This window comes from Psammomys obesus, unplaced genomic scaffold (assembly GCF_907164565.1).
Source record: "Psammomys obesus unplaced genomic scaffold, mPsaObe1.curated_primary_1811, whole genome shotgun sequence".
Lineage (NCBI taxonomy): Eukaryota > Metazoa > Chordata > Mammalia > Rodentia > Muridae > Psammomys > Psammomys obesus.
In genome coordinates this window covers 46,334,519-46,612,810 of record NW_026585895.1, presented here as the reverse complement: position 1 = coordinate 46,612,810, position 278,292 = coordinate 46,334,519, and the positions used below count along the sequence as shown (strand labels likewise).

The 278,292-nt window shown below is 43.7% G+C and overlaps 2 protein-coding genes across 6 annotated transcripts in view; one reads left to right on the top strand and one right to left on the bottom strand.

The window, feature by feature from the left end:
• Window positions 1-9,485, bottom strand: part of Pbx3 (PBX homeobox 3) — a 200,677-nt gene extending 191,192 nt beyond the window's left edge. Inside the window, exons 1-2 of one of the 2 annotated variants that reach the window (XM_055600788.1) lie at window positions 8,856-9,485; window positions 7,978-8,051 (exon numbers count right to left, since the gene is read on the bottom strand). In XM_055600788.1, coding sequence (XP_055456763.1) covers window positions 7,978-8,051; window positions 8,856-9,055 — 274 coding nt within the window. In that variant the 5' untranslated portion in view covers window positions 9,056-9,485. The remainder of the gene's footprint in view (window positions 1-7,977; window positions 8,052-8,855) is intronic. The other variant, XM_055600787.1, reaches the window with a different exon arrangement.
• A 28,805-nt stretch (window positions 9,486-38,290) lies between these two features.
• Window positions 38,291-250,130, top strand: Mapkap1 (MAPK associated protein 1). Of its 4 annotated transcripts, XM_055600537.1 has the most exons (13): window positions 38,291-38,689; window positions 52,215-52,372; window positions 66,127-66,455; window positions 69,054-69,143; window positions 76,654-76,802; window positions 129,785-129,957; window positions 147,917-148,093; window positions 161,878-161,987; window positions 192,990-193,097; window positions 209,779-209,919; window positions 225,227-225,364; window positions 245,880-245,977; window positions 249,614-250,130. In XM_055600537.1, the coding sequence occupies exons 3-13, from the start codon at window positions 66,197-66,199 to the stop codon at window positions 249,737-249,739; spliced, it is 1,569 nt and encodes a 522-aa protein (XP_055456512.1). In that variant the 5' UTR covers window positions 38,291-38,689; window positions 52,215-52,372; window positions 66,127-66,196; the 3' UTR covers window positions 249,740-250,130. The 4 variants fall into 4 exon arrangements, with proteins under 4 accessions (XP_055456512.1, XP_055456513.1, XP_055456511.1 ...); XM_055600538.1 differs by lacking the exon at window positions 52,215-52,372 and having other exon boundaries at window positions 38,291-38,392; XM_055600536.1 differs by lacking the exon at window positions 52,215-52,372.
• The last annotated feature ends 28,162 nt before the right edge of the window (window positions 250,131-278,292 follow it).

The window sequence follows — 278,292 nt, the reverse complement described above, 5'->3', positions numbered from 1 at the left end:
TTATGGCTCACTGGGTCTAGACATGATGGACTTCGGAGACTAGAACCAAGTCTCAATACAAATACCTTGCCCAAACACTCTATCTAACCAAACCCAGAGATTTGTAGTTGAACAGCAACTTGCGCGTCTTTCAATGCTGTATGCAGCTAGAAGCTGTGTTTGGAGAAATCTTAACTTTCTCATACATCCAGAGAAACTCTGCCCTCCACCTCTCCAAACCCTTTAGTCAGGTATCCACTTCCTCACAAATAACAGAAAACCACAAAGTAACTTTAAAGCGCTAAACTCAAATGCCTTACTTTAGCCGCAAGTCAGTAAAACCAGAATGAAGTAAGAAATTTCATTTTCAACTTGAAAATCAAATACAACAATCTTATGTGTCAATACACAATAAAATATAAATTCCACAGGTTATATAAAGGGCAAAGTTTAACCACTAATTCTATTGTTCAACTTTCATGAATTCAAGTCGAAATATTAATGTTCATCTACTACAGTTTCATGAAGTCGAATTCGACAACTTCTTTCTTCACTTCCAAGTAAACATTCTTGTGAAATTCAGTTTAGTGTTGACTCTAGTATACACTGTTTACACTTATAAAGAGGTAAGCAATAGCAACTCACTAGCCATGTTGCTAAAATCATCTCAGGAAAAAGTAAATGACCAAATTCTTAATTTCACACAGAATGTAAAATGAAAATTTCATGTTACACTAAAATAATCATAGGGGGAGAAGGAGTTCAATGTTCCAGAACCTTCTGTAAAGCTTTCAATCAATTTTATTTATATGCAAAACCAGGAGAAACTAAGGTGTGGGAGGGGGGCAGAAAAAAGAAAAAACAAAACACATACAAGAAAAAAAAAAAAAAAAAAAAACCCAAGCTCCTCCCGATGCTAAAGCTCTCAATTCACTGACAGGCAAATGGCTTCATGCTGCCACTTAATCTCATTTCTTGCATAATGCCCTCTAATTAGCATATCAAAGTGAATTAATACTTCTAGGGCATTAGCAATGGGGAAATCTGCTCCAGGCTTACAATAGCAGTTAAGAGAGAGCCAAGAAATCCTCAAAAACACCACAAACCACTTTGCATTGCAAAACTGTTCAATTTATTTGTCCTCTCTCTCTAAACACTTTTACCGCACACTGTTTTACTACTGTTCACCAAACAAAATGATAATTGCCAAAGTTACCAGCATCTGCAATGCCTGTTTAGAATCTTAATTTAGATTATGTTGCAGATAATTCCTATATGCGACCATTTGTTCTATTATAAATGTTAATACAGAGACAGTGGAAATGTTGACATTTTCAATCAGTTAATTTGAATTTGAAATAAAATTTTATGGGATTTTAAAATTTATGAATTTTTTAATGTAAAAAGCCACCTGCTGGACTCTGATGCCTAAGAAATATGCTTTGAAAACTGATGTACCACATAAAACAAAACAAAATCATTTTGCACTAACATATGCTGGCATCTCCTAAATAATGGTTTAAACATCAGGAGAAATCATCAGCATTAAAAGGATTACAATGTATACCAAAAACTCATTAATATGATTACATAAAAAGAGTTAGTACTCTAAACAGCTTAGCACTTTTAAAATACTTATGCTCAAAGAAAACAAATATAAAATTTTAAACAAGAATATTTATCCATAATTACTTTGTTTCAGTAGTAATTGTTACTATGTGTAAGTCAAAAAACTGCTCTGCTTAGTCAATTTAACTTCTTTGCTAAATTCAGTGCACAAGCAAGCTACACTTTACACTAGAAACTATAAGCATATTATATGTTTAGCTCATGTCTATGAAGAAGGTAATAAGGGATTCTAACTGCAAGTCTGCTTACAAAGAGTATTGTTAAAATCAAGACTTTAAGATTAAAATGTGTTTTTGAATATGTTCTATGTCTGAAGGCATAAAAGATGGCATAGTTTTCCAGTAGCTCACTCAAGCATTACTTTTTAATTTATTTACTAAATATAGCACTACCACATAGCTGTAATAGCAGTTTGTTTAATTAACTTCTATAACTTTGTAAAGAAAAGAAAATGTGATAAACAGACCTGGAAATCTTCACTGATTTCACTGATTTACACCACACTATATACTTGTGATGTAAATGAGGGTCTCTCCACACTTCCTGCCTGGAATGGCCTATAAAAATAGAGCAAGTACTTGGAAAGGTCAGCATAGGAAGGGAGATGGGGAGCTTTGTCAGTTACTACCTCACTCCTGCTGATCACACTGATAAATGGCTAAAGCACAAGCCTGCTGAGAAAACAAAACATTATTCTCATCGTGTCAAGACTGAGATAAAAACGATCTAAAGATTCTTCACAAATACTTGAATATGGGAAAAAGTCTAAATCTTTATTTCACTTGATATGTTAGTGCTGATGTGTCAAGTATTTACTTTGAATAAATATGTATGGTATCCACATAAAACAAAGTGGTGACTTATGTGGTTCAGAAAATTCTGCTTTAATTCCTAGAGACCCAAATAAATTATAATTTCATCCTAGAGCATGGCCGCATAGGGTACCAAAATACAAATAAACTAATAAGATGCTAACTAAATCTTGCTTTGGATTATAAAATTTATAAATTAAAATCTAGAACTACAAGTAAATGTAATTAAAAAGAGTCATCAGCATGAAAAAAAATGTAGTTTTATGTTATAAAAGTAAATGGATCTGTGTGTTTTGGGAGCAACTTGGGGCTTCCATTACCAGTGTAGTAATATACTTCTGATTTAGAAAAAGTTTTATAAATTAATAAAAATTACAAAGTAAAGCTCTTAAATAAAATATCAAAACCACACAAACCTGTAATGAGGCTCACTAAAAGTAAGGTACAAAAGAAATACCTGCAGAGATCAAGTTAGTATTGACAACAGGCTTCAATATTTTTGTTCAAATATATTTTTATTGGAAAAAAAAAAAGGCTAGAAAAGATCTTCTCATTTTAAAGGTATATCTGCATGATACTTCAGCCCAGAGAGTTCTAAAACAGCTTGGCAATGACAATTTTTCATAGGTTTCTACCAACAGATTGTGTGTATTATTGTTTAAGAATGAAAAAGGAGGAGGAAAACAGTCAGACAAATGGCATTCTTTTACATCCTTTAAAACCTCCTACAAAAACTCCAGGAAACAATATAAATCTAAAAAAACATGATAAAATATTCTTAAATGGCTTTTAGAAAAATATATTGATAAAGCAATATAATTTATGACCTTTCTAACATACACTGACTTCATATTTTTCCTGTTTAATCATTTAGTATTCACAATGTAAACAAACCATAATGTCTCTTTAAAATTCATATAAAATTTTAAGTATTAAAGCCCCATTACTATTCACATCACAAAAATTCTGAGAGGGGAGGAATAATAGAGAAAATAAGATTGGCCAATTGTTGCCATTATTGAAGGTAAGTAATGTTTAATTTTTTCTTATTTCTATATATATATGTACATATTATTGTTGTTGTATATATATTGTGTGTACTTGTATATATGTGTATATGTGGTGGTTGGCAGTGTCTATAATACAAAGCTCTTAAAAGCTGGAAAATAGCCTCATTGAAACAAAACATTTGCATTTTATATATACATAAAATGCATATACATATATATGCATATATATAATACATATATAAAATGCAAATGTTTTGTTATATATATATATCTTCCATTTATAATGCATTTCTTTTCAAAACTTTGGAGCAACTGATAACTATACTGATATAATTCAAGATCAATTTAAAATAACCAGTAACTACACAACCATTTAGACTCAGAAATAATAATTTTTATATCTTTGCTTAATGTTTACTTGATGACTGATCTGACTTTGACACATTGAAAATTAAGAGAATAACAAAGCAATATACAATGAAAAACATAGCAAATTTTTACATGGATATCTTCAGAAAAGAACAGGCCAGAAAAAAAAAAAAGCACGCAAATAAAACACTAAACATGTAGGGTAAAAAGTAAATGGAAGGCTTAACTCAGAGCACTATCCTGTCCTTCTGAAAGCTCCTCACACTTTCAGCAATAAAGATAAAGGTTCAATCATGTCGTATACTAAGTGGGTACAAACTACATTCATGTGCAAACTACATGCTTGCCCCAGTTCTGATATCTAAAATTCTCATGGCTTTCTCAAGATGGATTCTTTTAAAAGTACAGCATTTGTAATAGTCATTTTCTTCTCTTGAAACATAAAAAATCCTTCAACCAGCCCAACCAGCCAAGCAGGCCTTTCTCTTCCCCTGCGGACACCTCCTGCAGTAGAGAAGTTCATTAAGTTTTATGATCTTCCCAAGTCAGTCCTGCTTATAAGCCTCACAAAGCCTACAAATCTGGCAAACCATCACGTCTGCCATTAGACATTACTAGTAAATGAACACTATTTAGGGTTTGTGGTGGCAATAAATCAGAGTTTGGTTGGCAGCTATCAACAATGTGTATTTTAACCTAGCATTGTAAAAGGAAAGGGTTATGTTGACTTTGTTTAACATACACTATTTTTTCACAATACTACAATTCAGACCATAAACTAAATTGCTATATTAGTATACATTAAAAATATTTTCCTTGAAAAATGTTGTCTTCAGTTGAATTCCCATAATTAATGGTCTTATAAAAAAAAGAAAGAAAAAAAAAAAAAAGGACAGATTTTTTTTTTTTTTTCACAAAGGAAACCCTTCCAGTCAAGATTAAAGTAGTAGGTAAGTGATTATACCAAGAGAAGCATGGAGGCCTCACTGCATCAGAGATATTTATTTAATAAGCAATGTATGGTAACGTAGGACTTTGTTATCATGCTAAAGAAAACTCAACCCATCAACTATTATCTCCCTTGCTTACATAGTTTAAAACAGACACATTTCTTGATTTTAAAGCCTGTAACTTTTTAGTTGCTTCTAAAATGTATAAATATACCAATTCAATGAAAAATGTTCTCCTCCAAAATAACTGTACAATAAATTTTACAATCGAATACATTTTAAAAAAAACAATCATCTTATAGTAAAAGTACAGTTTTCTTACTTCTGAACAAGAAAATAATATAATTGTAGTAGATTGCCCATTTATCTGTCAGAAAGGGAAAAGAATGCCTGTTTCATATTTGGTAGGGGAGGAAATAAGATGTTTTCGAAACTAAGTCCCTTGTGTGCAGCAAAACTGGTAGTAATCACCACCTGATCAGAAACCACAAAATCTGCTGGTAGCTCTACAAATACATGACTTTTTTTTTTTTTTTTAATGATTTTTGCCTTATTTCAAAAGAAAAGCGCAACCAAAATCACCTTATCCACTGAAGTGGCAGTTCCCACCTACCTACCCCTCCAGCTCTCAACTTGTCAGCTCCCTCCCCTCCATTATGCAGAACAGTCATCACATAATATTTCTGATTTATATTCACAAATGACTAGATGAACTTTCTCTACGTAATTAATCTTTACATATTATGATAACAGATTAATAAAATGAGTTAAAGAGAAAGAACTAAGTAGCATATATAGATTCCTAACACTTATTTTCTAAGTTCATAATGTCTCTAAGGCAGAACTGCAGAAGCAGATGGGGGATAGGCTCTGGAATGTGATGCCCGGCTTTCTCTGCTTTTGCTAACACTTATGTCTACACAGCTGTTTTATTTCAAATTGAGGGCTCCGAGTCTAGCGATCCTGTCTCCTTCTACGACTGGGTTTAGAGCATGAGGCAGAGCTGTGGATAGTAAGGGAGAAAGGAAAAGAGAGCGAGTGAGCGAGCGAGAGCTTCACCCCCATCAATCACTCAGTACTTAAATCCCATCGCTCTCAAGCCCAGAGAGGCTGGCAGGAGATGCCTCTGCCCAGACAGCCGCCTTCACTCTGCGGGCTGCTGTCTTTTTATAAAAGAGATAACCTGCAAACTTGGGTCGCAGGTCAATACACAAAAAGAGGATCTAATTTACAAGTTATCACTGAAAGCCCAAGAAACAATTTTCAAAACACAGAAATTCCTTTTGTCTGCTCTCTCCTGGTTCTTAAATAGCAATAACCCTACCAAAGCTCTCTCTGACCATAATCCCAGACTCTGAAAAGACTCCGTTCTTTTCCTAACTCACCTTTGACATGTCATTGACTACACTTCCCTTTCAGAGTGGTGTAACTAAGTCCTGTGCAAATAAGCAACTAGAAGACTAACACTTCTTAATTGAATTTCTCCTGCTGATAAGTGTCCAAACATGAAACGCTCTGTAGTTCTGTGTGGCTAGACCAAAACTTTAAAGGGGCAAAAAACAAATAAACACAAATCATAAGAAAGGAGTTGTTGCTAGAGAACAATTCCCTCTCTTTAGCACTATACTGCCATATAAAGTTGAATCAATCTTAATATTCACATAATAATACACAGTCAATAGTACAGTACTTAGCTGTCAGCATGAACTGGAGTGCAGCCCTGATAGCAAGAAAATCCTAGGAAATTAAGCAACATAATGTACTAAGATTTATATAGTTTTATTCTCCCAAATTAAAAGCCGTCAAAATTCAATGCTACATGTCTTTATAGTTATAGATTAAAATCATCTACCATCTTAAATCACCAAGTACTCTAAAGGTGGCTAAAAATTAACATACAATAAGTCAATAATTTAAAATGACTGGCTTTCAGAATGTAAAGTATATCACAAAAAAAACTATTATAAAAAAAAATCTATGGCATGAGTAAAAAACAAGTAAGATTATTTCTTTAGGCTCTCAATATTTACTAATAATTACAGTTTAGCATCATACATTAAAAAAGAGCAATATACTACCATCTCCCTTAGCTTACTTTTACGAATATGAATAGTATCTGTTTAAACAGAGTATAACTCGACTACCTGCCTAACAATCCTAGACAGTATGCTATTATTTACTCAATTAAAGAAAGTCAAACACTGAACCATTAAAACAACATCAGTTGAAAAATGCAATATATTGGGCTTGACTTTTTCTTCTTTGCCTCAACTTACAAAAAGGCAACTTTAAAAAGCAATACACCCAATACATACAACAAATCAATCAATCAATCAAATAAAAGCCTGATTAATACAGCGTTTTTTTACCATATATAGGAAAGATAAACACAAACTAAAACATGTAAATTATATCTTCCACTTTAGCTTTACCATTAAGTAAAAAATAAAAATACCTTAAATAGAAAAAGTCTGACAGGAAAGTTAAACTATAAGGAACTGCCAAAACATTCCCTAATATGTATCTGCAGTTTTCATCCTAACACTTCTGCAAACCTATCCTATCATCTACTCTTGCCTTAAGTTCAAAATTGTTTCATTTGCATCTGTGGACTTCTTTCTTTATATATTGGTGCTCAGTTACAAGTGTAAAAATTACAAGATAGAAGATGTAATATAAGTACTAATAGTGTGATACACTGTATATGCCTAAGCAGTCATTTTCCTTCCTGTGTTCTTAAAAGTAATATCCCCACCTAAAACAGTAATTCCAACGTGCTACTGAGGTCTGTTCAGTTGTGTCTTCTACCAGTAAAACCGAAGCTTAAGGCTGTGTAAGTAAAACAAAGTTCTGATGACGCCTCTCCGGGGAAACTGGACCCTGGCCTCCAGTCCCCCATTGCTCCTTTTAAAAACTGCTACAAAAACAAGGCAAAGAGATAGGAGAGAGCGGGTTGGCTAGAGCCCCCTTCCCGACCCCAGCAGGGCTGCCTCCTAGGGAACTGCAACCCAGCCCCATTCAAACATACGCTTCATTTTGTACCAAAGCAGAACAGAAAAATAGACTCCAGATTTATTGCAGTTTTCTCTCAAGATCAGGAGGTGGGAAGCAGAGAATGATCAAAGATGGCGGTGCCCAAAAGCAGCAGCTCTCAACTGGAGAGTCGAAGGAGTAGATCTGACCCCACCTCGGGGGTCTCCAGGCCCACTTCGGGCAGCAGAGTCTTACCTGTTTTCTCTTTGATTTCACACAAGACGCTGAAGAGCGCCGGTTTCATTCTGTGACAGTTCAGAGCGTGTTTCCTGAAAAACAAATAGCAAAACACAAAGGTATTAGCATCACCTATTGGAATAATATGGCGCCTTCCTTTAAGTTAAATCCAAGATTTAAAACCGGGCCCCGTTTGGGAAAGCTCTTTTGAAGCACGGGAAGTCAACAAAAACTCAAGTTGACTAGTTCGCGCCTGGCGGCAAGCTCCAGCGGCAAGAGCTCCAGCCCGAAAGCAGCGCGACAGCAGCCTCGGCGAACGCAGGAGAGACCCACGCAGGGGGCTCCGCTCCGGGGCCGCGGTGGGAACCCCAGGGACCAGACCGGCACGGAGGGGACCCCCCCATGCCCGAGCTCCGCTGGAGAAGCGGGCGCAGCGGCCGGCCGGCGGCGGCTATAGGCTGGTGACAGCTCCGCAAAGTTTGCCAAGCGGCCCTCCCTCCAGGAGAACTTGGCGCTCCGTGCAGGGACGTGCGGGAGACACAGCGGGTCGCCCCGAACTGGGCTGAGGGGTGTGGACGCCCGGAGTCTAGGCGGGAGGAGAAAGTTGCATTTCCCTGCAGCGCATCCCGGGGCCCGGCTGGGACGCACGGCGCACCGGGGTCTGGGCGGGAGGTTTAAATCCGGGGAGGGGGCCGGGCCGCAGGGCGGACGAAGCACTGACCGAGTCTGTCCCGAGCCCGGCAAGCAACTTTGCCCGCGCGATTGGGGGCACGGCGAGCGCCTGGCGGGCGGAGAAAGTTCCCGCCCGCGACTGAGGCCCCGGTCCCGGGACCCACCCGGGACCCGAGCCCGGCTCCCGCACACACACAAAAGATGCTTAATGAGACAACACCAACTTTGCTTGCGCCTCGTCCAAGCTCTGGTCGGTGATGGTCATGATCTGGTGGAGGATGTCGCCGATGTCCTGCTTCCTGCCGTCGCCGTCCGCCCCTTCGTGGCCGTGAGGGGGAGGCGGCAGAGCCATGCCCCCCTGGACCGAGTGGCCGGCCAGGTTCACCCCGGCCAGAGTCTGCAGCATCCTGGATTGATCGTCCATCCCGCCGCGCGCGCGGGCGGGAGCGGGCGGCGGAGGCGAAGGCTGAGGCGGCGGCGGCGGCGGCGGCGGCGGCGAGGGAGGAGAAGAAAGAGGGGGGGGGGGGGGGGGGGGCGGCCGCGCGCTCCCCGCCCGCGCGGGAGGGGGCGGCCCGGCCCGGCGCGGCCCGCTTCGGAGGGGACGCGGACCGGCGTCCGGCTCCCGCTTCCGCCGCGGCGGAGACCGAGGACTAGCGGCGGGCGGAAGCGGCGCGCTCGCCGGCGCTGGCGGAGGCGGAGGCGGCGGTGCCCGCTGCCCTCACGCGGCCGCCGCGCCGCCTCCTGAGCGCCCCGCGCCGCGCCGGGCGGCCCCGCACAACTTGGTCCTCAGCGCCAGCCGAGTTGCCGGGACGCCGCCGCCCACGCCAGCCTGAACGGTCCCCTCCCTCGGCCGCCCGCCGCCGCCGCCGCCGCCTCGAGCGGGCGGGATCCGAGCACCGGCGGCCCCGGGGGAGGGAGCGGCGGCGGCGGGCGGCGGCGGCGGAGGAGGAGGAGGCCGCCGGGCGGGCCGCGGGGAGCGAGAGGGGCGGAGGAGGAAAGTTTGGGAGCGGGCGGGCCGGCGCGGCGGGGGCACAGAGCCCGCTGTAGGGCCCCGGCGGGCCGCACGCCGGGCGGACAGCAGATTAATGAGGCGGGAGAAGTCGCCGCCGCCACCTCCGGTGCCGCGCACCCAGCCAGCAGCCGCCGCGGACCGGGCTCGGAGGCCGTTCGGCTGAGGGATTGACAGGCTGCCAGTGCCACTCACTCACTGCGGCCCCAGCGCCCGGGGGGAGGGGCGGGGGCGACCTGGAGGGCGGGGGAGCGCCCGGATGCCCCGCCTCTCGAGGCGTGGCCTGCGCTCATTGGGCCCTGTGCCTCCCGCCGCCGCCACTGGCCCCGCCCCTGGAACGCGGCCAGTCCCCTCTGGCCTCTGCTGTGGGGCGCCGGAGAGCGCGCCCGGGAGCCCCTAGGCTCGTCGCGCACGCGCCCCACAGACGGACAACTCCGGCCGGCGAAGGGCGACCGCCCGACTCCTGCTCCTTTCCTGTCGTCAGTCGCTGGGGACCTGACGGTAGTGTATAGGACCGGCTAAAGCGTCCCCGAGGCCAACCGCGTGGTCCCCGGTTGCGTGAGGCGAGCTTCACGCCTTGAACAGTGGCTGGTACACTTTCCCGCTCTTCCTGTCAAGAGGTGGTACCCTCTGGGCACAAGGACCCGAGCCCGGGGCCAATCGCATTGCGCTCAGCGCCGTACGAGGCGGGACACAGGCAAGAAAAGGTTGTCCCAATTGGAGCGTTCGAAAGTCCTGAGCTGAGACCGGGAAAGAGGGTCTCAAAGCCCCGCCCCTCCCGTGGTCGCCATAGTAACCCAGAAGTCAGTGCTAGAAGTTGGAGCTGTCACTAGAGCCTTGCGCTGCCCCTCAAGAAGGGACCAGTTAAGAGTGGGAGCTCGGGACCCTTCCCTGAAAGGGTAGCATATGGAAAGGCCGCAGGGGAACTCGTCGGCCGGAGAGAGTGACGTCCAGGAATAATTTCTAAACTAACTGCACTTTGCACACTCTTCAAGTCCTGGTGATCCGGGGACTCCTCTGGCAGGTGTGTGGAATCTGCGGAGAGCGAGCTGTTAGTCTCACGGACAAGTCCGTTTAGAAATGGATTGGATTTCCCTTGTCAGTTTACCTCTTCCTCAGGGGTCGACGCCAGCCACAGATTTGCATGCCTATAACACCTCTTCGTCCTATGGGAGACTAAAGGCTTCGATGGTGGTGGAATCTGGACCTGCACCCCAGGTGCAGTCTTGAGGCTGATCTCGACCTCATCTCAAAGGCTGGGGATTCAACAAGATCTCATTTTAGATTCGTGGAGATCACCCTAGGTTAGGTCTTTAACTGGTGGCTCTGAAGTCTAAGTGTTCCTTCCTCAGACTCAATAAGCTGTCTTACCTGCAACTAAAAATAGAGGTGTGAGGAGATGAAAAATGGCTGTTACTCTGCAGGGTTGAATGTAGGACAAGCAGTTCTTTAAATGCCAGATGGAGTCTTGGAATAAAGCAGGCTACTCAGTTCCAGGTTCTTTCCTTCGTATGTTGAGTGTGTTTTTAAATACTCCCCACTGCAAAGCTAACAGCCAAGCTCACGGGCCAGGCAAGCTACAAGCCTTACCAACTGCACAGCTGCTGAGGAAGGAGTTCCAGACGATCTACCCTGCTTAAGTCCAAAGAGCCTCCTTTGAGTTCATTAATATTCTCTGCTCTTCTGTGTGTCAAGTTGCTGATTCTTCAAGCCCTCATTATGAGTTACAACCATCAGTGATTGGATTTTCTCTACTCTAAACTTGTTTTTCAAACTGTCACCAAATCCTTGCACATTTTTTTTTAAATAAAGGAGTGAGGGCAAGCAGACAACTTTTTGTGATTCTTCAATGCTGAAGATGTAAAAATCACAGAATTTAATCTGAAAGATGCTCTAAGCTCTCAGATTCCTTCCAGCTCTAAAATTCAGTGATCCTGTGAGTCACTATTAGGCCTCCTTCCTGCCCTCCTTCTAGGCTCATAATCTTGACTAATCAGTCATAAGGATGAGGCTAATTAGCAATGGGGATTTATGGTTATTCCTAGCCCGCTCCAAACAATGAGTTATGTAAGCAAAGCAACGTATATAAAAATGTAAATAAAATTAAAGAAACAGTTAAGCAAATAAAGACAATTGGGAACTATGGGCTATGTAAACAAACTAAACATAAAAACATAAATTAGAATTAAGGAAGCACTTAAGCAAATGCCAGCAATTAGAAATAAAACAAACCTGTTAAATGCCTGACATCTGCAGCTAGGTTATGGCACACACCTCTAAATTTGAGGTCATTTGGTAGCATGGAAACCCGATATTTCTTCAGTAAGATCAGACAGACCTTTTGCTTAGGAGGCTTCCCATTTGGTTATTATTACTACAATAAGCGATAAAAGCCAGTAGGTCCTAGCAGGGTGTCCTTCATAGGTTCATTGACAACTGTGGTTGAGGTAAAGTATAAATCTTTTTTTTTTTTAAGATTTGTTTATTTTATTTTATGTGTGTAGGTGTTTTTGTCTGCATGTACATCTGTTCACCATATGTGAGCTGGTTGTTCATAGAAGCCAGAAGAGGGTGTCAGATCCCCTTGGGACTGGAATTACAGGCAATGTTAATCTGCCATGTGGATACTGGGAATCAAACCAAGGTCCTTCAGAAGAGCAGCCAAGACTCCTAACCACTGAGTCATCTCTTTGGCCATGTTATTCTCCCTACCCCCCTATTGTTGCTGTTTGTTTTATTTTTTAACATAGAATCTTATATATACCCAAGTCTGGCTTGAACTCACTGAGTGCCTGAGGATGACCTTGAACTTCTGATCTCCCTGCCTCTATCCTCCAGAATGCTAATATTTATAATGGAAGTTTTGTGTTATGTAAATATGTTTTTGTTTTAATCCCAAGTGTGGGATTTTAGTTGGGCTATAGTTTTTCCACAGACATTAATTGTCATGTGTGGGGCATGATCTTTGCCAGCTGGTAATGGCTTTCCATATGCAGCACAGAGAGGGGCATGATCTAGGACTTTGAAGATATAAACTGAGAGTCTAGAAAGAGAAGCAGTGGTGTACTGTGTTGGCATATAGCAATTTGGAGACACCCGAGAGATGGGTGGTGTGGCGGTTTGGAGCAAACAGGAGAGAAGCACTTTGGGGCACAGCGTTTTGGAGGAGACTGCTGGCTGCATTTGCTGTTGAAGGAGATTGGAATAGAGCCCCAAAAGAACCCTTGACCCTAAACAGCTGGGGGAAGTAAAAGGGCTCTCTCTCCCCACTAACTTTCTCTCTCCTACATAGGGTTGGGAGATTGGAAGGGAGGTTGAGGCCCAAACACCCCAAACAAAGTAGAGTTTTCAAAATGAATGCTGCAGATATTACAGTATGCACTACCTGGTTCATGCTCTGATAGGGATGGACCCCAGACATCATAGACGCTAAGCAAGTTGTCTACCACCTGAGCTACATCCCAGGCCCTAACACTGGAGGTTGCTTTATCTCTGCTGAGTAATATAAGTCACAGCCATGCCTTCACAGGTTAATAGAATAGACACTCCCTAAGTGCCTGAATCTACCTTTGCTGTTTCTAAAGTGGCGATTACTTTAAAAGTCAAGGAAGCTCTTAGCAATGGGGACCCTTTTAAGATCTTCCCTGTGGAGGACAGCAGACAGCATGGACTTCTCCAACCTTTCCCCAAACCTCTGAATAAAGTTGTTCTAACTGTTAAAAAAAAAAAAAAAAAAGTCAAGGAAAATATAATTCAAGTGGACATTCTTGTAACATTAACAGTGACAAAGTAGTATTAATAGCTAGGTATTTTAAGATGTAACTTCAATATATAACTGGTTTGATTCTAAGTAGAAAAAAATAGAGCTTAGCTGGCTAAGAAAAAATTACGTTTTTTGGTTTTGTTTTGTTTGTCCGTATACATGTGGCATATGCATATAAAGTGTGTTCAGGGCTTCTAGCCCATGTGCCAATGTAAATCCCAGATCAGGACTTGATGTGTCCTGCTCTGTCACTCTTCATCTCACAGAACCTGAAGCCAAGCTGATGGCCAGCAAGCTCCAGAGATCCTTCTCCACCTGCAACACTATGGCTGCAGGAACTCCCATAACCATGCTTAGCTTTTTACATGCCTCCAGGTGCTAGGATCAAAGGTGTGTGTCACCATACCTCACAGATACTTTTTTTTTCCCAAACAACATCTCGTGCTTGTACAGCAAACACTCTTCCCTATTACACCATTTCTAAAACTCAAGTTAGATTATGTCAGTTGTCATTTTAGAAAAACTGTCTCAGCACTTATCGTCTGTGCTGATTAGTTTTTTATTAACCTAGCCTTACCTGGAAAGAGAGAAAGAGAGAAAGGAAGAAAGAAAGAAAGAAAGAAAGAAAGAAAGAAAGAAAGAAAGAAAGGAAGGAAGGAAGGAAGGAAGGAAGGAAGGAAGGAAGGAAGGAAGGAAAAAAGAAAGAAAGAAAGGGGGCAGGGAGGAGATGAGGGAGGGAGAGAGGGTTTGGGAGGGAATGAGGGAGCGGGATACAGCTGGGATACAGAGTTAATAAAATGTAACTAATAATAAAAAATAAATCAAAAGAAAGAAAGGAGGAAGGAAGGAAAAAGGAAAAAAGAAAGAAAGCTGCAGAACTGCCTCCATCAGACGAGGTTGTGGTGTGATTATGGGATGTTCTCTTCATTTGCTGATTAATATGGGAGGACTCAGCTGACTGTGGCCAGTGCTACCCCTGGGTAGATGGTCCTGGGGTGTATGAGAATGGTCACTAAGAAAACCAGGAGAAACAAGTCAGTAAACAGTCCCTTCATGGTCTCTGCTTCACTTCCTGAATGCAACATCCTGCCTTGAGCTCCTGCCTTAACTTGCTTTGATGATGAACTTTAACCCTTTCTTCCTCCAGACTGATCTGATTACTATTTCATTGCAAAGAAGTAAACTAGAATATTCTTCAAAGTGTGGTTGTCCCATTGTCTCTCCTGTTTTAGATGTGAATCTCGAAAACTGGCCTTTACACTTGATGCTGTATGACACACATCCTAATCAAAGGTCCAGTGGATAACAGCCCACCTTTCTAAATAAGACCTTTTAAAGAGTCTGAGGCAGGGAGATCCAGAAATTGAGGCCAGCCTGAGTTACATAGGGAGAACATTTAAGAAACAGAGATGGAAGACAGAGAGAGAGAGAGAACTAATCAGGATACACAATTTCTGAAAATTTTTCTAGAGTGATGCGTCATTTACATGCTTTGATTCCTCATGGTAATTAGCCCAGTGCTGTCCCCTCTTTATTTGGAAGGCACTAGGGCTAATACTCTCAATTGCTTGCCTGTCATTTACTTGCCCACCTTGCTCATGCTGCATGATTCATACCAATGGCTATGTGCTTAGTCACAGTCCTGGCCCCTACCTCCTGAGCCTGTCAGAAAGGAGAGATGATTTCCTTAATAGGAATAAAGCCAGCCAGCCAGCCATGACTCTTCTCTCCTTTCGTCTCCTGCCTCTCTCCGTTGGTGAACATGCCCCTGATTCTTAGATGGCAGCAGAAGCCATCTGCTAATAAGAACACAAATCAACATGGTTGGTGGTTTAATCTTCCTTCTAAAATCCTTCACCTCCTCTGATCATGAGGGAGACGCCAGAAAAGTCCCAAATGAAGAACATCTACAAAACATTTGACCAATACTCCTTGTAACCATCAAGTTCATTAAAAACAAGGAATGTGAAAAGTGTCACAAGAATAGTCTAGCGCCTACCGTCCCATGCCTATAATAGCATACCTGTAATCCCAGCAATCAGAGAGGCAGAGGCAGGCAGATAACTATGAGTTCAAGCTCAGCCTGGTCTACAAAGCAAGTCCAGGACAGCCAAGGCTACACAGAGAGAAATAAACTGTCTCAAAATAAACAAAAAAATTAAAAAATAAAAAAATAGTCTAAGGGAACCTGATGAAGAGATCTTCCTCATATCCAGGATGGAACCTGGAAAAGAAAAATATATCAGAGTAAAAAAAAAAAAAAAAAAAAAAAAAAAAAAACTAAGAAACTTTATGAAATTTAGCTAATAGCAAAAGTATCTACCTGTTTTAATTAACATGAACTGTCAGCTTGAACCATCTGAGCATAGAACCATCTGAGCAAAACCCCTTCATTGAGGAATTGTCTGGATCAAATTGATTTACGGGCATGTCTGTGAGAGAGTGTCTTGATTGTTAGTTTACATAGGAGGACCCAGCCCACGGTGGGCAGTGACATTGTGGGCAGCGACATTCCTAGGCAGGTGATCCTGAGCTGTATAACAAGGCAGCTAAGCTGATGGGCAGTAGTGGCACATGTCTTTAATCCCAACACGAGAGAGTCAGAGGCAGACAGATCTCTGTGAGTTCAAGGCCAGCCTGGTCTACAAAGCAAGTCCTGGACAGACAGGGCCCTGTTACACAGAGAAACCCTGTCTTTAAAAACCAAAAAAAAAAAAAAAAAAAAAGAAGAAGAAGAAGGAAAGAGAGAGAGAGAGAAAAAAGAAAATAGATAAATAAATCAAGAAAAGAAAGACAGCAGCTAAGCCTGGGCCAACCAGAATGGGCCATGGCTTCTCCTTCCTGTTATTGGAGTTTCTACCCAGAATTCTCTTAATGATAGACTATAACCTATAAAGATGATATAAATCCTTTCCTCCCATAAGTTGCTTAGGGTCAGAGTGTTTTGTCACAGCAACAAAAATGATACTATTATAATACCATATTAATGTGCTAGAGAAACAGCATATACGACACTGAGAATCCCTGTCTTAGCTTCTCATTTTTTTCTACAAACGCTTTATAGTAATAAATAAATGCAACAAAACATTTGCTGAAATAATCATTAAGATGGGAGTGGTACTCAGGCCTATCATCCCAGTGCATAAGAAATGGAGGCAGGAAGATCAAAATCATCTTCAACTACTTAGTGATCCCAAGGCCATCCTGGCTGCCTGAGTACCAGGGACTAGTGAGATGGCTCAGCAGGTGAAGGTATTTGCTGCCAAGCCTGACAGCCTGAACTGAAATGTCCTTAACCTATATTGTGGAGGAAGATAGCTGACTCTGGCAAGTGGCATACATGATATGGCAGGCACCCCACACAAACACATATACACATATGGTAAATTTAAAAATACAATTTTAAAAATCAAACAAAAATAAGATTTCCAGGACTAGTGGTACACACCTTTAATCCCATCACTGGGGAGGCAGAGGCAGGGGGATATCTGTGTGTTTGAGACCAGCTGGTCTATAGAGTGAGTTCCAAGACAACCATGGCTATAGAGAGAGACACTGTCTCGAAAACAAAGAACAAACAATAACAACAAAAATTAACTAAACACAGTAGGTGAGGATGAGAGCTAGGGAGATATTGGCTGTATAGAGGTGCTGCTGAGCATCCACACCAAACCAGAGTTACCGCTGAATAGCCAGGGGAAAGCACACATGACTTCAGTTCCTATTAGAGAATAGAATACAGAGTTTTCTGTTGTTTGTAGATAGATGATCAAAGCACTGTAGGAAGGGGAGGAAGGGAGAAGGCAAAGGGAAGGAAATGGAGAAGGGAGGAAGAAGGGGATAAGCACAATGCCTAGTACCTCTTAGGGGAAGGATATTGTTTGGGATTTTTTGTTTTGTTTGTTTGTTTGTTTGTTTGTTTGTTTGTTTGGTTGGTTGGTTGGTTGGGTAGTTTGAGGCAGAGTATCACTATGTAGCCCAGGCTGGCCTTAAATTCACAGAGATCCACCTGCCTCTTTCTCACAGGTGCTAGGATCAAAGGTATGTGCCACCACACCTGGCACATATGGTTCTGTTTTTAATTTTTTTCAAAATAACATCTCAAGTAGCCCAGGCTGGCCTCAAAGTATAGCAGAGTAGATTCTTGAACTCATAATTCTTCTATTTCCAACTCTCAAGTGCTAGGGTTACAGGTGTGTGTGACCTGGGTGTCCTGCTGTTTGTACTGATTTCCTGTGAAGCAAGATTCAAAACCTTTAGACTTTACCAGGAGTAAAGTCTAAATGTGAAAGGTTATTATTCATGAGCTCTTATATCACACCTGGTTTTATTCTAAATACATAAGCTAGCAGCTGGCCACCAGAAAGACCAATGTTGTGGTTAGAAGGTTGGGTCATGAGCCAGGTTCACCATCCATTAAAGGAAGAAGATTGAGTTATGTCCAAAGGCCAATGATTGAATCACTCAGGCCTGCCTGCATTCTATTAATTACTTTCCAGTTGCTATGATAAAATCCAAAAGCAACTGAAGAAAGAAAGTTTATTGTGGCTTATGGTTCTAGTAGGATAGAGTCCATTATAGCAGGGTGAGGTGTGACATGGCAGCAGGAAAAAGAAAACGTTTTTATTCATACACAGGACACAGAAAGATTCAGCAGGGAATAGAATGAGGCTATAACTTCTCCAAGGTACACCGCAGTGAACTTGGGTTTTCAACAAGGATCCACTCTTCCTAAATGTTCCACCAGGGGAGGACCAAGTATTCAAATACCTGAGTATATGGGGGACATTTTTCATTCCCCCACCACAAAGTCCTAAAGAGAACTCGGGGCACCAATATTCAGTGTAATTTTCTGCTTTCCAGACGCATCAGTCTGTCAGGAGGAGGATGAGCTCTTACTCCAGAGAGAGTGGGAATGGGAGTTCTGTATTCAAGACCCTCTTACACCTTGACCTTGACCCGACCTCTTGATTGGTCCTGAGTTACATCCTTTACAACAATACTGTAATCATAAGTAAAGCATTTTCTTAAGTTCTGTGTCATTCCATGGAATTACTGACCCCAGCTGAGAAGGAACATAGGCATGCTCAAATTCGTAGTCAACCTGATCAAAAATGGAGAAGGTCTGGGGAACCCTGAACTTTTGGCTGGCTTCCATGCCCTTAATTGGATTAAGGCTAATTCAGACAATTAGCTTCAGAATTTTATCACCAGTACCCTAGAGATGAACAAAAGATAGGATATGTGGACAGCTGTGGGAGAAAAGCCAGACCTTCTTAAAAGGCCTTTTCTATTGACACCAAGATGCTTTTTTACTTTGAACAAGTTCTATGTCTCTGCCCTCACACAGTTGAGTCATGTGATTGAACTTTCTGTCCTTTGAGAAATACATATGGAGTTTCTAAGAGCCCTGCTTGTAAAAGCCTACCTCAGTCAAAAGTGGTTCTCTCCCCCCTCCTTTCCCTTTCTCTCCCAGCTTGCAGCAGAGGGCTAGGACTGAAGGAGTCACCTGGGACCATGTGATGCTTTTGAGAATGGCAGACATGACCTGAAACAACAAAGCAGGAGATGAAGAGCCTAGGCTCCAGGTGGCACATGTATCAACGTCCAAGGGATGATGCCAGCCCCTTGCTTGCCTTCTCCAGACATCTCTTTCTACAGGAGGAGTGAAATTATATCTTCTTTAAGCCAGTGTTGTGATGTATTTCCATACCAATGAACAAAGAAACCAGGGTCTACCAGAGAGTAAAGCTGTGGCCACTAATACAGTTATGGTCTGTGGGTCTGGCCAGGCCTAGTGCTACAGACATGTAATTCAAGCCATCCATAGGGCTAAAACAAAAAGATACATAAGGCCTATATTCAATTCCCAGAATTAAAAATAAGTAAAAAAGGGCAGCAAACAGACTGGTGTCAGACTGGAGCCAACTTAGATTCTAACTCCACCACTGGTTGCCTACTTGGCTTCATCTATGACTTCTCAGCCTTCTTATCTGTAAATGACTAGACCAACGCTTGAACTCAAGCAATGCCCCTCCTCAGCCTCTCAAACACCTGGGACTGCAGGCTCTCAGGCTCCCACTTGCTCAGCTCTTTCTTCTTCCTGCCTTCATTTCCTTTTCCTTTTTCTTTATATCTTCCTTTAGAACACTGTATACCCTTGTCCTATACCTCATCGCTTTGTTTTCGTTTGGGGGGGCTTTGTTTTGTTGTTTATTTTGTTTTTGGTTTTTTGAGACAAGTTTTCTCTGGCTGTCCTGCACTTGCTTTGTAGACCAGGCTGGCCTCAAACTCACAGAGATTCACCTGCCTCTGCCTCCTGAGTGCTGGGATTAAAAGCATATGCCACAACACCTGGCCCTACCTTGTTGCTTTGAAGACCAGATTTGCCTCGTACTCACAGATCTGACTCTGCCTCATAAGTGCTAGGGCTAAAGATAGGCACCACCATACCCAGCTTCCTTCCTTCCTTCCTTCCTTCCTTCCTTCCTTCCTTCCTTCCTTCCTTCCTTCCTTTCTTTCTTTCTTTCTTTCTTTCTTTCTTTCTTTCTTTCTTTCTTTTCCTACTTTTACACCCTCAATGACCTGTTAGTTCACTCTTGAGCCAGCCACGTGGCTCAAACTTCAGGTCTCAGAATTCTAAGAGTTTCCATAAAACAGCATTTTTTAAAAATTTTATATGACATACGGTCTTGCTGTGTAGCTCTTGGTTGGTCTGGAATTCCCTGTATAGACCAAGCTGCCTCTGGCTCCAAGCCATCATGTTCAGCTTTTGGAGAGATTCATTTATTTAGCAATAGGGTCTCTAGCACAGGCTAGATCTTGAAGTTCTGACCCCCCTGTCTCTTCCTCCTGGGTGCTAAGATTACAGGCGTGCACTGATCAAATCCAGGGCATTATGCACATTAAACAAGCACAGCACCAACAGGAGGTATCCAGCCTTCCACGAGACCACAAAGGCGGTCTGGCACTCTCCACAGCAAGATATCAACGCCAAATCAAATTGTGACCTACCTACCCCCTGCACATGACCACAGCCATTCCATGGATTCTTCCTTTACAGTGTGTTTCTCAGCCAATCAGTTGTCTGGAAGTCTGTAGTACTGAGGCTGAAACTCGGGACTTCAGGCATGTTAGGCAACAGCTCTGCCACTGAGCGACATCCCAACCCGGAATGTGGTGCTGTAGGTGCCTCATATAATTGTAATCAGACAATATCTGTACATACCCACTTCACAGTTTATCCATGCTGTAGCATCTATCAGAATTTCCTTTCAGATGAAACAATTGCCCATTGTATGCATATGATGCATTTTACACATCTATTATCCATCAACAGTCACTTGTGTCGCTATGGCTACTGTGAATAACACTATGAACATGAGTGTCTGAATGTTCCAGTTTACTTCCAGGTTCTGTGTTCAGGACTGAATTGCTGAATCAGATGGTAAAACCATCTTTGGGTTTTGGAGAACTTTCCTTGCTGCTTTCCATTCTGTTTCTGCCATTTTGTGTCTCCTCCACCCATAATACATGAGAGTTGATCCACTTCTAATGTAGCTTCCAGGAATCTATCTTACATACATGGTTACATGAAGGCAAGGGGCTAATGACACTCAGATATGTATTCTGAACCATATCTAGAATAGAATTGATTCCTACAAAATACTTGTTAAATAAATGAATAAACATAATATTTTTGAAAATCACTGTCATAAAGCAAAGAGATATTCTTTCATTTGAAGCATCCCAAAAGCTCCAGACAAGGTTTAAATAGATGCTGCATGGTGTGCCTAGAGAGATTATTTTTTAAGGTGGTACATAAATCCCAAGTTTCATTTCTTCAAAACAAGTAGCCCCATGGCATATTTCTTTTTATCTCACCAGCTTCTTGTCAACACCAGGTTCATCTCCTGGTCCTGTTTCTTTTCTAGGCTCACAATAAAACTGATTTAAAGTAAAAGTTTCTTTAAGAATTATGCGACAATATGCTGATGGGAAAATAAATTTTCTAAAATTATTTTTTCTAGCCATAAGGGGGCCATCAAAGAGCTCTTGGTGATATTATCTCCTAAGGACTTATGCGCAGGTTGTAAACTTCCTTCTGTTAGAAGCCACTGCATGGTGCCTTTGATGATCTCTTCCATTTTGAATTTCTAGCTCAGATTTAAACACAGAAACAACTCAAAGGGACTCACAAAGGCCTTTCATTTTACCATTATAATCAATAATGTTTTAATAAGGGAAAGTGCTTATTCAAATGTGTGTTTGAGGCTTTGTATCTGTACAAATAAGCTCCTAGGATATTTTCCTCAGAATGTCTTTCCTACCATGTCTGTGTGTGTGCGTGCATGTGTGTGTCTGGGTGTATGTGTGTATGGTGTATGCATATCGTGCGTATGTGGGATGTATGTTTGTATGGTGTGTGTGGTATGTGTGTGTTTGTATGGCGTGTATGCTGTGTGTTTGTATGGTGTGCATGTGGCGTATGTGCTATGTGTGTGTGGTGTTGCAGATCAAATCCAGATCTTCACACATACTAAGCATGTGCCCTACCACTGAGCTACAGCTCCTGCCTTTATGTTACTATTACTCTATAGTAGAACAATAAGGGGAGAAATGGTAAAATGAGTAAGTAAATGGTGGTTCATTTGAAGGTAGACAACAAGGATATCTATGTGTGTAAACATAAATGTTATAATGTTTAGGAATTTCTGTTCTTTGTGATTATTCATGGCTATTTCAAAAAGAAACCACATCATAAATCTCTGGACTAGGGATGGAACACTTGATCCAGGTGTAAAACAGTTTCTCTTAATATACAGTAACATTATACAGACTTAACATGTTATATTTAGAAATGTATGTGCATGAGTGTGTATACATATATGTACAATTAACAATTATATTTTTTTAAGAGGCCTGGAATTTAAAGGGGAGCAAGGAGGGATACATGAGAGGGTTTGGAGGGAGGAAAGGTAAGGAAGAAGTGTTGTAATTAAATTATAATCTCGATAGAAAGAAAAACATGTTTTGTTTGCTGAGCTTTTAAATCGAGGATGTGCAACCCCTAGACTTGTGGGACAAATCTCAGTCAACTGTACAGGGAGACGTGGAGAAAACTACTGATGAAAGACAGAAGGCAGGGCAGGTGGCATGCACCCGTAAGTCCCAGCACTCGGAGGCAGCGGCAGGTAGACCTATGTGAGTTGAAGGCCAATCTGGTTTACTTCTTGAGTTCTAATCTGCACGATGAGGACCTGTCTATAAGTAAATAAATGAGTACATACATACATACATACATACATACATACATACATACATACATACATTTTAAAGGGATAGGGCTTGGAATAAGGTAGAACCACTCACAGCTAGACACCAATCAGGCTGTGAGGACTTCCTTTTTCTATCCCCAATGACCCCAGACATACATATCTCTACCTCTGTGATGAACTACTCTGTTATTCATTTTGGCTCTCCTGAACTAGGCTTTGGGCTCCATGAGCACAGGGACACTGTGAGAACTAGGTTAATGCCACTGGCTTTACATGCTGGCTCAGAGGAGAGGCTGAGTTACATCAGTTAGAAAAATATATAAGTGACAAAATGAATGGAAAAGGACAAGTCAGGAGTCTGCAGAGCTGGGCTCACTGGGCTGACTAGTTTTGTAACTGACCTTACAGTGGGCCAAGAATCCATCTGAGTACTGTTCTCTGACTGTGGGCATCATGAGGGCCAGTACAGCTCTGACTGTCCTCATGTAGCCAAGGGTCTCTGCTGGGCTCAGGATCTCTGGGATTAGTGATCACAAAAAGAGAAAGAGAAAAGGTAGGAGAAGAGTGAGGAGAGATGTTCCATCTCTGTGAAAACAGGGTGCCAGTTGTTGGTCATGAGTACATAGATAAGATCTAGCCATGAAAGACCCTGGAATAGTTTAGGGTTGGAAGAGAATGGGACCCTGCTCTGAACTTTGGGCTAAGGAGATTGTGATAGTCGGTTTTAGTTAGGAAGTCAATAGAATCTAGAGCCTCTAGGGAGAGAATCCTGCTGTGGGATTGTCTCAATCAGGTTGACCTGTCAACATGTCTCTGGAGGAGTGTATTGATTGCATCAACTAAGGGGAGAGACAGGCCCATCATGGCTGTCTCCATTCCCTGAGTTCGGACCCTGATCTACACAAGAGCAGAGAAGGTAAACAGGCATGCGAGCATGGGTGCGCGCTCTCTGTGCTCTCAATTGTGGATGTGATGTGCCTCTCTGCTTGGAGGCCCTGCCACCTTAATTGAGCCCACAATGATGTGCTGTATTGGGGAACCAGGAGAGGAAATAAGGCCTTTCTCCCCTAAGTTACTTTTTGTTAGGGTGTTTTTATCACAACAAACTAAAATAGGCATCATCTGGTACCAGGCGGGCTGGGAGTAAGGAAGCGACATCAGGAGGACAGCAGGTGCTGGCTACCCTAGGCCAACTTGGGCTGGGTGCAAAGAGGAGACAAATCCTAGTTGCATCTTCTCCTGCTGAGTCTGGGGGTAGGTCCTGCAGAGTCTGCCCAGGACAAGGTTTCACTGCACAGGCTGTCAGTTTCCATTGTCTTCCCTTTCTTTTACAAACACTTGCTGTCCTTAATGGCTTTCCTATTTAATGCTCACAGAACACAGAGATCGGTGTGGATGTCATGTGATAAGCGCAGCTATAGAACTGACCATGAACCAAGGGCAGGTCCCGGTGTCTTACCAATACGAATGCATTTGATCTTCATAAATGCCCTTTGAGGGCTTGGGCTGTGGTGCAGTTGGTAGGCTGCTTGTCCAGCCGAAAAGCCTTGGGTTTGATCCCCAGCACTGCATAAACTGGGTGTGGTGGTACATGCCTATAATTGTAGCCCTTGGGAGGTAAAGGCAGGAAGATCAGAGTTCAAGGTCATCCTTGGTTACACAATGACTTTAGGGCCAGCCTGGGATACCTACCTCATTCTCTATCTCTCAAAAGAAATTTTGTGTGTGTGTGCATGCGTGTATGTGTGTGTGCATTTAGGTATGCATATATGTTTTGGTTTCTATGCACACATGTGCTGGCTGAGTGTAGAGACCAGATGTTTCTCAGGTAGTACCCACCTTGGAACTTTGTTTTGTTTTGTTTTGCTTTGTTTTATTTCTTCCTCATTGGCCTGTAGCTCACCAACTATGCCATGCTGGCTGGCCCTGGGGCCACAAACATCTGCCTCACCAGAGTCACAAGGTTAGCACCATACCCAGTTCTTTAAGGGAACTGAAGTTCCAACCTTGTGCTTGCACAGCAAGTACTTCAGTGATAACAGGCCTCTCCTCACCCGCTCACCCCCGCACCCTCCCCAACCCTGCCCTGGTGGCTCTTTGTATCCTATTAGACAGCTGAGAGGCTGGAGCCAGGAACAGCCATAGAGATGGAAAAGACTGTTCATACTTTATGGGGTGTTGGTATTTATTTTGTTCAACAAGCAGCAGTTGGTTTGGTGGTTTGTTTCATTTGCGGTGCAGGGATGATGTAGACTTTCATATGTGTTTGGAGGCACTCCATCACTAAGCTGTTGCCCTCCCCCCAAGCAGTGTCTCACAAGTTACCCAGGTTAGCTTTGAACTTACCATCCTTCTGCTTCACCCTCTTAAGGAGCTGGGATTACAGACCACCAAGCCCTGGTTCAAGTGTTAGTGATTGCCTACCCCAGAAAGGCCCTGCACTAGTAGAGCTTAGTGTCAAATATGACTATGAAAGTCCTAGTTCTGTCAGGTTCTGAGTTCTGTCTCTAAGGCTTGGTGGTAGCAAGTAGGTTCTGCAGATTCTTCATGCTACAATGTCTAGAACCTGTTTATCTTTGTAAAGCCACCTTCAGCTATTAGGTGTTTTGTTTTGTTTTGTTTTGCTTTGTTTTGTTTTGTTTTGTTTTGTTTTGTTTTGTTTTGTTTGTAGCTGGGTCTCACCAAGTTGCCCCAGGCTGATCTCAAAATCAATTCTCCATACTCCACCTCCTAAGTGCTGAGACTGAGGTCAGGAATCACCATGCCCAGCACTTCACCACTGTGAAGCCTCCAGCCTTCACGTCTGCTGCTAAGGCAACCTGTCTCTCCCCAAGTGGCTCAAGTGGAGAAGAGGCAGATACCCAAGGCAGTGTCTCTTGCTCTGCCCAGTCCTGTGTACAGGACACTTAGTGACTACTCACTGAGAACATCATCTCACTTCACTCCTGCTATAACTCAATGAAGGTGTTATCACATCTCCATTGTAGAAGAGAAGAACAAAACTGAAGAAAATGAAAATTTGTTCAAGGTCAACCAGCAGTTTATAACAGAGCCAGGCTTTGAACCTGTGTCCAAGATAGTATGTGTTTTGTTTTCTTTATTGTATTAGAAATTTATTTCCAGCTGGGCACGGTGGCACATGCCTGTTATTTCAGCACTCAGGGAGACAGGGGCAGGGAGATCTCTGTCACGAGTCCGGGACAGCTAAGGCTACACAGAGAAACCCTGGCTTGAAAGAAAAAAGAAAATTATTTCCCTCACATATACAGAATATAAGACCTATCTTTAATATAAATTATGCCTCCTCTACTCGGGTTTTTTTCCTCATGCAAAAATGAATGGCTAATTCCTTCGGGGGGGAACAGAACAGAAATAAATCTCGAACCCCACACCCTAGGAGCTTTTGTGTGTGGAATTCTGGGATCTCCAGCCCGGATTCCATTGCTGCGCAGTTGCTTAGGGCCCACAGTTGTCTCCTGTGTGCGTTTCTTGTTGGCTCAGCTTGATTTTATCCCTTGTGATGCACACAGTAAATGCATGATAAATGTTTGTTGAATGGATGGATTTTACATGTATCTCGCTGAAATATTCGCAGCTCCATTTGATTCACTGGAGTGGCATACCCGAACAAGAAATAATTTTTCTTAATGTGTCCCTTATAAATTGAACCCGACCATATTTGATTAATCTCACATCATGCATTTTTATTGCACCGATCACTCTGGTATCAGGTCAGATTTATTTTAAAAACAGATTCACAAAGGGTGCAGGGCTGCATCGACAGTGTAAATATGTTAATAATAAAAATAATACAGAAGATATTTTACTGGAAACTCTCAAATGCTAATGATGAGTAAGTGCATTCTGTGGAAATATGTTTGATTTACAAGGCAATTAATTTCAAAAAGATTCACATCCTATCCCATGTTTTGTATACTTACATAATGAAAACTAAAAAAAATTAAAAATGAATACTTAGGCCATAAAAACAGAGGAAAAACAACAAAACCACCTAAAGGTTCCCAACACTTTACTTAGAGCAACAGCACAATCATAGAAAATGGTACTATTCCACCATCCCAAAAAAAAGCATCTAGATTAGGAAGATCCGGCCAGGGGGTGGAGGAGTTTGGCTTTCATTTTGCAAATGTATATATTTGTTTGCTATGTATATATGGCCCTCATGACTAGAAACCCTATGCACTCACCACCCACTGACCAAAGAGCTCCAGTGCCTCCTGTCACCCAAGGAGATGCTTTGGGGTTTTCTGTTCCTGAAATAACAAAGTTTCTTACTGTGGGAACAGTGAGCCAAGCTGATGTATCTCGCCTCTTGCCCTATTCAAACCACAAAAGATGGGCTTCATTTGTGATTTCATGGCTCAGTCCTGGTGGTCTAAGAATGTCGTAGCTCTCATGCATGCTCTGGAGGCAGAGGCCCCTCTGGGTTGACTCCACCTGCATGGTAACTGAAGTGGAAGGTTGACTTGGCCTGGATCTCCAAGCACAACGGCTGTGACTGTCCTTCAGGGAGCATTCACTTCCCCAGAGCACCAAAACTACTTGACCTATTTTAAAGGCTTGTATGTAACTTTGATTTAAAAAATAAAAAGCAAAAACAAAAACTTTTTATTTATTTAAAAAAAAGAGGTGGAGTCTTGAATTTAATTTTTACAAAAGAAATTAATTTTCATCTCTCTTACAGTGATTAGTCGTCAAGATGATAGCGTGTGTAGAAAGAACTATCACTATTATTTTTTGTAGATTTTTTTTAAAGTAGAAAAACACTGAACTGGACCTTAAATAAATACAAACTAGCTTAGCAGCTGGTCGTGATCTTTATCATTGTTCTAGGCACTGGTTTCTCACAAAATCATGTAGGTGATATGCTTCTCTTTCTTCCTCCCTCCCGCCTTTAATAGGGTCTCATTTATCTTAAGCTGGTCTTGTACTCAATTAATAGCCAAGGACAACCTTGTGCTTTTAATCTTCTTGCTTCCACCTTCCAAATTTTGGGTTACAGGTAGGTGCCACTGTGCCTACTATAAACAGTGCTGGGCTTTGAACCTAAGGACTTCAGGCATGCTAGGCAAGCATTCTACCAACTGAACTTTTTTCCCAACCTCTCATCCCTTCTTTCTTTTTTTTTTTTAATTTTTTATTAATTACACTTTATTCATTTTGTATCCCCCCATAAGCCCCTCCCCTCCTTCCTCCCCTCCTCATCCCTTCTTTCAATAGCCACTTGCTACATTTCATTTTCATCCAGGGGATAATTAATTAGCATGTATTATTACTCTAGACCACCCATGTAGAGTTTAAATTATTCTTTGTTTCTTTTCTTTCTTTCTTTTTGTTTTGTTTTGCTTGTTTTTCAGGATAGAATTTCTCTGCGTAAAGCTCTTGGCTATCCTAGAACTTGCTTTGTAGACCAGGCTGGCTCTGAACTCAGAGAGATCCATCTGCCTCTGCGTTCCAGTGCTGGGATCAAAGGTGTGCGCCACCATGCTCAGCTGAGTTTATTCCCATGAGCTTCACCAAACATGTGTGGAGGAGTGTGTTCACCTGGAAGGTTTTCATGATCATTGTCACTATGTTTCACCGAAACATTTGTTGAGCACATACTATGTGCTCCATCAGGGCCAGTTATGAGCTGCTGTGAGGACTGACATTCATGCCATCACAGGTTATTTCTGACCAGGAAAGTCATCCAGGTAAAATAGGAAGATGATGAAGTTATAGGAAAGATTTAAAAGTGTACCGTTTGGAGACTCAGTTATTTTCTTGGCGTCGGGGCCACAGCTGCTCTCCCAGCATGTATAAATTTGAGCATAGTCTGCATGCATGTGCTCTTTGAAGGTGATGATAATGAATTGAGATATGGAAAACCTGAAACTGATTTCAAGGCCTGTGACTCAGGGGGAAATGCTTCAGAAAAAGAGTCCTGGGAGAAAAGGCAAAAGGAATTGAGGTTACTAACAATGTATCCTGGAGAAGAGAAGGTTAAGGAGAATTTAATAGCCATCTTCAAACATCTAAAGGGATATTGCTCATGTGTTTTAAACATCAGTTCTTGTCTACAAAGGACAGGGCATGAGGGAATTATCTTAAACGGGAGCAGGAGGGACTTAGATTAGATACCAATGTAGGGAAAAAAAAAAACAAAACCATCTGAAAGGACCCTGAGAGGATGGAAAGCAGCTTGATCTCCAGAAGGGTGAATTATTTAAGAACGGTGGCTGGTGGGAGGAGTGAGAGCATGGGACTCCTGAGTGAGCCAGTCACGACTAGTGGGAGCTTCAGCAAACGATTTCCCCTTTCTGGATTTCTCAGTTTCTCTTCTTGTTGGCTAAATGCGAGATAATGACAGGATCTGTGTATTGGATTGGTTTGGAGATTAAATTGGTCTAGGTACAGCACGCCACTAGCCTGGGGTGGGGCCTAGAGGAAGCTCATCCAGCAATGGATGCCGTTTGTTATTGTTAATCAACTGTGGTCTTAGAAGGGAAACAATCCTATACATATAAATACAAGCTCTCTTTTCAAGTTTAGTCAGTAAACGAATACTGCAGTGTGCTGTGGGTTTTATAATCTTTCTGAGATCATATGATGCCAATGCTTAGAAAGTAAAATAAATAAACTTTTTTTTTTCTTTTGAGACAGGGTTTCTCTGCGTGCTCCTTGACTATCCTGGAATTCACCCTTCATACCAGGCTGGCCCCAGACTCACATAGATCTGTGAGTCTTGCCTCTGCCTCCCAAGTGCTGAGATTAAAGATGTGGGCTCCACCTCCTATTGTTAGATATAATCTTAAAATAATTGAATCTCGGGATGGGGATGATGTCATCAGTCAAGTATCTGTGTGAAAGCATGAGGATCTGAGTTAACAATCACCAGTGCCTATGTAAAAATCAGGTACAGTGGCACACACATCTGTAACCCCAGCAATGGGCATACAGAGACAGGAGAATCCCTGGGCCTTGTTGGCTAACCAGTATTATTGAATCAGTAAGTTCCATGTTCAGAAAGAAATCCTGTCTCAAAATACAAGGTAGATACCACCAAGGTTGATGTCTAGCCTCCACACATGTGAACACACACAGCCTTGTACAGAAGACATGCGTGTGCAGGGCACAGTGAGAGAGAGAGAGAGAGAAGTAAGACAAATTTTCTTTTCTTCTGCCAAGCTAGGGATTGGACCAAAGCCCTTGCAAGTGCTATGCAAGTATTCTACCAATGAGCCGCATACCAAGTTCCAGAAAGCTCAAGTTTTGAGTGAAAGGTAGGTTGGAGAGAGACCTATAGATGCTCTCAGATGGGAGAAATTGCTGCAAATTATGTTGATGAACCAGGCACAGCCACAACTTTAGCATTTGGGAAGCTGAGGCAGGACGATTGCAAGTTGAAGTCAATCTAGGCTAAATAGTGAGTTCGGGGTAAGTCTGGGAGATGTAGTGAAACTCTGTTTTACTACAAAAACGAAAACAAAACAAATACAAAAACAGATCAGAAAAATGGGTGAGTAAAATTTGAAATTCTGGATTATCAGGGTAGTTCAAAGTTAAGGCATTTGTTGCCAGACCTGAGGATGTGAGCTTCATCCTTGGAGTTCATATGGTAGAAGGAGAGAACCAACTCCTACATATGTCCTCTGACCTCATCATGAACACCATGGCACGTGTGGGCACACATTCACAGTGAATGCAATGCAATATTAAAATAAAATATTTGAATCCATTAATCTCCAAATGCATCAGCTCAGGAGGCTCTTGGCGGACTTCACAGTCACCCCTTATTCATTGTCTAGGAATCTTGCAGCGTTCTTAGAAATATTTGTAACTTCAGAGAAAGACAGCTATTCATTCCTGATACTTTGAATACACATTAAAAAAAAAAAAAAAGTTATGAGCATGAGGTAGGAGGCATGCCACAGCATGTGAGAGAGTCAGAGGCCAGCTTTGTGTAGTCTGTTCCCTTCTCCGACTTTATGTGCTTTCAGGCGTCAAAATCAGGTTACTTGTGTGGCAAGTGCCTTTACCTGCCGAGCCCTCTCACTTGACGCTGTTTCAGATCCTCTGAATGCTTTCAAGAAGCTGTCCTCTGAAACTGTTTTCTAGAAACTTTACTCCATAGCAATTATAACTCTGGAGTACATTTAACTTACTAATATTTATTGAAATATTTTTAGCTGCAAAAACATTTTATGTGCACTATTATTTATTAATGCCCTGTTTTAAAATATTACGCACAAAATTTATTCCAGTGCACATTAGTAAATAAATTATGCTTGTAATTTCTAATGCATTTTTAATTATAAATTTATCCATGTCTACCTTTATTTATGATATCGGTGTCTCACTGTTGAACATACTGTATATTAAAGGAGACACTGTTAATTATGCATTCTTGGAAGTTGCATTTGACAAAACATTCCAGGTTTGTTTTTTTTTTTTTAAACATTCTAAGTACCGTTAGCATCTATTAATTCAGGAGTCAGCTCTCAGTCGTAACTAACCTCTGAAATCAGAAAAGTACTGTTAGAAGCTGGTCATAAGGCCAGATTTGGGAAAGGGGCCTCACTTACATGTAAATGTAGCTGGCTGTTGAGGTGCTGTAACACCATTTTCACCCCAAATACCCAAAAAGAGTTACTCGCGAGATGTAAAGATCACCAGGAAAATGCCACACAACAAATGGCCGGAGAATGTCTGCCTAGCCTGGGCCATGCAGCTCCATTTTAGTGCTGGGGATTGAATTTAGAGCGTTTCACACACCCTCAGCAGGGAACTCCGCCACTGAGCCATACTTTTGAGGGCACTGATAGGTATTTTATTACATCGGTGGGGTGTGTGTGTGTGTGTGTGTGTGTGTGTGTGTGTGGTCTGTGTGAAGGTCAGAGGACAACTTGTAGGAATTGTTCTCTTTTTGCTGTGCAGGTTTCAGAACTTGAACTCAGGTCGTCGTGCTTTGGCAGCGGTCTATTTTACCCGCTGTGCCATCTCACCAGGACATGTGTGTTCAGACACTCACTAGTTCCGGGTCTTATGTTTGAGATGATTTTGCCTGGTAAAATTTTGCACCTTCATCCCAACAACCAAAGTAACCTAGAAACAATATATTCGTCTTTCTAAATATTCTTTAAATTGAAGCATTATTTATATTAAAAAAATATGAATTGCTCTTACTTCTATACTTCCGGGGGCTTCTTTAGAATAGTCTAAATGAAATTTTGACACCTAATTTACCTTTTTTCTGGAATTTCTTTGTACCATGGTAGTATAAATAAGTGCCTATGTTTTCCCTAAAGGAAGGGAAAACACATTTCAAGAGCAGAAGGCAGCAAAATCAGCATGATAACAAGGACACGTAGTAGCAGATTTAAATAGAATGGTAGTACAGACTTACAGAACACTGGGAAGGTGTCCCCATGTCCTCCAGGTCTGGCAGGGGTCTGGAAATATGGCTTCCTCACCATTGTGCTGACTTGCAGCTTTCTGTGCCTGTTTGCCAAAGGGGCCCTTTTCATACACTGCTGATGTTTATGCAAAGTCAGAGTGTTATGGTTTGAATCTGAAAGGTCCCTCTCAGGCTCATGTCTTGAATGCTTGAGCTTCATCTAGAGCCCTTACTGGAAATTAGTCTTGTCAAGTAGGTATAAGGGTGTGCCTTTGAAAGCTGTGCTGACCCGTGGTTTCTCTCTGACTCTTTTTTTTTCTTTTCTTTTCTTTCTTTTTTTAATTTTTTCTTTCTTTTATTCAAGACAGGGTTTCTCTGTGTAGCCTTGGCTGTCCTGGACTCGCTTTGTAGACCAGGCTGGCCTTGAACTCATAGTGATCTGCCTGCCTCTGCCTCCCTGAATGCTGGGATTCCAGACATGCACCTTTCTCTCTCTGACTCTTTCTAATTTGCTCTGATGTGAACAGCCTCTGTCACACATTCGTACTGCCATACACGGAGCTACCAGACCCTGGCTTCCTCACCAAAGACAGAAACCTCCTGGGACTGCGAGCCTAAATCAATCTTTTCTACTTTATGTTGTTTTTGCCAGGTGTTATGGCAACACAAAAGTAATTCACAGAGCTAGAAAGCCTGACAGATGTGAGCACGGAGATTCAGGCTCCGCATGTGGCCTGCCACTGGGAGGAAAGCAAGTGTGTGAAAAGATACAGTCCTTGCTATCTTGGCATGCCAGGCCATAAAAGTATGGAACAGTTCTATACACCAGGCACTGTTCCAAGGACTCCATGGAGATTTCACTTCTGGAACCTTCACAACAGCTTAGAGGAGGAAACAGACACCAGAGGGGCAAGTAGGTTGTTATCCCATTAGCCTCGGAGCTGGTGGTGTTCTTTGGGGTTCTGCTCTCCACAATACCAGAAGCAAAGCAACATCTGCTGGCTAGCGTGGCTTTTTTCCTAAGCTGGAGGCAAAGGCTTGCCTTCTAACAGTCGTGGCTATGCGGAGCTTAGGGCCTCCTCTGTGCTTTTGTCCTAGTCCAGCCTCTGACCCAGCACCGCCAGTGTGTTTTCTGTGTGTTTGCTCTTGAGGTCTGAGCATATGTGCCCACAGATCAGGAGGGAGTCAAAGGACACTTCACCTTTTAAGGCTCCCTTTGCCTTCAGGTACAGCCTCCTGCTTCTTAGGGCCTCAAGTCATCCAAATGCTTTGTCTTCTTGCTTCCTTGTCTTCCTTCTCAGTGCTGATCCTTGGGTTCAGAAAAGCATGGGGATTGCCTCTTCCTCCTCCTCTTCCAAGTTCCTCTCTTTCTTTATTTATTTTTTGGTACAAGAATTTCTCTAGTGCCTAGGACAGACTTACTTCCTAACAGTATATGCCTGCTGACCGACTAGAATGTCATAAAAATGGTGACAGTTCCTGGTTCTTCTCTGTTAGTTATCCACAGGTCAGCTCTGTCTGTGTGAGTGACATTAGATCATTTAATCCCTGCACTGATTGCAATGAGCTTATTTAGACTTTTTTTTTCAATCCCTTAAAAAGATTTCTTTCTTGTATATATGAATATGTGAGTGCTTGAATGTATATGTATTCTTTATGTACATGCCTGGTGCCTATAGCAGCCAGAGTGGACATCAGACCCTCTGGCTCTGGAGTTCCAGGTGGGTTTGCAGTGCCAGATGTGGATGCTGAGAACCAAGCTCTTAACCAAGCCCCTGCCAGTGCTCTTAATCACTGAGCCATCTCTCTTGCCCCTGCCGTTCCCTTTTTGCATGTACAGAACTGTGTAAGAGGGAGGCAGCTTATTAGAGTGGTGACTCACAAAGCTGCTGAGTGGCAGAGTGGGGATTTGACCTTTAGAACTTACACATGCTTGGTACTCCAGTTGATTTCAGTTTTAGCTGGTTTTGTGTGTCTGAGACATAATGAGACAATTGGGCTTCAGAGTGGTCTCAGAAGACGTAAAAAGAGAATAGGATCTGTAATATTTATCACTTTAAATTATCTACTGTTTATACCAATAAAGACACGAGAGGTGTAAATTGAGGCAAAAACCTGCTGGCTCAGCGAGGTAATTTTATTTTCTTAATTATATACAAAATTTTTATTTGCAAGCCTGATTCTACAACTAAACTGAGGGCTCTTTAGAATTTAGAATTCTGTGTCCTTTTTCCGAGCTATTCTACCTTTCTCTTGAGCTCCTCCAAACCCATGTGTAATGGAAGTCTGGGTTTTTTTAAAAACTCAGTTATGTTATATACATACATTTTTGTTTAATTCAAGTGTGGGATTTTACTGTGGGCTTTAGTTTGTCCACAGCTGATAATTGCCTCCTTCGGGGTAGGGTCTTTGCCAGCTGGTAATGGCCTGCCTACATCATGCTACAAGGAGAGGGGTGTGGTCTAGGACTAAGAGGGGTATAAATAGGAGAGCCCTGAGAGGAAGTATGGTGTGTGGCGAGTGGCAGTTTGGAGAGACCAGAGACTCTTCATGGCACAGCGGCTTGGAGGAGTGAGATGGAAGAAACTGCTGGCTGCTTTTGCTGTTGACAGAAAACTGGTATAGCCTTAAAAGAACCCAACGACCCTAAACAGCCAGGAGAAGTAAAGGGCTCTGTGTCCCTTGTCCCACTAACCTTCTTTCTCCTATCTAGGGTTGGGGGGGTTGGAAGGGAGAGGCTTTAAGAAATCCCAAATAAAGAAGAGTTTAAGAAAGAGCTCAACACCCATGAATGCTCCCTAGCTCTCTTTCCTAGAATACTGCTTTACCTGTGTCCTTCTAGCTGCTTCTCTGTTGTTCCTACAAGCCCAAAGAGAAGATCTCTATCTCTTACTTGTCACTCCTTCCATAAAGGGTCTTCCAAGCCAAAAGAGGAGAGCTCTCATAGCTCCCAATTACTATAAAAGAAGTCTCTAGCTCCTCCCCTACACCTTTGACAGGCTGAACCATGCCACTGTCGTGGTGGGGAGGCTCCAAGCCAAGTCAGTAGCGGTCCAACCATTTCACCTTTATGGTGGGGTAGCTCGATCCCTCCCTCCCATGACTTAGCCTCTGGTCATAGAGCAAAGACGACAACATCTCTCTCAAGCAACTTGCCTTAAAATAAGCAAGAACTTTCCATTCTTTCGCATTCTTAGCTATGGAGGCTTTTAGAGGTACATGCATCTCTCCAGGACACACCCAACTGCATCTGACATCTCTTTAGGCTTTCATATTTAACAATTAGGTTTTCTATGTATAATAATCAAATATCCTGTAACAAAGATCTAGAGGGGCCCCGGAATGGGGTTCAGTGTGGTCCTGGCTTAGCAGATTAGGTCTAGGTTCCATTCGAAACAGGCAGAGAGGACAGAAATTCCTAAACCTTACAGAACAGACCTAGAAAATTGAACATTCACCCTCGTTCACATATACTGTTTTATGAGTGACTCCATCAGGGCCCTGATGACACACATGGTGGTGTGTCAGAATCCAGTTGGTGTGTGCTTCTCTCCTCTCCCCCAAGTTTGAAGTAAGAGACCAATCATATACTGCTTAAGTGAATCTCTAGGGTAAAACTGGTGTGGTATAAAAGTAACCTTTATTTGCCTGATGTCATTTCTGAAACTTACTGCCTCCATCTGCTAACCTAGGCTTAGTCCTGAAAGCGTCTAGCCTCCCTAAAATCTAACCTAGGCCTAGAATGTTTTCAGCCTCTGAGACTCACTGTTGAATAAGCTCACCTTTATAGCTCTTTCTGAACTCTAGCTGGGTGGTTCAACCCAACTGTTCTGGCTCAAACTTCTCCCCAAGCTGACTGATTTAAACTAGTTTCTCTCTACTTCTGATTGAATTGATCTGTTTGGCCTCAAACTAACTCTAGCAATCTGTTCTAATCTTCTGGCTCATTCTCATTTTCTGGCTCATTTTGTCTTTACCTGTGCGTAGCTTGTTCTCTGTTCAACCTGCCTCTGTAAAACTCTGGGTAAAACTGCCTTCTCTCTCTCTCTCCCTCTGCACTGCTCTCTCTTAGGTCACTTCTCTTTCCTCTCTGTTCAAGTGAGAGTTGGGCATATCCTATTTCGCCAAATCTTTCTCTGATTTGTCATTTTGTTGCCCCTTAAGTAGACATCATTTTCAAATAACGATGTGTCCTTCTACAAACTATCTTCATGGTTTGGGATTAAAGTCCTGGCTATCCCAGACTCACTCTGTAGATCAGGCTGGCCTTGAACTCAGAGCTCCGCCTGCCTCTGCCTCCCTGAATTTTGGGATTACAGGTGTGCGCCACTAAGCATGGCTTGTCCTTTTTTAAAAGACGGGGTCTTGCTGCATAGCTCAGGCGGGCTCAGTTCCTGATCCCCTTACCTCAGCTTCCCAGGTGCAGGGGTTACACCAACTTTGGCATCACACCTGGCTTGCTGAAATGAATTTTTTAGAGGCTTCCCAGACAATTTCTCAAGGAGGCGAACACTAGCATCATTAGCATCGCATAATTTATACCCTGTCTTCACCATGACTTCCCCTTTTGTGCTGTGGTGTGTGTGTGTGTGTGTGTGTGTGTGTGTGTGTGTGTGTGTGTGTAGGTGTGCACATGGAGGCCAGAGGACAATCTCAGGTATGATTCTTCCTCAAACACCATCCAAACTTTTTCTTTCTTTTTTTATTTTTTTTGAAACAGAATCTCACTGTGCAATCCTTGCTGGCCTAGAACTTGATATATAAACCAGGCTGTTCTCAAGCACACAAAGATTAGCCTGTCTCTGTCAACTTAATTTTTTTTGAGATAGGGTCCGTCTGTGAATCTCAAGAGTCAACCAATTAGGTTAGACTGACTGGCCAGCCTGGCCCTGAGGTCTGCCCACCTCTGTTTCTCTGGGCTTGTGTGTGTGGACCGCCCCATGCAGATTTTCACTTGAATCCTGGAGATCAAACTCTGGTCTTCATGCTTGCATGGAAGTGATTTACTAGGCGATCACCCCTCTGCTACTGATTTCCATTTCAGAATGTTTTACATCTTACCCAAAATTCCTGCCAGTCCTTAACATGGTTATTATCATCACTTTGTGGATGAGAGTGTTAACATTTTTATGATGTGTTGGGCGCTGTGCTGGTGTTTCCCATATATCAACCAACCTATTTGATTCTTATAGCAATAGTCAGAAGTTGGAACTACTGTTATCGATCGAGAGAAGGTGGAGCATACAAAGACTCACAGAAAGTTAGAATTGGTATTTGACTTTTTAAAGAGAAATTAAATGTTTACCATTCCATACATACATACACACATACACACAGAATATCTTGAACATCCACCCCTACTCTCTTCCAAATTCCTGACTAACCTCCCTGTTCAAAAACTGTTTTGATTTCATTTTGTGTTGCCCATATACTCCTGAGTGTGGGGCCATCCACTGGAGATGGTTGATCTACCAGGGGCCACACCCGTAAGGTAAAAGGACTCTCCTTCCCTACAGTGGTCACTAACTGACAGCAGCTTCTCATCTAAGAATCGGCGCTCGAGTTCCTCCTACTTCCATTCTGCAATGTTGACTGCCTTCATCTTGTGTAGGTCTTGTGCAGGTAACCAGAGGTGCTGCGAATTCATGAATGCAGAGCCTGTCATGTCTATAAGATCTCTTTGTTCCAGACCTCTGGCTCGTTCTCCAGAGTGGAGGTGTGATGGGCCCACTTGTGGGTGAGCACTCCATAGCCCTTTCACCTCTGCATTTTGGCCAGTCTTGAGTTTCTTACTAACCGACGTCTACTGCAGAAAGAGACTTCTCTGATGAGGTCTGAGAGCTGTGCTAATCGGGGTGTTTAGATAGGAATTTAAAAAGCAGTTTGATACCGTACCCATCTAGCAAATAATAGTTGCAGTGAACTCTTCTTTCTGACTTGGAGTTTAAGATGAAGACTTTTTCCTGTAAAATTAAGAAGAAATAGCTTACGGAAAGCCCTACAATTAAGGGTAGACCGAGGTCAGTTCATCTGTTCCAGACCGGCCTAGGGCAGCGCGCATGCGCGAGGCACTCAACAAATCCCTCCCCTTGCCCCGCCCCCCGGGAGGCCGCGGCTCCTCGTTCCTGGCTCTGGGGCTTGCGCACTGCGTCCCCAGCCAGAGGCGCCTTCCCGATCAGGGACTTCCGGTATGCCGGTTGCGGTTCCGGGTCGTGGTGCGGCTCAGGGTAACAGAGCTGTTGTTGCCGGCCGGCGGCGGCGCGGAGCGGCGGGGTCATGAGGGCAAGCCCGGGGCGCGGCAGCCGAGCCGGCCGGTAGGATTGCCGGTCCCCGAGGACTTCGTGGGCGAAGGGTTCGGTGCAGGGGCCGGGAGGCGTTGGGGAGCCGGGGCCTCCCTCAGGGACGTGTCCTGGGCGAGGCGGCCCGTAGTGTGAAAGCAGCTTCAGGTAAAGGTTGCCCCAGCCGCCGCCCCCTCGCCCGCGGGACCCTGCGGCTCCTCAGCACCCCGCTGCCCGCGTTGCCCAGCGGCGCCCGTCAGGGCCGTGCTCGGTAGCCCGGGAGCATCCATTTTCTGGCCCTTCTCGAGCCTGACAGCAGGGTGTGTGACTTAGGTGAGGAGAGGCTGTGGACCTGGTGGTGTGGGGGCGGGGGCGGGGGCGGGGGCGCCCTTGGCTCAGGCGGTTTCAGGCCCGAAATCCTCAGGGTCCGCTGTCCCGGCTTCATCCTGTGAAATCAAGTTTTCAAAGCATTGCCTGGGTAGTCCTGCAACAGTCTCGCATATTTTTTTCCTACCTAGAGTGCTGCTGGGAACTTGGATTCAGTGTTTTCTGTTTATGGGAGTGACAGGGGATGATAAAACTGGGGGATGGGTGGGAAGAAAGAATTACAGTTTTAAAAGGTGTATAACTCGAACCAGAAACTATAAGATGAACCAGGGACCTCGAAATCTGTTACAACTTCATTTGAGTGACTGCAAATATTTGAAACTGTCATTGTCCCCACCTCCGTGCAAAGCACCATATTTGTTATTAAACCCCCAAACGGCCAAGTTCACAACCTTCCTAAATGTAAACAGTAACGCGGACAGACACATCAGTTTAAAAGGTCGGCATTCACTTGACTAACCGAAAGGGTGGGTCCCTCTTGTGAACAACCACCAGAGCAGAAATAAAGTGCGTTATTCCTCAATGTTCAGAAGCCACACAAGCTGCAGTGAAAAATCTTGGTCGGTGATAATTGCCCGTTTTTTCAGTTACACCCCCCAAAGCTTACCGGAGTCTGGGGGTGTGCATATCAGGTGCCCTTTTCCTTTTCAGCTGTGCGTTCACACCTGCCTTCAGCTATTAAATGTGTATAGTGCCTGCACTGCCTCTCTGCTCCTGAGGTCCCAGGCCAGCTTCTTACAGTTAAGCTTGAAAAAGCCCCCACCACAGGCCCTTTCTCTGGATAGGTAGGCTCTCGAATCACTTTAGATTTGTTTCCAAGTACTTTAAGCATTTATTTATTTACCCTTCCTGGAAGTTTCCCAGGTTCTGGTTGTTATTAATAATACTTCCCATGGTCCAACTGAAGGTGGCTTCATTTAACCAAGTAGGGACAATCCCAGCTTCGAATGATTTGTCCCCCAACCCCAGTTTTTAAGAATTCTTCTTAAGATATGTCTATGTGTCCATATGGGGTTTGTGTACATGTGAGGGCAGTTGCCCACAGAGGGCAGAAGAGAGGAAGACTGTGTCATCCCCTAGAGCTGGAGCCCCCAGTGCTGTGGGCTGCACATTGTGGGTGCTGGGAACTGAACTTGGATCCTCCATAGTAGCAGTACTGGCTCTTAACTGCTGACCAGTTTCTCCAGCCCTGGGAATGATTTCTTACCTAAATTCCCATAAATACTTGTTATTTACAGTCACCTAGCAAGCATTTCCTGTGCATGATATAGGTCAGGCATGGTATGGCAGTTCAGTATCAGACTTAGTCACTGTACAGGGAGCTCTACTGTGAGAGGAACATTAGTTACTCAGCATCAGATAGAGCTGTGAGTTTTTCTGTGATATGGAAGTGATATATAGTGTTAGCTTTTGAGAGGTGACACTTGGTCAAGGGAATGAGTATAATGTGAGGTAAGTTGAACTTTAGTTTTTCTCACTTAATCATTTTAACTAAAGTTTACAGACAGGAAGATGCAGATAGTTACATAGCTGGTATGAGACAGAGCCTGGTCTTGCCTTCTTTCTTACCATGATACATGTAAATATGTATTGAAACAACCGACTGAGAGGATGAATAAGAACACTGAAATGGGTAGTTCAGAAAGTCCTCTAAAGGTAGACAAGCCGGGCTCTGCGGTACAGGCCTGTCTCAGCTGCTTGGTAGGGTGAGGCTGCAGAGTACTTGCATAGATTGTTTGAGGCCAGCCTGGGCAATGGTGAAACCCATTTTTAAGAAAGACATGTTGGGCTGGAGAGATGGTTCAGTGGTGAAGAGCATGGACTGTTCTTCCAGAGGACCTGAATTCAGTTCCCAGCACCTGCATGGCTCATAACCATATGTAACTCCAGTTCCAGAGTATCTGATGCCATGTTTTTGGCCTCTGTGGTTACCAGGGAAGGCGCTTGGTGTTCATGCACAAAGAATACTCATACACATAAAGTAGAGTAAAAACGGTAAATCTTAAAAAAAGGAAAAAGCATATTATCTGCCATAGCATGGAGAGATGATGGGTGGGTTGATTAGTGTAATAGTTGCTTATGCTTATGGAGGATGGATAGTCATGGTCTCTGGATTTGTATTTTGTGTGGCATGGCAACCTCACTAGATATGTGACCTTGGCAAATTGCTTAACTCTAACCAGCATTTTCTTCATCTTGGGGATGGAGTGCTTTTTTATTTCGTGAGCTGATGTGGATTAGGAACCTGGTGGAGCCAGTGCTGTTCTACCCTGTATCAAAAACCAGAGAGAGCCTGGTGGAGCCTGAGGACCACACCCTGAGCTTGCTGCACAGTAGTTTAGAGTTCAGATTCTCAAGTCAGTGATGCTCATCTAGTAAAGTCTGTGTAAATGCTCCAAAACTCAGGAAAATCTGAAATCACTTCTGGTCCTAAGCAAGTTGTCAGATCACCTAGTGATAGCTATGAGAGCTCTGGGAAGTGATCTTAGGGGGTCAGGTGGTTTCTAGTCCAGGTAAAGCAAGTCATTGCAAGTGTTTCTCAGCTGTTACAGATTTACTGGAAGTCAGTGTCCTATGAAGTCTTACTCAAATGAAATTAAAAAAAAAAACTTTCAGGCATATCACCAGGATATAAAAGCAGCCATTGCTGCTTTTAGCAGGCATTTGAGAGGTAAAGTGGAAGGGCTAGACTCTGAGAGCTTCAAGCCAGGCTTGAGATCAGTTTCCGATTGTACTCTGACCTGCCAGTTGATAGGGACTTGGAGGGAGTGTGATTCATTCAGCAGTTCCAGGCAAAATGTTAGGCACTGGAATGCCACTAGAAGAAAGCCAAGTCCCCACTTTGAGGTCTTTGACATTCCTCTGCGGGATAAGTGTACCAGAGGAAATAGTCACATTCTGTATATGCTGCCATAGTGTGCCACAGAGCCCACAGGAGGGAATGCTCACAGTGGTAGCCACTGAGTGCTTACTCATGACATTGTTCCCAAAACTGTTTCATGTCTGTCCCTGTGTGGGAGGGTATAAGCATCTTGGTTTTATAGATGAGGAAACTAGGGCATCGAAAAGATAAACAACTTTGCAGGGTGGGCCAGGTCAAGCCCAGAAGTAGAGTGAGTACTTAGCAGGAGCAAGGTCCTAAGCTTTACTGCCAGGAGTCAAAAAGTACACAAAACAATTCCTGAGTTTATACAATTGGTGTTTTAAGCTAGATCAGTGGTTCTCAACTTGTGGGTTATGACTCCCAAAGGCCCTTTTGCAGGGGTTACCTAAAACCGTCTGCATATCAGATATTTACAGTATGATTCAAAGCAGTAGTAAAATTACAGTTATGAAGGAGCATCAAAAATAATTTTATGGTTGGGGGTTACCACAACACAAGGAATTCTATCAAGGGGTCACAGTATTAGGAAGGTTGAAAATCATTGAGCTAAAGGATGTCTACTGGCCTTTTCAGTCCTGCACTATCCTGCTTGTTCTTACTGTGTGGATAAGGACCTGGTAGAAATGCTACAAAGAGGAGCTAGTTTTGTACAGAGCACCAGTGGAATGTCACTGCTAGGCACAGTGAGGAATGGAGGTAGCCTCTGTACTCAGAGCCTGTCAGCTAATCTAAAGTTTCAGGTTCTTTTGTTTATTTGTTTGTTGTTTTCTTTTTGGTGGGTATGAATTTTGCTTGTTGTCTCAACTGAAGACTTTGGAAACTGTTCCAGTTCAGTGGATTTACAAATTTCAGACTCCGAATCTTTTAGAAATAGGTTATTCTGATGTTTTAGCTTTACTGTTAAGGATGCAACCAGATTTCAGATTGCCAGTGACAAAGAAGTCTGTTACAGTTTCGCAATGAAGGTGCCCTGCCCTGGAGTTTCTAGAACCCTTGTTAGAAGCCAGTATATCAAAGGAAGTGCCCTGATGGTATTATTGATAAGAAGTCACCAGTGTGAGGAATATTTTAATACTTGCTGCTCTGTTTTGCAGAATGGTCAGTGTATGGCTTTCTCACTTCATCTGGCTGAATTTCAAAGGGATGAGGTTTGAATGAGGGGACCTTGTGAGACATGGGTTTGGTGCTTGTAAATGCCGTCAACTTATCCTCCCTTTGGTCCTCTGTACAACACTATGAAATACAGTGGTATTATTCCTTTGATAATGTTTTTGCATACCATATTTCCTTTGCCTTCATAACCCCTTAGAATAAGTGAGGTTACACAGGGAAGCAGTCAGAACTTATTGAGAAGAAAAAAAATTAGCAGCCAGAAAAACATTGTTTTGTAGAAGGTACCTTCGTCTGAGAGGGACTCACCTCCAGAATAAGCTCACAGAGCAAGCCTTCAAGTCTGTGCAAACCGCTTGCAGGTCCATGGGTCTTCCCCTCTCTAGATGGCAAATAATGAAATTCAAGTTTTGCTGTAATCTTTTCAGGAATTGCTGTGCTTAAAGTCACACAGCAGGGTACTGGCAGGCTCCCAGAGAGAATGTCTCATATCTCTGGTGCTCTTCCTTTGCTCCGCATGACAGGCCAGGCCCTGCCTTGTATTCTTTGTTATTGCTTCCAAGGGACCTTGGTGCTCTGCTCAAATGTGCAGTGCTTTGTTGACTATTTCTGTATGAGACTGAAAGGGGACAAAGAGTCACCCAGCAGAGTAAGGGAAATATGGTCAGGGAGTTCCCAGCCTAGAGTTTACCTTTATTTTAATCTCCTTCTTCCGCCAGGTGAAAATTAAATACTGGTCTTTTAGATCCTTGTTTTCATTCATACTCCATTGTATAAAGAAATAACAGAATATAAAAATAAAATAAATCCTAAGTAGTCATTCATATTTTATCAACTAATTGGCAGCAGTCTGGGTATATCAAGGAAGTAAGGTTAAGATAGGAAACACAATTTGAATTGAAAGTAGAAAGTAATTATTTTTTTGTTTTTGTTTTGAGACAGGGTTTCTCTGTGTAGCCTTGGCTGTCCTGGACTTGCTTTGTAGACCAGGCTGGCCTTGAAGTCACAGAGATCCACCTGCCTCTGCCTCCCAAGTGCTAGGATTAAAGGCATGCACCACCACCATCCTGGACTGCTGCTGGCCTGGAACCCACAGAGATCCACCCACCTGCCTCTGTCTCCCTGAGTGCTGGGATCACAGGTGTGTCCCACTGCTCCCAGCTAGAAAATAGTTTTAAGAAATTAAAAATGAGAAAACTGAGAGAAACCACTTCAAACAAACAAACAAAACCAACCAATCCTGAAATGTTGCAAAAAATCATTACTGGAGTTACTGCGATTGCTTGTGCAGTAAATTGAGTGTTATGTCAGACTAACCTCTAAATGTGTGTGATGTTGAGTTCATAATATTCTACGATAGAGCATGTTTTTACAAGTATGCTTTGTTGTTGGTACAGTTAAGTGATTTGAAGGTGCATAGTTTCAAAGAAATGACAGTGTTCAACTCTTCCCCCTTGCTCCTGTGGCCTTGTTCTAAGTTACTATGCTGTAAGTACTGCTTCAGCACAGAAATTGGCATGAAATTGTTTGAAAGAATGTTTCTTTTGAAAACAGCACTTTCTTTTTAAGACTTATTTATTATATATATTGTGCTCTGCCTGCATGTGTGCTGCACGCCAGAAGAGGGCACCAAATCTCACTATAGATGGTTGTGAGCCACCATGTGGTTGCTGGGAATTGAACTCAGGACCTCTGGAAGAGCACAGTGCTCTTAATCTCTGAGCCATCTCTCCAGCCCCAAAACAGCACTGCCCTAACATAAACTTCAGTTGCTGGCATCCGGGAGACTAATGGACTGAGATACAGCTTGAGTACTGAAGTAGTGTGGAGCAGAAGCCACACCCACCTGGGTTTTGTTTTTTTTTTTTTTTTTTTAAACATTTTTATTTATTTATTTATTATACAATGTTCTGTCTGCATGTACACCTGTACACCAGAAGAGGGCACTAGATATCATTATAGATGGTTGTGAGCCACCATATGGTTGCTGGGAATTGAACTCAGGACCTTTGGAAGGACAGCCAGTGCTCTTAACCTCTGAGCCATCTGGGTTTTATACTAGTTGTCTGTCACTGACTGTGACCTAGACAGTCTGCAGAGTGGTGTTAGCGATATCAGCCTGCAGTACTCGGGAGAACTAAAAGAGACTGTGTCAGTACTTGGTGTGAACCCCAGTGCTTTCAGAGAGATGCAAGCAGGGTCTGACATTCAGGGACATGGGACATTCAGGACTGACACTAGGGAGTAGATATGAGCAAATACGATTTTCACATCTGGATCCTGAAATTAGTCACCGTAATTTTGATTGTACTTTTTGAATTAATTAGCATATATGACTACTATGTACTATTTTTAAATTTTATTTTATTAATTACAGTTTATTCACTTTGTATCCCAGCTGTAGCCCCCTCCCAATCCCACGCTCTCTCCCTCTTCTCCTATGCCCCTCCCTCAGTCCACTGATAGGTGAGGTCCTCCTCCCCTTCCATCTGACCATAGTCTATCAGGTCTCATCAGGACTGACTTCGTTGTCTTCCTCTGTGGCCTGGTAAGGCTGCTCCCCCATCAGGTGGAGGTGATCAAAGAGCCAGCCCCTGAGTTCATGTCAGAGACAGTCCCTGTTCCCATTGCTATGGAACCCTCTTGGACACTGAGCTGCCATGGCCTACATCCATGCAGGGGTTCTAGGTTATCTCCATGCATGGTCCTTGTTTGGAGTATCAGTCTCAGAAAAGACCCCTGTGCCCAGATTTTTTGGTTCTGTTGCTCTCCTTGTGGAGCTCCTGCCCCCTCTAGGTTGTTCTGTCTCCCCTTCTTTCATAAGATTCCCTGCACTCTGCGCAAAGTTTGGCTATGCATCTCAGCATATGTTTTGATACCCTGCTGGGTAGAGTCTTTCAGAGGCCCTCTGTGGTAGGCTCCTGCCCTGTGCCCTGTTTTCTCCCTCTTATGATGTCCGCCCCGTTTGCCTTTCTGAATGAAGATTGAACATCTTACTGAAGGTCCTCCTTCCTGATTAGCTTCTTTAGGTGTACAGATTTTAGAATGATTATCCTATATTATATGTCTAAAATCCCCTTATAAGTGAGTATATACTATGTGTGTCTTTCTGCTTCTGGTATACCTCACTCAGGATGATCTTTCCTAGTTCCCACCATTTGCCTGCAAATTTCATGATTTCCTTATTTTTAATTGCTGAGTAGTATTCCATTGTGTAAATGTACCACAATTTCTGTATCCATTCCTCAATTGAGGGACATCTGGGTTGTTTTCAGCTTATGCGTATTACAAATAAAGCTGCTGTGAACATGGTTGAGCAAATGTCCTTGTTCTATACTTGAGCATCTTTTGGATATATGCCTAGGAGTGGTATAGCTGGATCTTGACGTAGCGCTATTCCTAATTGTCTGAGAAAGTGCCAGATTGATTTTCAAAGTGGTTGTACAAGTTTTCATTCCCCCCAACAATGGAATAGGGTTCCTCTTTCTCCACATTCTCTCCAGCATGTGTTGTCACTTGAGTTTTTGATCTTAGCCATTCTGATGGGTGTCAGGTGAAATCTCAGGGTTGTTTTGATTTGCATTTCCCTGAGAGCTAAGAATGTTGAGCATTTCTTTAAGTGTTTCTCTGCCATTTGATAGTCCTCTATTGAGAATTCTCTGTTTAGCTCTGTACTCCATTTTTTAATTGGATTACTTGATTTGTTGCTGTTTAACTTAAGTTGTTTATATATTCTGGATATTAGCCCTCTGTCCAGGGTTGGTGAAGTTCCTTTACTATGTACTGTTGAGACAAGTTTCAGTATGCTTTTTTTGGAGCGGTTAAATAAATTTATCTGTTGAGTAACATTAGAATTTATAGTAAAGCTGGGCATGGTGCCACAAGCCTTTAGTCCTAGCACTCAGGAGGCAGAGTCAGGGAGATCTCTGAGTTTGAGGCCAGCATGACCTATTAATTTGGTACTTTTGTCACTATTTCATGCTGCTTTAGTTTTGGATATTGGAACGTCCCTTGCTGTGGGACTGTCATCAGCTTTGAGAATTCTCCTTATTCATATACACTAATGCTTTATAGTTTTTCATCATTTATGAGTGAGTGAGTGTAGATATAACCTTATGATATGAAGTTTAAAGATTTGATGAAACTGTATATTGCTAGCAAAAATTGGTAGTGAGAGGGTCACCTGTCATTACTTGTCTGATTAAGTTAGTAAATTTGGTAAAGTTTCTGAAAAGACCTTGAGCGGTATTTATTTCAAGCTTTATGGTAGAGTTATGAATGCAGTTAAGCTTGTAGTTTTGGTTATTAAAAATCTCTGTTAAAGGATTATAAATGTAAAAAAAATGTTTTTGTCACGGATTTTTCCTGCAGCTGGGATGATGGTCTACATGTAATTCCATCGCTGAGGCAGGAGGATCATGAACTTGAGGGCCCTTGGGCTACATAGTGAGAGTCTCAAAAAAAAAAAAAATCATGGAAGAATAGCATTTATATTGGGTACTGGTGAGTACATGCTGGCTATCATTTGTTCAGTGCCCAGTGGGATGGGAGTAGGCCTGTGACAGCTTAGTCTTTATTTCCAGGTGACTTATGTGCCTTCTGGAAGTTAATGTTGCTAGTTGATCAAGTTGATAAGAGTTTGTGAGTTTCGCTGGGGGAGGTGGCGCATGCTTTTAATCTCAGCACTCAGGAGGCAGAGGCAGGTGGATCTCTGTGGCTTGGAGACCAGCCTGGTCTACAAATCAAGTTCTAGGACAGCCAAGATTATACAGAGAAACCCTATCTTAAAAAACAAAAACAAAAAAAACAAGAGTTTGTGAGTTTAAAGCTTATATATTGTGAAATACTTCTTTGATAGAGAAAATAAGTTGTGTTAAAAAACAAAGCAAAATAAAAACACCCAGGCTGACTAAGAGCTGGCAAGATGGCTGAGTGAGTAAGGACACTTGCTTCCAAGTCTGATGAACTGAGTTCAATTCCCAGGATCCATATAATGGTGCACAGGGCTTGGGCGATGGGACAAATACACAAGGTCAACTAAGGTACAATATAGTTGTGTGTATTTTGAAAAAGGTCAACTAAGGTACAACATAGTTGTGTGTATTTTGTTGTGTGTGATGTGCGTGTGGGTGCATGTGCCATCGTACCTGTGTGGAGATGAGAGGACAGCTTTACAGTCAGTTCTGGCCTTCAGGGTTTGAGTTCCAGTCATTAGGCCTAGCAGCAAGCTCTTCCTAATAGCCCATGATTGAGAGGCTCTAAACCAGAAGTGGTTCAGCTGCTCTACTTGGGTTGACATTGTTACAGTAAGAATGAAGTAAAGCAAAGGAAATACTTGGTTGTGGTTGTACAGTTGCCCTATCTGATATCTTTTGTGGAGGAGACCCTAGTTACAGAATTACGGGTTAGATGTAGCTGTAGTTCACTGGCTGAGCTTAGATTCTGGTTTGCTGTAAAGTAAGCAAGCATTTAGGAGAAATAGATCAAGTCAAGTTTTGCTTATGTTTGCAAAACAGGCTAGGTGAAAGTCACCTATGTGGCCTAATTGACTTTGCTCAGGGTGGTCTCTATTTTAATTTACTTTCAAAAAATTCCGTCTTTTTTATTCAGTAAGAAAACATTGAAGACGAGTTTATTTTTTAATTTTTATAGTGTTAGTAAGAATATGAATATTAAAATGAATGATGAATTGTTACCTTAGACTCTTCCAATTATGTATTTCACACATGAAGTACTGTCAGCCTGCACATTAAGTATTATTACCAGTTTGGTACTTTTTAAAACTGTGCATGGTCATTTTTGTGTATGTGGTATAAAAACATGCACAAAATTTAACAAGTGTAAGCGTATTTAAATTAGGAAAATACCAGGCAAGTTTCCTTTGTAAACTGCTCTGTCCAAAGCATTCTGTGTATTATCAGAATGAAAAATGACAGCGCTTTGTCATCTGCTCAAATTGATACTGCACTCTTCAGGATGACAGCTGAAAAGGCCCACAGGTGCCATATAAAGAGGTGACCATGTTGTCATATTTCATTTCGGCATCCCTCTGCAAAGCCATAATTACCTAATTAGGTTGTTAATTAGGAGATTAGCATTTTACTATATTGATAGAATGCTCTTTACTGGTGTGGAGCTAGATACAGATTTGTCTGCCCTGATTTATAATCTCTGCCTGTTTTGTACTTATTTATTTGCTTAAGATCCTTGTGTGGAGCAATTGAGTTTATCTGAGAAACAGTTTGTTTACAAGCTAATGAAGCTTTGATAACTCATTGAAGTTGCTGAACGGAATTAAAGAATGGCCACAGCTGAAAGGAGATTATAAAAATTCTGAATTGATAGAGCTTCCATTAGCATTGGCAAAAAAAAAAAGAATTCAGATTGTTGGATTAAAGTCCAAAATGCAAAATCTGAGTGTGAAATGAGTCCTAAACTAGGTGAAGGACATTACTTTAGTAGTATTGAATGATGCATTACTTTCATTCATACCTGACTGTAGCTTAGAAACTGAAGTTTGCTCAGTGACATGAGAATAAGTATATCTCCTTCCTTAGTCCTGAGTGAGGCTTTATTTCACTTGTACCATCTATCTCTTGGTCTGTGCTGGAGGCATTTTCTTACCATTCTTTGGCCTGAGTCCTTCTGGAATTTGAAGTATTTTATAGTAACTTTATGTTGGTATTTGGATTATATAGTGTGTCTATTCAGGGACCAGGGCCATTTCTTCCTTTCTCAGTCTAGTGCCTGTACTTGGTATCACAGGCGCCTTTCCTACCTGCCCAGTTCAGAGCCCCTTCCTCTAAGCCAGTGGTCCTCACCCTTCCTTGTGCTGCAGCCTCTTAATACAGTACCTCATGTTGTTGTGACCCACAACCATAAAATCACTATTATTGCTACTTCATAACTAACTTTGCAAATGTTATGAATCATAAGGCAAATATCAGCTATACAGATGGTTTTAGGCAACCCCCTGTGAAAGGGTCACTTGACCCACAGGTTGAGGAACACTGCTTTAATTAGTAGTTTAGCTGCTGTCTTTTCCTTTGAGAAAAGAATATATAGGTCTTTCTGTGTAACCTTGCCTGGCCTAGAACTCACAGAGGTCCACCTGCCTCTGTTTCCCAGGTGCTGGGATTAAAGGTGTGTACCAGACAGGACTCAGAAGGGTGAAGAAGACAGGTGACAGGGGAGAGGATTTTCAGAGAGAAGTTTCTGTTCAAGGTTGGTGAGAATAAAGTTAGTATGGGTGGAATAGAAAGCATTAAGTGGTGAGTAATTGAGGCTCTTTGGTAGGCAAGGTTCAAGCACATGAAGGAGTTTCAGAAGTCAGTGAAAGTCTTTAGGACAGGTTGGGAAGCCATTTGAATAGCGTAGGTGAGACACCATAGCTGGTTTAGGTTTTTGAAACAATGAGACATGGATGAGAATTTGAAAGAGAAGAGCTAGAATGTACAGGGTTCTGATTAGATGCCTTTGGGATCCATGGAAAGGAAGGAGTAAAGGCTCCTGGTTTGGTAGTCCGTTCTTTGTAATTTTATGTACTCTGAGAATATATGTCTAGGTGGATCATATGAGACCCAAGTCTTACTTCAATTTTGACCCCAAGTAAGCAATACTAGCAGCTAATTTTCTTTCAGGCAAGCTGGGAAGGATATGAACATTTGAGTGTTGGTTTTGGGCCCTTTAATAGGGCAGCAGCTTTGTGAGATGGGAGGAGCTGAGGCCCAGAGAAACGGCACCTTTGTTTGTTTTGGTTATTGGTTGGTGGGCTCCTGTATACAACTTTTGTGTTTTCCTCATGCCACTTTGGCTTTCTTGTTTCTATGTGTCATCTTGCTTATGCCTAATGGAATTGCTCACAAGGACTGGCAGCTCAGTAGGCTGCTGACAGAGGTAGTATGTCTGTCACCTCTCTGAAGCTTACTAGGCTAGAGTGCTGATGAACACACAGGCATTTCTCCTTGAAAGTAAGAGGCACTGCTGGGATTTGTGCATGGGATTAGTCACTCTCTGCTAGAAATTTGGGTGAGCTACCTCCACACTGATGTATTTCACAGTTCCCTTCCTCCATGGAAGAGGACTTGGAGCCTTATGTTCCTGCCTCAGTGATTTCCTACCTTTTTGGTAACACCAACTTGTTTTACAGGTTGTTTAAAAATTTTTGATTACTCTTGTTAGTTCAGCAAAGGACATTGTTGATACCGCTATTCTTTGAGCTAGAAGAAATCTAGGATGTTTTTTTAGTTAATGTTCTATTGCTGTGAAGAGACTTTATGGCCATGGCAGCTCTTACAAGGAAAACTTTTAATTGGGGCTGGCCTACAGTTCAGAGGTTTAGTCTGTTATCATCATGGTAGGAAGCATGGGGAGAAGGAGCCCAGAGTTCTATACCTAGATTGGTAGGCAGCAGGAAGAGAGAGAGACACACACACACTTGTGAGGGAGCTTGGCTTGAGCTTCTGAAACCTCAAAGCCTACCCCCAGTGATGTACTTCCTCCAAGGTCAAGCTTACTCCAACAAGGCCACATCTCCTAAAGTGTCACTCCCTATGGGCCTGTGGGGGCTGTTTTCATTCATACTACCACAGATGTAGCTTTCCTCATTTGTAGCCCCTTTCTTTTTTATTGAGATATGTACGATTCACTAGTGGGCTTTATATATTTGCAAAGCTTTCTGACCATCACCATAATCTGTTTAGAACATTCAGACCCCAGCCTTCTGCCCCAGCTCTTGACATTTACTCTTCTACTTTGCATCTTTGTGGCTTTGCTTACTTTTAGCCTTTTATAGAAATGGAATTGTAATCTGTGGCCTTTCATACCTGGGTTCTTTTGCCCAGCAAAATGTTAAAACAGCTAAGACCATACTTTGCCCCCCTTTCTGATCAGGTAATAGTCTACCTTATGTATGTACCACTTCTTGTTTATCCACTCACCATTTGCACGTTTTGGTTATTTCTACCTTTGGCTATTATGCTACTTTGCACACTTGTGTACAAATGTGTGTGAACATGTTCTGTTCAGTTCTTTAGGGTGCACATGGAGCCTCCTTGCTCACATGGTAACCCTGTGTTTATAAGCTTTGTGAGTCTCTGTCCAGTTGGCTCCCAAAGTGCCTATATTGTCTTTACACTACCAGCATGGCTTTGCCAGGCGGTGGTGGAGGGTCAAAGAAGGTTCATTGTGTTTCCCTTACGAGGACTTCTGACCCAATGGGAGCTTCTTTATCACTGGAGGCAATGGGAGTTTCCAAGCCAGGGAAGAAAAACGGAGTAGGATTTGGGAATTTTTGTAGTATGCCTGAATACAGGCAGAGGTTCTGTGTGTGTCTGTGTGTACGTGTGCATGTATGTGTGTCTGTCAGTCAGTTTGCCTGCCTGTCTCTTACTCTGCCTGTGTCTGTCTTTGTTTCTCTGTCTCTGTTGCTGTCTCTATCTCTGTGTCTCTAATACAGCTTCTGGGTTTTCTTTGTAGGGCTTCATGCTTGTGAGCCTACCTTTAAGCTGTTGCTGTTTCTTGGGCTTTCTTGCCATACATACTCCCTGGGCAAGCTCATTCACACCTATGGCTTCATCTGTCACACGTATGTTGATGTGTTCCAGATTTACTGAGAGTTTTCTCCAGACCTACAGGTATGTCTCTCCTCTCTCCCAACAAGTTTAGCTGCATAGCCCAAGTTGGTCTCAAACCTTCTGCCTCCAAAGAACTAGTGTCATAAGTGCAAGTTTGACTCTTGCTGATCTCTTTGTATAATCCACACTCAAGTTCATTGTGTCTGATGCTAACTCATTATCTGCACGCCTGCCCCACCTCACCCCCACCCTCCCCTGCTTGCTAACCTGTTCCTGTTAAAACTCTTAAAATCATTTATTTGTGTGTCACATACACAGAAGTCAGAAAATAACCTGCAGGTGTCAGCTCTCTTCACAACGTGGGTTCAGACTTGACAGCAAGTATCTTCAGTTGCTAAGCCTTTTCAGTGACCTGTGTTCCATTGTTGGCAGTGTAAATGTCCCCCTCTACATCCACTCAGTCACCAAGCTCTCCTGCTTTTTATCTCTGGAATAGTTCTTGAGTTTATGGAAATGTCTTTCTGCTTCACTTGAGACTAAATACTCTCTTCATGGGCTATTGTCACAGCTTCACAAACAGCTTCTGTCTTGTTCATGGGTTAATCTTTTGTGTTGCTTTGTAGTCTCTGAAATACTAATCTAAGCAGCAACTTTGACCTTCATGTAGTTTTAGTTAATAAATATGTGTTATGCTGTTTCTTGTTTCAGTATCAGGTTGTATTGAAGGTTGCCACTAGGCCTGTCCTCTGACAATCCTATTTCTTTCTTATCTTTGCAGGTTAATCATAGACCAGGAAATAATAGCAACAGTACTAGTAGGTGTCCTTGTCGTGTCTGCCCTGAGCCAGGCAGTGTCAGAACCAAATAAACAAAACAAAGCATGCCCAATGTTGGTGGTGCAAGCCTTTAATCCCAGCATTTGGAAGACAGAAGCAGATAGATCACAAAGATAGACCAGATAGATAGTTTGGGACCAGCCTGGTCTACAAAGAGAGTCCAGGACAGTAAAGGTTATATAGAGAAACCCTGTCTTGAAAAAAAAAAAAAAAAGAAGAAGCTGAAAAGCTCTACCTTTTTGGTTTTTCAAGACAGGGTTTCTCTGTGTGGAGCCTTGGTTCTTCTGAACTCACTTTTGTAGAGCAGGCTGGCCTCTAACTCACAAGAGATCCACCTGCCTCTGCCTCCCAAGTACTGGAATTAAAGGCGTGTGCCACCACCTGGCTGTGGCTCCACCTCTTACTTGTGTGGTCTTTGGCAAATTTGTGCCTCAGTTTATTGATCTGTAAAACATAGGTTATAGTAGTACAATTTACATCAGTTTTGTGAATGAGAAAAGTAGCATCTCCAAACTATACAGTTAGGGCTCTGATAGTTGGGGAGCTGGAATTCAGGTTTCCTCAGTGGTCCATACATGCCATAGTGCTTATGTGGAGCTCAGGGGACAACTTGAGGGAGTTATCTCTTGGCATTGTCAGTTTTGGTGGCAAGTGCCTTTGCTTGCTGAGGCGTCTTGCCCAGCCTTGGAGAGATCCCTTTAATGCGTGTTAGATTTTACCATGCAACTCTTTTTCTTTCTTTCTTTCTTTCTTTCTTTCTTTCTTTCTTTCTTTCTTTCTTTCTTTCCTTTTTTTTTTTTTAAACAAAGGTTATACAGGGTTACTCTGTATAGCCTTTGCTGTCCTGGACTCTCTGTGTAGACCAGGTTGTTCCCAAACTCACAAAGATCCACCTGCTTCTGTCTTCCGAGTGCATTAAAGTCATACACCACCAACATAAAGCATTTGTTTTGTTTTGTGATGGTTATTACAGTGCTGTGAACTTGCTGTGTGTTGATGATGACCTTGAATTTCTAAGCCTCTGGCATTCACCTTGCAAGTAGTTATGGGCATCCACCATTATGTTTGGTTTATGTATTGTGTGGATCTAACGTAGCATTTCATACATCAGAGTGAGTGTTCACTAAACTGATTGACATACTCAGTCTAGCTTTTTTTTTTTTTAAGACAGGGTCTCACTGTGTAGCTCTGGCTGTCCTTGAACTCTCTACTGAGACTTGGCCTTGAACTCAGATCCTCCTGCCTCTGCCTCCCTACTATTGGGATTAAAGGCTATCATGCCTCACTTGCCATTTGTTTTTATAGCAGTGATTTGAGCTCAAGGTCTCCTTAGAATTTAAATTATCAGAATGCAGGTGGCAGGAGTTGGCAGTAGGTGCTGAAATAAGTGATAGGATTTGTTTTGATTATAGGATTTTTAGGTTTTTCTTCTTTTCTGAGACAGGGTTTCTCTGTGTAGCCTTGGCTGTCCTGGGACTTGCTCTGTAGACCAGTCCTGCCTTGAACTCACAAAGATCCACCTGCCTCTTCCCCTTCCAGGCTGAGAGTAAGGCATGTGCTACTATCGCTTGGCAGATTGTGGAAGTTTTGAGTATAGATTTTAGTAGCAAAGTTGTTTGGTTTAGTCAGAAACAATTCTGATGTCTTTACAAGTCACATATTAAGGTTTCTTGGACTCAGCATTGTTTATGCTGACTTTCTGGTGGTACAGTTCTTTGTTGTGGATGTTTCCTTGTGCACTGTAGTCTCATCTGCAACATCCCTAGTACTCATCCACATTAGTAGCACCCAGCCCCAGTGTGACAACCAAAGATATTTCCAGACATTGCCAAATGTCTGATACCATTGCCACTGTTGAGTCTGCAGCAACTGAATTTTTTTTAAAGATTTATTTATTTATTATGTATACAATACTGTGTTTGCATGTACTCCTGCACACCAGAAGAGGACACCAGATCTCATTATAGATGGTTGTGAGCCACCATGTGGTTGCTGGGAATTGAACTCACGACCTCTGGAAAAGGAGCCAGTGTTCTTAACTTCTGAGCCATTTCTCCAGCCCTCAGCAAATGATTTAAGGAGAAAGATTCATACCTTCATAAAAGAGCATTACTAAATCAAGAGTTGGGTCAAACAGTTTGGAGCAGACAGTGTCTTAGAAATGTTATTTCTACAATTAACTAAGGAAGGCAGAAATAAAGTGCCTGTTAAACAACTTGGGCCTGGGATTCAGAGAAGAGTTTGCAAGGGCTGAGATGCTTTGTGTTGGACTGAAGAGAATGATGGGCTATGTTGGAGAAGAGCATATCTCACACATGACCAAAGACCAGAAGATACACTGAGTTTCCCTGAGAGTTGCAGGATGTGGAGGGGAGAAGGGCTGATAGTGAAACCAGGCTGTAGAGAGCCCTTCATGCTGTATGTGGAAGCTGTTAGGTTTCTGCATGACAAATTACCTCAGACTTATGGTTTACAGCACTACAAGCTTAGGACAACCAGACACAGGAGTCAAGCTCCAGTTGGGTTCCTTCCCATAATCTCAATGGGTTGAAAGGAAGGTGATAGTTGGTGATGAGCTTCTGAGCTTCTTAGGTTGTTGATAGGATGCATTCCTCATGGCTGAGCGTCCCTGTTCTGTCTAGCTAATGGCCAATCCATTAGTGCTCTTGGTCTTTGCTGTGTGGTTTTGAACATCACCACGTGCTTTCTGTTCAAGGCTGTTGGGATTCTCTTTGATTGACCATTTTCCTCTTCATTTGGCTAAGAAGTCTCATGTGACAGAATGTCACCAAGCAATTGTGCATTTCACACCTTTACCATGATTTTTGGATTGTAGCCTGTAATGTCCCATCTATACTCAAGAAAAAGGGTAGCTATACAATGAAGGGGTGGATGATGCAATGAGGCCAGCTTTCTGCAGCTGTAGTAGAGTTCTGTCTCCCCCATAAGCCTTTTGCTCCCTAAGGGCCGTGGTCAAGTCTGTTACCATAGTCTCTGATGCCTGACACATAGTCTGTGCTTTGTAATTCTCATCAACCGAGTGAAATCTATGAGTGAGTACTTGGTTGGCAAATGAGCAATGCTTACAGTGTAAGTCCTTAAACCAATGATTTCACATTGAAAACAGTCTAGTTGCTTTGACATTATTTGTCTCTTCATTCTAGATAAAACTATAAACATTTTTACCTGAGATCTTAAAGTAAAACCTCAAAGTATTTATTTTTACAACTGCCAATCAAGCCTATTATGTCAGAGAGACAACACCCATTAGAAAAAATAATTTAGGGCTACGTTGCAGGAAACTGGCAGATTTCTTATAGCCGCTGAAATTGTCAGGTTTGGAGTTTTGAGAGTGGTGGGTGGTTAGGTTGTCTGAAGTTTTACTGCTATTGCTAGTTAGTAAACATTATTTCAGGACCCTGAAAGTGCTGCATTGTAGCTTGGGCTTGGAACTTCGTGTATGATTCATGTATTAATCATTACTCAGATTAGTGCTTATTTTCTTTGTACTGGTCATCAGGAACATCTGTAGGCAAAATTTTAATTTTGAATTGTCCACTGAGAAAGAAACAGTAAAGCTGTTTTTTTCCCAGACCAGTACCATTTATACTGGGGTTTAGGAAAATGCCTGTATGTTCTGGGAAACTGAACCCCACAAAACAAACATTGCACATCCTTCTGGCTATCAGTTTTGGTAGTTTGTTTTTTAAAGACTTATTATGTTTATATAAATGTGTGTGTAGTAGGAGTATGTGCACAGGAGTGCTGATGCTAGAGGGGACCAGTATGGATTTGTATCTACCTCCTGCACGCTGGGAACAGAACTCAGGTTTCTCTGCAAGAACAGTTTGTGCCATTGAGAGCCGCCTCTTCAGCCCCATGGTGGTTTTTCTTTCTCTTTCTTTTTAACTCTAGATGGCCTTGCATCTGCAGTGTGGCTAAGGATGACTTTGAACTTCTGGTCCTGATGCCACCACCTCTCAGGTGCAGAAATGACAGGCCTGATCCATAACACCTTGCTCTAGTGGTGTTCTGTTCTGTTTTGTTTTGTTTTTTTCCTTTTTAAAACAAAGAGGTATGGTTTTTTTAACGGGATAAAATGTAACTAATGACTTGTAAAAACCAGGTTCCTAAACTAGTGGTAGTGTCCTAGTTTTCAATCACAGCATCCAGGAGGCAGAGGTAGGTGGATCTCTGATTTGAGGCCAGCCTGTACTATAGCGTGAGTTCTAGGACAGCCAGGGCTACACAGAGAAACCCTGTCTCTAAAACCAAAACAAACAAACAAACACCACAAAAAACAAACCAAATTTCTTGGGTCTGTGGATGTAGATGAGTAGTAGTGTTTGCCTAGCATGCATCCCCCCCTCACAAATTTGGGGAGCTAGGGAGCTAGCTCAGTTGCAAAATGCTTGCTGTGTAAGCATGAGGATCTGAATTCAGATCCTCAGAACTTGTATAAAAGCTGGGCGCATGAGGTGCACTTGTAATCCTAGCACTAGGGTTATGGGGACAGGTGGATCCCTGAAGCTCATTGGCCAGACAATGTAGCTGGGTTGTTATACTTTAGGTTCACAGAGAGACCTGTCTCAGAAAACAGGGTGGAGAGTGAGGAAAACACTCAGCATCCAGCTGTAACCTCTACAGATACATTCATGCACCTGCACAGACACCTACACACACCTACACAAACATGTATGTATAAAACACATAGTTTTTCTTTTGATGACGGTTGGGAAGTAGTCCAAAGCCAGGCATCTAGAGGCCAAGATTTTGAAATTCCATTTCTACTACATTTGAACAGTGCAAATCATAATTTGAGCTCGGATTTAAGGACAGGGCAGTGGACTCCAACTGATTGGGTTGATGCAAGGAGCTGCATAAAGATATCTGCCATGTGCCCTGTAAGCTATTTAATTTCCTTAAGGCTTAGTTAAAAGAAAAAAGAAAATAACTACCAAACAAAGATGTTACTATATCCTAGTCTGGCTGTTACATGGTAAGTAAGAAGGACTACTCATGGGGAAAGCCCAGCCATCCTTAAAATACCGCACTTCCTCTCTGGGTCTTGTTATTGTTTAGAAAGCACATAATCATTTGGGAGTTGGTGTATACATTGCATTGGGTCCCTGTTCATTTTGTGTGTGACAGTGCCTGTGCTGACATTGTCAACCTGTGGAGGAACAGCACTCTTGTAGATTCCTACTCTCACTCTCAAGGTGATGGCTAGTGAATGAATCTCACTTAAGAGAACATGCAAGCGTTTCTTTGCTGCAGCTGTTTTTTTTATTATCATAAGGTATTTACTCAAAGTATGGAAATAGAAATGGGGGGGTGGATAAAACTCCAAATACATGTTCTCACTATTACAGTACACTGAGATTAGAGATAGTCGCCTTGACAAGTTTAAATTCCCAGAACAATTTTTTTTAAGATTTATTAATTTATTATGTATATAATGTACTGCCTGCATGTGTGCCAGTGTACCAGAGGAGGGCACCAGATTTCGCTATAGATGGTTGTGAGCCACCATGTGGTTGCTGGGAATTGAACTCAGGATCTCCAGAAAAGCAGACAGTGCTCTTAACCTCTGAGCCATCTTTCCAGCCTCCCCTGCCCCAAACAATTTTTAAAAGCCATTTTTTGCTAGTCTGAAACATAGATGAAGACCTAATTTAGAGTTGTGTTGGAGAGAGTTTGAGAAGGACATTTAGAAGCAGTAAACCGCATTTTAACAGTCATTTCAGTTATTTTCAAAGTCCAGGGGATGTGAATTTTGAACTTTACCCAGATAATAGAATGTTGATCATAGTCAAAAGATGGTCTTTTGGTTTCTGTGAGTGGAGAACTCCATGTGTAATGACAGGGTTTTGTTTTCCTAACTTGTGACCATCCTGTGCCATGGAAGATAATTGAGACTGCTTTTAGTTTGTGTTAAGGACTTCTGTATGGGAATCGGGTTATCATGTCTAATACTAATAGTGTCAAGTCGGGGTACAGTGTGTAAAGGTTAAAAAACCCTCACATCTGCTGTTACATGTTGTTAACAGACGTTAAATCCATAGCAGACGTTAAATCATTTCAAGTACAATAATAGTGTGGGAGGTAAATTAACTAACCATTAACAATCTTATAAATACACAATTAACATGCCAGCATTTATATGACACATTGATGGGGCAGCAGTAATTTTTGATTGGGAGTTTGCAGACCTTTGAGAAGCCTCAGGCTGTTGCTTATGCAGACAGGTTTTCACAGATTGCAGGTGAGAGCTGATAGTCTGCTGGTGGAGAGCATGAGTGTGGTCCATTGAAAGGAAAGGAGATGTGGGTTCTTTGTAAGCATGGGCTTACAAAGACACAGCATTTAGATACACTGCTACTTGCTGATCCTTAGAGAGTGAAGGAGTACAAGGAGGGTTCAATGTTTATGGTGAATTATTTGAAGAAAGGTAGAGTGCTTCAGCTGTGGACTTAGAGTTGAGGTTGAGTAAATTAGTAGGATTTTCAAAAATATCGGTGGGGTGGGGTTGGAGGTGTAGCTAGTGGCAGAGTTCTTGCCAAGCATGCAGGAGGTTCCTGGGTGTGATACCCAGCATCCCAGCAAATCAGCCAAGCAGAAAATGTATTTAGACCTAATTTGATATGTAAAGTAAAGCTCTGGTTTCAGGTCAGAAGCTCCTGTATTCCTGTCATGTGGGAAAATTTGTGAATTGTGTGTCTGTTTTTTAATTTATTTTTCAACAATTGTTACAGGTTCTGCCTTTTTTTGTTGTTGTTGTAAACAAATTACTGTAGAATTAGCTAAGGGTCTTATTTGCAATTGAACACTTTATAAAGATCCAGGGAAGAAATTTCTCTCAGTCCTTGGAACCCATATAGCACAGTGGGGTGTTTGCAGATGGTTTATGTTGACTATTGTGAGTCATTGGTATGAGTCTCTGGCACAATGGGTAAAACAAGTGTCTTAACCATTTTTTTCTGTGCCTTGAGTTTTTCTTTCTTTTCTCCTCTTCCTTCTTTTCTTCTTCTTCTGACACTATGCAGCTTACCTGGAACTTGCTGTGTACACCAGGCAAACCTTGAAGACCCAGAGATTCTCCTGCCTCTGCCTCCTGAGTGCTTCGATTAAAGGTGTGTGTTACTAGGCCTAATAATAGCAGCTATCTTCAAAAGGTTGTTTTGATGGTTGTATAAATTAACTCATGTAAAAAGAATAGAATGATTTTAGCTTTTATAGTCACTTCAGGTTAGCTGATAAGTAGTTCTTTTTGGCTCTCAGGATCTATGGTTTAGCTGTAGCAGATGTACAAAGTTAAATGGATACATGCTGTTTTATCCTGAATCACTGCCCCTTGCCTACTTTCCCTAGCTCTGCATGAGTATTTTATCAAGCTATATTTTATTTTTTTCTATAAACCATTGCCAATAAAGCTTGGGAGCTTGTTTGTATAAAGTTCTTATTAAAGAGTATTCAGGACTAGGCATGGTTGCGTATGCCTGTAAGCCTAGTAACCAGGAGGTTAAGTCAGGAGGATTGCTTGGTTTGAGGCTAGCCTAGGCTATAGAATGAGAGCCTAAAAAGATCCTAAAAAGAGTCTTAAAAAGAATTTTCAGGCCTGATATTCATGAGAATCTGCTAAAAAGGATTGCCATGTTCAGACCATGTCCCAAGTTACCACATGCAGGTTCTGTGATTATTAGTGAATATAATCAGGTGTGAGGAGTTCTGTATAGTACCTATGTTATTCCAGGATCCTTTTTTAATAGAGTAGTAGGAACTAAGCAGATACGTACTGAATATACTTTTTTAAGGTGACCATATATTTAAATTATTTAATTAAGGAGATCACATATTAAAATTACTTGTCATTTTTTTAAAACTGGGAGTGGGTAACGCATGCATGTAACTCTAGCACGTGCAAGGTAGAGCAGGGGGACCAAGAGTTCAAGGCTAGTCTCATAGCAAGTTTGAGGCTAACCTGGGCTGTGTGAGAACCTGTCTCACAAAGAAAAAGCAAAACAAAACAAAAAAACCAAACAATAACAAAAAAATCTCTGTCATTTTGGAATTGTTCTCAATCTGAATAGATGTCCCTATTACTTAACATTTTTTAGTAAACAAATATGCTTTAAAGAATCTGGAAGTAAAAAGTGGGAGAAAGGGGCTTGGGGCGCATAGCTATTACTTCTTAGCATTTGTGAAGCCCTGGGTTCTACTTCTAGGCTTTCTTTCACACACACATAAATGGAAAAAAAGAGAGAGAGAGAGAAACCACATACACACACACACAATATTGTATAATTGAAATTGAGACAAAACTGGTTAATTGTGTTTTACTTAGTGTTTCCCAGAGTTAAAATTTTTTTAAATTAAACTATTTTCAATTGTGGTAAAATATATGCAGCGTGAAATTTATCATTTTAACAACTTTTCATTATACAGTTGGGTGGCATTATGTATCCTCACATTAGTTTGCAGCCATCACCACCACCCATCTCAAGAATTTTTTTTTCTTCCTAAGACTGAAAACAGTACTGAACAGCTGCCCAGTCCTCCTTCCTCCAGCCCCTGGCAGCTACCAGTGTCCTTTCCGTCATGAAAGGATGTGTGCTGTAGGTGGCCCATATGAGTATATGTTCTTTGTGACTGGCACATTTCACTCAGTTATAATGCCCCTAACCTTCATTATCCATTAAAAAAATATTTACTTTATTTTATGTACATTGGTGTTTGCCTGCACGTATATCTGTGCAAGGGTGTCAGCTCTTGGAGCTACAGATGTGAGCTGCTGTGTGGGTGCTGGGAATTGAACCTGGGTTCTCTGGAGGAGCAGACAGTGCTCTTAACCACTGAGCCATCTCTCCAGCCTTGTCATCTGTTTTGAAGCGCCAGCATTTTCTGGGTTTTAAGGCTAATGCTGTAGCCGATATAGGTGTCACATCATCTGTTATCATATATATTTCTTCTTTTTCTTTTTTTTTAAAGTAATTGTGTGTGTGTGTGTACTTATCTGTGTGTGGTGTATGTACATGTAGGCCCATGTATGCAGAGGCTAGAAACATTAGGTGATCTTTACCTAATTCTCTTGTGATGTGGCTGAAGTTGACTCTAGGTTGGTGACCAACGATCCTCCTGTGTCTGTCCTTTATAGCACTAAAGTCACATGTATGTATGGCCATACCTGGCTTTTTATGTAGGTGCTAGGGATTTGAAATCAGGTCTTTATGGTTTCCAACTTCTTCCATATAATTTTATTACATAGCATTTCATTGCATGTATGTGTCAGGGCATATGCATGATTGGTTGGTTGTTTAGGTTATGTTTAGATTTTCAGTATATATTCCAGACAGTTCTGAGATAAACATTTATGCTCAGTTACTTCCTGGGGCAAGTTCTAGAGTGGGTTTCAGAGAGTGTTTATATTTTGGTAAACATTACCGGGTTTCCCTAGCAAGTACCTGTTTTCACTCCCTTCTATTGTAAATGAGAGTGTAATGTCTCAGGCCACCTGTCAATATTAGTTCTTAAATATCTTTTTGCTCTTTGTGTAATTGAACAGGAAAAATAACTTGATTTCATTTTTGTTCTGAATGTTTGTTTTAAAAATCAAATATCCCCTTCAAGTGATGCTTTGCTTCTCTTAAGAGATTTTAAAAAATACTGTTGTGGTACTGAAAAGCAGTGTTGGTGTAAGTTGGCAGTGTCTCAAGGTGACAGTTTTGAAGGGCACATTGGCAAGAAGCTCTCCTGTTTGTATGAAGGGGATGTGATCCCTTCTTTCTAAACACACGCCTACCAGCTTGAAGGGCTTCTGTCTTGACAGCAGCATTGCATGGTCATTGGACGGTGACGTGTATTGAGTGTCCTGCTTGGTCCTGCATCCTTGTTGCCAGTGGGATGCATTGCTAAGAACCTTGTCCTATGGAGCTGCAGGAACACCTCATGGGAGCCTAGAAATGACACCCCCAACAGCATGTTTCTTAGGGAAGTCTTGTGGAAGTTCCCTCAGAGGTGGTGTGTATTGATTCACACAGATTCATTAGTGCACAGAGTCATACTGTTTAACATAGAGACTGCCTGCTGATGTTGAGGCTTCTCTAACAAAGGATGAAGTTGGGGAGCTGGTGTGCCTCTTCAGAGGTACTTAACCCATTCCTCTGTGCTTCATAAGCTGTACTGGAGGAGATTCATTTTACTAGAAAAGGGTTTTGTTTTGTTCTGTTGAGGATACTTCAGTATACTTTTTTCTTTGCTCCTTGCACACTCACTAGACAGTTGGGTTTTGCAGGAGAGCTAGACCGTGTGGAGGTGCAAGCACAACCCCTTGTCAGTGGCTAGCTGCCTGACTTTAGAAGGAACAGTGCCTCAGGAGAGTTTGCAGTGGCCAGCAGTGACTACGGTAGATAGGCTTCTTTGCAAGTGGTCCCATGCTGGCTGCTCCCTCCATGATTATGGAAAAGGCTTTTCTTTACAAATGGAATTTAAGTGCTCACTTTAAATTTTATAATTATTTCATCGATACGTTAGCATTTTAACATTTAAGAAATCAGATATTTCAGAAAGTGTGACACTTATTGCATGGTATTAGAGGAATAAGAGATCTGTGTTCAACATAAAGTTTTGTTCAGGCATGTGGTACTTAGCTTTGCATTTCCTGTTAGCCTCTGTGAGAGAAGTGCTCCATGAACCAGATATAAAGGAAATAGAGTAAATATTAGTGTAATTATTTTGATTAGCAATGTGTTTCATTTAAATTTCTTTTTAGTATCAGTATTTTTAAGATCCATTAGATCAGCAGTTCTCAACCTGTGGGTCATGACTCCTTTGGCAAACCTCTATCTCCAAAAATACTTATATTACAATTCATAGCAGTAGCAAAACTACAGTTATGAAGTAGTAACAAAAATAACATTATGGTTGAGTGTCACCACAACATGAGGAATTGTATTAAAGGATCGCAGCATTAGGAAAGTTTAGGATCACTACACTAGATAATGTCAGCAGATTGATGTGTTACCAGGCCCAAAAAAAAAAAAAAATCAATTAGCTGTCATGATTTATGTCATTAGTTTTTTCCTTTCTAAGAAACAAGAGTCTTTTACCTTTTCTTCTTCTGTTTTCTTTTTCCCTGTCTTTCTACTGGGAATCAAACCCAGGGCCTTGTACATGTTAGGCAAGTATCCTACTATGTCCCCGGTCCCACTGGTAGGTACTTGTACTTGTGTGTGAGTGAGTATGTACAAATGTATGTATGTACATATGTGTGTACAAATGTGTGCGTATGTGTGTTCAGATGTGTGTGCCTATGTGTATGGGGCCAGGTGAGGACAAATACTGTCCTGCTGTATAACTCTCTGCCTAATTCCCTTGAAATAGTATCTTTCATTGTATCTGTTGCTAGGCTAACAGCTGGCAAGCCCCAGTAATCCTCTTGTCTCTGTCCACCATAGTTCTTCTGTGCTCAGATTTTTGTTTTTAAGATTTATTTGGTTTTTATGTGTTGCTGTTCCATGTCTGCTTCTCCCCCTTGGGATAGCCAGCTTGTTGTGCCCAGTAGGCAGGGCTGGAGGGAGGAAAGCTTAGCCTGTTCCCTGTCTGCTTCTCTCCCTCAGGATAGCCAGCCTGTTTTGCATCAGGCTAGGCTGGAAGGAGAGAAGCTTAGCCAGGAAGGAATGTGTGGGTGCAGTGCAGGGCCTTGGTTGGCAGTGGGTGCACCTGTAACGAACACATACACCAGGGAACAGCTTCAGAGAGCTGGTGAAATTTATTGGGGGTGGGGAGGTGGGAAGGGAGTCTTTATGTCTCTGGGGAGGTAGGCAGGGTCTCTGGGGCAAGGTTTGTGTGGCCATGTACAGTGGTCAGAACAGGGGTATTGAAAGATAATTCATCTGCATACTCAATATGGGGTGGGGGGAAACCTTCTAAGATCAAACAAGGAGTGAGGCCTGGCAACTGTCAGGGTAGTAAATTCTCACTGGGATTCTTAGTGGAGCCAGGTTGGGAGAAGGGAGGGAGCCAATGCCTGTTCTCATATGAGGTATCCAGGGTTGAAATTCTCTTTGACCCTTTTCCTGGGCCATTACTGTCCCACAATGTGTATGAGTGTTTTGCCTGCATATATGTATGTGCATCATGTGTGTAGTTGGTACCTATAGAGGTCAGAAAATATCAGATCCTCTTGAACTGTAGTCACAGATATTTGTGAACCACCGTGTGGGTGCTGTGAATCCAACCCAGGTCCTCTGGAAGAGCAGCCAGTGCTCTTAATCTCTGAGCCATCTCTCTAGCCCCCAACACCCATATTTTTGTGTGGGTGTTCTAGGGATTTAAAACTAGTTTAGGATCTATATTTTAGCCATAGTATGTATTGTTCTTTGTTGAGTATTTCCAGCAAGCTGAGAAAGTTCCATCTAGTTCCTAGAATAAATATCATGACATATAGTTTTAACAGTTCTTATAATTAGGTTTCTAAAATAAGAAATTAATCTTGTTACAATGCAATTTTGATTAATAAGTTTTACTTTAAAAACATATCTTAAACCAAAAGAAAGAAAAAATGTTTAATGATTTGGTGATAAACTTTTATAATCCATACAGCTTAGCAAGCTTCCTGCCCCTTTAAACTGATAGATATGTGACCGTAAACTGACAACACTTTGCAGACTTCCCTCCTGCCTCACAGCATCATGAACAGGTGCATGGAGGAGAAGAGGGAAGGAAAACCTCTGAGCCAATAGTATTTCCTTGCTTTGTGCTAGTCTCACTAAGTGTCACTGTGATTTGTTTGCAAGAGAGCCATAGACCCTAGTGCTTGTAAGGATTTCCTTTCCGTTTAGATGTAATCTGTTCAAGCTCCTGGGTACAGGGATAATGTTGGCTTTCAAGGTAGAATTTTACCACATTGAGCTTATTTGAAAAATGATTTACCATTTTCTGCCTGATTCTTAAATATTGCTGTGTGCATCATGTTTCTAGGTAGGAGAGCCCGTGAAACAGTATGAAGAGGAGAAAAATAGCCTTTTAAAGAGACTGGCCCACAGAAAGGATGGCCTTCTTGGACAATCCAACTATCATTCTAGCTCATATTCGACAGTCACACGTGACCAGTGATGACACGGGAATGTGTGAGATGGTTCTCATTGATCATGATGTTGACCTAGAGAAGACTCATCTTCCTTCAGTGCCTGGAGACAGTGGGTCAGAAGTGCAGGGAAGCAGTGGTGAGACGCAGGGCTACGTGTACGCCCAGTCTGTCGATATTACCTCCAGTTGGGACTTTGGTATTAGAAGACGCTCAAACACAGGTAAACTCTGTCTTCTAAGCTTCAGATCAGTAATCAGCCAAAAGATAATGAGCAGTGTTGGGACAGGTTCCTTGGGGAGTCTTTTTGTCTAGTTGAATAGTGGCTGAGCATCTCCTGGGTGAGTGGAAGAGCCTATGGTATGGGGCTGTTGGAGGAAGTAGACAGAGCTGTATGTAGGAGGGGGTTCCTTTTACAAAAGCAAGTGGGCCTGTTTGAGACCTTTGAGACACCCAGTCTCAAGTAAATCTGGAGGAAGAAGTCAAGGGTGACAAATAACTTTTTGTATATGAGTGCTCTATTTGCATGAATGCTGCATGACAGAAGAGAGCCTCAGATCCCATTTTAGATGGTTGTGAGCCACTATGTGGTTGCTGGGAATTGAACTCAGGACCTCTGGAAAAGTAGCCAGTACCCTTAACCACTTAGCCATCTCTCCAGTCTTCCAAAGAACTCTTAATATGGGAGCAGTCTAGCCAAGAGTGCAGACCATAAAGCCCCAGCTTTTGGAGGAGCAGTGGGATGTGGGTCAAGAGGGTGAGTTTTTATAGGAATTTGTACATGGGCAGAGGGAGGAACAGAAGTGCTTCTATTTTGATACTTTATCCTTATTTTCTTAAGATGATCACTAACCTTTAATCTCAGTGGTTTGCAAATGCTCTACTTTGGCGTATATATTTAGTTCTTCACTTTTAAAAGCTTATCATTGTCCATTTTCTAGCTGATAGTGCTTTTGTAATCTTTCAAGGAGAATGTAGTGTTTCAGTGCTTTCATTGAGAGAGACAGCGGAGGGTAGATAGTGGTGGGGTGTTTACACATACATGCATACATAAGAGACAGGGCATTTTAGGGGTCATTTTTTTTAGATCACCATAAAATAGAGTTAGTAGCAGTAACCTGTTTATCCCAAGGAAAGGGAGCAAGAGATGGACAACACTAAAAGTGTTTATTTTCATGGTCCACAGGTAAAATGTTAATATGAGAGTCCCCTGGCAGAGCTGGGTACACCACACTTCACAGTGAAAGATACGTTGAAGTTGGATTCAGGGTTCAGTCTGTGATATCAAAAAGAGTAGTTTGCCCTTATGATAAAATAATTAATATCACCTCCCAGTATCTAGAGGGACTTTTATCAAAATAGGATTTGAGTGAAGGTTTGTGTATAATTTAGAGCCATTGATACTCAGTGCTTGCAAGTCACTGTGCTGGTACCTTCTGTAACAGGCTGGGTGGATTTCACCAGGAAGATGCTGTCCAGTGAGAGCTTTATGACATATTTCTGTGGCTATGCTCTCCATAGTCACTCATTACAGTGGAATGTGGTTTTCCTCAGCCAGGTAGAGTAACAATGTTGGAATGCTTTTGCAAGCCATGGCTGGGTAATGATGGCCTACACCTTTGATCCCAGCCCTTGGGAGGCAGAAGCCAGCCTAGTCTAAAGAGTGAGTTCTAGGACAGTGAGGGCTACACAGAGAAACCTGTCTTGAAAAAAAAAAAAAAAAAATAGCAAGCAGAGAAAAAAAGAATGCTTTTGCCAGCAAAGTTTAAATTTCTGGCAAGATTATTTCCTCCGTTTTTCTGCCATAATGCTAAGGAAGGAATGTATGTTTTTTTCCACCTTGAAAGTGGTTATAAACAAAATTTATTTTAGCTATTTTTCTGTTGTCAGTATGTGTGTCTGAATAGGATGTTGATAATTAGCAACAGAAAACAAGCTTTGAGAGAGGTCGCAGTTCTGACTTTCCTCAGTTGTAGCCTTGAGTAGCAGTTGGTAATAGATACTGGTGATCTTTCTTTGAAGGACCAGGCCACTGGCTTTTGAAGGTTGATCAGGCAGTGGCAAAATAATCACAAATGTGTAGTTTTAGGGACTCTTGAAGCTGAAATCTTTTTAGTTAACAATAAGATGCTACAACAATGGGTTGTATTGGTGATCAAGGAATTTAGTTTTTAGTCTTTTCAGTACATCTTAAAAGTTTTTTTTTTAAAGAAAAAATGTTCTTTTTAAGATTTGACGAATGTTACAAAGATACAAATCATTTATTTTACTACCTATAAACTGTTTCAGCCCACTGAAGAAAAGCTATGCTAATTTATATAGCTTTGACATTTTATAATTTTCATGATTTTTAGATAAAGGATTTTATATTTAAAACTTTAATAGTCTAGTCTGAGTTCATTTATCTTTAATTTTTGAAACGGGTAGAGTAATTCATAACAGTAATTTTATTCCTGTAATGTAATATTCACTTCAGTTCATTTGTGCATTAAAATTCCTTTAAGACCGTTATTAATGATTTATATAATGAAATGTCATATTAATCACAGAAGTTTTCACATTTTATTATTCTCTTCCATGTTAATACTATCTTTATGATCTCTATTAATGTTTTATATCCTCTAATTTCAATTATAAATCAAGAATATTTTCATGTTTTTGTTGGTATTTGCTTTTCAGGGGTGCCACCTTTAAAATTTTATGACTTTCTTCCTCCATATGCAATATAAAACATCTTTATTCATACAAAGGTAGTTAATTATGTCATTGTTTGTAGTAAACTTTCATTGACAAACTTATAGTTATAATATTTCTTTTCAAGCTCAAAGATTAGAACGACTCCGCAAAGAGAGACAAAACCAGATCAAATGCAAAAATATTCAGTGGAAAGAAAGAAATTCTAAGCAATCAGGTAAATGGAAATAACTTTCATTTATGATTTGGGATTTGTATGTTTTAGTTTATATCATTTTACATGGACTGTTTTTAATCTATCCTTGTAAGTCCTTTGGGTGAAACCATTTTTGTGTTTTAGCTTTGTGTTCTGTCACTTGTGTACATTGGCCCTCTGGAACTGTGTGATCTTCAGATCTTTTGGGTTCCTTTTCACGCTGGTTCACAGGGGTTAGTTATTTTGGTAGAGGGCATTCTCTAAAACTGCTACTCTGGTACCATCTTCTTGGGACCAATGATAGTAGATACTTTTTCAAATACGTGTTTAAGTTATAGATTCATTTGTACAGTTCTATTCATTTCTTTACTTATTCTTTTATTTATTGTGTGTGCATACACAGGCATATACAAACAGTGCATGTGTAGAATCAGAGGCCAGCTTGCAGGAATCCATTTTCTCCTATCATATGTCAGGGGATTGAACATGTATTTTTTGGCATGGCAACCAGAACCTTTACCAGCTGAGCTATTCTACCAGCCCCATTTGTGTGGTCCTAACCTTGACTTTCCACTTGCTTCAGTGACCATCATAATTATCTTTTCTGTATATCTGTGTTGACTCTTTCAGCCCAAAATCTATTCTGTTGCTGGTATTGTTAGCATTGAAGTTTTGTGTTCACATATTGTATGAATATATGTAGGCTTTTATTTGCAACCATTCTGTTCATTGTACATTTACCCTCCCCTCCCCAAATTTTCTCCTCCCTTTTTCTGTCTCACACATTTCAGGAACTGACTTTGTGGTCATATTTCTCAAGCAGGTTTTTAATATCTCTCTATACTTGGAGATGTTGCCCTACAGTCCACCCTGCCCCGAGAATATTCTAAACAGTTATTGTGAACTTGCCTCATCAATGTACAGAATAATGCCTTTGAGGTTTTCAGCAGGTGGGGCTCTGTCATGAAACCACAGTTTAGTACTCTGGTATCCTTGGCTTGCTAGAAAAGCAGAGCCAGAAGTTTAGTAAGCCTCTGCCTGGCAAACTGAACAGCATCCTGCTCTATTTTAAAAATTATGTCTGTGTGTAGGTAGGTATATGCACACAAGTGAAGCTGCCTGGAGGCCAGAGCAGTGAATCTACCTGGAACAGGAGTTAGACCACCTGATTGAATCGCTGGGAATCTAATTCAGTTCTTCTCCAAGAGGAGCTTGTGCTTTTAAGTGCTAAGCCATCTCTCCAGCCCTTTGCTCTGTTTTCACACATCTTTCAAACACATGCTCTCTCCTGGCAAGAAAGGTTACATTTCAATCCTTTTGTTCATATTTGGGAACTTAGGGTCAGCACCACTTTTAAAATTTATTTATTTGTTTGTTTGTTTGTTTGTTTATTTATTTTTTAAGACAGGGTTTCTTTGTGGAGCCTTAGCTGTCCTAGAACTCACTCTATAGACCAGGCGGACCTTGAACTTAGAGATTCACTTGCCTCTGCCTTCTGAGTGCTGGGACTAAAAGCATCTGCCACCTGACAGATTCTCTACTTTTAACATGTCTTATTAAGGTTATTTATGGAGTTTATATTTCCATTGCAAATATCAAGTTCCTCATAACTTTCATATTTATATTTGTTAATGAATATTTTAATTTATAGAAAAGAGCCTTTTAATTTTTTTATAAATAACTTGCTTTTTTAAATAATAATTGAAGAAAGCTAATATTCTTTGTAATACATGTTAAATATAAACTTTAATGTCTAATACCTATTGTCACATTTTTTTGGTTATCTTAGATTTTGTATGATTTTACTTTCCTTCAAATTTGAATCTAAGGTTTATATATTACATTTATTAATATTTTATTTATGTGTGTGTGCATGTACACCATGGAAAATGTGTAGGTCATAGCACAACTTTTTGAAGTTGGTTCTCTTCTTCCACTTTTATTTGAGTTTGAGTCCAGGGTTGAACATAGGTTGTTACATACCTTTGCCCACTGAGCCATTTCATTAATCTTCACACATTACTTTCAGTTAAAGTGTCCCACTTTCTTTTTGATCTGTAGCTTCTCTTTAATTTTTTCTTATAACTGATTTGTTGAAGAATAATTGTATCCCAGTTGTCTTAATAAGTTCGTTGCCTGTTTTCTGTAAACTGTCAGTTAGAGCCAAAAAATTTGTTCATGTTTGGGCTTAACTTTTTCTAAAAGTGAGTTTTTTGTGATGCTTATGTTATGCTTATATTATGTAATATAATATCATATCAGGAAATTGCCTGATGTTTTTGTGATGCTAAGAGTCATGATGGAGTCAGGTGTTTGTCTGCCCTTTTGTCATTAAGCTGTTCCCAACATCTTTTTACAAATGGTGTGAGTGGCTGTTGATGGGCTGGGTGCAGTTTTTGTCTGAGGCTGTAGGTAGCGAATTCTGATTTTAGTCATTGTTTTTCATCCGTTAACTGGTTTTTAATGTATGAAGAACTTTCCAAAATGTATTATTCGATTATCTTCAGATACATTACTACAACAAAGACAGGGTACATGTTTTATTCTTAGTTAACAGATTTCACAGGTATGAGATTTTTCCTAACGTCCTATCTGCGTGACCAGTTTTTTCTTTTGTGTCATTATGCACACACGTTAGTTTTGTTTTGAGACAGGATCTTGCTATATAGTGCAGTCTAGCCTTTGTAATGAATCCCTTCATAATAGCTATGTTTTGTCTTACAGTACCGTTAATCCTTCTCAGCTATCGTTTCTTCCCCAATCTAGACTCAATGGCTTCTCCAGTGCATCTTGGTTGTTTTTAGTAGCAGTATTCAGTGATGACAGGCTGAGTGCTGGTGTTGTTCTCAGGGAAAGGGCTTTCCTTGTACTTTTGTTAGGATGAGCACAAATAAGTGTTAGTGCTTTAACTGAAATGTCAATTTATGACTGTAGACTATTTACTGCTGTGTTTGTTTTTGACAAGATCTCCCGTCTTGCTTATAGCCCAGGTTACTCACAAGTCCACCGTCCTCCCACCACAGGCATTGCTCCCTCACCACCTACACATTCGCTATGTAGCTTTTATGCTCAAGTGTCTTTTCTGCTTATGTTGAAATTTGTTCTGCGTAGAAATACCAGCAATGTGATCACAAGAAGACTTTAAAGCTTTTGGTGGTTTTTGTCTGTTGGACATACTGTGTTAGAAAATGTACAGCCAAATTATTGTGTGATAAAAATCATAATTTCTCTCTTTAAATTCCAACTCATTATTACATGTAGTTTGTTTTGTTTCACTTTTCTTTAGGTTGTAGAGATTACACTTTTAATTTGGTAGCTATATAAACATTTTGGAATATATTTTTGTAGGATCTGTTGATGGATGGAATAAAGGATGTAAGAGGGAAGAGTCAGGCAGCTTCCAAGCTTGAGGCATCAAGGGATTGAGTTGCCACTTGAGAAGGGGAAGGCTGGAGAGGGATTAACTAGGGAAAGGACTGAGAACTTGGTTGTAGTTATGTAAAATAAAAATACCTGGTGGACGCCAAGTGGCGGTGTCCGATGTCACGTTAGTATGTGTGGCTGTAATATTAGAGCCAGAAATAACTACTTTAGGAGTTACCAGCATACATGTTGGTTATTTAGTTAGGTCTACACCCACTTTTATTCGTGTGTGTGAGTGTGTATGCATGTGCATGTATGTCACAGTGCCCATGTGGAGGTCAGGGGGAAAGCTTATGGAGTTAGTTCTTTCCTTCCACCTTTATGTAGGTTCTGGGGGTCTAACTCAGATCTTTAGACTTGCATGGCAAACACCTTTTCCTCTGAGTCATCTTGCTCACCAGCCCTAGTTACTATTTTGCCCCCATGGCAGATTTTACATATAGTGAAGTTCACAGATGTTGAATATACAATTTGATGACTTCTTAAATTTTCTTACTTTATGTTCTTTGGTGTTTTGCCTGCATGAATGTCTTTGTGAGGGTGTCGGAGCCTCTGGAACATGAGTTACAGACAGTTGTGAGCTGCTATGTGGGTGCTGGGAATTGAACCCAGTATTCTTAACCACTGAGTCATCTTTTCAGCTTCAGTTTGATGATGTTTAACAAATGCGGGTACTATGATTAACACTACAATCGTATGGAGAGGAATTCCGCTGCTTCTCAGAGTTCCCCTTCCTTAGATGCAACCCTTGTTCTAACTTCTATCACTGCAGTTTAGTTTCACCTCTTGTAGATGGTGTTTTAAAATACAGGGCCAGGTAAGGTCACTCAAGATGTAAACGTAGATGGAGAAAAGGCCAAAGGCAAGCTTTGGAGAATTCCGGTAACCTGGGGAATGCACAGTGGAGCTGAGGATTGATGGCCTGTGGGAGAATAAATGGTACATCAAGTAGAGTTTTAGGAAGCCACTGAGAGCAGTGTTTAAGAGGGAGGGAGTAACAGCCATGTCAAAGGCTGCAGGGGTCTGAGGACTGATTAAAACTAAGCTAGAGTCAGGAAAAGGATGGTTTTTGTTTGTTTTTGTTTCGTTTTGTAACCTTCATGAAAGTTAATTTGGTGGAGTGGTGGGGGTACAATGTGTGCATGGGATGTTTTTGAGTGACTGGGATTGATTGGTGAGAAGGACAAGCCTATAGGCAGTGGTTTTGAGCAAGAGAAATGGTCCAGAACAAGGAGAAAGGGCTTGGATGTTTTTGTTTAATGAGCAGTGCTATGTGTACTGCTGCCAGGAGTAAGTGAAAGTCGAAAAAAAGAGTTAAGGAGTGGTGTCTCTGGATTGGCATAAGGGCCAGGATCTTTGTGGACAAGGGAGGAACTGGGCAGAGAGAGAAGTTCTTCCGTGATACTAGGAGCAGGCAGGAAGATGTGCAGGTGAGAGCAACAAACTTCTTGATAATTTCCATTTTCCCATGACACAGAGAGCTAAAAAAAAGAGGCGTTGTCAGCCTGAAGTGAAAATCGGTTTGAATGGAAAGAGCTAGTACATTGTCACCTCACACATAACCCTCCTGAAAATACATTAAATTTACACATGCCTCTTCTGCCTGTTTCTCTGTGGGGCCAGTAGAAACCTCTCTTATAAGCTCAAGAGGACAGCACACAACACGTTAATAAGGGACCTTTCTCAAGTGTGGCTGTATATCTGTTAGAGATTACATGTAGCAAGTTAATTGTGACATTGAAAATACCACTTTAATCCTCTTGTAGTAAGTTCTTCAGATTTGTATTTGATTGTGTCTTAGTCACTGTTGTATTGCTATGAAGAGACACCTTGACTAAGGCAACTCTCAAAGAAGGAAGCATTTACTGGGCCTTGTTTACCATTTCAGAGGATTAGTCCATGATCATCCTGGCAGGAAGCTGTCAGGCTTGGTACTAGAGCAGTAGCTGAGAGTGAGAACTTTACTCTACAGCCTGAAGGAGACAGCAGGCAGTGTGTGTGTGTGTGTGTGTGTGTGTGTGTGTGTGTGTGTGTGTGTGTGAGAGAGAGAGAGAGAGAGAGAGAGAGAGAGAGAGAGAGAGAGAGAGGTGGGCCACTGATGAATGATGATGAATGACAGACAGACACTGGGAATGATGTGGGCTTTCCAAGCAATCTTCAGCGCCCACTAGTGACACAACCTTCAACAAGTCCACATTGCCTAATTATTCGCAAACAGTCTCACTAATTGGGAAACAAGCATGAGTTTATGGGGGACATTCTAATTTAGACTACCACAGATAGGTGAAATGTGTTTGTATGCACAGACTCTAAATGTAGCTATCATTTATTTTAAAAGAGTTTAATCTCTTAGCCCTGACCCCAATCCCATTTCCTCTTTACATGGTTTAGTTATCTGTGGTCAACCATGGTCTGACAATTTTTTGTTTTTTGGGTTTTGGAGACAGGGTCTTTCTGTGTAGCCTTAGCTGTCCTGGACTCACTTTGTGGATCAGGCTGGCCCCGAACTCACAGAGATCTGCCTGCCTCTGCTTCCCAGAGTGCTGAGATTGCAGGCATGTGCCACTGAACCTGGGTGGTCTGACAGTTTTAAGTGGGTAAAATTTAGGAATAAATAGTTTGTCAATTTAAATAACCTAATACGGGGTGTTAACGAGTTTTAAAAATTATGAATAAGTTTTTATAAATTAAAGTTTATCATCAGTGTGTATGTGAAGGGAAACAGGATGGCCATGTATCACTTAACCATTTGAGAAATACCCACAGAATTATGTCTTGCAGTTTTGTTGTTGAGTATAACCATAGGGAGCTCTGGCACAGCTAAGGTGGTTATGAGGCCACCAGCTTGTGCAGTTTTATGGAAGCAGCACCATACATGTCTTTGGCTGGAAGTGGCACTGTGAGTGCATTTGCAGGGATTGGTATTCTCTGAGGCCTTGGAACCTGTCCCCTGTGGAGGGGCTACCTTGTCATCTGACTCATTTCACTAACTCTGTAGATTGATTTGATGAATTTACCTCTCCTGCCTGTTGATAAGCTTATGTAGTTGTAAAAAGGTGTAAAGTAACTGTGGGAGAATTCTATTGATTTCTCTTGATTTAATTTGACATTATTGAAAAGTTGAAAGGGGTTGAACCTGTTGATTTCAGGTTTTAAAATCTAAGATGGACTTACATAAAAGTTTAAGTGTAGATACTTTCTAATATTTATGAAATGAAAAAGTATGATGGCCCTCATATAATTGCCATCCGGTTACCACCTTGATGGATGTTCAGGTGAATTTAAAGAGCTTAAATGATCTTCATGAAGATGTGGAACTGTCTTGATTCAGTGATGAATAAAAGCTGAAGATTTTGATTTGATATAATTGAGTTTGAATACCTTCAATCATTATTTACTAACTCATACAGCAAGCTTTATTAAGTGTGTGATGTGTTCATTGGTGTCTCCACTGGTGTAGATCCCAGCCCTTTGGTTCAGCTGCATGATTTAGGCCTAACTAGAATATTCAAAGCTAGTTTTCATGTTGACAAAATTGGCAGTACTAAAACTCGCTTCACAGGCTTGTTACAAAGATTTAAAAAGCTGTGTTGGCATGCACAGTAGATGCTAATTCTTTGTTTCTCTTTTTCCTCATCTTTGTTTTTATCCTCAAGATATTGTTCTGGGTGCCATTGAAAACTGTGAAAGGACCTTACCTTACAGTTCTAGAAATCATGCAGTAGTAGGGCCACAAGAGAAATCTCTGAGATTTTCGAGATTGACACTCCCAGAGAGCTGGAAGGAAGTATCCAGGGTCCCACAGCAGTGGCGCCTGCTGATGCCTGGGTGCCTCAGCTGTGAGCAGTCTTCTGCCGAAGTGATCCTGCCCTTCTCTGTGATGCTCTTAGCCTGTGCCACTCACTGTGCTCTCTGTGCTCACTGCCCCTGCCATGTCCAAGCCTCTCTCGCTACCCCCCCGCTATGTACAGGTGAGGCTTTCTGCATGCATCGACCCAGCCTTTTCTCCACAGGCCCCCTTTAAGATCTAGAGGAAGACTTTAGGAAAAGTGGATAAACTGTCTTCTGCATACAGTGACAAAGATGTTGTTATCCTTTTCTGTCTCAGCCCAGGAGTTAAAGTCACTGTTTGAAAAAAAATCCCTCAAAGAGAAGCCTCCAAGTTTGGGCAAGCAGTCCATATTGTCTGTACGCCTGGAGCAGTGCCCTCTGCAGCTGAATAACCCCTTTAACGAGTACTCCAAGTTTGATGGCAAGGTAAGTTTAAACATACAGAGGCTGTGTACCTTTAAGATTGAGGGAGTTGTTGTTGGCATTATTGTTGTTGTTATTGTTATTATTGTATTTAGGTTTCAGAAGTGCCTCAGTATTGTAGAACACTACATTTATATTTAGACTTTTTTGACTGACTTTATGTATGAGTGTTGTGTCTGCATGTACACCTGCACGCTAGAAGAGGTCATCAGGTTCTAGTATAGATGGTTATGAGTCACCATGTGGTAGCTGGGAATTGAACTCAGGACCTGGAGGAACAGACAGTCACCTATCCACTGAGCCATCTCTCCAGCCCCGAACACCACATTTTCTAAGACCATAGATATAAAAAGTAAGAAAGTTGGTTTACTGTTTCTATCCTAACATTTAGGAGCATTAACACACTCTCTTATTCTTTTCTTCTCTGTACTTACCGTCCAGGACTGCTTTAATTCTCCTACATACAAATCTTGTAATCATATGTGTTAAGCTGAGTGTGACAGTATACACCTGTAATTTTAACACTCAGTACGGCAAAGCAGAAGGATGATGACTTTGAGGCTGGCCCGAGCTACATTACAAGAACTTGTCTCCAAAGCCAAACAAAAAGTACCTTCTCTGTTTCTCATATATGTATAATCTATGCACACATGTATGAGTCTGTATGGATAGATGCAAAGGGAGGGCTGGATGTTTTTGTTTATTTACCTGTTTCAACTTTGAGTACTTGGGCATTTGTGCTGGGTCGACTGATGAGGAGTGTGTTGGGGGCTTTGGGTATGGCTCTGGAGGTGATTTGTATTGTGCTGTCTGCAATTACAGAAATAGTGAGGTCTTGCCTTCAGAATTCTACACCATTCCATTTTGGTCTTTCACTCTCGAGGAATCTTGTGGGATACTTCCAGGGAGGGTGGCTTTTATTTTTTCCTTTCTGTTTGTAGTAACAGTTTGCTGTTATAAAATGAACGTATGTTTATTTTCCTTTTAGAAAAATGGCCACTGTTTCAGGAGGAGCCTGATTCTGCTCTGAGCCTCAGTTCTGAGCTGAGCAGGACCCTTTTTAGGAGAGAGTTGATTTTTTTAATTTATTGCCATTGAGTTTGCTGCCTGGCAGTGGTGTGGGATGCTGAGTGATAGCTTGCTGCCTGGAGGGGTCGCATGCGATTTATCTTACTTCAATACCATTGCAATTAATAAATGGCAGTGCTTTGCTCATGTTTGCATTTCTCTTCCTCACTTGCTGATTCTATCAGTTATTATCTTTGAGCAAAGAGATCTTTTTCTCTGGAAACCTCTTATCTTGTTTTATAGGTAGAAGTCATCGCATGGCCATGTGCACAGTAAGACTGTTGCTGTCTGTGAGGGTGGAGAATAGGAACCAGAAACAAAGCACATAAGTAACATATAGGCCCTCAGGTTCCCAAGATCCTCCAGAAAACAGCCAAATGCATATTTAGTCACTTTCAGGTTGCATTGCTCTAAACTTCTATTTAGTTGACTCATGCTACCCAAGGATGTAGAATGTAGGGAAAAGAAGGAGGGTTCCTCAGGATCCTAGAGAGTGTCCAGCTTCACTGCAGAGGACTCATTTAGATTGGTGAGAAGCTAGTCTGAGTTGGGACATGGCTGGAATTTATTTGCTCCCATAGCTGATAGAGTCTCATTGTTTGATGATAAAGAATAGGTAGAATAATTAATGTGTGATTCCATGCCAATAACCAGTTTAGACTTTAAAAAATAATGTATTCCATTAGCTTGGATTTGGATTTGTCAGAGAGTTGTGAGCACTGCTTGATACAGGCAGCTAACTTCTGAAAGCCAGGGAGACATCATTTCTTCAGTCACACCAGAATTTTTTGTTAGGTGTGTGTTTACATTTAAGTTGCCCTATACTTGTCATCATGGGCCTTTTGGCAATCTGTAGAGAGTAAGCATTGATTAAGAAAGATTTATGTATGGATAAGTCTGTCTTACAGTTTCTGCTATTTTATTATTACCCCATATATTACAATACTAAAATACAATTAAACCCTTGTTCTCATCTATTATTTAATATTGATGCATTTGGCAGATACGTAATGAAAGTGGCTAATATTTGAAGGATATTGGACTGTACATATTAAATCAGTCTTTATCTTTGTGAAAGGCATCAATATGATAGTCAATGGCATCTCAATGATTAATAGAGAATTATACTTGAGTCAAGCCTTTTTGTAACCTAGAAATTAAAATGACTATTCAAATAACACCTCAAAATGATCAAATTAGCATTTCGTGATTGCATAATAATGGGATTGTAGTAGTGCTAACAGCACCATGGCTGCCTCCAGAGTTGAGATCATGTCAACCCCTGGATAATAAAGCCTTTCTGTGCAAGTCGACTTTAATCATTTCCAGATTGATTCTTCCCATAAATCATCTGACGTTCAGTAGTAAATTTTTGTTACTGTTGTAACTTAAAATTATTTTTATTCATCTTATATTTAAGAAATGAAATGCGTATTCTGTCTTAATGATTCATCATCTTGTTATTGGGACTACACGTTTTTGCCTCAAATGGAAGGGTTTTCCATATGCTAAATACCTGCATATGAATAAATGTCTTATATAATTACATGTATGTAAATATACATGTATTTGCAAATAACTTTTAAAGCCACTAAAAATATGCTGTGAGGGTTTTTGTGTTTTTGTTTTGTTTTTTACAAATATTCATGATGCTTTCCTTGGGAACAGTGCCTGCCTTATTTACATAATTAACTGAGTGGTTTAGGTCTCCTGGGCAAATGGTAACATAATCGGGGAGAGAAGGGACAGAAAGAGTTTGGGGTCTAATTAAATATGCTAAAAAACTACTTAATTATGTATTTCCTCAAGAGACTGGTGGCTGTGCTGTCCTCAAGATGCTGCTGTGTTGGCTTTGAAGAAAGTATTTGTTTTGGGTATGGAGCTAGAATCACATGGTAGTTAAGCAAGCATACCTAGTGTTTAACAGTTTTGCAGACTTAGGTTCTTGGTTTTAGTGAATCTAAGGGTAAGCATCTTATAGCATTTTTCCTAAATTAAACATTTTCAAATAACTTTTGGTTCCTGTAGTTGGCTAATAATTTATTGAAAACATTTTTTGGGTTAGTATATTTTTAGAGCATGGAATTGGGAGGTCTGTACTTAGTTACAGTTTTAACAGTTTGGAGGGAGGACCATGCCAGGCTTGTAATGTTTATATTATGTGTTTGGCAAATAGATGATGCTGTCTGTGGCTTGGTTTGGATCCATAGATTAAGTCTGTTTACCAAGCATTTGAGAAAACATTCAAGGCAGACTGCAAGGAACTGTAGGTGAAGCTTGGTCTGATGAGTCGAAATCCAGCTCAGCGTCTGTGAATTCTTTTTTGTATGTTCATGGATAGACTGTGGGCATCATGTGTCCTAGAGAGTCACTTTGCCACAGAGCTGTGTTACAGCCCTGGCCACTGTTCCAGACAACCTCTGAGAAACCTCTTTCATAAAACATAACCTCTGCAGTAGGTTGGGATTAGAAACTTTGTGTTCCAGTTTCAATCTGTGTGAGGGTGTGCTTGGAGATGCTTGAAGGTGATGAGGTTCGCTCCTGGGAGAGGGGCTGGGTTAAGTGTCCTGGAGATGCGGTGTCATGCCCACTACCACCTTAGAGGTTGAACCTAAGGTCTCTTATGCTGAGCAAATATTCAACCACAGGCCTGCATCCCTATCCTTAGGGAAGTGGATCTAAGCCAGGCGTGGCTGCACACTCCTTTAATCTCAGCACTCAGGAGACAGAGGCAGGCAGATACTTACCCTGGCAGTTGTGAGTACTGTTCCAGTGCTTCTTTAGACATAGGAAGAGCAAGACATTGATTTGTTTGCATGTGTGTGTGTGTCTGTCTATATATGTATCTATCTATCTTTACGTATTCATTTACTCATTTATTTGGAAGGTAGTGTCTACTAAACGTCAGTTGGAAAGATAGTTGGGCATTAGTAATTGCTTGGCACTTGTAATAAACATTAGCTCTCATACCTACTGTGACATAGCTAAATACTATTACCTAAATGTGTGGGGGTGTTATTTGCCTTGACAAAGGCTTGAAAAAGCAAAAGAGGACTGGTTCCCACCAACAGCTGTGACTTTGATTGTGTTAACTTGTTAGAAAGTAGCCACGTCTAGGGTAGAAACTGTTTTAACAGGAAACTGCAGGGTGTGGGGGAGGGGATAATTCACGAGTGCTAATTGCTTGGCTGTTAATTTTCATAAGTGTTGATAGAAGCAGTTCCTTAAATTAAACTTTGTTTAAAATGTATCAGGGGAAATATTCCACAATGTCGAGCCTGAAGTGAAAATTAATATGAATGCCGTGGCAATTAACACATACTGGTTAATAGCTTTTAGCAGCATTTTGGGATGATAATCCTTAAATACATTTTTGCATGCTGCTCTTGTTTCAGCATTGTTCTAGTCCGATGTCTGGATAATTATGAACAAATGTTTCCTATAATCATTGGCATTAAATAGCTGTCTTCAAAGAAAGTCACTTGAAACTTTTATAGAAAATAGTGATGTCACAAAGAAATGTTATACACTTAGAAAAGGTCAGTGAATTGAAATCATGTTTTAAACAAACAGCTGGGCTGGACAGGTGGCTTAATGGTTAGTGATTAAGAGCACTGGCTGTTCTTGCAGAAGACCTGAGGACCCAGATTCTTAGTACCCATATGGCAGCTTACCACTGTCTGTAACTGCAGTTTCAGGGGTACACAGCTATACATGCACGCAAAACACTCATCTACATAAAATTAAAATAAATTTTAAAAACAAAAACAGCTAGGTTGCACCTCCCATGGGGGCGGGGGTTAAGGAGCTAGCCATAGAGTTCATACCAGAGACAGTCCCTGTTCTGCTTACTAGGAAAGCCACTTGGATACTGAGCTGCCATGGGCTACGTCCGAGCGGGGGTTCTAGGTTATATCCATGCATGGTCCCTGGTTGGAGAATCAGTCTCAGATAAGCCCCTGTGCCCAGATATATTTGGTCCTTGTAGAGCTCCTGTTCTCTCCAGGTCTTACTAACTCTCTCTTCTTTCATATGATTCCCTGTACTCTGCCCAAAATTTGGTTATGAGTCTCAGCATCCGCTTTGATACACTGCTATGTAGAGTCTTTCAGAGACCCTCTGTGGTAGGCACCTATCCTGCTTCTTGTTTTCTCCTACTTCCAATGTCCATCCTATTTAGGAGGACATTGCAACCAGTCCTGGTGAGACCTGATAAGCTAGGGTCAGATGAAAGGGGAGGAGGACCTCCCCTATAAGTGGACTTAGTGAGGGGCAAGAAGGAGATGAGGGAAGGAGAGTGGGATTGGGAAGGAATGAGAGAGGGGGCTACAGCTGGGACACAAAGTAAATAAACTGTAATTAATATAAAAAAATAAAAAATTATATCACACAAAAAAAAAACACCAAAAAACCCAAAAACGGCCATAGAATAAAGTGCTCCTCATCTGAAGTTGGAAATTTTGCTATTATCATGGGAATGGGCCCTTCTAATATATTATGTTACTTTAGTTTCAGATTTTTTTTTTTTTTCTCTGAGACAGGGTTTCTCTGTGTAGCCTTGGATGTCCTGGGCTCACTTTGTAGACCAGGCTGACCTGGAACTCACAGAGATCCACCTGCCTCTGCCTCCCTGAGTGCTGGGAGTACAGGTGTGTGCTACTGCGCCTGCTCAGAATATTTTCTAAAATCATGATAGTTTGGGTTTTTAGTGTTGGCTGTCTTTCTCTCCACTAGTGGCCTTGAATTAAGAGTCTTCTGTCTTTCCTTTTCCTCCATCTGCCCAAGTGGCTTGTCTACCATCCCTCTCTACCCCCAGAGAAACAGTAGTGCAGAGTGAAGTTGCCTGCCTTGTGATCCTCTTCTCACTCATCCCTACACCTCTGTCAGTAAAGGTTCTCCTGAGATTAACAGTAAGTTCCCATAAGAGACAAATACAGGGCGCCTTAAGGTGTTTTGTTTAGATGTCTTCCTCTTTCGTTGACTTTGCCCTGCACACTTACTTATTTACTTTATTTATTTATTTACTTTTAAAGCAGATTTAATTCACTTTATTTTTCTTGTTAAAAACCCTTTTGTGGTAGCCAGAACTGGAGCCTGAACAGAGGCTCTGGTGTAGGTTTTCCCAAGATGATCAGTGAATTCCTGATAAGGAGACTTGGTGAACACATTCTGTTTCCAGAGGTCAGGGGTCAGGTAGCTGTAGGTCTTGGAGTTGGCATCAAAAGTGGCCTTGGCAAAGTTGCCCAGGGTGGCACTGCAGCCCCTGGCTGATTTGTAGCAGTCTTGAGTACCAGCTGTCATCAGTAGCTTCTTGGGCACATTAGCCAGTGCCCCTAGGAGCAGGGATGAGACATAACAAAGCAGCCACAGTGGCCTGTCACCTTGTACAGAAAGGTGTGGGGCTTGCCAATCTTGTTTCCCCAATAGCCTCTCAACACAGGGACAAGATGATGGCCCCTCGGATAGCAGTGGCTATCTCCTTGGAACACTTAACACCAACACCAACGTAACCATTGTAGTCCCCAGTAGGGACAAAAGCCTTGAACCTGGTCCACTGGCTAGCCCATGTCTGCTTCTGCACTGGCGTGATCTTTAGAACCTCTTCCTTTAGGGATGTACCCAGGAAAAGTCAGTAATCTTGGATTCCTTAATGGGCAGGGAGAACAGGTAGATCTCCTCCAAGGACTTTATCTTCATGTCCTTAACCAGGCAGCCCAGCTTGGTGACAAGGATCCATGATCCACTCTTTGGCTTTATGGCCACGCCCACGGCCTCCTGGACACGGCCACGCCCCTGACCACGCCCATGCCTATAAGACAGCTACAGAATCCTCTCCAGAAGCCCTGGCAGCCTTCTAATCCTGCTACCAACTCCCCTCCCCCCCAAGTCATCCGGGCCCTCCCGCTGCACTGACATCATCCTCCATTTGGTATTTTCCTGAAGAAGAAGAAGAAGGAGGAGGAGGAGGAAGAGGAGGAGGAAGTAGAAGAGCTACTTTATTTTTGTGGCATGGTCTCTCTCCCTGGCTGTTCTGGAATCTACTCTGGAGTGTCTGGAACTTACTCTGTAGACCAGGCTGGCCCTGAACTCACAGAGAGCCACCTGCCTCTGCCTACCAAGTGCTAGGACTAAAGGCCTGTGCCACCACACCTGTCTTTACATACTCTATCTACTATTTCTTTAAATAATGAATAATAAAGCACTAACATAATATCAGTGGTTATTCACTTGGTGACTTATTTCTGTGATTGTATCTTGCCAGTTTTTCTTTTCGTAGAACAAAATTTGTTAACCTATTCCTAAAAGGTATCAGCTACTCACTATCTTTCCCATTTAATGGTGTACTGATAAATAGAATGATCAGATTTATTACTTACCTTTTTTCTTTTGATTTTTTTTTTAAAGATAGGGTTTCTTTATGTAGCCCTGGCTGGTCTCGAACTCACATAGATCCACCTGCCTCTACTTCCTGACTGCTGACATTAAAGGTGTATGCCACTTTATGCCACCACCGCCCATCTCATTAGTCAGCTTTTGATGTGATATTTTCCCTTTATCATCCTCTTGCCTCAGCCTCCCTAGTTCTGGGTGTACAGGCATGAGCCCTCATGCTTGTATTTATGTTCATAAGACAAAGTTAATCGTAGATTAAAACATTGTGGAGATTCAGTGGAGAGGATGTATGCCTGGTAAAGTGCCTGCGCATGGCCAGTGCTGAGAGATGTTTAGTTTGCTTTCCTTACGTTCATTTCCTTTCTGTGTAGAGGTCCTCGTGAGTAACAGACACAGTGAGCCTGGATAAGTGATGAGCACATAGACCTGACCTATGGGCCTTCTTCCCTTGGTGGGAATAGATGTGGGATATCACACTCCAGTCATAGCACAGCCGTCAGTGAGGAGGTGTATTTCTTTTCTTTTCTTTTTTTTTTTTTTTTTTTTTGCATTTTTAGTTAATTATTATTATTTATTACAACTTATTCAATTTGTATCCCAGCTGTCTCACCCTCCCTCATCTTCTCCCATGCCCCTTCCCTAGTCCACTGATAGGGGTGGTCCTCCTTCCCTTCCATCTGACCCTAGCCTATCAGGTCTCGTCTGGACTTGCTGCATTGTCTTCCTCTGTGGCCTGGTAAGGCTGCACCCCCCTAGGGGGAGGTGATCAAAGAGCCAGCCACTGAGTTCATGTCAGAGAAAGCCCCTACTCCCCTCACTAGGGAACCCACTTGGAGACTGAGTCAATGGGCTGCATCTGAGCCGGGGGTTTTAGGTCCTCTCCATGCATGGTCCTTGGTCTCTGCAGGACCCACAGGGCCCAGTTTTTTGTTTCTTTGTTTGGTTTGCTTGTTGTTCTCCTTTTGGCACTCCTGTCCCCTCCAGGTCTTTCTTTCTCCCCCTTCTTTCATAAAATTCCGTGCATTCTGCCCGAAGTTTGGCTATGAGTCTCAACCTCTGCTTTGATAAGGAGGTGTATTTCTATTTCTATACGGATGTTTTAGTAAAGGGCAAAGACGGTTTGCACAAAGAGGTCTGAGGAACTGGAAGAGAAGAAGGGTGTGTGATTGGAACCCAAGGTTGAGACAGCAGCTGGTATAAGCAGAGGCTGCTGAGGCAGGCAGTGGATGGCTGGGAGAAGTGTTCTCTTTAATCCAGGAGTACTGAAAGCCTTGAACAAATTCAGATGGAGCCGTGAGGTAAGCTGATTTGTGTGTGTGTGTGTCTTTTGGGGAGGGGGTTGTTTTGTTAAACCTGAATGCCAAGCAAGTGTTCTGCCACTGAGCCTTTTCCCACAGCCCTTCAGATTTGTATATTCAAATGGTCATGGGAGTGTGCTGAATAGAGTATAACTTGAGCAGAGTCTTGGGGGACAGACAGACCAATCAAAAATTTTTTTTACCCTGGTAAGAGATGAATGGACAGGGAGTAATTGATGATGGAATTGCAGTAGATTTATTCAAGTGATATCTAGCATATAAAAAATGGTTAGACTTGCCAGGCCTTGGAGGCGGACGCCTTTAATCCCAGCACTTGGGAGGCAGAGGCAGGTTCATTTCTGAGTTCGAGGCCAGCCTGGTTTACAGAATGAGTTCCAGGACAGCTAAGGCTACACGCAAAAACCCTGTCCCAACCCTTACTCTCCACCTACCTACCTATTTTAGCAAATGGCTTACTCAACAACCACCCTGGATGGGTTGCTTTTAAACATTGTGTACCAGCTTTTCAGGTAAGATGTAACTAACCCCCTGGAGGAACTTAAAGGTAATGGAGCCTAGAAGTGAAGGAGCCTCCTCCAGCTTGCATTCTGGGGATGAGATTCAGGACCTTGAGTATGGTAAGCAAGTTCTCTACCACTGGGCTTCATCCCCAGCCCAGAAACCAGCCTTTACCTTTAGGGTTATACCTATTGCTGGGAACCCTGAGAGTTGGCCTGTGACTTCACGTGTGCCAGAATGAGAGAGGAATAGACCCATGGACAACAAAGTGTATCATAACATGATGAGCACTGTAGTAGAGGCCGACGGAAGATGTAGGGTGTGGATAGAAGGTTCGGTAGCTCATCTAGCCTCTTATCCTCAGTTGTTGGAATTTTTGTTGTGTGATTTCTAGAGAGCAGAGGTTCAGTTTTGTTCGGTCTTGTAATGAACCCCACAGTAGCATTTTTCACATAAATGTGGAAAAATTTAAATGGCAGTGGTAAATTTCAGATGTTACAGCTTTAAGGCAGGACCTGAGAGCTGTGTTCTGTTCATGTCTCTGCTCCCTTCTGTTACGCTGAAGTTTAACACCTAGACAGAGATACATGTAAGAAAGTAAGTTTAGGGAATTTGCAAAATATGCTACTATGCAACCAAAGATTAAATTGATTTGTTATATGCACATATAACAATTTAGCTACAATTCATTTTAATTGTCTGTATGAAGTTAAAAAGTATTAGTGTCAGATAAAGATTCATCACTGGTGCGTGATTTGAGGCCAATACTGGAGCGTGCAGGCGTGTACTCCGCAGATGTTTGTGTAAGATGCTGTCTTTCCTGACAGCAGTTAAAAAGTATGGCTATAGTAATCAAATTGTGCTGCAGCGACTCTGAGGCTAGGGCCAGATTGAATTAAAATAGATATAAGATTTATGAATAGCAATAGCTGTGATAAAATTTCACTGCCTTCTTCAACAGGAAGGACTTTGCACAGTGGAAAGAATAAAATCTAATAACCACTTTCCTAAAACTGTGCTTTCTCTGACTTTCATTTTCCCTTCCTAATTACAGCATCAAAACAATAACTTGCAAGGGCATTTTCTGTTCTTTTCTGTCTTTGGCCATAGTAACATTTCTTTTTCTCCCCTATTGTATTAAATACATAGCATTAAGACAAGTGTTTGATATAATACTGTTTTAGTTTAGAAGCACAGTTCCTATAAAGCAGCTCAATTAAGAGGGGTGGTTAAGCTTCATTTAAAGAAAGCTTTATTAGCACCACTGAAGCTGCATTTACTGAGTTTCTGTTTTGTGTCTGGTTCTATAAATTGACCTGTGTTGTCTGCTTACTCCTCAAGCTGGTATCTACTGTTGGCACTGATGATCAGGAGCCTAGAGTACAGCAGACAGAATGTGTGATGCTGTGGACAAATGCATGAGACTGTGACCTCTTATTTTCTTTTTTCTGAGACAAGATCTTGCTGTAGCACAGGCTGGCCTTAAACTAAGGATCTCCTTTTCCTTTCTATGTTCTGAGATGGCATTCTTGTGGGACTGTTGCCTGGCTGAATTTTAATATTACTCTGTCCACAGGAATTGTTTCTGTTTTGTTTTTTTGTTTTTCTCCAAGATGGAGTTTCTCCGTGTAGCCCTAACTGTACTGGAACTTGCTGTGTAGACAAGTCTAGCCTTGATCTTAGAGATCTGCTTTTCTTTGCCTCCCAAGTGCTTGGATTAAAGGTATGCTCCACTATACCCTACTTGTCTATAGGAATTTATTGTAATAAAATCTTTGAGGCCTTGTCACAGGATAAGCAATTCTTTAATATTAATGATGTAGGCACTTTTAAAATAGGGATTTTATCCGTGTTGATAAAATTTGGCCTTGGTTGACAGACATTATGATTGTCATGGTGTCACTTCTTCCTGGCCTTAGGGTTCAAGCTGAGGTAGGAGAGCTCAAGTACACTTTGGTTACAGAGTGAGTTCAAAACCAGTTTGTACAAAGTAGTGTATCCTTGTGTCAGGCGAGGTCCAGTGCATTCTGGGCGGTATGGCCATAGATGAGACCTTGCTTCAAAAAGATAAACAGAAAATGCTTGTTTACCATGTGGAAGGCCCTTGAACCAATCCCAGTATTGCAAACACACACAATATTTTACAAGTTGTTGTTTCTGAAGTTACATTGGGATCAACATTGTCAGGGTTCTCTTGAAATAACTTATGTGATGAGAACCCTGCCTGTCAGTGTTTATGTTCCAAACTACTTACAGGGCAAATAAATGGCAGAGTCTGACATAGTCTCAGTCTCAGAGACTGACAGTCTCACAGGAGCAGATTGCTCTAATGTCCGAATGCTATAGATGTCTTCTTAGGTGAGATTGGATTGGGGAAGGAAACTTGGGGCTGTCTTTAAAAGTGTGCTCTGCTTTGCGCCTTCACTGGGCTCCATCTCAGGTGCTGGGAGAAACACACTGTTTGACCTGAGGCTGGCAGAAAGGAAGAACACTATCACATTCTTGTGTAGGCACGGGGGTCTTCCTCTGCAGCTTGTTCTGCAAAGCTGGGCGCTTGATTTCCTTCTCCCTCTGATGAGAGGCTGTCCCATCTTTCTTTTGGTTCAGCTGTCCCTTTCTACGCAGATCCTTTTTTGTTTTCTCCCTTTTCTTTCTTTTTGTACATGAGCACAAAGGACCAAGAATGGATTTCTGTTTGTCTTGTTCTCTCACTGTGGTGATTTTCAGATTCCTGTCCACCTTCTACATGTTTGAAGATCTGCCACATTATGACTGATGATTGTGCTGTGTCTAACATGCTGCTGAATATTTAAAAAACACATTTTTCATATTCAATTAGGTATACAGAGAAAAATGTTAAGATGTAATTTTGATCTTGAAATGCAGTTATGTAGAACTAGAAACGGATATTATCTCTTTAAATGAGACAGCAAGAATAGGTCTGTTGACCATGAATAATTTTTGTCAGTTTTGCTACCCCGGCAGATCCTTCATTAAGCGTTCAGCATTAAATTAAAATAAAACCAGTTTCCAATAGTAATTAACTTGAGTATATCGGGAGGCCATTATTCACATTAAAGTAACCTTTTAATAGCTCTGCCTTTAACTTCACTGCAGGTAATGACTTTAAAGAGCACTTATTAAAAGAGAAATGGTAATGAGCTTTAATAAAGCAGAACAACTTGAAAATTAAGAACCATTTTCTATGGAACAGGATGTGTAGGTGTGACTTCAGTACCACATTAATGCTGCTAGTAATTCTTCATCTAGTCTCTTAATGTTAACAGTGATTGCAAAGGGACAATTGTATTACAAAATTAATTTTGCCATTTTGGGTTAAAATTGTGTTAATATGGAATATTGTGTTTCATATTTTTCAAGGACTCTTACTACTGGGATGGATGAGTTGCTCGCAGTTGTAATTCTGGACCCTTATGCACCTATCTTTAATGAAAATAGTTAAGGTAAATGGGTTAATGAAGGTTGTCTTGAGCCATCTTGGTAGTTCATAGATTAGAAACTTGCCTTAGGAGGTTCTGAGGTGATTAGTAAAATGTCTGTTTTTCTCCTGACGTCCTTTCTTCTAAAGACACCCCATGAAGATCTATTGCTTTCTGATCTTTGTTCTCCTTATTTCCTCTTCACCTCTTTTGGGAAGGCTGGCTGCTTCCTGAATATGTCAGTTTTTAATTGGAGCTCTGATTGAATTAAAGGCTTATTCTTTTTTCTGCTGTTGTTTGTTTTTTGAGATAGACTCTCCATATATAACCCAGGCTGGCCAGGAACTCACAGTCTTCTTACCTCTGCCACCTGAGTGCTGGGATTAAAAATGGCATCACCAGCCCAGCTTTAAGTTCATAAACTTAAGAATTGATATTTCCTAACTGTCCAACTGATTATCTTAAAAAAAAACAATGTCCTTCTGCATTTATTTAACAGTTCAGAGAGTTCAAGGTGAACCAAAATTAGCAATGATAGAAAATTTCTTTCCTATGTTCACCAGACCAAATTGGTGAAGTTTTGATGAATATCATGGCGTGTATCAGGGCTAATGGTGTCAGTATGCACACATATACATAAACATGGGCTGGAGACATGGCTCAGTGGTTAAGAGCACTGTCTGGTCTTCGAAAGGACCCGAGTTCAATTCCCAGCACCCACATGGCAGCTCACAACTGTAACACTAATTCCAAGGGATCTGACACCTTCACACTAATGCACATAAAATTAAAAAAAAAAAAAAGTGTAAAAAAAAAAAAACTGACTGGCATATACATACATATATACAAACACCCGAATACTCCTATGACTGAGAAAATGTACATCTAAAATGTATTTTAAGGAATTAATCAGAAAATTCTTCAAAAATGTGAGATTTTGTTATTTATATGACAGAAATGCTGGAAAACAGCCTAAATGCCCAGTACTAGAGAACTGAGAAAATCTGAGCAGTAGTCTTTGCTTAACAAGTTTTAAATAATGATAAAAATGGTGGCACCTGTGCTACTGCTTGGCCTAGACAGGCTTTTGTAACATAAGTAAAAGCAGGTTATAAAATAGTGTATATATTTTCAAGTTGTGTTAAAATGTTTATATGCGTAGGAAAAAGTATATTAGGATGTGCATAGAATACAGCTTATCACATTTTTATTGATTCGGCAGTTAGTATTCAGATTTCTTTTTCAAAGTGACTGCCTTGCTCTTTTAATTGTGATGATGACAATGAAACAGAGATGATAAAAATGTAAAGTTTAAGAAAAAAAATTTAACCTAATTTTATTTAGAGAAACTGGGTAGGCTTTGCTTAGACAGAGATGAAGCTGCATTTCAAAATAATGAAATGTATATATATATATATATATATATATATATATATTTTTTTTTTTTTGCAAGACAGGTTTTCTCTGTGTAACCGTGACTGTCCTAGAGCTCAGTCTGTAGACCAGGCTGGCCCTGATCTCTGGGATTAAAGGCATGTGCCACCATACCCAGCTGTCAAGTACACTCTTAAGAATTGTTATTAGGCTGGAGAGATAGACCCGCAGGACCTGGGTTTCATTTGCCAGCACCCACAGAGCAGTTCATGGCAGCCTATAACTCCAGCTTTAGGAAATCCTACACCTACGTCTGGCTTCTGAGGGCACTGCATTCAGGTGCACAAATACACAGACATACAATAAAAATTAAAACTACCTCCCTCCCTCTGTATTTGTGTGTCTGCTACTGACATCTTGAACTATTAGATTTTTTTTATTATTACAGATTAAGAAAAACGATAGAGTGCTTGTTTGAACACTGTCCACCCCATCATAAAGTCAACAGATGTTGTGTATAGAGCACAGACTAGTCACTGAGGAAGGGAAGAGGAGGTCCCTGCCTCTAGAAATTGCACAGGTAGCAGTGTCTGCTGTGCTGAGGTCATCCATCTATATCTGTCCCCATCTGTGTCATCTGTGTGTACTGTCGCCCCCCATCCCCAAGGCAGCACATGTTTCTATGATATAGACATTCTTACTCCATGTTGATATTGACCAGGTCTGGGAGAAATTAATTAAGTAGCTTTTCCGTAATCATACCTGCTGTGGGTACATCTTTGAGTCCAGGTTATATGATGTTTGGAGTTTATACTGTTTTAAAAAGAACCACTTGTCTTAAGAGAAATACATTTTTTTAAACTTTTCATTGGTTCTTTGTGAATTTAGCATCCCAGTTTCACTCATCTTCCTCTCTCCTCATACCTGCCCTCCACCCTTGCAACCTCCCCCTAACAACAGATAAGAAAAAAATCTGGTCATGGAAGCTGCAGTGTATCACGGTATGTCCCACAGTATATGCTTCTTTGCTGTCAGATGTTCATTACAATGACTTCTTAGTCTGGTATGAGTTCTCTAGCTCTGCTACTCTATCAATACTGGAACCTCAATGGAACTCCTCTCAGATATTCTGTTGTTGCCCTGTGTCATAGAGATCCTGTAGTTTTGGATCTGTAGGACAGGCCTCTTCATACACTCCAGCAGTTCATGGATGGGGTAGATGCTGGGGTGGGCCAATTTAAAGCCCTGGATATGAGAGTTATCTCCAGCTCTTACAACCTCAAGGCCAGCTCACCAGCAACCCCCACTCCTCCCCCTACCCTCTCCCCTCAGGGCCAGCCCTGCTGCCCAGGTGAGATGCAGGGCTTGGTCCCCTGAGTGTTGCAGCTGGTAAGGGACATGACAAGTTCTCCCTCTCTTATGACCCTGACGCCAGCTCTCCTGCCTGCCACAGATGGTGAGGGAAGAGGGAAGGGAGGAGGGCATCTCTCTCATGGCTGGCTCACTCACACTCATGCTCGCAGGCAGCTAACCCATGACCTCCATACCCAGGGCCAGCTCTACTATGCTGCCCAGATGAGGTTCAGGGCCTGCTTCTCCAAATTCTGGAGCAGGTAAGGGGCAGAGCCAGCTCTCCTTCTCTCATGGCCCCATTGGAGCCAGCTCTAAAGCCTGCCGCTGATGGAGAGAGCAAAAGGGAGGAGAGGTAAAGGAGAAATGTATGTATGTATGTGTGTGTGTATATATATATGCATATATATATACACACACACATACACACACACACATATATATATATACATACACACACACACATGTATAAGAAGGATATAGTGGCGCTTATCTTTAAGTACAACACTTGGGAAGCAGAAGCAGGTGGATCTCTTGAGCTCAAGGTCTACACAGAGAGTTCCAGGACATCCAGGGCTACTTAGAGAGACCCTGTTTAAAAAACAAAAATTGGAAAAAGAAAAATACTTTTTCAATGCTTATTACTTTCTTGTCAAATATACCAAATGCTGGAGTGTAATAGTCTCTAGTTTTTATAACTTATAGCATGAGAACCTTACTAGACTTGACCTTTTCTAGGTCAGCTCTAGAAAAGTACTTGATTCATAAGCCCTGGGTTTTATTTTATTCTTTGAAGCAGGGTCCCACTGGGTATCCCTGGCTGACCTGGGACTTAAGGTAGACCAAGCTGGCCTTGCATTCACAGATATCCACCTGTCTCTGCCTCCCAGTGCTGAGTTTAAAGGCATTTGCCACCACACATCGTCAAAACCCTGGGTTTTACTAGTTATTGTCACTTGCATTCTTTTTCTTCCTTTGTAACTCACACTGATCTCAACTTAGCTTTCTGTGTGACTTTGAATACATCATCATATCCTTTTAAGCTAAAACCAGATGGTAACATGAGGTGTGCTCCATTATTAAAATTATATAATTTTATGAGCCATCATTGTGGGAGTATCTGAAGACCCGTAAGCATTTAGTTTGTTTTTTTTTTTTTTTTTTTTTCCATAATGTACTACTGTAGTCAGGGCCAGGTGTTCATTCATCAGATGTTTATTGTTTGTCAGGCTTCTAGCAGAGTAAGAGGTCCCAGGGGTACACTGATAAGAGGGTACTCCCTGTTCTCAAGGGTCCAGTTGCGAATCTGGCTGGTAAACAAAGATGGAAGGATCTGTAAGTTCAGAGAAAGAGCTGAGTCTAAGATAGGATCTCAGTTGGAGAAGTTCTCCAGTTGCAAGCCTGGATGAGGAGATTCTGGCTAAAATCCTAATGGTTTAATTCTTCAGTGGCTGCCTTGAGTACTCTGCCCCTCTGCGTGGGCATAGACATTTTCCAGCGGAGGGCAAGCCTCTCACGGCTCTCTCATCACAGCCTTACAGGCAGCTGTCTAGCTGAGGGTCCTAGAACCTTCAAAGTTCGACGTGAAGTTTTATGTTAGAGCCCTATCCATGCCTGTTTCCATGTCAACTTCTTTTTCTTCAAAAGCCAACTCAGATGTTGCTTCTTCTATAACATTTTCTCTAGTCACCTAGCAGTGGCTTCTCCTTTACTCCACAGTGCCTGTACCCAGCAGTTCCTCTTCACATTACAAGTCTGTCCATTTCTGTGCTGTGTCCCTCTCCTATTTTTCTCCATCACAGGGTACCCAGCACCGTGCTTAGTAGGAATTGGGAGGGAACAAAGGGACAGCTGGAAATCTACTTGATTCTGTTGATAATAGTAGTGCATACATACTGAAGATTTCCTAGTGTGCCTGGCATAGCTCAGAGTGCTTTGCTATGGATCACCATGGCCCTGTGAGGTAGTACTGTGATAATCCTGAGGACAGGAGTGTGGCTAGGAAGAAGTCAGTCAGCACTCAAACCCAGGCATTGTAGCACTTGAAGTGTTCCTGACCTCTTTTCCACTCCCTATGTGGCAGGCTCCCAGAGGGCTTCCACTTGTTATTGTGAGGTTAATTCTCAGCCAGTTTGTAAGTGGCTCCCACTTTACCCCAGGGGCTTAGCCACAAAGATGGTAATGGCTCCTTCTGCCCTGAGGTTTTTATCAAGTCTTTTTGCCAAGGGAGTATTTGTAGCTCGTGCCATTTAGGAGACAATGAGGTACTTAGGGACAGAGTGCTGCTGTTCTGCTCATGCCAGGATGTTTTATGTCCTGTAGCATTAAAGGGCACATATCTGCTTCCTCTGCTGAGTGATTGAGGGACACAAGTGGGAGTAAGTAACTTCTGCTTGAAAAGATGGGGGTGCTTTACAGACCCATGTTTAAACATTATTAGGAGCTGTAGAAAAAGCAGAAATACACTCAGGTATGGTTTTTGTGTCATATAGGGTCTTTGTATGAAATCAGTAACATCCAAGGAAAGATTGGTTCTAGAAAGTGCTTTCCTTTTTCTGTCCTTCTGTTCCTGCAGCTTGTGCCCCTGTCATCATCTGGCAGACTTAGAATCATTCATGCCCTTGTGTTAGGTCTTACCACACCTATTTACGGAACCGATTCTAAGTTGTCCTCTGACTCACTGTATCCTATGTCATAGCGGCCAGATCCTTCCCAGCCCCCCCCCCCACCAAACACACAAGCACACTCACTTACTCACTCACTCACTCACTCACTCACTCACTCACTCACTCGCTCTAACCTTTTCCAGTGCACTTTTATACTTTTTTGTTGTTGTTGTTTTGTTTGTCCGTTTTGAGACAGATCTATGTAGCCCTGGCTGTCCTAGCACTCACTACCTAGACCAGGCTGGTCTCAGACTCATAGAGATCTGCCTGCCTGCTTCTGCCTACTACTGGGAATGAAGGTGTGTGCCACCATGCTCAACTTTCATCATACCTTTGTGTCTTAGTGTTTTTAACATGAAGTTTTTGGTTTTTTTTTTCCTGTCTTTTTCATTTTTGATCTCTTCCATACATCCCTTTTTTGGTAGCTTTTGTCTGTCTGGGTGTGGCACCTGTTGCTGGAATGGGAATGGTATTTCAGCCTCTGCCTGGCTGAGAGCAGCAGTGTTCTCAGAGCGCATCTCCTTCCCTGTTGTTCAGCAGCCGTTCCCTTGGTTTCTTTTGACACAAATCATCAGAGGAGGGAGACTTGGGAGGAGTGCCCTTGTGGCCTCTGCCATGGAGTGCGTGTTCTGCAGGGGAAGGTACCTCAATGCAGCAGCTGTTCCTGCACAGAAGGCACAGCTGATGCCAGGAGGTCAGACAGGTGCCAAACTAAACTGGAGTCTGGCTAACTTTTCACTGAGTTGCATGTGTGAGCGAATGCAGACGTGCCTTCTAAAAGTTTAATGAAAAAAATCTATCAAGCCCCATGGATACAGATATGAGTATCTCTGTGTTCTGAAATAACTTGCAAACTAGTAAGTCTGCATTCTAAAGTAAAGAACTGAGAACGTTTTGTATTAAAGCTGCAGCTTGAAGTCAGAATCTCACGGGTTTTTTTCGTTGTTTTTTTATTTATTTATTTTTAAGTAATACATGCTAAATCATCTTTGTGTCAGTGAGCATAGAAAGGAGTTGGAATTTTGCATTTTTTTCTCACCTGTAAATTTTTCTAGTTCATACATAACGCAAGTAGCAGTAAGACTACATTTCTTCTAGCACATGCTCCAAAGTTTAGATATTTCTTTTGCAGACAATAGTCTGTGGGGAGGCAAAATCGAGGAGTGTCTGAGCAAGCAACAGAGCACAGTCTTGCTCAGTTGCACGAAAGAGCTACTTAGCTGAGCGTGTTGAGTCTGACTGACTTTTCACCAAATAGCAGTTGGGAAACATAGAGAAAAAAAGGTGGTTGGGGCACAAGGGGACCTCAGTGGTTGATCGTGCCTAGCTTATAAAGTATTGGGAGTTGTCACCTTCTGACAGGTGGCTTGTGCCACTAGTGATGTTTGAGGTGAGTGGGGCTGCTCTTAAGTTCCTGACTTTTACTGTAGGTAGATATTTAAGAATACCTGGTAAACCTGAGACTAGAATTAACAGACACACACTGCCTGACTTCATGGCAGTAGTAGGTAATATTGCTGGAAAATAGTGGAAGAAGAGTTTGAATTAGGACCAAGGGGAATGGATTAGACATCAGGGTGCTTAGTCAGAGAAAGGTGCTAATCAGAGAAAGAGTGACAGTTTATTCAGAGGTTGTGCTCATGAACAGCAGAGGGCTGCCCTTCAGAAGATGTAGATTACGTCCCTATGTTTTTTTGTTTTTTTTTGTTTTGTTTTGTTTTTTTTTTTCTGCTAAACCTTCAGATAAACTCAATGGGAGGCTCTCTTTTCCTCACCTGGAAACCGTGAGGTGAGTAAGGTGTAGTTGCCGAGGACATCACAAAGGTAAAGCAGAGAGCAGAGCTCAGTGAGCACCTTCAGGAGTCAGCAGCTTCTAGAGCACCGCATTATTAAGCATTATGGCTTTCCAGGCTTTGACTCCTTATCTTCCTGTGTGAAGCAGTATCAGGATCATATTGTAGGGAGAAATGTAAAACAGACGTAACCTCACCAGTCCGTACTCAGTTTGCTTAAAGAAAATGGGAGGGTGCCTCTGTGTAATGTTCATTTGCCTAGTTAGAAAGGAACTGAAATCATAATGGTTTCTGTGGGATTTTTCTTCTTCTTACCTTGTAAGAAATGTATTCATATGTTTTCTAAGACTCCCTTGCAAGTCTAATTTAGTGGCAAGAATCACCATTATTGCTAAATTTATTACAGGTTCACCTCTTTTCCCTGAGTGACTCATTATTGAGTCCTGGAAATGAAACTGTGTTTTTGTTTAGGAGGAGGAGGAGGTGATGAGGGAGAACTTGGGGATGACTTTTAAATAAGAGAACTTTGTATTATATTTATCTGTCTGGAGGCAATAAATCTGCTTCAGCAGATTAAATACAGACTTCTTTATAAAGCCCTGTTTTCTCAAACCTCTTATCAACAGCACTTGGCAGTAATCACACCTATGGAAACTTGTAATTTTCCTCAAGGAGGTGACACTGACAGAATTAAAAATGAAGGCACCCCCCTGAAAAGCAAGTTCATTACAAATTAACAGTGGTCTTAGCAAAGCAGTGGGCTAAGGCGTGTCAAATAGCGATATGGATAAAGAAACCCAGCATTTTAAACTGTCAGAGCTGGGAGCAGGGCTAGCCTGAGAACAAATTAATCACATATTGTCAAGGCAAAGTTGCATCAAATTAACACATCGGATTCCAGCATATTAATGTTAGAATGCTTTCACCTGATTATTACTGCAAACCATTGCCACTCTTTGAATGCAAAGATATAATTAAATTGCTAAATAGAAAGTGCATATAATATCTCCACATGCATTTAGGATGCATGAGCTGAAAAGTGCACATCCTAGGAAGTGACAGGTTCTATTTGTAGGGAGAAAACTTTAGTTTTTCCCCCTTTTATTTACTTGAGAGTACTAGAGTATGAAATTGGAAAAGTTAGTTATGTTTTTCATATCCTATATGAGTTAGATGAAATACAGGTTTAATTTAACTGATTTGCTACACTAGCTATGAGTCCATAATTACTTCTGCATTTTTCTGGAAGAGAAATAGGAAAATGTTGCACAGTGGTTCTTTACAAAATTGCCCCTAGCATAGATTTGTCATCGGAGTGCCTCAGAGAAACTAGATTGGCTGTTCTGACAACTGTCTTTTACATAAGGGTTACATTCCACTCTGCTTTATCTAGTATGTGTTTTATTACGTTTACAGGGAGAATTCAAGTTGAGGCCATCTCTGGTTTTGACCTTTCTGATCAGGGAGGCAGCCTAGCAAAAAGAACTTCCTTTTTATTAGTCTCTGCTCATCCTTGGACCAGGCCTTCTAGCTTGCTGTCTCTTTCATCCATATTGAGGATTGATTATCCCTCAGTCCTCCACCATCTTTTTCTATCTATGAAATCTTTTATAAAACTTAACTTCTTTCATGAACTCTCCTTCAACAACCACTTTGTACTTATAGACTGTTTTTTCAGTTCTGGGAACATATGTTCTTGTCTTTAATAATGTCCCCTTAGCAACCAAAGGGCTTATGTTGTGTGTGGGGCCAGGGGGTGGTATATGCTCGTATGTATTTCTGTGTGTATACATGGAAACCAGAGTAGAAGGTCAGTTGTCATTCTGTGTCACTCTCTGCCTAGTTGCTTTGAGATAGGAATTATCACTGAACCTGGAGCCAGATTGGCAGCCAGTAATACCCAGCGAGTCTCCTCTCTGTGGCACCTTCACCCATGTGCCCAGCCCCCCCCCCCCCCCCCCCCCCTGGCAGTAGGGTTACAACCATGCACCAAGCATGTTCAGCATTTTTTATATTGATTTATGTCAAACTGGAGAGCCATTTGTGCAGTATGGTAAACTGTAGGAGAATGTTCATTGCTGTCAACAATTTAAATGAGAGCATGGTGATTGGCTGAACACACAGTGGAAGGCAGAAATGTAGGTGAAATAGCAGGCTTGTAACATTGGCAAAGCCAGGGACCAATATCATGACACACCAAATGATCCTTGCAGTTGGTTACCGAATCGTTTTGGTAGAAAGTTGTGATGGAGAACGGGAGGGAAAGATGAAGCCTAACCTAATAGTACCTAAAGGAAAAGGTGTAAACTTATAAGCAGTTGTTGTTAGCTTAGTCTGATTCAGCAGAGCCAGATAGTTGGAAGAAGACCATTCATTTCTACGATACTTGTTTAGCCCTTCACATATCCCAGATGAAGTTAATGCTGAATGAGATAGACACAGCCCTGACTCTAACAGTGTTTGTGACTTTAAGGGAACTACATAATGATATGATGTGATGAGCCAGAAGAGACTTTCATGAAGCTGAGTTCCTGAAAGATCACTGATTTGGACTGAGGAACAACATGCCCAAAATCTCGTCTTGAAGGTTGAAAAGGAGGGTCTTTGCTGGCTCTTGAGGGTAATTCTACTGCTCTTAGGCAGTAGAAATGCTGATAAAAACTGTGAGGCAAAAGATCCCTGTTAGTGTGAACAAGTTGAGTGTACCTGGAACACAGGTAGAAGCCAGAAGTAAAGCTTGACAGAAGGGTTTGTATTTGTTCTGCTACATGAAGTAGGCAAGTGACACCTGAATAAGTTACTGTTGTTCCTGGTAGGGAAAGCAGAGAATGTAGTGTGAGGAACGCATTTTGAGTAGATGTTTATAACTGTCAATAGCCTGTTCGGCAAGAGTCACCCAGAAGCTAGAGAGTGGAACCAGGCAGGGTATAGATTAGACAGAGTCCATTCAGGGAAGAGAAGACAGCAAGATCCAAGCCATGCTTGTAAGTAGTTGACAGTTCTCAGGTAGAAGAGCTCCAAGGCTGGCCATACCCTTGGAATAGCTATCACCTTTCAGGAGTAACCGTTCATTCAGTTATTGGCCACTTGTAGAAACAGCACAATAGAAGAACACTAATTCCCTAGCTTGGCATCACAATACAAGGCTGTTCCACTGCTTTGGCAAAGGAGTCCATCATCTGTGAAGTGATAAACCACATGATTTGTGAAGGGCAGAGACTTGGACCAGCTCTTGCATTACTGCAGAGTCAAAGTTCCTGGGCCCTTGACTGCTGCCTGGAATTGACTGGTGCTTCTGTTTCTACCATGTCAGGATCTGTGTCTTCGTTCAGTCCAGGTTCAGTGCTACCTTCAACTTTCTTCTGTCCTACTTTCCTGTAAAGAGAGTTTGTAAGCTCAGGCCCACAAGCTAATTTTGATAATTCATGTTATTTGAAAAGGTTAAGAAATTAAGTATGTTGCAAAAGTCGTATTTATTGTAATCCAAAGACATCTAAAATATTTTTTTTTTTTTTTGTATTATGGCTGGCCCTGCCTCGCATGAATATTTGGGAGTGAACCATCCCTACATTTTCATATTCTTTATTATTAGAATATACTAATTATACATAATGATAAGTTTCACTATGACATTTTCATACATATATTCTGTATTTTGGCCATATTTACACCTGTAACTTTTCTTGGCCCTGTAACTCCCACTTAGTCTACTTTGTCATCTCAATTATTTCTGTTTTTTTTTTTTTCTCTTTTTAAAAAGAAAATTATATTCATGTGTATGTTTCCCTATCCGTTTATCCATAGGTAATATTTCAATTGTTTCTGAAATATTGGCTCTTGAGGGTAATGTTATAATGAACATGGGTGTTCATTAACATAAAAGATAGCCGGAAGCAGTGTTTCTAGATTATGTGCTAACTCATTTTTCAGGTTTTTTTGCGGGGGGGTGTTGTTGTTTTTTTTGGAGCTTCTGCATTATTTTCCATTGCAAACACAGGTGTACATTCCCAGCAGCAGTACAGAGTCCCATTTTCTCTGTGTTCTTGCCAACACTGTTTCTCCCTCTCTCCTTTGTGTGCTTCCTTTCTATTGGACCTTCCTAACAGAAGGTTTTAATTTGCAGCCCTCTCATGTCATGTCCTTATCATCTGTGTGTCTTTGGAGAGATGTCTATCCAAGTCCTTTGTCCTTTTGAAAATTGGATAAGGGTTTGCTGCTTTATTGGTTTGAGTTGTAGCTGCTCTTTATATATTCTGGATATTGACCCCTAGTGGCCTAGAAGCAGCTTCTGTTACAGGACGGTGTCTTGCTCTCTTGATTGTTCCTTTCCTGTAGCGAGTTTTGATTTGATGTAGTCCATTATCTGTTTTCACTGTTGCTGCCTGTGCTTTTATGATCAATCCAATGTCATGAAGCTTAGGCCTTCTGTTATCTCAGGGAATTTTACAGTTTTAATTTCAGATGTAGGCCTTTAATGCATCATGAGTTAATTTTTATTTATCATCTTAAATAAGGATCCAACCTCAGTTTTCTCACGTGAATATCTGTTCCCAGAATGATTTGCTGGTGAGACACATTCTTGTCTTATAGGCCTTATAATGGAGCATAATGTGATATTGAGAATTATGTCCTACATAGTAGTCATTTGACTTTTCTCGATATCTGCACAGTGAAGCTTTTTATTTAGAATGACCTTTTCTCCACATTGTCACACACCACCTGCCTCGTCTCTGTCATAGCTTTGTAGATATTTTTCTCTACCCAAAATGCTTTCCGTTACTGATTTAACCCATACAGGATCTCTCCTGATGCTGATAGCTCACTCCATTGGGATTATATACTTAAGTATCTTTTTGTTTGATTACCTGTTTGCCTGTTTTGAGACAGGGAGACTCATTATTTCACTCAGGCTGGCCTGGAGGTCCAGAAAGATCTGCCTGCCTCTACTTCCTCAGTGCTGGATTTAGAGGGATGGTCATCTTACCCTGCTGTTTGTGTATCTTTGAATTTTAAGAATGAAAGCTGAAGAATGAAAAACTGGATGGTGTTTATTATAACCTCACCTTTCACTGTTGCTCCTGCCACCCAGTAGCCACTTAGTAAGATTATAACTAAACAGGCCACCGTTGACAATAAAATGATAAAACTGTAAATGATGGAAGGCAGCAAAGTCTCAGTTTTACATATAATTTGCTGATCTTCTGTCTCCCTCGTACTGACATTAGGCAGTGTATTGGCCTTCCAGAGTCTCTTCTGATTCCAGCAGGGATGCCAGTCACATAGGAATTGTTGGCCAGGCCTTCCCAGGGCTTCCTTTTCAGAACACATACCATTAGCTCTTCAACCCCGTTATGTGCATAGTCTAAGTGAGGATGAGGAATGTTGCCACAACAGTCAAGTGAAGCAAAGATCGCTGGTCCAGCCTCTCCGGTGTGCCCTAGCTCCAGCAGTTTGTCTTCCATTGAAGGACAGACATTCCCACCCTACTCTCTTCTAGCTTCATTATTTTCACCCCTGTAACTGGGAAGATTATTAGACCGGGTCATCTATCTGTTCTTATGGTTTGTGGAAGGAATGATAGTATTTTGAAAAACCATCCTCGGCCTGGCATGGTGGTGCACAACTTTAATCCCAGCACTCAGGAGGCAGAGGCAGGTAGATCTTCGTGAGTTTGAGGCCAGCTTGGTCTTTAAAGCAAGTCCGGGTCAGCCAGAGCTACACGAAAAACCCTGTCTCAAAAAAAAAACAAAAAAAGAAAGGGGGGATAAAAGGAAGAAAAAGCATCCTCATTTTATTAAGGAAATGAAAAAATAATTTTTACATGATGCTTATAAAAAGTGAAGCCTTTTTGTGGTGACACCCTCAGGAGGCTTGGGTGGGGTGAGCCCAGCTGCTGGGGTTAAGAATGTACCGCAGCTTTGTTTGCTCTAGCTCCCCTGCCTACTCTGTGTAGGCAAATCATTTCTCCAAGTTGTAGTTGCTCTTCCTAAGAAAGTTTAAATTACATCACTTATAAATTACTTATTTACAAGTGATGGCTATGCAGTGTGGCACTCGTGTGGATGCAGAGGCCAGCCTGCTGGACCTGATTCTCTCCTCCCCTATGTGGGTTCCAGGGACTAAACTTAGGTCAGGCCTGCGGCAAGTGCTTTTATTTACTAAGCCATCTTGCCAGCCCTAATTATTTTTTGTTGTTGTTCAGTTGTAAAAGGGATATCATGATAGCACCTCCTTTATAAGATTATCCTGAGAATGTAAATAGATAAGCAAAAAGCTTTTGTGATGCTGTTAAGAATTCCATGCCAGCTAGTAACCATGACTTCCCTGATCTGACTTAGGAACCTTGAAAGTTACATGGAGAAATCGGGAAAATGGAATTAGATAGAGCCACTTTATTATTGATGAATCAGACCTGTAGAATTAATCTGGTTTCCTTAATACCTCCCTTGTCTACCGAGCCCAGACCACCTGTGTATGCTAGAAATTTCTGTGATGCTGGAGTTGTTTTGAGTATGTACTGTCCACTGGGATCTACCAGCTAAGTGGGACTGTTCAGCCATTGACATGTGACTAGTGAATTATGGAATTAAGGTTTAAATGTTTTATAGTGTTTCAGATGTGTGTAACTAATGGAACTTAGCATTGCAGTCTCAGATAGTGCAGGTCTAGACACAGCATGACTGTGCCAAGGGAAGACTGGCTTTGCAGAGGAGACAGACTTAACTAGACTTGCTGTCTCCTACCCTTCCCATGCCAGTAATGGGGTCAGAGAGAGCTGAACCCCCAGACCTGCTTCTTGAAGGCTGCTGAGGCCCTGACCCCACTGTGCTGAGCACACAGAAGCAGCTGCTGAGGTGGCACTTGTGAGGGGCTGGAGCAGGTGATCTGTGCCAGGCTGCTTACTCTTCCTGGTACTGCTCTGTCCAGTATTTCTAAAAGCACAGGAAGCCTCATTTTATTCGTTTATGGCTAAAATATGGAACCCTGGGGCTAAAAACACTGGTTCCCTTTCCTGTGTAGTGACTAATATGTATTTCCCTAAAAGTAAAATTTCAGTTTTCAGCCCTTGGTGATAAAATGTGCTTGTGTTCTGTCATGTCATTGGATGGGATGTCCCGTGTGTTGTCAGATTCAGCAAAGACAAAATTTAAAACTACATTGAACTATTTTAGCCCAGAAGTAAGGATACTAAGTGGCAAAGGTGGAAAGTTTGAGGCTGGCCCGCCAAAGGAAGGGTTCCCTAAGCCTTTGCCCTGCTTCTCTCGTCCCATTTTTGAGGTAACTATTGAGGCATGAAGTCTGGGGTCAGTTTATGAAAATTCAGATGCCACCTTGCAGTGTGTCTCCTCTTTCTCATCTTTTGAGTGGCATTAAACACTACACAAATTCTAGGTGGCCTGTGTTTGTAGAGAACCAGGTTGATGTTCCTTTTGAAACTTTGCCCAGATCGCACCTTGCGTCACAGCAACATTGGTGAACAGAATATGGAATAATCTTGTTAGTTTCACAGGAGGGGTATCCTGTTGTCTATGAGTCACTATTATTAAAGCCTGGAATGGTAATATCTGGGAGTAACATCCTTCATTTTGGAATTTTAAAAGTTATAGCCTCTTTTCCTTTAAGAATAAACAGTATTTATACCTCCAGACTTATCAGGTATCAGAAAGACAGTTGCCTAAAAGTGTCTCCACAGTTATGGAGTCTGAGCAGTCATGTTAGAGCCTGTGACTCATGCAATGAGGGGAGATCACTGTTACTGTGTCCTTTAGCCAACCAGAGGAGTTGCTTAGCCTGGGGTATATAAAAACACCAAGGCATTCTTCCTAAACTTTATCTGACTTTATTCGGTTCAGCTGATAGAAACGTCCTTGAAAATAGTTCTGATTTTGGAAGGCATTATCCTGAGTATTTTAGATACATTTTCTCCATTATCCTCTCACACCTCTGAGATACAGCTCTGTACCTCACTTTTCTCTCTTTATTTGGGTTGCTATTACATGCTTGGCTGTGTTCAGATGGATTAAGTGAGAATCATACCCATGTTAAGTCAATTATTGTTTTGTTATTACTATTTTTGGTTTTAGGTTTTCAGTACAAATTTAAAATTATTTAATGATTTTAAAAGATTTATTTTTATGTGTGTGCACATGTGTGTGTCTGTCTGTGTGTATACCTGTAGAGGCTAGAAGCGGCGGTTCTGAACCACCCTACATGGGTGCTGGGAACTGACCTCGGGTCCTCTAGAAAAGCAGCAAATGCTTTTAACTTCTGGGCTGTCGCTTCAGCCTCCCACAGTATTTATCCTCACTGTCAGTGGTGTGTGTGTTCTCTCTTTTCACTTTTACATTGGCTCTAGGGATCTAACCCAGGTTGCTAGGCTCATGTAGCAAGTGCCTTTACCCTCTCAGCCATCTCACCAGCCTCACAATACTTTTCTCTCTCTCTCTCTTTATGGCTCAAGAACATAAAAAGATATTAAGTAGCAAAAAGTCTCACTCTATATAATGTAATTATGTATTTCTCTCCTTTTATACACAATGTTGTGTCTGTGTGTCTTTTTGATGGTAGAGTGGATCCCCCAGCCTTGTATGTGGGAATAGTAAATGGTGCTCTGTCGACAAAGCTGCAACTTATACCTAATTAGGGAATAAGTCTGAGTCCGCACCCAAAGAGCCTCTTATCCCTTTACATAGCTACATAGTATTCTATTGTGTCCAGGCAATATAATTTATTTAACCAGTTTCCTGTTGATTGAGGTTTGAGCTGTTTCTAGTCTTTCCTCATTACAGATAGTATTGTGGTGAATAATCTTAGACAGCTTGTACATATGCAATTATAAATGTAGGATAAAATTCAAAAATAAGAATTTCGGGGCTGGAGGGGATATGCATTTGTCATTTTTGTAAGCATTACCAAATTGCTGTCTACAGGGGCTGCCTGATCTTCATAGCTTTGCCACAGAATTTATCAAATGTTTGTATTTTTGCCAGAAAAATTAGTCTATGTAGTTTAAATTTACATTTCTATTATGAGTGAAGTTGGACTCCTTTTAACTTAAGAACATTGACAAATTTGTGAACTTCCTAGATATACAGGGTTCCTGAAGGTTTTCTTTCCTCTAGATACTCTTTATATATGAGGCAGATTAGCTGAGTGTATTGGGTCTTTGCTCATGGATTTATTTTTTGATCTATTATACATTAATATTTTCATAGTAAAATATTATTTTCCTTATAGCTTCTATATTTTGTGTTAATTAATGTAAAAGGTTTATCAAATGTTTTGTTTATTTAAGTTTATTCCTATATATTTTTCTGCTGTTAAAAATAGGCTCTTTGTCTTTTAAGTTTTTTGTATGTGTTTCTTTTCTGAACCAGTTTTTAGTAGTATTTTTAAAAATGTGTTTTTGTAGGATTTTAATATACTATGTATAGGAATACTGTTAGCACGTAGCAATATACAGCAGAAAGCAGTGGTGTTTTGCCTCTTTCCTTATCTGTGTCCCTGTGCCTACTGCTTGTTAGTGATGATAAACATCCACCACCATCAGGTGACCTACAAGTTGGCATGTAGCGAATGTTAATTCTCTAAGTTACAACATGTAAAGATCTCTGCAATGAAGCTAGCCAGTGCCATGCCAGGCAGAGAGCATTGTGATAAGGGCCTAGGTAGCAGTGTCCTCTGAAGCCTTCTGCGTGGTGCTTTCCACAGTGCTCATGAGAGGCTATGTGAAGTAGGCATTTGTTTATTGCTGTTTCAAAGGTTGTTGTTGGAAAAACATCATATGGGATGTGAGCTTTGAGTGACTGGATTTTTTTTTTTTTTTTAACGTTTGAAATCACTTGGTATCTGTTGTTTTCCTCTGTGGAAGCATCTCCTGCTTGACAGTAAACAGAAGATACACATTTGTTTTCTACTGTAAACAAGTTGCCTTTCATTTAGTATAGATCAACATCCATCCATCCATCATCCATCCATCCATCCATCCATCCATCTGTCCATGATTTTTTGAGATAGTGTTTCTCTCTGTGTAGTCCTGGCTGTCCTGGAATCACTGTAGATTAGGCTGGCCTCCCAAGTGCTGAGTGCTGGGATTAAAGGCATTTGCCATCACTAGCCAGCTAGATCAGCATTTTAATTATCAATTGAAATTAGTTTAAGGATTTTTAGAACTTCAGTTAAATGTAAGATTATTCTTTTGTTGTTATTGTCATCTTCTTTCCCTCCCTCATTCTGGGTCTTGACCCTATCAGGAGTCTACTATTGAGCTGTACTTCCAGCCCAGCACAGTTGGTTGCCTAGAATGCAGGGACTTCTTTGGAATTATCTTGAAGGGTTGCTTCATACTGATCAGTGAAAAAATGATTCATTTGTAAATATTTTTTGTTTAAAAAATGTGCTTAAAGGTGTTGAATAGCTATAGAAACATGTTTTAAAAATACACACAGTATAAATAGTCCTACAATAATCACTCATCTATTTTCTGACCGCTGTGAGAGAAAGAATATTACTTTTGAAGGCCCCTCTGGCTCCTTTTCCACTTACAGCTGTCTTTAGCTCTCTTGCTGCTTATGCTTTTATTATTAGGTATTTGTATCCCTGAACAGTTCTCCAACATTTACCTAAAGGAATTATGCTAGGAGTGTGCTCGTGTAGCTTTTTTCTGGCAGTATGATGGTCCAGAGATCCATATGTACAGCAGTAGTTTATTCATTCTCCTTGTTGTCTGCACTTACTGCACTTCCTTATGCATCTCACTGTTGGACACCTGGGCTATTTCCAGATAGTAACTACTGGAAGCAACACGTTTATAGACATGTCACCTGGGTAAGAATTAATAGAAGCAGAGGCTCACAAACATTTGGACCACAAAGTCACATATGAAAAATATATTTTATATCCTGTTTTACTATTTTGTATAATGTATGTGTGTGTGTGATAAACAGGAACAAAAATTTTAAGGAAGAATATTTATGCTTATTAATTGGGAATACACGCTGAGTTTTAAAATTTGTTAATCTTTTATTTAAAAATTGTTGGTGGGGCTGGCAGGATGATTCAGGGAGGAAAAGCATTTGCTCCCAAGCCTGATGACCTGAGCTTGATTCTTAGAACCCATGTAGCCGAACAAAAAAAATTAAAGAACTGCGCCCCTCAAGCTGACCACTGACCCCCATTTCTGCTTTGGTGCAAGTGTATCGTCAGACACTGCATGTCTGTTGTGCACACATGTATATGCAGATAAAACATCTAAACATATAAAAAATAAATCTCTTAATTTTTTGTTTATTTTACATAGGTTTTTGAAGATAATTATCTTTACCAGTTTGAACATGCTCATCTCTCCATTTAAGGAATTTATAAAGTCTTTCATAACGTTACGTGATTTTTCTTCATGGAAGCCTTAATATATTTTTTTAAATTTGATTTATATATACCACCCATCTACACATAGACACACATATCATAAATACTTCTCTTGAGATAGAGTTTTGCTAGGTAGGCCAGGCTGGGTTAAAACTCTTGAGCCTCCAGCTTAACCCTCCTAAGTGCCACGATTATAGGCGATGGACACCATGCTCAGCTTGTTAGTATTATATTATCTTCTTAGTAGCTTCAGATTCAGTGTGACTTCCTGTTCGTTGCTAATGCATAGAAATGCAGTTGTTATTTTCCACATTGATTTAGCTTCAAGACCTTAATAAACTCTTTAATAGTTTTAATTTTTCCATATTTTATTTTCTCTGGAATCAGCAATTTTTAAATAATGATAGCTACTCTTCCCACCCCAATCTTGTTCTTGTATATCTTTTTCTTGCTTTGCAGAGCTGGCCGAGCACTCCAAAACTGCACTGAAAAGAGACACATTGAATATTTTTTTTAAAGATTTATTTATTATAAATATATGCTTGCTCGCCAGAAGAGGGCACCAGATCTCATTATAGATGGTTGTGAGCCACCATGTGGTTGCTGGGAATCGAAATCAAAGGACCTTTGAAAGAGCAGCTGATGCTCTTAACCTCTGAGCCACCTCTCCAGCCTGAATGTTTAATTATTAACTCCAATGTTTGCTATTTTGGTGGACGGTCCATGTTGAGTTAAGGAAAATCCTTTGAGTTTCTAGTTTACCCATTAATAATTACTTTTAAAGCCATGAGTGAATTTTGAATGTGTTGTGTGCTATTCCAGTGTTTGTGTAGGTTATATTGTGTAGACTTTTCTTCTTTCATCTCTTAATATGATTGATTACATTATTTCATTTTCTTGTATTAAAACAGCACTGGTGAGATAAACTGAACCTTGGTCATTAAGTATCCTAGTTTTATATAAAGTGGTCTTGGTTACTTTTCCTCCTCTACTTCCCCCCATCCCTACCCAGGGTCTTGATTTGTAGCTTAGCTGTCCTCAAACTTAACATCTTCCTTCTGAATACTGGGATGATTTGCTGGTATGTTCTTTAAAACGTAAGTTCTTTGTTCTCAGGAATATTTGACATATAATTATTTGTATGCTTAGGTTTGAGCCAGGTATAATAGCACACAACTGTAGTTAAAGCTATATAGAGAAGTTAAGGGGATCCCTTGAACTGAGGAATTGAGACCAGCTGGAGTTAAGTCTCAAAGAAAAGGAGGAAGGGAAGGGAAACCAAAAGCAGAATCAGGTAGGGAAAGAAATACCCATGGTGCAATCACAGGAAGATTTCTGGGAAGCAGTGTGAGGCTCAGGTGAGGGACCCTGGCCTCCGTATTCTGGTGTCTGACCTAACTTTGGGTGTTACCTACACTAAGAAGGATGTAAGACTTTGGTCAGGTTGGTTTTGTTAGCCAGCTCAATTCTAGGAAAGGACTAGCAGCCAACAGCTGTCAGCCAGCATCATTCCTGGCACTTAGGAGATGTGCCTTCATTCCCAAAGAGTCTGGATGGTATAACAGCATCTATGCCTGTCCACTCTTAAATGCTGCTTGAGTTTACTTTTCTCATATTTTCTTAGACCACACTTTCAGGCCTGTATATCAGGCCTTATTTTAGAGGTGTATGTGAAACTTGTAAGTAAATCTAGTAGAAAGAACATCAGTTTCCATTTCTGCAGCTGACCTTGAAGAGCACAGCTGATAATCATTTCTCTTCAAGTGTCTGTTCTGGTCCTTGTAACCTTGGCTAGCACTTTTGCTGGTCCAGGATGCTCTTGTGGCAAAATGACCTTATCCTTTTTTCCTTGATGATCTAAGGCTCTGTTTGCTTTGCTCTGGCTGTGGCTGCTTCGTTTGCACATTTACCATCATAATTAGGTAAAGGGTAATAAAACATGCCCTCTTCTCAAGTACTGAAGAGATTTCTATGTTCCTTTCTACCTCAGTTGTATATTGGGAGTCCTGTGTTCTCTTATGAGTCATTTCCTCCTGTCAGGATAGTGGTTCCTCTTTCGCCTGTGGTCCCTTGTCATGAAGAGCTTGGGCAGCTGCAGTTACTTTAACATTTATTGGAGCTTTTGCTGTGTCTCCTGGAGGAAGCCTATTATCCCCTTGGAAACCAGGCTCCTGCCATCAAAGGGCCCCAGGGTATAAGAACAAGAAACACAGATGCTTTAAGTGGGTCATAGGGAGTGATAGTGAGTGGGACCATTCTTTCTTTTCTCTCAGCTCCTAGAATTACATATTTTGTCTCCTGGAAACATAGTATGTAATAGTTATTTTTAGTCTAACCTGTTGCCGCCTGGCCTCAAAGGGTGTTGTTTCTGAACTAGGGTCATATCTTTATCTTCAAAGGGTTGTTCAGTCTCTCTCTCGGGTACCCAGCTTTTGGGTAGTATAGGTGTGTTATGTCAAGAGGATTCCCCAGCTGTATGCTTCTCCATGCCTTTCTTGGTCTTCAGAGTTACACAGTATTCTTTTATCTTACTCCTGGTAAAGAATTTCAAGACAGTGTTGTTTGTTTAAGCATTTCTGTCAGAAAGGTAAATCAGTGTTTGAATATGTATCAGTGGGCATGGGAGTCAGCACCATCAGCGTGTCACCAACAAACTGGTTGATCTACCCGAGAGATTGTACAGCATTGAGGAATCAGTATTGGTTTCTGTTGCTGGGAAGGTAGGCATTTGATAGTGGGAAATGGCAGTATTGACTGTGATGAGAGAACATGTTGGTAGCCCATAGATAGCCCATCCTTTTTACCTCAGACGATATTGTGTGCCCAGTGTGCCAGCACTGGGAGGTCTGTGCAGAGGGTAGCTGAAGTTAGATGAAATTCATTTTGAGGTCCCAAGACCACTCATTAGTTCACTGATTTGCTGGAAGGACTCAGGACCCAGCACCTATCACCCTCAAGTCTTTGTTGCAACACAGTGAAAGAATACGCAGCACCATGGGGGGGGGAGGGACAGGATGCCCAAAGTAGTCTAGACAAAGCCAGGTGCTGTCTACTTCTCTGAGCAGACAGAGAGTGATGTTTCTTAAAGATAGTTGGCTGGTTTTGGAGTACTGTCTGCAGTTGAGGAACATGGCATCCCTGCTCCTTTGGGTCAAAAAGAGTTCCCTTTTTCTATGCCCAAGGATGCTTATCCTCTTCCACAGGGACTTCAAGGATAGGTAGGTATTCACATTGTCCCCAATTCAAAAAGTAACCAGAATTCTGCAAGTACCTTATTGAAAAAGAGGCACAGATGGCTTTCTGGTGGGACACATAAAGTCACCAGGGAGGCAGAGATACATAACTGCTGCCATTCCTTAGGAAGTAAAGCTGAGGCTTTCCTCCCGTGCTTTGCTGCAGCTGGCCAAAATCTAATTCTCTGCAGCCGCTTAGTTGGGCATCTTATCGGGTACAGGAGGGCTTACATTGCCTGCGTCCATTCTAACCTTTTGCTCTTTGTTTTTCAAATGTCCAGAGAGAAGCGACATACATCTTAATCATTGTCTTTGTGTGTTTCTCTTGGCACTACTATTGTCACTTTGGTTTTCAGTAGAGGAAATTGGCTTGTTTGAAACGTTTGTCTTAATCCTCTATGGAAATATCAGTTTACAGGAAGGTTAAAGCAGCTCGTTTGGGTTCCTCCCAGAGTCTCTGCTGCAATTGTTGCAAAGGAAACCCCAGGGAAGCCCCTGAGCAGGGCTTCAGGAGAGCAGGGGCTATTGAGACGCCAGCGCTGCTGATGCTTTATCAGGTGCTGTCTGGAGAGCAGAAGGAATGGTTTGCATGTAGTGTCTGTGCTTTCCAGTCGAGCAGACATCTCCTTTATCTTTGTTGGGGGAGGGTTGCATACCTCAGAGGCAGCCCAAGAATCCTTAAATTCGAGTATGATTGCTTTTAGTATCTTACATTGGCTTTGAAAGCTTGATGTTGGGTTTTGTCTGATTTGAATTCTTACTGCCCTTTGTTTGGGACAGGGTCTCACTGTGTAGTTGTGCCTGGTTTAGAGCTCACTGTGTCGAACAGACTAGGCTTAAACTCCTAAATACTGAGTTAAATGTCCCACCACTCCCAGCTTCCTAGTGTCAGTGCCATTTTCCTCTCTTTTTTACCCTGTATATCAAAGGATTCAGGAAGTAAGCGAGGAAAACATAAATAGAAAACCAGACAAGAAACTTTGCTGCCTTTGTCATAGCCAAAAGAGTTGCCTGCGGCATTTGGGAGCACAGCAGCTATTTGGTGAAAACTTTAGGCTTTTTCTTGGGAACTGTTTTGTTTGTTTGTTTGTTTGTTTGTTTGTTTGTTTCTGAATAGCACTGTGGCCAGAGAGGAGCATTATACTAGAGTGACCCAGCTGCAGTGGAACTATTTGCTTGTGTTGTTCTGTCACTCACTGCTGGTGCTGTCTGAAACCTTGCCCTTCCTGAGGCCCATTGATACCTCTGCCAAAGACTCACAAGAGCCAAAGACTGATTTGTAAGTCATTTGCTGTTTGTCTTCACACAGCTTTATTAAAGTACAGAATAAGTAGTGTTGTATGTGGGGAGGGAGTTGAAGTGATGGCTGAGAATGAAGGCTCTGTAGTTAGTTCCAGGTTTGCACCTCACCTTTACCATTGCTTACCTTAAGCAGGGTACTTCGTTTCTACAGACTTCTTGCCAAGTAGGAAGAATGTGACTCTACCTCAGTGAGCTATTTTGAGATTTTTTACATAGTCTTGTGTATGTCATTCACGGGATAGTAGGACCCATAGCAGTGTTTAATAAACAGCTACTGTATTGTTATAAGCAGAAACAGGCTTTTAAGAACATCTTTGTATATTGGCTATCTTTCTTTGATAGGAGTGAAATTCATTCTGCTTTTGAGAATTTTCATCATTCCTCCAGCTCACTCATAATAAGTGATTGTCTCAGTCTCTGTAATATTGCCATATGAAATTAGAGTCTTTGTAAGTCATAAATGATTGAATGCCAGCAGTTTTGTGTGATTCAACTTAATAATCTAGATGCTGTTGAATGTCTGTTGCCTGCTACAATGTGTTTATGCTTTTCTCTCTCGTACTGGTGTCCCTGTGCAGCATGCACTGTTGTTCATACCATTTGTGAATGGGGAAACTGAGGATTAGGAGGGTAGACAGACTGTCCTTAGGCTATATACTAGTAAGTAGTGAAGCCAGAGTTCTAAGGCAAGTCTGTTGAATCCCAAGCCCGGTCAGCACCTTTTCAGTTTCTGTACCATGGAGAATCTCACAAGCATCTTCCTCTCTGTCTGGAGTTAGACACTTGTTTCTTTCGCCTCTGTTGCAGATGGCCTGGGTTTGTCTGGCTCTCTGAAGCACAGCATCTGCAGGCGTATGTTCAGTCTGCTTGGGTCTTTCTTCAAGTGGGTTCTCACTGACTCAGGACATTCTCATGGCTGCTGCTTTTAGCATCTTCAGGAATGTACTGGGACTGTGTCTCAGTTTTCTTGGAATTACTAAGGATAGATGCAAAATCCCGTACAGGAGGGTTGGGGCGGGGGAGGGCTTAAGAATTTTCTGGGTCTGCCTTGGTTCAGGGCAGGTCTTTCCTTCTGCCCATCACTTCCTCCTCTCATGTTTCGAAATGCTGCTAAAGCCAAGGAGTGCAGCCCTTTTGATAGGGTAGTGTGCATTTCCTAGTGAAGGCTTCCTTTCTCCCTCTGTAATGAATTTTAAGATTGGAAGCCTCCCACTGTATTTCCTGAAGGAAATCAGGTTCTTGATAAATTCCTGTTTGATTTTCTTTTCTGGCCCTAAAAAGTATTTCTCAGTTTAATTTGCTTTCAGAAGAATTATTATCTTTTAAAATATGCTACTAAAACAACAATGGTTGAATTCCAGTCAATCTCAAAATAGAGTGACCTCAGTCTTTAATAGAACTTGTAAGTAATTGCTTAATATCCAAATTCAAGATTCATGGTTTGGGAAAACTGCCTTGACCTCGAAGTCTCCCCAGGTAGGCGCCATCTCCCCAGCGCCTTCGCCTGCTCCTGAGCAGTGCTGGTGAAGCCTCTTGTGTTTGCAGCTGAGTCCTTTGTTGTCTCATTGTTTCCTTTAGGGTAAAAGAATAATTAAGGGGAACATCTTTTCTGAGCAGCTGGAGCCAAATTCCAGCTGACTACAGCACCTGCAAAGATGGCACCTCTGCCTCTGGGTGGCAGGGTGGGATGCCAGCCGTGAGTCACAACAATGGGCACCAAAGTGCAGTGACGTGGACATGCTACACAGCTCCTGCCCTTCTGTGAGCTTCACACGGCAGGAATACCACTGAATGCAAAGTGTCTGTTTTAGACTAATTAGTGGGATGATTTGTGAAATGGTGGCTATTTATTTAATTAATCACTAGCACAAAGCCATAAAACCCATATTTTAAAAATCCCTGTTAGTTTGCCATGTGGTTAATAGATTGGAGCACATTAAAAAGTGACATGGTGATGTATTAGAAATGTTCCACCTAAGATTCCTTCAGGAAGGAGCAGAAGCTGTCTGTGTCAGATGCTGAGATGGAACCTGCGAGGATTGACCTTCTGAGGTTCAGACGTTGGTAACAGCATTTGTCTGCTAAATAGCATCTGGATTAGAATAGCTCTTCCTGGAATATTCCAAACAAAAGAATTTTGTAAAATAACTCAAAATATTTGGAGTGAAGTTAATTTTGTAATGTTTCTCAATGATAAGGACCTAAAATTTTCTATAAATACTCTGTTGTTCAAGCATAGGAATATACCTTATAATATTGGTCTTTTGTTTCTATTTGTGGGTAAAGAGGCTACTTAAATAACAGGATACTAAATGCAAAACATTTTTGTCGTAGCTGTCGGGCTATATTGTTTGACTCTGGTATTGTTTTCTGTCAAATGGGAGCAAGGATAATTGTACTTGCTCAGTCTCAGCTCAGGTGAATTGATCAAGAGATGACACTGGCATTAAAAGTGAGAATAAATGACTTTAATTGTAAGAAACAATGGGTTGCCTTTATATATTCAAAGTTCTAGTTGATTTTTACTATCAACTAGACCCAAGCAAGCACACAAACACATTAAATAGTATTTGAACCTAAGTGTGGCATCTGTGCTTAATGAAACACTAAGTGTTTCATTCCTATTCACATACAGATTATTGAAGCAGTCAGGATTAGAATGTTGTGCAATATGTCAGGGCCATGGGCTCAGTCCTCAGCACCGGGGAGGAAAATCAAAGTGATCAGTGTTCCTGCTAAGAAGCAAGCTTACCTACAGTGAAGTCTGTTCCATGAAGTCCTGCAGTTGTGTGTGAGAATGTGCAGCTCAGGGGATGTCTGTAGAGGAAACTGTCCAGCTCTTGGGCCTGTGCTTCTCTGTATGTTGCATAATTCCCTGCTCTGTGAGAAGGGGAGCTGGAATAAAACATGAGTATGTTAATACAGCCTGGAGCTGATGTGGTGATGATGATTACAATGCAGAGAAAGCATTTCTCATAACCGCTATTGCCTACTGGAGCTTTTGAAACATCTGGACTTTTAATTGAAAAATAGTATGGTGCTGTGCAAGGCAGACATGCTAAGTGAAGTCACTCATTTAGAATACAAAAATATGGATAAAGTGTTTTAGTTACACTGTATTTAAGTATTCATACTTTGTTATGCTTTATATAACAGGGAGTTAGTGGGTTAAATTTTCATATATAGAGACAGTCTAAAATGAGATAAATTAAGTGAAAGCATTAGTAGAATTTTTCCACTGAAACCAGTGAACAGTCTGCTCTAGAAGGGTGTGTACTTTTACATCATTTGGGACCTTTTAAAGAAGCAAAGACTTCAGGTGTTAGGTTTTGGTTTTGTGTTTTAAAAGAAGTAGCCTCAAGTTGAGTTGTTAACACTTAATACTGTTACATTCCTTTCCTTTTATTGCAATCATATCTTGGGTTTTTTTGTTCTGTTTTCTTAAAAAAATGTTTCCTGCCATAATGGTAAATGGTTCTAATGGCAGCATTATTGCCCAATAAACCAAAGCCTTCTCCACCTCTGGGGCAGGTTATCAGAGTCTGCCCAGGAGAGCAGAAGAGCTGGTGAAGGGCGTGCAATTAACCTTTGTCCTGCCTTCCAGCAGGGGAACTGACCCAGCAGCCTTCCGAGGAAATCCAATTTAATTTAAAATGAATTTGAAAAGACAAATTAGCCATATCTATTTTAATAAGATAAAAATCCAACTCTGCCAGTGTCTGGTTTAGTTAGGACCTCAAAGGAGATCAGACTGACTGGGCCTCAGGATGAGCATGAAGAAATGCCAGGGGGCTCAGATAGACACTCTGGAGACCCAAGTGACCAGTTACTTTTCAGTGTCTGCAAGCAAGCAAGTCTAGGCTGCCCCTTGCTGCTGAGGATTGCAACCTGAGAAGCACTGTGGCCTCCCCAAGCGTCCAGCCTGGGTAGAGGTGATGCCATATGCTGCTGGCCCTCCGCTCTGGAGGCCAAATTGTTATTTTCCTCCCTGGATAAGAACACGATGGGGTACTGCCACCTGAGTACCAGGCTTACTAACACAAAGACCTCACAATTTCAGATTTTGTCTTTTTGTCCTAGAGTGGCTATCCCTGTGGCCTGTGAGTTAATATTGACTGCTGCTTCTAAAAACTGAAGAGTGTACTACCAGCTTTTTAAGGAGCCATATAGTTTTTTGCGTTTAGCCCTGGAAACATAGGGTTACCAAGCTCCTCTGTGTGCCCAACAGCAAGGAGACCTGAGGCCTCTCCACTCTGAGGCAGCCCTTCCTCTGTCCCTCTTCCTCCCTTTCCAATGGCAACCCCTAGTTTTGAAGATGGGGCTGCAGCATTTGTACCCTTTGCTAGATATTTTGTGCTTCAGTTGTGAGATTCACCCAGGTATAGGGTGAATATGCTCTGGGAAGGAGGACTTAACACGGTCTCCTCAGGAATTTGGAGCAGCCTACATAACAATAGTCCTCAACTCCAAGACAGTCTTCAGTGGACTTTGGAGGGAATTAAATGAGATAATGTATGGCAAATACTGGGACGCTGGAGAGATGCCCAATAGGTGGTGGTAAGCAGTGGCAGAGAGCTAGAGGAGAGCACAAAGGTCTGTACACAGTAAAGTCTGAATCCTTACTGCCTGGTGGCTGACTCAGTTTGTGCATTCCCTGATTTCACAGAGTGGCAGGCAGGCAGAGTGTCTTACTGCTCATTTTTTTGTTTCATTATTTGGAGACAGGGTCTCACTATGAGTCTGGGAGGCCTGGAAATCACTGTAGAGGCCACCTGGCCTCAAACTTGCAGTGATACTCCTGCCTCTGCCTCCACACTAGCACATTTGTTTATCTTTCAAGTGCTCAGGACTAACTGTCTTTAGTGCTCATGGATCCTACTCTCCCCTTATTTTTAAAAATGAAGTTTCCTTCTCTTGCTCCTTTTCCCTCAGTTTCTGCCCAGGAGGCTGGTGAAGGCTTAGTAGAGTGTTAGATACTGCTTTGCAGTTACAAAGTTTATGTGTAACTCCAAGCAATTCTTTTAGCATTATTCTAGATATACAATAATAATTTGCTTTCTCTCTCTCTCTTCTAATTCTATTTCTGTGCATTTACAAAGTGTTAAATGAAAATCTTCAATTGACCATTTGTGTTTGTATTTTCCTATGGAAAAAGCATAGTGTGTTTTGGTTGACGAGTTGTAGGTTCTTTGTGTGACTTTTTTTTTTTTTTAAACACGGAGCAGACCTACCCAGATCTCACGTATGCATTTTGAAGATTAAAGTAAATGGCATAATTGGAGAAATGTAAGGCTATTTATTTCCATTTTGTCTGAAGTTTTTACATTGTTTGCTAGGAGGTGCGTTGGGGACTTGAATTAATTATAATTACTGAAGAGACATACAGTGATTGAGCAAATAAAGTAGTAAGCTCATTTATGTCAGGGCTGTCTAATTATAGCCCAACTTTGAATAAGCAGTATGTGCCTGAAAGATTAATTTTAAAAGGTTTTTAGAACTTACTAAATAATGATTCAGTGAAATGTTTGAATTCTATCATTGAAGAACATCAGATATTACAGTGATGAAGCAGGCATGAGTCTAACGCTGCACAAAAATGTGTGGATCTTCAAGACCAGTAAAATCAAGGAAACAATATAATTTTAAAGTGAAGACTTACATTAAAGAATTTTATGTTTAATCAACTGAAAACTCTACAAGGAAAAAAAATGTATCTTGATTATTTCCTTCACTGTCTTTGCATTTCTGCTCAGAAATGTTTCACTGTCTCTGAAATACAGTTGTCCCTGGGGTAATTGGGAGGGTTGTGTCAAAGTTCCCCTGTAGTTGAGGACTGTGGTGATGGCCAGTTATAACCTTGCCAGATCTCCATAATGGAGCCAAGCATGCATTCTCTGTTAAGTTTTAATATTGAAAGTTGGGGTTAAATCTTAAAAAGGTTCATTATACTATGAAAACTGATAGTTTAAAACGTGTAACTCTTCTTTATGGTCTTAAAAAACTATTTTTACTTTTAAAGCTTATTGATTTTATAATACATATGATTTAATAATAACAAGGTTGCTAAACTTATGCTAGGTGGTGGGGCTTAGTTCATGCAAAACCTTTCCCTGATATTATCATAATTATGGAAGCCATTGTTTATGTAATTAAGTGCAAAGTACTGTGTAGCATTTAATGATCAAAGAATCCCACAATGGCTATGAAAATTCAAAATGGACACTTTCCAGGCTGTAAAGATGACTTTAAGATTGCTGGATTGCACTTGTGTGAGCACACATCCTAGGACATGCTGTAACCATCTCTAGTCAGATGAGAGCAGAATGCCATGGCTTTTCTTCACAAATGACTGAGAGGGAAACTTTTTCCCTGTTGCCTGTGCCTCCCCTTGGGTAGAGGGATCCTTTGTCCAAAAATCTGCTTGGCCTGAGCAGCAGCTTATACCACAATAAGAAGGATCACTGACTGTAAGAGTTGCAGGAGCAGAGCTCCTTCAGCAGAAATGCTAGCATCAACTCAAGGCCTCTGCACAGAGCTCTACTCCAGCCTCAGAAAGCCCTGGCACAGGCTTCAGTTTTGCTTTAGGCTGCATTATTTTAAAATAGATGTTCTCATCTATACTTTACAACTGAGGAACCTTGACTTTGAGAGACTTGCATGTAGTTGCACAGCTCAAAGCTGCCAGGCCCAAAGTCCAAACCAGTCCTTTTGCGTCTGCACTGAGGGGCCTAGCACCATAGGCAGGATGATTCCAGCAGTAGCATGGTAGACACTGATGCTATCGGGAAGTGTGTTCTGTATTAAGCTTGAAGAAAATGACTGCCGTTCCTGTTACAGTCTGAATAGCCTTTCAGTTTATCCCTCATGCTTCCCCCAATCATTGTGAAATGTTTAACCTATATTTGAAAATGAATGGCTGCTATTTTTCCACTTGATATATATTTTTTAATTTGTGTTTTATTGTCCTTTAATCCCAGTACTTCAGAGGCAGAGGTAGGCAGATCTCTGTGAGCTTGAGGGTGGCTGGTCTAGATAGCTAGCTCCAGGCTAGCTAGGCCTACATAATAAGACCTTGTCTAGAAAAAAAAAAAAAAACAACAACAACGAACTATTATTTTTATTGTTGTTGTTGTTATGTGTTGTGGGGATCCCGTGGGTGTCACAGCATGTGTATGAAGGTCGGAGGACAACTTCCAGGAATTGGTTCTGTCCCTCAGTCATAGTTCCCAGGATCAAAGAGGCAGGTTGCCAGGTTATGAAACAAGCACCTGTTCCCATTGAGTTATCTCACTGGCCTTCATTTGCTAATTTAAGGAGTTATTTGAGTTCATCGCTCAAACCACATGGTATAACTCAACGTTTTTAAAACAGTAGTGCTACCCGTGCCCCCCAGGATCAGAGCATCAGAATATTTTCAGTAGAGAATATTTTTCCTGAGAGCAACAACCTCCTAGTTCCCTCTAGTACTATCAATTGACATTTGCTGTAATGTTACAGTTTTTCTGTCTGTCTTGTTCTTTTATAAGGGTTGCAGTTTGTTGTCCTCTACAGCACTTAGCAGCTCTGGTGGCATTGGGATTTTTGTTTGGTTTGGTTTTGTGTTTTGAGTTTTGGTCATAGGTGTGGAAAGGTTGGGGGATGCTGTAAGCAGAAGTACATTTGTTCAGATGTCATTAGGCTAGAACTAAGATCAGTGGGCAAACTCTGCAGCAAGATTTTACCCAATAGAAACATTTAGACATCAACACTGTCCCTGGGAGTGAGGCAGGGGGCTTAATGTAGCAGGTGGCAGGGCCACATCAGTGTAGGTCTTCAGGAGAGACTGTGGGGTACCACGTTTTGAGGGCATATTAAAGGGGGATGCCCAGAAGGTGTCTAAGAGTTTCAAGTGAATAAAAAAGCTTTTAAATCTGTGATTATAAAGTAAGAAAACATATAGCAAACATAGTGGACAGTGAGCATTTTGTGAACCTTTACTGTGGGTCAGACAGAGAAGCGAATCCTTTTATGTGTAATCTTATCAGGCCTTCTCTACAACCCCATGAGGGAAGGCTGTTACTATCCGTGCTTTTAAAATCCTGTGTGTGTATGTTGTGTGTTCTCCTGCACAGGTTGACTCAGGTTCCTTCCTCTGTTGCCTTTCATTTTATTTACTTTTTTAATGAACAATTTTCTTAAGACAAGCTTTCTCCCTAAACAACGGCACTCAGCAGTGGCTGGTTAGCTGGCCATGTGGCGCTATGCCATTATGCCCGACTTTCTGTTGCTGTTTATGTACAGTGGGGTCCCACTCTAATAGCTTTGGATAACCTGGAGCTTGCTTGTAGACCAGACTGGCCTTGGACTCACAGAGGGGCTGCCTGCTTTTATCTCCCAAGTGCAGGGATTAAAGCTGTGTGCCACCACACCTGGCCCAGTGCCTAGCTTCTTACATGGGTTCTGGACATCCAAACTCAGGTCCTCATTTTTTGTGGATGAGGAAGTCATGATATAAAAAGCTTAAGTTGCTGAAGATAAGACTGTATTGGCGTTGTGTGCAGGTGTGAGTTACAGCTCATGCTCTTCACCACCACACTGTGCTGCTTCCCAGCTCCTGTTTCGATGGCAAGGATCCGAGAAGTACCCAGATCAGAACCTGACCTTCTTAAAGAAGGAGTGACAGTTGACGTTTTTGATAATAAAAGCTTAATGGAACCAAGGTTGGTGATTCAGAGGGAATTAATGAGATTTTGTCAATTTTATTTTAAGCTTGTCAGAAAATACAGTGTCCAGTGACAAACTGTAGAAATGTTTTTGACAAATTAACTTGACTTCAGGTGCCAGATCAGGGAAATGTTAATTTAATAGCCTTTAAGCGGTCCAGATTTATTGAGGGTTAAGATAGCAGTACAAAGCCAACTTCATAGCTCTGAATGGATTTGTCATAGAATTTTATACAAAATCTATTCATATTCATTGCTACTATTTTGAATGTAAAAAAAAAGTGTGTTCATTTTCTGAGCCCATTAAATTTTGGTGTTTGGAAGTTAACATCCATTATATAGAGCCTCTTTATTTCTCACAATTAGATAATCTGGTTTATGCTGGATTTGCTTTGAAAATACTACTTCTCTTCAAATGAAAGCCACTAATTATCCTCAGAGAAGTAAGCATTTGAGTGTACCAAATCTCACCTTGCTATCACCTCCTTGGCACCTAGAGAGCACACATCCTCTGTCCTGGTTGAAGTTAGGGAGAAAGGTGTGAGTAGAAAGGCTGGGCAGCCATTGCTTACACACAACCTTTCCTTTCAAAGGCTACAAATAACCCGTTTATCAATTTGTATTGTTACATTGACTAGATACGCTGATACATTTATTTCTGCATTAAAACTACATACAATGATCTGCTTGTGCAGTTGTGACTAATAGAGTAATGTTGCCTGCTTTTTGTCTCTTTTAATTGCAGAAGCCAAGCTGCCTGTCCTTTCTGTTTCCTTTCTTTGCAGAGAAATTGAGCGCATAGCAACAGTTTGGAACTCTGTTACTCAATTTATTATTGGCAACATTGATGTTAAGTAGCCCTGCTAACTGAGCCTTATGTTCATAAGTCTTAGTTCAGTTGATTCACTTGATATGGTAGCTCCTACTTGAAAATCATTTTAAGCAGGCATGTAGCACAAGCTTATAATCCTAGCAGGGTGCTGGAAGCAAAGGTAGGAAGATCACATGTTTGAGGCCAGCAAGACCTACATAGCAGGTTCCTAGCCAGGCACGGCTATATAGTGGGACCCTGTCTACAAAGGGAGTCAGGGGCCAGGCTCTCAAAGATAGCTTAACAGTTAAGAGCACTGGCTACTCTCCCAGAGGACCTAGGTTTGATTCCAAGTAGGTTCTATGTTGATCGGGCAGGCTTTGAACTTGCAGAGTTCTGCCTGCTTCTGTCTCCTTCGTGTTGGAATTAAAGGCCACACCTACTTTAACATAAAATTAATTTTCAAAAAGATTATTTGAAAGTGAGCTGCATCTATTCTTTCTGCTTCCTCTATTTTGGGAACTATAAAGTATATAAATTAGTTTTCTGATAGGCAGTAGATACATAGGTTATATATTTAGGCTATATATTATTTTAGTTAATGAGACACATGTAGGCAATAACACATTATATGAATGGACTAATACATCATGTTCAGTGTTGTATGTTTCAGTTAGTACGTATTTACATTTTGTGTGATAAATTATTTTAAGCTGCATTTTTTTAGATCAGAAAAGCTAATTATTAGATTATTAATTGGATAGCATATGGTTCGTAATGTTGATATTCTCTTGATATGCTTGAAAACACATTCAAGAGAATGAGCTTTTCCAGTGTAATGTAAGACTACAATAGACTAGAAAGACTGTTGTACATACAATAGTCTCATACATACAAAGACTTATATCCCTTGACCCAGTAAGGTACACCTGTAATATGTGCGTATTTATATCAAAGAATGCTTCTGAGAATACAGCTTACAACAGTGAGATGTTAAAAATATTCAGCTCTGTAATCTGTGGTGTAATGAAGTATTTTAAATTACTATTCCTCACCTGCTATGTGTCAGGTCCTGTGTTATATGTGCAAGAGACATTCAGAGAAGAGAGTGGCCTGGAGTAACAGAGGTAGCGAGTTTAGGTGGATAAGAACCCTGGACTTCTGCTGTACTTCAGGCCCAAGGAACATACAGAAATTGGTGGGATGCAGTTGTTTTCTTCCTGTAATTCACAGGTGAATGGGTGAAGAAGAAAGGAGAGTTATATACAGAAAACAGTGAATTATAAGGTTGTAAAAGTCAAGTTGCAAAAAAAAAAAAAAAAAGTCAAGTTGCCAGGAAGCAGAGGAAAGGCAGTTATTTTGGACTTTCCTTTCTTGGAAGAGGAGATGTTTGAGTTAAAGGACAGAGGAAAGCCTGCATTCCTTGGTTAATAATTGTTTGTGGGTGTGATGTGTGTGAGACCGGTACCTTGTATTTGCTTATCCCTGTGAGAAAGTGGAGATTCTGGAAGGTGCAGTTACTTGTTGATGTCTAAGGTTAGCTGAGAGTCAGAGCCGGGACTCAAAGCTGGGCACAGCTGATCCCGAGTCTGTACTCTGAATTGTTGCTCTGTGTGTTGTAGAAGTGAGGCATTGGTACTGGTTGTCTGGGTTATTAGCTGCCATGCTGAGGCAGGAATGCAATCACCGAGTGGATAAAAACAGTGGGTTTCTGATTAGCGTTATCTGTGGTTTTAGGGAAAACTTATTATTGGCAGGAAAAGGGTAAGGTTGCGGAAAGGTGGGCTTTCTGAAGTAAAGACACTTGGAACACTGCTGAGAAATGATGCAACCTCATCAAAGCCAGTGCCACAAGGAGAGGAAGAAAAAAGTTTGAGACATTTCAGGACCAGTGGTGTCAAAGAGAGGGTAAGACAATCGTGGCAGTTCTTAGCCTGTGTGATCCAGTCACCTAGTAGGTGCAGAAAGCCACAGATTACAGGAGAGCTGACACACAGAGAACTGGCTAAGGAAGCACAGGGGCTTTGTTTTCCTTCCCTGGCTTGGGTTGTTCTGGGGAACATGGGTCAGCTTCACATTTGTTGACTGACAGTCATTATTTAAAAAATAAGATTACGTTACATATTTAGAACTCACTTGTTTATGTGTGTGTGTATTTGTGTGTGCCACAGTGCTCTCGGGATAATTTCACAGAGTCCATTCTTTTTTACTAGGTGGGCACCAGTCATCAGGTTTTGACAGCAAGTGCCTTTACCTGCTGAAATATCTCACCTGCTAGATTCATTGCTTTTGATTTCTCTTTAATAAAAATTATTTTAACTCAAAAAATTATTTAACCCTGGGCCTTGCCAATGCTAGGGCAGTGCTACCATGGAGCTGTAGACCCAGCCCACATAATATATCCCTGGTAAATGTTTGCTCAATGCCCAAACATGGGCTGCATTTCCAAAATGGAGCTTCATGCGTTTAAGCCTTGATCAGGAGTTACTCTTGCTTTCTTTAGCTCCTTTGTTGTTGTTGTTATTGTTTGTAACTATAGTATTTTGATTCTAATTGTAAACATAGTGTTCATTATAGAAAATATGAAGCAAAAGTTTAAAATCACTCATAAGATCACCATGTCTTGAGGAACCTCTGCCCCACCCCTGTTTTGCTGATTTTAAACACAGCGAGCAGCTTCTCTGTAGATGCATAGTTCTCTGTCAGGAGCATGAATGTTTTCCTACCTGAGATGCCTTACCAACCTCTTCCAGTGTGACTGCCTTGGCCTTTCTTGGCAGCCTTTAGTTTTCCCTTCTTAGAGTGATCACTCCAGTATAGTGTGGACCAGTGCAGGCCAGGAAACTGCAGAGGGTCTGCTCAGCACCACATTTATTAGACTTGATCTTCAGATCCCAGAATGTGTTATAGTGGGTATGTGTTGAATGCATGAGAGAAGAGAAGGATACAGCTGACCCTGGTCCCTGTGAAGCCCTCCCTTGTGCTCTAATTGTGGCTTCATTGCCCCAGTCCTGTACTGGGGAGCATACAAATTGCTGTGCAGTAAAGCTGTGTGACATGGTCTTTGTTTATTGCTAGTTGCTTTTTAATAGTTGGATGTTGGGCCTCTGGAATATTGCTTTCTTGATGTGTGATGAATACTTTTAATCCTTTGGTCACCTTATTTTTTTTTAAGTTAATTACTTTCTATTATGTCGATGGATTGTTTTATGTTTTAGATAATTTTCTCTAAATCTTGCAACACAGGGACTCTCAGATCGAGCTCGCTGCCACCACCTGGAGCTTTTTCAGAAGCACTTCCTCATTAAAATAGATAATTTCAGGGTTTATACAAGGCACTTTCCCAAGATAGAATTGGGAAATTGAAATGATAAAGCACTTCACTCATTTACTAAGCATCTCTGTGTTTATTCTGATTTCATATGGAATGAGCAGGGTTAAGGGACATTAACAGCTGCTGGGTCTCCTAACCAACAGTGACGTCCTGCAGTTAGGATCAGAGGGGGCTCTGGGAGTCTTACTCCTTACTGTCTTCTTCCCTCAGATCTAGATCTGTCTGTAGGAGGCCACTCAAGGCAGAGTTTCTCTTGTGTTTATGAGGACAGAGGGAAAGAAAGAAGGTGAGCTGCAGAGAGTCGGGTTAGTGGCACTTGGACTGACGAAGAGGTATTCAGAACAGTGGTTTTGAAGTCATAGTGGCTCAGGTTGAGCTATGGTTCTTCCATGTGTCTGTGGTACAGTGAGTAGGACACTATCCTCAGAAGCCTGAGTTTTCTCTGCTGGGATATAAGGGTAGAGCTCTCAGAGTTAAGCTGAGAAATAATGAGATAGAGCCGAAGTGATAAAGAAATGTCTGTTCTTACTAGTATAATCAGGGTTCCTTTTAGAGCTTCAGCTTGTGTACTAGCACTTTAGGCCCCGTGTGATCATGAAGTCAAAATGGATCTGAAGTCAAAAGTATCTAGTAAGCTGCTCTGCGCTTAGGAGCTATGTTGCAGTTTGTAAAGCAGATTAGCATTGTCTTCCCCTGTGGATCTCCACATGTTGAGGTGTCAGCCCTGTGGCCCCTCAGCTATAGTTCTGCAGAAGGAGGAATAAGTGAGGCTAAAAAGGGAAAGCACTAGGCTAGCAGGATGGCACAGTGAGGGAAAAGGAAGAGCAGTAAAAGCAGTAGACTGGGTCTACAAAGGAAGGTATATGAGCCAGAACCCCCAACCCCACCCATGTGTTAGTCAGGATTCTCTAAAGCAACAGAACTGGTGTGGTGTGGTGTGGTATGGTGTGGTGTGGTGTGGTGTGGTGTGGGTGGCGTGGCGTGTGTGGTGTGGTGTGTGTGCTGTGGCGTGTGTGGTGTGGTGTGGTGTGTGTGTGTGTGTGTGTGTGTGTGTGTGTGTGTGTGTGTGTGTAGGGATTTACTAGAGTGGGTTACAGGCTGTGTCAGTAGTTGTTCAGTCCACAAGACTATATGTCTCAACAATCCCTGCCATTTGAGCCTAAGAGGTTCCTGGAGAATGTCTTTTTTTCAGTCTTCTTTGGAGTCTGGGTCAGCAACAATGGTAATAGACTTGCCAGAAGGATGAAGGCAAGCTGGCCAAAAGCAGCACTTCCATCTTTCATGACCTTTTATGTGGTCTACCACCAGAAGTAGCCCAGAATTAAGGTAAGTCTTCCCATCAGAATCCAATTATCCAATTAAGAAGAATCCCTCAGCCAGGCAATGGTAGTGTACACCTTTAATCCCAGCACTCAGCTAGTTCTAGGACAGCCAGTGCTACACGTGAAAACCCTGTCTCAATGAACAAACCAAAAAAAAAAAAAAAGAAAATCCCTCAAAGGTATACTCAGCAGTCTGGGTTTTAGTTCCAGGTTCCAGTTGTAGCCAAGTTGACAACCAATACTTCACAACCCTCCAGAAAAAAGTTGCATTATTATTAGTTCTCCCTCTGCCTGCCTCAGTGTCAACACACTTGCTGGAGAAGCTTTGCTTAGCCATTGCAGTTATTATTTCTAAGCGGAAGAGCATGCAGGAGTGTGTGTGTGTGTGTGTGTGTGTGTGTGTGTGTGTGTGTGTGTGCGCGCGCGCATATTTAGGCCATTCAGCAGTGTTTTATTTGTTCATTTGACATTTAGTGTGAGTGGGGATACAATTCTGCCATGCCAGCCAGGCAGACCTCAGATTCAGGGGCTTAAGGATCCTCCTACCAATTACCTGGGGTTGCAGACAGTTGCCAGCATGTCTTGGCTAACAGATTCCTTTGTGGGGGCAGGAAGGGACACAGGGGGATCTTCAGTGTGCCAGATACACTGCTAGGCATTGTGTATGGAGCAGGAATCAAAAAGACAATGTCACTGCTCTGGTGGGAAGGGAATGCACTAAAGATGAACATAAATAAAGGTGTAATCTTAAACTGTTAAGTGATACAAAGGAAATGAGCAGGGTACCTGTGGGAGAGAAACAGAGAGGGGCTTCTTTTATAGCAGCATCAGTGAAGCATGTGTGAGCAAGAGTCCGGAGTTGAAGCTCCGTCATCAAGCCTCATGAAGTCTTATCATTATCATTTTACATGTGAGGAACAGAAAGCCACAGAGACTTAGGTACATGGCAAAGAGCACATAATAAAGGATGGCAAGTGATGAAGCAGAGCCTTCTAGATATATATATAGTCTGTAGTACCCAGTAAGGTCTTCAAAGTGAGAGACGCAGACAAGGTAAACACAGATGTGTGTCCAGGCACACACCCCAGGAGCACTTCCAGGCCAAGGTTGGTAAGCCCTGGTCAGGCAGGGAAGTTGGCATTGGGTGGTGATGGAGCGGTGGGTGGGTACCAGATCGATCAGACAGTATTGTGAGAGTGTAGACTATTCACTATCATTTACTCAGTAGACAAACGGGTAAGAGGCTTGTAATATGATGGCTTTTAGTGTTGAGTCTCCTTCCCTCATACTGCAAATTAAAACCAGGATGTGCTTATAGTAGAGGAACACTTCTACTACTAGTGTGTCTGTGGGGGAAGTGTGTGTGTACATATGTGTGTGCAGATACAATTTGTAATTAACTTTACACAGTGGCAACTTAGTGTCTCCTCTGTGTCTGGGACTTACATTAGGAAAGATGGCATGCAGCATCCTTTCTTGTATTGTTGGCTACTTGTTTATCTTCTCCAGAGAAATGTCTGCTCAAATCCTTTGCTAGTACGATTTTAAAGAAGCCAGTGCTTAATTCAAAGTCACAAAGACTTATCCTACAATGAGTTTTATGATTTTACCTCTTACATTTGGATCTTTGTGTATGCTATGAGTAGGAATGCAAATTCATCCTTTGCATGTTGCTTTCTGGTCATCCCACTGCCATTGTCTGAAAGGACTATTCTTCCCCTTTAAAGCACAGTTTTGCAGTAGCTGTCTTTGAACTTTCTAATGGGGTAGAAAGACAGAAGAAAGAAGAAAGATCTGGGGCACGAGCAGCTGGTATGGTGGTGGCATCACTTGCTGCAGTGAGGTGGCTGCTGCGCGACGCGGGGTAGGAAGGAATGGGGGACAGTAAAGCACATCAGTATAAACTTGAGTTGTCAGTGCACTTTTCTCTTCACGATGTATTGGACATGTTTGTGGGTGAGTAAGACTGTGAGCCAAGAAGGCCACGCTCTGGTCGCTGGTGAGGAAGGGGCATGGCCAGAGCTGCTTAGAGCAGAACAGGAGAAGGTGCTGCTGCTTGATTTGGGTGGTTTGGGACTCATTGGAACAGTTTGGTTTTTTTTTTTTTTTTTTTTTTTTTCAAGAAAAGAGGAAATAATAGTTTGGGGGTGTTAGCTGTAGCAAGACTACCTGCATGGCCTCCTGACCATGAGGATTTGGGGATTATGAAAAAGAAGACTGAAGAGCAGGGCATGGTGGTGTATTTAGAATGCAGCTAAGGCATGGGGAACAACGTGGGAGGTAGAGAAACAAAGAGAAGAAAGGAAGGAGGAGTACATAGAAGAAGGAAGAGTTTAAAAAAAAAAGTCCTGTTTTAAGAGAATGGCAGAGGAACCATGCCCTCCTCAGACAGCAGCTTTTGCTTAAGGCACAGAAGTAGAATGTTTGAAAAAGCAGCTTGGTTATGTTGCTGACTAGTGTGGTACTTCATAGAGCAGAAAGGAGAGTGCAGAGAGAGGAGGGCTGAGTATATGGCGAGGATCAGGGGTGCATAGAGTAGTGCAGGTTGAGCAGTAATAGAAAACGAGGCACCCTTGAACTGTGTGGCACTTAGGGAAGCAGGTGCGCTGCCCAGTGGAATCTAAGTCTCTGAGATACATGGACAAGATACTGGACATGTCTCAAGTGTGAGTGCCTCCTCTTCAACCTGTACAGGAGAGACGTGGCTATACCAGGGAAAGCAGCTGATGGCAGGGTCTGTTAGAGTCTTCTTCAAGAGCAGAGTTGATAACAAACCCAGTCTAACGCCAAGCACCAGCTCCAATCTCGCTTGTACTTGTTCCTCTAATAGAGCTTATTCACCTAACTGAACGCAGACTTTATCCACCTCAAGACTGGTTAGGCTCAGAGCAGGTTTATGCAGAAAGGATGGGAAATGGCTCTTCTGACCTAAAGCAGGAGAGCTGTGCTAGGACCTATTGCCTGCAAGACCACAGCTGTGTGTTTTACTGTCGTGCATGTGTTCTGTCCACAGGGTCATGTGGGTACAACTGCAACTAAGAAGATCGATGTCTACCTCCCCCTGCACTCGAGCCAGGACAGACTGCTGCCAATGACGGTAGTGACAATGGCCAGCGCCAGGGTGCAGGACCTTATCGGGCTCATCTGTTGGCAGTACACAAGCGAAGGACGGGAGCCAAAGCTCAAGTAACCCTTTCTCTTCTCACTGCTCTAGTTCCTAGTCTCCAGGTCTCCAGCAGAGCTAAGCTCTTAGCCATGTCAGTCTTTCTAGGCACTAGCCAGAGGGCCAGGGTTTCACACTAATCTAGCTCAGAGTCTTCCCCAGGGTCCTACTTGCAGGTTAAATTTACAAGCTTCCAGATATGGACACAAGGAAATGAATTCATGTGGATATGAGTAGCATGAAAGGGGCTGGAGAGATAGCTGAGGGGTTAAGAACACTGCTCTTCCAGAGGACCTGAGTTCAATTCCCATAAACCACATGGTGGCTCACAACCATCTGTAATGGGATCTGATTAACTCTTCTTGTATGTATGAAGGCAGATCACTCATATACATAAAAATAAGTAAAAAAATTTTTTTAAGAGTAGCATGAAAGAAAATGGGAGGGGACTGCTGTCTGAGCACTTGGCATGAGCCGGCACTTAACTGGCCGTGTTATTCCTGGCATCCTGTTTGTCCTTCCAGCCGGGAAGTTGTGTGTCTTAGTCCTCTTTGTCTTGAAGGCAAGACGTGGGGACTCCACACATCTCAGGAACTCCACAGAAGATGGCAGTTAGGGCTGACCCCATGTCAGGGTGCCATGTCACTCCGTGTGCCCGCTGCAGAGCTTTGGTCTGAATCCAGGCTTTCTCTGTCAATAGGGACTTGACTTTTTATCCATCACCAACTAAGCCATATTCTTTATTTAGTGTTTATAGTAAAGAAGCCTTGCTTGAAAGTGGGTTCTCCATGGCTGTACACTTGGTACCTTTACAGTGCTTGTCCTGAACATACCCTTTCCTGACAGGTACCCTCTTTAGGTTGTCATTTTTCTAGCAACACGATAGGAAATCTCTATAGCCCATATTTAGCTGAGCATGATCCAATCAGCTTTAGCATAAATTTTTCTTTTAAATGCATTAAATTTGCATGTGAAGATTTTTCTTCTAGTTCTTTCTTCTTTCATTGTTTTCTTTCTTTGTCAGAGCCTCACTGTCAAGTGTAGGGCAGCCTCAAACTCAGGATTTTCCTGCCACAGCCCTCAGTGCTGGGATTACAGATAAGCACCACTATGCCTAGTTGCTTTGAGCTCATTCTGACATTGCCTTCCATTTCCATGGGCAGGTTTGAGTGAAAATATCATCATTATTGCTCTGATGGCCATAGAGAGCTGAGGTACTCACTGGGCTCAGACAAAGGTTGGGGATCGGTTGCTGTTCTTGGGGAGGTGCTGAGATGTAGATCTTTCTCAGTAAAAAGTAGAAATGAGGAACAAGAAAGGGAGCAATACCTGAACTAAACCTTGAAAATGCTGTTTAGTGTGGCCACTGAAGCTGACAGATGTGAGTCAGCTGGTCCAGGGTTACACAGCTGCCGAGTACCAGACAGGAACTGAACTGTGACTCCATTCTGTAGATACAGAAACTAAACTAAGGCTAAATAGTTTTCTTAACCCACATAGCAAGTGGCAGGATTGATATTTTAACTCAGTGGTCTCTGCCATTGCCCAGTTCTTCCCTTCCACATGTAGTGTGGTGGAACTGCATGCTAGGTCTGGAAGTACAGGAGAGGAGAACAGTTTCTGCTGTCTGGGACTGTGCTGCCTGAGGTAAAATGGCTTGGAGAAGAACCAGGTGTGTGTTTCAGAGTTAATGTGGGGTCCCGCTCCCTTGATCCTGACAGAGCCAAGATGAAAACTGAAGAAACAGTGGGAAAAGTTATATCCAGAGGCTGAGAAGACGGTATGTTAAAGAATGCTACAGATTTGTGTTTATGCCCTACTCCAGCGCAGAGCAGTGCATTGGCATATTTGTAGTAGGTACAGAGGCTGGAAGTTCAGCATATTTTCTCAAGAACACAGGTCAATCCATAACTACTTTTTTGCTAGTTGATAACTTGTTATTATACTTTCCCTGTATGAATTAGTGATATGATTATAGTGCAAACTGGAAGTAACTAGAATGTTCTTCACAAGGTGAACTATGAAACATCATGCTCCACCAGTACAGCATAATGCTACTCAGCAATAAGAAAGGAACAAGCTATTGATGCACACGACTACATTGATAGTTTTAAGTCACTGTGGAAAGGTTGTGTCTCATGTGATTCCGTTACGTCACATGTTCAAAGTGACAAAGTACAGAGACAGAGAAACACGTACATGCTTTCTGAGGACAAAGACAGTATTTGGGAGGAAAGGATACAAAAAGACCTTATGTTCTGTTCTCAGTGGAGGTTACACACGCACACATACACACATATGCACCCATGCTGGCAGAAACTGAATAAAGTTGATAGTCTTGTTACTAGTGTTGTGCCAATGTCAATTTCCTTGTTCTTGATGTTAGACTATAATTAGATGAGCAATCACTAGCGGTGAATAGTACATAAAGGATTCAGAGGGCTCCATGTGATATGTTTTTCCTCTTGTGAGTTTGTAATCATTTAAAAATGAAAGTTTTAAGAATAGCACTCTTTTTTTAAAGCACAGCAGAAAAAAAAATCCACTTTCTTTGTGTCAGGTATAAGAGTTAAATGTGAACTGATGTTAGAACATGTTGTTGTCACGCTGGAGGAAATGACTGGTATAGGAGAAATAACTGCAAAGTTGCAAAGAGAAGGCACCTATCCCTACACAGGGAGCATGGGCGCACTCAAAGCCAACTCCATCCATTGCAGCAGGTGCCAGAAGACCTTGTTGTACCTCCAGAGTGCTGAGGAATGGCTGTAAATCCACCTTCCTGATTATGCACCTCATCCCTTGACAGAGGCCACATGATCACACCATACATGTCCCTTCACTTAAGACAGTTGGTGCTTACATATTTTGGTCTTCATACTTTGAATGCTTTTTTTCTCCTAAAAACTATAGAGAACCTCAAAAATTTATTTTTGTATGTTATATCTACCAATATTTTCTGTAGTAGAACTCTAATTTGGACATAAATTTAAAACATTTTTCAGTTTTAAAATACTTGCAAATATAATGCATGTTAGCATAAATTTTCATTTTTTAATTAATGGTTCTTCTTGAAGAACATTAGGTGAATTAGGTACACACACACACACAAACACACAAATATGGAAGCCAGAAAACAACCTTCAGTGTCATTCCTCAGGAGCTACCCACCTTGTTTTTTGAAACTGTCTCTTACTAGCCTGCAGCTCACCAATGAGTCTAGGCTGCTTGACCAGCAAGCCCCAGGGGTCTTGTCTGACTCTGCCTATCCAGAGCTGGGATTTCATGCATGTACTACTGTACCTGGTTTTTTCCTGGGTGCTAAAGGGTAGAGACAGGAGAGGGTCTTGCTGGCTAGTCAGCCTAACCAGTTCTGTGAGAAGCCTCAATAAGGCAGAGATACATAGAGGAAGACAACAGATGTTGACCTCTGTCCTCTACAAGTCACACACACACACATATACAGTACACACACACATAAATAAATCCCACTAAAAGCAGAAAGATATCTACAGCTTTCTTTTTTTATATTTATTTATTTATTTATTTATTTTTATTTATTTATTTATTTATTTATTTTTTTAACAGCTTTCTAAATAGCTAGAGAAATGGAGGTAAGCTTTTCAGTTAAAGCTCAAGGAAGAAAATAAAGAAGCAAAGAGCCTGGTGTGGTCGTGCACATGCTCCTGGCACTTAGAGACAGAGGCTCCAAGTTCAAGGTTAGCTTGGACTACATAGTCTGACCCTGTCTCATAAATATACACAAACAGATGTATTGTTAATCACAGTAATGCCAACAGAAATTCACCTACTGGTTATCCTGGGACTCGCTGTGTAGACCAGGCTGGACTCAAACTCACAGAGATCCTCCTGTCTCTGTACTATCATGCCTAACTTCAGACAGTAGAATTTAAGACAGAAAACATACTGATTTTGGCAAAGCTCATGGTGAACTGAGAAACAAACCTCCTGCATAATATAATTCTTACTGTGTTCGACTAGCAGCATGCATCAAAGGAAGAGAACACCACATGATTTCCTTCTGAAACAGGACATTTCAGTACACTCCTGCCAAAACCTGTCAGCCAGGGGGAGGGGCCAGAGAAGATGGTCAGGCAGAACAAAGTATTATGAAAAGCACATGGCGAAACCCGTTCTTTATATACTGATTTTAAAAGCAAAATAAAAGTTATGCAACATTAAACAAAAGAATATTAGCTGGGAAGTAGTGGCACACACCTTTAATCCCAGCACTTGGGAGGCAGAGGCAGATGGATATGAGTTCAAGGCCAGCCTGGTCTACACAATGAGTTCCAGGACAGCCAGGGTTGTTACACTAAGAAGCCTGTCCTGAAAAACTGAAAAGAAAGAATAGTATGGACCAGTGAAAAAAATTTAAGAACAATTTAAGAAAATTGTTTAAGAACAATTAGGAGTTGGGGGAGATTGTTTGAAGCACATAAATAAGTTACAGTACATTTAAGAGAAAAACACAAAGGGGGTTGGAGAGATGGCTTAGTGGTTAAGAGCACTGACTGCCTTTCCAGAGGACCCAGGTTCACTTCCCAGCACCCACATGGCAGCTCACAATTGTAACTTCAAGATCTGACACCGTCACACAGACATGCATGTAGGCAAAAAATGAATGTACATAAAATTCAAACTTTAATTTGAACAAATTTCAAAACCCATGGTCATCCAGGCTGGTATTCTTGAAACCTTTTTCTGGCATACGTATTTAGAGAATTGAAATTGTGGTAAAATACACATGTAATTTTTTTCATATTTTAAATAATTATGTGTATTTCATTTTGTAATCTAGAATGATTTAGCTTTTTATTCATAGTAGGAAGAGGCTTTTGCCTTTTTTTTTTCAGTAAGTGGAAAAGGAAAGATTAAAAAAAGAAAAAAAAGAAAAGAAACTTGAAAGGAAAGGTGATCAGCTTAGTTTCTCCGTAGCCTGAGACTCTTGTAGGGTGATCTCTTATGTTATCTTGTCAAGCTCTGCAGTTGAACTTGCTCCAGTGGTGCGTTCCTTCAGGTAGCAGCATGCTTAGTCACTTCATTGGTGCATTTTTTAATTACCAAATTAAGCCACAGGCCTTTCAGATTTTTGCAGTTTGTCTGTGACACTGGCTTTAGTCCTGTTTGATGTAAGCCAGTCTGTAAAGTAAGTCTCTGAAATCCCTTTCTGTGGGGCAGTGTGGAAAGGAAATTAGTATTTTTTTTTCTCCTGTTAGTGCTGATGATCTGGAATAGATCCTTATTTGGTCTTTCCCAGTGGGTTGGTCTGTGGATGAGCACTTCATTCATTGGTTCCAGATTGCCAGATGCTTGTAAGAGCTTTCCTCCAATTTTGGTTTGTCAAGAAAACCATTTATACAGGGTATTGTTCAACTGCCCCTGTGCTATGAAAACTGCAGCATCTGACTGGCCCCAGGGAAGGAATGGAGAATTTGGCTGCGATTCTTGGCGTCTTTTATTCTTTCTTGTGTTTGCTAACTGTTATGTAAGATCAGACTGTAGGATTTAGTCTGATTTCCTGGTTATTTTGATATGCTGATTTTGAGAGAAACAGTGGGAAGATACTAACTGAAACAACCTCAGTCTTGCTACAAGACCAAACTGAACAATTTAGACTTCATTATTCACATTTATTGAATTTTCTGCCTTAGAATGTTTTGTTTAGATTTGAGTGCTTAACTATACTTTCTTTGTATGTAGTCCATGATTTTGGGGGGAAAAATTCCTTCCATGTTGTAGATCTCAGTATATACTTAATACAGCAATGCATTTGATCACGTGCTGATGCCTTGGCTTTTGGCTATTTGGTTTAAGGATTAAGAGATACAGATTAAACCTCCTCTCCAAGATCTCTTCATGCTTCTTAGGCTGATCACAAACTTCTGGGCTCAAGCAGTCCTCCAGGCTCAGTCTTCTGAGTGCCGAGACTGCCAGTGTGCTCCACCGTGCCCCGCCGCCTCATTTCTTTTTATAGCAGAAAAATATTACACTGTTTTCCCTTCTTCTGTGTTTCCATTGAAGAATATCTCTTCCTTCTGATTTTTTTGACCATTACATAGAAAACTTTTGTGCATGGTCCCACGCAGGTTTTGAGTAATTGTGAGTTTTCATCTCATTTGATCAAGTACCTAGAAGCACAATTCCTGGGTTGTGTGATAAGGTGAGCCTGTGTTGTAAGACCCTGTCAGCTGTATTTCAGAAGGCTTCTGGCATTTGGCATTCATACTGGTGAGCATTTGGTGCGGTTGGCATTTGGACTTTTAACTATTCTTATGGGTGTGCATTGAGCATCTTGTACTGATTTGCAGCCCCTAATGGATGGTGCTGAGCAGTTTATGCTTGATTGCTGCTTGGCTGCTTGGATGGGCTGTTAAAAGGTTTTGCTCACTTTGAAATTAAGTTGTTTTCTTATTGAGTTTTAAGTTTTCTTAATGTTGAGTTTTAAGAATTCTTTGTATTTTTGGATACAATTCCTTTTTTAGACACTTTGCAGAGATTTTCCTCTGGATGTGTTTGCCTTTTCTTCCTTTTAATAGCAATTCTTACCGAGCAGATGTTCCAGATGTTAATGGGCTCCTGCTTACCAGCTCCAGCTTACCAGGTGATGCTTTTGGTATTATATCCATTTTGTTTAATTTTTTACATTTGGGTGTGCATATGTACATGTGTACATGTGTCATGATGTATATGTCACAGAATTCATGTAGGACGACTTCGGGGAGCCGAGTTTTTCCTTCTGCCATGTGGTTGTAGGGCTCAAACTCAAGTCCTCAGGCTTGGTGAGCACCCTCATCTGCTGAGCCATCTTCCTGTTCCTGGAGTTGTATCTGAAAGGTCTTCATTTTATCCAGGGTCACCAGAAGTTTTAGCCTAGAAATAGTTCCTTATAGAAGCTATATGATTATGTGTTTATATTTAGGCCTGTGATCCTGGACTTTGGGTGTTTCTGAGTGGTAAAGTACTTACCTAACATGTGCAAGGAATGTGGTCCTGGGTTTAATCCCCAATGTTGCAGAGAAAAAAATATGCCTTGGGTTCAGCCTGGAGGGGAGGACTATGTTTGGACACCTGGTTTATAGGTAGATAGTTTGTTGCTACAGCACCATTTGTGAAATGACTGTTCTTCTCCATTAAACTGCCTTTGCCTCTGTGCTGAAGATTCTCTGACTGCCTCTGACCTGTAAGGTCTGCCAAAACATTCCTTAATTTGTCTTTCTCCATTAGGTTCAAGAATGGAGCAGTATCTTTTGAATAACACCCATTTGTGGGAGAAAAAGAAAACTCAGTGAGGTTTTTACCCTGTCAAGAACTTGAGATATACACCAGCTCTTCACACAGAACCACATTTACTCTTCTTTATAGATAATTTAAGGGATTTTCAAGGGTAATTTTGACTATTCCGTTTTTTTATGCATAGACATTGATCATATATCATGATTCTCATGTACACTAGAGTACCTCTCCACCCCCCCGCCTTTCTTCTTTCTGTCATTCCTTAGACTTTCTCTAGTCTCTTATCTACTGGTGGTGCTTATCAGGCTGCTGATACGTTAGCTACTAAAAGCCTGAAGAGCTCGCTGTAGTCCTGGGGCAGTACCTTTGCAGATTGCTGCTGTGCCCAGTAGTGAAGATGCCAGGTTACAGAGCCACACTGTTCAGAGAGAGTAGAAAGTAAGCTGAAAGCTGGAGGCATGTTTGTAATTTCAAATTTTCTGGTAGTCACATTTTTTAAATTACCAAAAGATTAACTTAAATTTTATAATGTATTTTATTGTATCCAAAATAGTATCATTTCACGGTGAAGGGGTGGGGATATGGAGGTGTAGCTCAGTTGGGAGATTGCTTGCCTACCATGCAGGGAGTCCTGAGTTCCATCTCTAGCACTCCATAAAACATGGCATGATGGCATAAGCCTTTGATCGAAGCCCTGGGGTTAGAAGCGGGAGGATTAGGAGTTTACAGTGATTCTTGATAATACAGGGAGTTGCAGACCAGTGTAAACTACATGGCACCCTGTCTTTAAAAAACAAAACAAAACAAAACTGTTGCCATAACTCTTGTTATGGTTGTAAATCTTTAATATCTAGTGTTACTTGCAGTTTAAAGACACTTAACTCACACATGCCATTTGAGAAATGCATAGTAGCCACTTGTAGCTTATAATTGGATAGTGCCCAATATACCAAGCTGTGGTGTAGCCAAGTGGTACAGATCACCATCCTGTGGTAGAGTTGCTTCTCTATACTCAGTGTCAGCTATCTGCAGTCCTTGAGGAGGGTTGGTGACTGTGGATAGTCAAGAGTGTATCTCAATAAGTATCAAACATCATCATTTTCCATAGATGCTCTGAAAAATGTTAGCATCTTATCTCTTCTCTTTGTCAAAGTGCATCATAGTAGTTAAAAGTGTAGAATACAGAGCCATAGCCTTGTTTTTAAATTTCATGTTACTGCAGCAGATCTTGGATGTGTTACTTAGGTTCCAAACCATATAGTGTTCTTATGTGTAAAATGTAATGCACACTGTAACAAATTGTTGTTTAAAAAAAAAAATATGAGAAAAGCCATGGTAAATGTGTTTCTGTTGCTATTATACACCATTACCACACCCAGCTACGCCTACAGATTTCTCACAGTCATTCATGCAGGCATGTGAGTTAGTGCTCTCCTATCAAAGGTGATTGTGCCGTGGTGAGGTACTCTGGTATTAGGTAGGTTGGACTTCTTATCTGTCTCTTCTTGGTGCACACCTCTGTGCATTCTTCTCCCCTTTCTAGGTCACCACTTCCACTTTATGTTCCTTAAGTCGTCTCTAAGAATCATTTCCTCAAATGTATTATTATCTTAAGTGGTCCTTCCCCATTTGTACTCCTAACTGCACTTTTGTACGTGGCAAGCCTTCCATTTTAACCTGCAGCAGGACCGCGTGTGTACTGTTCTCTGGCCGAGTGTATCCTTCTGCTTCTTCTCTTCATATTCTGCTCAGTCTCTAGAGCCCTGTGCATCTCTACTCACCTTTGGCAGACACTGACATTTAAAGGTTTTAGTTCCTTTAGCAAATGTTTTTGGAGTCCTAGGCCCTAGATATAAAGGAAGGGCAAAATGGAGAACAAGAGAAATACCATCACTTCACTCAAATTTACAGTATGTTGGGTAGAAGAAATTATCAAATGTAATAGCACTTTGTATTTGGCTCATTTCACTTATCACTTGGATTCATCCATGCATTTCACCAGCATTCATTGAGTGTTTGCTATGTCTCGGGCATTTTGCTGGTGTGCAAGTACTGAGTGCAGCTAGAATTAGTCTATCTTTCATGAATTCCACAGTCTCGAAAGGAAGTGGATAGTAACTTAATTTTTTTTCATGTAGTGAAGCTGAGTGTTCAGGAAAGGATGCCATTCCTGAGTGCCTAGCCTGAAGTCAGGGAGAGGTTCCCTGGCAATGGGCACCAGGCAACAGAAGCCTCTGAGTTGAGAGCAGCCCTGCTGATGCAACAGCATGGCAACAGACCCAACAGCATGGCAGGAGGATGCATGGGCACAAAGAAAGACAGGGAGAAGAGAGTGGATAAGACTAAGAGAAGTGGACAACTTCTAACATATTTGAGGTACAAATCCCAGGATGTGGAGGTGAATTAGATAATGGGAATCTGGGAGAGAAGCAGTGTTTAAGGTGATGCCCTAAGTTTCAGACTCGGTTGCCCATGTGCTGTGGTGTCCTGTGTGAGATAGGGAGCCTTAGTTGTCTTTCACAGTGAGGAGAGCAGGGGCAGGGCGGTGTGAGCTCAGTGTTCTGCCAGCTAATTTTTAGTTCTTTGTAATTGGTTGCTGGGGTTCAGAAGAGAGAGAAACTGGGAGTTTAACTCTGGGAGACTTCTATGTAGAGATGTTCATTGAAGCCTAAGTGAAAAGAGAACGGTCTTAAAAGTGGCCACTGAGGAGCTATGTTGAAACAGGGAGGCCCAGAGGTGAGACAAATGGAGAGCATGGCTTGAGGTGTACTAAAGGCTGAGCTTACTCAAGGAGCAGCTGAGAGACATCTGAAGAGCAGCACACAGGTGTGAGCGGGAGTCTGCATGGGCTTTATGAGCTTGTACCCCAGTCTGAAACAGTGCAGTGAGTAGTATGCAGAGCCGGTGGGAGTGCATGGGAACATTAAGATTTAAACAAATGGCTCAGCCCTGCCATGCAAGGAAGGCCTTCTCTAAGTGTCTGAGAAGTCAAGCCTCTGCCTGTCACAGACCATTACTCACCAGAATTTGTCATGCTGAATGGTTTCAACCTGGTGATGTCCTGCTTTATTTTTTATTATTATTTTAGTTTTATAAAATTATAGCTTGAGATTATAATATAATGGCTTCATTTTCCCCTTCCCTTTTCCACTTCTAAAACCATCCTTTATACCACCACCACCCCGGTCCCCTGCTTGCTCTCTTTCAAATTTATGGCCTTTTTTTTTTCCTTTGTTGTTGTGTGTGTGTTCTTAAATACATAAATACAACCTGCTCAGTCCGTATAATGTTACTTGTTTGTTTATTTTTAGGGATGACTATTTGGTATTGGATAACAAGTTGGTATGGTCTTCCCTGGGCAAGATATATTCTCCTGATCTCATCATTCCTTAGATGCCTGTAGTTGCTTGTGTAGGTTGAGGCTTTATCCTTACCCCATTCACTTGCCATGTCTCTTGGCACTGTTTTTGTTCAGCTCATACTTAGGCAGTCATGTAGGCTTTGAGTGTAGCTTCTGGCATTCTGAAAGTCACAGCAAAACTCCTGGTCCTCTGGATCTTACAATCTTTCTTCCTCCTCTTCAGCAATGATCCCTGGGCCTTGGGTGCAGGAGTTATAGATGCATCTGTTGGGACTGGGCTTCCCAACTCTGCATTGGTTGTTGTTTTCTGCAGGTGGTCTCTATTTTTTGGAAAGAAAAGTTTCCTTGATGAGGGTTGAGGACTGCACGTATGTGTGGGTATAAGGGCAAGTACTTAACATATTGTTAGGGATTATGCTGGCTTAGTAATTAAGGTATAGTGTAGGTAATTTTAGGTAGAGAGTTAATAGTATGATTCCTTATAACTTTTTCAGATATCCTTCCTATTATTTTTATCCTCTTCCTTCTGGATTTACTGTTTTCCTCTCCCCAATTAGAACTCTCACCTTTTTTTTTTTTTTCTATTTTAATTTTATGGGTATGGGAATTTTGCCCGCATATATGTTGGTATACCACTTGCATGCCTGGTGCCCACAAAGGCCAGAAAAGAGCATCAGATCTCCTGGGACTAGAGTTGGAGATAGTTGTGAGCTGCCATGCAGGTGCTGAGGCAGGGACCCAGGTCCTCTAGAAAAGCAGCCAGTGCTCTTAACCTCTGAGCCATCTGTCCAGCCTTTAGTGTCCTGATTTAAATGATAGATACAAAGTTACTGCAGACATTGTAGTCAGTGAGTGAAAGAGAAAGCAAGTCCATGCTTATACCTTACAAACTTCCAGGATTGCTCAGTGCTAGGTGATGGTTGGTACTTAAGACAGTGTGTCCCACTGAGTGCTAAAGCACTCTTAGTTGTTTATTGTTTTATTTCTTACAGTAGCTTTGGAAGTCATAAATAATGTCTTTACTAGAGAGAAACTGAGGGTTAGGAGTTAAGTAATTTCCCAAGTTTCCATCTGTTTTATTAATGGCATAGGTGTAGAACGAGCAGGGTGCAGGTCATCAGTCAAGATTTGAACTAGAGCTGTGTTTCCCTTGTTCTTGTATTTTCAGCTGTGAGTTTAGACTTAAATGACTGAGCTGTCTCTCCAGCCATTTCCCTTGCTCCTAACTATTCTGTACAAAGAAATGAAGCTGTTCTCCTTTTTGTGTTTTCAAGACATCAATTCTTTGCATAATGAGTAACAGCCCTGGCTGTCATGGAACTTGCTCTGCAGACCATGCTGGCCTTGAACTCAAAGAGATCTGCCTGTCTCTGTGAAGGATTGAAAGTGTGCCACCACTCCTGGCTATAAAGCTCTTCTTATAAGAAGAAGAGCTATGTCATAGCCATAGCTCATAGCAGAGACTCTGTCTGCCTTCTTCCCTCAAACATTGCACGCCATCAGTGCTATCCCAGACCTTGTGCTGGGCACTAGACTACAAATAATCACAGTCTCTGGTCTCCAGGTTCAGGTTAATGGTTCAGACAGCTACCGAATCATACATGCTCACTTCAGTATCCCTAAGACTTTGAGAACAGTGAACATCCAGGGATATGGGAGGGAAATCTTTCTAGTTCTAGCTAGAGCTGTGTATCACGCTGGGATGAGAGGCAATCAGGGAAGCTTTGCCAGAGGAAATGAGGCTTGAGCCAAATCGTAGTGACCGGACCATCAAAGAACATGGCTGACAGTCCACACAGAGATGAGACTGACAAGTCACTTAGTGAAGGAATTACAAGTAGAGGTGTGGCTAAGCCCAGGTTGGCTTGGAAGGCAGCAGAGCACCATGCAAGGTTTTGTAGGAGGCAGTTTCTTTTGCCTTTAAAGGCTATATACAGGGGAGTGATGATACCACATTTATTTTTCTGAAATGTCCTGCTGGTCATGGGGTTGAAAGAGTGTCTACAGGAAAAGTTTATAATAGGTTTGTGAAATTCAGAATCCTGACAATTCTGTAAATTTATTTGGAAGACTAATTTAGTCTGAATTACTAAAGACTAAATTACTGTCTAATTTAGAACAGTACTTACACAGTACTTTCCAAAAATGATAGAATTAGCAAATAAGAATGTTAATGCAATTATTATAAACACGTTCAAGACAGCAGAGCACTGTACAGGAACATGATGAAATGAAGTAGGTTATGAAAACAAGCCACAGTTGTCTCTCACAGTGGAGTGAAACTACCTGGACAATAAGGTTCTTGGATTTGTAAATGAGAGAAGCTCCTAGGGAGGAGGGCAGAGAGCAGCCACAAAAGCCTTGTTTCCAGCTAGGAGCCAGCAGGTGTTTTTTCTCTGGAGCTGCTATCCTGGGAAACTTAGAGCCAATCCTGTGTGAGGTTGCTGTGCTTTGACCCTTACAGTGATATTTACCAGTTCTTACCATTTGTTTTATGTGGGTTTTGGAGAAATAGAAATTTTGATAGTCTTAAATTTTTTTTCTCTCTGACTTTAGAGATCAACCTCTGAGCTACAATCCTCTCAGCAACCACTTGCTTCCCTTTACTAATGCCCAGCAGACTCTATATTGATTAGCTATCACAGTGACCGCCAGGGCCCTGGTGCTGAGAATTCTGGACGTTTCAGAATAATGTGTAAAAGCAAAACAGTGAACATTTGTCTGTGGTCATCACACTACAAAGGACTGTCCATGCATTTCCAAAGATGGGTGAATTTTTATGAGTATGTAAATTACGCATGCCAGAAAAAAATCTGGAAAAATCTGAGATGCTTTTGAAATGCTCCTAAATTTTTATGTATGAATTAAATGCTATCCATCTATCTCTCTATCTGTTTGTTTGTCTGTCTGTCTGTCTCTCTGCTCTGTGACTTCATAAAAGGCACACCAGCCTTTGAACAGAAAGTGAATATTGGTCAACTCAGTGAAATACGTTTTCCCAGTGAAAAATATTTATATCAGTTGTTGATAAATAAGTGAAACCAGGTTGCTACATTCACTGTTCCCTATCTCCATCTCTTCTGCCCCAAGGCTCTCTGACCACAGGCTCTATTTTATTCCTGTTCAGTGTTCAAGCCCCATCCTCTTATAGTATGGCTGTCTCTCCTCCCAGGCCTACCCATTACTAAAACTGAGCTCTTGTTTCCCTGTCCTGCTTGTTAGTCTTGATTATCTGTCCTCGGGTACCAGTCAGACAAGAATGTAGACTTCCCTGCCTCTGCTCTCTGTGCCTTGCTGTAACCAGAAGATGAAGACTTGTGATGATATCTTGGCAAAATGAGAATCCTTTTTCATGCTGGACACTGTGCAATGAATAAAGTAATCTAATCTTTATAAGACCCTGTTTGGCAGATAGGATTATTTCTTTTGTGATTTCAGAGTTTCATAGTACCGTAAGCACTTGGAACCTGCAGCTATGCTGAGAAATAAGTTGTCCCAGCATAGGAAGCCATGGCTGTGCCTGCAGCACTGGGGCCATAGGGTTCGAAAGACTAGGGGTTCATTGGTTAGGAAGTTAACCTGTTGCAAACTTCTTTATCCATCAAAAAATGGGATGCCAGTACTCATATTGAAGTGTGTCCTCCTTTAAGAAGCCATGCATGGTGGCACATGCTTGCAGAGTCAGCACCCGATGGCAAAGACAGGAGAGTTGGGAGCCTGAGGCCAGTCTTAACTACATGGCAAGTTTAAGACCAACCTGGGCTGCATGAGGCTCTGTCTGAAAAACCAATTTCCTTTCACCTTTACTTCCTTGTCTACTGCTTTCTCCCTTGTCTGAAGCTGCAGTCTCTGGTGTGCATAATGCCTAAAGCTCTCCATTCTGGTTAACGTAAACCTCATTAATCATATATTTTACTTTTATTCATAGTGAGTCCATCCACATATTCAAGTAGTCGTTCATTTAACAAGTATTTGTTAAGTACGTCTAAGTGGTAGCCATTTTTACTCTTCAGTAACCATGAAGAGGCTCAGAAGACTTTGTGCTCTTTGGGAGTGTAGATGCATAAATAGGAAAAAGAGCTGTGTGGCCGTGGGTGTGCAAAAATAGTGACCAAGAAAGCCAGAAAGTAGACACACTTGGATTCTGTCAGAGATCAAATGATTGTCGAGGAACGAAGAAACCTCCTTTTCACACAAGATACAGCTCAGAGAGATTTGATTAGTGCTTGAGTTACCCCTGAGAGCAGATGTCATTCATTCAGAATGGAGCTGTAGGAAGGGGCCCTGTGTTGAAAGCTCTAGCATTGGCAGGAACCAGCGCTGCTCCCCATACCCCCAGTTCCAAAATGCCACCAATTTCTGCATTGATCAGTGAGTTTCAGAACAAAGGTAACAAGGGCTCAGTTCTCTACAGCAGCTCTGTCCATGAACTGAGCTTGTTTCTCCTCTGTATCTCCACTCCCCGGCTGTAGATGTGAGGAGGTTCATAGAAATCTCTCCAGGTTCCTAATGAAAAACAGCAACAAAAATGAATGAGTCATAGTTTCTTCTATTCAAATACCAGGTATGCACCTTGAGAAGCCTTAACAGCATGGCTTTGGCCAAAGGATTGGTGGGGTCAAGGGATTCTTGATTACTTAGGTTTGACTGTCAGCCCTGACAGTCACATGCCATCATCTAATGTTGAACAAGACACTTAACCCCAGTAAAAGCCTCAGTTTCCTAGTGTATAAAATAGAAACAGTGACTGACCTCATTGAGTTGTGGTGAAAATTCAGTGGCTGTTCAAAGCCAGTTTGCCCAGAGTATTGCACACAATGCCCAGTGCATACAGCCAGTGACATTGTCCTGTCTTCAGAGCACTTCATGAGGAGTCATAAACAGTTTGACAAGTGAAAAAACAGCAGTAACTTCTGTTGGACAATGATCTCTTTGTAGAGGTGCAAGGGAATCAGCAGGTCTTTGTGTAGAGAGCAGATTGTTTATTTACCATCTCCTCACGTTTTCAGTTGAGGGTTTAGAACCGTGTTTGCTGTTAAACTTTGTTGATGACCTCACTCCTCTTGTCTAATACAAGGAATCCTTCCTAGGACAGAGTACTACACAGAGTAAACACAGTGCAAATGCTTTTGAATGATTTACTTGATAGTAACTCAGAATTGGTGAGTTAAACTTTTTGGTTTACTATCAGACCTGAGCTTGTGGTATTTGTTGGATTTGTTTTTTGTGGGGACTTGTGAGCATCCCATGATAATCAAAGTAAGATTCTTCTGATACCAGTCTTGGCCTTTCTGCTTTAATCAATAGACTTATTATTTGCCCTTGAACCTCTGTGGTGCTGGGGAATCACGTATATTTCTCAGATTGATTTACATGGCTATAAATAATCTGTGCTGTCTATTGCTTGTCCCATAGCATCTGTCCTGCTCATAAAACCCTAAGGCACAGCTGCCGGGTTAAACTTAGAGACCCACCTGCCTGGAATGAGCTGCTGGTGTCACGGCTGTCCTGTTCCGCTATGCATCCATAACTTAAGGACTGACAGACTCTTCAAGCTAGTTCCCATGTGACCTTACTACAGTCACCTGACATTAAGATTCTACTTCTGTTGTATATGCCAGGCTCTACATACATCACTGAATCAACCCTGAGTTAGGCCATTATGACCTTATTATGGATATGGAAATGAAAGTGATAAAGGTGATGCTTATTCTGAAATCACATAGTCCAAGAGCCATGGAGCTGAGAATTGAACTCGGGTCTCTCTTAGCTGTCACTCTCCTGGGCCATTTCCTGCCTTTAAAGAGCATCTGTTTCTGCATACCCTTGTGGTCAGGTTGACAACTTGCTGTAAAGATCCAGAAGCTCAAGAATTTTACATTTCTTACCAGCATTGTGAACATATGAAATGTAAAGTGACAAGTATGGCCAGATTACTTTCCTGTTCTCAATCCATTTAGCAGATTTATTCTTTCCATTAATTTCCATCTGTCCTTATTACCTGTTTTATACAATAAATACTTCTCACCCTTGACAGACACACTGAGTGTAGATCACCTGGAGTAGGTTCTCTCTGTAAGCAGAGTTGCAGCTAAAGATTGTGAATTAACTGGGAAAATTGCAAATCAGGTTGTCAGTGCAATAATTCATTGTCACACCCAATCAATAAACTTTGTAAATCAACTTACTTAATTCAAAAAATGATCTGTATAGATCAAGAATCCAATTAAACAATTAGCATACACTTTGCAATTAATTAATTAAAGCGTCAATCACGAAATTAAAATTCCAAATTTGAGCTGCAGAATTTAGAATTCTCCAGCCTTCTGGACTATTTAGATTATGCTTGAAGCCAGCCTGCCTAAAATGCTCGCAGGTTTGCCATTTCCTAGTCCACTTTGAGCACACTGGTGGTTTCAGCATTCACTTATTTATTCACTCACTTACAGATTGTTGAGGTCTTATATATCCCAAGCTGGCTAGCTATATGGCCAAGGATAACCTTGAACTTATGATCCTTCTGCGTCTGCCTTCCGAGTGCTGGGATTACAGAACTACACCTCCACATCTGATTTATGCAGTGCTGGGGATTAAACTCAGGACTTTATACATGCTTGATAAACACCCTCCCAACATTTTTGCCCTAATTTCATCTTGTAACACATTTTGATGTCCTTTCATTATGAACAAATTGCCTTTTTTGTTTGTTTGTTCCTCAAGGGGGAAGGTATTTGTTTATTCTGAAAGGGCAAGACTAGAATCTAGAATCTAGTTCTTGCTAGATATGATAGAGAAAGGGAAAATGTCCAGAAGTGATCAGAAAGATCAGGATAAATCAGGCTGTTGGCTTTTATTCAGCTAAGGTTCTGTGGTGTTTGGAATCAGGTCCTCCCTAAAGAGTCAGTTGTTGTTGTTGTTGTTGTTATTATTATTATTATTAGGGAAAGGAGAGCCACGCCTACCTGCGTGTGCATTAAAGTCTTTCCACCCCTTTGTTTGTGACTGTATTCTTATAGGTACTATAGCACTTACTCCAACCCCCAACCCCCATATTATGAGCTTCCTTCAAGGCTGACATTAAATTTCACTTTTCATCTCGGGGATTGAGTTCTAGGTCTTATCTCTAACAAGTGGCCGGTAAATGTTGGAAAAATGGCACAATGTGAGGACACCTGTTGTATTGCCAAGTTTGTTTGTTTGTTTGTTTGTTTGTTTGTTTGTTTTTCTTTCTTCTCGGAGAAGCAGGAGTTAGGGCTTCCCAGGGTATCCAGGGCTAAGGGTAGAGCACAACAGGGTCAGTGTTTCATACTGTCTGGTCTGTGTTCCTTCCCTATAGCACTCATTTGCCTTTATGGTTTTCCTTTCAGTGACAATGTCAGTGCCTACTGCCTGCATATTGCTGAGGATGATGGGGAGGTAGACACAGATTTCCCACCGCTGGATTCCAATGAGCCCATTCATAAGTTTGGCTTCAGTACATTGGCCCTGGTTGAAAAGTATTCCTCTCCTGGTCTGACATCCAAAGAGTCGCTCTTTGTTCGAATGTGAGTACTGCCTGTTATTTTTCTCAGTGTGTCACCCCAACATTCTAGCATTGTGCATCTGATCAAGGTTTTGCTCATCAGATGAATTATGTATATTACCTGGAACATCTGTTCACATGGTTACTTGCAGAACAGTTTGGGAATATGTGCATTGCTGTTTCATGCTTCTGTACCTAGGCTATGTGCAGCCTGTTGAGCAGTAGCAGGCTATGAGATAGATCTAGGAAGAGCATGTCTGCAGATGACCTGTGGGAGCAGTGGTGACTAAGAGCCTGGGAAGCAGCTTTTGGGTTTCTCTTTCTAGTCAAGGACACCAAACTAAATGAAAATGCATTTTGTGGCCACTTTTCTGTTGTAACTTAAGATACTTTTCTCTCCAACTGGTTCAAATTCAATTTGTTTTTTCCTCAGTTGTCTTCCTTTAGACCATGTTTAGCCTTTTCTGTGCCTTCGTCAGTCTGGTAAAGCCTAGAGAAAAATCCTTCTCAGAAAAGTGTATGTGCATACACAAAATAAAAATCATTGGAATATAAAAAGACTTTTATATTGAAAGTCAGCAGATCATTAAATTTATATGTAGTGATACATAGATTTATTAATATATTACCTAACAAGACCAAGAGGAATTCTAGCCATTGCTCTTAAAGCCTCTTGATTCAGAGCAGTAATGAGTCTAAATGCTGTTTTAGGAGTCTGCAACAGTTGTAGCAGACAGAGGTGTTAGCTAACATGTCAGTTCATGATTAGCACCAGCATGCTCATCCTGCTGTGACTTGTTGCTTCCACTTACCATCCAAGGAAAAGCCAAGTACTGCAGGTGGAGATGAAGATGTGTTTATGTCCATTTGAGTTCACAGAGCTGCTGAGTCCCGGTAGCTAAGGGCGAGCCCACACACTCAGGTTTCAGTATAACCTATTCTTTTCTAACCTAGGTGACTGCAGTCCCTCTCCTCACTATCTCCTGGGATTAATGGTGATCCCTTTGGCACCCCCTGCTGTTTGGAACCAGCAAATTCATGGTCCTAATGAATGATAGCCTTGAAGGACTTTCTCCTGTCCCTTTAAAACAGATTCCTTTGTTTGAGATTTAGGAAAACGGGATTGTGCAGCACATGATATATGAGTATTCTGGGTCTTTCTCCCCTTGAGCAAGAACAGACACCGGGTGCCAGGGTTGAGCTGAGAGCAGCCTCTCCAGTTTCCGCAATGACTGCCTTATATCTACTCTCAAGTCAGGTTTGATCTGTATAACAGCATGTTTTTCCCCACATTTTCATTTCTGGGGTATAAAAATTAACAGTTTTACAGAATACATAGAATAATTTTAAATTATACAGTTTTTAAAATAAAAGGTATCCAGTAATTCTGCCTTCCTAATGAAACTGGGGTGTCCACATATGTGGACCAATGCAATCCATGTAAAACCAAAGGCCAATGCCTTCTTCAGTTGCTTTTTCACCTTAGTTTTTAGCCTGTATCTCAAAAAAAACGTGGTGCTTACTATCTATTTATCTAGATAGGCCGACCAGAGAGCTCCCAGGGTCTGCCCGTCTTCATTTGTCCTCATCCTTCCCACCCCAGATGTGCACCATTGTGTCCAGCTTATATGTGGGTACTCATGTAGTAGGCATCTTACCTGCGGGGCCGTCTCCTCAGCCCTTTTCTGGTTTGTATAATAATTTCCATGGATAAAGCAATTATAATTTCATTGCATATATATATTATATTTGCTTAACACTGTAATAGGAATATTTTAGTGCTCTTAATTCCTGTAATCTATACTTACTTTATGCCAGAAATCTAGGCAGAGACGTCTTCTACACACACACACACACACACACACACACACACACACACACACACAAAGCTTTTCTCATGAAGATTACTACCTAATGAGAACACAGTTGGTCGAAAAATCATAAACCTGTGGAAAGCACCTGCGTATAGACATGCGCGAGGTGCACAGTGTTAGACTGCTGCCTTGTGTGGTTTGCATAAGTAACAGCAGTCTTCTGCAGCTCTGTGTCCTGTTGAAGCACTTCTTGGGGTCATTTCCTTCAAGTGTGTGTCAGAGGGTAGAAATTTCTGTCTGTGCTGAGAATTGAACTTAGGGCATCATGTATGCAAGGTGAATGCTCTTCCCCTGAATTACACTTCAGCCCAAAATTCTGACATCATTACCAAGCAGCCTTCTGCAAGATGTGCCAGGTCAGAAGGAAAGCGTCAGGAGGCTGTCTCTTTCCCCAGATGTCTGGTAACCTATTGCAGACTCCTCACTGTTGGTATATGTGTTGGGTTCAGCAGCTTCCGGTCTTCCTGTCAGGGCCATAGTCTAGGCTGTGAAACCTTTAGTTAGGAGTCCCCAGGGACATGTCTTGTTCATGTCAACAAAAGGAGGAGAGCATAGCTCTTTTTTTTTTTTTTTTTTTTTTTCTTTTCATTTTTCTCCCTTTCCTCCTCCCACCTCCGTCTTCACTAGCAGGAATGACACTGAGCTGGAGGTGATAGGAAAATAGGCTTGATAGTAAGTAGTGAATTAAGGAGCCAACTGTATAAATACTATCTTGTATATCAAAGTTGCTCTATTTTTCTTATGACCAATATGGAGGTACAAGAGCCAATACTATGCAGTGTTGTTCCCAAACCTGCACTTGACATCATGTCCCAGTGAAAGGTGAGGGTCAAGGAGGGCTAATGGTGGCCTCATCTGTCAGGTGGATTTCACTCTCTGAGGGCAGACCTTTAAGCCATTATTCAGTGTGAAAAGATCATAGAGGCATTGGAGCCAGTCTGCTGCCCAGCCTGACCTTTTCCCTTCTTTGGTGGGTTTGATTCTGGTGGATTCCATAACTTATTTACATTGTGATAAATACTATATATACAGCCCCCTAGATTGTTCTGAATTGCTATGTTTGCTACTGCTACATTTTTCTGCCTCCCTCCCCCTTACTTAGTGGTTTATGGACTAAAAAGGCCAAATAGGAGTAACTTTCACAGAACATGTACAGGTGGTAGACATTTAGGCACTGGAGAAATTCCAATTAGACACTTCTTAGGAGCAGACTTCCTCAGAGATAGGCAAAACCATAAGCTTGCCTATGGTGAAAAGAGACAGGAAAGTTAAGTTTCTATGCCCTCAGCACCCATTGGATGACTTTGTGGAGAAGATACAGATGAATCTTTAGGTCTGTGGGCTCCCAGGGGTACCAGTAGCAAGCACTGTGTCCTATTTTGCTTAGCCTTCATAAATCTGTCCTGCACTTTGAGTATCAGAAGCCCCAAGTTGCCTTCTGACCTTAGAGGCTCTCAACCCCATACCTCACAAAGACTCCAGAAACCTACCCTTGCCTCCCAGTGAGGAAGCACAGGCTTTGAACCTTGGCAAACCTGGGTTCAAGTCTCACTAGCAACTTGCTATGTGACTTTGGTACCTTTGTTTATCTTAATTTCTCTCCTGTCAAATCTGGACAACAGAAATATTCTTAAGCATAAGTAATAAAGTCTCATAAACTTAGGCTCATTGTTAAACTTTAAAATTTCTCCAAATTGATTTTTAATATAGTGCTACTTCAATGCATAAAAATATAAAACTTTGGCTATAAAATCCTATAATGTAGCTATAAATTTCTCGTTTTTACACAACTTAAAACATGACATTAAATAAAGTATAAATTTAGCAATCTTGATACCAGTGTTTTGCTAAAAATAGATTGATGTTAGGTTTAGCGAGAGTTAAATGTTTTACTTGTCAATTTGAGTTTTGATTTTCACTTTCATGGAAATGGGATTGCCATATTATTTTCCTTTTATTAAAGAATGAATGGTAGTTTTAATTACCAGCACATTATTTTAATTGATTTATATGTATTCTCAAAATGCAAACCTTCTCTACTAGAAAATTTTTATTTACATTTTTCCCATCATACTTGTTGCTAGCATAACTAATTTCTGTTATTATGCTCAGGACTTTTCTAGTTACAAAGCTGAAAGACCTATACCCAGAACAGAACCCTCTCCTCCTCCTCCCCCTTCCTTCCTCCTCCCTCCTCATTTTCCTCCCATCCCCAGTAGGCCCGGATGGGTTGCTTTCTGCTTTTGCCGATTGATCTACACAAAGATAGACCCTGCTTCTGAGCGATACCTGGGCACACATTATTCTGACACCAAGAGCACACATTTTTCAGGGATCAGCCAGCTCCAGTAAAGCACCTGTGTGCTCTGAGTTCTCAACCATCATTCTCTTTAGCAAACTCTGCATCTGCTTGCAGTGATGAATTTGACCTTTACCAATCCATTAGTGTTATTAAATAGCTGCTGGAATGTGCAGCCCCAAATCTCATCAGCTTATCCTAAATGCTGGCATACCTCCTGTCAAAGGCCACTGTGTCACAGGGCTTCTGTAGCAACACTCCATTACAGTGTGAAGGTTGCCATAAGGCAATATAGAGGTGCAGTGGGCCTGGCTGGGGTTTGTCAACCTCCGGTTCTTGCTAACAGGCTCATTTTCTTTCACTTCTGTTCAGTGAGGAAGGGCCAGCTGAGTGGAGTGAGAGGACCATGGAACCAGAATTGGTAATGGTCTAAGCATATTCGTATTTATAGTTTGTAAAGTAACATTAGTAAATGTACATTTACATTAATTTTTCTTTTAGTTTAATCATGTAGGTTTTCATATACATGTATATGATTTTACATGTATATAAGATTTTCATTGGGCTAAAATAAAATGCTTAAGTTTTGAAACTCAGCCTATAAATTTAATAGTTGCCTCCTAGAAGGGGGCTATGAACCTCAGAAAATCTACTATGCAGATTAATGTTAAGGCGAAAGGAGATTTAATTTTAATTTCTTTTATTTTATCTTGTAAAGATTATCAATTATTAGATTTTATAATTATTTACATTCTATTTTTGTCATTTTCTGCCCTCATCAGACAGAAGTGAAAAGAAATAAACCTACTGCAGTAAGCCAGAGATTGACAGTAGTAAAATAGAGTTTGTTTGTTTGTTTATTTGGGGGGGGAGGAAACAAACTTAAGTTAATCCCTTTTGGAAAAATGTTTTGTGGAAATGAATGTTAAGTTGGATGTCTTCTGATATCCCTTGTAAGTGAAGTATGGGTCTACCTGCCTTAGGAAAGCCCATGACATAGAGCTGCTGTTTGGGAGAGACTGGATTCCTCTGCTAATTTGAAAACTAGGAGCTGTTAATGCAAACAGCTGGCTTTCTCGGCTCATAGGTGATCAATTTCTAAACTACCTGTTGATTCTGATTGATTTCAGACAGCCTGGGTAAGTGTTGCCTGGGCTGATTACTATTAACTACTTTGGAACTAAGCAGTGAGGATAGGTGGACATAACATAACATGTGGAAAGACATGGTGGGTGGGAATAAGAGGAGAGGTTAATTTTTTTTTTTTCTCGAGTCAGGTTCTTTTTTTATGTAAGGCTGTCTCGGAACTTGTTACATAGCCAAAGGTGACTTTGAACTCCTGACCCATAACATGCCTGGTTTGTATAGTGCTAGGGATCAAACCCAGAGCCATGTGCATGCTGAGCAAGCACCCTACTAACTAAAAATGCAGTCCCAGTATGGTGTTTGACTGATGTCCAAAGCCAGATGAAGAGTTGAATCTCATATGGTGCCCAACTTCTGGAGAGGTACCCCTTGCTAATAGTGACCAAGCTAAGCCAAGATCCTGATCCTCTAGAGATGTGGTAGGCAAGAAAGGGACCCTCTTCCAGCACAACGCTCATTCATCCAGAACTCATAAAACAGAATTGTGCTCACAAATGGCAAAATGGTAAAGCAGACCATGCGTACAGAGTGAGGAAGAAGGGCTCCAAGGGAGCAAACATCAAGGCTAATAAAACAGACAGAACCCAGGTCAGATCCATATCAGTCAGAGCACTTACACTCCCTTCCTTTGTGTTTTCCTTACACCGTTTAACACAGTAAATGGACATAAGATTGCAAGCTAATGGAGTCTAGATACAGCTCTGCTGTGAGGATGAAGAGCCATGGGAGAGAAGGTGGGAAGTTGGATAGCCTTGGAAAGACAACATGGCACAGAGGGTTCCCCAAGGCTGTCTAGACTGGCTCTGCCCAAATGGAACGGTGAACAGCTTTTTAAAGAGGCATGCCCAGGGTTCACTACTCTTTCTTATGTGAGGACTTTTAAAAGCCTGTAGAATTTTGTTGTTGTTTTTGTTTTTTTTGAGACAGAGTTTCTCTGTGTAGCCTTGGCTGTCTTGGATTCACTTTGTAGACCAGGCTGACCTCAAACTCACAGCGGTTTACCTGCCTTGCCTCCTGCCTTGCTGAGATTACAGGCGTGCACCACCACACCTGGCTAAGTCTGTAGTTTCTAATTTACCTTTCTGATGATATTTCCAAAATATACCAGCTCTGTATCAAAAAGGACATCATTGCACAGAACCTCTCCTACTCCTAAGTGGCATTGTCTTACAGTCTGTAAAATAAACAGAGCAGGAAAAGAGAGAAGAAAAGGCAAACAAACAGTTTTCATTTATTTAATTTCTGCCTTTATTCCTTACAAGTAGCTCATTTTTAAAACCTTTAAGCTGAGGGTCAGAGTGAGAGCACAGAGTTTAGGGAGGGGCAGAGCTAAAATAGAACACAAATAAAAACAAGATTCGTGTTCTATAATCAGGCCTGGCAATCTGGGTGTGAATTACCAAAACCAACTGCTTGTTGTTTCTTTCCATTCTGTTGTATTAGCAAACATTTTCATTGTCCAGATTGGCCTTATATATGGAAATGGAACATATGCAGCCTGCTTAATTTTGTATTTGTAAATCTGACTTGATTTCCTTTTTGGCAATGGCTATTGTCTGGAGGAAAGGAGAGATTTTTCTTTGTGTCCATTTAAAATGACAGAAATACTGGAACAAGTAATAAAAATGGAAAGAATTAATTACATACTTCTAAAGAAAACTAAGTATGTATGCCTCACTCGCTGGAATGTTTATCTGCAGAAAGTGTGCCAGCGTATGCTTTATTTGTATAACAAAAGCACACGTTTTAGATAGCCATCAGTTTACTTCAATATCCAAAAAGTATGCCAGATGTTGCTGTAGTTGCTCTGTCTCCTAAAAGTTTGGGACTCACATTTCTGTGTTAATGCAGTTTATTTCATGCTCTAGCCCCCTTGGCTATGTTCAGTTCCTGTGTCTCATTTTGATTTCCTCTGCTCTCCCTCAGCTTACGTTGGAGTCTGTCAGCTGCTGCTGTGTACATGTCAGGCTAGTGACTTGTAATGTTTATTAATACAGTGTCAGTCTTGTTGCTGAAACAACTGTGATGCTTCAGAAGGTTGCAGTGGAACGAAGCGTTTGATTTCCAGATCCTGTCTGCACTGCATGGTGAATACATTCTCACATGTTACGCAGTTCACTGACCTGACAGTTAATAGAACCCCGCGTGGGACCCCATTTCAGCAGGACATATTTGAACAAAAACAGTTTGCAAAACTTTACACACTTAAACTCCTGCCAAGGCAAACTGTTAGCCACTTGAGTTTGTTATAAATGCCCAGTGGCAGTGGTTGGAAGTAGCCCACGGTGTGTTTTATATTCTGAATGGAATGTGAGTGTCTTTGCAGTTATATAGAGTAGTAAATAATTGAGTTTGATTAGGGAGAGGGACCTCATTATCCCCACCTGTGCCCAGCTGGAAGGGGAGGGTCGAAATGAAGCCATTAGCTGTCTCTCTTACTGGCATCTCAAAGAGCTCAAATACATCTGTGTCTTATTTTCTTTTCTGGCACAATCAGTCGAGCAAGCTAAGCAGGCATGACCAGATTTGGCAAGTCCCAAGGACTCTGGCAAAGATACACAAGGAGAAGGCGGAGGGCAGTCATTTTGGCTTCTCACTGCCCATTAGTCTAGTGAGTTATGTTTTTGGAAAATGTCTGTTTTGAAAAAAAAAAAAAAAAAAAAAAGTACTTTGTCCAATGTCAAACATTGCATACTTGCACAGTGTGCTTTGATCTTTAAAAAAAAAAAAAAAAAAATGTGGTCAGTGCAAGGGGAAACAAACTGTGGCATTCACACTAGCATCAACTCCCTTTGTGGATAAAGTGATACCCCAAAGACTGACTTTAAAGCAGGCCTATTGCAATTATTGCAAGGCTTTCTCTTGCTCATATATTTTCATTTTCTACCCTGAAGTGCTGGGGAATGAGCACATGGAAGGGGGCCAGAGCAGGTGGCAACCAGAGGAATGCAACTCCATTGCTGTTGTGAATTGCTCAGGACCAGAGAACAGAGCATTGCTCTCAGCACCTTTATTCCACCTCTGGAAGGTGAGACCATGGTTCATGAAACAGGACATTTTTCAGGGTCTCCTTAGAAAGGACCGGAGAACCAGGATATTAGGAAAACTTTTCCACAGTTTGGTCAGTAGTTACCATTTGGGAGATGTACTGCTCTCTAGAAATTTCTTCTTGCCCTGAATCCCTCAGCCTCTACTCTAAGCAATAAAAGAGTTGAAAACACATACTTGGGATCTAGGAGATGTACCATCAGTGTAGGGTTAAATTGTGGAGATATATATATAAAACTTAATGTGTATGTCCAGGCAGGTTTCTTAACCTATCAGTTTCTTGTTATAAATTGGGACCAGTAATAGCACCTGCCTTTTTGCAGGGAAGGGATTATGGGAACAAATAAACACTCAGAAATATTATTCTCCTTAAATGTCACCCCTTTGTTTGGCTGTTTTTTGAGACAAGCCCTCACTATGTAGCCCAGGTTGGCCTGAAACTTAAAGATCCTTAGCCCCCAAGTGTTGAGTGACTTGTCTTTGCTACTATTCCTGAATGTTAAATACCACTTTTAATAAAGACCAGTCAATGGGTAGCATATTAGTTATTGCTTAGTAAGTGTTATTTGACAGCTGTTATTATAAACTTTCAAGTCCAAGAATTACTGTCATCCTGTTTTGCCTGTGAGGAAATGGAGTCAGTAACTAAATGGTTTACCAACAGAGGCAAAGCTTGACTTCAAAGCAGCCATTGTAGTTTGCAGCTTAGTGTGCCCTGCTGCCTTCTGGGTATTATTGTTTCCCCTCCACTGGCATGGTATGAAGCTGAGATGTCTCTCCTGAAGGAACTCCTCTGACGCTTCTCCTGAGTGTGGCTAGTTAGGTATGCTGTGTCCCATATGTCTGTAGAGGGAGCAGTCATCTCTTTGCTTCTTTGGCCTTCTCTCCCACAGACTGTACATATGTCAGGGACCATTTAAGTTCTCAGTCCAAAATAAGATGAGTGTGAGTTCTGCCTCAGAAGACTTTGCTGGTGTCCCCAGCCTTATTTCTGTGAAATTGTGAGTGTGCTCTTTTAGAATTAAATGCATTAAGATAGGGTTTAGGAATAATAATAATAAAAAAAAAAAAGGTTAAAATAGTATTGGTCACGTAGTAAATGTTCAGTAAACAGTAGTTGCTGCTGTTTCTTTTGTTATTGTTAAATGGTGAACATTGTATATTACACAGATTTTTAAACTCTTTAATTCTCACTGAATGTCCCTTCAATGAAACTGATTTTCTGTTGTCTGCTGTCTTCTCAAAAGCCACTGAGTTATGCTGCTTCTGAATTTTACCCTGTCAGAAGGAAAGCTTTAAACATTGAGCCCAGAATGCTGACCTTCAGGGAGGTTTTGATTCCTGGATCAAAGGCTACTCGCTGACAGCGTTCCTAAATGCTGCCACCAAGCAGCTAACCACCCAGTTTAATGGCCCCATGCTGTGTTGGGTGTTGAGAAGCATTCCATTCCTCCCAATAGACAGTCTTTGTAGGAGCCAGAGCAGAGAGGGGCCTTGTGAGGCCTCTTCTTTTGGGGTATGACTTGGGTGAAGGCAAACCCAAGCATTAGGAAACAGCACCCACTATTTAGCACTCCTGAGCGCCAGGTGCCTAGCATCTATTATGTGTTTAAGCCTCATGACATTTTTTTAAGAGAAGGGGCCTTATTACAGGGCTAAAACTTAGGCATGAGACTAAAGCTTAAATATTACAGCATTTACTCACAGGGCATTTCACTTGCAGCCTGTGTGCTTTTCTTCTCAATTAACTGCTTTCTTCCTTGGCGTTCAGCTCCTACCCTATTCCTGTACAGAGGGTATGCTTTTATATGAGAACCTGTGTCTCTATTTCCTCTGTGTCTTCTGTCCCTTTTGCTTTACCACTTAGAAAAACACTGTCTAGGACTAATGCTAGTGTCAGAATTCTGTGGTAAGTCCGAAGCGGCCACCTAAGTTTAAAATACCAGCACTTCAGAGCTGAAGTAAGAAGATCTCAAGTTCAGTACCAGTCTGGGCTTCATTGCCATACTATGTCACAAGCTCCCCCCTTTCCCCAGAAACCTTTGTGAAAAGAAGGCTTTTCACAGGCACAGAACTAGCTCCTTAAGTGAGTTATCTATTTTAAATGCCCATGCATTCTTCAGTGGCTAGCAGACTTGACTGGACCCAGCTTTAAACTGACTGGAGCATTCCTGGCAGCATTTAGTCAGCTCTCTGATGTGGAGGTCCATCTTGGACCTATACAAGAATCCCACAGAGCGGAAAGAAGTCATTGTCTCTGGTCATTGCTCCCAAAGTGCCCTGGCCTGGGGGAAAGCAAGCTGCCTGTCCTGAGCCCAGATGCTAGGTCTGTGTGTGACCTGCCTGCCCATGCCGACCAGGGCAAGTTAGGCAGGGCTAGCAGCATGCTTTCCTACAAGTCCATTGTCTTCTCAGTCTCAAACCAGATGCCCTGTGGAATAAGAGCAGCTTTAAAAGATGTATTGCAATAGATGTTGTAGAAAGCCCATAAAAAACCCTGAATGTAAAGAAATGAGGCATAAAACCCAGACTGTTTGGAAGTCAAGCTGAGAACTGTGGTAGCAGATCTCCATTTCTGTTTATTAAATGGGAGCCTAACTTAATAGCCACGCCTAGCTGGGTGCTGAGACCACTACTCTTGCGTTCTTGAATTTAACCCCACCCTCTGCGGGACTGCATGCCCAAATAAGATCCAAACTTTGCATTTGTCTGGAGGTTGAGAGGCGTGCACCTAACAGGAGGAAACTGACTAGATGAGGCTGAACGTGGTTCATGGTTCGTAAGGCAGAGCCACCTTCTCTTTTTAATGTGCACGCTTTTACGGAAATGGAGCCCCAGAGTAAGATAGCACACACTCGTGGACGCACGTTCCAAGTGCTGCTCTGCCCCTTCCCTTCACTGTTGTTTTCATTTTCCTCTCATGAACCTTGCTACCCTGGCTTCAGCTTGGAGGCTGTAAAGGAAGATGGAGAGCCGAGTTACCTCAGAATGATCACTATCGTTAACATTCACGGGTGGTTCACTTATCATTCCTGACTGCACAGACATGGCAGCCGCGCGGAAGCGTCCGCAGGTGTAGCATGGTGATACATATTACATTGTGCCACAATGGATTTATGTATTCTGTAACAAAAGAAAAGTGTAATGAAAAAATACAGAAGGTAATCCTTTATTCCTCTGCTACACAATTTATCAGTAAGGCCTGGGGATGGGAAGGGCCAGGGATTTCCTCTGCTTGCTTTAACCTTGTCACCCAGGTATGTTTTGGTAAAATGACAGAAAAAATACAGACTGGGGATTTTCCTTTGCTTCAAACCTTTAAAAGGACACTTTGAATTTATGGAAGTTAGTCCAGATTCGAAACTGCCTGTTAAGCTTTTACTCTGCCCTTTGCTGAAAAAGTTGAGCGTACTGGCTTGGAATGCTGCTATCAGCTGGCCACAGAACAGCAGCCGATGCAGCAGTTTATAAAAAGGCAAAATCACCATCATTCAGGTAGCTCCCAGGTGGATAAGAGTTCGTGCAGCCTGGGCCAGTACTAGTTTGCAAATCCCCAAGAACTTGTGTTTTCTTTTGGCCCTACTCATCCATCGCCCAACATATTGTCACAGATGGAGGACATACTGACTTCTGAGGAGAAAGCCGGGGAAGGCAGATCTGAGTGTGGTTGATTGGCATTTGTTCCAATATTCACTGGCCTAGTGCCAAAGCAAACACCCGCAAGTTTTTAAATGCACAAGGCCCTTTACATGTCAGTCTCTTGCCAGAGTATCACTTCCAGCATCGCTCCCAAAATAGTTTTTTCTTTCTTGTTTTAAAAAGAGCTATTTCTTATTTTGCTTTGATCAGTAAAATAAACTTTTAAAGATTGTTCTGGGATGGGGTCCAGCTTCTGAGGTAAAGAATGGCTGGGGCTCAGGCATGATTCAGTAACAAAGTGTTCAGTAAAATTAGCCTGACAGTTCTCAGGCCTGCTGTTCGATAGCAGGACTTCACCAAGTTAAAATGGATGGCTGTGCTGGCCAGAGCAGCATCAGCTTTGTGCTTTTTAACAAATGGAACGTCAAGGACTAAACAGCAAGCTGTATGGAGAGGAGTGCTGTGGACATGTCTCCGTGTTAGGGAAACAAATTGGGTCCTTGGTTTTGAGATCAGCCCATAGCCCCTGTGAAGAACCAGCTACCTGGATGGGTCTAACCTGGGCTCCAGCCCCTATCCCAGCCTGTTCTACCATTGGGAAGCTTTCTCAGGTCATGGCTTTTCTTTCAGATTTCTTGTCAGTATTAAGTTCTGCTGTGGTTTTTGGCCGTGTTCCCCTTTGGGGAAATGGGAATGTGACCAAACTCCTTGTAGCAATTCTCATGTTCCATAGTTGGAAACTTGGGTCCCTTTATTTTACATGAGCTACTTGGAATTAGCTTGTTTTACTCCAGTGCCTAAGCGTCGGGGTAGTATTTGTGTCTCTTGCCACTGCAATTAACAGTCTCCCTGAAGTTACATCTACCCGAGTGATGTGCTACTGGGTGTTTGTATTTTGTTTTGGTTTTTATTTTTATTATACTTGTTTTTTTGTTTCTGTGCTGTTTTTTTTTTTTCTTTTTTGATCTAGATATATCTCCAACCTCATTTGACTAGAAGTTTGCAAGCTGTGTTAGTGTTTTGCCTTTCACTTATTTTTGCTTAAACTAATATTTTGTTTGATTTTTCTAGGGCTGAATAAGTAAATTATTTATAGTAAAGTACACATAGATTGTATATTACAAGATGGTTGGGCCGGGCATTGTGGGTCATACCTTTAATCCCAGGAGAGAGACAGAGGCAGGTGGAGCTCTTTAAGTTTGAGGCCTACCTGGTTTATATAGTGAGACCCTGTCTCAGAACAAACCAAAATAACAACAAAAGACAGATGGATAGACCGATATTCTACTAGATAGCTAAGAAGAGCCTTTTCTTTTTCTCTGAGGCACCGAGGGGCTTATGTATGACCATAGTGTCTGCCTGTAGTGGCATCTACTGACATTAGTCAGGTTCTGTCAGTTGGCAGTCTCCACTGCCGGATTTGGCTCCTAAGCTAAAACTGGGAATCGTGCACCTTCTGAGCTAAGCAGACCAGTAGGTTTAATATGCATTAAATTAGAGAAGCCTGCACCAACCTTGACCTTGGTTCACTCGGTGCTACTTTTATTCCCATGCCCTCACAGACAGTGTTTCTGTGCACAGCCCTGGCTGTTGTGGAACTCACTCTGTGACCAGGGTGGCCTTGAACTCAGAGATCTACCTGCCTCTGCCTCCTGAGTGCTGGGATTAAAGCGTGTGCCACCACTCCTCGGCAGATTTCTTCAAAATATTCACTGGCATTATCTGTACTATTGCTTTGAAGCTTTCCAAGGTGTAGTGGAAGTTGTAGTGATAACTCTCTATGCTTGTCTTTTCCTCCAGAAATGCTGCTCATGGGTTCTCCCTTATCCAGGTGGACAGCACAAAGGTCACCATGAAGGAGATCTTGCTAAAAGCAGTGAAGCGAAGAAAGGGATCCCAGAAAACTTCAGGTGGGTTAGTTAAATTATACAGTGGTAGCAGAAGCTAAACAGTTAGTTAAAAGGCTCCGTGTGTGTGTGTGTGTGTGTGTGTGTGTGTGTGTGTGTGTGTGTGTATTTGGGTGCATGTGTGCATGGGTGTGCATACATGAGGGCGTGTGAATGCACACACATGTGTTATCTGGCTACATTGTTTTGGATCTTTTTTTCCTAGAAATCTGATTAGCAAGACTGATTTAGGAGGGAAAATTACTTTTAAAGCTTCCTCTAGGCCTCAGAAAGAACTGGGTCAGTGGCATATATGAGAAGAACATGTTCAAATCAATGATGGCCAGTCCATCATTAATAATTTTGTGGTAAATTAAGACAGAGCTATTTGTGTTTGCCATTAGTTAATGTACACCCGTCTTAAAATCTAAATCAAGGGTTAGAAACAGCTTAGTAGCAGAGTGCCTGTCTAGCATGTGTATGGATGGTCTTGGCTTCCATTCCCAGCACCACAGAAATCAAAACAAAACCTCAAACTTGAATTCCTGCTTCTAATTTCATGTTTTCACACAGGTTTACAAGGGAGTACCTTCATTTACTATGATTCAGGATATGGGGGTTAGGAGGACATTCTTTTCAAATTTTACTAAATGAGGGCAATCTTATAAAAAGGTGGTTTAAAAAAGATAAATTGTTTGATGCACCCATATAGCTATTCATCTCTAACTCCTCATTAACTAGCTTTTTGGGGTACAAAGTAGGCTTGTGCTATTAGATATGATATTTAAAGGATGTAGAACACAAATATTACCAATATTCAGGAACAGTTATTTTCAAGAATAAAGATTTGTCTATAACAGACTACTGTATTAACAGACTACTCTCAGCTCATATATGGCAAGTCAAGTGTCTTAGCTTTGTAAGTGAAGAGACTTCTTAAATACCTTTGAGCTCACCTTTTGGAAAGGAAGAGGGCATTGCTCAGCTTGAAGAAAATAGTTGTGTTCTCTTTTTAAGGGGAGGCATATAATCTGTTCCAGATTTAATTAGCTATCTTCAGATGAAAGCTGAAGTTTTAATAAAAGTTAGAAGAGATAACACAGTGAAGGACACGGATGAGCTGTCTCAAGGCCATATTCCAGGGGAACGATAAGAGCTGTAAAAAATGGCAGAGGAGAGCAATTGAATGGAGCAATGAAAATCTGATTCTCATAAAAAAGAGAGAGAGAGAGATGCTGGTAGGGGCGGTTGTAGATGAGACCTGCTAGCGTCTGCAAGCAATTTGGAAGCTTGCCAGGAGTCATTGTTCACCCTCGGCTGTGGCGGCTCCGTCCAGATGTGCCAACTGCACGTTTCGGCTTTTGCCAGCTGACTGCGCCGTTTGATAACCAGCTCTCTGGATGCCCATCACTGGCCGCAGAGATAGAATTAAATGATGATGATCTTCCCACAAGTTGGGAGAGGAAACAATGCATATAAATCTTGATTTCATCTCAGCGTGAGAAGTCTTTATCCATCATCACTCATAATGAACAAGTCGTTAGCTGGGATGAATGGTGCTCTGCTTTTTCCAAACACCTCTTTTGTTCATTTTTTGGGTGACTTTTATCTATTGCATGGGGGTCAAACCTCTTTGCATTTAGGGGATGATTGAAGAGGCACAGCCTCTCCATCCCAGGGGAGAGAAGATGTTTGGGGGTTCCAGGTGCCAATCTAATAGCTTTTAAATAGCTTCAGATACTCAAGGGTATTTAATGAACACTTACTCTGTAGAATCAGGGGTCTTTGCTCTGTAAATTTTTTACATAATAGTGAATTTTGTAATACAGTTCTTTATATTCAAGAATGCATTGTTTTTTGAGTTGTCTAGGAAGGAGATGGAACTTAAGCCTTCTCGATAGAAATTATGCTGCCAGTGACATGTGTTTGTTTGTTCATTTGTTTGTCTGTTTTCAGAATGCAAAATCCCAGTAAACTTATGGGAGATACAGTTGAGCCAGTGTCTTTCCTTCTGTCTGCAGCCATCTCTTGTCCAGTCTTTAATTTGTTTATGTGTATTAGTTGTGCTTTCAGGGAACACATGCACACTGGCATGTGCTTCTTTATGCTCACCATTGCATATACACCCTTGCCATTTCCATCAGTTTTGCCGTATCCTTGGCAAAAGCTTGGGATTTGTTATCCAAAATGCAATGATCTGTATTATTTATTCCTATTCATACTCCTGAAGCTGATTGAGATTAATACATTTATATATATTGCTGTACATTTTCTTAAGTCAAGAACCATTTTAATGTAAACCTTTCTAATTGCTTTAAGAGTCTGGTCTCAGAATTTGAAAGGTCACCAGCTTGGCAAAGATTTATTTAGGGTTAGCACAGAAGAGGTGGTGTTCATGTTGTGGTTTGAACTTTGTACTGGGGAATGGGCTTCTTTTCAAAGGTGACTAAGGAACTGAAGAAGACCCTCTTTATCATAGAGAGAAGAACATTTACTTAGTGAAAACTATTGTTGCCCACACAGAGCTAGGAGATACTTAGACTTTTTCTATTATCTCAGGAACTCGCTTGTGAACTTGATGGGAAGCTATCAAGTTAGAGAGCTGCCCATGCTAAGCTCTGGCACAGTGACCTGCTCAGTCTATGCAAGAACATTCCCCATGAGCCCCTTGGCTGGGACAGGGTTTGTGTGTTCAGCTTTTTCCTCAAGCAACGCTAGCCTGATGGATTGCACTTGTCTCCCTACCACTGTTACTTAGCTCAAGTGAGAAGAAAGGAAATGACACTCGAAACAGAGGAACATGTGAGTACTGTGTGAAGTACACAGTGGCTGGTCAGAGAGCAAGATCTGAGGAACCCTGACTCCTTCCACAAACACACTGAGCTTCTCTTGGCTTTAGCCTGACCCTGCTATTATTTATTTAATAATAGCAGCAGATGAGGAATTTGAATGATCCATTATGAAATCAAGTTGTGAACTAAATGACAGTCTCTAATATTCCTGTCCTTCCCTCTGGTACTTACTTAGTTTCTTTTCTTTTCATTTTTAAAGTAGTGGGTATTGAGAAGAAAAAAAACATCATTTTAAATATATGGTTTTGTTAAAGAAAACCTTTGGTTCTTTAAAATAATTTTCACTTTTTAGGATAGATAGTACTTATACTTTAGAAGTTTATAGAATTTTATAGAAAAGAGTAACTTTTGTAAAGTCTTGACTTGCATTGCTCGTAATTATTTCATCATTTCTTCAAATCATAACTATTAATGAACACTCGGAGGGGGTGCCTATTAATATTTATGTACTGAACTATAGTGATCTTCTCACAGTGTATTCCAGTCAGATCTCTGGGAAGGCACATCTTTAAAGCCTATTTCTAAATGTCTCTTAAAGTTTTTAGTTTTTCATTTTATTACTGATCTACTTGATATCTGGACTCTCCTTGCATTGGTGGCAAGTGCACACTATTAGAGCAAATAGAAAATAGAGAGTAAATTAGACAAAGTGCATTCACTAATTTTAACAGTTGGGTAAAAGAGTTTTTGACACAGTAAAGAATAGATCACTGTCAGATCCCTGGATTTAGTCAGTGAAATATACTAACTTGTCATTTACTGACTAAAGGCGTTATTCAGTTTCTCTGTCAGGATCACCCTTATGATTGTGACCTTTGACCTTGTTGGTATTTTGTTTATTGCTGTTGCCTTAATACTGTTGTCCACCAGCTGTTACCAGTCTCCTGAAGCATGCTGATGTGACAGAGATGCTACTGAGAAATGGAAGCATATAACTTTCAGTTGCACACTGACACAGACATACATGTGCCTCCCAGTGTACAAGAGGAAGACTTAGAAGTAGAATTTGCCCAGAGTAGAGTCTGTGTGGCATTCTCATTTTGAAATGGGGCCATTTTTCTGTTACCTGCTGAAAGGAACAGGAGAGCTTGCTAACTTTTTTTTACTGACCCCATTCTTGCCTTTTGAAGTGTAGACATACTTTATTAGTTTGGATTTCTTTGTTTTAAGTTTTTAGAATATTAACTGATGTTCATTCCTGCTTGTCTCAGAAAATCCCACCTGGAGAAGTGTTAGCTTTGCCAAGGAGTTTCATCTTGGCCTCTTTTTTGAGAGTCAGAAGCAACATTTGCCTGTCCAGTTTACTGTGCTTCACTTACTGCATCTCAGGCAGTGTTCCCTGAAGTGTACTGGGAGGGGACAGTGGTGGTGGAGGTAAGCAGCCACAGACAGTGCAGGGGATTTTGTGTGACAGACAGATGATTGGGTTCTTCAGTTCTCCGTTAAAAATTCACGTACAACCTGCATATTGACCCAGGCATTGGAAGCTACATTGGAAATGCTTCTATTCATCACGCTCCCCTATTGGCAAGATGCTTCTTGAGTGCAAGGAGACAGTGACATAACAAGACCCTTGCCAAGGATATCCTTATACTCTAGAGGGAAATGAGACATAAGGAGTAGAGAATAAAAAGAACACAAGCAGAGGAGTTCATGCACCACACTGGAAGGGTGCTCAGGGAACTGCCCCTTCCCTAAGAAATGGGCATTTGAGCAGCCCTTTATGTGTACAGTGTGAAGACTTGAGAGGGCTCTGCGTCAAATTGGTGGCTCACCATATTTCATTGTAAGAAGAACATTCCAGTTTACTGTGCTGTTTAACTGACTCAACTGAAGTTGTAGTAAAATTGATCATTAAGAGACTTACAACAGGTGCTCACACAGTCAGCAGTCAACACATCCAACATCACAGTCAACACCATCCACTAGTCACAGAGCCACACCCCAGTCATCATCTTGGATTTTCCCATGCCAGCTCCCCATGCTACGACCATTAGCAAGACAGGTGAGTTTTACCTCTAGAGCATATCTTGAATCTGTCCTAGTCACTGTGACTTTTCATCTGAAACACTGTCACAAGTCCCAGGTTGGCTTTCCTGCCACTGCTTTTAGTCCTTTCAGCCTGTGGTCTACACAGCCACCAGAGAGACCTTGTGAAATGTGAATCAGATCATAGCTGCTCCAGACCCTTTGAGGACAACTGTCTGCATTCAGAATAAAATCCAAAGTTATAGCCATTGTGAAATACAGTGGGGTTCAGGGAGAGGAAGGAACACACACAGACTGGGAATCCAAAGAAAGGAGAGAATTAGGAGGGAAGGAAGTACAGAGTGGATGACACTCTGACCGACACAGGTCAGGCAACATTCAGCAAGGGCGAGGGAAGCATCAGAGCCTATGACCTCAGCCACAGGAGGCCTCACATTCATGCCAGACAGGCTCAGAAACTTGAATCCAAATGAATATGCTATTTATCATGGGTGTCTTAGGGCTGTTTGTGACAGGAAGGAGTTGGTCTTTATAGAAGCGGGATCTGTTGGGGGACGGGGAGCTAAGAGCTGTTGCCCTGTGTGCCTTTGTGCTCTGACAGATACCACTGTAGCACTTAAGCTGCACAAGCACACGGGGGGAGCAGGGTACATGCTTTACAGATACCACGTCAGAAACACTAAGAGAAGGGGAAACATGGCCCTCTGTGGCAGCAGGAGCTGTGGTGACTGTATAATCGGAAGCTTCCAGGCCTCACTTTCCTTTGCTCTGGGAGAAGCTAGTTAGATTTCCACAGCAAGTGAATGGCAAACCTAAATTAGAGCCCAGGCTTCTTTGACCTCAAAGCCCATACTCTTTTTATTTGTGCCATGTTGCTTATTAGAACCCTAATGGGAGAACAAATTTAAAATTCTGTAAACAGAGATGTTCGTTGATTGTGAGATCTAAATGCACTAGGGAAGAGCAGCATTTAGAGGAACCCCGTGGTGAATCTCAACATAAAGCCAGGAATTCTTTTTGTAATTGCACAGCTTGTCTGTATTGGTGTCAGTTCTAGTGTTTTATGTCTAGCTTTCTTAAAGCAACATACACCTGGCCTGAACTGCCCTATTAGAAAGGGAAAAATCAGGGGATGATGTTTGGGGATATGGCTCAGTGGTAGAATACTTTCCAGGAATATGGGAGGCCCTTCCTATCATCTGTACCACAAGAGGTGGGCCACATATATGTAATGGAGTCAAAATTTTAACACTTGAGCCTGAAATGCTCTGTGATGAACTTTTGGGAACTCAGGTGAGCATAAGTATCTTCTGTGTAGGCTTGGGCAGAGTCCTACTTCATGTGGAATTGTAGCCCAGAGACCCAGTGCCCTTTCTTCTATGGAAATAAAGCTTGTAAGCCAGGGACTTATATGCAGGTTCCTGTGCTGTAGCAGATATTTCTGAGAAGGGACATGGGACCATCTAAATGGTGACTGTTTGTTTTCTGCAAAAGGTGATAATTTCTGCAGACAACTACTACTCGTTATTAAAAGAAAAAATAATCATGCTGATGCCATTCATGCATGGGAGCTGAGTAAGAAATAAAGATTCAGCATTCGGTGTCTAGTGACCCTTCGGGAAAATGCTAGAGTAAATTAGGATTGCTGGGTGTTTAAATGTGTAACGCAGAAGTGCCCCAGGCAAGAAGCTTGCAGTTAAATATTCCTCCCTGACACCTTTCTCTGCCTCTTTATCTTGTTGTTTCATCTCACCTGAGCCTCCCTCTGTCTGGAGTGCTCTGAGACTCCTGATGGATCTTCTCCAGTATAGAGCAGAGCACGTTAAAGATGGCATTGCAGTCAACTATTTTATCCAGAAAGCCTGGAAATTTAGAGAATTTATGTCAAGCAAAAATCTTTTGGAACCACTTTAGAGACCCAATTATTTTAGAAGGGTGTTATGAGCTCTCACAACTGCCACATCAGAGCGACTTGAAATATATCATTCGCCAAAACTGCATTTGACCAGCACTTACTCTTCCTACTAGTCGCTAATCTTTCAGAAGTTCCTTTTCCATTACAAAATCTATTCATTCACTTCATCCAGGGCAGTCACAGCACGGATTAGATTAATGAAAAGGCAGAATGAAAGGAAGAGAGAAGATACACACTGACTGTGTGGTGATACTGAGGTATACACAGCTCCAAGAGAAGGAGCCCTCTCCTGGGCCCACTGGGGATTTAGCTTTAGCTCGCAGGAAATATTATTGCACTACGAGTGCATTTTCATGGTAAGCTGCTGCCTGGTTGTAGAAATGCGTAGAAGGTCAAAGAGTCTGCTTAGAATGAAAGACTGACCAATTTGTGAGATGTCCTTACCCTTCTGGACTCACTCCCCTTAGCTCTGACATCCGGCGGGTTAGTAAAGACTGAACCATATACTGTATGTACTTAAGCAAGGCATGGCTTTTGGGGTGCCACTTGGTTTACAAATGTCATCAAATGGTACATCAGTGCCAATGCCACACTGGAAAATCACAGGAAAAGAAATACTAAAATGTGGTAAATCTCCTAGCAGAAGCATTGAAGGTAAGGAACTACAGTGACAAAAACTACTGGGTGGGGCAAAGGCTTGGAGAGGAAATGCTCTGTAGTCATTTCTTTGACGTCTGATTGAAGATTAACTAGGACTCTGCTGTGTGGCTAAATGAGAATATCTCAAGCAGAAGAGATGCAGGCAAAGAACAGAGACACCTCACATCATGAGAGCAGTAAAGTGGCCTTTGAGCCTAGGCCTGTGCCAGATCTGAGTAGGGGAGCTGTGTTGGTAAACACAGACTGGAGGAAGTGGGGTTATTTATTAGGGCTGATGATGGAGCAGGTTGAGTGTAGGCAGTAGGGATTTCCTGACACTCAAGAAGCTCGCTGATTAGCTAGCAAGGCAGGCAGATAAACAGACAGCTATACTGCCATGAATGTAAAAAGCAGAAGGTAAGTACAGAACCAAAGTGTGTGAGGGATGGAGACCTCCATCCAGTCTTAGTGCATTGGAGAAGATTGTCAGCATGTGCTTCTTGGTAGAGACTAGAGGAACATGAGGAGACACAGGACCGAATGCTTAGGCTGGTGTTCTTCCCACTCTAGGAGGAGGGTAAGGTGCTCACTGGGAGCTAGGTCATGGTTGTGGAGCATCATGACAGCTTTATTGTGATGGCAAGAGGGCAGCATTGAAAGGGAGGCAGTCTAACCGGGGTTTCTTTTCAAGCACTCGCGGTGTACATTTTGCCAGGTAGATTAGAGAGCACAGAACTTAAGGGGAAGACATGGATGTAGAGGCTCCTGAGGAAGTAGGACAGCAGATGACGGAGCCCTGGATGCAGTGTGTAAAACACTGTGTTCAGGGAGGAGAGGCAGGACACCATTCAGAATCTCACTATTTTTCTGGAGCTAAAATACGGTTGGGAGCATTGGAGTGGGTTGAAGCTGCAGCCTGAGCTCCTGGAGCTGATCTCAGGAGACAAAGGTATAAGATGGCCATGTCAGTTACTGTGGAAAACATTTTGGAGGAGTGTCCAGCAAAAAGTGTGTAGTTTACTCAAATTTCCTTTTGAGGTTTTACTCAGTTCACATAAAGATAGACACACAGACTGGAGTTTTGTGGGTACATATGGTCCCTGGTTTTTGTTTGTTTGTCTTATTTTACTTTGAAAAAGCTTAACGTTTATTTATTTTGTATGTGTCTGTATGAGATGTGTGCATTGTACAGTGCACATGTGAAGGTCAGAGGACAACCTTTTGGGAATGAGTTCTCTCCTTCCACCTTCAAGTGGGTCCCAGGCATTGAACTCAGGTTGCCAGACTTGACAGAAAGCACCTTTACCTGCTAAGCCATTTTGTTAGCCCTCATTTTTACTAATTATTTATATATTGGGTTCTTTGAGAAAGGATCTCATTATGTAGCTCTAGCTAGCCTGAAACTCACTGTGTAGACCAGGCTAGCCTGGAACTCATAAGAGATCCACCTGCCTATGCCTGCTAGGATTAAAGGCATATGACACAGTGCCTGACCCTTTTTGCTTTTAAGTCACTCTTGTCTGTCAAGGCAGCTCATGATAAATGAGAGGTGTCTATGTGATTTTGAACATGTATATGATCTTATGTCTGCTTTTTTTATTCACACAGCAAGCATTATTCTGTATGAAAATGATCATCCTTTTTTGTTTTTCTAGTTAAATATGTTTAACCAAACAATTATTTAGATTATTTCTCACTTTTCAGTGTATAAAACATGAAGTGATCAGTCTCCTATGGCTATTTTTTGCATATTTGTGCTAGACTTTAAATAAGGGATTGCTTTCAGTGGTTTGCTTACTGAAAATATTGAGGGCTGGCAAGGTGGCTAGTGAGTAAAGTACCTGCCACACCCCCATAAGATCTAGTTGTATGCCTCTGTAACTCCAGCACTAGCAGATGGTGACAGACAGATCCCTGGAGCTCACCTGCCCAGCTTCAGTAAGAAACCATCTCAAAGATGAGAGCAATGAGGAAGATACCTAATACTGACCACTGGACTCCACATCTCTCTCTCTCTTACACACACACACACACACACACATATACACACACACACACACACACAGAGAGAGAGAGAGAGAGAGAGAGAGAGAGAGAGAGAGAGAGAAAGGTCATCTTTTAAGCAGCTGTTGTACGTCCTGTCACTCCTGGAGAATGGAGATTAAGAACCTGCCCCACAGCTTACCAAAATTGACTTCTACCGATCTTTCAGCTTTTCCAAACTGATAGATAGCAGTTATTATCTCATTTTACTTTGTATATCTAAGGCTTTGGTGTATTGAGTATTTTCAAATGTGTTAGTAGCCGTTTCTCTTTCTAAACGATGCTACCACTTAAGATGGACAGTGAGTTCTTTTAAGGGGAGAGGGGATCAAGAGAAACCTGACTTTCATAACCTGTAAAACATATCCTATAGTGCAAAATAGGGTTTTCCCTACCTGCCTTTCCTCTCTGCCCAGGCAGCTGTAAAGTAGCGTATGCACACATGGTGGTATCCAGAGACACATTCCAGGCCAGGCAAGTTTGCTTGTTTGCCTGCTGGCCTTTTAATCCATTCACAAAGCTTTGGTGCTCAGACTTTCTGTCTGGTAATTTACCAGAATTCAGTTCTGTTTGTTTGAGACCTTATGTTACTTCCTTCCTTTATCATTAAAACTATCGTAAAACACAGATTTTCAATGAAATGTTTATTAAATACTTCCTTCAGTCTGGTATATGTACTAGCACTTAGAAAGTGCATCACACACTGGAACTTAGAGATGGAGACAACATTGTCACCCCTGAGCAGCTTTCTTTTGGGAAGGTATGTCTAAGGACGCTGCTGGCAGCATTATAAACAGCACTGGTACCAAGGGCAACTGTAGGGGGCTAATGGGGACCCTGCATCATTCCTTGCCATGTGCCTGGTGAGAAAACTCCTAGAAGTTTCTGGAAATGGTAGCGAGTGGGGAGAGGCTGCAACCAACAATCAGTGTCACAAAGTGGGGATGACTAATTTGCCGAGGAGGCCGTTGAGACGGATGTTTAATTAGCTGAAGTCTGAGTGGATAAATTGGGAGAGGACTGCCTATGCAGAGAGGTGCCTTTTCCCACATCTCTCATTTAACTGTTGTTTTTGTTTTTTCTCATTACCATTTTCTTTTTTTTTTTTTTTTAAGTAGTGTCTTTAAATTAGGGGGAAAGGAATAGAGAGGAATACCAAAAATGACTCTGATGGAGACTGAAAATTTACAGTATTCCCAGCATTTTTATATTTAACCTTTACAAAAGACCTTGTGACCTGGGATGTATGCTTTTTCATTTTCATGGTTGTGAAAAAGGTGATGGGATTATGTATGCACATCTGTGCATGTGTGTTTAAGTATGCACACGTATTTGTACTATTTGTGAGTGTTGATAATGGGTAACATAGATGAAATTAGATTCTTAAGCTCTGTGTGCTTTTTCTCAACCACAAAATTTCCTCACTTAAAATGAAAGGCTGTTGAAAGCTTTCTGGACTAAGGGCAATAGAGTGTGTGTTGACACAAGTAAGGTCAGGAGCTGGGCTGCATAAGCATAGGAGAGCAAATGGCATTTGTAAAGTTTGTGCATATCACTGTGTGCAAATTTTGTCTAAAAGTAAAAAGAATTGTAAACATTGTATTATAGTTAATTATTTGACTACAGAGTATATTAAATATACTGCTCTCTGTCTTACTTCAAAATACATTTCAAAATATGGCTATGGGGGTAAATACTTGCTAGAACAAATATAGCCAAGTATTAGTTACGGAATGTAGTAGTAGGTATGTGGGGTTTTGTGTGTGTGTGTGTGTGTGTGTGTGTGTGTGTGTGTGTGTGTGTGTAATTCTCAGCTTTTCAGGGCTATAGAAAATTAATAATAACATAGATGGGGAGCTGTAAGCACAGGGAGCTGAGCTCAAATCTCATGTAAAAGGCTAGATGCAGCTGCACATGCCTGTAAGTCCAGCACTGGGAAGCAGAGACAGGCAGGTCTCAAAAGTAAACAGTGAGTTTCTGGGTTAATGAGAGACACTTTCAAGCTAGTAAGGCAGAAAGCAGCAGAGGAAGATGGTGTGGGGTGTTTTATTTTTTTATGTACATAATATATTAATTAACATCTGAGGTCATGGTTTCTTTTGTCTTCCATTGGCCTGTGGCTTAACTTTACACAGAAAGTTACAGTGTGGTCATAATTATTACTGCTTATATCAGTACTTGCCAAACTTACATTTTAGTTACTAAAATACTTTTTATTGGTTGTTATTTTCACGTTATATATGAGATGACTAAAGCTCAGAGAGGCTACAGAAGTTACCATGGTCACAATAACAGTAACGGATAATCTGGGACCTAAACCCACATGTCCCAGTGTTGTCCTGTCTACCATGGACTACATGGTATTTCCTCCTGCTAGGTTAGTTTCAGGACCCACAACTCAGGGGAGACAGGTACACAGTCTGCTTCATTCCAGAATGGGAGTATAATTCTGTAGGAAAAGCCTAGACTTTGGAATTAAATCCCCATAAGTCATCAGCGGCACCTCTCATAAGCCATGAAATGAGGCAAGCCATCAAACCCTTCTAGCCTCAGTTGTACTCTCTGAAAAGGTTGTAGGGTTACTGGGTGCTTACAAAAATACTTTAATCCACAGAAAGTACACAGTCAGTGGAAGTCATCTCTGTCACGAACATGACAGGTGCACCCTTAGACCTGGATTTCTCTGGAGCTTTGCTTTACTTTTCTTTCCGGTCCTGTGACATGGCCTTTGCCAATAACTTTCTCTTTTCCAGTATGTTAAGTCCATAGAAAACTTAACATGATATAGAAGGAGCCTTTATATTGTGCTTGAGCTTGAGGCTCCTGGAAGCACCCTTTCCTCATAACAGTTGCCTTTTCCTAACAAGGATAGCCATGCCATGATAGAGGAGGATTGATCAAAGGCTTCTTTATCATACAACTGTGTCATCAACTTTCTGTGCCAGAGAATCTAGAGGTCAAGCCAGGAAAGTGGAGCTGCCAGAGACCTTATTTACAAGTGACCTTTGCACACTCCTGTGGTAGTGGTTTAGCACCTCCCAGAGTGGTTGCTGCTTCTCAGGAACTGATGCACAGAGAGGACCTTGGTGAGAATGACTGTATAATTATGTGCAGAGAGGTTCAGAGAGCTGGGCCTGCCTCCGGGAAACGTATGGATCTTCCCCAGCACAAGCAAAAGAACTTTTCTCCAGGCCTGCCAGCCTTCTGGTGAGCCTGTTGCCAGATGGACGAATTCTTCCTCTGCCAAAATTGAGTTTAGCTACTTTGCATAAAACCACTCATAGAGCTAGCCCACCCCAATAGACTTCTCCATGACCAGCCAAGCATCCTCAGTCCTGACCCACTGCTTACAGAGGCCTGACATGAGAGCCATTTTCCTCCATAAGCAGTTTAGAAAGCAGCTTTTGGCAGCTGTGTGTGACAGCATAGAGCTCTTCCTTTTTGGTCAGTTGCAGATAGAAGAGCTTTCTGCTGTATATCTGTAGTTGCTGTGGGCACCACATTGTGAAATAAAGGAAGCTGGGATCCCAACACTTGAGAGGTGGAAGCAAGAAGATCAAGAATTCAGGGCCAGCCCGGGCTCCATGAGTCTCTCAGAAACTCAAAGGAGATGAGGCAGGGGAAGATTAGCTAGTCAATGAGGCTATTTCTTCTTTGTCTTACTGTGATGATGTCTGGAGACAAAGATAGTTTACAACCAGGCCAGCAGCATTGGGCTTGCTCCAGGAGGCAGGTGTCATCCATACACACCTCTATGACTTCCTAGGTCACAGGATGCAGTGAGTGAGGTGTGTGGATGTCACTGTGTCATCAAACCAATTTTCCACAGAGGAAGCCAGTGTTCCTCTACTGTTGTGGGAGATGCATGGTAGCCTTGAAGCTCTTCAGTATTCCCATAGACCATCACCACTAAGTCACTGAAATGCCAGCACAACTTGAGCTTGCAAGGTTTTTCTCTGTTTAGTAGTAGAACAATGTAAATTAAGATGAAACACAATTTAAGTCAAACAGACAAACAAACTGCTGAGTCATATGGATTTCTCAAACAGCAGGTGTCAAAAGCCTCCTTAGCACTCAGTGTTCCTTCCGACAGTCTCTCTTGGGCCAGGCAGAGCACAGGGAAAACAGCGCCTGTCCTCAGTGCACATTCTAGTGAGAAGAGAAAGCAGGTAAAGGTAAAAGTGAAGCAGCAAGATGCAGGGACAGCAGTTTTTGCTTGTAGCTTCATGAGTCCTTCTGTGTTCCAACTGACCTTACTTTCTCCTTGTTCCCATGAGCCTTCTGTCTTGTCCACCAGCATTGGGCAGGGCAGCAGGAGCTGGGCAGACTCTTAAAGAGTAAGTGACTCCACCTGGACCAGCAGTAGCCAGGAAGGAGGCCAGGCCTCACCTCAGCCTTGCAGCTGAGAACATGTGTCCAGCATCTTGGCCTTGCAGCAGAGGACCTGGGACTGACACCAGTGATATGCTGATCTTGCCAGATGCTGATGATTACCTTGCAAAAGACAAGTATGGCTGGCTCCTCTTCTTTGGGGACAGGGATGTTGAACTTAGTTAAGTAAATTAATTATGTAAAATAAAAGCTTCCTGTGAATAATAATGATTTCCTTTTGTTTTGTCAGGACCACTCCTGGCCCAGAGGTAGTGGCTGATACATTCTGTAAAATCAACGAGAGAGCTGGCTTGTGACCTACAGCCTCTTCACTGGATGCTGGCTCAGGCCACAATCTTGCTTAGGTGCATTTTCATTGTGAGAGACTAAGCTTTTTCAGAGAATTGAACCATTAAATGGACACTTAAATATCTTTGAATCAAAAGGCTGTACACATCACTTAGTGTTGCCACCCAGATCCCATGACTGTGCATGTGTGAGTGAGTGTGTGTGTCAGCTTTCATCAGGAGCCAGATGAGCATGCCACAGCCAGGTACTTGGCACAGCAGAAGGAATCGCTGTGCATACCATGTACGGAAGAAATGCATAGCAGACTCACTTTCTAGAGGCATGACAGAGGGGCAGGGAAACATAGCCTATGTAGTTCTCTTCTGTGGAGGACATTGGTAGATACTGTCTAATCTAGATGACCACATTTAAAATCACCTAGTAAAAGTATAAATAGACAATCTGAAGGCAAATACTAGAAGAAACATCCTAAAAACTTAAATTAACTTCCTGTGAGGTGGAACTTGGGAGGATGGGGTCTCACTGTGGTTTGCCCTAGGACTTGGGTTTTGTTTATTTTCAGATTGTTCATGACCTTTGATGAAAGTAAAAATAGATTTTTTTTTTTTTTTTTAATAAAGAAAACAGCTTCCTTTCAAATTCTGCAGTTCAAAAAGATTTCTCCTTTTCCTCCTTGTATGGACTTTCTCTGTTTGGAAACTTCGTTTCCCCTAAAAGCTACCATCCATTTTATCGGTTAAATGTCAGGTTTCTGTGAGAACATCATTAAATAGTTGCTTCCAGTCATAAACATTTCCAGACTTTGTGAAAGGAAATGCTGTATGAGCATACCCATCACATTGTGACTTGGCCAGCATTACATCTCTCTGACCTGGATTTTCCGTGGGTTAAAGCACAAGCTATTAGCCTAATATTTGTTCCCATTCTAAGAATGACTAATACCTCTAATAGAAATGAAAACAGCTGCTTTTCCATAGCAGTGGAGTAGCAAACAGCTGTCACATGTACATTTTGACATCCTTTTTTCTTTTTAAAACTGGGACAGAAATGAGTTTACTGGATCTACTGATCTGGCTCATCACGCCGACTAACTTCTGTGGAGAGGTAGAGAAGAGGTCATAGAAGTCCCGTCAAGATAGAGTATAGGTATCCCACGATGCTTGAGTATACTTAGAATGAAAACTCTGTGGTGAGAATCTCTTGTACCAAGAGCTACACTGCTGCCTTTGCCAACGAGCCTGAGCACCAGCAGGCAGCCATTGTTGAAGACATTGCCGAGTGCCACTCTGTGTCCTGAGAGCCTGGAGTGCTGCCTTCTCCACAGCTTTAGTATGTGTAGGGATGGCTGCTGTGTGAGAAGAGGGTCTCCTTTGGCATGAAGCCTTTATCCTGCACACTGGGTGACCTTGGACAGGCCTTTCTACTCTGAGCAACTCTGAGCACTTTGGCCAATTCAGTAAAATAAGACCCCAGCTGCATGATAGACTGCTGCTTTGTTCTTAGCTACAGAGGAAGGCCTGGGTTTTGGAAAGGCCACTCTTGTTCTTACTTTGCCTAGCTATCTCCTTAGTGTCCTAGCCAGCATGGCTTTCATTTCTCAAATGTGTAAGAGAAAGTAGTTAACAGTGTCTTCTTCGTGGCACTGCTGTGAGACTATGAGGTCCACAAAGCACTCTCCTCAACCACACATCCTCACCATGCTGTGAGACACGATAGTCCAGTCCTCTCATTCAGCTGAGACCCAGTCCCATTCACATTCTATGCTTCAGCATTGGCTTCCGGTCCTGTGTTGGTTTTGTCTATGCTTTTGATGGCTGTAATTACTTTGAGACTTGGGAGACTATAACTGCTAAGCGATCTCAGCTTGAATTAAGTCCCCAGGAGGTACAGCCCAGAACATGGGCCTCTGTCTGCCCAGCTGCTCACTTGAGCTTGTCCAGAGCTGTGAGGCCCTTGTCAGAGCAGCAGTGAGAACACAGGAGTGCACGTGTTGGCCAGACCTGGCATTCCTCTGGAGCACCCTGATAAGCAGAAGGGTTAAATGCAGGAGAAACTTTTGTCATAAATTTTCCTTTCAGCAGGCCTTCCCAGGGAGCATCTGACATGAGCTGGGAAGAGATGCTGATTGGCCTGGGAGTCAGCTGAAGGAGACAGGAACTGCAGTGGAAGCTGCTGGATTTACTGTTATTAGCAAGGCAAATGGAAAGCCAGCAGGGCAGCCAGCTCCTAGATAATAGATGAAACCAGAAAGAGAACTCCCAGAAAGGAAAATGGCTGGCAGCCATGATCCCTCAGCTGCCATTTTTCTATCATTCTAACCTTTTGTTTTGCTTGTCACACAGGGAAAAGCATACCTAAACTTCTTAGTTATGTCACAGTTAACCTAAAATAAAACAGGATATAATTTCTCTTTTCACCTGTTTGATAGCATGAGAGCTAGGCACAGCAAAGTATGCTGAACTTCTTCATTGATCACTGTGTGCCAAGCTGAGCCCTTTACCTGTGTTGGTACCTCATTTAATCATTGCAGTAACCACTTATATTACAATGTTACCATCCCCAGCGTAGAGACAGGGAGCTGGGATTTGCAGTTGAGCATTAAGGGCTACCCAATTTAGTGAGAGATACTATAGCCAGAACCCATGTGGCTGTATGCACATCCTGGCTTGAAACAAGCTCCACTTGGTACATGGTTGTTGAAAGAAAGATGGGACAGGCAGAAAAGAGTACTGCTGCCAGGTGGGACTGATGTTTGAAAAGTCTGTGGGAGAAGGTGGCATATTCTGGCACCAGAACCAAGAAAGCAAGTAATGTTTAGCATCCAGGGACAGCTGCACAGAGACTCACATACTAATACAGGGCTAGGCCACAGGGGCAAGCAGTAAGCAAAAGTCTCTTCGTCAGAATCACCTCCTAAAAATGCCTTTAGAAACAGTTCTTGGGGGCCTACATAATGTTTCTCATGAAATCATACAGTTAGCTTTTTATTCTCTAGTATTAGAACATACAAAAGCTAGGAATGAATAATTTCAGGTGGTGAAATCAAACTTGGGCAGAGAGATGCTCAGAGTTTAAAATGGGCTGGAAAACTGAGACATCACCATCTGCCCAGTTAGCTTGGTCGGGCATCACACATTGACCAAGTTGCATCATTTCAAAGATTAATAAGCCAGTCATTTGTCGAGCTGTTGAGAATCATGGCAAGTGGAATTTCCACACATTATTTACATTGTTTTCCTGGTCAGGTCATTCCCTGTCTTTTCCTTTATTCTTAACCAGCAAATACAGTTCAGTTCGCATATATGTATAATTCATGCACAAGGAGATCCAGGCATATAGATGCCATCAGAAGACAGGGCAGGATTTCAGAGAAGCACACTGAGAACATGCTGCGAACTAAGCAGGGCACCTGGCCTGAGGGCAAGGGCCATCACCTAAGTGACACATTGAAGGCCAAGCCAGGTTGCTGAAGATGAAGCCTTGCTTTTGGCCTCTAGGGATTGTGGAAATCTTGCCTGTTGTGAAAAAGGATGCAGGACAGTCTGGGAATCTGTGAAGATCTCCTTAAGGCTCAAGAGAGAGTAGTAGGTACAGATTCAGTGATGAAACCAAGGGGAGCTCATCAACACATGACCTAAGGCCTGGAATGCAGGTGCTAGGGGTGAGCAAGCAGTACAGGGACATGGATAAGGAACCATGGTGTGTACGGAAATGCAAACACATGCAATGCCTAGAGAGCAGCCCCAGAAGAACCCTTCAGAGTTTGCCTCTAGAGAGCACCTCGGATAAGTGGGTGAAGAATGGGTGACCAGAGGCTGGGAGGCAGCAACAAGACCATGATATGCTGAATGGTAAGCTTACAAGGGAAATGTGACTAGTGGGTGGAGTCAGCAGAGCTTAGGTGATAAGAACAGCAGTGGGAGGAAGACTGAGTGCCCTGTACACCCTGCAGACCCTAGAGACCAGATGCAATCTTCTTGTCTGCAGTGACTAGTTTGGGGCATGGCAACTGTGTGGAGAACAGCCGAGTAAATGTACTGTAAACATCCATTGTCACCATTAGACCATCCCGGCACAAGGTAAAAGGGTAGGTTTGAGAAATGAGGACCCAAATGTTTAGTCTTACTGTCCTATAAAATAAGAAGCCAAAACTGGATTGGGTTTTTCTGTTCCTGCAAAGATACAAGCCAGTCACTGTCAGTGGTGTTTCCCAGGGTATCTGGTAGGAGCTCTAGCAAGCCTGTGGCCAACAGCTATTGTCGGCTCTGTTTCAGGACACTGTCTTTGATGCCTGACATTACCCTCATTTTCCAGAGCAAGAGACTAAACTGCTGAGAGGATGTGCTAGACCTTAACCAGTCTCTGGCCTCAGAGGGTTTGAAGGGAGCCTTCCCGGGAATTGCAACACAGACTAGTAACTGGGAACAGTTGGCTCTTACACCTCTCAGAGAGGCTGCAAAAAGGCACAGTCTCCTTTTGTTTGTTTCTTTTCTTTTTGTCCTTAGGTGCTTGTGACCAAACTCACTAATTTCACTGGCTGTCAATGCCGTGTTAAAGAAAATGGGTTTGAGTACTGGACTGCATGTCAGAAACCTTTGCTATCACAGGAAATTCTGTCACTCTGGATTTACTGTCTGTTCCCCACAGCTGAATTCCTCAGCAGTGTGATTTAGCACCCTGGCTCCCATCAACCAGTTTTGGCATTTATTTGAATGCATTACCCTACTGGTTTCCATAAACTATTTTACAATTGTTTAAAATAAATGACTGTTTATTTCCACAGAAACCATCTGTATTTCTTTACAGAGCAACAGATAACTGTATGTAAAATTTGGTAATGTCACAGCAACTCAAGTTAAGAGAAACATATTGGGTTGAAAAATTAGATGCTTAGGGACAGTGTTAAAGGTTTCCATCCTCTAACAAGCAATATCTGAATCCTAAATAGGAAAAGAATATTTCTTTTTTTCCAGCTAATCTTAGACCTCCTGTCTCCAAAGAGAACATTTATGTTACCTGTGACAAGATGTAGGTGGTGGGCTCTTCTTACCTTTCTAGCAAACTGTGGTGATGGTAGGAGTCCCCTACCCAGAGGCTCCTAACCTCATTGGGAAGCCAATGGAGACAGAGCCCCACTCTGGAGGAAGAGGTGGTGGAGAGGGCTGACTAGGCAGGCCCCACTTCCTAAACACACCTATGTGCTGAGCTGACATGTGCCTTCCACCCCAACTAGCAAACAGTTAGAACAAGAAATCCTTTCTTTAGGCTGCTGTACCACGTCCAGAGGCTGTCTAGGCAGAGTCTGACTTTTGTTTTGTTTTGTTTTGTTTTGTTTTGTTCGAGACAGAGTCTCCCTGTGTAGCCTTGGCTATCCTAGACTCTATAGCAGGCTGCCCTCAAACTCACAGCAATCTGCCTGCCTCTGCCTCCCAGAGTACTGGGATTACAGACCTGCACCACTGTGCCCAGCTCAGAGTTTTGACTCTTACTAAGGAGAATGTTTGGAGAGATGAAATAGAGAGAGACTAGCAGAGATCAGTAGGCAGAGGCCCAAAGGGCTGGGGTCTCTTTCTGGATTACCATATCAGTATAAGGGAGGAAGATGGGGCTGGAGAGATGGCTCAGAGGTTAAGAGCACTGACTGTTCCTCCAGAGGTCCTGAGTTCAATTCCCAGCAACCACATGGTGGCTCACAACCATCTATAATGAGATCTGGTGTCCTCTTCTGTCATACAGGTGTACATGCAGGCAGAACATTATATACATAATAAATAAATTTAAAAAAATGGGAAGGAAGATGAGGAATCCGTGAGGGGCCTCCGGAGGTTCCAGCTGCTGCTGGGGACCTAAGGACTGAGTAGCAAACCAGACATCTGGATGTAGTATGAACTGTGTACCAGACACCCTTCTGTTGAGGCTTCCTGTCTGTTCTTAGATCAACCCTGAGAGGCAAGTGCTGGTGTTCCTCTTTGCTGACAGGAAACTGGGGAATAGAGGAATTAGATAACCTGCCTAAGGTTACACAGCTAGTAAGTGGTAAAGCTGCAAATTCAGGCCCAAGCAAGATGGTGCTTAGATATTAACCATGCTGTCTCAGATGTTCTGGTGTCAGCAACCCAGGGACCATTCCCCAGACAACACACCATGCATAGCAAGCTCATGGCAACTGTGAGCCTGGATTCCTGTGTCTTACCTCCAAGCTGGAATGTAAGAGGGAAGCCTGTTAGGACCTGCAGAACAGCGCGGTCTCACCCTTTGTTCTCTGTGTAGAACCCATGAGGAGAACAGGGCAGACATAGTACAGTTGCCAGACTGTTGCAGTGGCTGAAGGGAAGCCTGGTCTGGTCTGCAGCTGCAGGCCCCTGTATGAAAACCCTGTGGATAACAGCAGTCTCTGTACTCCCTTGTGACTAGCCTCTCCCCCTGGCAATAGTTGTGCAGGCTGTTCTCCCTGACAGGAGGCTCCGGTGGCCACCAGCCCTCTGGCCCAGGTGGGAAGGCTCTGAGGTTGCTAAACATCACTTTACAAATTGGATTTGAAGTGGCATATAATGGCTATGTGTGTTGAGTCTCAAAACCAAATATCAGACTCTGTAAAGCAAAGAGAAAAAAGCTACCTTCTTTGCTACTGTCTCATTCTACACCCTAGAAAACTGTAGTCAGTAGAGCTCATGTCCTTGTGCATTCTAAATGCACGTGTTTGTGGAATACATGTTATCTTATAAGAGTATACACACAAATGCATATGTGTGTTGTTGGGGTCTGATTTTATTAACATGTTAATATTTATATGCTATATATACTGTATGCCTTACTACTTTTTTTAATTAATTTATTTATTATGTTGTGTCTGCATATACACCTGCACACCAGAAGAGGGCACCAGATCTCATTATAGATGGTTGTGAGCCACCATGTGGTTACTGGGAATTGAACTCAGCACCTCTGGAAGAACAGCCAGCGCTCTTAACCTCTGAGCCATCTCTCCAGCCCTCCTTACTACTTTTTACTTAGTTACTTAACCCAGGGCCTTGTACATATTAGACATCACTCTACCATAAGGCACACACAACTCTGTTCCAACTTTTCTTTTTTTTTTTTTCCAAGACAGGTTATGTAACCCAGGCTGGCCTCAAATTCATGGTCCTCCTGCCTCAGCCTCTCAAATCCTGGGGTTATAGACATGCACCACCACATCTGGGTTTTTTGGTTGTTGTTGTTGTTTTTGTTTTGTTTTTGTTTTAAGAGCAAGGTTCCTCTGTGTAGCCTTGGCTGGCCTAGACTTGCTTTGTAGACCATGCTAGCCTTGAACTCACAGAGTTCTCCCAAGTGCTGGGACTACAGGCATGCACCAATGTGCCTGGTTTGGTTTTTGGTTTTTGGTTTAAATTTGTTCATGTATTACAGGACTCTCTCCATGGTTTATTACCTTAGTTTCTTTTTATAATAGCCATATCACATCCCAGTGTACAGGTAATGGCCTCCCACTGGCGTTGTTAACCCTGCAGTTTTCAGTATTAAGATCGTGTTTTGGTAAATACCTTTCAATATAGATCATTGTATAGTTGAACTAGTATTTCTTAGTACTGCCCACTGTAGTGGGTGCTGAGTTAGTGAATCTGAAGTACTTCCCTGTTGAAGCCGTTCTAGTGAACAAAAGCCATTCAATATTTAAGAAAGGCCTGCAAGTTCAGAGCTGTTTTTAAAGCCCCACCCCATCCAGAAAGCACCCTGTAAGGGAGGTCCCAGGTACACAGAAGTGCTCCCGCTCAGCCTACAGGTGCTTTAGGAAGGTGGTGTGGAGGAGCTCTGAACTCAGAGAGGCTGCTGAGAGGAGAGTGCAGCCAAGGTGTGCTCTCTGCTAGTCCAGCCTTGTAGCTGGTGTTCGTGAAGAAATTTGTTCTGAAGAATTATGATGCTCCCACTTTTTCTCCTACACAAAGGAGGAGATCCTGGCTGCACGCCCTTTCCTTTCCTCGCCTTGGCACCCTCTGATTGATGATTGGAAATGATGGCAATACATAAACTATTTTTCTTTTTATTTTATGACCTGGTAATAGCAGTAACATATTTCCAGTAAATGTTTTCTATCGCAATAAAAAAGTTGTAACAAGACCAGAAATGGGTATAGTTAAACCCTAAAGAAATCACACTTTCAGAACTGTGGATTGAGGCAGTAACTCTGTAAATCATTTAACATAGGAAAAGAACTCCCCTTTAAAAAAGAAAAGAAAAGAAAAGAAAAGAAAAAAAAAAAAAAAAGGCAGGGCCAGCAGCTGATTCTGGTTAACTACGTGCTGCCAACCTCCTGAGATTTTGAGTTTTGACCATCCCCCCTCCAGACAGCCTCCCACTCTGGCTTCCTGATGATTGGGCCCACTCAGTGGCTTTATCCCGTTCTGAGATGATCCATCATCTCGACCCTGTGTTGTTGCTTTCTGTTTTGCCCAAAGATCAAAACTAATGTGGGTTATAGCCTAGGAGGTTAGGCACAGGCCTAGCTCAGACATACCTTTCTCAGCCTAACCTCACCACAGGCAGATAACTGATCACTCCATGGTTGACTTTCCCTCTCTGCAGCAGAAATGACAACAGATACAGCCTTGTAGTGTTGTCTAAGATTTCAAAAACCCAAAGCACATAGAGTGCTTTGTTAAGGACAGGAAGTTTCCGTGTTGATCAGAGTCATTGTTATGCCCTGGGATTGAAGCAAATTTGACTAGTTCTCAAAAAGAACAGGTTGATAATTTTGTCAAACTTGCCCAGCAGTGTGCTAACATTTATCAACACCCTACTTTGTGGTAGGCATTGAACTGCACATATCTTTGATTATTGCATGCTGCTCTAGACCAACATGAAAAACACATTTTAGCACCAGCCTATTTCACCTTCACCTTCAAGGGTGTAGAAGCTCACAGAGGCTAGAAAGTAGCACACAGAAATAGCTGCTAAAGAATCTCAAAAGCCATGCTCCTGTAATGCAGGGCAGCCAAAGAACAGCGTTTCCCCTCCCACCTGTGGGCAAAGTCGGCCACCCCTTCTCCTTGGTTAGGTTCTGTTCCTCTCTGAAGAATGAAAGGCTCGAGCTTGTGTCCTGGATGTGCTCTAAAAATTAGGCATTTGCCAGCCTTTTTCTTAATTTCTGATTCTAGCTGACACCTTCATTAATGGTCTCATGCAAGCTTTCTGTCGACTTGAAGACTACTGTGTAAAAGTGGTTTTGCTTGTCCTATCAATAATGGTCATAATTTCCCCAATACTCTCATCAGCAGTGAATTGAGTCTTGCAGCAAAGAAATGGAACCCCCAGTGCAGTGGTTGAAAGTGATTTGTCTTGTAGACGGCGTCTTCTTTCAGTAAAATCAGGTCAGTGTGGCGCTGCTGGGCCAGATGTAAGCCTGAGACAAATGAGCTGGAGGAAATTGATCATTTGAATCTTCGTGTTGTTTCTAGCTATAGTCACTTTTTCATATCTCTTTTCTTTATTTCCATCTTTAGTAAGCTTTAACCAGTTTGATCATCAGGCAAATTAAATGTCTCCTCAGTTTGAAGCAGGCCTTAGATGAGGAAAGAGCACTCTGCCCACCTGCAGGATTGGCCTTCCCTTCACAGATTTGGGGGTTGTGTCCATCCAGTAGCGGTGTTGTTAAAACACCTGCACCCATTCCCCTTTGCACACTGGCCAGCCCCCCAGCTGGGGTTTGTTTATCACACAGACTGGCCCCTTGACCAGTCTGCTGTTCGTTGCTATGGAAAGTTAATGGGGGCAAAATTGCATTCCCAAACATTTGAACCTGGAGTGGCCAGGGCAGAACTTAGTTGATCTCTGGTGATCGGTTCAATTTAGTTACGATTTTTTGCCATTAGGCTAGGGCTGAATGATGGTGATTTGGTTGAGGCCAAATGTCTGAAGAAAATTGGCTCTCTGATAAGAGTGCTGTTATCAGAGGGGGCTACCTTCTCATTTACATTTAGATGAGTATTGATTATTTATTTACTCGGAGAAGTGAGATTCGTTTCCAATCTTATCTTTCTCGTCTCTGCTTGTCAGCAGAAAGAGAGCTAGAGCTCCTGACATCAGGCCAAGATAACAGCACTTTGTAGCAAAGATAAAAGTTGGAATGGGCCTTTTTCTAGTCTTGACTGAAAGGATAAGTTTTAAAAATTAGAACTGATGGGTCGTGCTTTCAAAACCTTTCCTGAAGGTTCTACAGTTTAACTAGGCAGGAGAATTGGATGATTGGAACAGCTCTGGCCTTTCTTCTTTTGTAATAGGAATTGTGTTTAATTTGATTATATTGGGCCATTTCACCAAGAGCAAATTGTGTATTGGCTCAGATGAGACTAAAGTGTGACCTTATTGTCATGTCAGCTTGTTCTTATTTTTATCATTTAAATTCCACACTTTCCAGCCTGCGCCTCAGAGGTGGCATAAGCTACAGTGGTCATCACTTGAATGTAGTCCTGTGCTTACAGTAAAGTCAAGTAAAAGATGAGAGCTGCCCCCAGAGGAAAAGCTGGGATGGGGCGGACACCAGGTGCTTGTGTCTACACTCCGATGTAGATGTCATCGGCTTGTCAGAGACAGCTTTGGCTGTGTTAGTCTCTCGGGATTAAGCTGAGCAGACAGGTTTGGTTTGGTGGTCTCCCTTCACCAGCCTCCTACACCAGATGAATCTCCCCAAATAGATGATTGTGTTCCCTCACCACCCTGGCAGTGTCTGTTGCTGTGAAAGAAACTCCAGATCTTGACCAGCGGTCTGCCCCAGTCCCCTTCTGTGTACCCAAGCTGACCCGGCTCCTTCCAAGCTGGATTTCGCAGAGTTATTTCAGAACTTCAGAGGAGTGCACTCCCGCAGCCTTCCCCTAGGCCACTAGTCCTCCCTCAAGGCCAGATCAGATGCTTTCCCCACAGGGAAGAGGAATGACCTGGGTTGTCCCCACTTCTGACCTTACAGCATCCTGTCACTGCCTTTGGTAAGAGCAACACTTGTTCTCAAATTTACCTGCTGAAGTGTCTCTCTGTCTCCCCCAGCCTCCCTGCGGGATGGGCTATTGATTACTCATCTCTTGTCTGAGCTTGGCACATTATTGATGCTCAGAAAATGTTAGATGGCCTATGGATGTTCACAGCACATATCCTTTGATGTCTGTGCTGTCATGGCTTGTTCTGTGAGTTCTGACATTTACTCATTTTCAAACCATATGATGGACCTGAGAGGCCAGGAAACTAGGTAGTCCTGGCTACTGAGCAAGACTCTACTCTTAAATGCTGCATATAGTGTCAAAGTAAGGTTTTTAAAAGAAGTACGTACCCTCCCTACCCCATAGTCTTTGACTGTCATGAGAAAGAGTGGGGCCAGCATTTCTAGCCACCATGTGTCTACCCTTGATGGCTTTGCCTGTTGTGCCCCGTGGCTAGGGGCCTGTTGCTACCTTGTTGAGTATTTCTGCTTCAGCATTAACAATAATAGTTCTATTGCCTGAGCACTTTGCCAGAGGGAGTTTTTGATCATCTCATGTCATCCTCACAGCAGACTTGTGAGCAGAGTTCTGTTGGACCCATTTTATAGATGATTAAGTAGTGTGCCAGAATGCACAGCTGGCAGCACTCCTTGTTTTGAAGTATAAGTACCAGGGCTTGCTTCTTTATTTTATTTTATTTTTATTTTTTTTTTTTTTATTTTTTTGCCTTAGCTATCCTTGCCTCTTACTTGCTAATTGTAGCTTTTTCTGACTATAAGAAACTCTTTACGATGGTGAATGGAAAATAGTTGACATGAAAATGTAACTATGAGCCGTGGACTCTTATCCTTTTCCTTTCATAGGCCAGTATCGACAAATGCACTGATCAGTCAACTACATGAAAGGAAAAGAAAAATACAGGTTAACTGGCAAGGTGTCCTGAAAAGGAGCTGGCACAGGAAGTACCCGCATCACACGGTTCACACTGAGTACCGCCACGTTTTCTGATGGACAAAGGGGAAAGAGATGTTAGTGGTAGATGTTAGTGACAGATTTATGCCAAGTTTTGTGACAACACAAAAGCAACCAAGTACTTTGGGGAAGAGCCACATTCCACAGCACCAAGGTCTTCAGAAAAAAGACACATACTGACGTGCCATAGGACGGCTTCCTATCGGGTGTCAGCTCCAGCTGGTTCTCACAGTTCAGGAACCATGTGCTAAAACTCTTCATGTTTCAGTCAAGAGTCAAAGGGATCAAGGAAGCCACACTGAGTGTGCATCCCTGAGGTGACATATTACAGATTTTCTTTGAAACGTCTGTGCTGGGATGTGTGCCTTGGGCTTATAAAGCCTGTCTGCATATTGTAGTCTGGAACTCTCTCAGAGTGCCAAAGCAGTGTCTTGTTCCCATACCATTTTGTGCTCCGGCATTGCTGCAATAACTACACCATAGGAATGCCCAAGCAGTTCCCAGAACCTTCCCTCTTGTTCCCCTTTGCTATGCACCAGGGGGCATGTGGCTTCAAGCACAACTGTGACATTTTAAAACCTTTTTTTTGCAAAGGTTGGACACTGCCTTGAGAGCTGTGTACTGTTCAATGTGAAAGACTTTTCGATTTCATAAAATCATGTTTTTGGCAAAAAGCACATTCATAGAAATTGACCCCCAGCTCATCTTTTTAAAATGACTTTCTAGCTGCTGTTCTTTCCGTGGAAAGAGCACACAGTTGTTGGAGATGTAGTGTGGTAGATTGGGTGAAGGGTGTGCTAATCTGGATTATTATTTACTGAGAATCTGGTGGATCATCATGGCATAGAGAGGATGGGCCTGGGGCTCACCAGCAAACACCCTAGTCCCACCACTGCCCAAAGGACATGGAGCAGAGTCTCAACTCTGAGTCCCAGTTTCTGTTAAGTGGGATTTTTGCTCCTTTCTTCCCAAGGTATCCAAAGAATAAATGAGATGATCTGTAGGGAAGGCCTAAAGCAGTCCCTGGTGCAAGTAGTCCTCAGAGTGATGGTAGATGATCAGAGTTATGACCCTTCACTCCTGCTACAGTTTTAGGATAGAGATAGTGGCAGCATTCCTCTAAACACCATTGCAGTGTTCTAGTTTGTTCGCTGTTGCTTTGGTAGAATACCAGGACCAGAAACAGCTTAAGGAAGGAAGTGTATTTTGGCTCATGGTTCCTTGGGGGTAGTGTACAGGAGCAGGAAGCTGAGAGATCACATCTCAGCAGCACATAGGAAACAAAAAATGAACCAGAAATGGGATGAGACTATAAATTCTCAAAGCCCATCCCTACTGATGTGCTTCCTGCAGCAGGGTTCCACATCCTAAAGGTTATATAGCTTTCCCAAACAGAACCATTTACAGACCATGAGTTCACATACATTAGCCTATGGGGGCATGTCTAGTCAAACCCCATAGTCAATATCATACACACAGTCAGACATCATACAGCCCTTGGCTCATGGACTCCTCAGACAACCCTCTGAGGTTGATGCTGTTATTATCCCCATATTACAGATGAAGAAACAGACAGAGGTTAAATAAGTTGGCAGTGTCATAAACTAAATGACTCAGCCAGGACCTGGACCAAGGCAATTGAGCCAAGCCTAAGCTGTCTTGCCTCTCACTTGGGTCCGGTTTGCTCTCATTGCATGGAAGCTATTGATCTGACCTTTTTCGGAGAGGGTATGTGAAAGTCTTCCTCTGCAAGATCTCTTAGCTAATTCCCTGGCAAGAATTTAGGTCTTGAGTCGTATCTTCAGCAAAAGAACCTTATCTTCCCCAAAGCCAAAACCCGTCAGCCCCTCAGCAAGTTTAGAGATGGTTTGCAGCTTGTTCTTTCCTTCCTAGGGAACAGTCGAGACACCCAGAACAGATAGTAACCCCGAGTGGAGTTCACTTCCCAGCAAATTGAGAGTGATAGGAAAGTTCTTTTTTTGTTTGTTTGGTGTTTGGTTTTTCAAGACCGGGGTTTTCTATGTAGCCTTGGCTGTCCTGGACTCGCTTTGTAGACCAGGGTGTTCTCCAACTCACAGAGATCTGCCTGCCTCTGCAGCCTAGGATTACAGGCATGTGCCACCATGCTTGACTGGAAAGTTATTAAAGAAAGATTGCTGTGGGCATAGTAGCTCAACAGATAAAGGACCATGTGATAGAAGAACAACAACTCCTCCACATTGTCCCCTGATTGTCACACACTGGGCTATGATGTAGGTGTCACCACACATACAAAGTTGTGGCTTGTTGTTGTTGTTGTTGTTTAATGAAAGGTGGAAAGATCTTGGATAGGAAGATAAGGAGATCTCCTTTGCATTGGGGCCTGTATTATCATGGACCAGATTATAGCCATAGCTCAGGGAGTTGGTGAAGTTCATCAGAGGCCTGTATTACCATGGACCAAAGCACAGCTATAGCTCAGGGTGTTGGTCAAATTCATCGGGGGCCTAAATCACCATGGACTGGAACACAGCCATAGTTCAGGGTGTTGGTGAAGTTCATTAAAATAAATTATTTTAGGTCATTTTCATTTTGAATTTATGTAAACCACAAGTCAAGTGATTCTGAACCAGATGAATCCACAAATCTATAAAAATCTATATTTATGATGTAAGCTGTGACCTCTGTAATTGGCCAGTAATTTATAGTTTGCAGGAGGAGGAAAAGCTCAGGGCTCCGGAATGATAAATCCAAAAAGACCTTGGGTCATATTCCCCCTCTTTCTGCTTCTTAACTGTGATCTTGGGCAGGTTTCTTCCTGGGGTCCTGTCTGTAAAATGGGCCACTACAGCTGCCTTTCACAGTCCAGTAGGAGCAAAGTGTGTTTGTTTGGCAGGTAGTAAAAACAAGAGAAAATATCCTAAAAGCCACAGGAAGATACATGCTTTTAATAGATACATGATTTTAATAGAAAGATTTGAACAAATAGCATATAAAAGTGTTGCACAGAGTTGCTTTCAGGATTAGGGACCCTTAGCTCCCCTGACTTCCCTGATCTCTGCTTCCCAGGAAGTTGTAGAGACTGGAAATTAAAAAAAAAAAAAAAAAAAAAAAAAAATCAAAGAAAAGCAACCTAAAATTTCCTGTGCAGTAGCCAGGCCTTGGTTCCCAGTGGTCAGGAAAGGGAAGACAGACATGCTGGCCACCTTCCCACTTGAGAACCCCAGTACCTATGCAGTTCTGAGAGTACCCCTGCCAGGGTACTGAGTGACTTAGGATGAAACTGCATGAATGGATCTGTTTCAGTTAAATTATTGCATGTGAAAGGCTCTTCCAAGATCCACACTATGTGTGGTTTAAAAAAAAAAAAAAAAAAAAGACACAGAAATTGGAAACATTTTAGGTATCTGCAACCTTTTAGGTTATAAAAATAGCCTTTGTTGTATGGAAATTTGGAAAACCAAAGGTGTGCATAATTCTATTGTTGTAATGTAACAGCAATTCACACTGTAGAAACAGCTTTCTTATCCCTGTACATTTTTACAACTGTAATTATTCCATAAAAATTGTGCCTTAGTTTTTTAAAATAGCATGCTGTAAACATTTTTACAATATTAAATAGCTTAGTATTACTTTTAATGTCTCAGTAGTATTCCAAAATACTTCATTTAGCAGGCTCTTTGTTATCAAATCTAAGTTGTTCCAAATTTTGAGTGTATCATAAAACTATCAGATGTTAATATCTGGGGATTGGGGGTGGCTTGGGGATTGCTTCCAGGACCTCCATGGACACCTGAATCTGTAGGTGCTCAGGAACCTTTTATAAATGGTGTAGTGTTTGCATGGCACACTCTCCCCATAGCTCTGATCTCTAGAGTACATTCAATGCCTGGTACAACGCAGACACTGGGTGGTTGCTGCATGGAGGGTGAGGAATGATGAGAGAGAGTCAGGAGAGTATAAACACAACTTTTACCAAGTGTTTTCAGTCTGCAGTGGTTGAACACACACAACACAGACACAGGGGGCTGATGGTTATAGTTAAACTTTGTACCTAGATCCCACTGTAAATTATAGAAGTAGGTGCCTGCTGACACATTGCACTGCTGGAGGTGCTGGGAATGGAGGCTTAGTCCTGCACTGTCTCTGCTGCCATCCTCAGCTCTCACACCTTCTTCTATCTGACCAAACACACCTTTTAGAGTCAGAGTAATGAGGCACAGTTTGAATCTGATCTTTTGACCCATTAGGTGTTAATTGATATTTAGGTTGACAAAGAAATAATGAATAAATGTATAAAATGTTCTGCTGTCTTCCTAGATCTGCCATAACCCTTAGGTACAACAGGATGGGTAGAATTCTTGGTTGCCAGAGTACTGAACCTATATCTCCAATGTTTCCACAAGTGTGTCAGTAAAAGCTTGAACAATGTCTTTCCACTACCAAATCCAGAGCTGGAGAGTCACTCTGTAACTTAGACTTTTTGAACTATCTTAGCGTTCTGTACATAGCTCCTAATTGTAACTGGTTAATATGCAGTGATAATTATGAATAAGTGCCTTGGCAGCAGTGCCTTCTGTGGAGCCCTAGGTGTCTTGGAACTCAGTGTAGACCAGGCTGGCCTCAAACTTACAGAGATCTGCCTGCCTCTGTCTTGTGAGTGTTTTATCCATGTCATCTTGGTCTTCATCATACTTCTTGTAAGGGTCCCTCTCTGCATATAGGAAACAGGTGCAAAGAGGATGGTAACCTGCTCCATATCAGAGAAATGGGGGAATTGTGTGTGCCTCCAGTTCATTCTGACTTAGATATCTTACGTGGTGTGTGGGAAAGAGCTGACTCTGCCAGGGTGAGGAAAGCCAGTTTCTGCCATCTTAGTTACACCCTTGTGACAGATGTTTTTCCTTTGACTTTCCCCAGTGTGTGGTAATTTCTGAGTGTTACATTCACCATTTCAGACTTCCCCCTTCCTCCTGCCCCTTTGATCTTCCAGGCCCTCAGTACCGCCTGGAGAAGCAGAGCGAGCCTAACATCGCGGTGGACCTGGAGAGCACGCTGGAGAGCCAGAACGCCTGGGAGTTCTGCCTGGTCCGCGAGAACAGTACGTTGGCTGTCTCACTCTGTGCTGCTTTGCCTGTTGCAAACATGATGAGGAGTGACATGTTTGAGAGTACTTGCTGGCCTGGCTTCCCTAAGCAGATGAAAAGAAACTGTTTTCCAGAGTGGACCACAGCTAGAAGTGTGTCCCAAAGTAGAATGATAGATTCTGTGCTGTTCTGTAGTCTGCATCCTGTTTAGTGCTCTGTGATTAATAGTTTGCTCTTGAATTACATCTTCCTAATTTTGGAACAGCCTTAAGAGGCACTTTCTCAGGCAAAGGCTCTTTTGTGTATACAGCGACTGGCCTTGTCAGTGTCCACTGCTTAACATCATGTTTTGGAAAAATTTAACCACTTGAATATTCTCAGCAGAAAGCATCAGAGTGACTGCAAGTACCACATTGATGACTGAATTTCTTTTCTTGTCTCCAGTTTCTGAGTTGTGAGGTTCTGTCACCCCTCTGCTAGATGCTCCCCAAACAAGAGGCGATAAACTGCCCACAGCCAGTCCTGCTCCTTAGCTGTTTCTTCTGCCTGAAGTGCTCTTTCTCTCCTCATCCTTGTCTCAGTTTTATTGTCATATCCACAGAGATAGCCCCATCACTCAAACCTGGTTCATTCCTCATCTGGGCTCCCAGGATGCTATCTCAGAGCACTCTGTTTTTCCTTCATAGCATGTACTTCTGTTATTTATTTTGCTTAATAACTGGCTAATGTCTACCTCCCCCCACTGAACTATAGGTCTTTGAGGCCATTCCTGACCCATACTAGTTGTTCCTCATTAACTCAGCAGTCTCCTAAGGACTACATCTTACAGGAGCTCAGGGGAACCAGACTGGATGAGTGAGTAAATAAAAGGTCTTTAGTCCTGCCACTGACTCTCAGTGTAGATCAGACTGCTGCTTTTTGCCCAGAGCCTTTGGTTGCCTCTCCTGGAACAGCGTGCACACATTTACCAAGAAAGGGAAATGTAGTTTTGCCACTTAGAGCATACTCTCAAATATAAAGATTGATGGCCTCACTATCTGCAACTGGTTATAAGAATCCTATGTAAGAACATGTAAAATTAAAACTTAGTGGTGCCTACATGTAGGTAAGTAATAAATGTTTATGAATGTGTGTTCCTATCAAGAATCTAATATTCAAGTATTTTTATGCAAAATCTGATGTCCTCCCCTAATCAGAAATATTCCTGCTGGACTAGGCATAGTGGCAGTGTGCATGGGAGGCCGAGGCAGGGATATTCAGGAGTTCAAGGTTATCAATAGCTATGTGAATCTAAGGCCAGCCTTCATAAGACCATATCTCAACTAAAATAGATAAATCCTTATGGGTGGGGAGAATCTGAGGATATTGGTGCCCTTATGATAGCTTGGTGTATCAAGAGGTCTAAGAACTTTTTACACAAGATTTCCACTTTGGGGAATCTACCTTGAGAAAAGAGCTGAAATGCAACCAAGAGTTATGTTCAGTGATATTTTTCATAGTGTTTTGGGGATTTATGTGGTTTGGGTTGGGTTGGGTTGGATTTTTTGGTTGTGGTTGGTTTTTTTTGTTGGTTGGTTGGTTGGTTTTTTTTCAAGACAGGTTTCTCTGTGTAGCCTTGGCTGTCTTGGACTCACTTTGTAGACCAGGCTGGCCTCTAACTGACAGTGATCTGCCTGCCTCTGCCTCCCTGAGTGCTGGGATCAAAGGTGTGCACTACCACACCCAGTTTACAGTTTCTTGATATGCTGAATGACCACAATAAAATTAGCCTAGAAATCAAGAAAAGAGAGAGAAAATCTGTATGCATTTGGAAATTGAGAAGTAAGTGTCAGCGCCTGTGAGTGAAAAAAGAATAATAGTAGAAATTAGAAAATATTTTGATGAATTGGTGAAAATCATGTATGTTAAAGATTATGGATATGGCTACAGCAGCATGTAAGAAAGTGTTGCAGAAGCCTTCAGATTTATATATTACAAAAGAAAAGTAATGAACTGAGAATTCAGCTTTAAAAAGTATATCAAAACAAAACAAAAAAAAAAGCCTAAGAGACTGAAAGGAGGTAGAAAAGATCAGAAACTATTGAGCTAGAAGACCCAGAAACACCAAAAAGACTCATAAAATCAGTAAAAGTCTTTTGAAATGGATCAAAGTCAAGGAAGAAAAATATCAGAGAAACATAGGTAGTATAAAGGCGTGAAAAGGAGACACATAACAGATCCTACAATCATCAAAAATACAGCACAAGGGGTGTACATATGTGTAAATTCCCTTACCTGTACATAAGCATAGGAAGCCAGAGCCTGACATCAGCTGTAGTCACTCCTGCAGTCAGTCTCCCTGATCTTTTGAAGCAGGGTCTCACTGAACCTGAGTTCATGGCTCTGACTGCCTAGCCATCAAAGCCCAGAGATCCTTCTATCTCTCATCCTTGTGCTTGCATCGCCACTACTTTACCCACTAAGCCATCTCCCCAGCCCAGACAAGATTATTTTGAAAAAGTTCACAGTAAAAATGTAGATGAAAAGAATGAATTCCTGGAAAAAGTGAACATCAGGATTGGCACAAAAAGAAATATGGATGTTCTGGTTAATTTTGAAATTTAATTAGTGTTTGAAAACCTTCCACAAAGAGAACTGAAGTAAGACATGGGGGGACACCTGCTGCTCCAGGGAGATTGTTCTGGAGCTTGTGGGTGACATGAGGCAGTATAACTTTGGTACTTAACCCCAGTAATGAGCACCACACAAGACAGAAACATTTCAGACCAATCTTAGAGAAATCCAAAAAAATCCCAAACAAATCATTAATACATCAAGTCCAACATTTTATTGGAATCATACTCCATTGCTAAGTTGGATTTACTCTAGAGTGCAGAATTACTTCAATGTTAACCACACCTGGATGATGTAATTTGCTGCAGTAATGGTAAAAGGAGGGGGGAAATGTAGATACAGAATTTTATCCATCCATCCAACCATCCATCTGTTATTTCTGCCATTAAATGTTGTACTTAAGTGTTGAAGAGATGGTTTAGCAGGTAAGCATGCTTATATAGAGAGTGTAGGTTTGCAGAGGACCTAGGTTTGGTTCCTAACACAGCTGGCACCTCACAACAGCCTGTAACTCCAGCTTATGGCCTCTTAGGACACCTGTACACACGTTTGTACACATATACACACACAAATAAATTCTTAAAGAAATAAGTTGTGTTTAGCAAGTTTGGTGATCTGCACCAAGGATAGTCATCTTGGTGTAGCATCAAAGGGAAGAAATGTCAGCGATGTACTGGCACACACAGATGTGTTCACACTTGGACTTGTGAAAAGTTTTTTTTTTTTTCTTTTTCTGGAAATCGAAGTATAGGAATTAAGCTTCGATTGCTTCTTCCATCCTGTTTCTCCTCCCATAGATAACAGGTGTCTTTCCAGGGATGGTCTGTGCACATTCATATGTAAGGGAATAGTTAAGTGCATATGCAAGTACACATACACACATTCATGTTTGTATTTTCTCCCAAAAAAAAAAAGAAAGAAAGAAAGAAAAGAAAAGAAAGAAAGAAAAACAGTGATGACTTACAGCATTGTTATTTTATCATCTTAATGGTGCACTGGAATTTACTCTGCACTGATTCACATACTCTACATGTAAATCTATATGTTCCTTAACTGCTGCTACTGCTCCATAGCTTTTTATGACACAGCTTGCTCTTGTTTTTAAATGAGGCCCAGATTTCTTAGATTAGGAAGAAAAGGAAGAAAAAAAAAAGGTTGTGAGGATTAGTGAGTGAAGCTGTGGCTTGTAGGCCGTAGCTCTTACTCCACAAGTCTCAGCTGTGTAGCCTTCCCGAGCCCAGTACTCCTCTCCCCAAGGCTTTGTCCTGTGGTACAGTTCTGGTGTTCCGAGTCAACACTACTGCAAATGAGGAAGAAGGAAAAACAAACAAAACCCAAAACACCACTGTTTGCGAATGATAAAGGCCGAAAGCAGTCAGAATTTGATGGACTATTGTGAGTTAGTTGTATAAAATAAAAGCAAAATATGAAAAGCATATTATTTTCATAAAAAAATGTTTAAAAACTAACTAGGGATCCCAACTAAGAAACATATTGTTCTCTACTAGCCATCTACAAAGAAGCTGGATCAACACAACAATATTTCAAAACTGGACTTGTTTGCTTTTCACTGTTTTGGTATGTTTGGTCAGGCCAAGTTCACTACCCTTCAGAGCCATGTTCAAGCCATGCATTACAACACACATTGGAAACTGTTCTTTCCTGTCCGTGGCTTCCTGTCATGCCCTTACTACTCTGAGAGCAGTAGCATTTTATTGAAACTGTGGGCAGTTTAGCTGCCTCCATGCTGCTCATGACAGGAGTCACTGTGTTCTCATCTGAGGCTCTTAGGATAGTACCTAGTGCATAATTAGCATCGGGGAATGTTGGCTTTAACTAAGAAATAATGTAGGGTAGCTCTCTGTGGCTGGTAGAGCATTAGGGCACAAGGTGTGGTGGTCTGGAACCCATGGAGCTGTCAGAGCCTTTGCCATGATGGACAGAGAAGAGTGACCTGGAATGGAGGACCAAGAGAAAGCAGGGTGCTTTCTGGCACTGGCTTGAAAAACCCATAACATAAATAGCAGCTTTTCAGCTTTTCTTCAGAGGAATGGCTCTTAATGTTTTGGGTTTGGGGGGCAGAGTTTCTCTGTGTAGCCCTGGCTGTCCTGAAAGTCTCTGTAGACCAGGCTAGCCTAGATCCTCCTGCCTTTGCCTCCCAAGCACTGGGATTAAAGACATGCATCACCACTGCCCAGCTGGTTCATGACATTTTTTAAAGTAGTCACACCCAACAGTGTTTTAAAGTCTTTTATTGATGCCTACATGATCTTGTACGGAACATTTTCCAAGTGCTTCCTCCCATTTTTTTAAACTCTTCTACAGACATTATTCTCATTGTAAGAAGACTTTCCCAAAGCTACCCAGCTAGAAACCACATAGCACCAAAACCTGAAGTCAACACTGACTCCAAAGCCTGCTCTAAAATAACCTGAATTTCCAAACTTGGAAATGGTTGTGGCAATTGTCTTTGTACTCTGTGGGAGAGAAACTTGCAGATGAACTGATGTGACAAGTTTCTGCCTAGGGACTAAGAGCTCACACATTTGTGCTTGGATCTTGGCCTAAATAAGAATGTGACAAGCCAGAGTTCTTGAGCTTTCCAGTTTGGATCCTTGTCTCATAATCTACTACATTCTAAGCCAGCTGTCTGCTTCAAAGCTGGAAGCAGACCAGAAGGAACCAGTGAGTACATTCTGAGGAGGAGGTAGCAGTAAACTCCCATTCTTGTTCAAGCTTCCATATAAATCCTGGTACCAAACTGAGCCCCAATATTCTCTTGTGCCAAATGCTCTTGGGTGACCTTTCACACTGATCAAATGTGGGTCTCTCATTCAGAGCCTTAAAAGAAAAGAACAGCTTCATCCATAGCTTTGAGATAGGAACTCTGAAATTCCTCATCATCAGGGCCAAAATTTGCCCAAGATTAACCTAGCTTAAGGGACTTCCTAGAAACTGCCAAGCTCTGTCTCTTTATCATCACCAGGCTGCTATCATAATAGTGAGCATAGTGATTGTCATATAGGGATTGTCACTATAGCCAGGTTGACCTTAGGTGAAGTACTTGGCAGCCTCTGATATTGGACACATCATGCATGGCCCTCTCCAAGACTCAGTTTTCTGTGGAGGTATTTTGTGAAGATGGAATGGGATGTAACAACCTTTCAGGCAAATGTAGTTATGTTTCTTTTAGAGAGGAGGAAACTGAGATTCTGAGAGGGGAAGTGATTTGCTAATGTTTTATGAATACTGATGAGGAGCCTGCAAAAACCAAATTGTGTCTTTTTCCATTAAGTTACTGAACCTAGTTCCTTTACTTCCTTAACAGAAGGTACTATAGAAAGAGGTTAGAGTGGTATCATTCAACATCCTTCAAAGGAGATGTGCACAATGCTTACAACCTTCCATAATTTCAGTGCCTTCCTGAACTGAACTTCCTTTATTTAAGGTCATACAACAAAGGATGGATAGTCTGCAGATAGACTATGGTGGAACAAATGATCTACAGGGTCAGAGAGGCCTTATTTAATTCTCCCTTAAAGACCTAGGAGAGCAAGTCTTTAAAGCCTGCTAGGATCCCTGGCTACCACATCCTGGGCTCAGAGTCCCTCTCCTTCCTCCTCTTTGAGTATACTTGGTGGACTTACCTGCTACAAGCTAGACTGCAGCCCCATCACCCTGGACAGTGGCCAGATGTGAATGCCCTCTGTCTCTCATTCCCCTGATAGTGTGTACCGCCTGCATCCCAGCCCTGATGTCCTCTCTCTGCTCTTGAGGAAACTGGGCCTTCACAAGGGCATGTTTCTCCATGATTAGAATTGACTCTCCTTCCCATCCCCATTGAAATAGAAAGAGAAAGAAAACTGAAGGAAAGAGTGTTGCTTTTTTTTTTTTTTTTTTTTTTTTTTTAATGTGTTTCCAGAAACATTAGTGATGCTTACTCACAGCAGGCCCATTCCTCCTCCTGTCTGCTCTCCGCCTGGTCGGGAGACTCCCTGGTGGTTTCTCTCTGCTCACGGAGGCCTTGCTTTCTTCTGTTACAAATTAATAATCTCGCCAGTTTCTATCACGTTCGTTGAACGAAGGGCTTTAAAGCTCTTTTATTAGACCGCAGTAGTACTAGTCAAATACAAAGGAAAATGTGAGCATGCAAATAAACTCTGTTTACAAGGAGCAGTGACTTGCGGCACTCATGGTCCATATTTCAGGTTGACTTATTGCTGTAAGGCAGTGGCTTGTCTGGCTTGGAGGTAGGTGTTCTTTGTAAGGAATTTTCTACTTGATGTTGCATAACAGCATCTTGGACACTAACAGAATTTAAATGAAATAGAAGTGTTACCTCACAGTTCCTCTGTCCACCTCTTGCTGTCTGCTAGCAGGAGCAGGTTGGTCCTGTGTATGGGGGGAAAGGTAAGATGTTTGGCACAGCTTTGTCACTTGGGCAAGTACTCCATGAGCCTCAGTTCTCCATGTGATGAATGTGATGGTGACCCAACCCTGTGGGGCTGTTGCCAGGTGTCAACTATGGAAGCAAGTAAATGACACTCACTATACATTAAAAGCTCAGAATGAACTATGGTGCACCATTTGAGGGTTGGCCATTACCAAACACTTGTCTCAGAGGCCCTCCCACTAACACTGCTCTGACCTATTGTGGCTTTGTCCTGGTACTCCTCCCAGTAGCCTCTCACACTTCCCACAATCCTTTTGGGCAAAGAAGGAGTGGACCCCTAGGGCTAAAAGCTGTGCTGACCTGGATAGGAAGCAAACCTGTGCCCTGTCCACAGGTTTGAGTAATGAAAGCCTCCATTGTGCTGTATGGGCTGAGAACTTCCATGTGAATTGACTTTCTCTCTCTTCCCCTTTCTGAAAAGTCCCCCCTTTCATTTTATCATTAGGTAGTAATTAGTATTCAAGGGAAATTGGTCTTAATATATTAAAATTGGTTAAGTGCATTTAGACCTGTACCACAGCCAATGTCTTATTGGAAAATGTAATTGGGGACTCTGTGTATGTAATTAATTGAATTACAATTAAGAACTTTCATTAAGCGATACACTGGTACATTAGAGCAGTAAGAAAACATGTTTGACGAGCCGCAAACCCTGTCTGAGCTCTAAGTGAGGGCACAGAGCCTTGCTCTCTTCCATCTGGCCCCTGGCCCCAGAATGTGCCCTGCTGCCCCCAGTAATGGTTTTGGTAATGCATCAGGTGACATTTCCTGCAGTGATTGCACGGGAGGTGGGTTTCTTTCAGCATTGTGCTCTATCTCTTGATTCTGAAGTCAGAGAGAGAAACACCTCAGTGTTGGTCAGATTTTCTAGTTCTTGGGTTTTCTGCCATGTAAACTGTCCAATGTGAGGATCCCTGGAGAACCCCATTACTGTCCCTCTTTCCTCAGCAGAAACAAAGACACCTTGGAGGAAGAAGTGTTGGAAATTTTGCCAGCCCACCTTGCAAGCTAACCCATCATGAGCCCTAGATCCCACTCTGCAAATGGTCACACTCCAGCTCTCAAAGGCAGTTCTTTTCACTCTGAATGTGTATTGTTCATTTGTCCTTTACACATTGACATTGGATCTCAGTTGATAGGCTTGAAGAGTGACCAGCAAAAGACTAGTCCTGATACACTGTAGAGACAAGGGATAGTGAAGAGCAGACAAAAGAGATTTACCCACAGCCGGAGGAGGAACAGATAAAGGGACTCAGCAAAACCCAAGTCTGCCTTTCAGGTGCTGAGTTGAAGTGGAGGGAAGAGGAAATACAGTCTTAGTAAAAGTGTGGCCCTGCCCATCTCTGGCCCCTCATGGCTCAGCTCTGGTCCCTCCAGCAAGATATTCTGATAAAGCTGCTACATTGTTCATCTGTTACTCCTGGAGGCTGAAGCCTCACCCTCATCTGAATGGGAAAGAGGCATCTGTCCTGCATGGTTTTGCTCTTATAACTCAAGGTGATTCAAGGAAGTAATTCACCTCTCTTTCCTCCATCAAAAATCCATAAAAAATGAAGACAGCTTTTATACTGAAGTAGTTTTTGATATCAAGTGGGTGCAAGGGAAGAGCCAGCGCTTTCATTTAGCAAAGGTGGTTTTAAGTGTCTCTTTCAAGAGGAATAAGTTCTTTGAGGAAAGAGAAGACTGAGTCAAGCAGTAGTTAAGAGAATGTTTTAAGCTAGACACTGTTCATCTGAAGCCTTAAGACAGGAGTGTGCTTAGCACTGAGAGGGCCATCCTGACCTGAGCATGAGTGCAGGGAGCTGAGGGCTAGCCCCTTCTGTGATCTGTTCTTGTCGAAGATTCTGCAAACCTAAAGCTGCTTCTTTCTCATCACCTCATAAAGCAAGATTACCTTGATTTATTGAGGGAGAGCTGACATCTCTACGTGGGAAGTCCTCCAGCAGACTGACTCTGGCTCCAAGAATTTAATCAATTAAACACTGTGACAGCAAGGATCCCCACTCAGGTTGTAGCATATCCTATATCCTACTGTGTGATCCTGGTGGCTTTAAAGAGAGTACTGCAGAGGGGCCTGTGTGTGTTATAGTATATCACCTATTGATCGTTTTTAGAGACCAGCAAAAATGACTAGCAGCTGAAGGGAAGTGTTTAATAGAAGGGAAGCTTTGAGCTTATGGGACTTTGGGGACCTAAACGGCTTCTGGAAAAAAGTGATGGATGCAGAGCACTAAGGAAGAGTTTTTCTCCACGACTCGCTCAGGCATCAGCATTGCATCTGACTGGGAAGAGAGACATTTCAGTCTTGTTCCTGGTTCTTTTGTTCCAGCAGGGCAGGCATGTTTGTGGTTCATTTCCTCGATACAATTATGGCCTGTGGAGTTGTACAGCTCCAGCCCATTGAAGGAATGCCTTTACCCAAAGGAGTGGTTACAAAGAGCCTTCAGTTCCTGGCTCCAGCATTCACAGGTGCAGGGCTATAGAACCAGATGACACATTGAGCCACTTGTTTGAGGAGGCTATCGTCTGAGCTAAAAGGACTTTGGGAAATGAAAGGAGATCATGTGTTCATAGTGCACACATATAGCATCTAATATATATATATAGCATCTATGTATAGCATCTAATATAGTGCATTTATACACACTCAGTAAATGTCCTCAGTGCACCCTGGCTGCTGAAGTGTTGGACCCATGGTGAGTTCCAGAGATCCATGTGAACTCACAGGGTGAATGAGGTATAAGCCTCAGATTCTACATACCGCACAACTTTCCAGATCAGAGTTTATGTCTACAAAGCTCTGTTGGTAGCTTTGGTTGAACATTTACTGAGTGACGGTGTGCCATATAGTGTGGAATTCCCCAGCCTGCAAGGAGTGCCTATCCACAAGGAGAGCACAGGTGCTTACGGGAAAGAATCCCAATGAGAGCCTTCCCCAGATCACTGCAGCTTTCAAGAGATAAGCCAAGGAGGGCTTTATTGAACTAGACTTTGAAGCATGGATATTTTGAAGAAGAAAGGATGCCCTGGCCACATCGTACAATCTGAAGAGAGTCCAACTTTGCTAAAGCAGATGTGGTTGGGGAATAGAAAGGATTGCAAGACTTTGAGGTAGAGTGGAGGCAGCTGTGATTGTTTTCCCTTCCCCAGTCTGTTCCTTGCACAGCCATGTTTTTCTGTGTGCCAGAACTCCCCACCTTTAGACTCTTCTCTCCTGTCCTCCCCTGTCCTTCTCCCTACCTTGTCCTGCCCCCCCTCCCTTCTCCATCCAAAAGCAAGCACTTTCTCTTTTCTAAACACTCACTCTCTGTGTGCTTAATTGCTTGCTCAGAGTTCCTACTCCTTTCTCCTTATCTGAGAACCCTGCCTGCTCAGTTCCTACACTGGCCCAGCCTCTATTTTTTGGTGTCTATTTCTGGGTTGTAAGGACATATCAGGGTTGTGTCATGAGAAATTGAAAGATGAGCATATGGGCTGGAGAGATGGCTCAGAGGTTAAGAACACTGGCTGTTCTTCCCAAAGGTCCTGAGTTCAATTCCCAGCAACCACATGGTAGCTCATGGCCATCGATAGTGAGATGGTACCCTTTTCTGCTGCACAGGCAGAATGCTGTATAAATAATAAATAAATCTTTTTTTTTTTTAAAGGTAAGGATATAAGAGAGAATGCATACCTTCTGATTGCTCTCTAGCGTTGTTATAAGACACTGAAGTTGTTGTAACTTGCACTAGACCAGGCCCTTTAGACTTGGTCTGAGACCCACTGAGCCAGGGGATGAACTTGAAAGTCCTGTGTAGCTTGCTCTATGGAGAAAGGAAATTTGCCCATATCATACAGTAAGTTCATCTGAGCTTTGACTTAATGACTAGTGCCTACTCATTTGAAAAAAAGCTTTGTGCCTCTAAACGTTTCCCTTGGTGCCTATAAAATCACCTGTATAAAACACTTTTTAAAGTGGCCAGTTGTAGTTAGCCTTGGTTCTCAGCACTGAGAGCAAACCTACTCTTGGAATGTATGTAGAAGCATTTAGCTGAGTTTGTTGTCAGTGTGCAGTGCATTCACACAGGTCTGACTCCATTTCTGTGTCCCGTCACACTGTCTACATGGGCACCAAGGACAGGAAGGACAGGAAGGACCTATCAGCCCACCACACCAGCAATTCTCATTCTATTGGAACCCTTTACACACTTACAAGTTACTGAGGTAGGGCTGGAGGTGAAGCTCAGTATTAGATCAGATGTTTAACTCATTCACAAACTTGGGTTCAATCCCCAGCACCAAAAAGGCCTGAAGGAGGATTGAGAGTTCCAGGCCAACCTAAGACACATAGACATACCTGTCTCCAAAATTAATAAACAAGGGGATAAATAAATAAAACAGAAAACAAAAATACCCAAATCAGAATTCTACATAACCACAAAACAAATAGTTTCCCTTCCTTTTTGGTGCTGGGGATTGAACCTGAGGCACCACCTGGCTAATAACAATGTACTGAAGACTACAAAAAGTTTACTTATATTGTCTATATCTAGAAATATAAACAGGAATTTGTGTTTAAGTCTTAAAAACAATTTGTTAACATAGACAATTTTTTTGTGAAAAAAAGCCTAGATTTTCTTTGAATTTTTATTAAGAGTAGAATAGTGTTGCTTCCTTTCCTGCCACCACCTAGGGATTCCACCCTCAACCCCTAGGTCTGAGGCAGGGTGTCTAGTAGCCCAGGCTGACCTTGAAGTCTTTTTTGTATCAAGCGTGGCCTCCCTGTTTGCTAGGATAACCTCCATGCCTGGTGCGTGCAGTGCTGAGATGTCCTGGATTTTGTGTGCCCAGAGCCTCCTGTATGCTAGGCAAATGCTCTGCCGCCTGAACTGCAGCCCAGCCCTGCTGTTAGTTTTTGCACATGCTTGTCTGGCTAATAGAATATCCTAGATCTTCACATCTGTTTCTGTACTCAGTTTGTCACAGTACATTGTTTGGGTTGTAGTATAGGAAGAAAATTTGTCCTAATAGATACGTCATTAAAACAGGAGAGAATTTCTGTACCCTTTTCAGATGATTGTTAGTATTAATTTTCATTTACATCAAAATTCAAGTGATAGTTCCTAAAGGTTAATTGTGGGATCAGAACTCCTTTCCCACTGTGCACTTGTAAGGGAATAAGCATAAACGGCAAAAGATGTCTTACTGTGAAAACAGTGCAGGACCGTATTCTGAAGGGAGCTCGGAGGCGGATGTGTCCACCACTTGTCTCACTTTGAGGGTCTCTTTTTTTGAATTCACTGTTCTAGGCCACATTCTCTTGTCCTGGGGCCACAGGTGGTGGCCATACGGGTATAGGAAGAGCTTTTAGCGTGACGTGAGAGGAGGAGAATGAAAAGCAGCGAAGGAATTCGGACTCCAAAGCCAATTAATTAGTCCTGTCCCACTCATTCTAAACCCATAGGGAGGGGTCAAAAGTTAGTGTTTTCAGCCACATCTAACTGTACGAACAGTCTGTCTCACAGCACCTACTCTTTTGTCTATACAGCAGAGTTAGGATTGCCTTGGACTTGCCTCCTTTACTGCTTCCTCTGCCTCCCTTTGCATCTCTTGCCTCGGCCTGTTGGACCTCTCTTCCCCGGAGACAAGATGAGGCTTGATTCAGTGGTCCTCTTAGGTGTGCTCAAGGGAATTAGACTGCTTCCTCTAAGTATCTGTTGTCCCGAGACCCCAGACTCTTCCAGAGCCTTCTTGTCAGTCCATTTGTGCTCTGGTGTTCCAGTCACTACTAAGCCCCACCCCGAAACGTGATCTATCACATTCAGCCGTGAGTTACTGCAACCGGAGCATTTTGACACAATACATTATGGTAATGCACAGCACATAGAGACATTAACACTCTCGACTTTGACAGAGTACACTGTGAAGTCTTTGAAGGCACCATTACAATTTATCTTGTCATTCATGAGAAGATCCAGTTCAGCTGTAATGTAGATGAACACAGTGTGGCTTTTGTCTTACTTAATTGCTTGTGACCTTTTTAATTGCTAATTTAACAAAATACCAAAGGGTTATATTTCAATTAAATTAATGGTTTGGGGAGGGATTTTGTGTTTGTTTTTAAGACATTCTGGTTCTCTCTACTTTTTCACTTTGAGAAGATAAAATGTCATCTTGAACACAAGTGGGATTTTAATGTGAAGTTGATTGAACAGTAATGATTTCCATATGCAAATGGCACAATACCAAGTATCTTGCTTATGTGTTTGGGTTCCACCTTCTCCAGGTACTGAATGCACCAGGTTTACACACCAATCCATTGTGTGTTTCTGGTCCCCAAACATACTGCTAATTCAGTGCTCTGCTTCAGGTACCTATCTCCCTTGAGATGACGTGCCTATTGCGTTGGGCTTGTCTGCTTGTCCTGTTCCTTTGTGTTCTGTAGCTGAGTCATAAGTTACTGAGGATCAAGAGCCTTTTCACATTCTGCACTCCTGGATGGGCGAGATACATGTACATACACGTAAGCCCTGCACTAAGTGGCACTCCTGGGCCCACTTGAATATTGGAAGTGGAAAGCCAGGTGGTGGTGGTGCATGCCTTCAATCCCAGCAGAGGCAGGTAGCTCTCTGTAAGTTCAAGGCCAGCCTGGTGTACAGAGTGATTCCAAGACAGCCAAGGCTACACAGAGAAACCCTGTCTTGAAAAAAACACCAAATCAAAAAGAAAACTGGAAGTGGAACTTGAGTTGTGTTCCTGTTCAGCAGGTGACCTGTTTGGAAGGAATGCAGGGCTGAGCAGCAGAAATGGAGGGAATGCAGGGCAGTGCCTTCCCTGCCCCCTTGATGCTCTGCCTTCCAGATTTTTTTAAAACTCTTTTATTCTTTTTTTTTTTTTTTTCTGATTTTTGTTTTCATTTACTTTACATCCTTACAGCCCCAACCCTCCTCCCCTCCCCTTCTCACCTTCCCACCCTTCTTTTCCCCCCTCCCCTTTTCCTCAAGAAAGGGAAATTCGGTTCCCATTCACTCCAGCTCATCAAGTTGCATCAGGACTGAGTATGTCCTCTTCCCGTGTGGCCTGGCAAAGCAGTCCCACCAGGGGGAGGTGATCAGAAAGCTGGCAAGTGAGTTCATGTCAGATGCAGTCCCTACTTCACTTACTAGAGGACCACTAAGCTGCCCATCTGCTACATCTTTGTAGGGTAGAGGCCTAGGCCTTCCTGATCTTGAGAGAGAGCAGGACAATGCTCAGAACTCGCCCAAGCATCAGGGAGCCAAAGTCCTCAATGCGCTGTGAATTTACCCTGGCAGAGAGTAGAAGGTCAGTGTGTGAAGCATTAGTGCTGAACCAGCTCCAGCTCTGAAAGTCTTGAACAGAATTAATAGAAGGAAATTGACAGGCTTTGCTGGTTATTCCACAGCTTTAAGCAGCTTTAAGACCTTGACTAAAATCCTATCATCTCATCTGCCCATTATTAACATTTCAGCAAAATATAAAGTTTTCATTAATCTCCCACAGTAAAACTGTGCCATGAAAACTGGCACTTGTTTGAGCTTTTAGGACACATTAGCTGGTGTATTAAACAAAATGTGTCATTCTTCAGCAGCTTCTGCAAGAAGCTAAATCAATTTCCAGCCGTATTTATGCACCACTTTATCTAAAAGCATCTGAATTATCATTTACAGCAAAGATGCTTTATTAGCAGCTGGCATTGAAATTGCTCAGTAAAAAAAATTATATGTCACGTTGTAGTAATTTTTAAATTGGTTTTAATCCAACATCATAAAATGTAAAAATCTTAAGTGTGGGATTCTGTTGTTGTTTTGTTTTAGTAATTGGCATTTTAGCATAATGAGCTATTACTCTTTCCAAATCAAAATACCTGCAATGTTTAGAAAATACCAATTAGTTAAAGTTCTGGAAGCTATTGAACTCAGAGCTAAGCTCTGTTTAATGTGGCATCCTTAACAAAGGTGTCTGAGGTGAATTTTGGTATTTAAGAAATAGGAGTGTTTTCTTTATAATTTTTATGTATAAGACCCAAAGATAAGAAGTACATTTGGCAGTTATGTTTCTGTTAAAATGTAGTTTGGAGAAAGTGATTATACTAAACTTTCCTCCCAGCCCTCATTCTGATGTCACATTACCCAGGAGACATTGAGGACCATGGTCTTTCCCGAATCGCCTGTGCTTCAGAATGAAACCAGTCAACAGATGGCTCTTGCAGAGGTGGCGTGTCACTCAGCTTGTTCTGCAGTAGAATGCTGGTGAAGTCACTGCCTGTCTGTGGTCACAGCAATCACTGTGACTACCCTCCTGTGGCTTACAGAGATAGATAACGACTTGCTGTAGTGTCAGGAGCCATACTAGATTTGGGGGCTTGGAGTCAGGGAAACCTTCCCTTCCTGGAACCTCATTTTAACCAGGCTTTTGAGAAGGTATAGGGAGGAGAGTAGAAGGGAGTGAGACAGAGGCAGGGTGCCCTGAGCATGTGCAATATGCTCTAAGGTGGGACTGTGTCCAAGGTGTATCACATCCTTCCCAAGAAGACAGCCTATTGCAGGAGCTGTATTGTCCATGTGAATGGCCATAGTGTTTAGAAACAATATACAGTTCCTAGTAACTGAGTTCAGTGTGAAAGAAAAGGAAACTGACTTCTTTAAAAGGTAATACTTTCCCTCCCACCAATTCCATCTGAAGGAATTCCTGAAGTTGCCTGTGTTACCTAGTGTGGCCTTGGGATATGGTTTAGCTTCTTATCAACTTAAGATGGGAAATTCCAGGACCCTCCATATTGTCTTGAGGCTTAACTAACATGAATAAAGAACTTGATATTATGGCTGATATTATGGCCATTATTTATTTAGCAAGTTTAGTGTGAGCACACCAGTTGCCTATGCTATTCTCAGGAGAAAGCATAAAGATGAATAAGAAACTTCAAAGATAAGTTCACAGAGGTAGTCACTCACCTGAGATCACACAGCAAATTAGAGGTAGAGGTGGGAGTTTAACCAGGTCTGCCCAGCTACTGTAGCTGTGTATCAGAGCCACTGAAACAGATTTCAGTGAAGAGTGAAGTCTGAGCTAGCCTGGGAAAGGGGGAGAGTCTGTTCTGGTGTAGAGCTGAAGGAGTAGTCTAGGCCATGAACAAGGTCCAGCAACTGCACCTCAGAAGTGAACAGCCCAGACTCTGGGGACTGTACCATAGTTCCCCTCTGCCTGGTATAAGCAGTCTGCAGAGTGGAGCACAGGACAGGGAGCCACAGAACAGATGGGTTGGGGATGTGGAAAAGGGAGGTTCTTCAAGGAGCATGGATGACTTCCATGACGACCATACTTCCAGATTTTGACCAACTGTGGAAACTGAGCTGGCTGAGAGCATGAGCAGGGATGCTCATCCTTTTCTCCTCACTGCACAGCCCAGGGCCTGCCTTGGAATAAGCAGTGTTTGTGGGATTAACTGTTGGATGATTAATACGATAGCATTCTCTGTTTACTGGAATGGCATTATTAAGTCATCGCTCAGCCTTTTCCCCTCCAAATTAAATAGCCCGTATTATTTTAATTTATCCCAAAGCATTTTAAGCAGACACCATTTGCCAAGCCTCATGTATCTTTATGTGTTAAACTGTTCTTTTCCTCCCCAGGTTCAAGGGCAGACGGAGTTTTTGAGGAGGATTCACAAATTGACATCGCTACAGTACAGGATATGCTTAGCAGCCACCATTACAAGTCATTCAAAGTCAGCATGATCCACAGACTGCGATTCACAACTGACGTGCAGCTAGGTGAGTGCCTGTGGAGATGGAGAGAGACGCGGCATGCAGTGTCTATATGACCTGGATGACTAAAGAGATTTTTTTTTTCCCCCTGAGGAAATGTTAAACAATGAAATTTAAAGTATCTTTTTTTTTTTTTTTTTCCCACTTGAGGGTTCTGTCTTGTCTTCTTTTTGAAGCAGAAGATTAGGAAGAGAACTCACTTGAGACTATCCTCAAATGGATGGACTTGTGGGAAGTTCCATGGTTCCTCTGGTCCTGGGGATGTCCTCAGAGCTCCTGGGGATTCTGCTGTGCTCCTGCCCTAACTCTCCAGCCTCAGCTTGCTTGTTCAGGAAGCTTCTTAATGATCTTAGAGGCTATATGTGTGTCTCAGTGGAAAATCTAGTAGTTACTTTCAACTAATGTTTGGGCTCGATTTGTTCTGATTAAGCTCTAAATTTCTGCTTTTACTTAAACCTAACAGGAATATAAAAATCACCATAATAGACAACTTGATGATAATACCTCATCATGGCGGTATTGTCTAGGTACCCATTGCATCCGAGTTACTGTGCTAATTGCTTCCCTTGCATTCTTTACTACCTAGAAGGTGGCAGTTTTTGATGTCCCACTGGACAGAGGTGGTGTTGAGGAACAGAGATAGCTTCATGCCCAATTCATTTCACACAGGCTGGTGGTAGTATTATGTGGGACCCAGGTCTGACCAGCTCACATCCTCTGTCCCCTAACAAAAATCCGCATGCGTGGGGAGAGGAGAAGCTGGGAAGGTTCCATGCCCACACAGCGAGGGAGGTGGATTGTCACCCTGCCATACCTCTCCTATAGAAACTTGTTTGCCTGTTGGATAAGGGGATAAAGATTGAGTCTAATCCTAAAATTGTTAAGTTTCTATTTGTCACAATAAAACCTTGATATTGGCATTACTCTGAATCTAGCTAATATGTCACAAGCCTTAAAAGGTTCTCACAGTATTCCTTCCCAACTGTAAATGTCTGTGCAGGTGTGTGAGCCTGTAGATGCCAGAGGTCAACCTCAGGTGTCTTCCTTCAGGTGCTCTCCACTTTAATCTTTCAAGACAGGATCTTTGACCAACCTTAGCACTTACTTGCTGGCTGAGCAGCAAGCCCCAGAGACCCTCCTGTGTCTGACACCCTCAGTACTGGCTTGAGTTTTACTTGAGTTCTGGGAATCCTGACTCAAGTCCTCAGGCTGATACCACAAGCACTTAGTCATCTCCCCCACACCTCCTTCCCAGTTTTATTGACAGGAGCTTGCCATATGCCAAATGTTCAGCTTTGTAATTAAGAGATGGGCAACTGAATCTAACTGGCTTAAAACTGTGGCTCCCTCTGTAACTGCCATGTAACCTTAAGGAAAGTTCTCTGTCTCTCTGAGCCTCAGTTCTGCCCTGTTCCAGGAGGTCAGCCAGAGCTACAAAGTAAGACCCTATCTCAAAAACAAAATTAGAAACATAAAATTTCTGAGTACTGTACCTCCTGGGGATGTTTGTTTCTGGTGTCTCTCGTAGAGATAAAAAGCAAAGACTGCTCAGAAAGAAGTCAGGTGTCTGGGGCTGACTTGAGCTTGGGTAAGAGCATTTGCCCAGTCTGCACAAGGTCCTCAGTTCAGTTTCTCCCCACACTCCAGAACACGGTTGACCTCTGTGATAGTTTGAATAAAAATGGCCACCATTGGCCTTATAGGGAGTGGCACTATTAGGAGGTGTGGCCTTGTTGGAGTAGATGTGTCACTAGGAGGTGGGCTTTGAGGTTTCAGAAGCTCAAGCAAGCCCACTGTCACTCTGTCCTCCTGCTGCCTGCCAATGCAGATGTAGAACTCTCAGCACCTTCTCCAGTACCATGTCTGCCTGCATGCCACTGTGCTTCCCAACCATGAGGACAATGTATTAAATCTCTAAACTGGGGCTGGAGAAATGGTTCAGAAGTTAAGAACATTGGCTGTTCTTCCAAAGATCTTGAGTTCAATTCCCAGCAGCCGCATGATGGCTCATAACCATCTACAGTGAGATCTCATGCCCTCTTCTGGCGTGCAGGCAGAACATTGTATAAATAATGAATAAATAAATCTTTAAAAAAAAAAAAAAAAAAACAACCCTGAATTGTAAGCCAATTAAATGTTTTCCTTATAAGAGTTGTCATGGCCATAGTGTCTCTTCATCACAGCATTAAAACCCTAACTAAGGACTAGTTGGCTAGTTGGTTAGAGATGGCTCAGTGGTTAAGAGCACTGTCTGCTCTTCCAAAGGACCCAGGTTCAATTCCCAGCACCCACATGGCTCACAACTGTCTGTAACCCCAGATCCCAATTCCAAGGGATCTGACACCTTCACACTAATGCACGTCAAATAAAGTTAAATAAATTAAAAAAAAAAAAAACAAAAAAAAAAACAAAAAACTAACTAAGACAACCTCCTCCCAAATGCTCATCAGCATGTATGGTTTTGGGGGGATCTATATTTTTGTAGAGCTCGGTTTCTCAAACTGTAGGCCCATGCAGGTTCACATAGCTGAATGTGGGGCTTTCAGAAGGTCTGACGATAGGTGGCAGGACCACCTCAGCTGAGATCTGAGCAGACTACTACTATTCCATGTTAGGAGTTGCTGTGTTTGTACTATACGTAAAACTTTCTCAGGCTAGAGAGATAGCTCAGTGGTTAAGAGTGTTTACTGCTTTTCCAGAGGACTGGATTCAGTTTCTAGTACCCATGTGGTGGTTCCTAGCCATCTGTAAATTCAGTTCCTGGGGCTCCTACATCCTCTTCTGGCCTCTACATGCTGACCGTCTGAATGCCCTGAGTTTGTTTTGAGGCAGCAGGCCTGTGTGGAGTGTTTGTCTCTCATATCTGTCTCCTGATAAAGTTCTCAGCAGTGAATACTGAGATCACACACTTGTTAGTCAGCACCATGGACTATAGGAAGAGCTGGGGACTCCAAAAAGTTGCCACCGATGCTTTTGGAAGGATAAACAGACATCTTCACTGCGAGTCTGAGCAACACTCGAATTTCCAGGTGCCCAGGGGAGGCATCTTGGTACCATCATTGAATTCAGAATTCAGTGTGCTGGCTGTGCTGGCTGCACATGATATACCCCATCCTCAGCTGCTCCTCTACCTTTTTTTTTTTTTTTTGAGAAAGGATCTCTTGCTGAACCCTGAGTTTACCAATTTGGCTGTGCTGGCCAGCAGTCCAGGAATCCTCTTGTCCCCACCTCCCCTGCACTAGGAATACAGCTGTACACGATCAAACCTGCATTTTTCACATGACTTCGGGAAAGTCAAATTCATGCTTGCACAGAAGACAGTACCAAATCAGCTACCCTCCTCAGCATCTGCTTTTTTGATGGCTTCTTTTTAGGAAGTCCTTCCAAAACAGTGTTGCACAGGCCTACTTACCCTACGGTGTGAGAAACAGTGCCTGGAATGACCAGACAGCAGGCCTGTCTCCCACTCTTCCCCAAAGGCAAAAGGAAACCTTGTATCCATCTGATTCTGACCTGCAGAGTCATCCCCAGAAAAAGGACCACAGAGTCTGTTGTGGGAGTAGCAGAGGTCTGTCTTCAGGACTGGGTTCAAGTTGTGCACACCCTTTCCGCCTTAGCTGTTACCATTTATAAAACAATGTTACAATGCTTTCCTTCTAAGGTTGTGTGGAAGTACCTGGCCCACAGAAGCTGGTTTCAAATGGTAGCTTAGCTTAGCTCAGTGATGGCTGTCATATCTTTGTTGCCTTTTGCCATCTCTTGTAGTCCCCATCTTGCAGGTGTTAAACGGGTTGCTAAGATTTGGAGCTGGCTCTCTGAGTCTCACTTGTAGCCACAATAGAGACCTGTGCAATAGAAAAGGATAAAGATGGTGTTTCCTGTATCTCTCCCCAGAAGGGTGGTTCTCTGAAGTGAGACTGGGGAGATCCCAGTTCCAGGATACTTGCGGTGGTACACATGGTGCCCTCTGGTGGACAGTCCCAGCTCTGGGGAGCGTCTAAAACAGCCCATCAGAAAATTTATTTCTCTTAGAGGCTGAGCTCAAACTTTGGCATCAAAAGCAGAAACTTCACGGGTTACTCCTAAGGAACTCTGTGACAGATGAACTGCCCTTGGTGTAATGAGTAAGTTCCCGGGTAGGTCAAGTCAAGTGTCTGTCATCAGACTCTTCCCTCCTCACAAAGCACACTGCAGTCCCTTCAGTTCACAGTACACACTTGTACACAGCAATCTAGGAATTCTTTCCCTCAGGTCAACCCAGAGTTCAGGGTATCAAACACCACTATCTTCATAAGTATTCAAGTAAGCAGCTACATTCTGAGACCAGTAAATAATTTATTCTATTTCACCTGACTAGCCAGGTGCTTCAAATGATTCCTGACACTGATGGATAGTCTTCTCCACCCATCCATCCTGTGTCAGTCAGATTAGAGATTTCCTCTGGCCCTGCAGCAAGTGCCTGCCTGCACCATTTGCCCAGCACCCCTGCTTACCCCACAGAGAGCCACCATTCACATGAATCCATGGTATGCAGGCCCACACAGCAGAAGGTGGAAACCTGGGGCTCTGCCCTGCAGCTGCAGCCGCCTGTCTTCTGATGGTGCAGAAGGGGCCCACGCTCTAGGTACCATCTGCTGTTTGCTTCTGAGAAAGTCCTGGATGAGAGACACGCAAGCTTTGCTCTGTAATACTCAAATGTAAGCCAGTTTTCTACCAGTCTGTGACTGTGAAACACTGTGAAAACCTTGACAAAGATCTAATCATTTAATATCTTATCCAGGAGAAATGGGAGATGGCTCAGTTTGCATAGTGCTGGCGTGCAAACCTGAGGACCTAAGTTCAGTATCCAGCATTCATTTAAAAGCCAGGCCACAGTAGTGCCTGTATATAATCACAGTCCTGGGGAGGCAGAGACAGGAGGATGCCTGGGGTTTGCTGTGCCAATCAAGCTGCACTAGTAACCGCCAGGGTCAGTGAAACCCTGTCTCAAAAACTAAGGTGGAAAGTGATTGAGGAAGGCATCTTGCCCTGACCTCCAGCCTCCACAGTGAACGCAAGCATGCATACACATGTGTACACAAGCAAGTGTGCATACACACATAGAGGCTAGGAGTGTGACTCAAGGAGGAACACTTAACCTATGCATGAGCCCCTCAGTTCTAGCCTTGTCACTTTGATAATGTCAATTGAGTGTGGGGAACTATCTAACGTACCTAACAGTGAGTTAAAAGCTGCTTTCATTTAGCTTTTGTTTCATATGTACCTGGCACTTCAGTAACTCACTCTGTGCATTAATAGCTGAAACCACAGAACTGTTGTCTGACGTGCAGTTTACCTGAGGAGAGTGGGGTTTAGGGAACTTGCCCTGGGTGCAATTCCTCTCTGTGCTATAATAGTCAAGGTCAGTAACAGCTCACATCATACAAAGAACTCTTGCTACCTCATTTAATCTCCTTGGTATATCAACACTGTAGCCTCATTTCCTGACTAAGAAAACTGAGGCCCTAAGGATTTGATGAGATAATACAGAGTGTGAGAAGCATGGAGCTATTATTTAATAGTTGCTAACTTGCTTTCCCTCCCATTCAGTCATCAGGATCTATTTCTAGGGGATTGGGACTGAAGCCTAGTATCAAGCTCCAGACCCCAGCTGAAGTACCAGTAGTGCCTCAGCCATTCCCAACCTGGCTTGCACAGAGGCAGGCACTGTCTCCAGCTGTAAACCCTTCCCTCTTTCTCCCTGGCTCTGGGGCTAATGCGTATTGTGTGTGGTGTAGAAGCTTATAGTATGCTATCAGTAAGTATTTTTTGTGGCATGAGGAAAAAAAGCTACACAGAAATCAAGACCAGAAACAAGGTAGAGAACCAAGATAACGTGATGATAATACCACTTGTTATACAACACAGAATTGCAACCCTGACCATGTAACCTTGGCCTCACACTGTACCTAATGGCTCAGAATCACCACCTCCTCAGGGGGAGGGGATCAAGGTCTTGCTGTGAAACCCAGGCTGGCTTCAAAGTCTTGTGATTGTCATATTTGGGAAGTACAACCTCACTGAATACAAAGAACTCCCACGCTTCTCGTCTGATTTACTCAGCAGTCTCTGAGCAGGAGGTCATGTGGGAGCGGAGCCATGTGTACGAATTTGCCTCCTTTTCCTTGTCATCTGTCACTGTAGAGCCTTCCCACATCACCAAAAAGATCTGTTCGTCAACACAGCTGTTACTTCATCTTCTAGCTAGTAACCACAAGCAGGAACTCAAAGAAAGCTTGACTCCAGTGTTTTTAAGTTTGCAGTAGGCACATTTAGGATGCCTCTTAACACATGGTCAGCCAATAAGAGCAGGCCCATGTGGGTGGCCATGTGAGCAGGACATTTCTTTTCTTTTTTTTTTTTAATTTTTTATTAATTACACTTTATTCATTTTGTATCCCCCCCATAAGCCCCTCCCTCCTCCCCTCCCAATCCCACCAGCCCTCCCCAAGTCCACTGATAGGGGAGGTTCTCCTCTCCTTCTTTCTGATCTTAGTCTATCAGGAACATTTCTTTTATGTCGTTTTTACTGGGGTACCTGTGAAGAATTCGTGTGCTCAGGAGGTAACTGGTCCTCTGTGTTCCTGGCCCTTTCTCATTTGATGCTCAGGAGGTGCCATTCACTATCCCCTGATCCCTACAGTGATCACAAAGGGACATACACCACATTTGACTCCACATCTGTGGGGCCACTTAATTCAGCAGTGGCAATTCTGCTGCTCAGTGATTGGTTTCTTGATTGGGACAGACCATAATCTAGTGCTGAGTTTAACACTAATGATAACAGGACAGAACTATGAAGGTGGCCTCTGGGAAATCCTATACACTAGAGCTTATTAACACAGTGCCTTGTTGAGGGAAGATTCTGGTGACGGCAGATGTCGGGATTTGTCTAACTGCTTATCTTTTCCAATTCCTCTCCCGGAGACTCCCTTTGGAGAATTCCTGTCCTCACAGCAGTGTCAGGTTCCTTCATGGCTGAGAAGGAATCGAGCATTGGAAAATGGAGAGAACTTAAAACTCGAGTAGAACCATCTCAGTAGAAGGAGCCAGAGTTGTATTCCTGAGAATACAACTGCCCTTGATTAGCTCCCAGTCCTTAACATTCAAGCTTCAGTAGGGTAGGGGCCCTGTTCCTACGAAGACACAGATTACCCTACCCCTCTGGCAGTGTTGAAAACAGTCCTGGGAAAGGTCATTGCTGCTTTCCCAGCTGACTTCAAAAGCTCTTACAGTAGAATGTCTAGTGCTGCACTAGCTTCCCCACACAGAGAACTTAGCCCCTATGCAGAGACAGCACTGAGCCTACACAGCCTCAGGTCCCCTGGAATGAGCCCTGTCTCGCACCCAGCCCTGAGCTGAATGCCACTGTGCTGGCTGGGACTACCTATTAGTTTTTGTGCTCAGGACAACAGTCTAGTTGGGGCACTCACTTGTCACCAGATGTATTACCACACACTGGAGCTGTCAGCTCTTGGCTGAGGCTCCCCGATGACTTGAGATGATGAATTCCCTGAATAGAGCCTGTGAGCCTTCAGTCCACGCCCTCTTTGTCCCGGGGAAGCAGTGCTCTCCAGGCTTCATCATAATTATGCCCCCAAATGATTTTCTCCTGTTCTGAGTGCCTAGCATGTTGTTTGAGGGTGCTTTTTAAGCTGTGATGTATGCCACCAGTGTGTGGCAGGAGTGCTAGTCTGCTAAACCTTGGCCTGGTAGTATGGAGAGAAGAATTATGGTTACAGCTCTGTCATTAATGGGTGACATCAGACAAGTCATGTCCCTAGCCCTGAGCTTCAGCATCATCCTATGGAGAATAAAAGCCTAGGTGATCTCTGAGGTCTCATTAAGCCCAAACAGCCTGTGTGTCTGATCCTGTGTGTAAATTTAGACAAGTCTCAAAGACTTCTCTGACTGTTGTGTGATGCTATCGATTGTCACATATATTCAACAAAATCCACTCTGGCCAACGGTTGTTCATTGGCATTCCCAGAGGGCTTTTCTGGGCCTCCAGGCTCTGTGTAACCTAAAGACGGGGATTGTGGAACTGTATCAAAAACTGCCTCAGGATTTAACAACAGCGAGCTTTGTAGTCTAGATTCAAAGTCGTAGGAAATTGATGCATGACTCCCACTCCTGTACAAGCCAATAGCCAGTAACTCAGGATATCCACTGAGTATGAAGTGGCAGGTGCCACAGTGTTGCCAGGCTTGTGTCTCATTTCCCTAGAGCTGGTATTTTAAGTGTGCCTATGACAATGTGTGTCCTCAGAGATGGTGAGAAACAGCTCTCAGGTGCAGTCTTGATCCCAGTTTTTCAGTTTACTAACTTTTTACCTTTCTGGGGTTCATCTTTTCTTGCTGATAATTTTTCATTATTAAATGCACACATTTGTTTTATTAATTCTGTAAGAATTACATACAGTGTATTTTGATCATCATCACCCCTCCTTCAAATTCTTTCAGATGCTCCCACCCCTTTTCTCACCCAGCTTCATTCATTTTTGCTGCAGTACAGAATGAACATTTGATGTGCTGTGCTGTTCCGTCTCCAGGAGTTGACAGTTTTGTTGCCCCCATTGTACAGAAGGGGAAGCTCAGGCCTGTGGAAAAGAAGTTTGTTTATGCAGGATAACACCAGAGGGAATGTGCCCCCTCAAATCCTGGTCTCCAGTCAATAACCTAGAGGGTTTGCAGGTGGACATTCCCTAGCAGAAGTGCCCTAACCCTCCAGTCAGAGAATGGAAGTCTTAGAGGTTACAGGAACATTTGTGCCGAGAAACTTGGTGACAAGTTATTGGAAAGATCCAGACATTTTGGACTGGCTGACTGGACAGACATTTTACATTTTTGTGCTTTCAACACTAACCCAGAGCAGGTCCCAGGTATCCAGGCCTAGGGCCAGGCACACACTTGTTCAGATTTTTCCTTGGCTCCCTGCACCTAGTCCTGACCCCCGTTGAGGCCCCCAGCCCATGCCTGGCTCCCAGTACTGTTAGTCATTAGACGTAGCAGGAGTCTGTAGCTATGGGTCCTTGCATTTGGTTAAATTTTTGTCAGTGTGGCACAAGTTAGAGTCATCTGGGGGAAAAAAGGAACCTCAGTGGAGAAAATGCCTCTATCAAATTGGTCTGTAGGTAAGTCTGTGGGGCACTTCCTTGATTAATAATTGATGTGGGTTACCAGACCACTATGGGAGATGCCATCCTTAGGCAGGTGGTCCAGGGTTGTATAAGAAATCAAACTGAGCAAGTCAGGAGGAACAGGCTAGTGAGCAACATTCCTCCATGGTCTCTGCTTCAATTTCTGCCTCTGGCTTCCTCCTCTATTTGAGTTGCTGACTTGGCTTCTTATAGTGATGGACTGTGGTTGAAAGAGTAAGCAAAATCAACCCTTTCCTCCCTAACTTGCTTTTAGTCATCTTTATCACAGCAATAGTAAGTAACTAATACAGTCCTCACAAGCCCCAGGCGTGTGAGTTAGCATCCAGCACATCCTTTTTTCCAGTTTCCCCAAAGTAGTCAAAGCTTGAGGAAGTAGTGTTGAAGCTTGAACTTTGAACTGTCTTGATACAAAGCTCCTGGCTCTAACCACTGAGCACCGCTGCCTTTAAATAGAGACGGCTCAGGCTGCCTTCAGAGATAGAGGTGCTCAATGAGCCACTGTACAAGAAGAGCCTAGGGCAGGGGCTGCCCAAAGGGGTTCCCTGCTACGTTGTGGATGATGATACACGGTGCTAATTTCCTTTTATGGAAATATTTTGGTTAGTTAAAACAGATGAGGGGTCCTTCATGATAACTCTAAACCTTGGACAAATTGTTTCCCTGGAGAGTTGTAGCTGCATTAGGGTTGCGCTTTGTTTATTTTGAGCTGTCTTGTTAAGGAAGGATTTATATGCTGGCGTTGATGTAGGACAGCAATCAGGCAATGTTTTCTGCCTTTGACAGTTGGCGTGATAGTTTGCTTCCAGTGAAGTTTGACTCACTGTATCTGGAAGCTGTCAGTGTGGGAGCATGAAAAGGTCATGACGGATGGCGACGGATAAGTGGGTACCAGAGGAACGCTGGTAAAGGAGAAAAATGGCCTCCCATGCTTCTGAGGGAAGGGCTGACCCTGGCCACTTCAGGCCAGCCTTGTGCTCTTTCTTCTTACCTGCTGGGGCTAAGACTAGGAAAGCCCTGGACATCTTTGCAACAGTGACAGGAGGCTTCATAGACCAGAGCTCACTCAGAGGAGCCCTTTCCAGCATCTCAGCCCCTTGGGTGCTTGATAGGTTCAAGATAGAAGTGTTCTTCAGTTAAGGGTCACTTTCCATGACTGTCAGCTGCAGAGAGATCAGTGTAGTCATCCTCTCCTACACTAAAAGTCAGGGAAGAAAAGCAAATTCTGAACTGGAAATGGTAGGGGAAAAGTTAACTTTAAGTTTTTAGAACAATGATTGTTTTGTTAAAAAAACAGGAGACATAGCTCAACAGTAAAAGGGCTTTCCCAGCTGACATGCCTTGAGGCCTGAGTTCAGCCCCAGCACCACGAGAGAGAGAGAGAGAGAGAGAGAGAGAGAGAGAGAGAGAATTAATTTTTAAGAAATGCTGTTGGGAATTGGAGAGATGGATCAAAATTAAAAGCACTTGCTGCATCTTCCAGAGGATGCAGATTCCCAGCATCCACACAGCTGCTAAGAACTGCCCATACATAACTCCAGTTCCAGGGATCTAGGGCCCTTTTCTGACCTCTGCAGGCACCAGGTAACAAACACCTGCAGGTACACAGACATACAGGCAGGCAAAACGCCCATACACAAAAAATAAATTTTAAAATTAAAAAGTATATATATATATATATATTGTTGGGTATGTGCCTCGGCACAGTGAAGGACAGAACTTCCTGCTAACCAGAGCTGACCCTGCATTTAGAGGGGAACCTTTGGAGATCTTTCCTAGACACCCGCACCCCCACCCCCGTTCGGGGGATGAAATCCAGGCCTTGAGCATGTCAGGCAAGTGTTCTACCACTGAGCTCCATTGCCAACTCCAATGTAAATATTTCTCTTTCCTGTTTCATTTGGTATTGTGACATAAGAATTCTTTCTGAGTCAAACTTTTCCTCTGGCCTGGTTTTCTTGGGTTGTGCTGTATTTCATCATGGGCATGTTAACTCCGCAGTGCAACCATTTAGTTTGAAGAAATGTGTGTTTAATGAAGGTCCACTTCCCTTCTTTCTCTGTATGTTTATAACTTGAGTTGCTTGCAATAATGTGTTAAAAATGACACGTTAAAGAGTCCTTCTTCATTTCCCAAAGATGTCACACAAACTTTACCCATGAAAAGCAAGCACAGAAGTCAGAACGGTGATTGGATATTGTGCTGGCTTGTCAGATATTGGTGTGGGCGTGTGTTTGACATCTAGACATTTTCTTATACCCTGGTGAAAGCAGAGAGGGGAGAGTTGCAAGGCTGCTTGGCAAGAGTTCCCTTTGTGTCTTCTTGACTCAAGTCATGAGGGCCTTCTGGGAAGCAGACAGTTCTGGATTTGAAGAATGGCTTTCTTACTTCCAAGCTCTCTGAGCTCATCAAAGAACCCCATCCCTCAGTGGGCATGCTATATACAAACCAACACAGTTCTGCTGACCCATGCAGTGTGCCTGACAGCCATTCTGGCACACTCCTGGTGTCATGCTTCAGGTCACTTGTGAATTGTGTGATCTTGGACAGGTTCCTTAGCCTTCCTGTGTCTCCCAACACTGAAGGTGCCTAGTGGACATTTAGTGCTCACTGCATTATTCGGCTGTGGATACTTAATCAATGATGTATGGAACCATGCCTGCTGGGCCTGAGGATACTTTTCCACATGATTTGTGGAGCTGGAGCTGCTGAAAGGCAGTGAGCCTGCCAGGGTCACACCTTTGCCTAAAGTCTGGGCCCCAGCCTTGAGGATGGTGAACCATAGGGAACACGGCAGCAGCAGTCTTTGTGTTCTGCAGTCATAGGGAAAGCAGTGCTGCTCTGGGCCCCAGCTCCTCTTTTGAACACTTCAAAGGCTGAAGTGGGAAGTGGGTCCACTTGAGTTACACTGACTGACCTGATCAGAGTCCCGCTAGCCCAGGTCCTATAGCCGCGCACACACTGCAGCCGAGCTCCAGCATCTTTGTCCATAGCCTGGAGTGAATTTCATAGCCATCTTTGAGACCTTTTGTCTCTAGGCATCAATGTGCTCAACAAAAGTGGAGCCAACCACAGACTGCCTCAGCCCCCCCCCCCCCCCAGCCTGCTTGCACTTGTCCAGTAGGAACAACCAAGCCTGTGGGTCCTAACTCAGCGTTAAGAAGCAGAGATTCACATCTCCATAGTGAGATTATTTAACGCATAAAGGATTTTCCCCATCAGGAAAGATTCCCCTACAGGTTCCTTTAAATAGTGACTCCTCGAGGCCGGCAAGAGTTTTACAGATCATTAACTACCTGACTGAAAGCCTTTGGGGCAGGGAAACTTAAAACTGAAGTGTCGGGAGCCCCTGCCAATTACAGATCAATCCAAAATGAAGACAGAGTATCACTGGAACCAAGTCAGTGGGAAAATGTGATTCGATTCAGGAAAAAAGTCTCCTGTGCATGCTGCTTTCGTGGAGCACACCAATTGTTTAAATGATGTTCCACCTGTCTGCCCATCTTGAGCTTTTTCTGTTCATCTCCCACATCTCCATTCCCAAGCTGCAGTCTTGGGGTTCCTTCTGTAAACAGTGTCAGGGGCAGTAACCCCAGGAAAGGGTGTCATTGGGAAAGGGTTCTGTGGCCAAGTTAAGCACAGGTGACTGATGCACAGATACAGCAGGTAATGGATGAACTATGCGCTAACAATTTGCAGATAAAAATAATGGAAGTTAAAAGTGTACTTTACATGATAAAAGAAAGATGAAAGAGGATGAGCAGTCTGTTACATCTGAGATGGTTGCAGGAGTTCTGCTTTGTGAAGTAGGCTCTGTTGAAAAGATTGATGCAATGGGGAGTGACCTTGGCTTGGAGCAGGAGCCGGTGATGTATGTATGAGCATCTCTCTGCTAAATGGACCCAGATTTGTAGCACTAATATACATGGGAGCCCAGAACCAAACTCAGTATGGCAATAAATCAACAGCCACTTTGGGTGTCATTTCTGGTTTATATTCCACTATTGTTCTATCACTTTAATTCATGTCACTATCATCTTTTCATCTGGAACAGTTTTATATAATTTTCCAGTGGAGTTACCTGACAAATCCTATCAAATTAACAAGGTACATTAACAGTATTGACTGGCTGCGGCTTCAGGAGTTGCATGGCCTTCTAACAAAATTTTAACCATCTCTGTCTGGTGGTGATTTTTTTTTCCCCCTTTCTTTCTAAAAGAGGAATGTGGGGCAGGGTTTATTTCCACATAAGAGATATGCACATTTATTTTGCTCTGTCTGTTTGACTGTTATAAATGTCAAAATAAGAAGCAGATAAGGAGGGAAAGCCCTGCTCACCGTGAACGTGCACCGTATTACCACAGTGTGCAACTACATGAATATGCACCCCAGCACCACAGAGTACACACACAGGAACACTCACCACACACATGGACAATAAGCCCATCCTCACAGCGTTGCATGCACGTGAACACTCATCACTACAGCAAGCACACACATCAACACTCATCCCATCATCGCAGCATGCACGCACATGAACACTCACCCCGTTACCACAGCATACATGCACATGAACATTCACCACATCATCACTGCCATGACTCAAGTCTCCTTTCAGGGAACAATAGTGATGTCCAGGTCATAACAATTAATGAGCAAACTAGAGGCTGGAGTGAAATGTAATCACATGGTCTCCTGATGGCTTCTTAGCCTGGATCTGAGACCCAGGGTTGGCTGCCTTCAGGACATTGTGCCTAACTGAAACATCCAGAGCAACCCAAGCATTTGGTTAATAAAACAAACAAATTGCTGGGCTCTACCTCCGATGATGGGGTCAGCGACCGTCCCTGCATTGTCCATCTTTCTCTCTGCATGCGGCCTTCCTCCTTTGTCTACTGGTTTTGGAATGAATCTCCTCACAAAATAATACAGTGGGTGGAGGAGGACATTTCCAGTCATGGAAATTATTTGTTTTTATTCTTGTTTACGTTAAAATTTTCTCCCAGGCTGTGTGTTCTGTGTGCCTGTGCTTTGGTTGAGGGTGGAGGTACTAATTGAGCTGGGTTTGGGTGGGGTTTTTAATCTTCTTTTCTCACAACTCTACTTGTCTTTTTCTATTACAACATGTACAATTGATTATTTCAGGGTTTTTTCTTCATGTTCTTTTTTAGTTTTTTTTTTTTTCTTTCTGCTTTGACCCTGACCTTAAACTATGACCTAGAAGTTAATTACTTTTAAGGCTCCCTGTGGGCCTCACTCTAGAGCACATAGTAGAGGTTTACATCTCACTTCATGAACAGTTTCTCTTTTCAGCAGAGGACTTCTAGACCATATTTGGTGTGTCAGACAGAGCATGTCATCTCAGAAATACCCAGAGGGCACCTTCCGTGTGTGTCAGCCCCAACCCAGACACTTCCTGCACTCTGCACCACATTTGCTCCTGTTCATTGTCCAGCATATGCAGAAAACAGGCTGGAGTCTCTCCCCTCCCCCCCAAGGAGTGGCAGGGGCCCCCCCCCCCACCTGAAAGCCTGGCTACAAGATTTGAATTTCGAAGATTTTGTGTAAAGACCCTTTGCTTTTCCTATGGCTTTCCTTAAATATTATGTGGGAAGTTATGTAGCGTCACAGAGGGAAGTTCTGTCTTCTCCCTTTATTTTCAGTGTAAGATTTTTACAGTTCAGAAACTATATTGGTAGCATATCACTCAGGTTCTTTATTTAAAAAAAAAAAAAAAAACTATGAGAACTATCTTTAAATGACCCTCTATTCTAGTTTATGTCATTCCAATATAGATAAAATGCTGTTAGCAGTATGTGGGGAAATTCCATACTGCGTCTCTATTAGATCAGGAAAAGTTCATCTCCGAATAGCTTTTTATATAACTTTGGGTTGTCGCCCCACACCCCACAGCTTGCTTGCTCAGCAGCCACACTGTGAGAGTCTCAGATGCTGTTTAGAAGCCCTGCCTGTTTGAAGAATCCTGTGTTCCTAAAGCCCTAAAGACCTCGTGCTCAACCACTTTATGATTTATCAGCAGGTCAGATTATTACACTGAAGTTACTGGCACCTTCCTCATCTCATGGCTTCTTTTTTGTCCCTGATTTGGCCTTACAGGTATCTCTGGAGACAAAGTAGAGATAGACCCTGTTACGAATCAGAAAGCCAGCACTAAGTTTTGGATTAAGCAGAAACCCATCTCAATCGATTCTGACCTGCTCTGTGCCTGTGACCTTGCCGAGGAAAAGAGCCCCAGTGAGTAGTCCTTTATTTATGTCCACTTTTCTCACCCCTCCCCCCTGGGTGCTGGGCGCAGAGAGAATATATGGCCACCATGTCCTTTTTTTCCTTGGACCTGTTTAATTCATTACCAGAAATTTCTTTCAATCAAACAGGATTGTCTTATTGTGCCCAGAGCCTGGTGTAAGCCCCCATCTTGCTCCATCTTGCTCCATCTTGCTGTCAGCAGAGACCCTTGAAGCCCTCTGCGCTGGAAGGCTGGGGCACCAGGCAGGTTCCTGCTGGAAATTTGCGTGGAGGGTGGAGGGGGGTTGATTTACTTGGTTCTCCTGTCCCTTCCCATTGAGGGAACTTGACCAGTCAGCCCCGGATATGCTTTCCTTGTGCCACACCAGTAAAAGGTGGAGGATTTCCTGCAGCAGCCAGAGACTAGATTTAGGCATCCATCATGCTGGAAGTGTCAGTACACGCAGATTATTGGCATCTCTGTGACCTCTAACTCATAACTAAACTTCTGCCTGGTCCTACAGAAGAGGCCACTATTGTGCTGGCATTCTTCCACCAACCTATCCAAGCAGATACTGTTGGGCACGTTATATTTTTGCAGTTAAGTAATTGAGTGTAGTATTTAGATTAATCACTTAATCATTTTTTAGTACTCCCGCCCTAGCAAGGTTACAGAGAACACATAGCTCAGAGTGGAGCCTCTCTGTGAAAACTTTATATGTGCATGTTCTTGATTACATAGGGGAAGGCCGACAAATAAGGTTCTCAGACTGCTGCACCTCAGCATTTCCTGCTACCCTGAGCTCACCCTAGTAGCTCTTAGCTTGGTAACTTGAGGTACATACTGAACATCTAACTTGGGGGCCTATGTTCCCACATCTGAATTTGAGAACAAATGAATTATATAATCAGAAGGAACACCAGGAAGAGTAAAGGCCGGGAAATGTTTATTATGTGGCTGATTTCTGAGGTCATCATGACTGAAAGGGTACCTTGCAATGCTTACAGGCTGGGCACATGCCACATGCTCCCCCATGGTAACTGTTTTAATTTCTTTGTCAAATCCAGCTATGAAAAGGTTCCTTTCATAGCTTTCAGCCTCCAGCTTGGCAAGAACAGAAAGCTTAGCTGGGTAGAGAGAGAAGTGAAGCCATTCTTGTCCTCTTACTGCTATCCCTGTCATCCCAGTGAGGCTCTGAGTGCAGGGTGCCTGCCGGAAGAAACCCATAAGAAAATTGCTAGCTACTTCTGGAGCCTGAACGCTACTAGACCCCCTCCGCCAAGTGTGAGCCTTTTTATGATTCCACCCACTCATTCCTGGTGGCCAGAAAAGATGTGTTTGTCCTGGCATCTTCCTAAGCTCTGAGGATATTCTGAAGAAAAACGTTTTATAACTTGTCTTAGAAATGTCAAGTGGTTGCCTGCATGTTGCATAGAGGCCTAACCTTTAGTGGGGAGATTGGTGGAAGAATGAGAACCAGATTTGGGTTCTCTCATTCACAGACACTTGCTGTGCCTAGGAAGGCTGTAACTCAGGCACTGAAAAGGTGTAGATGCCACACACCCAGCTATCCAGGAAGGAAGGAAAGTATCACAGCCACTTACCTCCCATTAGCTCATGGGATCAGTCATTCACAGTAATTGCTGCACATCTGTGTTCATGAGCTGGTCACATCCTTGCCTTAAGAGTACAGAGCAGACAGGGCCATCTTTCAATGCTGACAGTCTCTCCAGGATCCCAGTGTGTAAACCAGGTACATAGCTCTTGATTGGGGGGGGGGGGGGGGGGGGTCCTTGTCTCACTATGGCTAAAGAGAACTGCTCCCTGCCCAGTATTCTGAAGCAGTGCTTCTCAAGCCGTATTTTCTGAACTCAAAATACATAAGGATCTAAAGGACACAAGTGGTCCATGGGTATGGGATGGTATTTGGGAACTCCAAATTTAAGATGTTCACAGGTGAAACTTTACTTTTGCTTTTTGTTTAGCTTGCCTGTTTGTTTGTTTTTGTTTTGATTTTTAAAAATACAAAGAAGAGACGCATTCCATTCCCAGCATAACTGTAACCCATGCTCCAGGCAGGGAAGGAGTCAAAAATGATTGCTGGGGCCTGACAGCTTCCAGCCCAGCTGAGAAAAAAAAAAAAAAAAAATGAGCCCCACGTTCAGGGAGATACCTTGCCTCAAAGTGATAGGCAGAGAGTAATATTGGGAGACAGTTGACACCTTCTGGCCTCCATGCCCATGTGTACTCATACACAGATACCCACAAATATAATAAATCCTTTTTTAAGCGTTTAAAATTATATACTTGCAAAATAAAGTTCTGACTGCTTGGCACAGCCTTCACTGACATTTTAAAACCACTTATCACTCAGGCCTTACAGGCCAGAATTTCCTATCAAGAACTCAGCCTGTGAGGTACATTCACATAGTATGTTCTCTCTCTTGCCTGGCCCTACCTCTAATGTATGGACATTGCCACCTTCCACTCATTTCCATTCGTTGCCCCAGGAATTTATATAGACCTCTGGACAAATGGAATGTGCTATACTCTCTATTCAGGGTCTTCCTTCCCTCCCTCCCCCCACCCCCATTCCAAGGCCCCACTGAGCTGATTGTCCTGCAGTTGTCTACAGTGAATTTTGGTCAACTTGAAACTGTGCTGAATACGCCAGGATTGAGAAATCAAAGTTGTTCCCTGTAATTCTTGTAAAATGCCCACACCAGGATGTTAGTGAATGAATCAAATTGACATTGCGTGTTTTTATGATTTCCAGTATCTTCACTAATTAATACAGCAGCTGGATCTAAAAAGCCCCTCCTCAGAGCCTCACCAGACCACGGGGTTAATCTCTGGGGCTGCTGCTTCTTTCTCTTTCTTTCCTCCTTGCTTTTTTTTTTCCCCCTAAAGGATTAATGGTAACCCTTTTTATCTTTTATGTCTGTTGAACCTTAGAAAAAAAGTTATTTTAGCAGCACTAAAGAAATGAAAGTCACTATATTTCATAAGTTTAGCCTGTGATTTTTATCAGCATAGTGATGTATGTTTGTAGCTGAGTTTACATCAAAAATTATTCTTAGGGCTTCTTGAATGAATTATGGCAAAGGAAAAGAGTCTAGAAGTAGATAAGGTTTTTGATTTCTGCAATATATTCTCTTTTTCATGTTTTTATCTCTCATAACACAAGTGTCTTCCCAAAGACTGGAACGTGTGACCAACTGGAATAATATAGTTGTAGAAACAGATCAGACGTGTTATTAAGCAGCCTGCTTCACAAAAAGGTGTTAAGTGTGGAGAGAATAATGAAGTTATCCATGCATTCTTACTTGAGACATGTTTGTCAGAATTTTGAACAGAAAAAAAAAATGTTTTAAACTCTTCGAATATGGCCATTTTGCAAGGTTTATGAAGAAAGCTGCTGTCATACCATTCATTTGGTCGTCATAAGAAACACAACTCAGGTTTAATTGATGCCACATTCCAAAAGTGTGTGAACAACTGACTTGGCAAAGGGATGAGCATTAGCACCGGTGAAACTCGAAATTACAGACTGTGGGATCAGCACGGCCAGGCTCCCTAGCAGCAGCTCTGTGCACTCCTGCACCCTGCTTCTCCCTCTTAGGCCAGTGTTTAGAGAAAAGATTTATCACTCTGTCCCTGTGAGTGTTTAAGGACCTGGAACTTAATGACTAAATAGATAAAACCTTAAAAAAAAAAAAAAAACTGCATGGGTAAATACAGACTCTTATCAGGATTCAGAAGATCTTTGTGGGCACTGCGAAAATAAGAGTAAGTTCTCTCTAGATTTAGGGAGGAAAAGCTCTGCTTTATTACTCAAATCAGTGTTCTGTCAAGTCTGGCTTGCCGTGGATGGTTGGCTTCTGGATACATGCTAGCTCCCGTCCTAGTGCTGAACAGAACCAGGGTCCTTTCTGTGACTGGGAAGGCTCTCAGGCTGTGTGTGCACGTTCCATCACACCAAGTCTGGCCTCATCAAGAGAAGCTTACACAGGTTCTGGGTCTTTAAAGGAAGCAGCCATCATTAAGAAATCAGATTTAGACCTTAATAAAGTAGCTGTCATCTTTATAGCTGAGAAGCGCTCTGTGTCTCAATTAAGTAGAGATGTACACAATCTTAGGAAGCAGCAGAATGGAGGTAACCTGATTTGATTACATTTCCTGCAATAGTATAATTTAAAGAAAATCTGATTTTGCTGCTGCTGTGGTTGTATTGGTGGGAGGTGGGGGTTTTTTTTGTTTTGTTTTGGTTTTGGTTGGGTTTTTTTGTTTGTTTGTTTGTTTGTTTATGTTTTTGTTTTGCTTTGCTTTGCTTCTTTGTGCAAAACTATTTGGACCAAAAGTAAGAACTCTCTAGGGTTAGAAATTGGCCACAGCCAGGACTCTAGTAAATAGAACCCCCTGGATACTGGAGGCTAGATTCAGTTAAGACCTGGAGCTAAATTAGCAGGGCTTATTGGTGACCTCTCATTTAAATGAATCTTTCTTTTCATAAGTACTTGACAAGATCTGTAAAGTAGTGTATTTAATTTACTAATTAAATTAAAGCTACTGAATAATGATTTGTCCACATTGATTTAGCTTAAATGGAAAAGATTAGCTTTGTTGTGATCTTGAGCGGCCTTAATGGCCAAGCCAGTTAGACACAAAGGCCCCTTGTGTCTTGTGGGTCAGAGTACATAGGTAAGCCAGGCTGTGATTGAATTGCCCAAACCTCACCCTGCATCCAGCTCTCCTCTGCCTCCCATTCTATTGTTGCACTGGGCTTAAGAGAATGTTAACGCGGTAATAGGCACAGGGCCTTCCCCATTATACGCCTTGCTATCGAACGGTTCTGCATGACTAGTTAAAGAAGATGGCAAGAAGATTAATGAAAGCCAGGCTAATGCAGAAGGGGGTACTTTTGCAAGACTTCTACGGAGGAGATATTAGAGCTGAACCAGAGCTTGGCTTTTTCTTTATCCTGTGACCTTTGAACCTGCCTTACTGTTGAGAGCTGCCAGGGAAGTCGACATTTTGATTGATGTTGGTACACGAGTCAGTCTTTCCCATTGAATTCCACATCTGCACGAAAATAGCTTTTCCAGCAGAATTCATACTGGCTAGAAGTGATAGCCAAATTGATGGCTGAAATGCTTTTATGTAGTTTTCATTTAAACCTAAAAGTATTTGATGGTTTATTCAGTATCCAGTTTTCACAGATTATATATGTTCACTTACATGCTCCTAATGGGTTTATCAACCTAGAGAGAAAGACCAATATTAGGAATATTCAGAGGTTTGCAGAGTTGCACGCAGAATTCATGAGGAGCAAAAGCAGTGATTGAGCAAAGTCGTCACTCTCCTCAAAACAGAAGAATCCACATGAGTGCTCAGGCCGCAGACTCTGAGGTCTGTGTAAAGAAAGCAAAGCAACTGGCTGACTTTAGAACACTCTGGAAGGAGCTCTGAAATCCCACCTCTGTGTTTGCCGGAGCCCTAGTTCAGAGGCACTCTGAGGACCCAACACTGGGCTCTCCGACCTTCTGGGACACTGCTTTTCCATTTGAAAGGCATTGGTGTGGGTTACCTGTACGACATCCTTACCGGCTCTCATATGCAGGGTCTCATGTCTGTTTGTGTGGCATCTCCCTACCCCTCTCCCAATAAAGGCAATCAGGACAGGTGGCAGAGGGATCAGATTTTTTTACTAAAGTCACTTGTCATAGCCCAGCCCAGGCAGCAAACCTACTGACTCTTTTCTCCGTCTGACAGGGCAGCTCCAGCAGAGACCACACATGTCCACACTTCTCCAATGTGACAGGCACCCTAGCTCTCAGCCTCTGAAAAAGCACATACCAGGGATACTTGTCATGCTTTAGGTGCTCCTGTGAATGTGTGTAACAGAAGTTCAGGTGAGGTGGGTGGTGGGTGTCCAGGGCCATGCTGCCATACAATAGGCACTTGTGTTTATGCCCTAGTGGCTCACAGCCTACCCTCAGGCTCTGTTGACTCCCAGGAGATCCGGCCTCACATGTTAGAGAGTCCAGCAGTGTTGTGCTTTTTTGTCTCTGACATGGACTCACTTTCTAAGTTCCAGATCAAATACAGTAAGTACTGCCTGATGTCAGAACAACGAACTCTCCTGAATTAAATGCCCCAGTTATTGGACTGCCTTTTCCTAAGAGTGCTCTGGAGCACAATCAGAAGCAGGATGCCTGTCCTCTTAACAGATATGTTCCCTAGCCCTATTAAAAGGGGTCTTCATCTAGCCTGTCAAAGGGAGTCTGCTGGGGTTTTTTAGTTTAATTACACTATCCAATTAAAACTCCTTGCTGCATTTGGATGCGCCTCTCCTTGGGCCTGAGTGGATATGACATTTACAAGGCTCGCCTTTCAAGCAGACAATAGTGTGATTGATGATGTGCACGTTCAGTGAAGGAGGCGAGCGCCTGCAGAGTGCTGCTCAGTGTGCTTGGATTTATTTATCATCTGCTTCCCAAACCAGGGGACCCGGGAAGATGGGCTTAGGCAACCAGGGGACTGCCTCAATTTCTCCAAGAGTGTGTAAAGGAAAGACTCAGTGTGGCTCAGGAGAAAGGAGGAGAAAAGGCTGTGGGATTTTGTATGGTCAGAGGCCAGCTCCAGGCCTTAGGCTCCCTGACCCATGCAGTAACCTGTAACCTGAACTGTAACTGCTTTCAAACAGACATTGCCATGTTTTGGAACAGTTCTTGAGGGCTAGTAAGCATTGGACAGGCCCTGAGAGCACAGCTCCTCAAAATGAGTCCCATCCACTGTCTCTGCTATGCGCTGACACCTTACTGGTACTGCTTATGCTCTCACCTGCATTGCCCAGAAGCTCCTGGCCCCACTGTAGTCACAAATCACAGCTCCAGAATCACCCAGGAGCAGTTGTGCAGTTGTGCATCTTCAGCAAAGGGACTTGGAAACATGGGAAACCCTGGAGGTTATGGTAGCAAGGGCTCTAAAACAAGCTGGTTAACTTTGGTGTATAATTAAGTGGGTCCACGCTTGTCTCTATTCTGCCCAGCCTGTGGAGGGGTAAAGTTAGAAAGCACTAGGTTGTCCTAAGAGCCAAGCTGGTTGGTGAGAAAGACACTAGAGACTTCAGTGACAGCCCCAGAGAGCTGTCACCATCAGGGCAGTGTGAATGTCTGTGTTGTGAAGATTGATGCTGCTGAGGCAGTCGGCTCTCACAGTCTCCACTTGGTACTGCACAGAAAGAAGTAAAGAATGCACTAGCATCAGCTGCTGTGCTGGTGTTTCTTAGAGGAGTGGGCACACTGTCCTGGAAAAGCCACCTTCTTGTGTCTAAGTTTTCACTGAATGGTTGACTAGGGTTTTATGGGCCCATCACAACAAGTCAGTTATCAAGGTGGAGTAGGAAATTTGCATATATTTGCATTTCCTAGATTTTTATTACCATTCTCCTCAAACTCATCTTGACTATTAACACAAAAACAAACAGTGAGACAGGGCAGAGCAGGAACTGTTCCTGTGAAAACACAAGACACTGGACAGAGTCTGCTTCGTTTGCTTCTGCCAAGATCCTGACTATTTTGTTTATTTTAGGTTTGGGGTTAGGTGGGTGGGTGGGTGTTTGTTTGTTTTTGTGTTCTGTCTTGTTTTTATACTTGTATCTTATATCTTGTGGCTTATATCTTATCTTGTGGCTTTGAGACTGTCTAGGTTGGTTGTCCCGGGGAGCTCTGTATAGATGTTACTTTCTAAGGGTCTTAATCAGACCTGTTTTCTCTACCTGTTAAAGAATCAAAAGGCAGGGGAAATCTCCAGGTCAGCAGTAGCAGCAGAGGATAGCTCAGATCCAGCAGACAGAGCCAGCTGATAAAGACAGCCTTTTATTAGGACTGATGAAACGTACAAAGGAGAAAGGCTTTAAAAACCTGGAGCTGGGCCTCTCCTTAAGGGCTGGGTTGTTTTGTTATAATCTTTGGAGGATTTTTCTCCCCTAATTTAGGGTTGGTCAGTTTGAAGGAAGACTGCACTGCACGGCTGATTGACCCAGAACTGTTGGTGCAGACATGTCCTGATTCAATCCAGCCTTGAACTTTTTTGAGCCAGTCCATCAGCGAGAGATCTACTGGCGGGAAAGGCCCCCTAGACTTTTGTTTTATGCTGTCAGGATTTTGTCTAGGGTCAGGAGGGTGAGGAAGAATCCAGCCAGTCTTGGAAGTCCAACATCTTTATTATCTGTTTATGTGGCACATGTGCATGCGCATGTGTGTGTGTGTGCGTGCAACACATACAACACACATACACTGCCCCATCTGTCTACCACAGGGAATTTGTCTAATACCTAATCCCTCATGTAACCCAGGCTGGCCTCAAATTCAGAGATCTGCCTGCCTCTGCCTCCAGAGTAGCAGATTAAAGGCCTGTGCCACCACAGCCCACTTTTTGAGTCTCACTTGCTCTGGGGTCCAGGCTGGTCTAGAACTCACGGTGTAGTTCAGACTGCCTTGAAGTCAAGGTAGTCTTCCTGCCTCAGCAATCTGAGTTTTGGGATTGTTGGCCTTAGTTATGGATCATGCCCAGTTTCCAAATTGTATTTCCATAATGCTAAATTACATAAATATGAAATTCTGTAAACTCTAAACACCGTATATGAGATGTTTAGATTTTTAAGTTGTCCTTCATAGAAGTGGAAAAAGTAAACTTATACAAGTAAGAAAATTGGTCAATGAAAATAAAGCCAGAAATGGCAAGTGTGGCTGAATTAGCAGATGGGTATGCTTCAAAACAGCTATTAAAAATATGTCCAAAGGGGCTGGAGAAATGGCTCAGCACTTAAAAACTTGCTGCTCTTGCAGAGGAGCAAGTTCACTCCAGCACCCATGTCAGGCAGTGAATAACCGCCTGGAACTCTAGTCTCAGGGGATGTGATGCCTCTGACTTCACAGACACATGCACTCGTGTGCACACAGCCAAACACAGATACATGTGCCCATAATTTAAAATAAGATGAAGAGTTTTTAAAAATATATTCAAAAACTTAAAATGAAGATAAATTCACACTCCCAAAGGAGAAGAAATGTAAACTAGGGGAAAGGACCAAATGCCGTTCTAGAGCTGAGAAATAATTCTTCAGTGAAAACATTCATTAATGGAAGAAAAAAGGAAGATAAGAAAGCAATGGTGTGTGGGTTATCTACTACCACATAACAAATTAAACTTTAGTGGCTTAAAGCAATAATTATATTTATGATTTTATAGGTTGGTGGGTGGGGAGTCCAGCATAGCTTAGCTGCCTCTTTGAGGCTACAGTCAAGGTGTCAGCCAGGTGTAAAGTATGATATTGTGTGCCTATAATTTCAGCACTCAGGAGGTCAAGTAGAGGCCACCCTGGGCTACGTTGTAAGATTGTGTCCAGAATGTTTAGAGAGGGAGAAAAGGAGGAGAGGAGGAGAAGGAAGAAAAGATGTCATAGAATCTGCTTTCAAGTTCACTGAGTGGTCTCTGGCAGAATTCAACTCTTGGGAAATGTTTTTAGCTCTGTCACATGGTCATTATGATAGAGAAACTAACTGGATGACAGTGGGCTCCATCAAAGAGAATGCTAGCAAGGAGCCGTAGCCTCTATGGCCTAACTCAGAATGCCGTCCCTACAGTATTCTATTTTACTAGTTATTAGAAGCAAGCCATGAGGCCATCCCATAAACAGCAAGGGGTTACATAAAGCCATTAGAATCAGGAGATGGCATCATCAGGGGCCAGTTCAGAGTCTGCCTACCACGGAGAGTGAGCTGTAAGACAGCAATAGGAATGGTTCAGACTGGAGCCAGTGGTGAGAGCAGAGGCCAGCAGCTCTACACACTCTCTTGACATCTCTGTAGCTGCAGTCTCAGGGAACAGAAAGCTGCTCAGGATCTGATTTAAAATATCAAAACCACCAACCTTGGAAGCCCAGCAGTGGCTAAGCAGGATAAATATAAAGAAAACCACATCAAGTCACATCACAATCAAATAGCTGAGACCCAGTGATAAAGAGAAAAATCAGAATAGCAGTCGAAGAAAGCAGCTGTGCACGTGGCAGAACCATGATGGGAATGATGGCCCACTTCCCGTCAGAAGCAATGCCAACCAGAAGACAATGAAGTGGCAGCACTAACACACTGAAGTAATATCTGCCTAAAGTCTGGTTTTTCCCAAGTGGTCCTCAGATGGAGGTAAAATAAAGACATTCCAGGCAGTCAGAAAGTGAAGAGTTTGTCACCACCAAACCACTGCAGAGAAACTCCAGGGAGAACCCGGCTCTCCACAGCGAAGCACCTCAAGCTGCTGCCCATGGTTGTCACCTCTATAGAATGAAGGCCTTAAAAGGGGGATGGGGGCACAGAGGGGCGGACAGGGACTGAGCCCAGCCACCCACCTGTTTTCAGCAGCCTGAAATAAATGCAGTCCTTAGGATCGTGGTTTGAGTTAATGATGGGGAACACTAATTTAAATGGTAGTTCGGCCAGCTATCTCCCCAAGGGGAAAACCTTCATCCTTTCTTGCTACATCCCCTCAAAAGTTGGCCAAATGTATTCCACTAATATATATTGAATTTTGTGCAAAGAAAGTAAAATGGTTTTCTGTGTTCTTGTGTATCGATAATATATTTTTAATTTTGCCACAAAGCCTGATATATCTGCCCTCTGGCTCTTTATGTAAAAAATAGTATTTGTCTAAAAAGATGAAAGTAAAAAGACAAAGGAACCCTTTCATCCGTCAGACAGTGCTCTGAGCTTCCCATGTGTCTCCTAGCTTGCAGCAACTCTGGGATGCATCTGCATCATTAGAGAACCTGGGTTGGCTGGACTTCATCTTGTGGTGACAAACATTCCATTCTGCAGGTGAGTGGCCTGGAGCTACACAGCAGTATGGACAAAGGTTGTGTCCTTCCTTTGCTGCTGACATAGCCAAGGCACTCAGGTGTCTGTGCCTTCCCATGGAAGTCTAGCCCCAGCTGTGACTCAATGTAAAGTAGTGGTTCTCAACCCGGACCACAGCCCCTTGGGCAAACTTCTGTCTCCAAAATTAATAATATTACAACTCATACCAGTAGCAAAATTACAGTTATAAAGTAACAGCAAAAATAACTTTATGGTTGGGGGGCACCACAACCTGGGGAACTGTTTTAAAGAGTCATAGCACTAGTAGGGTTGAGAAGCACTGCTCTAAAGAGTTATTTTCTAACAAATTTCAATAGTGCTTGATTTCCTGGATTTTCCTCTAAAGCTTGTTAAATGCAGAAAGTTAGAATAGAGGAGATAGTAACTAGTTAAATAATAAAGGTGTAGGGGTGGAGATAGCTGCTAAGAGCTGATGACAGAATAAAATCAAACCTGCAGGGGGAGGAAGGCAAAAAGGAAGCTCAGTGTGGGAGCTCAAGTGCCAGGGCTAGCACTGGAGGCACAGGTGAGACAGGTACTCAGTGCCATCTTTGACTGCATAGTGAATAGGACACTAGGCTGGGCTCCATGAGACTGTCTCAAAAATCCAAGGGAGGGTTGGGACCAAAGGACAGATAATAAGCACAGGAGTATGACACAGTTTTGTAGCAAGGCATAGAGCCTTGTGTAGTCTTCAGAAAGCCATGCTGTTCAGCACTTGTACATATGAGCATGATAAAATAGTCACTTCTGGGCAGGGGAAGGGCTTAGTAAGGAAAAATGTATGACTGCACGTACACCTGTACCAGCACTGTGGGTGGTGGACACAGGAGGGTCTGTGAGGCTTGCTAGCAGCCAGCCTAGCTCCAGATTCATCCAGAGGCACTGTTAAAGGGAATAAGTCAAGGTGAACAAGCAGGACACCTGGTGTCCTTTGGCCTCCACATCAAGCACAGACAAGGTACATTTCGTGTACACACATGCACACTATTTAAGGTTGTTTCCTTTCCTCTTACTGGAGAAGAATACATGATACCGGATTTTAGTGCTTAAAATAGAAAGGAGCATCTTGCACAATAGTTAGCAAACTCTTTGTCAGAAGGAGGTTTGCTTTTGTTGTTTAATTTACCAGAGTCCACATGAGCTCAAACTTATCACAGTCAAGCCCCTCAAAGAAGGACATTTCTAGATACTGAATATGATTCTTGCTTCTGTACTTCTCAGGAAGCTAAGAACAGACTTCAAGTAATGCTCGGCCATTGAGCTGTCCCGTAGTATTTGCTGAAAGTGTAGACTCCGGGAGAATCAAAGGCCTCACAACCATTGTTTGTTTGTTTTGCTGTGGATTAAGTACAGAGCTTAATGTGCTCTCTAGGCAGGTATTCCATTACACTATGGACCCCTACCAAGGAAAAGCACTTGTCCAACTGTTTGAGTTGCTAGCTGAACTAGCCATTTTTGGTTTGGTTTTGGTTTGTGAGTCAGGATTTCTCTATGTAGCCCTGGCTGTCCTGGAACTCACTTTGTAGAGCAGGCTGGCTTCAAACTCGTGGAGGTCTGCCTGTTTCTGCCTGCCAAGTGCTGGTATTAAAGGCATGTGCCACCATACCCAGCAGTGAGACACCATTTTTACTGGAAGGAACAACTAACAAACTGATTCTCCAAACCTGAGCCTTTGGCAGCCATTTTCTTAAAAGCAAAGTAGGTAAACCTGTTGAGGTAGAAATAAGCAACCACGCTCTTTCCCAGCCACCTCAGATGAAAGTTGTAACTTTTGAACACTTGTATCTATCTCTGAGAACTGACTTCTTATTGCTTCTAGACTTTTCTAATGCGGTCAGTGATGCTAAAACATGACTTCTGTAATACTGCATAAGGATATGCTTCAACATTGGGAATCCATACAATGCAATGAACCAATATTTTCCAAACTGTGGGATGCTACAAACCCAGGCAAGGTGGACATACACCCAGAGAATTCTATGTCAGCATACCCATGCTTACTGCTGTTCTGTACAACAACCAGGATACCCATTGCAGAGGAACCCATAGAGAAAATATAAAATATACACAGTGGGATTTTATGCAGCTGTAAAGAATGGAATTATGGCATTTATAAGAAAAGGGATGGAAATAGCAATTATGTTAAGCAAAATAAGCCATACTCAGACAGACATGTCATTTGTTTTCTCCCATATGAAAATTATAGGTTTTGTTTGTTTTGTTTTTGTTTTCAAGACAGGGTTTCTCTTGGCTGCCCTGGACTTGCTTTGTAGACCAGGTTGGCCTTGAACTCACAGGGATCCTCCTACCTCTGCCTCCCCACGTGCTGGGATTATGGGCGTGTGCCACCACCCCCGGCTCTAGGTTTGTTTTTATATATGTATATACATGTGTAAGGATGTGAGTGTAGGTCGTGAAACTGGAAGGGAGCCAGAAGAAGTGATGGCCTCTTAAGGGAGGAGTAGGGAAACAATAAGAGCGCACATGACATGAAAGCAGAAAAGGGGAATGTTAGGAGGGAATGGAGACCAGCCGGAGCAGGTGGGCAGTGGGGGCATGGGAGAGTCAGCCAAAATAAAGTATATATCAAAATCCTATAATAAAACCCATTGCTTTGTATGCCAGTTTTAAAGACTGGTAAAGGGTTTGGTTTGGTTTGGTTTGGTTTGGTTTGGTTTGGTTTGGTTTGGTTTGGTTTGGTTTGGTTTGGTTTTTAAGACAACAAAGAAGAGTTATTCAAAGTGCAAGACCAACCAAGAGGGGTTTTGTTGTTATTTTGGTCGGTTCATTGATTGGCTGGTTTGGAGCATGGTCTTCCTATGTAGCCCTGGCTGGTTAGCATATCACGTGTGTATACGTCTGCCCTCCAACCGGTGGATTTTAATGTGAGAGTACAGAAGGGTCACTAATAAGATTTTATGTTTAATTTACATTACAACTAATCAAGAAAAAATAGCACTACACTCGCCAGGCTTGTTGTAAACATCAGAGAAGCTTTACAGAGAGCATCAGTGAACTATGCTGCTTGCACTGTAGGTCGAACACACTGTAGAGTGCCCTCCTATCATTCATGAAGCCTTGGTTCAATGTACAGCACATTATATACTCAAATGACAATGGCCTAATGTAGCCCAATATAATAAAGATAAAAGTAAAATACTGTTTTTAAGACCGTGCTTATTAAACTTTGGGGGTGGTATAAGGATTTTTCAATAAAAACAATATTATGTTAACTTGTGGGCTTATGTTTTTAATGAATAAATTTGTTTTATTTCTCAGTTTTAGCTTCTAACACAGTAAAAATTAATAGCTATAATCCTATAAGCTCTAGGTTCCTCAGTAATGTTTAAGAGTGTAAAGCATTCCTGAGACCAAAAGTTTGAGAACTGGAATGTAGAATCTTGAAAAACGCCTTCAAATGCTTGGCGTTGAAGGATGGCAAGCAAGAAACATTAGGGAGTACTAAGGAGGGAGGTGATAGATCCAGACCTGGTGGTGGCAGTGTTAGTTGTTTGGATGGATTTGAGACATAGTCTTGCTCTGTAGCCCAGACTAGCCTCAAATTCCAGACAGTCCTGCTGCCTTGACCTCCTGAGTGCTTTGATTACCAGTGTGAGCAACCAGCTCAGATTGTTTTAAAAGAACAGTCCTGCAGGTAGATGCTTGGACCTAGAGAAGACATGAGCAGTGAGGGCGTGTCAGGCCGGTGAGGGTGCAGAGGCAAGGCAGGGAGGGCCGTACATGTAAGAACTGACCTGGGGACAAGTGTCTGGCCTTTGGCCTTGGCGTGGTGTGATGCAGCACTGCCCATTGTATCAGCAGGACTTGCACTTGAAGGAAAGATGGGGCATTTGTGAATTACTCTCTTTTTTTCTTCTAAGTTCATAATTTATTATCCAAATTGAATATTGCATGGTGAGCTGACTTTAGCTTCTCTAAGCATAAAGACCTAACAGATGGGATCAGACACTTCAGAATCCATCTGTTTTGGTTGCACAGCTGGAGTTGTTTGTATTGGACCCTAACCTGAAGTATAAGTCCATGAACGCCATGCCTCTAAATGTGGCCAGTATACAATTTATTTTACCATGAGAATGGAAAAGTTATATTTTTTTTTAAATACAAGTAAACTGGAAATGGGCATCAATTTCTGGACCTGTAAGCTAGAAATGGGCATCAATTTCTGGACCTGCAGTTTCTGACTGGCCATGAGTTCAGTCTGCCAATATCACAACTTCCATGGTCAGTGTTCTTAAGTATGTGTAGCTATGCCTCTTCCCAGCCAGAAGTGACCTTCCCAACGTGTCCATCATCATCAGACTGCAGTGACTCAGCTTTCTGTCTGAAAGGGAGGTGCAGCTGGTATAAAGGTAGCAGTTCAAGCCCCTGGGAGCCTCTGACACCTGGAGAAGGGTCTAAGCCAGATACCACTGCTTTATCGTCAGAGTGTGAGAGTGCTTACAGGATCTGTGCAGAGGCCAAGTAGGTTAGATGCAGCCAGTGTATCAGAGAGCAGAGGTATTATGCTCTGGTTCCTCTCTCATTGTAATGTGCTCAGCTGGCAGTTCAGTCTGAGACCGGATAACAGTCAGAGCTACAGAAAGATAGAGCCAGAAACCATGCATTTGGGTGCACATTTTAATCTCAGCATTCAGTATATTGAGGCAGGAGGATCAGGAGTTCAGGGATAGCCTCAGCTACATAAGCAAGTTTGAAGCTAGCCTAAGCTTCATGAAACCCTGTCTCGAAAATAAATAGAGGCAGTGCTGTGCCCAAAATAAAATGTGCTTACTGTCCATTTCTCCCAGTTAAGTCCAGTGAGGTTTTCTAGGCCCTTTTGTTGAGAGGAATTAGAGACAGCTTGACCCCAGAAGTTGTTTCTGTCTGTTCTGCCATAAAGAGAGAATCCAAGAACTTCCTTTGTACTACTGCTATTTCCTAAGTAGTCAGGGTGCCAACAGAGCCACAGAGTAAAGCATAGTTCCTATCATCAGTTGGGGTGATGTGCAGCCATCGAAAGAGTGGTCACAGAGACTATTACAGCAGACTGTTACAGAGCTGCAACAAAATGTTAAGTTAAAAAAAATTCATTTAGCTGGGCGGTGGTTGCACATGCCTGTAATTCCAGCACTTGAGAAGCAAAGACAGGCAACTCTCTGAAATGAAGGTCATCCTGGCCTACAGAGTGAGCTTCAAGACAGCCAGGGCTACACAGAGAAACCCTGTCTCAGAAAAAGGGAGAAAAAAAAAAAAAACTTAAAATTTCAGTAAAGGATGTAAAAACATGAAGACAGCTAGAAAAGTCCCCTTGGGTGTCATTGTGCTGTGGCTAGGGTTATGTGGTAAAGTGTGGAGGGTTTTCATTTGTCTTCTAAAGTTTGAGCAATTCTAATGTTTTTATAGTTCTAGTAATTGAAAAGAAATGAAAACTATTTTCGCTTATTTTGGTGTTTTTTGGCAAGTATGGCACCAGAAACTTTAGGCAGAGACGACTGTGGGCTGGTGGTGCTGACAGATGTGTCAGCAGAGACACACTGCCGCTCCAGGAGCACATCCCTCCGTAGCAGGGTCTAAGTGGCTGTCCTATCCTGCAGCCGCAGCAGCCTCGTTTTAGTGAAAATAGAATGCAGAACACAGATTACAGCAGAAAGCCTCAGTGTCTCTGCTTCTGACATTTGGGTTGTAACTAGTCCTCTTACGGCTATATTCCATCTTCTCTGGTTTACTTTCAAAAATATGTGAACGTAGAGACACATTTACATTTGCAGATTTTCGTTTCAATAGTCAGAAGCAGATGCATGGTCTCAGTGGCTCCCTGAGCATGTGACCAATGCCTAGATGCCACATTTACCCCATTATTCTGCATTTTCCTCCTGTGGCTGTGTAAAAGCAAGTTGGCTTAGAGAAAGCCTAACTGAAAACAATACCTTCAAATAGTGAGCATGTTACCCAGATAACAATTCCATGGAGTTGTAAGAGTCACCTGCACTGAGCCCCTTCTCCATGTAGGTGATTGCAAGTGAGAATTTTGTCTCTGGGTGAGACACAGTTGTGTCTGAGACCACGGGTTCCTGGGCTGCTGGAGACAGTGCCTTGCCAGCATCCTGTAAGACTGTAGCCCACATCCAGCTCCAGAGCACTTAATTCCCAAATGGAACTTAACACCGTGAGCTAAGTGCTGGATTCCCATGCATGATTCTTCCTCGGCTGACATTTTTTACATATAGAGTGCGCCTGTGGCTTACCCCTATGAAAACTGGTGATTTTCCTTGAGTTTTCAAGGGTGACCTGCCCACCTGTTCCCCAAGACACATGCCTTATGGGCTCCCACTGTCATTTGGTGCCAATTTTTCCCTTGCTCAAGGTGAGCCTTAAGGTGCTGTGGTAACAGGAGATGCTAGAACAGCCTTCTCAGCCCAGGCCCTGAAGCCAGTGACTTTTTATGCGCACCTCCAGTGAAGTTCATCATATCATATGAACCCCTTATGTTTTATTGACAGATTCATGTCAGTTAATGTGCCACACTTAGGATATACGGGTTTGGAACTAGATGGCATTATCCACTGTGAATTCTGTTTGTTCACTGATATGCAGGCCTACCCACCATACCTTCTCTTAAGTCAACATCCTTTCTGCCCCTCTCCAGCTCAGTGCCAAGTGTATAGCCACCCAGCCACTACGGCAGCTGGCTCCTCTCTCCCTGGACTGTGGGGACCCTAGGGAAGCACCCTAAAGTACAGTATGTATATCACTGCTCTGTTTCAGACCTACTAGTTGCCTCATCAGCTGGTAACCATGATCTTGGTCTGCTCTGGCTTCCCTCAGAGCCAGTTTGCCAACACCGTGTACCTTCTTTACCCACCATCCTTTGTCCTCCATAAAACTGCCCATAAGGGCTATTCCCCATACCAGACAACTCACCTCATCTCCATGTCTCCATGGCAGCACCCTGTAGCTAGGACCCTCCTAACATGTCACACTTGATCCTCACTCATTTTCCTGTCCCTTCCCCTAACCTGTCCTCTGGTAGAATCTGGACCAGCAAAGGCCAGAGGCTGGAGTGAGGGACCTCCAGGCAAAACCGATTGGGGGTAAATTATCCCCTTGCCCTGTAGTCCAGCATGCTTAGAAATACGGCTACTGTCCTTGACCTGTGCTTGTACCCCAGGCAGCCTGCTGTGGCTATTCACCAGCCTTAGACCAGTCGCAGATGCAAGCTCAAGTCTGAGGTTGCTCGAGCATACACAGCACTATGGTCAGGATCATCTCTAGAGGCTTTCCTCAGTGGTACGACTCCTCACTGCCAGGGGCAAGCAGGCAAGCAGGCAAGCAGGCAAGCAGGCAAGCCCAGGAGAGTAGACCGTGCATCACTCCCATTTCCCGCAGTTGTGCCCTGGAGCAAGAACTGAGGAAAGCAAGGGACACACATGCTCCAAGAACAGCAAAAGGCAGTGTGGGAATGCAGGGCTTGGTGGTTCTTTGGCCAGCAGTGACTTGTTTTACACCAGCTCCTATGTGGATGAGTCCCAAGCTTCCCCTTAGTGAGCCCATGGTCGAAAAGTCCCATGGTGCTGCAATCCCAAGTATCAAGGCTTCTCTCCCAGACTCTCAGGCCTTGGCATACTGCACATCGCATGTGCTGTGTAGAGTTGACTCTGCCAGGTCTACAGGGCATGTTTAATGGTGTCTCAGCTTCTCAAGAAAACCACAGCAGGTACATCATGAGGGTTTGTCAGTGACAGGTGGAGGCAGGTGGTGTAGATGGTGCCTGAGATCACTTATCCGAGTGGTCAGTGAACCCCGAAGCTTCAGGTCTGCAGGCCTCCCGAAGACCTTCTGGTCCTTTCTAGCCCCAGGCCATGATGTCTGTGTCATGGCCAGGTGTCCACAGTAAGGCCTCCTGGTGGGGGGGGGGGGGGTCTGTTTGTCCTTCACAGCCCTGTGTCCTTCATAGATAACTCTGCTTGGTCACAGCACGGCCAACAAATGTCTCTCATTGTTATTCCACAAGATGACATCACTAAGACTCCAGCATTGAGTGAGGGAGAGTATTGAGAATTCACTTCCCTATCAGAAACAATTTATACATTAATGGAATGATTAGTTTCCAGTCAAGAATTCTAACATTTTAGAGCCACAATTTCAAATCAAGCTTAATTTGTCAAGTGACTAAAAGTGAGGGTTTTTTTTTTTTTTTTTTTTTTTTTTAGAAATTATTAGCTATTTTTTTCAATATAGGATTTATAGTCCCAATTAGTATCTTGTAATGATGTTTCCAGGATAAAATACCAGCAGCTCAACTTTTCTGGCCACAAATGTACACATATATCAGTTTATTTTTGGAGATCTGAAAAATTAGCTACTGTAAATAAAGTTCCCAGAAGATTTCTCCGGGAAGGAGGGGCACTTACAGTAATATGGGTGACATGTTATTAATTAATAACGTGGCCAGCCACTGCTTCAATTAAAAGGACAAGGAACGAACGAGGAGGCCTAATAGGTGCTTGTGGCCTGTTAAAGCTGAGAGGAAGGGCCTTTGGGCTGGGGACGAGGGGCTTCAGGCCTCTGGTGTCATGTGCCCAGTGCTCTTGGTCGAGGCAGGTATGCCTGAACAGGACCTTATCCGAAGGGCACCTTTGGTTGCCATTATTGGAAACCAGCTTCAAGACAGTTGAGGAAAAGGAAGACCTTGGTAGGGCCCTGGGTCCCACAGGTCCCAGGCCAGCCATATGTAGAACAACTAGGGATTTTCTTCTAGGGCTAAGGGTAAGAACCCCAAAAAGCCACTTCTTAGCCTGCCCTTGTGAAGGTCACACATACTGACAGCTCTGTCCATTTAGAATTGGGGACCTGTGTGGCATGTGTGAGCCATCAAGTACAGATAGGATTATAGACACAGCTCCAGGCAGGAAAAACAAGACAGGTCCAACAGCCATGCTCAGTGGTCAGCAAGGGCATCTGTGAGGCGTCAGTGCAGCTTTCCTATGCAGGCCATGGTGAAAGAGCCCATACAGATATGGTGAAGCAGGCAGGAGAGCGTGGGGAGTCGCAAGGCCGGACCAAGCTGCAGTCCAAGGAGTGATGGGATAGGAAGGGGGTAGGATAGAATTTGAATCCAGGTCAGTGGCATTGCAAGTGACATGCTGCTGCTGTCTGCAGAACAGCACTCTCTGCCGTCTGATTCCTTGGCCTTTAGGAGCAAGGCCGCCAGACCAGGCCAGGCCCCAGCAGGAGCCAGCGCTGCGGCAAGGCCGGCTGCTGCTGCTCTGTCCTGTGGCTAGCTTATTTCAATCTTAAGCACAGCTACTTTACTTGTAGCGTGTTAATTTGGAGTGAATCAGCCTTCTGCTCTCAGGATGCCAGTGTTGAAGCAGCACTGTTAGGAAGTCCTCCTGAGGTACGCTCCTCAAGCAATGTGCAGAGAGGACCTGGACTGTGAGTCTTCGTTGTCTGCCTTAGAATCAGCCTGTGATGAGAAACCCAGCCACCCCAGGGAACATTGCCATCCAGCCTCCGTGTGCTCTTGCTCAAGCCTGGATCGGGGAGGACCCTCGGGGCACCGCACCCTCCACAGTGACTCACCAGGACCCTCCCCTCTCTCCAGGTCACGCGGTATTTAAGCTTACGTATCTAAGCAGTCATGACTATAAGCACCTCTACTTTGAGTCCGACGCAGCCACAGTCAGTGAAATCGTGCTCAAGGTGAGTTCAGGGTGGCCTCTGACCCAGGGATGGGAGGGTGGGGTTATACCTGGGCTAGTCTCAGGCCAGGGCCCCAGCAGTCTTGCGACAGTGCCTCAACACCTACCTCAGCCAAAGCAGGATTCTTCAGCTTCCTTCCAGCCCCCAAAGGCCTAGTTCTTCTAGGCTTTTTTTTTTTTTTTTTTTTTTTTTTTTTTTTTTTTTCCCATGCACCATTTTATTTTCCCCAACTGTCAGGAGTCCCTTGAGGCTCAGGAGCCAGCTAAGGAGACAGTGGTTTTAAATCAGTCAAGGTGATTATCCCACTCTGTTTGAAGCCTGCCAACTGGGGCTGGCGTGGTCTGAAGCCAGCACACTCACCGGCACCTTCCCTGTGCTGAGCTAGCTCTCCAGCTACCTCAGCAGTGGCTGCTCTGTCCCTACAGAGCTCTGCCTCGTCAGGGGAGACAGAACAAAACAGAATTGCACCAAGACACTCACATGCCCAGAGATGCTGCTGGTTTTGCTCTGGGAAAAATGGAGAGATTTGCAGTAGCCCAGAAGGGGCCAGGCAGCAAGCTGGGTTGCTGAGAGGCTGCATCCAGGCAAGGAGGCATCTCATGGGTCTTGTTGACTCAGAAGCTCAAGCAGGGCCAGGATTTGGTCACTTCTCTGAAGCACCAGGTGCCAGCCAGGCTACCAATCTCTGTGGCACAACCTCACCAGGACTCCTCCAAACCAATGTTCCTTTCCTAAGGCAAACCCTACAGTTAGAACAAGTAGAAGAAATAGAGCTAAGGAGCAAGAAGGAAGATGCTCCCCTACCCTGGGCTGCATGGCCCTGCGTGTCACCTTATACCTCTGGGCTTCGATTTTCCTACTTGTAAGTGGGCAATCAAGGTAACTGCATTGCCCACCCCCCTGCAAGGGGCTGCTCGGGTGTGAAGTAAAGCAGATGAGATGCACTGGCCCCTCTGGGTCATTCTTGGGAGAAGCAGTCGGGTGGTACTGACAGGAGCTGAGCTGTCCTTAAAAGTTCCCATTTATACATGAACAAAATACCCAGGGGAAAGGTAGCGTGGCCAGGTTGGTGACTCTGATAAGTTGGCAGAACCAGAACCTAATAGTAGCTGTTGAGATTCTGAAGTGCATGCTTCCAATACCCAAGGCTCCCTGGGTATAGGAATACTGTGGTTCAGACACCCCATAGCCACCCAAGAAATATTTCTGGGAGGACGGCTGAGGATCAGACACAGTGACATGGGCATATGAAGAAGTTCATAGGTCACACTGACCAGAGCCCCCCAGGACCAGGATGAGGACAGTGCTCACTCTGTGGGTGCTGACTCCCAGAAAGCCAAGAGTTACTAGGCAGAACATCACAGACAGTCCTGGGAGCTTGTTCCAGGGTTTGCAGAGTGAGTGAAAAACCATTCCAATCCCCCACCTCATCAGGGCCTGGGCTTATTTTTATAGCCAGCATTAAAATATTCAAGACTTGAGAAGGGTTCTAGTAAAATTATAATCCTGTGTTTGACATCAGAATAATTTTCACAACAACAGATTGATGACAGAAACACAGGTTTATGACTTCAGTATGAGACTGGAAGATCAAGTGCAGAGAAATCATTTTACAGGACCAAACATTCCCTCAAAGAAGATGCTTTTCTGATCCCCCCCCCCCCCCACACACCCACACACACAGGCCTGCATCCCCCCCCTGAAATGTCTGTATGCATCTCAGGACGTTTGTAGAAATACGCATCATTGTGCACCTCACAGGATTTCATCCCCAGACCTGACTGACTCACAGCTAATGATGATGGTCCTGACCAAAGGCTGAATTTCATTCCCCCTCTCATTTAGAGGGTGAACACCAGCTTTCCCACCATTCCCTTCATGCCACATCCAGGCCTGTATGAGCTTTGTACCAGAGCTCAGCTACTGAGGCCCCCGCCCAGCCCCAAAATTTGACAGGAAAGTTAAATCAGGGCTCTTTAGGGTCCATCTCAGACTCAAGTAACATGTCAGGAGCTATAAAAATGAAGGTTTAGACCAAATTAAGTGGAGAAATTAAGAGCCAAAGACTAATGTTAGTTTAGGCATCTCAGACCGTCTTTGTATAGGGTGATGAAGCAACCCCTCAGTAGAGGCCGAGTAGCAGCTGCATCTGTGGGTGTCTCATGTTCATGTCTCATTTAACCCTCCCAGCTGCCCTGCAGAGTGTAGATGTCATTGTCCACATTTTATAGATGAGGAGACGGAGGCCCATGCTGCTTAGAGCTGCCCTGTGCCTGTCCCCATACACCGGAGCTCCACAGTGCTCAGTTCTGCCGGCCCGAGATGAATCTCTGAGGAACTGTTGGGCTCTTCACACCGGGTTCTTCTGTGATCGAGTGATGGAGGCTGTGGCTTTATTGACCATGAAAACTCCCTATATTTTTATGCCTTAAGCTGTAAAGTGCATCGAAAGTAAAACCCTCCATAGTGCATAAAATCGGGCACGTTTTAAGCCACAGCATATTAACCAGCTAATGGCAGACCAAAGGGCGTTTTTATCTTTTGATTATTACATTAATCTTGCATTAAAATTATCTATGTGATTATCACAAAGTATTGAAGATAATAAATATAGGAAATAGTTGGCTTGTTAAGGACCATTTTAAAATGCCTTTGTCAAATTAAATGTGCCAAAAATACACTGCAGACACTGAGTCTGCTGAGTGCAAACAGTATAAGCCAGAGATGGTATTTACCCAGCATGAGAATGTCTCCCACCATTCCCACACCTTGTCCATGCTGTCCCAGATCACCCTCAGCAGCCTGCATCCTGATTTATGGCTCTCAGCTGGTTACTTGGCAAGGCTGTGGCCGAGTGAGGCGAGCCTTGTGTACCCGTGTGCCTGCCTATACTTCCCACTGTTGAGAGTTTGGAGGGACATTTTTGGAGCCTCAGTCTGTAGCTACCCTGCTCCAGAGCCTCTTGTCTGCCTTCTCCAACCCAAGACAGCTTTCTAGCCAGGACTTTGGGAGACGTAAAAGTAAAAGAACTATGTTTTCACAAAAAAGCCAGGCAGAAGACAGAGAGCCACGAGAAGCCCTGTCTGAAGGTGAACAGGTGGTCCTGAGAAGACACTCACTCCAAATGAAGCCCACCCTGACTTCAGTGACCTCGGCCCTCTGCAGTCCTCGCAGCCTCCTTTTTCTGCCCTGGCCCTGGCTGGTGGGGTGTAGCAGACATTAGAGGAAGTTCCATTCCAGGCTGCCAGGACTCTGAGGGGAGCTTTGCTCCGACTCTTCACCCATCACGTCGTCATCTTTCAGATGTGGAGGCCAGCGATGTCATGTGATAACCAGGGCTGCAGAGCTGGCTGGACAGAGCTGGGGGTAGGGAACACTCTGGGAGACGGCCCACACCAAAGATCATAGCCTGGAGATCAGTAGCCCCCACTATTCAGTGACTAAGCAGCCGGCACTGGTTTCCTGTCTTCCATGGTGAAACAAGGGCTTCATCCTGGCCCGCCAGGATGCAGGGTCAGAAGCAGCTAGTCCCAGAGCACTAGCCCAAAGCAGGCCTCCCTTCCACCCCATGCTCTGCCCTGGGTGAACAGCCAGTGCTGCCTTGCCAACTGACAGCCATGACTTCTTGCTTTCTAGGTTAACTACATCCTGGAATCTCGAGCAAGCACTGCCCGGGCTGACTATTTTGCTCAAAAACAAAGAAAACTGAACAGACGTACAAGCTTCAGCTTCCAGAAGGAGAAGAAATCAGGGCAGCAGTGACACTGGCCTCCAGTCTGTTGCGACAGCCCAGATTGCCCGCCAGGCCAGGTGGCCCCAGAGCCCACCTGCATCCTGCAGTGCCTGGACTCACAGGCATGGCGCTGCTAGGCTCTACAAGAAGTTTCAGACATCGGGAGTGCCATTCAGTCCAAGGACATTGCCATTGGACTGAAACCTGGCAATGGCTTTAAGTAGCAATGCCCAGGAGCCAGACTATCTCCTGGAGGGGCCATGTGCTGCCCAGCCACCTTCACTGCCAGGCAGTCCCTCCAAGGATGTACATAGCCATGCCAGACATCTCCTTGCAACTTGATCAAATTTCTTAAAGCAAACAAAGAACAAAAGTGTACATTTCTCTTTTTTTCCTTTTAATAAACAGGTGTTCTCTTTATCATGGTTGGTATGATGGACCATTCTTTGGGGCAGAGGATTGATTATATTATCTTTCAAGTCTGTTTCCGTATTGAACAAGCAGATTACAAAGGCTGTGGTTGGAGCTCTCAGAAGCAATGTTAGGGCTTAAACAGTAGTTTTTAACTGTGCCATTTGTTTAAATGAGTGCATTTGCTTTGAGAATAGCATCTTACTAAAGCTAGGAATGAGGACCCCGCACGTGGCGCATGCGTGCCTGCGTGCGTGTCCATCCGAGGCTGTCATTTTCCCCTTCTAAGGCCTTCTCAACCTGTCAGCACCTGTGACCTGAGAGACAGTTGCTGTGGGATAGTGGGACAGTGTCTCCAGGTGGTACTGAGTCCCAGCCAGAGGGGCCTCTTGTTTCCTCTTTGCAAGTGTACGAGGGTCAGCTTGCCTCCCTGGCTCTGAAGCCTGTCTCCGACCCTCTTACCCATGCTGCTGTGAGGGCTGGAAACTGCTGCTGCTGTGCTGGGTCAGAGGGAAGGGGAGCAAGCCCTGGGCAGAAGAGGCAAGGAACCCAGCACCCTGACACCACATCACCTCTGGCTACACCAGATGCCTCTGCAGACCTCACCATGGTCCCTCCTGTGGCAGTGTCCTTTCATACTGTCTTGGGCCAGGGCTGATGTCTCATACGACCTGTGTTTAGAACATTTTTTAAATCATTGTGTCTGAGCATCTCAGAGTCAAGTGTGTTTCTTTGCAAAGGGGTCGTCTGAATGAATGCCTCTCTCATTCTGATCTGTTCAGCCAACAGGAGCACCCTTTTCTAATGTCTTCCATTCCTATCTCCCCCAAAAAGAAATATTATTTGTAGCTTGCTCTGTATTTGAATTTTTAGCAATTTTATATTTAGATATCTTTGGAAATGTAAATGACTAATTTGGTCATTAAATCTTGTCACATTCAATATTAAAATACTAAAATAAAAGTCATAAATACCCTCTTTTGTATATTGCTTTGCATTCCTAAAGCCTCGAGTACACAGTCCTAAGATGGTGACACCACGATGAGTCTTCTGAGAGTGACACGCCAGCAGGTGATATGCCCAGCCATGTTAGTAAAAAAACCACATCTGGTCTTCCCCTTACTCAAGGGACACTGGAATCTTGGGCCCTGCTCTCCACAGTATGTGGCTCTGGGCTGGTTATGTTCTCTGGGGCTTGAGCTAACCTGCTGTTACCGTGCAGATGTGGTGGTAGGTGAGCTGTGACCTTCATTCCTTAGGGCCATTGTGAGCCAGCCTGCTAGTTGTTGCTGTTTGCCATGAAAAAGTTTCCCTGGCCCTCAGAGGGGAGTCTGGGCCAGCCCCATCTCAGGGGTAATCAGTGTCCTCTAGTCCTGGTCTCTGAGCCTCTGCCAACTCCTATGTCTATAGTGCTGACAAGCCCCATGCTGTCCCTATTGGCCAACTTGGTCGCCCTAACAACCTGTCACCTGCTGGCCGCCTTGGGCCAGGAGCCCCTAGCTCAGGGGCGCGGTCAGCCAGCAAATATGCAGCTAAGCTCTGCCATTGTATTCTTCCCAGCTCCGAGCAGGCAGCTGACCCACATTTCTTCATTAAAGGCAAGGGCTGGGAGAGGCCTTTACCGGTCATAACCCTGCCAGCCTCTTTCAGGGACTCCCCATCTCCCCAGATCCAGTGCTGTAGCTCATAGAGGGAGGGGGAACACAACCAATAAAGTAATGTGGCCTCCAGACCAGAATGTGCTCCAGGCCCAGCTGCCTCCTGTTTGCCAGACCTTTGGGTGAATTACTTCCTTGAGCCTCAGTTTCCCCTTCTGTAAAATGGAGATAAAACTAGTTCCTTCCAAGAGTGCTTGTGAGAGTTAGATATGTTTGCTAGTAAGACTGGATCAGGTTACTGGTGGCGGCGCATGCCTTTAATTCCGTCACTCAGGAGGGAGAAGCAGGTGGATCCCTGGGAGTTCAAGACTAGCCTGGTCTACAAAGAGAATTCCAGGCCAGCCAAGGCTACACAGTGAGACCCTGTTTCAAAACAAAAACAAAACAAAATGGAGGTAGAGAGATGTTTCGGTAGTTAAGAGCTTGTTGATTGTTCTTCCACAAGACCTGAGGTTCAGTTCCCAGCACCCACGGGGTAACTCACAATTGTCTGTAATTCCAGTTCCAGGGGATCTTGTGACCTCTTCTGGCCTCCATGGGCACCAGGCACACGTGTAGTGCGCAGACATTCATGTACACAAAACACCATACTCATAAACAGACCCCTTAAATGTCATGCATAGGAGCCATACCATACTGTGGGCATTAACTGCTCTTGGAAATTCTTGAAAATATTTTTATTATGTTGTATTTTTGTTGTTGTTGTGTGGGTGGCAGGCATACACATGTGGAAGTCAGAACAGCTTGCAGGAGGTTTGTTCTCCTTCAGGTGAGTCCTATGAGCAAACCCAGGTCATCAAGCTTGACAGAGAGTGCCTTTACCCACCGAGTCATCTTGCCAACCCTGCCTTAAGGGTCTCTACCAGTGCCCACTGCTGCCTGAATTGCACAGGCTGTATGTAGGCTCACATTTCTATTTCATGAATCTTGGCCATCCTAGGCCAAGATAGGGAAAGGGAGGCCTCTTAGGGTCCTGTCCTGCTTTGCTTTCTGCTGCTGTGATAAACGCTGTGACAGTTCCGTGTCACAGCTCATCATGAACCCCATTGGTAGGAAGCGGCTTATTGGCTTGCTCAGCCTGCTTTCTTACAGCACCCAGAACCACCTGCCCAGGGGTGACGCCACCCACAGCAAGCTGGGCCCACAGCCAATCAAAAACTGCCCACAGGGTTGCCTACTGTCTGATCTGCTGAAGGAGTTCCCCCAGAGAATTTTCTCGTGTGACTGTAGTTTGCAACAAGTTGACAAAAACTAACCAACACATGTGCCCTTCTGTCTCTGCTCACCCACCTGCACCCCACCCACCGATGAGGGCCCGAAGGCAGGGAGTGGGGCCTAAGAGGGCTAATGCATGAATATTTGTTTCCACCAAACTCCTCTGTGAGACGCAAAGCCCAGCCAGGAAGTGTTGCTACCCATGCCAGCAGCAGCGTTCTCTGTGCAATGGGACTGTTTCAAGTGCTTACAGCCTGCTTCTTGTGCGGTTAAACTCATCTGACGAAGGAAAGCTCCCATCTCGGTGGCTGCTGCTCACCTCCTGATTCGATAAACACATGCTGAGGTCTGGAATGAAAAGTTAATGCTGCCCATTTATTCATTTTTCTGACAAGTCACAATAGATTTTTAACTGCCAATGAGTAACCTCCCCGAGGTGCGGTGGCCGTGAGTGGTCATTTCCGCCCAACACCCCTTGCCAGCCAGCGTTCCTGGAACCAGACCAGCTGCGCCCTCTTCTGCACCCTCACGGCAGCTGCCCACCCAGCCTCATCGAGGTGACCAGGAGATGGTGATGGCCTCTAGCATGGCGGCACTACTCTGTAACCAGGGATCGAGATGCCTAATTTACTGTCTCAGCTGCTGTCAGACGGAGGCAATGAGAGGCTGTCTTGGCAGTGGGGTTCAGCCTAACCGAGGGAAAGAAAAGGCTAAGCTTGGGGCCCTGCTCCAGCCCCAGGGAGCCAGCCAAGGAATCCAAAGAAAATTAACTTCTACCCCCCTATGCTGTGTGAGCCCAGAACCATGCCTCGGCCTCTCTGAACCCCTGGCCTGCACAAACGCAACCCAGTCCCACTGTCTGTGAAATGAATAAAATGATGTACACTGGCCTACCCCCTCACCAGCAGGGCCTCTCAGTGCCCTGTCTGCACTCTACCTCCAAGAGCCCCAGCAGTCAGCCCTGCTTTTCCCTCTCCTGCCACCTCAGCCCCAGGCAGGGCTCACATCTTCACACATTAACTGCTGGGATCAGGGAGAAATACTGGAAAGCTAATTCTTTTTAAACGGATCAAATCTGTCTGCGTTACAGCCCCCAGCTTCCTGAAAGCTAAAAGTATTTTAATGTCATATTTCCATGCAAATTTTAGTTTAGAATTTAATACCCTTTTTAACATACATTAAATTTTTAGCATTCCTCAAGCCCTTGACTGTTGTTAAGAACTTAACTGATGTGTGTTGGGGAAAAAAAAAAAAAAAAAAAAAAACAGCTGGAGGAAGCTGTAAACTGAGAAAATTCTAGAAGCAAGGTTACCACAAATCTTCCCGGTCCCCTCATTTGGGGCGTCATTCCCCTGCCTAGCCCCTAGCATGCTGGGAGGTGTTGAAGACTACAGTCCTCAGGAGCTTATCAGCTGTGATTGGTGGCTTCCCTGGGGCATGGAGGGGCCCCACAGAAGGCACTTTGAGGACAAGAGGACAACGCTGTCAGTCACAGAGTTGCTCTACCATTTGCCTGCATGGGGCCCTTGTCATGCTTGACTGTGCCTGTCACCCTGCCTAAGGGTCATGCACAATGCAGGAAAGGAGAAGATGGGGGTGGGGCGTGCTGCACAGAGCGAGGCAGCTAGCTGCCTTGTTCTGAGCCTAGAGTGGTGGAGAGCTGGGGCCACGGGAGCCATAGACAGGTCCAGATCCCATCGACTCTGCAGCCTGGCTCCTGAGAGCCCTGACGGCAGCCTGGCAGGGCACACCCCCTGAGAGCAGGAAGCAGCCAAGTGCCCAGCTGGCTCCCTGGGACCTCCAGCATCTGAACAAGGTTGTGGGTGGCACAGCCAGGCGCAAGGATCATATGAGCCGTATCCACCACAGGGCAGAGCTGCAGAGGCCTCCGAAGCCCCAGCCAGCATCTTTGTTATGACTTCTCCACACTCCAGCAGCCCCAGATCTTACCAGGCCTTGACCATCAGCCATCAGGGACCCAGAGGAATCTGCAAAGCCTGTGATTAGTCCATGAGTTTTGGCTCTTGATATAGCTCAGCAGCAGCAGCCAGGCAAGGCCATAGTCATAGCAAGAAGGCAATGTGGGACTTTTTTTGTTTTTGTTTTTGTTTTGAAGACGGGGTGTCTCTGTGTAGACTTGGCTGTCTTCAAACTTACTCTGTAGACCAGGCTGGCCTTGAACTCAGAGATCCACCTGCCTCTGCCTCCTGAGTACTGGGATTACAGGTGTGCGACACCATACCCAGTGCCAGGTGGGAACTCTTGAACCCTGGACTCACAAACACCTGGTCTGGGCCTCCCTGGGGTACACTATGGCTGGGCTGCACTGAGTTAACACACCAGAGCCCCTGGCTGAACTGCTCTGAGGACCCATCTGTGTAGAACAGGGCGGAAGTCATGGAACTTCTGTCCTGGAGCATGGACTGCCGGGCATAATCAAAGACTTCATTGCAAAGGCTTCCTTGGCCCTCTGTTCAAGCTGTCACCAATCAAAACAAGGGTGAGTATGAGGCTGAGATGTGCTAGAGTACCTGCCCACCATGAAGCCCTGGGTTCAGTTCTAGCGCTCCGTTAACCGGTTCCGGTAGGACACACATGTCATCCCAGCGCTCAGAGAGCCCAGAGTGTAAGGTCAGCCTCAGCACACAGAGAATTCAAGCCAGTAAGGTCCCGTGTGGAGAGGAAGTGAGACAGCACAGACAGCTTGAGTTCCATTCACTCCCGGGCAGATACGGAATCTACAGAGCTAACTCAGTTTGGGCTCCATCTATCTGACACACTGGGCAGCTCGGGCACCAGGCTTCAGGCCTCAAGCCTAGGACACTCTTCCTGACTCGTGCCTGGAGGGCAGGGGCCACTGACAAAGGGTGAGTGTCTCCACCCAGGAGGAGCGTCTTCACTCGAATGTCTCCTGTGCCTTCCTGTTCCTCTCCCATGAGGGTGCTGGAGATGGGAGTGACGTCATTCAGATCCTGTTCTCGGGAACCATATCCCCAGGGCTCCCATTCTCCAGTGGGCAGTGGCTCTGTGTCTGTGACTGGCAGCTGCTGGGCCTGGAGCTGGACAGCTCTCCTCCTCATCTGTCCATGCACAGTAGGGGCTGCCGATGCTTTGTGTAACCACCAAAGAACGGCAGGCTCCCAGGAGAGGAGCCCCAGGGGTTTCTGAGGGAAATACTTGGTGAATATCCCACATCCCCGGGCTCTGAACTCGTGTTGCAGGGGCCACTGGGATCAAAGATCAGTGAGCGCAGAGGCAGGTGGATCTCTGAGTTCAAGGCCAGCCTGGTCTACAGAGCGAGTTCCAGGACAGCCAGGGAGAGCTACACAGAGAAACCCTGTCTCGAAAAACAGAAGCAAACAAAAAGTGAGCAGGGACTTCAGGTACTACAGAAAGGACTTTTTTCTGTTGCCTCAAAACTGTTAGTTTCTTTCATGTCTAAAAGGAAGGTCTGTGCTCTGCCTGGGCTGCTGTGAGGAACCTTTGGCAACAGGACCTGGTAAACTTCCCCTGGTGGCCATACCAGCTACACACCATAGCCAGGTTCTGGCTCAGCCACGTCTCCCTCCATGCCACTGTCCATGCCTGCGCCTCATTCCCGGCCCCAGGCCAAGGTGTCCTCCTCATTGGACACGGCCACTGAATATTCCCGGCAGTCCGGTGCCCTCCCAGGCCAGCACAGGTCACATGCTCCTCCCGGGCCAATCTTTGGTTTGAGGATGTGCAACCATGATTGGCAGCCCTTCCAGGACAGGAGCAGGGAACCAGGGGCCAGGAAGTGGATAGGCCTCCCGTCAGTCTCTACATGCTGCCTGCATAGTACGTGCTTCTTGTTAGACCAATTCCAGCTCTAAGACCAGTGGCTGCTGCATGGGTCCGCAGTGGCAAGACCTAGAGGGGAAGGGTTTTTCCCAGCAAGGGAGAGACTCCTGGAAATCTGCCCCTGGTTCTCACTTCAGTCAGGCAACCTGGGGAAGCAGAAGAGCTTCCACAGGCATGCGAGTGTGTCTGCATGTGTGTGCGTGTGTGTGTGTGTGTGTGTGTGTGTGCACGTGGTGTGTTTGTCCTGAAGCCCTGGGCGGGCTGGCCAGCCAGGCACCCCCAGCACACCTGCACCGGGCCCCGGGCTGCCCACCTGCTCTCAGAGGACATGGCCTAGCCTCTGAGCAGCCCCTCCTCTCAGCCAAGCAGCTGGCCACCATTTTGGCACACATTGCTCTGTCACATCTGATTTGCAAAGTCATGTCTGCCAAGCCCACAGGAGCGTCCAGCTGGGCTCTTTTAGGTCAGGGACTGTTTTCATCTCTGGCTTTTAGGAGCGATGCAGAGCGAGCAACCGCTGCCTCTGTCAGCTGACCACGCTCAGCCCTCAGCCTTAGCCCTTCACAGTGATGGGAAGCTTGGGACTGAAGAGTCCCTCTGCCTTCCCAAGGCACACAGGGACGGAGAGTGGACCCAGCCACCTCAGTCTCCTGGCACCTGTCCAGAACGACGCAAGGTTTCTACAAGGTGATTCTGACCTCCCAGGAGGAGTCCTTGGAGCCAAAGCGGCTAGTGGAGCACCAGATCTGAAGTGCTGTCAGGTGCCATGGGAGTCCAGCTGAGCTAGTGCGTAAGGGCCAAGCCACACTGTTCCTCTGAGGTGAGTCGCTGTCAATTCTCTACCAAGGACACCATAGCTGCCAGACCAGAGGCCACCCAGATGCCCAAGCCCACCATTCAACACTCCTGGACCGTTGTTCTGCCGGGGAGCCCTGCCTCCCAGAGAAGGCCCTGAGCGCACACCACATCCACAGCCCCGGCTGGGGTTGCGCGCGGGCAGATGTCCACAGGAAGTCTGTGCAGGGAAAGTGGACAGCCGCTCCGCCCCTTGCACCCACACTCCTGTGGAAGTATCCTGTGGCCTGTAGTCTGCCAGCCCCCTGAGTTCAGGGGCAAGCACAGGCTTATGGGTAAACAGCCTGGTTAAAGGTGCCAGGGAGACCCTATGGCTACGTGGGTTTGCCAAACACTACCGTGTATGTGACTGTACCCAGCTGCCCTCCTGCGGGGTTCCCAGAGCCTGTCATGAGCCATCAAGCCCTGTGCTTCAAGTAAGGTGACAGAGAAACCTAATGAGTGGCTGTCTAGAAAGCGAAGGTCGCAGCTGAGCCTGGGGTGACCAGCCCTCCAGGACAGCAGTCAGCCTGTAACAGGTGCCAATAACTATTTATAGACTAAATTTTGGCCTTCTGTGTCCCAGCCTGGAACACAGTGGAGGAAAGAAAGCTGGATCCAGAGCTGTGAGAATGAGGCCAGCCACAGCCTAGACCCGTTCCCCAGTTTCAAGGTCTCTTTGTGGGGACAGAAGCCTTAATACTTATCAGCCGAGGAAACAGCAACCAGGTGAGCCAAGATGGATGGCTGCCTTTCAGCCACCATGTCAGCCCCCAAAGAAAGGGCTGGAACTGGGAGGCAAGGACCCTACTACAACCAGATCCAAAACAAAATTTAATTGTTAAATTGCACCCTGGCTCCAAATGGAGTAAGCCAAACCCCAGGTGAGCCTCAACTCTCCAAAGAATAAGATGGAGGTTGTCAGCTGTCCCTCGCCCCTGAGGATGCTGGGTAATTGCTTCTCCCCTTTGTCTTTTTGTTCTGCTCTCAGCTCAACCACCAAGATCAGCCACAAAATCGGTTAAAGCTTCCAAAGTGTGTCTTTGTCCAGAAATCTCTTATAAAAGACGAAAGATTTACAAGATCTGAGAGTAAAGCAGGATAATTGTTTTTGGAATGACCCCAATATTTTCACCCCGGCGACCCCAGCTGCGCATCTTGCCCCCATATTTATGATTCCTGGTGCTCTGCGCACTGCTGGGTGACCTTTCTGAGCCCCCCTCTGAGAAGCCCCAATCCCTTATCGGGCCTGTAACTCACCCTGACGTTATCTCTCGGGAGGGTTTTATGCACTTTAATTTAACTCCCCATCATTGTTTCCCAGACTTCAAGGTTTTCTCTTTGGAACTGCCCTTCCTGGGACAAGCATAATGTGTTTGCCATCAAACCCAATAAATATGTTTGCACGGGAGATGGGAACCATTTGGGGAGAGGCGCTCTGCTTGGGAAGCAGCGTAAGCTCTTGCCCCGATGTGCTCTAGGGCAGGTGAGCTCTTGTGCCCTTGATCCTCTGTGCTTGGGGGATGGGGGTGAGGGGACAGCAGGTAGCAGGGAGGCACCGGACAAAACCTCAGATGCCCAGATGAGCAGCAGTTCCTTTCTTTCTGTGGTTCTTTGCTCTTGTTTGTTTTAGGTTTGTAGTGTGGTCGCCATTGTTGAGACACTGGAGAGAGTCACTTTGTAGCTCACTTGCCTGGATCCCAAGCTGGCCTCGAACTCACCACCTCCCGCCCCCACCCCTGGAGTGCTGCAGGAACAGACTTGCAGCAATGCCGAGGGCAGGCGTACTTACCCAAGGTGCACAGAGAAAGAACTAGCGACAGAGGGCATGGGTGTAGCCTGCTCACCCAGCACACAGACCTGAGTTGGCAGGCCAGCCTGGGCTGCAACACCAGAACCCTCTCACTGGGCTTTCCGTGTTTGCCTTTGAGCTCCTCAGAGTCTCATCAACCCGACTACACATGTTTGTCTCTCTGAATTCCCTTCCAACACAGTAGGAATCCAGCTGCAAGTCCAGTTTGGGTTCCTCTCAGGAGCAGCTGTGGAAGGGCCCTCCTGCAGAGAGAGGTCTAGGCTAGTGTCCCCCAAAGAGCCTGTCAATCACCGTGGGTAGCTCCAGTAGGAACAAATTAAACTTCCTGCCAGTGCCTCCCCTTAACACTCTGGGCCTCAGTTTCCTCACTTGCAAGATACCGGAAGGAAAATGAGCTTCAAAGTAAGTTAACCGGATGTAGGGGCTGGCGAGGTGGCTGGAGGTTATGGGTAGGTTTTGTTCTCGCATAGGATCGGAGTTCAGTTCCCAGCACCCACATCAGTGGTCCACATGTGCCTGAGAGGAGGTCTGGTGCCTCTGGCCTCCATGGACACCTGCGCGTGTGCACATAACCACAAACAGGCATACACATATGTAAAATTAACTGAGATGTGGCCCTACCAGGCATTCCTATTTCCTGTCCTGTGCACAGGGCTGCTACTGGAATTAGGGATGAGATCTCTGTCCAGTTGTAGGGCCCGTCCACAGGGTATTTAGCTCACCTATGCTGTCCACTCCCCACTCACCCCCAGCTCCTTCTCCTGGGACAGCCACAGCTGTTCCCACCCCAACCCTGATCAAATGGCCCAGAGCAGAACCCCCGTTGGTTGAGGCCTAGAGCAGAACTGAACCATGTTCTGGGGAACGCACAGTGCGAGGGCACTGAGCCACTGGTGGTCCTTGACAAAGATACTCTAGCCGAGACTAGGAAAGAGAATAGAAATGGCGAGAGCCCCAGGAGGCTCGTTGCACTGTGGACGAGGCCCAGGGAGGCTTCCAGCCCTGTCTGCAGGTGCCAGGGGCCGGGTAATGACCGTGTCAGAGAGGCTGGTGCAGCCACTTGGACACACTGGGACCCCACGGAGCCTCGGAGTTGGTGAGGAGGGATGCCCAGAGCGGAGGCCTGCTGTCGCTGTGTTCTCTGTGATCGGCAGGCACTGATGGCTCCTACCTTTGATCCCAGCACTCAGGAGGCAGAGGCAGGCAGAGCTCTGTGAGTTACAGGCCAGCCTACTCTACAGAGGACAGCCAAGGCTGCACAAAGAGACCCTGGCTGGAAAACGAAAACAAAAGCCTCAGTCAGCTTCCAATACTTCTAACTTCTACCAGCTTCCACACCTTGATCCACGTGAGATAGAATGAAACGTTGAGAAGAAAGGAGCCCACATCAGAGATGGTCCCTGATCAGGGCATGCTAGTCCCGAGACAAAGTGGTGGTGACAGGAAGCCAGCCTGTCCATCTGTCTGCCTGCCTGCCTGCCTTCCTGGTCACCTCTTGCTCTCAGAGTCTGGCACAAAGGAGACTTATACAAATAACTTGTTGGCCGCATGCGTGGATGAGTGAAGGAAGGAAGTGGATGAATGCTGCTTCAGGCAGCTCCCCTGTGGCAAAAAGGCACTATTCCTCCCTAGAAGAGGCCTGGGCTCTCCGCTAGAGGCAGAGGTGACCACTGCCCACCCCTTCCCTGGAGCCCAGGTACCAAGAATCTGCTTGTAATGATCTAGCCATGCCCCTGCCGTAGAGCCCGGCAAGGCCTCAGCCCTGAGAGGCCTCGGAGCTTCCACTAAAGGTCTCCAGGTACCATAAAAGATTATCAGCTAAATAAAATGAGAAGTGACTAGGGCCACCACGGCTTGTTGGATGGAAACTGAGTGAGCCAAGTGTCCCACTCTGCAAGATTTATTCCCGGTGGTGGCTTCCGGCTCAGGCCCAGCTGCAGAGACTAGACCTGCTCTCTCTCCCTCTGTTTGGGGGAGGGTTAGTCACAATTTTATTTAATCTTCAATGGGCTGGAACAGCAAAGATGGTGTGAACGCACATTAATTCTGAAACAAATTATTAAGGCTTGATCTGGGATTCCGGGAAAACTGCCCTCCACCCCACCCCCCTCAGCCACCTCCCCTCATTCAGACCATCCATTCCCTCAGGAAAGCCTATCACCAGTCCAAACGGTTCCCTCTGGGCTGAAGAGAAAGGCCTGATCAAGCCCAGGGCAGTGGAGCCTTGGGCCTGGTGACCATCTGCCATCCTGGGCCTTGCCCCCTGCTCGTGACCTCCATTTCTATTTCCTCCTTGCCCATGCTTATATACAGGATATCTGGGGTCAAGAGCTGCTTCTCCCCAATCTCAGCCTCCACCTGGTTTCTCCCCAGGGTCTCCGGTCTATGTTGGGCTTCCCAGGACATCAAGGTCCTACCACCCTAGGCTGGCTCAGATACAGCTACTCCCCAGGGACCATAGGAACCCTGCCTCCTAGACTTGGGGTAAACCTCAAGGACCCCCTGGGCTGGGGCTCTGTACACTTATCCCTTGAAGGTTTCACTCGCTGGTTTCCCCTTCTCTTCTATTTGTCCCCCTTGGAACTGTGACCCCAGAGCCTGCCTTCCTGTGACCCCAAAACCCCACCTTTCCCACTTGAGAAACTGACATCCATGTGTCTGTGGGCCTCTGCTCCCCGACTCCCAGTAGATACCAAGTCCTGTTATCTCTCATCCTTTTTCTTTTTTTTTCTTTCTTTTTTTTTTTTTTTTTTAAGACAGGGCTTCTCTGTGTAGCCTTGGTTTTCCTGCACTTGCTTTGTAGACCAGGCTGGCCTCGAACTCAGAGATCCACCTGCCTCTGCCTTCCTGAGTGCTGGGATTACAGGCATGAGCCACCACGCCCGGTTTCTCTCATCCTTGAAACCAAATAAATAGTACACACTTACTTAGGGGCTGGTGAGATTGCTCGGTGGGTGAGAGCACCTGCTGTGCAAGAATTCAGGCCCGAGTTCAAATCCTCAGCACCCATGTAGAAGATAAGCATGGCTACACACGCGCCTGTATCTGCAAAGCCTCGAGGGATGGAGACAGGAAGTTCACCCGGGCTTGCTGTCTGTCTGTCTAACTTCAGGTTCAGTGAGCGACCCTGCCTCAATAAAGTGAAGAGTGACAGAGCAGCACACTTGATGTCCTCCTCCGGCCTCCATAGGCGCACGTGTGCGCACACACACCACCTGCACAGAATGCACGTACAGTAATCCTAATAATACATACTTCGTGTCCAGCCCCAGGAGACAAGGCGCTGTAGGAAGAGAGAACACAGTTTATACTGCTCAGTGTAGGCTGGGACAAACAGCGGGTGCTTAAGAAATGATTACTAGGGGGCTGGAGAGTTGGCTTAGTGGTTCAGAGCACTTGTTCTTGCAAAGGACCCAGGTTCTATTCCCAGTACCCACATGGACACTCACCACTTCCTCAGGCACTAGGCATGCATGTGGTGCAGACATATGTGCAGGCAAAACCCTCATATTATTAAAATGAATCTTCAAAAAAATAAATGATTACTGATGAAGGAAGGGAAACATGGGTCCCCAACGCCTCCCATCCCTCAAGCCCATGTTTCCCAGCTCTGGGCCCAGCCATGCTGGTGGTTGGAGCTGCTTCCAAGGAGCTCAGCTTGAAAGACCCAGCGAATAGAGCTAGCACCCCTTACACCCCACCCCAACATTCCAGGAAGGAGCTGTTTCACAGCCGCCAGCAAAGGTCCAGCCAGCAGGACCAACACCAGGCTCCTGGCAACCGGGGTACCATTCACCCCCTCTCCTAATCACGAGAATCTTGTCAACTGGACAGCAAAGGCCAGAAACTTGGCTAGCAGTACCCCTCTTCGGTTCCTGCCTGACCGATCTTTCCTGCCAGTGAACCGGCCCCTCCTTGCCCAGGCCAGCAGCCCAGGCCAGATCTTGGACCCACTGTTTCACTGTCACCTATAGCAGGAGTGACCAGGGCCGCAGCTGGGTCCCCCTCTCAGAGCAGGAGATCAGGGCCGTGAGTCCTCTGTCTTCCCCGATCTGGGTCAGAATTCGGGGGTGTGGCTGCAGACACAGCAGCCCACTCGCTGTGATGACAGCAAGTTCACAGAAAGCCCAGTGCACCCAGGACTTGGTGCGATCTGTGGGGTAATGGCTGGGGGCTCCTGAGGGGAGAACTAAAGGCTGAATAGGTCCTGGAAATGGTGAGGACCGCGAGGTGTCTGCTCCCACAGTCTGGCCCTTTCTAGGCGCTAGACCCAGCAAAGGGTGGAGACCCCCATTGTCTCTGTGTGATATTCAGGGGCTTCCTAGAAAGGCAAGAAACCTTGTACAGAATCCAGCTCGTGCTCCTAGCCACTCTGCCCCTGCCAGGGTGGGTCAGGGCTCCCAGAGTAAGCTTGTTGAACCAGTGAGGGGCTAACGGCCGCTGGGAAGCATACTGCGAGCCGTTGGGATCTGAACACCGCTGGCTGCCGGGGACCTTAGAGCTGCCTCGGTGTGGATGAAAGGGAAAGAGACTAGAGGCCCAGTTGGCAGACGGGGAAACCAGATGTGGGCGAGTGATGGGGCAAGAGGGACGAAGGGACACAGCCACTCCATGGACACCGGTGGCTCCGGCTTGGGTGGCCTGAGGACCTAAGCCTCCAGCTCCCGCAGGCCAGCCCCTGCCCGCTCTTATCTTCCCCGAGAGGGAGACGCCTGCCCCTGGAGCCTGTACCCTCTTGTCTGGCTTGGCTTAACTTCCCCAGCGTGTCCCCTTAGCAGAGGAGGTCCGCAGACTTTTGAGGCCCTCTCAGCCCTGCCAGGCCACCCTGCTGGACTTGGGGCAGTCCCTTCTAAGATGGACCTCCCAGCAACCGCTCACGCCGGCCCCGGAGTCTGGGTCCCCTCGGCCCGGAGGCTGGAGTGCCACTTTGGTTCTGGGAACTTGAGCAGATTCTGTGTCCGGGCTGGGGAGGGGATGCACGGCTTTCTCTAGGGGAATGCGGCGCCAGCGCAGTGAGCCACCGAGGCAGGGCCCACGGACGGGTTCCTCGCAGGGCTGAGACCTTTCGCCCATCGCAGACGACGGCAGGGCGGGGCACCGAGGGAGGCAGCGACGCCACAGCCTGCAGCTCTGCGCGGGAACAAAGAGAAGCGCCGGGCGGTGGCCCCGTGCCCCAGGCGCGTCCCAGGCGCCCACGCTCACGCGTGTGGCGCGCACCCCCCCAGGGTGCCGGGACTCGCCGCGCGCGTGGGGACCCCGACTCTGGCCCACCCCTCTTGGGCTTAGTGTGGTCAGCCTTCCACACCAAGGCTCTGGAGCGGCAGCTGCGGGAACCAAGGAGGGCATCCCACGGTTCTCCCCCGCGCCAGTGTCCGCGCGTGGCAGGATCCGGCAGAGCTGGGCCCAACCCTAGTGTCCCAAACTGACACGCTGTGTCCGCGGATCCAAATGGTGAGGGCCACGCGGTTAGGAACTGCCGGGACCGAACCGCAAGGGAGGCGCAACTGCAGCCTTGTGGCGCCACCTAGGGCCCAGACTGAGTCGCCAGCTTTCTTCCAGGACTCCCCGCGGCTGTTTGTCTGTTTTCACCGGGAGGGATGCCCTGCAGATCATGGCCTCACCTGGGGGTGCCGGGGCAGACAGCTCTCCGGGTCCTGCTTCCCACCTCGAATCAGCTGCGGGCACAGGGAGGGTGCCCAAGCTTTCCATGCTCCGAGCCTTCCCCTCCACAAGGAGGCCTTGCTGGGAGAAACTGAGGCCTGACTTGAGGCAGAGCCAACTGCTGACGTATGGACGCCTGATCTCACCACCTAGGCTCTGCCTTCCTCTGTCTAACTCTTTACGAACCCTTTGCTGCCTGCATCTGTACCCCACATTTAGCCACAACCCAGAGTTTCTGGGGGAAAAAAATCACATCAGGAAAAGCCACCCTGTAGCTGCAGAAACACCAGCCCCAGGCCCTTTGTTCTGACAGGGCTCAGTTTCCTCATGTTCTCCCATCAGCCCCTGCTGCACCCAGAACCAACATGGCCCTCAGAGATGTGAACACTCCTGGTCAGGGGTCTGGAGACATGGGAGGGTAGAACTGGGCAGCCCTGGTTTGAGTAACACCTAAACTGGGCCAGGGCCTCGCCGTCGGCCTACAGCCCATGCCCAGCACCTGAAGGCCAGACTGCACTGGGCTTCTGAGGGAACCCTGAGATATGGCAGCTGTCCTCACCCATGAGCAGTAAGCTTCGACCACATGCCCCAGAGGAGGGACAGTCTCGTGGCTCAGAGTCTCCAAGCAGTAGCTCAGAGCAGTAGCACCAGTAGCACACTGGAGTCTAGGCCCGAGTGATGCTCGCCATGGGAGATGAGCACCAGCTGGTGAGCGCTCCCTAGGGTAAGGGGCACACTGATACAGCCAGGGGCAAACTCAGAGGTCATTGCTAAGACCCAGGCTCAGCCAGGGCTCGGGGGCGTTCAGGGAGAGCTCACAGCTGGAAGGAGCCTCTGGAACACTCAGGGAGACCCTATCAGCAGGCTTTGAAATTAGGAGTTTGATAGACACAACTACAAGAAAGAACAACTCATCGGAAGGTGTGGGCTTACTGGGAGCTCAGCCAACACCCAGTGAACTTGATAGTGAAGAGCCTTGAGCACCAGGCAGGCCAGGGTTCAAGTCCAGGCCCTGCTGTGCAGCCTCCCCACAGGCACTTTTCTAAGCAGGTCAAATGAGTGTGACCCATGGGAATTCTCCCGGGAAGACCTCTCTTGGGGGGGAGGGGGGAGGAGCAAAAGAGATGTGGAGGGGTGGTCATGAAAGGTCACCTTGAATGTCACTCTGAGAATAGTGAAGAGGTATGACAGGAGCTGGGCCTGGCAGGTATGATTGGGTCTCAGAGGGCCCAGCTGCACAGGGCCTGGCCCCTGCCTTTGGGGAAAGCTCTCCCTCCCCACGAGGTCACACACTGGGGTCAGAGAAGGCCTGACCTTCTCCGGCCCAGCTCTGCAAGGCTCAGAAACTTCACCCCAAGCCCAAAGCTGGACATGGCTGAGAGACCCGGCTTCCACACCAGGTTGGCATGGAAGAGCCTCCACCCTTCCCCCATACTGCACACTGTGCAGTCCCCGCCACAGAGAGAGGACGGTGGCACCGCCATAATTTCTATTTCTTTCTAAATAGAAGCTCCCAGATCTGCTCCCACAGAACCAATTAAAGCACCTGCCGGGACCCAGCTTTGTCAGCAAATTACTTCCAGGCTCCGTAGCTCAGGAATAAATCTCAGACAGATGAAGGTGCTGGGATGAGGCGAGGAGCTGGAGGCCCCAGAGCAGGCGGGGCACATTCTCTCTGGTGCAGGCACCCCCAACGGCAGACGTCCGGCCTGGACGACTTCCCCACTCCTGCCACAACACTCACTCCCTAGGCACGGGACACCCATGTCCAGCGGACCAGGATGAAAATGACTCCCATAGGGTGTGGCCTAGATGTCTCGGTCTCCTTGTCCCAAAGACCAGGCTCACCTGTGCCCTTGGCCTCTACCCCACCAAGCCGTGAGGAGCCACCCCTCACTCTGTGGCACAGCCCAGGACAAGTCCTTCCCTGCTGTGGCCTTGTCCCCATCCGTGTCAGGAGTTCCCACTGAGCTGGCTGCCCCTGCTTCAGCTTCTTAGGAACCCATGACGTATGGCCCCTCAGGGTAGGTGGCATCTTAGCCCAGTCCAGCCCCAAAGTTCACAACCAGGCAAGGGAAAGAAAGGGCCCTAGGTGGGGTAGGGTAGGTAGGCAATGACTCCACCCCCACGGGCAGGGAGGATCTTGGGAACCCACCCTCAAGCATAAACAGGAGTTCACCAGAGATCAGCTGCGGTCCCGGAGACAAAATGACTCTGAACCCTGTGCCAGCTCTGTGGGAATTATGAAAACACGCCCAGTTTGGAGAAAATTGTTCTAGCTGTAGAAAATGTACCGTGCCCATCACCTGAACAGTTCTAGGATTAAGCAGTGTGCAAGCATTGATAACTGTGTACTGAGCTCTAAGAGAGGCAAGCACCTCCTGAGAGAGACTGAGCCTGCTGTGCCCCCCAAAACTGCGGTAGGGGCCCCCTCAGTTTGAACCATGCCCCTCAGAGGGGCTGGTGTATGGCAGCCACTTCACCCCATGAGTCCTGGCCCAGCTCCACAACAGGGTGCAGGAGGAGAAACTGAGGCAACCAGTGACATGATAGAGACTGGGTCTTTGCGCCCTGTGACAGCCAAGGTCCTCGTTCCTGCTGGGTGGGACTGTGCTGGCTGCTTGCCTGTTCTGTGTGTTGTGCAGGGCTGTGGGAGGGGAGGAAACATGGACTCCATGCAGTGTCACTCACAGCATGGAAGACAGGCTGCAAGTGCCTGAGGAGGCCAGCTGTCACCCAGCACCCTATGCTTTGCACCCAGTGACCATTAGCAAGGGAGTGGTGACACCCCTTCTAGTGGCCTGCCCTGAGGGCGTTCGCTCTTATCTGGTTCCCTCTGCCTCTCCTGTCCCATTGCCTGGGACTTCCTCATGGCTGAGCCCACTCAGCAGGCGTCTCATCCTGCACATCGGATCCCTGCCACTCACTACTGCACGCATTCACACAGCTCTGTACCATGGAGCAAGATTTGCACCTAAGTTGCTCTGGTTCCAAGACACAGCCTTGGGATGATTCCCCAAGGGCCTAGATGGGACAGTGCCCTGGATATGCAAAGTAGGCAGGGGGTCGGCTCAGAGAGCAAGGAACAGCCCTCCAGTCAGGAACCACCCGTCTCGGCAGATGACAAGAGGCAGAGGGGAAGTGTTGGCAGCGCCACCTGCAGGCAGGGAGGACTACCTCTCCCTAGGTACCTGTAAAGAAAACAGGCTGATGATCAGAGGTCATTTGCTCAGTGCTGCTGCCCACCTCACAGAAGTCACACTCCCCTCCTGTCGCTGAGGCCAGAAGGGCTACTTAGTTTTTGACATGGGGTCAACTGCATTCTTGAAACCCAGCAGCCGGGGGGGGGGGGCATGCCTATGATCCCAGCTCTCAGGAGGTAGGTAGATGCAGGACGGTCAGGAGTCCAAGGTCATCCTCATCAGTCGTGGCAAGTACAAGGCTACGAGACTCAGTGAGGGGGGTGGGATGAGGGGAGGGGTGGGGGAGTTTAGACAAAAGTTTTTTTTTTTTTTTTTTTTTCAAAGCAGGAAAAGCCATGAGTATGTGAGTGAGAATGGGAGCCTTGAAGGGATGAAGATGGCAAAGCCACTGCTGCCGTGGTGAGGCCCAGAGCAAGGGATTGGGGACAGACACTCTTATGCACACCACACACCGTGGAAAGAAAGAAAGAGAGGAGGGAGAGATGCGAAGAAAGGAAGGATAGGAAGGATAGGGGAGGGTAGGAGTGGGGACGGCAGTCTGGGGGAGGTAGGCTTGGAGAGATGGCTCAGCAGTTAAGAGCACTTGCTGTTCTTGCAGAGGATCTGGATTTGGGGGGAAAGGTGTGGGTGGTGGGGAGGAAAGAAATAGAGCCACATCTAATGACAAAGTACTGTGACAGCAGGTCCTGTGTGTGTCCCCTGCACTCAGCAGGCATTCAGGCCCCTGAGAGGGGCGTCTCCAGAGTGAGATGAGAAAGCATGTCCAGCTTAAGCAGGGAAATGGCATCTTCTCACTGATTATTCAGTGTATTTATTGGATTGTCTACGTATTTACTTTTTCAGTGTTGAAGATGGATCTGGGACTCCTTGTGTGCCAGGCAACCCTTCTACCCCTCAGCTACAGCTCGTCCTATTGATTTGGTTGGTTGGTTACTATTTCTGAGGCAGGGTCTCACATAGCCCAGGCTGGCCCTGAGCTCTCTATGTACCTAAGAATGACCCTGATTCTGAAGTGCATACACACTGTGGAATGACTAAACCAAGCTAATTTTCCTCACAGTTCTGAGCAGGCAGAGGAGACACAGGACGTTGACCCGAGAACTTTTAGAAAAGCAAAGAGCAGGCAGGACAGCCCCGGCCCCTCAGAGTGTCAGCAGAATCCCCTTTCCTCTCAGGCGGGTCCTGGAGGAGGCTGGACCTGGGAGGGTCATCTAGGTGGGATCACAGCTGCCAGTTGCACCCTGTCAGGGCCTGTACCCCACCATGAGGACATAACGGGTGTGTTCCCCCATCCTTCCTCTGTCCCCTACGGCCTCCTGGTGGCCATTTGAGCAAGTTAGCCAGAAGACAGCGAGGATCTGGGGGCCTTGGCGCTGCCATGGACAGGTCAGCTTGCGGTGCCAGGCCAGCCGGTGGATGGCCCTGCTTCCTAGTCTCTTCCTTTGTACTAATAAATAATATGGAATAAGAACCATTTTGTGATCACAGAAACCCACTCAAGACAGGCTTCCCAAAAAAGCAAGATTTAATAAAAGAAGTATTTTTTCAATTTATTTATTTACTTAGTTAGTTACTTATACAGCATCTTGCCTGCATGTGTGCCTACGCACCAGAAGAGGGCACCAGATCTCACTAGATGGTTATGAGCCACCATGTGGTTGCTGGGAATTGAACTCAGGGCCTTTGGAAGAAAGGCCAATGTTCTTAAGCTCTGAGCCATTTCTCCACCTATAAAATGAAGTCTTAAAGGAGAGTCCAGGCTGCACCCCAGGTGGGAAAAGATGTGTCCCCAGGTCCTCTGTTCCATGGCCCTTTTCCAAGCACCAGGGTAAGAAGAGGTTTGTTCTGCTCTAACCAGCCAGGACCAAAGCACGAGATCACACCAGCACCTGGGCCCCTTGGGTAGGCCCACAGCCCAAGGATTCGTGAGCGGGACAGGACTCCAGAAAACCTGTGTGAGGAATCTATTAGGTTTGAATTATGAAGAAACATTAGACATTTTTCCTCGGATGTGCCTACCTGCAGCTCTCTCCCATTTTCCAGATCATTTTATAGATGCAGTTCTCCATCCGGTTTTCATGTCGTCTGTTTTCTTATCTCATAGAAAAACCTAACCAGTTATTCCTGGTGTGTGTGCGTGTGTGTGTGTGAGTGTGTGTTTGTGGTATGTGTGCATGTGTGTGTGGTATGTGTGGCGTGGTGTCTGTGTGTTTGTTGTATGTGTGCATGTGTGTGGGGTGTGTGTGTGTGAGTGTGTGTGTAGACCAGAGAACAACATTCACAGCACTGTCTTTATTTGGGGTGGGGGGCAGCAAATAGGCTGGTTGGCCCACAGCCACAGGGATCCTCTGGCCCCTGCCTCTCTGGGATTACAGGTAGGCCTGTTTTGACTGTTTGGCTGGTTGGCTTGGTTTCTGTTTCATTTATGTGTTTTGCCTGCTTGTCCGTATGTGTAACATGTGCGTGCCTGGTACCCTTGGAAGTTAGACGAGGGTGTCAGATCCCCCCTGAACTTACAGTTGCGAGTCACCTGACGTGGATGCTGGGAACCAAACCCAAAAGAGCAGCCAGTGCTCCTAACAGCCGAGCTGCCTCTCCAGCCCCAGCACTGTGTCCAAGGTGAGCGCTGGGTACCGACCTCAGATCCTCACACCTCCCTGGGGTAGCGAGCAGCTGAGCTTCCTGAAGAAGACATCCCAGAGCCGAATGCAGCCGCCTCCCTTGTTCTGATCCAAGTTCTGTTTCCTGCCTCTCTCCACACGAAGGGCAGTGGCTGCGGCATCTCCCTCAATGATGGTTCTCGAGAACGAGAGCCTGAATTTAGGGTTGTAGGAGCAAGCAGCTGGTGACCACAGCCGACGACTCTGGCTCAGTTTCTCTCCCGGCTTTCAAGATAAAACGCTCTCGACAGTTCAGGGGTGTGATGAAGAAGGCAGTGCCATGGGAGGCTGAAGCAGCTGCCTGGATCACACCCTCAGTCGGGAACAGAGAGGGACAGCGGCACGCCACTTCCCAGATGCCCGTCTCTACTTCCACAGTCAAGGGTGCAGCCAGGGCCTGGCTCATCCTCAGCAGGTGGGTCTTTCTACCTCAGTTAATGCAACCAAGAACGACCCTGACAGCCACACTGAGGCTCATCTCCCGTGAGCCGATAGTCACACTAACCGTCACACACCTTCCACCGTCGCCTAACTTCAAGACCAAAGGTTGACTCCATGTTTGCCTTTTCGTGTTTCTTTTCCAGTTGATTATCTGATCCACTTTCATTCCAGGTTCCAACAATTCTTACTGTGAAGTCATACAGAGGCTGGCAGGTTCACTGAAGAACCTTGTCTCTGCTGAGAGAAAGGTGTTCTGTCACACATCGAAGAGATGAGACAAGCGTGCATGGCGACGCGCTTGTGACTCTGAGGCAGGAGGTCCAGAGTTCAAGGCCAGCTTCACCGCTGAGCTCTATCCTCGGCCAGAAATTTTTTTTTTTTATTACTTCCCAATTTTTTTATCGTATGACTTTTCAAGACACCAAAACCTTAAAAGAACTGTGTAGTGAATTCTGCTATCGTCTCCACCTGCCTAGTGAGGGCAAAGCCTTGAGTTCAGCCCCCAGCTCTGGGTGGAGGCGGGGTGTGGTAGAATCAGTGATGAGCTGGGGGGGGAGGCTTCAGTGGGCAAAATACCTGCTAAGTGCTTAGTACAAGGGCCTGGGTTTAGACCCCGAGAGCTCCTAGTTAAAAAGCCAGGTGCGGGGGTGTGTACAGCCCCACCACTGGGGAGGCAAAGATGAATGATGCCCTGAGGCTCGCTGGCCAGCGGCCTAAGCCAGCAAACTCTAGGCCAGAGAGAGACCCAGAAGTGGAGCTGGAGAGCTGGACCAGCAGTTACGAATACTTGTTGCTCTTGCCAAAGATCTGAGTGCGATTCCTAGCATGGCAGCTGGAGCCCGTCGGTAGCCCCAGCCCTCAGGCATCGACCACGTATGCGCTGCGCACACGTATGCATAGGAAAACAGAAAAGAAATAAATATTTAAAAAGTTTTTAGTGTGGAGTTAGGGTGTCAGGGGCTGGAAAGACAGCTCTGCGGTTAGCAGCACCGGCTGCTCCTGCAGAGGAGCAGGGCTGGACTCCCAGAACCCACATCAGGAGGCTCACAACTGCCACTATCTTCAGTTCCAGGGGATCTGACGTCCTTCTCTGGCCCTCACGAACACCACACACACCCACATAATACATTATGCACACACTCAGATATACACACACATATAAAAACAGCCACTTCTGAAGAGTGCCATCTGAGGGTTAACCTCTGACCTCCCATGCACGCATACCCTCACTAACACGTGAATTCACACCCAGAAACACCTATGCACTTTCTCTCTGTATCTAACTTTTCATTTCATTTCCTTCCAGAGTCACATGTAAGCTAGAGGCAGACAGCTCGGCCTTCACCACAGAGGTCAGGACAGACCATGAACCATCATCATCCGTGACTGGCCTGAAGGCCGTGACTGGCCTGAAGGCCGTGACTGCGTGAGGCATCTTAAAGGGGCTAAGTCATATCTGTAGGCCAGTCGCCACTGATAGGCCATTTCAAGAAATAAATGACGGATGTAAAGGAAACCCGCAGAGTGCATGGGCCACTGTGGGACCAGCAGAGACCCACAGCTCACCTCACTCTAAAAGCTCTGGTCTTGAAGCTGGGCAGTGGTGGCGCACACCTCTAATCCCAGCACTCAGGAGGCAGAGGTAGGTGCATCTTTGTGACTTCAAGGCCAGCCTGGACTACAGAGTGAGTTCCGGGACAGACAGGGCTACACAGAGAGACAAAACAGCAGTTTTCCTTAGCAAAGCTGTGCAGAGGACACAGTCAGAGCATGGACAGTCCAGAAAGGCTGCCCTGAAGCCACAGAGCACGGACACTGAAGACCGAAGTTAGAGTGAGTGCAGGGTGCTGGCCTCAGCCTCTTACGTCACCCAGTCATGACTCCAGGGAGGGGACTGGTGCCAGCCACAGCCACTCAGCCTTGACATGGTAAGCAGAGCCCAGCTCCTGGCCAGGTCCCTCCTCTTACCAGGGCAAGAGTAGGATTTTTTTTAATTGTTTTCAAAACAGATTTCATGTGGTCCCAAAATGAGACCATGATTGTAAATTAAAGTGTAATTAGCCTTTCTGCTTTTATATTCATTAACTCTTCTCTGTTAATGATGCAAGGCTGGAGCGGAACCCCCGCATTATAAAACCACATCCAGGAAATAAAATAGTGATTTAGATAATAGCCACAATGTATTGCTGCTTACACATAATTAAACAAATGCGCCATTTAAACTTGGAAACATGACTGAATGTTGATTAACCTCGCCCGGCGATTCTGCTCGGCCCAGGGATAGGGCGACGCCTGGAGCTGTGCTGGATTAAACAGTCTGGACCAGCCACATCCACTGGATGCAGAAGGAGAGGACCATGTGGGTCCTGGGAGGAGTGAACACAGAGTGACCCTCAGACCATTTGGGAAAGAGCCACATTAATCAAGTAAGTGAGACACACAGGATAAAACTGTCATTTTTGTTCCACATATGTAAGATTCTAGTGTGAAATTATGGCCTGATAGTAGAAGGGTCAGCACCAGGGGCGGCAGACAAGAGGCCGTGTGTGTGTGTGTGTGTGTGTGTGTGTGTGTGTGTGTGTGAATATTTACATTTTTATTATATTTTATTATATACATTTATTGCTTTATTTATGTTGGAGATTGGGTGTATGCATGGCCTTGGCCTCTGCGGAGATCAGAGGACAACTTAAGTGATTCAGTCCTCTCCTACCATGTGTGTCCCAGGGATCCAACTTATGTGGTCAGGCTTGGCGGCAAGTGCCTGTGCCCACTGCTCCAGCTCAAAGGCCCCAGGGTGAATATTTCCTGGGCAGGGAGGGAGTCTGAGCTGAGGTGGCAGAGTTTCAGAGACGTGGCGGCTGTCATCAGCGCTGAGGGCCGCTGAGCTGTGCACTTAACTCGGTGACATTCACAGGCCTTTAAATGATTGTTTAAAACAATAAAAAATACTGTGCTTGGGGGGGGACTGGAGAGACGGCTCAGTAGTTAGGAGCACGGGCTGCTCTTCCAGAGAATCTGGGTCCAACTCCCAGCACCCACACAGCAGCTCACAGCTATCTGTAACTCCAGTTACTCTCAGGCAGTGTGAAGTGTTAGACTGAGCATCTAAAACCTCTGGCTTGCCATTCTGTAAGTCAAATATGTTCAAGTGGGGCTGGCAGGATAGTTCCGAGGGCCAGGGGTCTCTCTCTGCAAAGCCTGACAAGATGAGTTTGGTCTCTGGAACCTAGGGAAGAAGGAGAGAACTGACTCTCGAAAGTTGTCTCTGATCTCCACACATGCACTGTGACATTCCTGTGCCTTAATTTTTTTTTTTTATGGTCAAACTTGATTTCAGGTGATTCAACCTACGCACACGATTCATTCCTGCCTGGAATGTGTCACTGTGTGGCCCGAATCTAACTTATTTAATCTCTCCATTTTTCACCATTTGTACTGCTTCCTTGTTTTGGGGGTTGTTTGTTTGAGACAGAAGCTCACTGTTGTAGACCAGGCTGGCCTCGAACTCCTGCCTCTGCCTCCAGAGTGCTGGGATTAAAGAAGTGTATCACCATGTCTGGAACTTCCAACTCTTTGTGTTTTGAAAAAAAAAAAATTAGATTTTATTTTATTTTATGTGTTTTGTCCTCATCTCTGTATCTGCCCCACGAACTTGTCTGCAGAGGTCAGAAGAGGGCATCCATAGCTCCTAGAACTGGAATTAGGAGCAGGTGAGAGCTAGCAGGTGGGTGCTGGGAACCAAACCTCAGTCTTCTGGAAGAGCAGCCAGCCAGGGTCCTCAGCCACTGCGCCATTTCTCCCGACCTTAGCTCCTTAAATCTATAGATGGCACAGCAGTCCATTTTGGGAACCCGTGATAACCGTGGGGTTCTCAGAGTGTGGCGGTCAGGTCCATCCCACCCAAGGCTGCAGGTGCGGCAGGAAGGAGGTGAAAGGACCCTGAATTTTAAGTAAAAAGAGTTTCAGTTACTATTTTATGTGCCTGGGTGTTTGCCTACATAGATGTCTGTGTACCATGGCCATGCCTGCTACACCAGGAGGCTGGAAGAGGGTGTCGGAACCCCTGGAACTGGAGCGCAGGTGGTTGTAAGCTTCCGTGTGGCTGCTGGAAACTGAATCAAGATCCTCCATAAGAGCAGCCAGTGCCCTTAGCCATCTATCTAGCTCCCACCTCACCTTCTGAGACAGGGTTGGCCAGCCTGGCCGGCCAGTGAGCTCCAGGGATCCACCCATGTGCCTGCTCCTCAGCACGGGATCTGAACTCGGGTCCTCGTGCTTGGGTGGCAGGAACTTCAGCCACTGAGCCACCTCCCCAGCATTAGTCTGCAGTTTTTACAAATATTTATCTCATATTTGAAGCTCTCCTGTGAGGTACGTATGATTGCTTCCCCCACGTTAGAGCTAGGAGAGCTGTGACTGAGGAGTTGAGATTCTTGCCCCGAATCTCATCATCATGAAGGGGTGACGCAGGGATGTGGCTCCTCAGGAGCGTGCTCCTCTGTCCTGGGACGGGGAAGGGGAGGGTGGGCAGGAGCTTGCTTCACGAGGCCCTCTGTAATGGAAATTTGGTTTTGTTTTTTTTTAAAAAAAACAACTCAGTTCTGTTATGTTTTTGTTTTAATCCCAAGTGTGGGATTTTAGTTTGTCCACAGCTGATAATCGCCTCGTGCAGGGATGTGGTCTCTGTCAGCTGCAGTTAGTTGAAGTCCGAGGACTGTGAGAGCTATAAATCCCAGAGCCCAGAGCGAGACTGCGTAATGGCTTGGAGGAGACAGATGGATGGGGGACTGCTTGCTGTGCTTGCTGGTTTGCTGGTTGCCTGGACTGCTGGATATCCTGACAACTGAGATCAGTATTGCCCCAAAAGGGACCCCGCCCAGCCAGAAGAAGTAAAAAGGTCTAGGTCCTCTCTGCTAACCTTTCTCTCTCACTGGGATGGAGAAGAGAGGTAGAGACATTAAGAAACTTCAAATAAAGTAGAGTTTGAAAAACAAGTGGTGGGCTGGAGAGGTGGCTCAGTGGTTAAGAGCACTGTCTGCTCTTCCAAAGGACCTGGGTTTAATTCCCAGCACCCACATGGCAGCTTACAACTGTCTATTCCCCCAATTCCAAGGGATCTGACACCTTCACACTAAGGCACATAAAATAAAATTAAATAAATTATTAAAAAAAAAACAAGTGCTACAGCTGTAACGTGGCATCCAGGTCTGGCTGGGGCTCTCTTTCCTGTCAGGCAAAGGAGAGAAGTTGGGGTGACCCATGCTGTGAGTGGTGAGAAGGCTCCAGCAGGTGCCACCAGCTCCATGACAGCAGTCTAGGAAGGTGTCCCTGGCAGGCTGTCTTCTGGTGCCTCTGCATTCTCCCTCAGGGCTTCCTGTTTCTTGGTCCCAGGAGAGCGATGGAGGTGGGTGGGGATTCTGTCCCCGCCCGCAGCCACCACATGCCCTCTCTGTGCCTTTGACTGTCTGGATGGTGGAGCTCATGCCGGAACTCACCAAAATGTCGCCGTGTGGGCAGCCACCACCCTCTTGTGAATGTCTCCAGGGCTAAACACAGTGACCAGCTTCTCAGGTGCCAGCACACTTGAGTCTTCTCAGCCCTTCCGCCACTCCCAATATCCCATAATACTCACCAAGGCCCAGCTTCCTGAAAGAGCCTCTTCTGGAGGTGGCAGCCTGGCCCAGCAACAGGGGTCCCGGAGATCCGCCCCTACCTCTTGACACCTTTAGATCTTCAACTGGACAATGACCTGGCAAACCTCGGGCTCGGAGACAGTGTGGCCCACAATGAACGATCTTCTAGATAAACACCATGACCAAAACTACATGGGGAGTTTATTTGGCTCACATGTCTCTATCAAAGTCCATTGCGCAAGTCAGGGCAGGACCCCAAGGTGGGAACCTGGAGGCAGGAACTGAGGCAGAGGCCATGGAGGGGTGCTGCTTACTGCCTTGCTCTCCAAAGCTTGCTCAGCCTGCTCCATTCTTACTCAGCTGGGGGTGGGTCATGGCCCATAGTGGGCTGGGCCCTCCCCCGTCAGTCACTACTCACTACAGGCCAATCTGATGACAGCATTTTTTTTCCTCAATTGTTCCCTCGTCCCAGATGACTCAAGCCTGTGTCAAGTTGGAAAAAAAAAAAATCTAACCAGCACAGGTACCAACATAGGTCACCAGGACAGGAACTTGGGAGCCAAGTTCCCAGCCACAGCCATGGAGAGGGTTAGAGCACTGGGTTTGGAGTGTCTCATTGACACGGTGGGCACACTCGGTGGACTCTGGACTCCCCGAGGGAGCTCAAGTAGCCAGGATGGCTCTAAGGATTTGCTTGGTTGGTTTTTTTGAATCCTAAGTCCAAAGATGGCCTCCCCTGAGTGGGACTGAGATCCTGGGATCTCCTCAGTATTGTGTAGGTCGGCCATGGAGGTGCATGGCTGTAGTTTTAGCAATCTGGAAGAGGAGGCACAGGATCCTGAGCTTCAGGCTGGTCTGACACCATCTCAGAGCAAAAAACAAAGAGCTGGTGAGATGGCTCTGTAGGTAAAGGTACTTGCCTCCAAGTGCAAGGACCTGAGTTCGATCCCTGGAACCCACCCGGTGCAAGGAAAGCACTGACCTCTGACCACCGCACCACATGCCCAAATACAAACAAACCAATGCTTAAAAACACAGAGATGCAGCTGGGCATGGCAACACATGCCTTTATCCCAGCACTCAGGAGGCAGAGGCAGGCGGATCTCTGTGAGTTCAAAGCCAGCCTGATCTACAGAACTACACAGAGAAACCCTGTCTTGGGGATTGGGCGGGGGGGATGGCAAGTATAGAGAGGTGAGAACTGATTGTGGGGATGACCGGTCCCTTA

Excerpts from the sequence above, each read along its gene's own strand:
- Mapkap1 (XM_055600538.1), top strand. The coding sequence starts at position 66,197 with ATGGCCTTCTTGGACAATCCAACTATCATTCTAGCTCATATTCGACAG. Across the intron at positions 161,988-192,989 it reads GGGATCCCAGAAAACTTCAG|GCCCTCAGTACCGCCTGGAG; the intron begins GTGGGTTAGTTA and ends TTGATCTTCCAG. Across the intron at positions 209,920-225,226 it reads CACAACTGACGTGCAGCTAG|GTATCTCTGGAGACAAAGTA; the intron begins GTGAGTGCCTGT and ends TTGGCCTTACAG.